At 40.2% G+C, this 237,166-nt stretch overlaps 1 protein-coding gene and 1 pseudogene across 7 annotated transcripts; one reads left to right on the top strand and one right to left on the bottom strand.

Moving 5' to 3' along the window:
• Positions 1–629: 629 nt before the first annotated feature.
• NFKB1 (nuclear factor kappa B subunit 1) lies at positions 630–133,162 on the bottom strand. Of its 6 annotated transcripts, none has more exons than XM_081242359.1 (25): positions 133,081–133,162; positions 128,675–128,803; positions 100,605–100,650; positions 96,449–96,524; positions 91,995–92,035; positions 87,887–87,985; positions 57,424–57,572; positions 47,030–47,193; positions 45,061–45,219; positions 43,619–43,723; positions 34,985–35,076; positions 32,501–32,639; positions 25,963–26,106; positions 24,608–24,697; positions 22,711–22,896; positions 21,398–21,539; positions 17,664–17,778; positions 11,359–11,560; positions 10,747–10,916; positions 10,305–10,407; positions 7,202–7,326; positions 5,763–5,829; positions 5,290–5,462; positions 4,353–4,533; positions 630–1,606 (listed from the first exon to the last, which is right to left on the bottom strand). In XM_081242359.1, exons 3-25 carry the CDS (start codon positions 100,641–100,643, stop codon positions 1,449–1,451), a joined length of 2,919 nt encoding a protein of 972 aa, XP_081098485.1. In that variant the 5' UTR covers positions 100,644–100,650; positions 128,675–128,803; positions 133,081–133,162; the 3' UTR covers positions 630–1,448. The 6 variants fall into 6 exon arrangements, with proteins under 6 accessions (XP_081098485.1, XP_081098486.1, XP_081098484.1 ...); XM_081242360.1 differs by lacking the exon at positions 133,081–133,162 and adding an exon at positions 130,846–130,860; XM_081242358.1 differs by lacking the exons at positions 128,675–128,803; positions 133,081–133,162 and adding an exon at positions 122,736–122,880.
• A 66,760-nt stretch (positions 133,163–199,922) lies between these two features.
• On the top strand, positions 199,923–200,450 carry LOC308616913 (60S ribosome subunit biogenesis protein NIP7 homolog; annotated as a pseudogene). Its single transcript has one exon. The product of its transcript is annotated as a 60S ribosome subunit biogenesis protein NIP7 homolog (transcript).
• Positions 200,451–237,166: the final 36,716 nt, after the last annotated feature.

Below are 237,166 nucleotides of genomic sequence, written 5' to 3'. Positions count from 1 at the left end.
TGAAGATATGACTGAATTGCTGCAATTGCATGATAAATCTTAAAGGGATGAAGAGTTACTTCCTATGGATGAGCAAAGAAAGTGGTTTCTTGAGATGGAATCTATACCTGGTGAGGACTGTTGAAATGACAATGAAGGATTGGTTTAGTGTGCCCCCAGCAGCTGGGCTGACAAGTCCTTTGTGGAAGAAGGATCTGGGTTGCACATCACAGTGTCCACCACGGCACCTCATTCAAACACTTTTCATTTCTCCTCTCCCTTATTTTCAACCCCTTGAGTGAAGAGGTCAGCAAAGCTTCGTGCTGGAAGGCTTTTCAACACTTTATGCATCGCAGAGGCACTGGGAACACACCGAGGGTTGAAGAGGAAACAGTTTTGCATGAGATGATGGAGGAAGATGAAGTGACACAGCCTAAATGAAATGAGCCTGGCAAGGACTTGACAAACCCAAAGCTTTCATCTCAGGTTGAATTTTTTTTTTTTGATAATTTTTTTTTTTGCTGATTTCTGGATCAAAAAATTGATTCTAGAGGGAACTGTGAATGTGAGAACCAGGCTATGGAATGATCCCATGATTAGAAGGAATAATCTTAGAAAAATATTTGTAGAGATCAAACAAGATGAGCTCATCAATTTACTTTTCCTTTTATTATAAAAGTAAAATAAAAAATAGCATTTATAAATCCAACGTTTTTTTCCTTTAAAGTATTTGATCTAAAAAAACATATTTACAATAGCAAAATGCAGCCAAAGGGGGGAAATACCATTTTCAGGACTGATTGTAACCATGTTTAAATACTGAAATGTACATATTCTTTTTTCAAATCACAGAGAGGACCACATTAGGAAAAGCAGTGATTTTTTTTTTTTTTTTTTTCCAGCCACTCAGCTTGCGGGATCTTACAGTTCCCCAACCAGGGATCGAACCCGGGCCTCCTGCACTGGAAGCACCAAGTCCTAACCACAGGACAGCCAGGAAAGTCCTAATGAGCCTTTTTTTTTTTTTTTTAAATCACACACCAAATAACTCTCACTTTAAAATATCCCTTTTCATAATCCTTCATCTGAATGCACAACTGTGCTATGGACAGCCAGAAGGAACACCCAGTAGGGACTATGACAACTTTTAATGACAGTGGGAAAGCAGCAGAGGGACAGCAGCAATGGTAACAGAAAGCAGCTGGTAAAGCTCAACAAGCTACCGCACTCCCAAAGGGGCGTCAGCCCAGCCACGGGCTGTGATCGTAGATACTATCGGTAAGTCAGCTGAACTAAAATTCATTTCAGAACCAAAGAAGAAATCCACGTTTAAGGCCTTGAATTACACCCCAGAGCGATCCAAGCGGGCCGGTATTCCTCGGAGCACCTTCAGATGCACTTCCTTCCTCTGGACCATGCGATGGAGTTTCAGAGCTTTGGTTTACTCGGTGTTGGAAGCTGCCAGCAGGCTAAATTTTGCCTTCTAGAGGTCCTTCCTGCCCGTAATCGTGGGGCACTTTGTTAAGAGTTAGCGACGAGCTGCCGCTGGTCAGAGACTCTGTGAAGCTGAGTTTGCGGAAGGACGTCTCTACGCCGCTGTCACAGACGCTGTCGTCCTGGAACTCGTCTGGGGGGAGAAAGCACGGACTCACAGGGGCGCACGGGAACGCGGCCAGGCCCTCACTCTTATGCACCTGCCATCCCCGCTGGGCTCCCGTGTGCATCTGGAAGGCTCGTGGGTCACCACGGGCCCACCCTACGCCGCCCCAGGTGTTGCTACTGTTCACGGGGGTGGGGTGGGGACAGAAAACACTGAGCTTTATGGAAAAGTGTGAAAACGTCAAAGTTAGCCGAGTGGTTTCACCTCTTTCGTATAATCTAGCCTCATGTTTATCAGAATCCTTTCTGAATTCTCTACACTCAAAGTGTACCTTTTTTTTTTTTTTTTTCTTAGAAATTAGGTGTATTTTTTCCACCCACGGTATCACCTGTTTTATAGCCGGGGAAATGGCTGAATGTAGGCAAAAGAAATTGGTGACAGAAGTAGGAAATACAACTGAGATCTCTCTCTGGGCCTCGCATGCTGTTAGACACTCTACACTGCCTCAAAAATATCTTGGTAGCCAAAAAAGTAAGGTGATTTTGATGAAAATAAGCCTCTACTGGGCAATTAGGTCAGATTCTCCTTGGAGAAGTGTCTTTAGGGATCTGAGCAACGTGAATTATCTCCTATAGGGAGAGAGTGACCAAGGAAACAGAAGTCTACCGTACACGGATCAAAAAGCTATCTTCTTGTATATTAAACTCCAACGTTAAAACGTGAAGACCTTAATGGCAGTGGCATGGCTATTGTTATTGATGTCTTCAACCCATCAACCTTTATGGGTTTCTGTTATGTGCTAGGAACTGTGAGGTATTTTAAAAATAACTACAAATTGAGGGCTTAAGGCTTTTTAAAATGTAAGTATTTACCTACTTCTTTGTTTGTGTAGACGGAGCATCAGGTCATATGACAGATGTGGGTGGTTTTCTGGTGGATACGCTAGTCCTTTCTAAACCGTGCACAACACCTGTCCTCACTCCCCTAGGAAGGGCCCTCCCACCCCAGCAAGGTGACACCGGTGCTGAAACTGAACGGCAAGAAGGAGCCCGCCAGGTAAGGGCCTTTGCAGGGAAGGGGACGAGAAAGCTCAAAGACCCTGAGCCTGGATCGGACTAGTGATCTGGGGGTGGGGTGGGGGTGGCGCAGAAGGAACACGCGGCAGGGCGGGGGGCAGGAGGAAGGGCCCGTGAAAGCGATGTTTGAAGGAGAGCAGATAAAGCAGGGAATCAGGTCTTTGCGGCCCACTGCCCCATCTGCAACGCCCGCAACACCGCTGGGTGGGCGCGCCAGATGTGCTCGGTAGAGACCTGTTGAATAGCTGAGTGAAGGCGAGGGAGGAACATCATTTTTAAGAAGAATCACATGACCTGTTGTGTAGAGAATGGACTGAAGGCGGGCGGAGAGGTTGGAAACAGGGAGACTGACCAGGAGCTGCCGCAGGCATCGGGGCAAGAGATGCAGGTGGGCTGGATGGGGGCGGTCAGGGCCAGCGAGCGTTCACACGCCGTCACAGCCTCTTGGAGGATGGCAGCACTTGTGACCGCCGTGGCCCGCGCCGAGCCCGGCTGTGAGTGGGTATCGAGAGTCCTGGGCACATGAGGACAAGTAAGGAGCGCCTAGGATGGGGCTCTGGAGGCTGCGACTTTAAAAGGTGAGTGTGGAGCTGAGCATGCCAGGGGAGAGCCCGGAGGGGAGGCTGAGAAGGACGGCGACCAGATGTGGGCAGACGCCGGTCCTCATGATGAGAGGGGGCCTGGTGCGGGGGTGGGGTAGAGGCCGAGCACGGGCGCAGGGCGTCGAGGAGAGAGGTGAGGAGGGGGAGAGAAGAACTCTACAGAATTCTCCTGGGAAGCCTGGCTGGGTAGGAGAACAGAGAAATCGGGCTGCGGCTAAAGGGGATGGGGGAGTCAAGGGGACGTTTGTTTGCTGCTTTCCGTTTGTCTTATTTTGGAAAGGTGAGAGAAACTACAGCACGCTTGCGAGGGGATCTAGTCGGGAGGGAGAAAATGCTAAGGCGTGAGAGCGAGGCGGTAATTAGAGGAGCAGGACCTGGCCGGGCACGAGGCGGGCCCAGGCGGGCTGCTGGTTTGATGGTGCAAAGATGAGAGAAGTCTAGTTGTTTCTATGCTCTCGGTGGAGCGAGGCGAGGACACGGGACGGCTGAGGAGCGGGAAGCGGTGCCGGCGGGTCAGGAGGAGAGAGCAGGAGGGAAATGGCTGTTAGAGCGGGAGAACGCATTTGAAGGGAAAGAGGGGACTGCGGCGCTGAGAGCCCGTCAGGGCCCGCGTTCTAGGTGGGGTGACGGGTCAGCGCTGTGGACGCGGGCAGGAGGCGGAAGGGAGGAGGAGAGACAGGACCACAGGAGGGGAGCCTGGGCAGCGGTGGGAGACGTCGCAGCGTCCGTCCACAGCCTGGGGCGCTCGTCCTGCCTCCACCGACCCGGGTCTGCACGTTTTTCTCTCTCATAAATTTAAGAAGCGAGACAAGTAATGCTGGCCGTCACCACCTGCAGCCTGCTGTTCTGGTATTTACCGTGAACCTGAGCGACTCGGGTGCCCATGTGGCTGTCGTGGGGACAGCCCCTCCCCTGAATGGTCGCGTCTGGAGGGGAAGACAGTACAACCTATGGTCCCCGAGAGGGACGGATGTAGCGGACGGCGTGTGGGGGAGATGGTGGTGGGGAGGACAGGCCACAGCCCCAGAGGCTGAAGGTGCCAGCCTGGCAGAGCGGGGAAATGTCTCGACCGCTTTTTCAATCCTTTTTCTTTACCTATTTGCTGCCCTGTGGAGGCAGGCGAGCAGGGCAGCGAGTGGGCCTGGGGGGCAGCCTCCACCAGGCTGGTGGCCGCGCTGCCCGACGCGCAGAAGGCCTCCTGGATCACTTCAATGGCTTCGGTGTAGCCCATCTGCCTCAGGGCCTCCACCAGCTCTTTTACTGTCCCCCCAGAGACCTGCGAGACAGAAACGAAGAAGGAGGATGTCTCTGCGTTCAAAGCTGTGCGGGGACAAGCAGGCAGGCTGTAAACGCGACAGCATGCCCCTTCCCCTGAGATAGCCGGCGGCCTGGGAGGTAGCGCTCAGGGCAGAGAGCAACTAAAAGATACGCGGTCTCTGAGTCAAGTTTCCTGTTTCAGCTCAAAGACCACTCAGGCAGTCACGGAGAAGCACTTTAGAGTAAGCAGGGAGAGAGAAAGTGCCGAGGCAGTGAAACTACCCAGAGGGAAGTCTACCCCATATCCCTGAAGCTCTGAAAACCACTGAGAAACGAGCTGCTGAGGACCTGTGCCACAGACAGTAATCTCACCCCATGTTTTTCTACCTTTTCGTTTCAGAAAGGAAAGCATCACCAGGTAATGGCTCCGCAAGGAGTCACGTCACTGGTTCCATGTGCTGACATGGGATCAAGGCATGTTCTTGGGGAGGGCAAGGCATGGAGGTTGATTACAGTCTTTCGTCTTTGCTCAGGGAGATCAAAGTTCTGTGACCATCCTGACACGCTAAGTAGCATTTCTGCAGCAAGTCTCAAGGTGTCTGAAAACAGCCAAGGTGGGTTTCCTGCTGTCCTGGGTCAACCCTCCCAGGACACGGGTAATGACTGATTTTCTTCCTCAGACTTAAGGGAGAAGGAAAGGGATTATACTCCGGCCAGTGATGTCCACAGAGCCAAGGCAAATAAACGTAGTCAAAGATGTAAGACGACGTGTTACCTCATAGTTGTCCATGAGAGTTCTAGAAGGAGCAGGACTCAGCCGGAAGGCATTATTTAGTATCCCCAAACCTAACTTCTGTGCCAGAGTAGCCCAGTTTTTGTCTGGATCAGGAATTTCTAGCAACTTGTAGAGCTGCAATTTCACATCTTCAGTCAGCTGTTTCATGTCTCCTGAAGAGAATAAAGAAGAAACACGACCGTCCTAACCGACCAGAGACACTCCGGAGGGACGGATCGCTGCCACACTGCTCACCCTCCCGCCCCGTGGAAGCAATCCCGCTCCTTCACTTGGAAGTCAGCAGCAGCCTACGCTGTCGTAATTTACAGCTGGACCTCCTCCGTGGCACCCCTCCAGGGTCTCCTGATTCTGAAAGAAGCCCCTGTGCCTTTCACAGCACGCCCTGACCCCCCCTTTCAGTGACAGGGTGGAGATGACACTGGCTCAAAGAACCCGCTTCTCCCACAACTCACCTTGTGCCAGTAAATCATCAGATGTAAACTCTGGCTCATAGGGTTTCCCATTTAATATGTCAAATACCTGTTGGGAAGAAAAGCACGGGGAAATGTTACACATTAAAGGGACCATGAGGGAAATCTGCTTCTTTGTAATATAAAGGACTCGGCATGTCCTCCTCAGGAGGGGCTGGGACCCCAAAGATGGAGGACTGGGAAGAGGGGTCAGTACCATCGCCCGGGAATGCGCGTGCCCTCTGAGGGGGCTCTGGGCCTGGGAGGCTGTGCTCCACGGGAGCTGCCTGAGGTGGGGAGGAAGACCCAACCCAGCCTCACAGAGAGCCAAGGCCACGGCCCTGCTGAGGGCCAGGGGCACAGGCAGTCTAGGCCACCCAGTCAGCCACGTGTCGGTCAGCGATGTTTCCTGAGAGCCAGGGAGAGGGCTGAGCTCACGCTGAGCCGTGAAGCTGGGTTCCGTGGTTGCCCCTCCCCCCTAGTGAACAGGCTTCCGAGAACGAGTTTTACGAACTTGCTCAAACTGAGGTGTACAAGTGCTCACAGGGCTTGGGGTCAGCCTCCTGGCACCATCCACATTTTAACTGCGGGGCCAGAAAAGTCTTAGGTTAAAAGGGAGAAAAAAACCCCAAAACTCCACAGCTCTGGGGGCGGCTCGGCGTTCTCTGCAGTCACTCGGTGGCTGGCTGACCTGGGCGAGGACCACATGGGGGTCAGTGAAGTGGGTTATCTTTGTGTTCTGTGGTGAGGCTTCTGGGAAAACCAGGCGCTCAACGTAAAGAGAGCCGTGTGGTCTCTCCGCCAGGGTCACTCCGCTCGACCCACACGGCCCGCGAGGAGGCAAGCGAGCAGTTTTGGACAGGGAGCAGCGCCTGGCCCTGCGAAGGGTTACTATTCAGCTGGGTCGGGCATGTGTGGGCCGCCCACCTCCTCCCTCTCTGGCTGTCCTCCCTGCGCCCAAAAGATGGAGTAACTGCTTTCGCCTTCAGATCTCAGGTCAGCAGGGTTCCGAGGAAAGCTGTAAGGCTGTTTACTTTGTTTATATTTGTGCAGATCCTCAGAAGAATCCCCATGTCTTTTTATGTTCAGAAATCACTTACCAAAGTTCAAGCTAACCATAACATTTATCCTGGCTTCAGAAACTGAGATGGGAACGACGGTGGTGTAAGTTCAGAGTGGGTAACCTGTAACGTGAATTCTGTGTTTCTCTCATCTAGCTCTGATCTGATTAGGCATATACTTTTACACTCACAACTCTGCTGACCTAGATCTTTCACAGATAGGCTTCTCAAGAGAGATACAGCTCTTGACAAGCAGACTTTCTTAAAAATTAACAGGCGTGTGCTTTGGGGAGTAAAGACCGAGGAAGGCCACCTGCTCTGACGTCCCTGGACCTGGAGCTCCCTCAGGAGCAGCCAGCGCACAGGCGGGGCCACGCTCACCTGCCAGCTGGTGGCCATATCCAGGGGAGTGGTTCCTGGCAGGACTCCTTCATCCTCTCCGTCCTCGTCCCAAGAGTCATCCAGGTCGTACAGAGGCTCAAAGTTCTCCACCAGGGGATCCGCTCCTGCGAAGTCAAGTTACATAGCGTTAGGTAAACCCACATCTCGTCAACTTCTAACTGCCTGCAGGGGTCAGAGTCTATAAATAGATAAAACATGTTTATTTATAAACATATAAAACACATTTTCTACTGAAATATCCAGAAACCTGCTTTTAAACTTAAAAATTTAAATTTAAATAAATTCTAATGCATCTTGACTGTAAAGGTGACTGCGGATACCCCATGTGGCCAAGGGCACTTTCCAAAACAAAAGACCTGGAACATGCCGGCTCTCACATTTAACGCTATAGGACAGTTTTGAAGTGAACGATGCATCTTTAACCTGAGGACTGAAGGCAGCAGTTTACAGGGACTAGGGCGCATGCTCAGGATCAAGGTCCTAAGTGTTCAAATTGATGCCCAGCACCGCACGTTTCTCAGCCTCTTCACCTGCTTGCTCAAAAGAGCAAAGCTGCTTGCTGTCTAGTGCCAACCTGTTCCACTTTATTCCTGGGTACGGCACTGATCCTTAAATGCAAAATGCCAAGAAAACCTTCTGGTAGGATGTGGAGTTGCTGAAAAAGTTAGGGCCAATCTTGGAAAATCTAGTCTGTTGCTTAGCCAGCAGCAAGAAACACCTGAAGTAACTCAAAAATTAAGGCTAGAGTTAACTTCTCAAAGGCTTACAGAGACTGTTTTTATTCAGAGAGTGTTTAGCTTGCTGCCTGATGAACAGTAGGATGTTTAGCATGCTCCCCTTTTGGAAAGAGGACCTTGTTTTAGTCTTGCTGGGAGGACGTTTGACCTTTGACAACTTCAACGATGGGAGTGCCTAACGAGAGGATCTGCATGCCACTTCCTACTCCATTCTCCCAGCTGCAGCCTGATCTCTGGGGCAGTGAGTGTCACCTGACCATGGAAACAGTAGAGAAACTAGGATGAACAATTTTCAGGACCAAAGATGGAGAAGCTGAACTAGGTCTGTTCCTTAAGTGATCTTCTTCATGACTCTGAGCTCAGGACTAGGGTTTTTGTTTTTGTTTTTAAATTTTGTTTATTTTATTTTTGTCTGCGTTGGGTCTTCGCTGCTGCGCGTGGGCTTTCTCTAGTTGCAGTGAGCGGGGGCTACTCTTCGTTGTGGTGCGCAGCCTTCTCATTGCGGTGGCTTCTCTTGTTGCAGAGCATGGGCTCTAGGCACGCAGGCTTCAGTAGTTGTGGCACACAGGCTCAGTAGTTGTGGCTCGCAGGCTCTAGAGCGCAGGCTCAGTAGTTGTGGCGCATGGGCTTAGTTGCTCCGCGGCACATGGGATCTTCCTGGACCAGGGCTCGAACCCGTGTCCCCTGCATTGGCAGGCGGATTCTCAACCACTGTGCCACCAGGGAAGCCCAGGACTAAGTTTTTCTTCTGAGTTTCTTCATTTATATACTGGAGAAACTGCTACTTGCTACTCCTTTCATGGGATACTGAGAATTAGAGAGAAAGCATTCTTGGAAGGGTCAGAGCTTCTCGTCTGAAGGCATTTCTTAATTATAACCCCACACTGTTCACACACACTGCAATCCATCGTATCTTGTTCATGGGAACGTCAACTTGACAAAGGAGGAAAGAAAAGGCTGCTGCTTATTCGGGATGTGATGTCAGAAAAATGTAGTGCTACCAAAGAAAAGGTTCTTATATTTTTCTGGCCTCCGTTTTTTTAGAAGGTATTTAATCTACTCTTTTCTTGAATTTGTGAAGCATTTATTTTCTAAAAAAATTTTAATAACCTGAGGTAAATCACATATGCCAGGACAGGCTTGAGATACCAATTCCATTAAACATTTTTTGAGGTTCTAAATACACAAGGCAGTAGAGATTCAAGGATGAGCAGGAATAATTCTTCTATATTTCACAGGAAGAGGACTGAATCGGAATAACATCTTCAAATCCTTGAGCAAAACGGGGGACAGAAACCCAGCAGAGAGAACAGAGTCTGGAAGTTCCGGGTGACAAGGTGTGACCCACAGCTCTGCCCCTTACTGGGGCCCTGGGACCGGGATGCAGAAGTCTCTCTAGTCTGTTTCCTTGGCTATAAAATGGGACTAATAGGGGCTTCCCTGGTGGCGCAGTGGTTGAGAATCCGCCTGCTAATGCAGGGGACACAGGTTCGAGCCCTGGTCCAGGAAGATCCCACATGCCACGGAGCAACTAGGCCCGTGCGCCACAAACAACTGAGCCTGCGCTCTAGAGCCCATGAGCCACAACTACTGAGCCTGCGCATCTGGAGCCTGTGCTCCGCAACAAGAGAGGCCACGACAGTAAGAGGCCCGCGCACCGCGATGAAGAGTGGTCCCCGCTCGCCGCAACTGGAGAAAGCCCTCGCACAGAAACGAAGACCCAACACAGCAAAAATAAATATAAAATAAATAAATTTTTAAAAAATGGGACTAATAATGGGATTTGTCTCAAAGGGTTATTGTGGATTAAGTAAGACTAAATGAGACCGTGCATGTGAAGTGCCTAGCCCAAGAGAAGCGAGCGATTTTTAGTGCCTGGCACGTGACAGTACTCAACACACGGCCCATTTGTTTTTTCCTATTACTTTGGCTTCTCAGGGACCTTTCTTGCAAAAGGAAGTCTTTAAATCATTTCTTATACCAATAAACTTTTCCTTCTGAGGACTTGTGACATGACCTGAGGTGGATACTGCTCCGAATTCTACAAGGAATTTGATTCAACGTTAAGAAGATCTCTTGTCGTGGGAGTCAATGAAGACAACCCACATCCAAAACAAACAGGTGAACCGGAGAGTAAAAACTAACCTGACTGTCAGCACGAAGCCCAGGATCACTAGTCCAAACAGTGCCTTTACAGAGTTGAACGTGATTTGCCAGAGAACTTTTATTTACTTGTGCCTTTCCGCAGCGGGTCTGTGGCTTAAGAAGGTGGCATGGCTGCTCTATTGAGGCTAGGTTTGCATTCCTGATGACATTTTCCATCACCGACCGCCAGGCTGCCTTACCTGCTGCCTTGAGAAGAGCTGCCAGCCTCGTGGACCCTCTCCCAGCTGCTATGTGCAGGGGTGTAGTTCCATCATAGGTGGTGCTGTCTACATGGGCATCACCCTAAAATCCCCCCCCCGACACAGAAAAGGGTTAGTCCGAGGCTCTCTCGCCCTTTTGTCCCTGCCTCCCCGTCTGCATGGCTCCCCGGGTCACATTACCAGCCCTGTTGCTATTTTGGGCAGGCTATGCCATTGAAGAAATCCCCACTTAGAAATAACCAGGCACGGGATGCCGGGAGAGCCTGAGCTGCTATTCTGAAGCGTCGAGTAGATAGAGTAGATGTTACAAAGGTGGAGCAGAATGTAGGGAGATAACCTGTTTGCGACATCATTCTTCGAAAAGATTTCCCCCAATCCCCTTTGGGAGTTGAATGCAAAGGCAGGTGAGCGCATCCTTCACCTCCAGGAGCAGGCAGCCAGCCAAGGAGATGTTGTCGCGCTCCACGGCCAGATGCAGCGCCGTGCGCCCCGACTTCCGCTCCTGAGCGTTGACGTCAGCCCCTGCGCCCACGAGCAGCAGCAGACACGGCAAGCTGTTGCTCATCATGGCCACGTGAATGGCGTTCAGACCTGCAGCCCAAGCACAGGCGTGGTCACGGGGAGGGAAGGCTGTCGGGGGTCAGCATGTCGAGTGCCGACAGAATCTCTCCTCCAGACAGTCTTTACAGGTGCTGTAAGTCAGTTGTTCTGCAGGTAAACCCAGACTCCTTTCACGTTCTCAGGAGACACTGACAGCATATAAACATTCTCCGAATAACGGATGCTTTCTACATACCAAGACTGGTGTTTGCTCAGGCCTTTGCTTTTTCCTCCTACTGACTGACTATTCCAAATCATCTTTAAAGGAATTAGCTACAGCCAGCAATGGAAATTTCCATAAGAGATGATGAATTCCAAGTGATTAAGGAAAGCACTTTGGGGTGCCAGTCAAATAACACACATTTACCAGAGAGCTACTTTTTGTGTAGAAAGCAGACAGAGGGTTATACCACGATGTGTGACTGTCTCTTACCTTCCCCGTTGGGGTGGTTGATAAGTTGTGCTGCCTTCTTGTGCTTGAGTAAAATACTGAGAATTTTATCATGTCCTTCTTTGGCAGCTAGGTGCAAAACTGAGTTACCCAAGCGGTCCAGAAGGCTCAGGTCGGCCCCGGCCCTCAGCAAGTCCTCCACCACAGCCTCCTGCTTGGTGATCACTGCCAAGTGCAAGGGTGTCTGGGGAGAACAGGCAGGAGATGACACTGGTCAGCGGCATACTTGTAACCCACAGGCTTAGTAGCTGTGACTACAATAGGTGGAGTCATACTGAGGGGCCATTTCTCATTCCCAGATTAACTTCTCACCTTTGCAAATGAGTTACACTCTCTGTTCCACATCACATGCTCATGAAGTATTGGGATGGCCAAAAAAGTGCCTTTGGTTTTTAAAGTAAAAATAAAAGACACATTTTTCATTTTGGCCAAGAACTTTATTGAACAACGCATTCACCCTTTTGTTCCACTACCTTCTGCCATTTTTCAGGCAACTTCATAATTCCATCTTCCCAAAACTTCTTTATCTTTTTGCACAAAGAACTGTTCCAGGTGCCTTTTACAGTCTTCCAGGGAACTGAAATTTTTTTCATTAAGAGAATTTTGTAAAGACCGAAATGAAATCTGAAGGCGCAAAGTCTGGTGAATATGACGGATGAATCAGAACTTCCCAGCCGAGCTGTAACAGTTTTTGCCTGGTCATCAAAGAAACATGCAGTCTTGTGTTATCCTGATGGAAGATTATGCGTTTTCTGTTGACTAATTCTGGACGCCTTTAGTCGAGTGCTGCTTTCAGTTGGTCTAATTGGGAGCAGTCCTTGTTGGAATTAATCGTTTGGTTTTCCAGAAGGAGCTCATAACAGAGGACTCCCTTCCAATCCCACCATACATACAACTTCACCTTCTCTGGATGAAGATTGGCCTTTGGTGTGGTTGGTGGTGTTCATTTCACTTGCCCCACGATCTCTTCCATTCCACATTATTGTACAGTATCCACTTTTCATCACCTGTCACAATTTGTTTTAAAAATGGAACATTTTTGTTACGTTTAAGTAGAGAATCGCATGCAGAAATATGGTCAAGAAGGTTTCTTCCCCGCTTAACTTACATGGAACTGAAACATCAAAGTGATTAACATAACCTAGCTGGTGCACATGATTTTCAAAGCTTGATTTGGATATTCTGAGTATGTCGGCTATCTCCCTAGTGGTATAACGGTGATTGTTCTCAATTAATCTCTCGATTTGATCGCTATCAACTTCAACTGGTCTACCGGACCACAGAGCATCGTCCAGCGAGAAATCTCCAGCACGAAACTTAGCAAACCGCTTTTGACATGTTCAGTCAGTCACAGCACCTTCTCCATACACTGCACAAATCTTTTCTTGTGTTTCAGTTGTATTTTTACCTTTCTTGAAATAATAAAGCATAACAGGCCGAAAATGTTGTTTTCTTCCCATCTTCAATATTAACATGGCTACACAAAAAAAATCACCAATTCTGATAAGTCTTTTCTTAAATGCAGGCTGACATGACAGCTGTCACATACAATCTAACAAAACTGTTTCGAATGAAGCTAAAGACAACCAAGTGCTACGAGAGCCGACTTATGGAAAAAACCGAACGAACCTTTTGGCCAATCCAATATATATACTGGACTAACATTCAGTCGTTCAATTATCAAGATTATTTGTTATATTTACAATTCTTAATAGCTTTCTTGTTTCTCACTACAGCCAAGTGATTGTTGATATGTTAACTCATTTATTAGTAAATATAGTTTTCTTGAATTTCTAGGAGTCTACCTTCAGCTGAAAAATCATATGTTAACAAATCAAATCAAGGCTATGGTTTTACTGAAGAAGTTTAAATAAGCTGCCCGATAGAAACCAATTAACAAAGGTGCTGTCATTCTATACTGACATGGAAAAAAAGGTGCTAAATTAAAAACTACTGTTCCATGGACTGGCTCCATGAGACCAATCGATAGAACTCTGCCAACCCCATTTCAGAGGATTCTCAAAGTCATACTAGGACCAGAGAACTACCTCTCACTAAGAGGGCTCGGATGGACAAACAAGCTGAGTTGCTGACACCTAGTAAGTGTGTAAACAGTCCATTTGATTACCCTGCCCACGAAGCAGTACCTCAGTGAATGCAAATGAGGTGTTTTGAAAACTGCGTGTTTTCAAAATCAGTTAAGACAGACACAATCATGGAAGTATAGAACTGAGGCCACTGACACAGAACAGCAATGTATTTTTTTTTTTTTTTTTTTTTTTTTTTTTATTTTTTTTTTTCTTTTTGCGGTATGCGGGCCTCTCACTGCTGTGGCCTCTCCCGTTGCGGAGCACAGGCTCCGGACGCGCAGGCCCAGCGGCCACGGCTCACGGGCCCAGCCGCTCCGCCGCATATGGGATCCTCCCAGACCGGGGCACGAACCCGCATCCCCTGCATCGGCAGGCGGACTCCCAACCACTGCGCCACCAGGGAGGCCCCAGCAATGTATTTTTATACAAATCAGTCTATCTCACAGAAGCCTGTGAAATCCAGCCTGTCTAGTGACAATCTGCCTAAACTTTCCTTCTCAGTAAGCGGTTAGTGGCTGTAGCAGTGACAACAGGTGGGCCACCAACACCCTGGCCGGGGCATGGCACACGTAAACAGGATGAAAGATGCTTGTGCTGCCTAAGTCTCATTACAGTGATTATTTTTTTTATAATTAATTAATTTTTGGCTGTGTTGGGCTTTGTTGCTGCACGCGGGCTTTCTTTAGTTGCGGTGAGTGGGGTCTACTCTTCGTTGCGGCGCGCGGGCTTCTCATTGCAGTGGCTTCTCTTGTTGCGGAGCATGGGCTCTAGGTGCGCGGGCTTCAGTAGTTGTGGCACACGGGCTTGGTAGCTGTGGCTCGCGGGCTCTAGAGCTTAGGCTTGTAGTTGTGGCGCACGGGCTTAGTTGCTCCGTGGCGTGTGGGATCTTCCCAGACCAGGGATCGAACCTGTGTCCCCTGCATTGGCAGGCGGATTCTTAACCACTGCACCACCAGGGAAGCTGCTACAGTGATTATTTAATGTAACAGAAACGGATTTTTTCCCTATATTTCCACTCTCACCCTTATTTTTTTCATCCCTTAGAACTATATCCTGGCTTGAAATGAATCATGTCCTCAGAACTTTAGACATTATAGCCAAGAGCCTTCCTCTCAAAAAATAAATAATACCATTCAGAGATTTAAAATTATCTGTAGTTTCAATATAAGTTTCATATCATACAAAATCTCTTACCATGAGTAAAAAAATTTTTTTAAAGTTTTTTTCCCTATGATCCCATGAAGGTTTTCTATGACATTTTAGGCTTTAGATCTTAAACCCCGGGATTATATCTTAAGCAATTACACAATGTAGGAATCCAGGAACTTTTCATGCCATGCCTGCTGGCATATGGACTCATGCAGACATTCTGCAGAGCCAAGTACACAAATGCCCCAGCAATCCCACTCCCGTCTGTGTATCTGAGTGACACAAATCCACAAGGGCACGTGGGTGAGACTCTTCACTGAAGGACTGTCTGTGGAGGTAGGAAGAGAGAAGCTGGTTCAGTGTCCACTGTTGGGGGACAGGTACATAACAGGTGGAAGAGGTAAACTATGGGATCCTCTTCAGGAGTAGAACAAGGAACTAGCTGTACACACAGGTGGATAAATCCCATAAGCAGTGAAGGCAGAAATATAGTGACATGTAGCACAAAGCCACTTATGCAATTAAAAAATATGTGCATGAAGAACTATATGGACACACACAAATGAGTGCATGTAAAACTGATGAAACCCAGATAAGATCTGTGGATTGTATCAATGTCAATTTCCTGGCTTTGATACTGGACTAGAGTTATGCAAGAAGTTACCACTGGGGAGACTGGGTGAAGGGTACATGGGACTCCTGGTACACTTTTTTTTTTGGTAACCACCTATGAATCTATAATTGTATTTAAAATTTAAGAAAAAGGTTTATGCAAATCAGGAGCAGTATGTATAATATAATGTGGACTGTGTGTAAGGATATACTAAAATATCTATTTAAAGTATATATTTTTATGTAACCAATACCTGGGAAAATACTTATAAACACAATAGTTAAATTTGGGAGTGGGGCTGGGAGATGTATATGCTGCCAGGGAGGGTAACCTTGATTCTCTAATGTATATCCTTATGTACTGTTTTAAAAACTATGAACACATATTATATTTATAATAATTAGAAACATTAAACAATACATGCGTAAAAACCCCACTAATGTTTTACAGGAACATATACAAATAAAACAGTTGATACCACACACACTGGAGTTGTTGTTTATGTTGTGGGGAGGAAATGGGAGAGGAAAAGAGGGTTTAAAGGGAACAGGTTTCAGAAATATTTTCAGAAAAATCTTAACCCTATGCACTTGGATTATTTTGAGTGTGTCTTTCTCTAGACGGTGGGTGACAGAGAGATTTGATCGTGACAGATGGCCACAGAAATGTACTAAGATTAGTGAAAGGTATTCTGGGAGAATGTTTAAGACAATTGCCAAATAATCCAAATTACTTAGGGAACTGTCTAATTTCCCATCAAGAATAGCTAAGAGAAAACCTTTACAACAGATAAATGAAAGTCTAAATCTTAGTGGGTTTCTAGTTCTCAAATAGAAGTTGCCATTGGGTGTGTGTGTAAGACCTAAAAGGCAAACCAGGGGGATCCCGAATCCTTGCCCATCAGTGAGAACAATGTAAGGTGGGGAAAACGGACCTGCATTCTCCTGAGACTCCCCAAATCAGAAGGCACACAAGTGTCAAAGGTGGTGGTTTGAGAGTTTTTGTCTCCAGCACACTGGAGAGTCTCAATATATGTACCCAAATGATACAGTAAGGAGTGTGGCACATAATAAATCACAACTACTACTATCCTGTTGTGCGGTGTCCTTTGCAGGTCCTATTTATAAACAGAAAAACAAGCAATTCCTTCAATCTGACCTCCAGGCAGTGAAGTTAAGCTGCCTTTGAAAGGAGGACTGAGACGTGACAACATCCCATTTGTAGTTTTATTTGCACACTTGGGATGGTGAAAAGCAACAATCAGTCCAAAAGCCTGTGAGAATCAAGCTCTAAGGGCCAAATGACTTTCCAAATACCAGCAACACCCAAAATGGTATGAAAATTTGAAGAAGCTATCCTTTAAATGTATATCTAAAATTAGACCTCATCCTAGTTATTTTATGAGTCAGCGAAGAATCCCCAACTTCATTTTCCCTTTGATCTTAAGCATGACAGCCAAAGAAGAAGCCTAACGCCTTACATCCATTACTTTCCCTTATCGGGAAACAGCTATCCACAGATAAAAATCTATTGAGAGATACATGTAAACATTTCAGGACTTCTGCTTTGAGGAAATAAAAATGATTCACATCACCTGCTTTAAAAATTGAGAACTGGAACAGGCACCTTTACTGTGTAAATAATTGTGCATGATGGTTGTCTGTACTTTTAGAGTAAGGGATATGCTTGAATCAGGCATCTGAGCATACCACAGAGGCCAAGGAAGACTGGGAGGTCACTTTGGTTCGTGTGAAGGGAAGGAGAAAACAGGAAAGCCGAGAAGGGGGCAAGACCAGGAGGCTGTAGAGAAGACTGATGGGGCCGGGGAAAGGCAGCAGGAAGAGAGAGCGCCCGGGAGGGAGGAGGGAGGAGGGAGGAGGGAGGAGGGAGGAGGGAGCAGCTCTGGAGAGCAGAACCCTGCTCACGTCCTGCTTGTGCGGTCCCTCAGCCGGAGAGGGTGGCCCAGGTCTGCCGGCTCCCTGCACCCAGCATCCAGGCTTTGGTTCTGGCCAACAGTTTTCGTGTCTCCTTTCCTCACCTGAAATCTGCATGTGCCCAACAGGCAGCCTCACTGAGTCTCCAGTCAACTCCCCTACCTGAAATATCTGAAGACCTCTGTAACAGAGGTCCTGAAGCTGTTTCTGAGCCCACCTCATTTCTGTGCAAACCTCATTTGGGCAGATCTCTTTGGTGTTCCCTGTCTTCTTCACCTTGACCTTTCTGTTTCTGAAAGACACGTTTTCCTTCTCAAGCAACCTTTTTACCTTTCTGTATTCCGATTCCGCACCCTTCATTGGATACGCATTTAATCTAGATGGTGTCAACATGTTCAGCAGACTTCAAACTTCCCGTACATGACGAGCTTTTCAAACTTCACTTGTTTTCCGCTGCATTTCTTCTTGACAGACGGGACATACTTATCCTACCCTGCTTACCTGGTAGAGATCATTTCTCACGTTGATAATTTCATCAGAAATCAAGCCACATGTCACTTCTAGCAGATCCCTCACAAGCTGAGCATGAAGGTGGATGACTGCCAAGTGTAAGACGCTGGAACAAACATGTAGAGGCAACAATCAACTAAACTGTTAATGGGAGGGAGGAAAAAAAAAAAAGATTCCCAAGGTAGGATTAGACTCCCAGATTGTATCTGGCTCTCATACCTAGTTTTCTCTGGCCCCCAAATGTCTCGAATCTATGAAACATCTTGTATCCAAGGTGGGGATGCTTTACTGCCTGCCTACTCATTTCCAGTACCTGCCTGCTCTCTGGGGGCATTCGGTTTGGACCCTTGAGGTGCACAGGAACCCGGGCTTCAAGACAGAGGAAGCTATGTTCAAATCCCAGCTCTGCCTGTGCCATGCGCTTTCTCCTCTCCCTTGTCTCTGACGTACCCCGACACACAGTGACGTGTGTAGCACGGCTGCACGCGGATCTGCTCAGCAGGGTGCAGTTATCTCACCCAGCTCCGCCACCTCCTCCCAAGTACAGCGTGGTGGCTTTTTAAGATCTTCCTAGATGCCAAGAGGGGAGAATGCAGTCAGGCTCTTAACTACTGGGAGAAGACTCTAGACGCAAACTTCTGAAGGAAGGATGTAACTGTATTTCTCCACCGAATTGGTCCCTCTGCCTAGAATGGTTCTGCTCCTTTCCTCTGCCTCCACGGCACCTCTTTATCCTTCCTACGCCAGTGCAAACCTTACATCCTTGGAGAAGACTTCCTCAACTTCCTAGGCAGAGCAGGCTGTCTCCCCTCAAGTGTACTGCTTGGTTGAGCGACTGCAGTTTTCTATGCATCTTCCTCCCTCTCTGGCCTGTGGTCCTCTCAGAGGCTGGTTCCCTCTGGGTCAGCCTTATAGCCCTGGCACACAGTTTGGGCACTAAAATAAGGATGACTGAACAAACTTAGGGCTAACGCTGATGAGGCTGAAAATGTTGGCAGGTGCCCATCGTCACTCCTAGGAACAAATTTTTTTAATTGTTAAGAAAGCCTATAATTAAAATTAGTTGGAAATGACTCAACAATAAAAAAGTGGCTACTATTTGTTTAGAGCTTCTAATACCAGACCACACCAGGCGCTTGACATACATTATCTGACTAATCACAACAACAGTCTTACGAGGTAGGTGACATTATCCGTATTTTTCAGGTGATGAAAGTGAGACTTACGGGTATAATAGGACTCAATCCAGGTCATATATTAAGTCCAGGACTGTCTTGCCCCAAAGCCATCTCTTAATCCCTTAAGCTCTCCTGCTTCAGGGGCACATGGGCACCGCTCTGTAGAGTTGCGGATGAACATCTAGGAGGATGAATCCTCCAAAGTATGGCCAGATTATGATGCGGAGCACCCTGAGAATCCCAGGGTGGCGGGACAGACGGGATTTGAGGCACAGGCTGGATTTTCTCTAAAGATATGAGGTGTCATTTTATTCAGGCCACCTTCTTGGAAATAGCAAGTGTATATTACTTGGGATTAACATTGACTCAGGAGAGGCTGAAAAACTAAACTGTGACTTCGTTATTTGAGAGATATTTTTAAATGAATGATTTCAGGGTTTCAGTACTGTCTTTTGAACCGTAGGGCTGGAAGAAGACTGCTGAAAAGGGCCCAAAGTCTGACGCAGACATGATGCACATATACCAAGAAAAAGGTCGTACTTCAAAAACTGCCTAAAAATTTCCATGTGCAGCTCAGCATTTTGTAGCAGAAGTACATTCCCCCTCCCCCATAGATTTTCACACCCTAGTGGGAATTTCCCCAGTACCAGAAGCTTTTATTATTTTTTTTCTTCATTGTATTTTCTGTGATGACTAACGGCCACAGGATTCAAATTATTAGCCGAATATGATAAACTCGGTGAAAACAAGGGACTGAGCTGTGAAGGCCAAAAGCTATCCCTTGTCTATATTCTTCTGAGGACTCCTCTTTGGTCTCCCCATGTCTCACCCCTCTGGCCTCCAGCTGCGACAAGCCCCGCGGGCCTGCTTGCGTGAGTATGTTTGGGGTCCGGGGCGGGGACTCTAAGGGTTCATCTCCTGCTTGGGCAGGGAAAGCCACCTCCCCAGCCTTTCCACATGCATCCAGGTCCTTACACACGTCTATACCTTCCCCTCAGTGCCCTCACCTGAATGCACGTGCCTGTGTCCCTTTCCACAATCCTCCCTTCGAACACCAGCAGTCCCTTTCCAACTTACCTATGCTCGTCTTTCTTAGGCTCATCAGCAGGTCCCTAAAAATATCACCTGAAATGCGACTGTCCTGTCTTGGTGAACTGCTTTCTCTTGTGGTTATATGCTATTGAATGCTAAATGGATTATTTAACCCTGTAAAAAACATTCTGCTGTTCATGACAGTACACAAAGAAGGCTGTACCGGTTCCTCTCATACTGTATTAACAAGGCCAGTGGTTACACCACATCCTTGGTTAAGCTGCAAGGAATGAGAACAAAGGTCTCTGTCTGAAACCCTGAGGTTGGCACTTTCCTAAAGCATTTGGTTCGGTGTTTAAACTGAGGTTTAAAACACAGCGCCTGAGAGCTCTTCCACAGAGAAGCATTTCTCATTGCTGACGCTATTTTGAGAAGGTTTTGGATAAAGCACTTGACTTGGATTTGAGGGCTGTGGTCACTCGTTATTTTTACAGGCTTTTGAGATCGTTTTAGAAGTCTCAATGAAAGGACTAGGAGAACCGTTTTAGAAAGAAGCCAGGTGTCTTTGCAAATACAAGCTCGGTACCAGCAGGAATGGGAAGCACAGTGCTTGGAATGTTAGACTCCCACACAGTGCGGGTCAGAGCCGTCACAAGGGTCTGATTCAGTCACAGACTGGTGACGGTTCACAGAGGCAGTGGAAGAGGAACCAGTAACTGGGAGAGCATGACAACGGCCTCCTAATTATTCTGTTGCTGCTGTTGTGCTGTCTCTATTGGGCTTTTCCTTGAGAATATTATTATTACAGATATGCAGTGGGGATCACAAGTGCTTTAAGGGATTTGGTAAGACCAAATTTTATATTATTCTAATAAATACAGCAAATATTACTATTCCAATAAACAAGTGTTTGTTTATTAAATGTGATTCTAAATCGTATTCCAACAAATCAAGCAGGGCTTTTCAAAAAGTACCATTCCCTATATACACTACCAAATGTAAAACAGATAGCTAGTGGGAAGCAGCCGCATAGCACAGGGAGATCAGCTCGGTGCTTTGTGACCACCTAGAGGGGTGGGATAGGGAGGGTGGGAGGGAGGCTCAAGAGGGAGGAGATATGGGGATATATGTATATGTACAGCTGATTCAATTTTTTATAAAGCAGAAACTAACACACCATTGTAAAGCAATTATACTCCAGTAAAGATGTTAAAAAAAAAAAAAAAAAGTACCATTCCCCGCACCCATCTTAGTTTTCTCGCCCAGAGTGCTGTACTCTTAGATGAGTATTCTGGCTATTTTAGAGCCCAAGAGGTGAGAGCCACAGGACAGGAGAAGGAGATTGTGCCACTGTGCCACTCAACCTTACTGACACATTATTTTCCTTGAGAGAGTGTTTCAGTTGCAGGACCCAATAACTTTGATCAATTCTTCTATTTCTAGCCAGCATGCATACAATACTTTTCTCTCTTCGCCCCTTTAAAACAACCCTTGTTTGCAAAAGTCCTGACTTACCTGTCCCCGTTCTCGTCCTGCACTGCAGTGAGATGGCGCTGGACAGCCAGCAGCATCTTCACATCTCCTGTCACTGCGTAGTCAAAAAGGGCATTGGCATGCTGCTTGGCAAGCTGCATAGCCTTCTCCAGAAAGAGGTTTTCTGCAAGGCAATGGATCACAATCACAGTTGAGTTTCCCACACTTGCTCTACAGGAATGCCATGCTTCAGGCCAAGACTGTCGGCATCAGTGTTCTGATACCCTGAGACACATCGACTTAGTGGAAAATGCTCCTTTTGGTGCTTCTGGGTTGTGTTCACTAGAAAAAGCACAGCTGGACATTGGCTCACTGACAAATATAGAGGCTGGTCTCAAAAAATCTGTCTACAGTTTGTTCGGGGAAAAGAAATTCAGAAGTTTCTGTTATCTTAAGGGGAACAATCAATCTCCAAAGAATGCTAACTGGGTTTTAACACAAGTGTAAACAATCTCTTGGTGAAATAATCCTTCATGGGAGTCTTGAACGACTCTCTCGTTAGGCAAAAAGTGTCAAAAATCAGTCTCTGCCACAGAGATACAGACTCTCCAAGAGCCATTGGTGTTTTTGTAAACTTTGCTTCCTGAAGGTCAACGGGAGGAAAACTGTGGCTTGAAGGTCAAATCCTGTGTGTGGCCTGTTTTTATACGGCCCCCTAGCTAACCATGGTTTGTACATCTTTGAAGGGGTGTTAAAAAAAAGAATATGCAATAGAAACCATATGTAGCCCACAACGCTACATATTTACTATCTTTCTCTTACAGAAAAAGTCTTCCAGGCATAATCTAGGATGACCTAGACCCATGACACATACCCTAATGGGTTCTGGTTCCAAATATGCACTGTCCCTCCTAATCCTAATTCTTCAAAGAAGGCATCAGGATAATGGGAAAAGTCCTTATTTTCAGGCGAAATTCCACTTTAGTATGACAGTCGAGAGAAGGGAGACTGTCAAAGGTATGCAAACTGCTCTCTTATCTGTGGTGGAAATGATTCAGATGATCTCTCGTGATACCCTAAAACTGCATGACGGACTGGAGAAGCATATGTAAATTTCTGTACTTTATATTCAAAGATAACACTGGGAAAATGGAAATCCCAGTGTGAATAAAATAACCCAGCGCATGCTTTTCAAAAGGCGCACAGGGCTCTGAAGAGCATGCTGAACCAGATGCTGATGTATCGTCTTTAGATCAACAGAAAATAGACCTGTCTTCTGGAAATAGGCTGCCCACCTAGAACGGACCCACGCCCTCACCAGGCAGTACCATGCAGTCCTCCGCGTGCTCACTCACCCTGGGAACTGCGATGCTCCTCCTTTACTCCTACTGAGTACGCCAGATGAGCCTCAGCGCCCCGCTCGCAGGACTCCTTGTCTTGCTCGGTGGTCGCTGCTGCCTGCCCAGAGAGATTCATGGCCTCTCTGTGATCACTCTTGTCATAACCTTCAGGGTCATTTTTAGATGGGGTGTCTATGGTTCCTAAGGCAAAAGCAAAAATTCAGCTTTTTTTCCTCAGTAAAATCTATTAATTAAGTTATAATTCACTGTTTCAGCAAAGGTCAGATAAAGGTAGGAGGCAGGTTTACTGCAAAGGGAAAAGAAAAACAACAATTTAAAATTCCTTTTAAAATGGTCATAAGTAACACCTTTTGGAGCTATTTTAAAGTCACTTTCAAAAAACTTTTTTTAAATTGAGGTATAACATTGTAATAATTTCAGGTGTACAGTGTAATGACTCAGTACTTGTACACACTGCAAAATGATTACCACAGTAAGTCTAGTTAACATCCATCAGCATATATAGTTACAAATTCTTTTTTCTTGTGATGAAAACTTATTTAAGACCTTAAAAAAATTTTTTTTTACATTTCTAAAAATGTATACCTCATTCTGTTTATCTGTAAAGGAGAAAAATGAAATAAAGCTCTTCTAGGAATTGCAAGGAAGTGGAATTTTTAAAGTTCTTGAAAACAGAGCAGCTATTTTTTCCCCTCATGCTCAAGCAGGTTGTGAAGATGTGATCTCAACTCGCATTCTTTGGTGTGGGAGCTGTCCAGTGCACTGTTTCTGATCACACTCTTTCAGGTCCTACTATGCTACCTGACAGCTACTATGGGAACACTGAGATTTTACAGGCAGACCTGGTTCAAATCCTGGTTCTGCCACTAACAGATAGGTACCTTCAGTGAGTGAATGATCATTTCTGAACCTTGGTGTGCTCTGTCTGTAAAGTGAAGATACTAATATTTTCCTTACAGAGGAATCATAAAGATTACAGTTAAAACATGTAAAAGCACCTGACGTAAAACAGGTGTTGAAATACGTGAGAAGACCCTGTTGTATTATTTCTTCAATGAGTACACTAAAATGGACATGTAATAGGAGTATGAACACATGATGTGACAACTGCTAATTAGGGGATACATTTTTTCTGTGAATTTATGTATTTATTTTTGGCTGCGTTGGGTCTTCGTTGCTGTGCGCGGGCTTTCTCTAGTTGTGGCGAGCAGGGGCTACTCACTGCGGCATATGGGCTTCCCACTGTGGTGGCTTCTCTTGTTGCGCAGCACGGGCTCTAGGCACGTGGGCTTCAGTAGTCGTGGCACGTGGGCTCAGTAGTTGTGGCTCACGGGCTCTAGAGCGCAGGCTCAGTAGTTGTGGTGCACGGGCTTAGCTGCTCTGCGGCCTGTGGGATCTTCCCGGGCCAGGGCTTGAACCCGTGTCCCCTGCATTGGCAGGCGATTCTTAACCGCTGCGCCACCAGGGAAGCCCCCAGGGGATATATTTGATGAGAAAAGACCATCCCTATAAAACTCTAAGTGTCTTCAAAAGTGTAGTATTTGAGAAAAAAGAGAGAGAACAGCTAAGTTTGGTGACTTTTTTATGTTTGAATAGTCAAGTCTCTCTCTATCCCTATTTAATGTTCTTTTCTTTCCCCTGTTCATGCCACGTACAAAGTAAGTGTATAAATTTAAATATAGTATCAGGAATAGAATCTATACTCTCCACAGGAAATAATAATTTTTTGGAAAAGAAGTATCTTCTTAATTTATTGGCATTTATCAATTTTTTTTCAAGATAATGTTGTGGTGAGTAATGATTTAAAAAAAACTTCTTGGCTTTAATTAATTTTTAAATAATTTTTTTCATTCTTTTCTCAGTACTAAAAAAAGAGAAAAGTGTTACTTACCATGCTTCATCCCAGCATTAGATTTAGTGGTTCCAGGGTGGAAGGTAATTCCACCATATGTAGGAAATCCATAGTGTGGGAAGCCATACCCTGAAATGGCAAGCAAAACAAATGAAACCTCATGATAATTTTTTAAATAAAAAGAAACTCAGCAGACGTTAGTGTCCCTCCCTCTGGTGAGAACAGGCTTTGGTGTGCCCGACACAGTCCTTCTGTTGAGACTTAGTAATAAGGCACATCACTGGGGGTACTGGGACGATCAGAATTTGACTCTGGCAAGGTTACATTTTTGGAAACCCAGGCAGAGCCCAGGCTCTGGGCAGCATGGAGGAGCTCATGCTAGAGAAAGTCTCCCACTCCTGCATGGAGGGGAGAGGCTAACGGTGAGTGGCTGCCACCCAGACTCAGACTTGCTGACACAGAAGACAGTAAAGTAACCCCTGGAGGGAAAAACTGAACCAAACAAAATACAGAAACATATACTGGCTCCTCAAGAGAAACATGCCCCCACTGGTCACTCTCATGCGTTTCTGCTGGAAGCACAAGCTGGTAAAACTCTGGGAAGCAGTGAGTGTTAGTTGTCATACTCTCTGACATTTCACTTCAAAGAATCTAATTTACAAAAATTATCTGGAATAAAAGAAAAGCAACGTGGATAGAGGAGTTCAGTGCAAACGTTTTACATAAGAAACAGGAAACAATCTTCAAGTAAGTTATACTATGGTTTGTTCACTTGAGGAATTATTACAAGTCATTAAAATGATGCTTATGTAAAATTTCTATTCCCATGGGGAAATGCTTATGTTAAACCGTTAGGAAAAAGCAGCATACATGACCCTATACACAATCATGATAATAAATAGGTCATACGAGTAAATGGAATAAAACACTATGCAAAATGAGGATCACAGCTGTGCTTGGAGAAATGTATAAATATGTATTATAATGTATGTACCTGCCAAAAAACAATAGTTAATCTTTGATGGCAGGATTTTATGTATCTACAACATAGCGCAAATATAATATGAAACCTTTCCAATGTTTCCAAAGAATACCGAGACAACTGTACCAAAAAAAAAAAAAAAAAAAAGGAGGGGGGAATATACCAAAATGTTAAGAGGTATCCTTTGGGTAACTGGCCTTCGTGGCTTTTTTCCTTCTTACAGTTTTTGGTATTCATCTATCTACATATTATAAGATGAACGTGCATTTCTTTGGAAAAAAGTTTGCTGGGAAATTTTAAGTAATGTCATATATCATGTTCAGTAATGTCACAACACTCAACCCATAGACAAGGAAATCTAGGAGAAGAAAATCTGCCCTTTGAGATGTGAAAGAACGGGCTTGGTTCGTACCTGGGCCGGTACCTCCAGCACCGCCGCCTCCGCCGCTGCTGCCGAACATGCCTCCACCTCCAGCTCCCGCCCCACTGCCGCCACCGAAACTATCCGAGAAATTGGGCATGAGCTTCTGCCGTTTCCTCTGCACTTCCTCTTTATCTGTATTTAAAGGAAGAGAAACCAGAGGAGAAAAGATTGATCCAGCTCCACTACTAGCCACAGAAAGAATACTGATTCTGATGGTATTTTTAAACATCTTAAAGGGAAATAGAAAGCACACAAGGAGGAAGAGATGCCAAATGTCAAGAAGCATTATATTTATTCCAATGGGCACGAAGACCAAGAACCAGCCTCAGAGGCACCACAGAATAGTACACACCCAAATTCTCTCTGCAATTGTTTCTTAAGTCCCCCATGTCATTCAAGGTAGTGAAAGACTAGACTGCCCATCAAAGATGAAGAGACTGAAAATACTGAATACTGAAAATACTGAACTGGGCAGCAAGGAGGAGTTACTAATCAGCTAACATTTATTATGCGTCTACAATGACCAAAGTGCTGAGGATAAAGAGAAGTATGACATCATGTCTTTGCTGTCAAGAACCCTCCAATGTAATTTCAAGGTTGTAGGGGAAAGACTTAGAGACAAAGCACTCTAATGCTATATATGTTAAATTCATGGTGCCAACTAGGGTTCCGGGAGTTCAAGGAAGGACTTCTAGGGAGTCTCTGTGGGCTGGAAAATTCAGGAAAAGGCTTCCCAGAATCCACTCTGTATCAGGAGAGGGCAAAGGGAGGATGTTCCGGGAAGGGGATGTAGGGGGAAAGTGATGAAGGAACCAATGTGCACTGCATGCTTATGAGAACAGAAGCGTATCAGCTTAGCTGAAGTGGAAGTTTAGGATGAGGAATTCTTGAGAAATGGGGCTGACTGGGACCACATTGCCAAGCACCTGGATTATGAACCTAAGGGATTTAATTTACAGGCAGGAGAGCCATGGAATGTTTTTGAACTGGGGAAAGCCATGTATATGGTGGTATTTTAGAAAGATTCAGCTGTCACTGGTGCATAGGATAAAATAGTCCAAGTGAGAGGCAGAGACAGTGCAGACATGAGGTGTTGGAGGCTGTTCCTTGGTGGTCACCACAATAATGAAAATGCGTGCCTCCCAGAAAGACAATAAAAGATGGATCTGTAGTCACTGGCAACTCATGAGATACGAGGCTGCAAGTCTAAGACCACTACTTGACTAAAATACAGTGATGCCCTCTGAGATTTTTGATTGGCCGAGTCTAGATACTATGGAGACTTTCCCTCCTCATTCCTCATGTGGTTGCTCTGTTTTTCTTTGGCTTCTCACCAGCTCCACTGCCCCTGTGAGTTCTGCTGGTGCCTTTGTGGTCTATTGTTCCTTTCTTGTTTCTTCTTTCTGTTTCCCTTTCTTTCTCCCTTCTCTGATTTTCCCACCCTATATATTTTTTTCTCCCTTCTCTCTTCTGAAATAAAGCACTGAAAGAAGTTTTTGGTTTTTGTTTAAATTAAATCAACAGTCAATATGGTATTCTTTTTTTTCAATCAGCAGCCCAATACTTGACAACTGTCCTATTTCTGATTCTTCACATCAGTTCTGGTCACTGTTTATGTTCAGAAAGATGTTCACTTATTTCTAATTCTGTCGTCGTTTCAGTCATCTCAGGGCTAGAAAGAATGCTGTTGTGTACTGATTACCTTATGATCATCTAAGTGCAGTTGAAAGATAACCAGGGGAAAGTAGGGTAGCAAAGTACCCTTAAAAAATAATCTTTTAAAAACGGATCCTGTCTAGGCTCGCTAGGAAGAAAAAAGCCAGCATGGGTCAACTCTGAAGAAAACGTGCTTCCACCAGAAAGGGGTGACCTCGAAGTGGAGAAACTTGAGCAATTTCCTTATCAAAGGTTTTGGACAGATTGATAAAGTTTCTCCATCAGTTGTATAATAACTAAGTCATAAGTATTACTCATCCTATAAACTGTTGATCTCACGTGGGATATTAGTTCATCAGAAATATGAAATACAAGAGCGAGGCAGACAACATATTCATCTTCAGAAATAAGTGTTATCTACTGACACGCTTTCTAGCAAAGAGATCATTTGGTATTTGCTATGTACTCCTTTTGACTTATAAAACAGGGACATTCACTGGTTATATTTCATTGTAAAATGGGAATTTTAAAGACTCAATTTAAAAAATATTAACTATCCTACAGCCATTAAGATGTTAATAACAAGAAACTGATATAGAAAATTCCATGAGACAAGCTTTTTTTTTTTTTTTTTTTTAAATAGAAGAACCTGCAGTCTGAATTTCCATGGAATTAAACATGGGGATTTTCACACTGGGTTTACTTACCCTTGTGGTCTGCTTTTGACAGTGGACCATGGGATGTATTATGAAACATCAACCTATTCTAAAAGGGACCTAAGTGGCCACTCACTACAAGTTCTCCTTTTACAGAAGAGGAAACCGAAGCTAGGATGTTGAGGGACTTGTATGAGGTCAGGGCTCAGTGAAGATCAGATACAAGGTCTAATGAGCATTGCATTATATTAGGTCACCATTTGGGGGGAAACACTCCAACATATCTTTGCTTCCTTTAATAATTGATGGTGTAAGATAACAGCTTAGTTCACAAATGTTGATAAAACTTTTAGCCTCTACCACCTTACGCTGTGCATGTGCCTTAAAAGTACCTCATTCTCGGGCTTCCCTGGTGGCGCAGTGGTTGAGAGTCCGCCTGCCGACGCAGGGGACACGGGTTCGTGCCCTGGTCTGGGAAGATCCCACATGCCGCGGAGCGGCTGGGCTCGTGAGCCATGGCCGCTGAGCCTGCGCATCCAGAGCCTGTGCTCCGCAACGGGAGAGGCCACAACAGTGAGAGGCCCGCGTACCAAAAAAAAAAAAAAAAGTACCTCATTCTCACTTTCTGGGTTGTAGTTTGCCAATAAAGACGCTGGCATTTATCCTGACCATACCTTTCATAATTTAAAGATTATGATTCTGTTTCTTCCTAATCTCCATCTTTTCAGACTGAAAAGTCATTATGGTCTTTCTTTGCTTTTGTATAACCGTTCCTCAACCCTCTTCTTCCCTTGCCAACCATCCCTCTCCTGATTATTTTGATTGTCTTCCTGGACCCAACCATCTCCATGACGTTTTTATGAGACACAACATCAGTGACCATAAAGGATGCAGAGTTCAGGGCTGCATGATTCTGTACAACAAGAGGAATATGATCTATTTCTTTGTCTCATGTCTTAATTGGTGGCACCCAACAAGTTCCTAGTCTTGCGGGTGAGGATGGCAACTTGGTTGGTCAAACAACAACTTAGCTCTCAGATATTTAACGAGCATCTACTATGTGACGTACATTGTTCGAGATGTAGCAATAAATATGAAAGGCCAAATCTGTGACCTAAAGAACACAGGTAGGAAGAAGACAACAGACACATAAATTAATAGGTAAGATAATTTTACATATTGATAAAAATAAGTGAAGAATATAAAATGAGGCAATGAGTTCAGGAGTGACTGCAGGGGCTGGGGGCAGTGGAAGGTATATTCAATGACTTCTGAGAAATGAGCACAATGATTCCTTGGGTTGTATAGTTTAGATTCATCTTCACATAGTTACTCTGATGCTAAATGGCCTGCTACTTTTCTGGCCAGTCACACAGGCCTGGTGTGATCATTTTTCCTTGTGATTATTTCAACTTGGGATTTTATAATCCAGAAGGTTCTCTAGACTAAGGTAATTTGTTATCTTCAATAAAATTGTTCTAATCTCACAACAACTCAACCACAATACATGTTGGCCATTCTTTCTGTGGAGCTCAACTACAAAGTCTTATTTTTCCAGATGGTTTTCTACATTGTTCTTATAGATGGAGCTTTTAGTCAACGATAAGCTGGAATGTAAGTGCCTGACGCATAAAGGTGAGATTTTGAACTTTCAGGAGACCCCATTCTCTAACTCCAGCCCCGGATAGCTCCTACCATAAGAGGGTAGCAAAGAAAGTAATAGTCTGAACGTGTCCCTGCTGTATCAGACTCTTTTCAGGCACAGATACCACTGGGAAAGGGACACAGGCAGCCTAGAAAGCAAGCTCAGCTTTGACTATTTCTAGGCTTACACATGTGTAGGTGATCTGGGTTTCCTTTTTTTATCTGATTCTCTGTGTTAGAAAAATTGACATTATTTTGAACACACATTTTAGGAGAATAAATCTTTTTTTTTTTTCCTCTCAGAAAGTCCAAAACAATTTTGCTCTGTTGCTCTTCTGGGTCTACTTTTAAAGAAGGGTGCTTAATGCAAAGCCCACGGCCCGTTCGGAAGCCCTCAGGCAGTTCCTGGGCAGGGAGGGAAGTGAGGAGAGGTAAGCCTCCTTCCTGGACGAGCCGAGCGGGCGGACTCGCCACCTCCACTTCAAGCCTCTCCGGTTTATACACTGGGATTTCGCACGAAATGTCACATGGAGAGAAAAAAAAGGCTCCTCTGCTGACAGTGTTTTCAAACCACCAGTAACGGAATGCACTATACATCTGACCCATCAGTGGAGGGGCCGCAAGCTCAGAGAAGAAACGAGAAATCACGGAACCGTTTTCTAAATGTGGCTGCCACAACATGAATTCTAGGAAAAGAAAGCCCTCCTCAAAGATCCCCCATCACATGCTGCTATCACAGGATTAGCAGCCGTGTGGATCGCTGCTGTGGCACCTTTGTGGGTTCCAGCCTCAGCCAGGACCTGGCTGCCCCGTCCCTCCTCAGTCTCACTTCCCTCTAGTCCAGGGGTTTCTAATTATGTTTGTGCCACGGCCTCTTTTGCAGTCTAGTGAAGTCTATGGATCTCTTCTTAGAATCACAGTTCTTAGTACGTAAAATTCAAAATAAGATTACAAAAAAACTTAATTGTTTTAAAGTACACTTCTAGCCATGGAGCCCCATAGGGGTGAGTGGACTCCAGGTTAACAAATAACCTTTGAGGCCTGTTACCCTCATTCTGAGAGGAGTCTCAGTGTGAATTTCCCACCCTGCCCTCCCTTGAGTTCCAGTCCTGCCTTTTGAATGGCCTGTTAGGAATCCGCCACAGGAACCTAAAATGCAACATGTTTTGTTTTTTTTTGCGGTACGCGGGCCTCTCACTGTTGTGGCCTCTCCCGTTGCGGAGCACAGGCTCCGGACGCGCAGGCTCAGCAGCCATGGCTCACGGGCCCAGCCGCTCTGCGGCACGTGGGATCTTCCCAGACCGGGGAACGAACCCCTGTCCCTTGCATCGGCAGGCGGACTCCCAACCACTGCGCCACCAGGGAAGGCTGAAATGCAACATGTTTTAAACTGAACTCTGTCTTTGCCCACCCAGATCTACTTTTGCTCCCTTGACTCTTCATCAGTTCAACCACATCACAGCCTTCCCGGGCTGGGATTCCTAGAACTGTCTATGACTCCTGATTTTCTCTTTTCACCCCCTACCCCAACCAGCACCTGGGTCCTCCTGACACCATCCCTGCACTGCCTCCTGAATCCACCTTCTCCTTTCACTCCACTGCATTAAGACCGTCACTAACTTCACCATTTCTCACTTGGATTCTTGCATTCTTCCTCTGACTCATTGTCTGCTGCCCAGATAGTCTCTTCAGTGTCTACAGAGAGAAGTCAGAGGCACCATTCCAAATCCAAACTGGCCTTTCCAGAATCAATGCAAAATTCTGTAGGTGCCAATCACAGCACCACAGAACCTGGCTGCGGCCTTCCTCACCTGCTGTGGCCTTCAGGAGTGCATCTCAGTGCTCATAATGCTCACTTTTCCCTGAATAAACACTAACTGTTTTACCTCCTCATGTTTCCCAAGTCTAGGAAACCCTTTCCTTCTCTGTTGCACACTCAACTACTGAAATACACCCCCCATTTTCAGGACCTTGAAGAAGCCTTCTTCTTGGTGGCTTCTTCAGAATCTAGGGTTCGTTCTCCTTGCGTTCTTCTATGTTTTTGTGGACGCCTCACTTTTGGAACTTACCAATAATAATAATAATAATTTGCACTATAACAATTGAAGGAGACTTATGATCTCCCTTTCTCGGTGTGTCTTTTGTGAGGAAGAGAATGCCGCCTTATTCATTTTTATAGCTCTGCAGTGCATGGTGGCTGAGTCTTCCGTTCAACTGCCTGAGGCCAGTTGACAGGGTGGCTGATTCTCCTACACAACAAGCCTTATCTTTTCATCTCAACTACCTGAACCCTGAGGTAGTCAATAAATGATAGATTCTCAAATTCAAAGAGAAATTTTCAAATGTCTAAATCTCATATAAAACTCAATGGAAATAACATTATTTTAAAGGGCTAGACTTAATTCTATGACCCCCAAATCATATATTACGTCTTTCTTCTCTAAAAAGAAGCACCATGGACCCAGAAACCAGTTACTAGGAAGCTGTTCAAAGGAGGAGACTACCTGATCTTTTCTAATCGGACCATCCTCTTGTTGGAACAAGCACAAGTGTTTAAACAACCAAGTTACCTTTAATTTCAGGATAGTAGAGAAAAGGTTTTGGTTCACTGGTTTCCAAATCAGATTTCCTCCGAAGCTGGACGAACACAGAGGCTGGTTTTGTAATGTTGACATCTTTATACTTCGGAGTTTTGAAGACGATGGCAAACTGCAGGATACAAAGATCCAAATGTTGGAGTAGGACTACATTTCTTTTCCAGCAACGCTACTCATTAAACACATTCTTTATGCCCAATGTTTAGACACAAGGTACTAAAAAGTATACAACACCTTAGAGAAACTTATCACCTTAGAATTCTATACCCATACATTTTTATTAAATTGCCAATGTGAAACTGAAATATAAGATTATGCCAATGTATTGCAAAGCTTCATTAGTTCACTTGTCTAAAATTTCAAATGTCTTTCAGTATAAATAATCACGTGAATAAAATACGTTGCATACATCTTCTCCTTTTCCAAATTAGCCTTAAAAGCCTCCAAGATTATTTACAGCAATATCAGAAAGGCTAGTCGTGGAAAGAGAGAGTGAGGAAGGTGGCACGACTACCAGCCTGCCGGCCAGCCAATGAAGACAAAAAACTAAACCCTGTAAGAGAGACATCATGACAGGGTCAGTGTATTGTGAGGTGAGGATGGCCAAGGCTCTGGGCATACACAGGGCATTCTGTAACACCCATAAGACAGCCTCCTCATCGATATCTGGCAGTGCCAGAATAGTCAGGCATTTGCACATTTTTTAGCTGGATTTTTTTTACTTGATCCACAAAATTAATAAGTTTAAGCTAACAGTTATATACAGAACCTTCCACCAAACAACAAAAAAAAGGATATAATTATTTTCAAGTACACATGGAACATTTGAAAAAACTGATCATAGAGTCACAGAGAAAGACAAAACAATTTCAAAGAACTTATATCTAAGACCACCTTCTATGACCATAATATAATGTTGAAATCATCAACCCAACATCTTTTAAATTCTTGGAAACTTAAAAATGGACTCCTAGACAAAAATTTTAGAAGAAAATCATGATAGAAATGATAAAGTAAGAACCGAGCAATAATAAAAGTATTATGCTATCAAAATGTGATCTCAGCTTATGGCTTTAATGCATTTGTAACAAAACTTATTTTTTTCATTAAACTATGCTTGAGGCAGAATCACCAGTGCTGAGGCGCCCACTGCTTTGAGCAGCCACGCACTGTCAGCATTTAACACCCTACCTCAAAGATGTTTTAGTTGGATTTTTTGACTATGTAATATATTCACATGGATCTCGTAAATATAAAAAGGTATACAATGGTGCACACTGAAATTTCTCCTTGCCATTCCTGTCCCTCATCCAGACAGTTCCTACTGTGTGCCTGCTCCCCTCCCCCAGAAGTAAACACAGAGAAGCTATTAGTTTCTGTTGTATTCTTCCAGAGTTTCTTTATGCGTATGTATACATAAACATAGAATCTTTTTTACGTACACTTTGCTTTATATCTATCTTTAAAAAAATTTTAATGTTGTATCTTTGAGACTTTTCCATATTAGTCCATAGAGTACTCATTCTTTTTAATAACTGCACAATATGCCATCACATAGATACACCATAATTTATTTTACTGGCCACTTACTGATAGACATTTGGATTGTTTCCAATTTTTTGTGAAAACTGTATTCCTCAATCGCTCAGTGTAATCATTAAGATGAGGATTCAGCGTTTTCATCATAGTCAATTGTCACCAGGAGATACTGATTTATCATGATGACATCAGCCTCAACTAGAAGACTCCTCCTTTCAACACTTTTCATTAGAATACCCTTTTAACAGGTCTCCGCATATTGCACTGGTAGAACATTGTTATCGACTAATTGTGTTCCCCCAAAATTCGTATGTTGAAGCCCTAACAGTGTGGCTGTATTCGGAGATACAGCTTTTACGGGAAGAATTAAGGTTAAATGAGGTCATAAGGGCAAGGCCCTGATTGGGTAGGATTACTGTTTTTAAAAGAAGAGACAGCAGAGAGCTTACTCTCTCTGCCCTGTTAGGACACAACAAGAAGGTGACTGTCTGCAAGCCAGGAAGAGAGCCCTCACAAGGAACTGACACTGTCAGACCTTGATCTGGGACTTCCAGTCTCCAGAACCATGAGCAACAATTTCTTTTGTTTCATCCACCCAGTCTATGATATTTTGTCATGGAAGTCTGAACAGATGAATACAACACTTAAAACATTTCTACTAAAGGACCTAAGGGCCACTGCCTTGTGGCTAGGTGATCAGACACCCAAATGAAATACCTTGCAAGGTCTAATACAGACTTGTCCATAAATCTATGGTAGGTAACTTTTCTGGAACACCTGCAAGACACAGTGCTCTTTTATGAAAGTTAAATAAATATTTATGATTTTTCCTTGTTTTATACATGGAAACTAGTGAATTTCAACAAGGCAGAAAATGTAGAATCATCTTCATCGCCACCGTCATCATCATCCACTTACTTGTCTATGAACATCTGTGGGGGAAAAATCTCCGAATCCTTCCCAGATTCCACCATTTTCCTCCTCCTCATAAAATCGAATCTGGATGTCATCTGCAAACAGTCATGTCCAGATGTATAATTTCACATAGTATAATAATATTCAAAAACATGAAAAATAAAGCTGGTTCAAGATTCTACCTATAAATACTAAGTACTTAACCTTTTTCAAAAGTAATTAATATAAAATACACTTTTGAATTATTTAAAATTTTTAGTGAAAATTTTCTATTAGTTACCATAGTAATGGGCCCCAAGATTCATTTACAATGACAGAATACTAGATTTACCTATTCAATCTGAGTTTTCTCTTAGTCTTTTCCACTTCTTCATCCCTAAACCAATTCACTCCTGAGAAACATGAAGGATAGTGAGGAATATCAGAATCCCAAAAGGTGGTTCACTTGATACAGATTTACATAATAATATTTAACTAATATAAAGTTTACTATATGGCAGACACTGTTCTGAGTGATTTTATATGTATATATTAGCTGATTTGATCCTCACAACAACTTTGTGATACAGGTCTACTATTAATAGCCTCGTTCTGCAGAAGAGAAACTGGAGGTCAGAGAGGTTAAGTAACTTATCTAAGGTTGAAAAGCTAGTAAATGGAGAGGCCAGGATTTGAACACAGTGAAGTTTCAGATTCCAAGCTCTTACACATTCTACTATGCTACCTCCCTATAATATTTTATTAGTCCATATTGAGAAACTGCTAAAAATACCATGTTGGTCTAGTCCCTTCGGGTTAAATTAGAACATCTAAATTTCACACTTCAGTCATGGGTTCTACTCCTGCAGAAATATGACAGTATAACTCAGGTTGGCATCTCCCTGGCTTCACTTCCTATTTCATAGGAAGGTGTACACTATTGACTTACAAAAACTAAATTTATATTTCTATTTACATAGAATTTTAGGAATATTAGGGTTGGATAAGACATATTATATACTGGTTAATAGCTCTGCTTTCAGGTAGGACTACCCTGAACCTAGTTATTCAGATTCTTTAAGCTAGGTTCAAGACTTCTCTTAATAAGCCATTCCAATGTAATGATAATGATTAAGAGTCACATTTACAAATAAAGGTACTCAGATTGTGTTTACTCATAGTATGCACAACCAGAAATCTGGAAATGCATATTTCTTGGATAGAATGGGTTGAAAGAATACTGATACCAAAACCTGCAGAGAAAATGTAAACATTTTTGAGATACAGATATATATTGATACTTTTACCTTAAAATCTAATCTCATTTTTTCTGACTTTTTATCTCAGAGCATTTAGCCTCAAAGGAGAATTTTCTTTGTTTTAAGCTATAGTTCTTTTAATAGGGGCTACATTTCTAGCTATGCAGTTGCTTACTTTGAAAACGCTTATCTTTGTAGTGAGTATATCTTTCTTTCTTTTCTTTTTAGTGAAGAAACTACAATTATTTTTATTGAAAAATGTGAAAGTGAAATATTATATTTTTTGCATTATTATTTTTTAACATCTTTATTGGAGTATAATTGCTTTACAATGGTGTGTTAGTTTCTGCTGTATAACAAAGTGAATCAGCTATACGTATACATATATCCCCAAATCCCCTCCCTCTTGCATCTCCCTCCCCCACCCCTCTAGGTGGTCACAAAGCACCAAGGTGATCTCCTTGTGCTATGCAGCTGCTTCCCACTAGCTATGTATTTTACATTTGGTAGTGTATATATGTCCATGCCACTCTCTCACTTCGTCCCAGCTTACCCTTCCCCCTCCCCGTGGCCTCAAGTCCATTGTCTACATCTGTGTCTTTATTCCTGTCCTGCCCCTAGGTTCATGAGAACCATTTTTCTTTTTTTTTAGATTCCATATATATGTGTTAGCATATGGTGTTTGTTTTTCTCTTTCTTACTTCACTCTGTATGACAGACTCTAGGTCCAACCACCTCACTACGAATAACTCAATTTCAGTTCCTTTTATGGCTGAGTAATATTGCATTGTATGTATGTGCCACATCTCCTTTATCCATTCATCTGTTGATGGACACTTACGTTGCTTCCATGTCCTGGCTACTGTAAATAGTACTGCAGTGAACATTGTGGTACATGACTCTTTTTGAATGATGGTTTCCTCAGGGTATATGCCCAGTAGTGGGATTGCTGGGTCATATGGTAGTTCTATTTTTAGTTTTTAAGGAACCTCCATATTGTTCTCCATAGTGGCTGTATCAATTTACATTCCCACCAACAGTGTAAGAGGGTTCCCTTTTCTCCACACTCTCTCCAGCATTTATTGTTTGTAGATTTTTTGATGATGGCCATTCAGACCGGTATGAGGTGATACCTCATTGTGGTTTTGATCTGCATTTCTCTGATGATAAGTGATGTTGAGCATCCTTTCATGTGTTTCTTGGCAATCTGTATAACTGCTTTGGAGAAATGTCTTTTTAGGTCTTCTGCCCATTTTTGGATTGGGTTGTTTATTTTTTTGATATTGAGCTGCATGAGCAGCTTGTAAATTGTGGAGATTAATCCTTTGTCAGTTGCTTCATTTGCAAATATTTTCTCCCATTCTGAGGGTTGTCTTTTCATCTTGTTTATGGTTTCCTTTGCTGTGCAAAAGCTTCTAAGTTTCATTACATCCCATTTGTTTTTGTTTTTATTTCCATTTCTCTAGGAGGTGGGTCAAAAAGGATCTTGTTGTGATTTATGTCAAAGAGTGTTCGACCTATGTTTCCCTCTTTATAATGTCTGGCCTTACATCTAGGTCTTTAATCCGTCTTGAGTTTGTTGTTGTATACAGTGTTAGGGAGTGTTCTAATTTCATTCTTTTACATGTAGCTGTCCAGTTTCCCCAGCACCACTTATTGAAGAGGCTGTCTTTTCTCCATGGTATATTCTTGCCTCCTTTATCAAAGATAAGGTGACCATATGTGTGTGGGTTTATCTCTGGGCTTGCTATCCTGTTCCACTGATGTATATTTCTATTTTTGTGCCACTACGATACTGTCTTGATTACTGTAGCTTTGTAGTATAGTCTGAAGTCAAGGAGCCTCATTCCTCCAGCTCCATTTTTCTTTCTCAAGATTGCTTTGGAAAAAAAAAAAAAAGATTGCTTTGTCTATTTGGGGTCTTCTGTGTTTCCATACAAATTGTGAATTTTTTTGTTCTAGTTCTGTGAAAAATGCCATTGGTAGTTTGACAGGGATTGCACTGAATCTGTAGATTGCTTTGGGTAGTATAGTTATTTTCACAATATTCATTCTTCCAATCCAAGAACACTGTATATCTCTCCATCTGTTTGTCATCTTTAATTTATTTCATTAGTGTCTTAGAGTTTTCCGCATACAGGTCTTTTGTTTTCTTAGGTAGGTTTATTCCTAGGTATTTTATTCTTTTTGTTGCAGTGGTAAATGGGAGTGTTTCCTTGATTTCTCTTTCAGATTTTTAATCATTAGTGTATAGGAATGCAAGAGATTTCTGTGCATTAATTTTGTACCCTACTACTTTACCAAATTCGTTGATTAGGTCTAGTAGTTTTCTGGTAGCATCTTCAGGATTCTCTATGTGTAGTATCATGTCATCTGCAAACAGTGACGGTTTTACTTCTTCTTTTCCAATTTGAATTCATTTTTCTTCTCTGACTGCTGTGGCTAACACTTCCAAAACTGTGTTGAATAACAGCAGTGAGAGTGGGCAACCTTGCCTTGTTCCTGACCTTAGTGGAAATGGTTTCAGTTTTTCACCATAGAGAATGATGTTGGCTGTGGATTTGTCATATACAGGCTTCATTTATGTTGAGGTAGGTTCCCTCTATGCCTACTTTCTGGAGAGTTTTTTTTATCAAAAATAGGTGTTGAATTTTGTCAAAAGCTTTCTCTGAATCTATTGAGATAATCATATGTTATTTTTTTTTTTTTTGCGGTACGTGGGCCTCTCACTGCTGTGGCCTCTCCCGTTGCAGAGCACAGGCTCCGGACACGCAGGCTCAGCGGCCATGGCTCACGGGCCCAGCCACTCCGCGGCACATGGGATCTTCCCGGACCAGGGCATGAACCCATGTTCCCTGCATCGGCAGGCAGACTCTCAACCACTGCGCCACCAGGGAAGCCCTAATCATATGGTTTTTATCCTTCAATTTGTTAATATGGTGTATCACATTGATTGATTTCTGTATATTGAAGAATCCTTGCATTCCTGGGATAAACCCCACTTGATCATGGTGTATGATCCTTTTAATGTGCTGTTGGATTCTGTTTGCTAGTATTTTGTTGAGGATTTTTGCATCTATGTTCATCAGTGATATTGGCCTGTAGTTTCCTTTTATTGCAACATCTTTGTCCGGTTTTGCTATCAGGGTGATGGTGGCCTCGTAAAATGAGTTGGGGAGTATTCCTCCCTCTGCTATATTTGGAAGAGTTTGAGAAGGATGGGTGTTAGCTCTTCTCTAAATATTTGATAGAATTTGCCTGTGAAGCCATCTGGTCCTGGGCTTTTGTTTGTTGGAAGATTTTTAATCACAGTTTCAATTTCAGTGCTTGTGACCAGTCTGTTTATATTTTCTATTTCTTCCTGGTTCAGTCTTGGAAGGTTGTGCTTTTCTAAGAATTTGTCCATTTCTTCCAGGTTGTCCATTTTATTGACATATAGTTGCTTGTAATAATCTCTCATGATCCTTTGTATTTCTGCAGTGTCCGTTGTTACTTCTCCTTTTTCATTTCTAATTCTATTGATTTGAGTCTTCTCCCTTTTTTTTTTGATGAGTCTGGCTAATGATTTATCAATTTTGTTTACTGTCCCAAAGAACCAGCTTTTAGTTTTATAGATCTTTGCTATTGTTTCCTTCATTTCTTTTTCATTTTTTTCTGATCTGATCTTTATGATTTCTTTCCCTCTGCTAACTTCGTGTTTTTTCTGTTCTTCTTTCTCTAATTGCTTTAGGTGTAAGGTTAGGTTATTTATTTGAGATGTTTCTTGTTTCCTGAGGTAGGATTGCATTGCTATAAACTTCCCTCTTAGAAGTGCTTTTGCTGCATGCCATAGGTTTTGGGCCGTTGTGTTTTCATTGTCATTTGTTTCTAGGTATTTTCTGATTTCCTCTTTGATTTCTTCAGTAATCTCCTGGTTATTTAGTATTGTTTAGCCTCCATGTGTTTTAGAGATTTTTTAGAGATTTTTTTCCTGTAATTGATATCTAGTCTCATAGCGTTGTGGTTGGAAATGATACTTGATACAATTTCAATTTTCTTAAATTTCCCAAGGCTTGATTTGTGGCCCAAGATATGATCTCTCCTGGAGAATGTTCCATGAGCACTTGAGGAGAAAGTGTATTCTGTTGTTTTTGGATGGAACGTCCTATAAATATCAATTAAGTCCATCTTGTTTAATGTGTCATTTAAAGCTTCTGTTTCCTTGTTTATTTTCATTTTGGATGATCTGTCCATTGCTGAAAGTGGGGTGTTAAAGTCCCCAACCAATTTTGTGTTACTGCCAATTTCCCCTTTCATGGGTGTTAGCATTTGCCTTATGTTACTGAGGTGCTCCTATGTTGGGTGCATAAATATTTACAACTGTTATATCGTCTTTTTGGATTGATCCCTTGATCATTATGTAGTTCCCTTCTTTGTCTCTTGTAATAGTCTTTGTTTTAAAGTCTATTTTGTCTGATATGAGAACTGCTACTCCAGCTTTGTTTTGATTTCCATTTGCATGGAATATCTTTTTCCATCCCCTCACTTTCAGTCTGTATGTGTCCCTAGGTCTGAAGTGGGTCTCTTGTAGACAGCATATATATGGGTCTTATTTTTGTATCCATTTAGCAAGCCTGTGTCTTTTTTTTTTTTCGTGGTACGCGGGCTTCTCATTGTTGTGGCCTCTCCCGTTGTGGAGCACAGGCTCCGGATGCGCAGGCTCAGCAGCCACGGCCCACGGGCCCAGCTGTTCCGCGGCATGTGGGATCTTCTCGGACCGGGGCACGAACCTGTGTCCCCTGCATCGGCAGGTGGACTCTCAACCACTGCGCCACCAGGGAAGCCCGAGCCTGTGTCTTTTGGTTGGAGCATTTAATCCATTCACATTTAAAGTAATTATCAATATGTATGTTCCTATTACCATTTTCTAAATTGTTTTGGGCTTGTTTTTGTAGCTGTTTTCCTTTTCTTGTGTTTCCTGCCTAGAGAAGTTCCTTTAGCATTTGTAGTAAAGCTGGTTTGGTGGTGCTGAATTCTCTTAACTTTTGCTTATCTGTAAAGGTTTTAATGTCTCCACTGAATCTGAATGAGATCCTTGCTGGGTAGAGTAATCTTGGTTGTAAGTTTTTCTCCTTCATCACTTTAAATATATCCTGCTACCACTTCTGGCTTGCAGAGTTTCTGCTGAAAGATCAGCTGTTAACCTTATGGGGATTCCCTTGTATGTTATTTGTTGTTTTTCCCTTGCTGCTTTTAATATTTTTTCTTTGTATTTAATTTTTGATAATTTGATTAATATGTGTCTTGGCGTGTTTCTCCTTGGATTTATCCTGTATGGGACTCTCTGTACTTCCTGGACTTGCGTGGCTATTTCCTTTCCCATGTTAGGGAAGTTTTCAACTATAATCTCTTCAAATATTTTCTCAGCCCCTTTCTTTTTCTCTTCTTCTTCTGGAACTCCTATAATTTGAATGTTGGTGTGTTTAATGTTGTCCCAGAGGTCTCTGAGGCTGTCCTCAATTCTTTTCACTCTTTTTTCTTTATTCTGCTCTGCAGTAGTTATTTCCACTATTTTATCTTCCAGGTCACTTATCCGTTCTTCTGCCTCAGTTATTCTGTTACTGATTCCTTCTAGAGAATTTTAAATTTCATTTATTGTGTTGTTCATCATTGTTTGTTTGCTCTTTAGTTCTTCTAGGTCCTTGTTGAACATTTCTTGTATTTTCTCTATTCTATTTCCAAGATTTTAGATTATTTTTACTATCCTTACTCTGAATTCTTTTTCAGGTAGACTGCCTATTTCCTCTTCATTTGTTTGGTCTGGTGGGTTTTTACCTTGCTCCTTGATCTGCTGCATATTTCTCTGTCTTCTCATTTTGTTTAACTTACTGTGCTTGGAGTCTCCTTTTCACAGGCTGCAGGTTCGTAGTTCACGTTGTTTTTGGTGTCTTCCCCCAGCGGGTGAGGTTGGTTCAGTGGCTTGCGTAGGCTTCCTGGTGGAGGGGACTGGTGCCTGTGTTCTGGTGGGTGGGGCTGGATCTTGTCTTTCTGGTGGGCAGGACCACGTCCAGTGGTGTGTTTTGGGGTGTCTGTGAACTTAGTATGATTTCAGGCAGCTTCTCTGCTAATGGATGGGGTTGTGTTCCTTTCTTGCTAGTTGATTGGCATTGGGCATCCAGCACTGGAGCTTGCTGGTCGTTTAGTGGAGCTGGGTCTTAGTGGTGAGACAGAGGTCTCTGGGAGAGCTCTCGCCGATTGATATTACATGGGGCCGGGAGGTCTCTGGTGGTCCAATGTGCTGGACTCAGCTCTCCCACCTCAGAGGCTCAGGCTTGACACCCGGCCGGAGCACCAAGACCCTGTCAGCCGCACAGAAGTCAATGTGGCGGTCTCTGTTATGAAGTCAGATTACGAGGGTCTTCAGTAGCTGCTCAGCTAGAACAGGCTGACTTGGGAGCACTTTGTCTACGAGGCTGTCTCCAGCAGCCCATTGCTGAAAGAGTAGGTCTTCGCATGCGCTGCTAGAACCTTGAACGTTTATATAGAGGTCTTCACTGGGTTCAGTCATGGATTTGGTACAGGTGGTGTCAAGAACACCTTACTCTCTCAAGGCTGTGCGCTTGAGACAGCTCCTACACCTGAGGGTCTACAAGCTGCAGAAAGACGAGACTGCTCGGGGCCGCGTGCAAGCCATGATTCTTGCCATGAGCCCTGCTGCTGCTGTCGTGGAAGTGAGTGTATCTTTATTATACTATACCTTCTATCATTTTATTTAAAAAATGAGTGAAGCTTGAGAAAATAACACAGTCTCCTTCAACTTTTGCTGACTTATCAATCTTGCACTATATTTAATGAGAGACAAATGCCAAGAACCTTTCTGAAAGTGAAAATTATGAGAGAAATATGCTCTGAGAATTTCCCTATAGTCCTTATTCTCTTTCTTTTTCTTAAATGACATCATAGTGTCATGTGAAGATATCCAGAGAAGCTCTCTGTGTTGCAATGAAGCATGGTTAAGATAAACAAAATAAACAATTTTACACTATGTAAAACATTTATTCTGTGTGTGTGTGTGTGTGTGTGTGTGTGTGTGTGTGTGTGTGTGTGTGTGAAGCATGGGCTATTACTCATTTATTTAAAGTTCAGATACCAAAATTTAAAGTATAAAAACCCTGAAACATCATTGATTCCAATGATCACTGTTTTCTTATTTATCTTTACTTCTGTTGAAAATTTTAAAATGAATTAGTTGGGTTAACAAAATAACATGGACAACTTAAATTTGGAAGAGAGGAAATGTATAAATTTTTAAAAGGAGTTCTTTGGCAAGGAGGGATATTACTGGGCCCACTGACAAAAAGTGACTCACAAACACACTCAGAATTATACTTCACATCTGGAGATCAGAGCATATATTTACCTTTCTGAACCTTGTCACAGAGAAGATAAATCTCTTCCCCTCCAGTTACGCATCCAGCTGTCCTGTCCATCCTTACTATTTTCAAGTTGGAGGCATTGGGGGCTTCTGTCCACAGGAGAAAAACAACAAACTTAATTATTTATCCTCAGCTTCACACGCTAACCTCCTATGAGGGGCCTTAACCAAAGCACACATTAACCAAAAGAAAGTTTAAATAGATGCTTTCACTCATACTGCTTTAACAAGGATATAAATAAAACAAAAATGCCTTCTGAAACCCTCAGAGCACTCCTTGGGCATGGCTCATTCATTATCACCAAAATAGATGAGACACAAAGGAGCAGTATTTGTTTCTCCCACTAACGCAGTAAGAGAGATTAATAGAGAAAGAGAAAGAAATTTTCTGATGTTTCAGGAAGTTCCAAGCTAATGGATTTGTGGAATTTCAATAAGGTCAAGACTTTAATCCCAAACTTATGTCCATGATACTGATATACCATTTACAAGAGTCCTAGAAATTTAGGGAAAGCACAGTTTTCTAAAACTATTTATTAATTTTTACTCTACAGAAAAGAAAAATGAAGATGTTATATTTCTTTTCCCCAAACGAAATTAGAATTCTGTGTGGTTAAGGGGTAAAAGTTTTGTGTGGTAATAGTATAAGGCTTCCTTTTTTTTTGGCTCCAACAGCTGCATTTTAAAGTGATCTTTGGTATACGAGTCTACATCAGTTTATAAAGCTTTCACTTCCCTTCAAACATGTTTAAATTAGAGAAATCAGTTAGTTGTTGTACTTGGGGCATGGCGTTTTCTACTTAGACCTTTCAAGGAGCCTAAATACTGCCCTTGTAGACTTTTTGGAAATATCTGTTTAATAAATCCCATGCATACCGAATAAGAAATTTGCATGGTAAATGCTGAAGACCACTGTAAAACTCTTTCAAAAACTCCAGGAACTATAGACTGAAATAGAATTTTGAAGCTATGAAGTATTTGTACTGCTCACTTAGTTAACCTGAAGTTCCTAACTTGATAAAGCTATAACATGCAAGAATGAAAATGGATAAGAATAAGAGTTGTCTTTTATTAACTTCTCTTCAGAGCCCCAATTGAGATACTTTTCTCATCTAAGAGCACCAACAATATATCCTCATAGTAAGGAATTCATAAATAATAAGAGATTTGGCATTGCACGTAGAAGACTACAACGATGATCTGAGGAAGATTTATTGAGCACCTCACAATATTTCACTTTTAATCTCAACATCAAATTTTAAGCTAAATTTCAGTATTCTCATTTTGTAAGATGATAAATGTGAGGCTCCAAGTGATTAAGTTACTTGCCCCAGGAATCAGAGCTAGTCAGTAACTGCCGGGGCCAGGCTGGAAGTCTGTTCTTGACTTTACAGCAAGCTGCCTCCTGTCAGAAGTCAGGTACTCACTGCTATCATAGATGGCGTCCGATACCACGGGTTCCAGGCGCCTCGTGAAACTGCCGGTGCTGTCTGGAAGGAATGCTGTAAACATAAGCCGCACCACGCTGAGGTCCATCTCCTTTGTCTGCTGAAGAGCTGCCTGGCGGATGATCTCCTTTTCCCGGTCTAGGACCAGACAACATAGGGTATTCATGCCCAGGGAGAGTAAAGCATGAACGTTTTAGATAGGGTGCTTTTATAAAGCCCAAATAAAGAACATCAACTTAAAATAAAAGTCTATTTCTTTTTCTTTTGAAATTCTTCATATTGCTAATACAATTTTAAGAATTATCTATTTATGTCATCCAAACGTAAAGGCATCAAAAAAAGGCCTGCATTTTCTCTGGATCACAGTAAAAACTGTCCTGCCTGTGTCAACCTGCCTCTCTCCTATCTTCCCCTGCCCTGTCCCAAGACACAAAGGATGTGATGGAATGGAGTGCAGTAGCCTGACTATGCCTCAGTTGTGTGGAGGAATGGGAAAATTAAGTATTCCAAAAGCTCTCTGAGCACAGGGACTGTATTCATCCCACAGGGCCCAGCACAGTACCTGGCACTAAGCAAGTGCAACTCAAAAAGTGTTTTTAAGGAGCCGAATGACTCCACTGCACTTGGCTCCTTCCCTCCTGATGGAGATTTCATACTGATGGACATAATCGTACTTAACTTATAATATCATAAGAGGTGATAATTCAAGTGATAGGTGCTATAAAAGAGCTACAGTTGAAGTGATACGAAACTTCAAAGGAGGGGAGAATCCAGAGGCTTTGGAGCAGAAGAGGCATTGCTCTAAGTCTTGAAAGGATGGCAGAACTTGAACTTAGGAGGAGAATGAAAAAAGGCATCCCAGGAAGAGGAAAGAGCAGGAATGGAAAGAATGTGCCAAAGAGAGAAAGTGAGAGATGGTGGTGCTTCTCTGGTGTAGTTCAGTTTGACAAGAAGGGGTGTAGTGGGAAACAAAGTTGGAAATGCAGATTGGGGCCAGCTCTTGGGAGGCCTAAAATGCCAGGGTATGGAATTTGGATTCTGGACGCAACACGGAGACTCTGAGTAGTGGTGACCTTTAGGCTTCAGTAAGATCCATCTGGCCATAGGGTGTACACTAGATTAGAAGTGGGGAGGAACAGAGACAGAGTATCAAAACATGGAGTGAGGAGGGGAAGCCCCGAGAGCACAGAATAGCTGGACCACGAACTGGAGATGCGGCAGAGGTGAGAAGGAGGACTCAAAGACGATGTGAAGGTTTTGAGATGAATATCAGAAGACAGAACACGTCTAATGGGAAAATGACTGTCTTTGGACTGCCTGAGTATGAGCTGGCGACAGGACGGCCAGACGAAAGGACAACACATAACAGCAGAAATGGCATATGTGGTGGAACAAGGATTAGGGTTGAAAGAAAAAAATATATAAGTGAAGGCAGGAAAACGTAAAATCATAGCATTTTTATGGTAAAGAGGATAGCTTACAATGAGCCTGAAGAGCCCAAAGAAAGATCCCTTATCATAAGGTGAGCTGGGGGAGGTACAACAGAGCAGATGTTCTTTGAACCATGTCTTGAATTCTGAATTGGTTCTGACAGGTTGAAAAGGGAAGGGTGGGGTGTTTTAGGTAGAGGAAGACACATATAAAGGTATGAGTATGCATCAGTGTTCAGGGGGTGGTGATGGGGAGAGGTGGGTACAGGTGGGACCTCAGATAAAGCTGGAAAGGCGGCTGAGGCCCGGCTTTGTATGCCAGGCTATGGAGGTACAGATTTTATTCTAGAAGTAGCAGGATGCCATCAAAGGTTTCTGAGCAGGGAAAGGGTGAGAGCAGCTTGGGGTACAGACCAGGAGAAGGAGAAACCTGGGGCATAAGATGAGCATATGGTCTACATACAGGACAAGGAGAGCCAGAGCTCTCAAAGGAGCAAGACTGGGAGAGTGATACTCACCTGTGAGCTGCCGGTCTCCTCCGCCTTCTGCTTGTAAATAGGCAAGATCAGGATGCACCAAAAGTCCGGGATTATAGCCCCTTATACATGCATCTGTCATTCGTGCTTCCAGTGTTTCAAATACTTTTTTCTTTGTCACATGAAGTATACCCAGGTTTGCAAAGCTGGAGGAAAAACAGTAACAGCAACAACAACCAGAATTAGGCAGTCAGTGACTAGAGAGTCCTGTTTTACCTTAGCTAAGTGGATTGAGAAAAAGTGCATAGGCCCTCAATCACTGGCCCTCAAACACACTACTATTTCTGCAGTGAAACATACAAAGCAGACTCATCAAATGGAATAATAAAGACTGTAACCAGCTGCACATCATGTCAGGCTGGGTTTTGCCGCCAACTCAGTCTGTGGTAAACTTAGAAAAATCTTTTCGTTTTCAAAGCTTACTAGACTTGCAAATTATGAATAAGGGAGTGGGGTATACATATCTTAATAAGAAAGTTTTACCTACACCCATTTTAAAGTATTTTTCTAGGAGAGTTGTATAAAAAGCAATTTTAATTCCAAATATGCTAACTTTTCTAACTTTTTAAAAACGAATACGCAAAATAGTATATTTAGAAGATTTCTTTTAAAGCCTTTTTTTAAAGAACTTTTTTTTTAAGTTCTTTGAAAGGCTTGTAAGCTTTTGTAAGTACTCTTCTTTTCCTCTGGCTTTTACTCAGGAAGAAAAAACATATTAGCAGAAATATTAGAGGAAAGATAGAAATATTATGATAACTGGATCAAATGAAATAAAGAAGAAGATAACGTTGGAAGACCAGATAAACTAGGGAAAGAAAACATAGGAGGTGAAGGCAGAAAGAGATGAGTACTCATACAGAGGCCCAGAGAGGAAATGATACAGGTGTGCAGACAGTGATGAAAAAAAGTAGGACAGCTGAGACAGACACCGAAAAGAAAATACAGACCATAAGCCCCTTGAGAGCAGAGATATCCAGTGACAAGAGACCTGGGCGCTTAATAAACGTCTACTGGATAAATAAATGCATGAATTAATCCAGCACAGAAAAACAAGCAATATGACACATTGGTATGCATGGAGGCACAGGGGGATTTTCAGAAACAACACCTCCATAGTTTGGCCTTTTAGGCTTTACTCCTATACAGACACCCATAACTACAGGAAAACGAGGCTGATCTTCTAGGTAACAGCAATGACAAACACATATGCAGCGCTTTACCACCTAGAAAGTGCTTTTCATGTATACTATCTAATTTAATCTCTGTGAAAAGTCATCATCTGTATTTTTCATTATGTGAATAATGGATTTACTCTGGAAATAAATGAAACAATACAGAAGTCAGTCTTCCACCTTAGGTAATGATAGAGCAACACAGACCGATTGAACCTCCCATTTTCAACAACAAAAAACATATGAAAAAATAGTTTTCAGACACCGGACAATAGGTGGCATAGGACAGTGAGCCTTAAGAAAAGGAAAACAAATAAGGTGAATCCTAAAATTATGCTGCCTTAATATCTAGAGAGAGCTTCCAGGCTGCAGCAAGGAAGGGGGAGCCCAAACAGGGCCTGCTGATCTCCCTGAGTTTAGGAGACAAAGGAGGTCAACAATGGTAGAATTCACAGGCCAATACCAGAGAAGAAAGAACCACATACCGAGAGACACTCAGAGCATATGTGTGAGGAAATGACCCAAGGCTGGGAAAAGAACAATCAGAAGCACAGGCTTCTGGAGCACAGAAACAGTCCCTGGAGCACACACAGGGCTAGAATAGTTCAAGAAATCTGTGATACACGAAGTATTAGGGTGTACAGTCAGAAAGGTATTGCCTTTGTAATGGCATCAAGTTAACCCTAGACTAAAGGCTGCTCTGGTCTCCCTAAAAAGGCTTAATAGTAAGTCTAGAAAGGATCAAGCTATTCTCAAACTTAACTTCATCCCAATGTTCAAAAATATTTAGAAGCATAGAAAATAAAAAATCCAACTACCCACAATCCAAAATTCAAAATGTCTACCATCCAATCAAAAATTACCAGGCATACAAAGAAACAGGAAAATATAACTCATAATGAGGATAAAAATCAATCAATAGAAACAGATCCAGAAATGAAATGAGACAGAAAACAGAATTTGTAGGTAAGTACACGGAAAAGCTATGAGAGATATACTCCATATGGTCGAGAAGAAAGCATTAGTATGTGAAGGAGAGGCATGGAAGATATAAAAAAGCCTCCCCCCCCAAAACCCATAGAGATGAAAGCTACAACGTCTGAGAAGAAAAACACACCAGATGGGATTAAGAACATATTAGACAGTACAGACAAAAAGATTAGTGAACTTGAGGACACAGTAATAAAACTATCTGAACTGAAACTGAAAAAGATGAAAAAAATTTTAAAAAGAAGAGATCATTAATGAACTGTGGCATAATTTCAAATGGCCAAATATACATGAGGTTGATGTTTCAGAAGAGAAAAGAGAGGAGTAGATGGAAAAAATATTTTAAAAAATAATGGCCGAAAAGTTTTAAAATTAATAAAAACTATAAACCCAGAGATCCAAGAATCTCAATGAACCACAAAGCACAAGAAACATGAAGAATACAACACTAAAGCTTATCATAATCAAACTGCTGAAAACTAGCGATGAAGAGAAAATCTGAAAAGCTGATAGAGAAAAAAACTGACACACTATGTACAGAGGAATAAAAATAAGAATGACAGGAGACTTCTTTTTGGAAACAAGGCAAGCCAGAAGACAGTGAAGCAGCATACTTTAAGGACATGAAAGAAAAACCGTGTCAACATGTATTTCTATACTCCTCAAAAATATCTTTGAAAAATAAAAACAAAATAAAGAGTTTAAGATGTACAACAACTGAAAGAATTTATCAGCAGCACACCAGTGGTGTAAGAAAAATTAAAGGAAGTCAACACATGGGTAAGTATAAAATACTTCTTTCCCCTTATTTAAAAGTTTCTTTAAAAGATAATTGACGATTTAGAGCAAAAATAAAAAACAATATATGGTGGGATTTACGACATATGCAGATGTAAAATATATGACATAACAGCACAAAGGTCAAGAGAGGGGAAATGAAAATATACTGTTAACATGCTATACATAAAGAGGTATAATGCTACTTGAAGGTAGACTATGATAAGTTAAAGATGTATAGTATAAACCTAAAACAATGGCTAAAAAATACAAAGAGGTATAAATCTAAAAGGAGATAAATGAAATGACAAATAATCAATTAATCTAAAAGAAGGCAGGGAAAGGGGGAACGAAGAATAGATATGACAAGCAGAAAACAAACAGCAAGATGGCAGATCTAAACACAGCCATATCAGTAATCATATTAAATAAAAATCACCTAAACACCCCACTAAAAGACAGAGTATGTGAGATGGAATACAAAGTAAGACCCAACTATATGCAGTGCATATTTACTTTGAATATAAACAAACAAAAAGGTTAAAACTAAGAGGATGGGGAAAAAAATGTTCCAAGCTAACATTATTCAAAAGAAAGCTGAAGTAACTATATTAGTTTCAGTCAAGGTAAATTCCAGAGCAAAGAATATTACCAGGAATAAAAATGAAGGTCATTTCATAATGATAAAGGGATCAATTAATTAAGAGGACATAAGAATCCTAAATTTTTATGCATCTAATAAAAGAGCTTCACAATACAAGAAGCAAAATCTTATAGAACTGAAAAGAGAAAAAGATGTATTTATGAATATTGTCAGATTTCAATACTCTTCTCGCAATAATTAATAGAACAAGTAGAGAGAAAATTAGTAAGGAGACAAAAGCTTTGAACAAACAACCTGACCCAACTGACATTTACAGAACATGCGTTCAACCTGATCAGACTAAACATTCTTTTTTAAGTGCACCAGGAACATTTACCAAGGCAGACTAGGGCTTCCCTGGTGGCACAGTGGTTGAGAATCTGCCTGCCAATGCAGGGGATACGGGTTCAAGCCCTGGTCTGGGAAGATCCCACATGCCGCGGAGCAACTAGGCCCGTGAGCCACAACTACTGAGCCTGTGCGTCTGGAGCCTGTGCTCTGCAACAAGAGAGGCCACAATAGCGAAAGGCCCGCACACCGCGATGAAGAGTGTCCCCCGCTTGCCGCAACTAGAGAAAGCGCTCGCACAGAAACGAAGACCCAACACAGTCAAAAATAATTAATTAATTAATTAATTTTAAAAAAGGATTGACTTAAAAAAAAGACAGACCATATTCCCTCCATAAAACAAGCCTCAATACATTTAAAAGGAATCAAATGATACCAAATATTCTCTTACCACAATGGAACTAAATCAGATATCAATAACAAAGTTACCTAGGTAGGAGTATATTTAAATCAAGACTGGCCACGTAATAATTAATTGTTGAAGGTGAGTGACGGGTACAATGAAGGCTCATTATGCTATTCTTTCTACTTTTGTATATGTTTGGAAATTTCTCTAATAAAATGCAAAAGAAAAATGAGAGCAGACATTATTAGGATAAAAAAACAGAAAAAAGGGCTTCCCTGGTGGCGCAGTGGTTGAGAGTCCGCCTGCCGATGCAGGGGACACGGGTTCGTGCCCCGGAGCGGGAAGATTCCACATGCCGTGGAGCGGCTGGGCCCGTGAGCCACGGCTGCTGAGCCTGCGCGTCTGGAGCCTGTGCTCCGCAACGGGAGAGGCCGCAACAGTGAGAGGCCCGCGTACCGCAAAAAAAAAAAACAAACAGAAAAAAAACGATCATAAATGTTAACATGTGAGAATGCAAAATGGGGCAGCTACTTTGGAAAACAACTTGGCAGTTTCTCTCTTTTTTTTTTTTTTGCCACACCACGCGGCATGTGGAACCTCCCTGACCAGGGATCGAACCCATGCCCCCTGCAGTGGAAGCCCAGAGTCTTAACCACTGGACCACCAGGGAAGCCCAACTATTTGGCAGTTTCTTATCAAGATAAAGGTACTCTTAGCACACATCCCTACAATTCCACTCCTCAGTATTTACCCAAGCCAAGAAAAATGAAAACTTATGTTCACACAAAAGGTGGCTTTGTTCTGAAAAACTGGAAACAAACCAAATGTCCTTCAACAGGTGGATAAACTGTGATATATCAACACAATGCAACAATGCAACACTACTTATTAACTAAAAGGAATAAACTACTGACAGACTCAGCAATCTGGAAGAATCTGAAATACATTATGCTAAGTGAAACAAGTCAGGCCCCAAAAGCCTACATATTGTATGATTGCATTTGCATATCATTCTGGAAAAGGCAAAACTATGGGGGTAGAACAGATCAGAGGTTGCCAGGGCCTAGAGTTGGGGGGGAACCTGACTCCAAAGGGTCACACAGGGATTTTCAGGATGGGGGATGGGGGGAGGGAATGAAACTATTCTACACCTTAATTGTGGTGATTATATGAGTATTTATCAAAACTCATAGAACTGTATACTTTAAAGGGTGACGGTTACAGTATTTAAATTAATTTCAAAAATTTTTACAAAGAAATGTTATGACAGTTAATAATGGGTTAGTAATGGGACTGGGACTACAATCCTGTTTCTTACTCAAAATGCCATATTCTTATACATCAGTGGTTTTCAAAGTATACTCTCCAGACCAGCAGCATCAGCATCACCCAAGAATTTATTAAAATGCAAGTTCTTGGGCCTTATCCCAAACCTACTGAATCAGAAACTCTGAGGGTGGGGCTCAGCCATCCGTGTTTTAACAAGCCCTCCAGGTGACTCTGATGGCCCCTAAAGTTTGTGAACCACTGCTCTCCACGATGAGACAGGGCAATGACATCAGAACCCCTGGAAGTAGGGCCTGGCATCAGTACTGTGACAAAGTGACCAAAGGTGACTTTAATTAGCAGCCAGGTTTGAAATTCTCTACACTGTGCCAGATGCTGCCATCATTATGATCGTCTGGGAACTGCCTCTGCCCTTTGGCTAGGTTCAGATCCCCAGGTCCTTGGGTTGGGATTCTAAAGTGCCTCCTCCATCTGGCCTTTCTTCATCTCCAGACTCAAATATTGACTTCACGGCTGGCCTGAGATTTAAAAGCAGCCCTTGACTCACAATACACACCCTAGGTTTGGAAGTTGGATACTTCCAATCTCAGTCCAGACCTTGTCCATTTTCTCCAAACAGCTCCTTTTCTGTGCATTAAGGTTGAACCATATGAAACTGCCAGTAGCTGTTTTTGGATCTACAAAAATAGCAGTTTAATATGATCTGCATTAGTTCATTGAGGGAAGACTTGTTTCTGTTTTGCATTTTTATATTTATATATCTACTTTGAGTGCTTACCATTGGTATAGGCTGGAAATATTAGTTTAAGAAAAAGAAAAACTTCACATCTCTCTAAATCAGGGCTGCCAGGAAGCAAGCAGAGGGTGTGGCGATTATTGGTGAGGAAGGTGGCTTAAAGCAAAGTCAAGTAACAGTTTCCATTGAATGCAAATTTCAGAGAACTAAAATGCTGTGGAAACAAACTGCTGATATTCAGGATAGAAAATAAAACACCAAACAAAGATTATTTTTATGAGGACAGGCAGTAAGGACTAACTAAATAAGTGAGTAGGAAATAAAGAGTCAAAATTAAAGCTAACTAATAGAAGTTAAAAGGACAACCCCCTCAAATTAAACCAATCAAACTTACAATCATGACTTAGTTATCTAAAACATGAATAGTTTAATATAGATAACAAAATACCTTCAAAAATATAAATTAAATTTTACTGAGAACTCATCCTGAGAGTAAAGTGAAGAGAAACGCTCCAAAGAAAGGTCATTCTTTTGGTTTTGATAATTTAGAAGTTATTTATCTTCTCAGTGTCATTTTCCATATACCTTTATTTTTTTTTCTTTTTGGCCACACCAAGTCCAGCATGCACCATCTTAGTTCCCCAACCAGGGATCGAACGCGTGGCCCATGCATTGGGAGCGCAGAGTCTTAACCACTGGACCACCAGGGAAGTCCCTTCATTTATCTTTTTTGATGTGTTGGATTGATGCCCCGCTTATGAATCTATACTCTTAACCTAAACTGTATTGAAAACTGCTTACCGTGGTTCTGTTTCTAGTATTGACAAGTCTAAGGAATAACTCTGGCTATCTTCCTAAATTTCTCTATATGCTATTCTTACCTACAAGTTAGAACTAAATAAGAATAATCGTTGACATCCTGTAAATACACATGAGGCAAGTTGGCTCACGTTATTTCATAGTATTAGCTAATGATAGTTCAGTGTAGAATTTGGATGTAAAGGGCCTAGAGGTAGATTCTGTAGCTTAACATTCAGATTTTATAAGGGAAGAAATTAAAGTCCCCAAGAAGTCATGCAAATTGCCCCCAGTCCTACTGTTGTGAGTGACAGAACTGGAAATAGAATTCTGGTTTCCAGACCACCAGCATGAGACTCTTTCTACTAAAATGCAACAGGTTTTGGTATTACAAACTTAAAAAAAAATAAGAGAGACAAATGAAATACTGCATTTTGGGAAACACTGTAGGCACAAGTTTCTCAGTTAAAAATCAAATTATAAAAGGAGTACCAAGGTTTCATAGAGCACTCTGAATGGGGGAGGCTACTGAGCCTACTGTAACTCTTAGGTGGCATCCTCTTGATTACATTTCTTGGTGAAACTGCATAATATTAGAAAATCCCACAGAGCTATGACCAGACATCTTGATGAACACATTTACAAGTTTAGGTGCTCAAACCGTTGAATGAATGAATTCTTCCAACTACCGAACCCCTCACGCCAGCACTAAAAGAGAGTAACAGATTCCTCGCTTTCCTTGGAGACAGGGAATTTACTTTTACTCCTGCTGTAGGTCCCAAATTAAATAACCATTAGTTCCTCCCCAAATCCTCAAAGACTACTAAGGCAAACCACAGAAACACCAAATTACAGATAACATACTGGAATGTTTATAATAACAAATATTGTGAGTAGGGAACTTCATGTATAATTTCCTCTGAAGGATATGATTATCACACACATTAAACAGGACCAAAGAGAATGTACACTTCGTACAGACAGTTGCCTACTGGAGTAAATCTGCAGAGACACTAAGTGATCAATTAGGCCGAAACTCTTTGACAATTACCCTGCATTTCAAAGCTCTCATAGGTCAGTCAGGAACTGCAAGGGTATTCCAAAACAAACCAACTGTGAACCAACTGTGACACACAAGAGGAAACAGGCCAGCCTTTCAAGAGGATGTTGAAACAAGTTCATTTAAAGCATAGTTGAATTTTTCAAATCAATTTAGGCTTCTTCCTCCAATCTAGAGGTTTTTTTTTTTCCTCTGACATCAAAAGAATCAGATTTTAGTGACTTAAAAGAAAGCTCTCTAGGTTTTTCACACTTGAAAATTTTAACAGTCAAACAAAGAAATACCAAGGAACATGAAAGTTCAATCTCCCCAATAACAACCAACTTGAAACCTGATCGGAATTCAAAGCCTGAAATGTTACCATCAGCTTAATTATGGTTGATTTAAACAATTCCTTTCTTTTGAGTGAACAGTCTAGATTAACTGGGATTTTACCGTAAACTATTTAAACCAGTATTAGAAAGCCCTGAAAGATATTCCTGAAAATTAGACAAATTTAATTAAAAATTTCTTTTGAATTGAACTTATTTCTATAATACTTCATTCATTAAAAATGGCTTGTTTTATCTCTCTGACCAACCCTTAAATGAATATGTCTCTTTGTATTTACATTTCAAGTCTAATGAATGCCAAAACAAATTTGTAAAACTTGGTTGTGCACACTTTAGAAAAAAATTGAAGTATGGTTGCTGTACAATGTTATATGTTACAGGTGTACAATATAGTAATTCAAAATTTTTAAAGGTTATACTCTTTAGTTATTATAAAATATTGGCTGTATTCCCCATGTTGTACAATATATCCTTGTAGCTTATTTTATACCTAGTAGTCTTAATCCCCTACTCCTATATTGCCCCTCCCCCTTCCCTCTCTCCCCGACTCATTTGTTCTCTATATCTGTGGGTCTGTTTCCTTTTTGTTATACTTAACAGTTTATTTTTTAGATTCCATACATGAGTGATATCATACAGTATTTGTCTTTGTCTGACTTACTTCACTTAGCATAATACCTTCCAGGTCCATCCATGTTGCTGCAAAATTTCATTCTTTTTTATGGCTGAGTAGTATTTTATTGTGTATATGTATATACACACATCTTCATCATATATATATATATATATATATATATATATATATACACACACATATACCACATCTTCTTTATCCATTCATCTGTTGACAGACACTTAGGTTGCTTCCATATTTTGGCAATTGTAAATAATGCTGCTATGAACACTCGGGTGCATGTATCTTTTTGAATTAGTGTTTTGGGTTTTTTGGATATATACCCAAGAGTGGAATTGCTGTGTCATATGGTAGTTCTAGTTTTAGTTTCTTTGAGAAACCTCCATACTGTTTTCCACAGTGGCTGCACCAATTTACATCCCCACAAACAGTGTCTGAGAGTTCCCTTTTCTCCACATCCTCACCAACATTTGTTCTTTGTGTTCTCTTTGATGACAGCCATTCTGACACGTGTGAGGTGGCATCTCACTGTGGTATGGATCTGCATCCCTGATACTTAGCGAGATCAAGAATCTTTTCATACGCCTGTTGGCCACCTGCAAGTCCTCTTTGGAGAAGTGTCTAATCAGGTCCTCTGCCCATTTTTTAATCTGGTTGTTTGTTATTTTGATGTTGAGCTGAATGAGCTGTTTGTATGTTTTGGAAATGAAGCCCTTATCGGCCTTATCATTTCTGTGCACACTTTCTAAGCGACACAGAACTGAAATAATAGTTACCTATCCACTTCATGCTCAACATGTTCACACTGTAAATCGAGAACCAATAGTTCATTAAGGGAATCACCAAAGGTATGAAATCATCCATAAAGTGTTGATTTTTGCTATAGCCCGTTTTCTTCTAATTTGTCCTAATCCTTATTTCCAGAAGGAAAATATTGCTAAAAGTGGCACAAATGTCTCATAGGCCAAGTGACTGTATAATTTATCATCCAAACGGGGCCACTTTTGAGAGTGAAAGAGGGTGCTATAAATAATTAGGCCAGGACAACAGGTACAAAGTGGGTTGTATCAGGGAAATCCAGACAAGTGGGCACCTTACTCTTCGGAGTCCTCGGAGTCCAAGTGAGAGCTCAAATTTTCATTTTCTGGGGCTCTCTGAGGGTCTTGGAAAGACCCTTAATAAAAAGGGCCTGTTCCCTGGCTGCCATGTTCGATCTGCACCTCCCTTCCACCACATCATACACCCTCACTTACCCGACCACCATGTCCTTGGGTCCAGCAGTTACAGTGCAGATGCCATCCTCACAGTGTTTTCCCACCAGGCTGTGTGCATGCAGGTGGATGTTTTTTCCATTTGTGACCAACTGAACAATAACCTTTGCAGGTCCCACATAGTTGCAGATCTATATAAGAAGCACATTTCAAAGTTAGCACATCTGACTATATTACAACATGGGAAAATGCTTAAGACAAGCCAGTTAAGTATAAAAAGTATGATATAAAATTAAGCGTATCTGTACATATACGACCACAGCTCGGTTTTGAAAAATATGTGATGAACACATGATGAGATGGAAATAAATTAAAATGCTAATGGCGGTTGTTTTGGGTGTGAAAGATACTCTGCAGGAAGCAGACCGTTTAAAATACAGCACGTCTTGTTAAAGTTGGAAGGAAGAGCACATGTTGGAGGATGCTGTATCCCCGTCCTACTAACCAAGAACACATTTTCAGCTGCACCGTCATGGCACGTTTGGTCATAAAAGCTGGGTAGAAGATCAGTGAGAAGGGTATTGGGGTTGATTGATTGATGGAAATCAAGAGAAGGAAAGAGGTGAGCAGAAAGAGTCTGTCCTAACTCTCTGCCATGAGATGAGGCAGGAGAGAGAGTCTTGCCCAGGGACCTGGCTAGGAAGGTTGGCCATGGACACCCAAGCCCATGGACTTGGCCTGCAGTGATCTGTTTCTTTAATTCAAATAAGTGTACTATCTAAGTGCAAACCCTTAGATCTGATACCTGTTTAGCTCTTGTTTTATAAGATTTTTCCATTTAAAGTAATTTATATTTTTTATTGTTATACCTTTAAAATGATGACAATAGCAATAAAAAGAAAACTGCAAGGAGATAATGACATTTTAAGTAAAGAGAGCTTGGACACCCTTTCTCCTCTAGTTGGTTCTCTAGCCCTCTATAGGAGACCACAGATACCTTCCTTGAGAAAGCCCCAACACTAAAATCATACTCACAGAAAAGACCAATGGCCTTGTTTTTAAACTTCCTGAATACTGTAAGTCAGAAAATTGTGATAAATTCAGCCAAACTGTTGGAAATGCCCTGTATCTCCTCAAAGGGTGGCCGGCTATCCTCGTTTGCCCGGGAATGACGGGGTTTCCTGGGATGCAGGACTTTCAGGGCTAACAACGAGAAGAGTTGGTCACCTTATCTCCTTAGCTCATATTGTCTCTTTTTGAGGAAGTATATGACCTAAATCCAGGACCTCCCAACTGTACAATCGTTAGAAATATTTTAATCTGCACAAGCAACCCTTAGCTCAGAAGAAAAAGAAAGTAGATAGAAATCTCATGTAGCAATGGATCCTTGATGGAAGTCTTTCTGATATATACTTGAGGAAGAACCTACGCTTGCCAGTAAAATTGCTTGGAAACAGACAGAATTCCTTTCCACCAATATACTTCTACTATAAATACCATCAAATGAATTTATATTCCATTGAGGCATGGTTTTGTTAGGATTTTTTCAGTATGGATTTTTTTCCCAATCCAATCTCCCACTGTAAGAGTTGAGGAGAAGTTGATCAGAACTGGGATTATTCCCCAGAGGCTTTTGGGGGAGAGAAGTTTCCTCTCCTGAACAAAGGACAGACTCCCCTCTGGCCACAGTGTGGCTGTATTGGAAACCTTAGGGCCTCTTTGCCTGAACCGCTGCAAAAGTTTGCTTCCCAGCCCACTAACACCCCTTCCCAAGGAGCAGGGCCACCTGCGGGAATGTCCTCCAGTCCTTGCAGAGCAAGCTAATCGCAAAGTATGCTTAGGATTAAATTAGGCTCTGACCACCTCAGAGCACAAATAAATAATTTCTTAAACAGGTTAAACACTTAAAAAGCCCCCTGGGCATAAAACCAATTATGAACTTAGTGCTTTCCCTTTTATAACAGGTAGAAAGCCTTTGCCCTTCAGGGTAGGGCAGGGAATGAAACGTTCTGGGTTTGCTCCAAAGTTGGCTGTTGTCCTTACATACTCCCTGGATTGCTGATGTCAGTTCTGTGTCTTGGTGTCAACATCTGAAATCAGCCTTTGTTATGATGACATATTTCACAGGGACTTCTTCAACAGTAAATAAACAGTGAAAGAGCATGAAATAGACCATGTAATTTCACTTTTAAGTGCACTGAGCATAGGAATGCAACAGTGTAAGGCATGACGAAATGCTCCACTTGGGTGAAATCAGGTAGGCTTTCCACTTAAGCAGGACACCGGAAGGAATCCATCCATTAAAGCCCAATCCCTTTGGATATCTGGACCCTTCAACGTTACCACTATGAAGGAATCAGTCACAGGCACTGAAGGAAAGAGGTGGGAGGTCTCCTCAAAAAGTACTCACATCTTTTTCTTGCTATTACTTCATGATCGAAGGGTGGCAAGAATGAGGAACTGGGTAGTGTCTGAGGTCAAGGGCCTGAAAAATGTGCCAATGACTAATGTGCTGTTTGATCCACTGGAAAGAGTTCAAGTCAGCATGGCATCATCTGGTTTTTCACATAGGCCACAGCGCAACGACAGGGAGGCCCCTGGGTTTTGTGGACTTTCCAAAATACTGACTGAAGGAAGAAAGCTGAGGCATGGGGACACACAAAAAAAATACTATTTTCTATTTTCAGGCTCTATGGCTAATGAAGACAGTGGAATTCTACCTTAGGGGAGGGAATACTTCATAAAATGCCGCAATGACTGAGAGCTAATTGCAACTGACTCAGAAATTCATTTGTTCTATGGAGAATCAGATTATTTTTATTCAGCCCCCCTTTTACTTCTTTGCATAGTGGTTCCCTTGAAAATTAAGTTTATAGAAAGCAACTGTGTCTGTCAGAAAGGGTGGGTTATTTTTTAAAGAGTCTGAGCATAACAAGCTTTTAATAAACACTAATGGCTTAAATACAAGTTAAGCTATCACTTAGAGCCAAGGAGACAAAGGTGACAATCAGCTACCAAGGGACACAGGAAGAGCATGTACTTGACAGACTAGCTAGGTTTGAAGACAGTTCCACTATCTACTAGTTCTGTGACCTTGGGCAGTGCTCAGCTCTTCTTCTGTAAGATGGGGATAATAACAGGACCTCACAGGTTTGTTATGAGGATTAAATACATTAATGCATGTAAAGTCTTGAAGACCACTGCCCAGTAAATAACAGCAATACACAGTATTAACCACTATCTTATTACTGTAATACATTCCTCTACCTAGAGGCCTTTAAATAATACAACTGGGGGCTTCCCTGGTGGCACAGTGGTTGAGAGTCCGCCTGCCGATGCAGGGGACGCGGGTTCGTGCCCCGGTCCAGGAAGATCCCACATGCCGCGGAGCAGCTGGGCCCGTGAGCCATGGCCGCTGAGCCTGCACGTCCAGAGCCTGTGCTCCGCAACGGGAGAGGGCCTAACAGTAAGAGGCCCGCGTACCACACACAAAAAAAAAATAATAATAATACAACTGCCCTGAGGTGAATGTTTATAAATCCCGTTTAAAGGCAGGTGGCTGGAATAAATGACCAATTCAGGCCACTTCTATTCCTAGGGTAAGACTTTTTTCCAGAGTGACATATTTTACTGGGCTCTGTTATTTATTTATTTTAGGAATAACTATGTTATTGTAGTAATACCTATCATTCTTGGAGGTGCTCAGGATTCCTTGGCTTCCTTGATGAAATCAAGCCTTTCTTCCAGGAGCTTTATGACTCAATACCTACTGATGACCACAGGCTAGATCTACTTTTTGCGTAAGAAACAGAAACCAAGTATCTCAGATAATACTAAACTTAGTCAAATCACCTCCTTTTATTTAAAGCAACTAACTCTGTCATGCTCTGGAAAAGTACATACGGGTTCTTTAAAGCTGATTAAGAGAAGTAATCTAGAATTTTCTAAGAATCAGACTTTGAAAGGTCCACTTTACTTGCTGAGTTAATTTGGACATATCACTTTGGCAGAATGTAGAGTCAACATGAATATGAGACGTGACACATGAAGTAGTTCTTTTCTGCTGCGTTTTTCCTCATGAAGTGATAATGATGATACTTGAAGAAGAGGAGGAGGAGGGAAAAATCCACACTTTTCAAACAGAAATCTACCCTAACTTTACTTGTGTATCTAACTTTGACCTCTACTGCTAAAGCAGCAGAGGAATGTGGTTAAATTCAAGAGCTCTGACGCCAGGCTGCTGTGCTCGAGTCCCTCTGTTGTCACTTAATAGCTGGGCCAGCAGAAGGATGGTTAACATCACTGGACATCAGCTTCTCCACCTTTAAAATGAAAGTAATAATACATTTGCTTTCATAGGATTGTTTTTAAGGATTAAATGAGTTAAGTGCTTGGCACCGAACAGGACTGGCAATCTCAAATATAAACCCTCTCTCCTATCCAGGCTATTACCTCACCGACATCCAAAATGTACCCATTTATTCAGTGAGTACTTATTAAGCTGCTTCTATGTCCCATGCACTGCAGTAGGTCAGGGAATGGAGGGATACACAGCTGAGTAGAAAACAGACATAACTCCTGTTCTTATGGGAATGAAAGAGTAGGACCAATACTACTCAAAAATATCACAACTAAATGTAAGTGCGTAACTATGAAGCACTTACACAGCACGTGCAGAATAGGGATATGACCTGCTCAGGAAGTCAGAGAAAGCTCCCTGAAGGAGTAATGAGGGCTGAGCTCTCAAAGAAGAGGAAGAATGTAACAAGGGACAACGGGGTGGCTAGGGGCTGAGAAGAGTATTGCTGGCAGCGAGACCAGCACAAACGAAAGCTCTGTGGCGAGTCCGACTCATCATCTCCTCGGTCGTACTCACTACCGCCTCTCAGGGTTTCCTTCCCGTGGTTCCTACCACCCGAGGGTGTCCCTGCCTTCTCCTCCCTGTGTAGAACCACCCATTCTTCAAGGGTACGACCTAAATCTGAATCTTCCATGACACTCCCTTCACCACTTTAGCCCACAAAACTCCACCACTGTCCCTTTTTTGGGGAATGTGATAGGAAGAGGGCAGGAAAGTTATACAGAGTTTATTGCAGCAAGAAGATGGTAAGACCAACTGGCCACTGAAGGGTTACTGTCCTACCTCTCTTGCTTGTTAAACTCCCAGAGCACACCTAGCTATACTTCCTCACTTTCTGTTTTTACGGAAGGGAAGGGGACTTGTTAACTCAGCCTGTCTTCACGTCAGCCCTGTGGGATCAGCAGTGCCACCCGATTCCACAGCCAGGGGAACTGAGGCACATTACGATGAGTTACACTGCCACCATTCCTGTGACTGGAGTGATCGGGCAGCCCTTTGAACTTGGGTCTGTCCACCTCCAAAGCCCGTTCACATTTTCCATTACACTGGCTACCACCTGGCTTAGTCACTTTTTCTTCTGTATACGTCCAGTGTGCACAGTGTTTTATAGCTCTCCTTTGCCTAGCACAGTGTTCGTGACAGTTATCCCTGAAAAACCTGTTTGTTTGGTTTTGTTGGTGTGTGTTGTGGGGGAGAAGGTCTCAGTGAGAGGTGTGAGATGGCAGAAGCGCGCTTGTCCCCCTGTAAGGCTTCTTTATAAACAAAATCACGCCACAGACATTATTAAACTGTGCATTGCTTCTCCTCTGTTACGGCGCAAGTCATATCACAAAATGAAGAAAAAGGAGGAGGAGGAGGACCAGGGGAGGGGGGAGGGAGAGGAGGAGCAGGAGGAGGAAAGAAAAGAACATGATTTTCATAATATACCTCCTCTCAGTGACGCAAAACAGACGTTACTGTTCTTCATTCTTTATTATTTGTTGAGAACACAGGAAGTACTGAACAACCTTCATCAAGCAAGAGAGTACAGAACCATATCTAGTAGTTTCTGGCATAGGGTAGGAAGATGCTTGGTAAAGTTAGTTCCTTCTTTTTAAGCCAACAGATTTCAAGCTGATCCAATCTGGGACCAAATCCCAGCTCTTTCTTCTTCCAGCTCTGTGGGCTTACACAAGATAAATAACCTCTCTGAGCTGCACGCTCTATACCTACAAAGTGGCACAATGATGGGACCTCAGAGGGCTGTTGTGAGGACCACACAGTGTCTGGCACATGGCATGTACTATGGAAGCACCAGTTTCTTTCCTTCGCTTTTATAAAAAGGGGCTGTTTCCCTCCTGGATTTCCCAACGACCCTGTGAAGCAGACAGACTTGGCACTATCGTCCCCATTTTGCAGATAAGAAAACAGTTTAGACAGATTAACAAATGACATAACCCAAGGTGAGACAGTCAAGATCCGGAGGATGCTGGAATTCATCCTGAGTCTTTGTAGGTGCGGTGTTCTTATAAGATGGGATGACATGAAAATATCCTCTTTGGCCCACTCACTGTTGATAACATGGTTGTTTTTCCAGTAGTGCTCCTGGATTTGCATTGATTCATTCACATTCTTTCATCTTTTTTATTGCCCTGCTTATTTGACCAAGAGCACATATGGCTCAGATGTTTGCCTGGGATTGGAAGGGCAAACTGGGCCATTAAACACAACAAAACAGACAAAGAGGGCTTCATCAACTATGTAGAGAAGTGGAATAAAATCATTATCTATGTAAAACTCCACTTTGCAAGTTTTCAGTTTTTTGTCATACTTTGACCCCTAGTTTTTGTTTTATTTGAATTTTCAGTTTCATTACATCAAATATAGCCACTTATAAATCATACTTCTTTCAGAAAATCAAGTAACACACTATTGCTAACTCTGGGGACTGCTGGGGACTTGCACCTCAATAGGTGTCATTATCTCATTAATAAATTAAACGTTTACCCTTTGCATGGCCCAATTGCTCATGGTTACAAAATAATATGTAACTTATGGATGAACTGTGTTGCAAATGTTCATTTATAGGCCAGTTTTTTTTTTGGAACCTGGCTTATAAACCTGGTTTATTCTTTTATTTATTTATTTATTTTAAAAATTAATTAATTTATTTATTTTAAAAAATAAATTTATTTATTTATTTTTGGCTACATTGGGTCTTCGTTGCTATGCACAGGCTTTCTCTAGTTGTGGTGAGCGGGGGCTACTCTTTGTTGTGGTGCACGGGCTCTTTTTTATTGCGGTGACTTCTCTTGTTGCGGAGCACAGGCTCTAGGCGCGTGGGCTTCAGCAATTGTGGCGCGAGGGCTCAGTAGTTGTGGCGCACGGGCTTAGGTGCTCCGCGGCACGTGGGCTCTTCCTGGACCAGGGCTCGAACCCGTGTCCCCTGCATTGGCAGGTGGATTCTTAACCACTGCGCCACCAGGGAAGCCCCTAAACCTGGTTTATTCTTAAATAGAAAATAAAACAGTAGTATTCTTTTCTACTGAATTTCTTTTCTACATCTCCTTACCCTCATTGCTGTGCTACGTGCATTCTCAAATTCTGTTTTTTGAACAAAGCATAAAATATATAGTATTTAGTCAGACCTTTAAAAGATATCCCCAAACTAACCACTTCTTACCATCTCTACTGCTACTCCCTGGTTTCAACCGCCATGATTAGTTTCCTATGCCTCCCCCACTTCCCCATGGCCTGTTCTCCTAGGTGATCCCGTTCAAGTCAGGTCATGCCAAGTGTGGACACTCCTCTGTTCAAAGTCCTCCAAAAGAGAAAGCTGTTGAAGATGAATGAGTCGTCAAGGGGACTCACTGTAGTGTTCTGGGTATATATGATTACAGTTTTCCATGGTAAGAAGCTAAAAAAAACCCCTCAGACCCTCTAATGGATTTCCATCTTAAAAGCCAAAGTCTTTACAACAGCACACAGGCCCTGGGCCCTCTGACCCCACTTCCTCTTTGATCTTGTTTCTTACTCCTTCTGGAGCCACATCAGCCTCCTTGCCAGCTCAGCTCCTACCTGAGAGCTCCTGCCTAGAACACTCTTTCCCTGGATACCTGCATGTTCTCTTACCTCCCTTCAGGATTTGCAGAAATGCCATTTTCTCAGGGGAGCTTTCATGGGTTACCCTACACCCTATCTAAATTTTTAACACTCCCATCCCTGAATTCCTTGCTGCCTTCCCCTGCTTTATTTTTCTCCCTGTGTTAGTTACCATTTAATATACTACATATCTTACTTATTTTGATTATTGCCTAACTTCCCCATTAGAACAGAGGCTCTGTAAGAGTGGGGACAATGGTTTCTTCCCTGTCATATCCCAAATGCCTGCAATAATGTTTGTTATACTGTGGGCATTCAATAATTAATCCTGTAGCAAATGCATGATCAAAGAAGATGACTAAAATGTCAGCTATGGGAAGGCAATTTATTAAAATATAAAGAGCTGTGTTAGGTAGGGGATGGAAATTATATTCTTTTGTTATTGTCTTTTCAAAAAAAAAAAAAAAAGGCTAGATCCTAGTGCAGCCTCTCAATAGGCTATTTAAATTAGAATGTGATTATTTACACCAGAGCAGAACATTAGCGTAAGTTGACTGAAGGGCACCTTAGTGTGGGCTCTGTCTGGACCTGCAGTATGGTTAGAGGAATCTAACTGCTGAGGGTCAGGAACCCGGGCAGCTGTGGGAAAGTGAAGCGAAGGTGACTCTTGAATCATCTTGTTGGAAAATCAAGGTAACGGCGCTCCCGAAAGTCCAAGACATCTTATACAGTGCTTGATTCATAGCAGGGGCACAACAGATGACAGTGATTCTGTTTTGTCTCTTCCTGTTTTAAGCAGATATCTGCAGTAGAGATTTCCTCTGACTGTAATGAGGTGAAAATGCATTGCATGCCAGGCTCTTCAACCTCTCTTCTCCTTACTGTCACCCAGGCTCAAAACATCCCCATTACTTTACATATCCGTTGCCAATTCAGAGAAATGTAGGTCTGTTCCCTTTTCTAGGTCCAACCACTCTGTTTTTGCACGTACTGCCAGACTTATTCCAGATCTCCTCAAATTACTCTCCTCCCTCCCTCTCCAAAGGACGCTTCCCCTTAATCCACAAATCATGTACAGTCTTCTGCCTTATTCGGAACAACTCTTTCTCTGATAATGATGATAATAACTGTACAGTTTAGCATTTATTGAAACCTATGAGCCGGGCACTACAGTAAGAAATACAGAACCATTCTTTCATTCGATTTTCTCTATAATTCAGTAAGAAACATTCTTAAAAGGCACTTACACCTGCTTGAGTGCCATTCTCTTTTTTCCTTATCAAGTATGCGAGAAAAGCTCTAATCACCAATGGTGAAACTCCAACTTAATCTGTAGAACCTTTGCAAATTAACTAATCCCTCTACGTCCCAAAGAAATAAGTGCTTCAAGGTCATGATTTACTCCATGTTTCCAAACTGACCAGCCATTTCTTATTCTTCATCCCACTTACCCTCTCTGTAGCCTAGGATGTGTTTACCTTCCCTCCTCAAAATGGTCCCCTCCCACTTCACTAGACAGTTCTACTAAAGCACTCTTCCTCCTCAAAACAAGTCCTGCCAGAGATCAGTCCTTGGTCTATCTCTAACCATTACCATAATCACTCTCTTGACACTTTTACGTAGTCTCCTGGATGTAATTATCTAGTCCATGCAAGACGACTCCTCAATTAAGTCTCATGTGCTTACCTTCCTTTTAAGAATCTGTAACATTTCCCGCTGCTTGCAGGGCATCTTCCTGTCCATAACTTATAACCCAATTTGCCCACGACTGAAGGCCCATGAATGGCCTTCCTCTGAACCCTACTCCACCTCCTAGTAAGTGAAACCACCACCTTGTAAGCAACTGCACCAAAATTCTCCTATCATCTGGGATTCCTCTGTTGTCCTCTACATGTCATCCATTGCTGAATTAACTGATTCAGCCAGGTGGCACTCCCCAAAATCTCTGGCACCTGTTCCTTCCCTCTATTCTCACTCCCCTAGTTTATCTATCTCAGCCTGAACCAGAGTTTAACTCATGAGGAATCACTGCAATTCTTCCCACTTGGTGTCCTTGTGCTTTTCCCTTCTAATCCCTCAGCAGATTGCGACCAGATTTATATTCCTAAAGCACAATGCTCATTATAGCATATCATTCCTATATTAAAACTTATATAATCTACCCACTTTCTACAAAATGTGGTCTAAATTCCTGAGGCTTGCACGATTTGGCCCTATCATACCTCTCTAGCCTCATTCCCACCTTTCTCTTTCATGTACTCTTCATTCCAGCAGAATTATTCACTTTTCCTATCCAACCTCAGAGATTTCTATTTTTGAGCCTTTGCTGCTGACTCTTCTGCTTGTGCTATTTTCTCTAGTTAGATTCATGCTTTCAAATTGCTACCTCTCAAGATCCAGCCCCAAATGCAATCTCTGCCTCGAAGTCTTCTCTGCCCACCCCAACTAGCTGGATCTTTTACCTTAGGGCCATTAGGTCATTCACTCTTTCATTTGAAAAATACTACTTTATTCTGCAATTCCTACCTGGCAGCTATAGGTGCTGGTTCTACACTGGTGAATACAACAAACAATATTATTATATTTCAGATATTTAAGGACATATCCTAGTTCCTCTATTAAACTGACTGGTCTTTGAGGACCAAGGCATTATTTAATTCTTTCTATTTCCCCAACCCCCAGGATGGAACCAGTAGTATTTAATTAGTAGCTGTTCAAAGAACTAATGACTGAATAAATCATTGGCTCCAGGCTACGCTGAGGAAGGAGGGAGCAGCCAAGTAGTTGACAGCTCCCAGGCAGTATCAGGAAAGAATGCTGACAGCAGGGCCCAGCAGGCCATCTTGGCTTAAGATCTGTTGAAGGGTTATAGTCACGTGACGTGGTTCATCTCTCTACTATAACTATAAATGAGGGATTACCCTGAGAAGTTTCTGAAAAGTCCTAGCAAAAGGTGAGTGCATGAAGCCAATTAACTTGTGAAATTCTACTGACTCCTTGGCTTGAAATCACATTTAGGAAGACCTAACCCTGGCACCATTTTTATTTCTAAGAGGATTTTTTGAAGTACTTGTACTCCCTTAGGCTTTTCCACTGAGAAAATAACTTCGATTTATAGATAGACTGGCTGTAGAGGTGCTAAAACATCTCTAATTTTTATAAATTCAATTCTCAGGGAGAATTCAACCCTGACGTACAATTTCCCCATGGTGCTGGAGTTTGGCCAAGGTGGAAGGATGGGCGGAAGACAATCATCAAGGGCTGGTTCCAGATAAAACAGAAGTGAGACTGGGAGGACGAGAAGCGCTGCCTTGGCCGCAAGCCCCGTGTAATCCGGAGAGGTGATCTCACATTCATCATCCCAGCTAGACTCTGCCAGGGCAGCTACACAAGGAGGGCTTTCCCCACAAGCATCCCAGAGATGCGCGGGCACCCTCCCACTTGAAAACAGGCCTAACTTCACAAAGTCAGTTTACACTTCTAAATTACTGAAAAATACCCCAGGAGTGCAAAATCAAGACACTTTAACCTACCCCAAGTTGTAATTTATTTTCAAGTGTGATTCCAAGTTTGGAGAAAACAACAGGGATGAGAGCACAGTTTATAGGATTTAAATAAATTGTGCTTAATATAAATGCCTCAACATTCTTAAATTTGTAGAGGAACATTCTCCTGAAGTCTGCACATTTTCAGATAATTTGGGTTAATTTTTAGAGCAGATTTTTAGTGCTCCAGTAAGCGGCCAGAGTTCCAGTTGCCAGTTACTGCTACGATCTTGTGTTAGGCCCCTAATCTCTTTGGGCTTCCGAATTCTTCATGTGTAGAATCACTAGATAACAACTATATGTCTTCCAGCTCTGAAATTCTATGATTCCTAGTCATATATATATATGACACACAGGACAACACCCCAAAGATCACATTTTCAAACTAAAAAAAAAAACAGTTTAAAATCACAGAATTTCTGAGTTGGAAGGATCCTAACAGTAAACTTATTTTTTAAATTGTGAACATTTTAAATACATTCAACACAATTACAAACTGAGAAAACATACAATCAACACTCAAATTACCTGTTGCAATGGGGCTTCTGATAGCATGGAAAATCAAAATTTAGAGACAAAGAAAAACCTTTATGTTAGGCAAAGATTTCAACTTTTCTCATTAAAACTGAAATTGAATAACCAAAGTATTTATTTTCAGTAAATCCAAGAAGGGTCCTGCCCTGGGTAAATTAAATCCTGATAATAAAGAACCAACTTTTCTGGGGATATGTCAAAAATGCTTCCATTATACAAGTAGGGGGGTGGGAGAGAAACATACAAGCAAACCAAAGACAGAATGAAAATCTACAAAGCTTTTTTTTTAAATCCTTACAAACTACATAAAAGCAACTAGGAGGATTAGATCACATTGAAGGTATGACTGAAGTATGTGCAAAATAAAAAGTTTAGGTTTTGGATTTATTTATTCTTTGAAAATAGAAATTATTAATATAAGTTTTAAACATCCTTTTAAAATAGTTTTAAAGTCTCTCAACACATTGTGTTTGATGAAAACCTAATTTGAGATAATTAAGAGTATCTTCTGACTCTGTGATATTCAAATTTACTTGGGATTAAATGTCATTGAGTCCTTTCTGTTTAAAGGCATACAGTCAACCTCATGATATATTTTTCTTGCTTAGAAAACCCATCCTATCATCTTCACTGAAATCCACTGGCTAGAGAAGTAATTAAATACTTTGGCTTTTAATGACTGAAAGTACTTAAAGATATCACTTAATGTAGAATTTAATTTGTACTACAGTAAACACAGCTGCCTGTACAAGAATTTGGACCACTCTGGGAAGAAGACAATTAACTGTTCCTTTCTTCAGAAGGAAAGTACATAAGATAAAGCATTTCAACTATTCTTCTGTGATTTCCTGTGGAAAACCCCTACAAAATTAGGAGAATTACAAGTGAGTAGAAATGGGAAATTTTCTTTGTCTGATTTCTTGTTGCCACTTTACTGGTTAATTTACATCCCAGACACTGATAGGGCAAAAGAGAAAACATGATCTAAGTGTCAGACTGAGGTTAACCAACATATTGTACCATCTACATACTATTATGTAAGCAAAAGGAGGAAGGGAGAAACACCAAAATTTCTAACATGGTCTAGGATAACATCAGCCAGTAATCTGGAAAAACAGTAGTACTTTAAAGCTGCAAAAAAACCCTACAATGTGATAACTTTGTATTGTTCAGGCTATACAGACTAAAACAAAGTATTAGAAATAAATCATACACTTTGATGCTTGGATAAAATGTTCTGCAAGCTATTAATTTCTATTAGTTTTAGGAATTTGCCAGGAAATTATAACTGCCCTATAACCAAATCTTGATTTTCCCTTATTATGAAGGTAACAACTTACTAAGTAAAAAATCTTTTTAATGGCATAAAAAAAAAAGAATTTACTTATCGCAAAGGATCTTAACACAAGTTACCTTCCCTGCCCTGCAGTCTTCCAGTTTATTTATTTATTTATTTATTTATTTATTTATTTTTGCGGTACGCGGTCCTCTCACTGTTGTGGCCTCTCCCGTTGCGGAGCACAGGCTCCGGACGCACAGGCTCAGCGGCCATGGCTCACGGGCCCAGCCGCTCCGCGGCATGTGGGATCTTCCCGGACCGGGGCACGAATCCGTGTCCCCTGCATCGGCAGGCGGACTCTCAACCACTGCGCCACCAGGGAAGCCCCCAGTTTATTTTTTGAACCAGTCCAGTGACAATGAACTTCATCCTGAGGCTATACATTCCATCCTTAGGCAGCTCTGACTCTCAGTGACAACTGAAACCGCTGCCTCCTGGGGCTTCCACTCAGTGCTTTTTGTTTCATCTTCTTTTGACGGCAGGACACACCTCACCCTTCTTTCCTATGACAGCCATCCAAATATTTGAAGACAACCAAATTCTCCAGGCTATAAATATTCTCATGCTCAATGACCCTTTGAGGAAGGTTCGAGTTCTGTCACTATTCTGGTTTGAACACACTCAAGTTTCTATTTCTCTACAAACAGGGTGCCCAGCACTGTACACAGTTTTCCTGGTGTGAGAGTGAGACCGCCATCTGCTCTTACATACTACTTCTATTAAGGGAGCCCAGTGTGGAATTACCCGATTGGTTATCACATCACATTGTTGGCTAAGGTTGAGTCCATTACTCACTAAAACTTCTAGAGCTCTTTGCATGCATATCCCTCCTACCCTGTACTTGTAGTATTTTGTTTTCTGGATGCATTCAACTCTTTTAAATATCATCGCTTAAGAATTTAGCCCTTGGTTCTGATGAAGATATGGATGAAGTATATTTCTGAATTTTAAAACCCAAAAGAAATAAACAAATTTTAGATTAAAAAAAGAATTTAGCCCTTTGCCCCAGCTTTTCAAAATTAACTTGAACTTAAATTATTTGTTATCTATCACTTTATGTCATTGCAAATGTGATACAGCCTCCATTGAAGACACTGATAAAATATATTGAAGTAGTTGGGGAAAGATCCCTGGGGCTGGAAATCTCTCTCCAGGTTGACATCACCAGCATGAGAAATACTGTTAACCCCTGAAGTATCAAACCAGAGATCTCCAACATCTCAGTATTCCACAATCCTAGAAACCCTGCCAAAGAAGACAGTGACGTGTGTTTGGTGTGATTTGTTCTTACTAAGGTGCCTGAAATGGATACCCAGCTCTCTAGTCTCTGGTTTGAAAATGTACCTTTCAAATGCCATGAGCATTCTGTCAAAAATAGAGGGGGCTGGGACTACCAAGCCAAGAGGTGATCTCAAAGTAAGGATGCATCCCCCAGCCCCCCGCCCAGTCCTACACACACTGCAGAGCATCCTTTGAAGAGGCGTTCCTCCAGGAAATCCTGGGTAATACCCATATTATCATCCTGTATGTACCTGTATATACTGTTTCCTGGCTGTTCCATATAACCCTGGGGGCAGAGATGATCACATTCACACGTGTGACCACAGAGCTCAGAACCGTGCCTGGCGTGTGGTGTGCGCTAGATAGACATGCGCTACATAAACGTGAGGAAAGGAGGAAGGCCAAGAAGGCTCTGAAATCTACAAATGGAATGTTCTAGGCTTAGATGGATTCAGGTTTCTGAACTAACAATCCAGAACACAACTGAAATCAAGGCTCTGACTGATTCCTTCCCTGAGAAAACCATAATTCAAAAAGAGTCATGTACCACAATGTTCATTGCAGTACTATTTACAATAGCCAGGACATGGAAGCAACCTAAGTGTCCATCATCGGATGAATGGATAAAGAAGATGTGGCACATATATACAATGGAATATTACTCAGCCATAGAAAGAAATGAAATTGAGTTATTTGTAGTGAGGTGGATGGACATAGAGTCTGTCCTACAGAGTGAAGTAAGTCAGAAAGAGAAAAACAAATACCGTATGCTAACACATATATATGGAATCTAAGGGAAAAAAAAAAAGGGTCATGAAGAACCTAGGGCTAAGACGGGAATAAAGACACAGACCTACTAGAGAATGGACTTGACGATACAGGGAGGGGGAAGGGTAAGCTGGGACAAAGTGAGAGAGTGGCATGGACATATATACACTACCAAACATAAAATAGCTAGCTAGTGGGAAGCAGCCGCATGGCACAGGGAGGTCAGCTCGGCGCTTTGTGACCACCCAGAGGGGTGGGATATGGAGGGTGGGAGGGAGACACAAGAGGGAGGGGATATGGGAACATATGTATATGTATGACTGATTCACTTTGTTATAAAGCAGAAACTAACACACCACTGTAAAGCAATTATACTCCAACAAAGATGTTAAAAAAAAGTAATAAAATAACTCGACTTTATAACAACTTCTAAAGGGTCTAGTTAATATCATATAAATGAAATATTATGAGACTGATAAATACTGATATTCAAAAACTAAAATTAAATCAATAAGGATGGGAAATCCCTGAAACTGAATACAAATAAAAAATTTGACTGTATTTCTAATGGAAGGAAAAAATTTATTCTAAGAATTTTTGAACACATTACTCTGACTGAATACCCTCTCTTGAATATATCTGAAGGTCAGAAGAACTGCAAAGAAATTTGGAACTATATTTGGTAAGTTCGTAGCTAGTATTGATATTGGTGAAACTATTCTGTATGTACCAAAGGACTGAGAAAAATGAGTAAGTATGCTGGTATCATTGGCAACTAGGGTTTTCATTACTGGAGAAAGGCAACACAAATACGGAACAAGGGAAGGAAGGAAGAAGCCTGTGACACTGGACTGGAATTAGAGGTATCAGTATGAATTCAAGATCAGAAAAAAAAAAAAATCAAGTTTATAGCTCTGCCTAGTGAAAGAGACCAGAAGCAATTTCTCCAATACAAGGAACCAGGGCTTCTTGGAGAGATGGATGATTACAGGACTGGGATAGGGAAACTATAGGGTGAACCTAAGTATCATATTATTTCAGAAATAAGAAAGTATTTAAAATCTAGTGGGGACATGTCAAAAAGACAGAGGAGCTAGCACGAAAGACTCCTACTGGCCAATACTTGGACAATTTTAGCATCAAAATAAATAATGACAGAAATGGCTTATAAGAAACTGAATAACAAAAAAATCCATGAGTACCTAGTGATATTAAAAAAAGTTTTTAAAGGAATGTGAAGAACAGAGAGTGGTGTTTTTTTTTTTTTAGACAGAGAATTTCAACTAACAAAAATAAAAGGAGTAACAGAAACAGAAAATCACAAATTTATAATCATCAACTACTGATAATAATTGATTCAGGACAGAATCATCCATGGAAGCTAAAACCATTGGAAAAAGATGTTAAGGATGGTGGCATGTACCAGGGTGGCAGCAGTGGTGACAAGTGACTAGATTCTGGATAAGTTTTGAAGGTACAGCCAATAGGATGACCCAATGGTTTAGATGTGGGGTATGAGAGAAAGAGAGGAGTTCAGGATAACTCCAAGGTTTCTGGCCTGAGCTGGAAGGATGAAGCTGTCATTTCCTGAGAAAGGGAAGATATTAGGAGGAGCAGATTGGTAGGGAAGATTCGGAATTCAGTTTGTTAAATCTACCAGACAACCAAATGACATCAATCAATCGGCTAAGCCTGGAGCCTAGATTTCAGAGTAGAAGTCTAGGCTAGAGAAAAGAATTTGGAGCCATCAGGATATCTATGTTACATAAAGCTCTAAGAGGGAGGAAATGGAGAAAGAGAAACTCTTCTGGGTCAAGTTTTAACTAAACCCTTTTTAACTAAACAAGCTAACCTTCTATTTAAGTTTCCATTTCTAGTTAAGCTTCTAATTGGTAAGCAACAATCGAGTGCCCAAAGAATGAAAAAGAATTCAGTTTAATTCAGCAAATATTTTTTGTACATCTCCCAGCAGAAGAACATCATGAAGAGCAAGACATGGTGCCTGTCCTCAAGAAACAAAGTCTAGAGATGGGGAGACAGGCACGTAAGTGAGTAACTGAAATAACACGAGGAACAGTAATAAACGCAGGCAAAGATAGCATGGGCCTATTAAGGAGGGACACTCAGAGGTCAACTTACTCGGCTGGAGAAATGAGGGCAAATCAGGGCAGACTTTCTGAAGGAGTTATTACCCTGATAAATATGTCAGAAAACTACACAGGAAATAAATTCTGTGACAAGGAGCTGAAATGACATTCCAAAGAGCTAAAAATAAATTCAGGATAAAACATCCCCACAATTCATAAAGAACATTTATAGAAAAAAAAAACTTCATGGCTATTAAAAGGCAACTTAATGACAAAATACATTTTGTCATTAAGGATCAAATAGGATTATCAGGGTAGGCTTTTTAAGCTTGTCTTTGACAAAACAAAGGAAAGTAGCTGGATTCACAGGCTACGAAAGATGGTATGTGTACAAAAGCAGCAGTGAGAAGCTGCATATGATCAATGAAATGTCTTACAAAGAATAAGGTAGATACCCAAAGCTGACATTCTCAGAGCACTTGCCATGTGCTGGGCACTGCTCTTGACATAGACTGACTCATTTGAATCTTCCCAACAACTCTGGGAGGTAGGGACTGTTTTCCTTCCCCTTTTACAGATGCAGAGAGGTTAACCAACTGGTTCAAGGTTAAACAACCAATAAGGAGCAGAGATGGATTTGAACCCAGGGTAATGTGCTCTACAGTCTGCTACTAATTATTTTGCTGTATCACTTCCCTAGAGGTCTAAAAGCTGCTGAGGAAAGTTCATTAAGTTCATTCAGTGAAAAAGGCAAGGGGCAGAGTGTTTTATAGATTAACAGAATATGTGTGTGTGTATAAATGAATATGCTCTATAGTTTATATGCATTTGGATACACATGTGCTTATACACATAAACATACACATTCATAACAGTGCTTCTCTCTGGGGAGGAGGGGGATCTTAGAAGGGAAATGTACTTTTCACTATATATGTCTTTGTATTATTTGCATTTCTATGAATTTCTCTGTCACACTTTTAAATAAATAAAAAACTAGTTCTTACTTAAAAAATAAAGCAATGGGAATGGCACACAGGCTAATTCTCTAACGAGGGGAGTACACAAGATCACACAATTTCAGTAATGAAGGGGGTTGAGAAGTCTTAATTTGCTCATGGGCAGAGAAATTCATGGATATTTGTTATTTTTGCTCCCTCTTTGAATTTTACCAGTACTCATATTTTTCGCTTGGCGATCCACCTCCCCCATTCCGTCTACATGTTTGAGGTGCAGCTAACCCCACTACCAGCTCCAGGAGTGGAGCCTGGGAATGGCTGTTAAACGTAATCACTTTGTCTTCCATTCCCTGTCCCCAGTGTTACACCTCCAGGAACGGGCTGTGAAACAACACAGACCACTGAGGGCCCAGAACCCTCAGTGTGCGACCCCTTTAACCGGTTTCAGCTTCCAGGAAAGCAGACTTGCTGCTGCAGGACTTGGTGCCCTAACAGAGTGAGCCTGAGGCTGCTGCAGGGGCCACCTTCCAGAGCTGAAGACGGGAGCCTACGTAAGAGAAGTCAGAGCTGGGAGGCAGAGAGAAGCCAAAGGATAGTGTCAGCTCTGAATCCAGTGGAGTTCGAAGCTAGCTAGCTTTTCCTTTGGACTTTTCAGCTTTTTAATCAAATAAGTTCCCATTTTTTGCTTAGTTTTAGTTGGTTTTTCTCTCACTTGACATGGAAAGATTCCAACAGAGAGAGAAACTGAGGCAGAAAAAGCCTCTTTCAACCTGGAAAAGTTTGGTGACATACCTAGGGTCTAAGTAATAGTGTCCCAACTCACTGACTAGGACTTGGGTCACCTGATTCGTAGTCAGGTGAGCAGGGGAGGAGAAGGAAAAGAAGGCTGGTGAGATGCGAGAACAAGACGGAGCAGCAGGGGGACGGGAGCTGGGACGGCGTGCTGGAGACTCTCTTTTTCCAGTAATAACCTATTACTATTATGTCATGTTATCGGTCTCTTCTTTAGCTACATCATGAGAGTACTGGTGCTCATTCAGGGAAGATAATTCTAGCATCTCCTGCACGTTGACCATTGTACAAATAATTACTGGTTACCCACTATACCATGAACTTTCTGGCCAACCCAATACTACATATTATTCCAGGTGCTGAACATCTACTACCAATAAACTGCTTCATGTAAGGGACTTAGCAGGGTCTGAGTAAACCGACTAATTTGCTCAAGTGGAGACATCTGTCCTATAGAAGTTAACTAGGGCTGTGGTTTAGTGAGCAAAATACCATACTTGAAAGTAAAAGCTAGATTTTACTTGAGATTGTGCAATTTACAGTGGCACACCACTGTATTTAAGGCCCACCATCTACTCAATGGAGAAATGTCACAGGAATTACTTTATGAAATAAATTATTCAAAATATTGGCAAACTTTCCAACCTGAAAGATCTTCTACTATTCCCTAAGCATATAATAATGATATATAAGAGATGCCATGGATATGTGTAAATATCTTTCCCAGTGCATAATGGGGCTAAAATGGTCATTGTCACAGACTTTCAGAACCACTGGTTTATAAGCTTAATACCATAATACAATTGTAATGGGTTGAATACTGTCCCCCCAAAATTCATGTCTACCCAGAACCTGAGAATGTGGTCTTACTTGGAAATGGGGTCTTTGCAGATGTAATTAATTAAGATGAAGTCAGACTGGATTATGATGGGCCCTAAACCCAATGACTGGTGTCTTTATAAGAGAAAGGGAGATTTAGACACAGAAAGGCAGAGGGAAGACAGTCTTTGGAAGACAGAGGCAGAAATTGGAGTGGCACGGCTACAAGCCAAAGAATGTCAAGGACTGCCAGCAACCACCAGAAGCTAGGAAGAGGCAAGGAAGGATTCTTCCCTAGAGCCTTCAGAGGGAGCATGGCCCTGCTGACAACTTGATTTTGGACTTCTAGCTTCCAGGACTGTGAGAGAATAAATTTCTGTTGCTTTAAACCACCTAATTTGTGGTAATTTGTTATGGCAGCCCTAGGAAAGTAATACAATACTTGTGCAAATTATCATATGCATAATGCCTAAGGGAACACAGTTAAGGAGTTTAAAAAGAATTTAATAGATTCCTTTCTGGCCTCTTGCTACCTATAAGATTTTATAAGAAAGCTTTTTTTTTTTTTTTTGCGGTACGCGGGCCTCTCACTGTTGTGGCTTCTCCCGCTGCGGAGCACAGGCTCCGGACGCGCAGGCTCAGCGGCCATGGCTCACAGGCCCAGCTGCTCCGCGGCATGTGGGATCCTCCCGGACCGGGGCACGAACCTGTGTCCCCTGCATCGGCAGGCGGACTCTCAATCACTGCGCCACCAGGGAAGCCCTAACAGTAAGTTTTTGACATGGCATGTTTTCCATCTCCTACCTTAATAACCCCAGATAGAAGGAAGGACATGGCGTAAATAGAGTGGAAGCAGTACTAATTAGTGAAGTTGTGCCGAAAATAAACTAGTAGACTGGTGAAGCTTTTGTGTAGCTCCATGATTCCATAAACCAATCAATAAAACTGCCATTCAATACTCAAATTAGTGTATTTTGGAATATAAAAATAGAAGCAACTACCATTTTTAAGTGCTTACTGTGTGCCATGCACTGAACAACTCAACTTATATCCTATGAAGCAGGTATTATTTATCTCAACTTTACAAATGAAGAAACTGAGCCTTGGCCAAGTTAAATAACACTGCCAGTAAGTGGCAAAGCTAGGAATCAACATCATTTCAGCCATGAACTAACTGCCTTCAGAGCCAATGTTTTAAAATCTAAAAGTGTGGTCCACAAGCCACCTGGACCTCACCCTAGACTCGAACCTCTATGAGTAGAACCAGAAATCTGTAGCTTTATTATCTCCTTCCAGGACTCCAATATCGAGCCCTGTTACTCTTTCTCTTGTAACCTGTATCTCACCCTTTCTTTCAAGTTTTCCTTCTCTCTGTGCTACATTCCAGGATATTACTTCAGATCTATTTTTTAATTTGGTAATTCTTCCGTCTCTAATCTTGATTTTAACTCATTCACTGAGTTAAATCACTTCAGTGATTAGATTTTAAATTTGAAATCCTGCTTTTTTCCTTAACATTAGGTCATAAGCATTTTCCATGCTGTACAGTCTTCAGAATTAAACAGTAGCATAATATTCTATTCCATGGTTACACCATGATATACCTACTCATTCTCCTGTTATATCTTGCCATTACATGACACGAGTCCTTAGAAATTATCAAAGAATTATCATACTAAAAGACCCACTGTGATTTAGCATGTGTGGAGTGGGCCCCTGGCACCTCTGCAGTTAAGATATTCTTGGGTGATTCTGATGCACATCTGTGGTTGAGAACCATCGATTTAAAGAACCCTCAAAGTAGAGACAGACCCTTAATGTTACAATAATTTAACAGTATCCCATGGTGGTTAAGAGTGTGCACTCTTAAATCACACGGCCTGAACTGAAACCGTGGGCTCCATCCCTGAAAGAGTGTGAGACCCAGGGTAAGCTTCTTAACTTCTCTGGACTTCGGTTTCCTCATTTATCAAATGAGGATCATAGAACCTATTTCAGTGGGCTGCGATGACTAAATGAGATGATGTAAATAAGCACAGCAAGCCATCCTTGTAACTGTCCTGCTGGGTGGATGGGGACCTAAAGGTGAGAGGCATTGTCTGGGAAAGTCTGCTTGCACCTTCCGTGGTCCACCTTCATGAGAGTTCAGAGAGGTGAATGGAGACTAGAGGATTCTGGTCTGGAATCTACCTGGAGGGTGGGGAGAGGAGACTGAGACTGCAGGGTGGTTTACAGCCTCAGCTCTAGATCTGCTGACAAGTGGAAAAACAGCTTGCCTGTGGAGGAGGTGTTACACCTTTGGAGGCCGTACTACTGAGGCAGAAAAAAAGTGGGCTTCAGGCCAGACACTTAAAACTAGCCTCCTGTTTGCCTTTCCTGAGACAAGAGGTAGGTGGGCTCCAGGTTAGGCATTTACAGTCAGCCTCCTGTTTGCTCTCCGAGATGGAAGCAATGACAGAGACAGGGTAAATAGGATAACAGTCTTGGCAGGAACAGAGAGGGGGAAAACCTTGTTTGAGTAAAGGATCAGGGGATCACTGCTTCCCCCCTCCCTGGGGCAAGGGAGACACTACACATATGCAGAAAGGCTCCTTGGGGGTCAAAAGTCAGGGGACAACTCCAGGCCATGGTGACTCTTGCTTCTCCCAGATACCTTCACGTCGCGATCCATCTTGGCTGAGAGGTGCGTGGGCACCTGAGGGGAGGGTCTCGAGACAAATCAGCCAGGGTGGACAAAACAAGATGACTGGCCAGAAGGAAGACAAAGACCCAGGAAACTGCCCCTTTATAAAGAATTTAAACTTCCCAAAGGCGTGACTCTCTCTCTCTGAGTTCGCCCGTGCGTCTTTCTGCATGTACTTTGTTCTCCCAACAAACTTTTTACTTTTCTCTTTACCTTCTGCCTCCTTGCCTGAATTCCTTCCTGACAAGGCAGGCAAGAAGTAGGGATCCAGGCCCTAGCCACTGGCCCCTGTGGTCTAGTGGTTAGGACTTCTGGTCCGGGAACTAAGATCTTGCTTCCAGCTACCGCTCGCTGCTGCATGCGTCTGAAATCAGTTCTCCTGTATATTATTACCTTAACAAGAAGAATAACCAGTATGTGACTTTATGAGACCCGAATTCCTGAATGGAATGAGGAAAGGCTATATAATCTTCAAACTGAGACCACTGGGGTTAGAAGAAGCCATCAGAGGTTTGCTTCTGATTAAATAATAGTCCCAGGAACAATCATGTATTTAAGGAAAAACAGATGGAAGAAAAATGGGAATAGCCAACAGAGGAAGGTCGCCAAGCCAGGATGGACAAAAATGAAGCTTAAAATTCAGACAATCTGTAAATTCAAGAAGGCTATAGTTCTCCTAATAATTTCTAAGGGTTACATTTCACAGCTATGATCCATACTAGAAGTCTCCTCTCATGAGTAGCTTTCTCTAGTTCATAATGCAGACTATGAATACATACAGTAAATTTAGAGGGCTGTTTTTAAAAACATTCTACAAGGTAATATTTTGTTCTAGGGGCCAAATGAAAAACTTCTGAACTACGTGAAAGAAAAATATCTAGAAGTCTAGATTGCGGTTACACAAGGAAAGGGGTTTTGTCTGCTTGCCAAGAGCAGGACCTGACACATAGTACCCAATGAACATATGTTAAATAAATTTTCTCTCTTTTGGCTTCAACTACTAATGGTTAACTTCATATTTAATCAGCATCCCTATGGAAGAGCAAGGAAGAAAATGCCGTGAAGCCTATTTGCCTTTTTGGGCTGTTGATACTAAGTCTCCTCACGTTTCCACCCTACACCCAAAGTGAAGGGAGGTTTTCCTGGGCCTTGTGTAGAGCAGCCTTAATTATTTCAACTCACTGAAAATGGATTTTTAAAAAGTGGAAAAATGGAAATATAAAAATTACAAAGATAAAAAAATTTAAGACATTTTATATATCTTTTTTTATTAGCTGCTTTTTATTAGCAGTTTTTAAATCAGCTGCTGTTAGAAAGCTAAAGTGACATGTACTCTGCAGCACTGGTGCTTAACCATGTTTGAGTCCTTCCCTTTGAAAATCCGATAAAAAGTTATACTTATCCCCCCAGAAATATGTATATACATACACATAAAATTCTGCATATAAATTTAGAAGTCCAAAATCCCTCTGAAACCGGTAAAAGGGATCCAGGTTACAAAGCCCTTCTCTTCATCATAGCGCAGAGCTCTGGATTTCGGGGATGTGGTTATTTTCCCTTTTTAACATACGCAAATTGTGAACAGCTTAGGGGTGTTGATAAAAAATTTTTTAAATGCTATGAAGTAGGTTTCATGTGCATGCCTAATTGATTATTGGTGATCTTCTTCGCTGTTTTTAGTTAATTGAGTCAGATTAAATTATTCAAAACTAGTATTATAACTAGATCCTTAAAATGGCAAACCTCCCAAACCAGACAAGTCCATACAAAGGAAAGGGAGATTACACAAGGATATGTGATATCCCTAAATGCCACAGCAGATCAGCCAGTCTTTATTTGACCTTGACAGAAACTTAACATTTAGGATTTTTAAGTGAGAAGGCACCAAGAGTGGAGATTTAAGAAAGAAAAAAAACAACCCAATTGTGGGGGGTAGGGACAATAAAAAAAGCTGTTGTTGACCCAAACATTTCAACACATACCTTCTGTTCAATATAAAACACTAAGGAAAGAAAACATATGTGAGAATCAGCTTTCAGAAAACATCTAATTAAAAATAGTTACACTACATCAGCTGTGTTTCAAGTTGTAGTCCATTGCATTTGGTATTTATAACTAAAGAGAAAATAAGAATACCAACTGGTCAGCTATTTGTATTTTAGAGTCAAGGTCACTGACAGCTTTCTGGTTGGCACGGAGTGGGCCACGCAGGAGGATGTCACAGCAGCTGAGGATGCGTGCTTTCTGGCCGCTCTGGAAGAGAATCGGTGAGGGTTTCTAAAGCCACATGGGGCTGTTCCTCTTGGGCACCTTTCCACCTCTGTGAAGAGGAAGGTAGTTTGACTAATATAAAAATCTCGTGATTAACTTTCGGGAAGGAGGGAAATGAGCCTTCCCTGGCACTCCTTACTGAGTCAAAAACAGGCAGGGACAAGCTTCGCCTCGAGGAAGGTACTTGTGCTTTTCTGCCAGCCTCTCCCATTAGGAGATCCACGATGAAATTAGAACTGCGGAAGCTTTAAAGGGAAACTTTGTAGGACAGTATAATAGATTATTAAATGCTGAACAACAGGAAAGCTTTTCTTTAAAAAGGGCAAGATGTAAGGGTTAGGCTACGTATTTACCTGCCCTAGATTTCTGAATATTATTATTTTTTCCTGTAGGACTCAGAATAAACTCCACATTAGGAATGAAGAAATTTTATCTAGACGATAAAGAGGAATCAATAGAATCAAAGTGAACGCTAATCTCCAAGTGTTTTAGCCCAATTTTAACTCTTATTTGCCCTGAAAAAAAGCCATCATGTATAATAGAAAATTTGAGTTGAAACCAGTAAAAATTAATTTTCTTGAAAATGCCAGTATTCATGGAATCATACTTGTATAGTAAAAATATTAAATATATCAGAGATTGAAAATTCAGAGCAGTGGTTTACCTATGAAGAAGAAGAAAAAAGTGAACAATGGGTGGGCTTTAGTTGTATCTTTTATTTTAGAAAGAGATCAGAAGCAAATATGGTAAAATGCTGATACAGTTGCCCCTCTGTATCCTCAGGTTCCACATCGGTGATTCAACCAACCACAGATGGAAAGTGTATTTTTTCAATTCCAGAAAGTTCCCAAAAGTAAAACTTAAATTTGCTGTGCACCAGCAACTATTTATATGGCATTTATATTGTACTAGGTGTTAAAAGTAATCTGGAGATGATTTAAAGTATACAGAAGGATTGTGCAAAGGTTATATGCAAAGACTGTCCCATTTTATACAAGGGACTTGAGCATCCATGAATTTTGGTATCTGTGGGGATCCCAGAAACAATCCCCCAGGATACTGAGGGATGACTGTACCTGTTAAATCAGGTGGTGGTATATGGTGTTCTTTACATCAATTTTTAAATGTCCCGTACACATGAAACATTTTATAATTAAAACAATTTTTTAAAAAGAATGTGAAGCTTCCATGCCAAGACCCGTTAAAGCTAATGGATTCTTTGACATGAAAGAAACATGCAGAACACCAGATGGTTCAGCAGTCCTAATTCTAGAAATAATCTCAACATTGTAAGAGTGTGTCTAAGCCTAGCCTACATCCAGCTTATCAGAAATAGGGTATTAAGCAGAGGACAAAATTCCAATAGCAAAAGGAGAACTGGGGTAGGCTCTTAGAGTTGGTTTTAAAATGATTTAACTTGGGCTTCCCTGGTGGCGCAGTGGTTGAGAGTCCGCCTGCCGATGCAGGGAACACGGGTTCATGCCCCGGTCCGGGAAGATCCCACATGCCGCGGAGCGGCTGGGCCCATGGGCCATGGCCGCTGGGCCTGCGTGTCCGGAGCCTGTGCTCCGCAACGGGAGAGGCCACGGCAGTGACAGGCCCGCGTACCGCAAAAAAAAAAAAAAAAAAAAAAAAAGATTTAACTTGAGGTATCACATTTGGACAATCAGCAAGAGAAACCCAAGCAGGATTGTATGTTTACAAGCTCTGTAAAGCCCAGCTAGAGGTCTGCAGCCCCCAAACCACAGCCAGCCCCTACAGCTTTGGGGCTGGCCCTCAACCCTTTGCTGCTGCCTGTGTGTGACCAAGCGCATGCTGAACCACTAGCCTTCCAGGGGCCGCTCCGGGGCGTGGTGCGCTCTCCCAGAGGCAGGAGAGAAAGAGTGAGGCTGGAGGAGGGAGAGGAGGGTAAGAGGCTGTAGGTGAGGAAAAGACAGAGCCTGGAACATTTTACTCTTAAGCCTGAACAAATGTACTTTAATAAATATGGAGCATATGTAAATTTCAGAAATATCATTTCCTTCCAGTAAATGTAAATGCTCTCCCTCGGAGGTTCCTGTGGAAATGGAATTCAGTGAGAGCGTGGGGCACTGGCTATTACACCTCCCTCTACTGTAAGGGAGAACGAGGACCACTCCACAGATGCCTCTGTTGCTCATACCCAGTGGCTATGCAGGTTTACAGCCTTGACTGAATCCATCTCCACTTTCACTTTCTCTTCTGTAACAGTTTATAACGGAGAACCAACGGAACTCCTATGTTAACTTCTAGGTATGCAGTTATTATAGAATATGGAATGTTTAGGATATGTTTTTTCTTCTCTTTTCTATCTTTCTCCTTAATATCCAGGTACACTAACTCAGAGATTCTATAAGAAATTATAGAGTCGCCATGATCATCAACTCGAAAATAAGTATCTAATAATCAGGAAAAGTACACACGTTTGCAAAATAATATACGCAGGCAATTCTATATAACCTATGCACTACAGCTTTATATAGCAGAAAAGTGTGCAAAGGAGAAAGGTTAAGGTTGATTAGACCCTGCACCTAGATCAGTGGTTCTCGAGCAGGGTGCTTTTGCCCCGCCAGGACATAGGGGAATGTCTGGAGACACATTCTGGTTGTCACAACTGTAAGGATGCTACTGCATCTAGTGGGTATAAGTTAGGGATGCTGCTAAGTATCCTACAATGAACTGGAAAACCCTCCAAAGTATAAAGTTTTCTCACCCAAATCCCTGGCTAGTTGTATCTGTCCCACCGCCTGTCTTGCAGCCTCACAAGTAGCGCGCGCTTACTGAACTACTGCCGGAGACGTGTACAGTTGTGAAGATCCTCCTGATAAAGATACACACTGAGAGCGATTCCTTCCTCTGCCTAAATTTTACAGGCAAGAGAGATTTAAAAATCCATTTGTAAACCAAAAGGTCACCCTCAACTATCCTCTGTGAAAAAGACTATATATTAAAAGTGATAATGGAAGAGCTCCGGGAAAACTGCCCCATGATGGACTCTTTCCCTCCTCCCCATCCTTCTGATGAAGAGCTTCAAAGATAAACAAAATTACTTCCTTTAACCATTACAAAGAGCAGAGTCATTTAAACCCTGAGTGAATGAGGACGGGCTAAGAGAACAATGACAGTCTGTAATACACTCTCTAAACTATTCTTCATTTTCTTACAACTGGATTAAATGCTTAATAAATACATGTTGAATTAGTGAATAAAAATATAATTGGGTGAAATAGTGAAGCTGTAGCTGAAGTTCAATAACAGCTAATCTTACACGTTTATATTTTGACTTCCTTTCTTATTAGTTGTTTACATACCTAGATTTCCCACTAAGTATTAAACGCCTTGATACAGAAACTATGACTTGAGAAGAACATCTAATGTCCTTTAGGTTGTTTTATTTCTATTTTGTAAATGTGCGGCAGCAACCACTACATGAGGAGGATGTATGAAGACTGAGCATAAATGGATATATAGTTTTTTTATTAGGTAACAAATTTATAACAAAGCTAATGCCACGTAGTGTTTAGTATCAAGAACTGTCACTTAGCCACAAAAGACTGGAGCAATAGGAGTAAGCAGTTCTTGAAAATACTGTAATTTATATTTTTTTGTGCAGAGACAGTCTAGAAAAACACTCCCAGTTTTTCTCTTAATGCTAATTCTTCAGTAATTATAATCAGTGTCAATGCAGATAACATGTATCTTTCAATTATCCTTATTATGAGTACACACGTATAGACACACACAATATTTATATATAGGACACACAGACACAGGTGTTAAAAAGATAAGTGCTGGATCTGACTCCCTAGTATCTGAGTACCCTTTACCCCTGAGCGCCTCTCCCACGTTGTCCAGAGTTGTAATTCTCTGCGCCTTATCTCACCATTGTCCTCCTGTGTCCTGCCCCCTGGGGGTCCCGGCCCCCAGCACCCCAAATGCACAACACGTTCCATAGGAGAGTTCAACAAGCAAGAGCCTGCTGTAGGATAATGAGCCACGGGTCCTTTGAGGACAGCAAGGCTCCTCTCTAAGAACCTCAGTCTCCTCACAGGCTTTACACTTTCTACCTAACAGGGTTGTTTGAGGATAGAAGAGATAATGTATGTAAAGCACTTCGCAAACCTTTGGTGCTTAATAAATGCTAATTCCCTTGTTTTATTGCTGCTCCTCTTTCCTCATGCAGATTCTAAAGGACTTAAGACCATACGACTGGGGCTAAACACATCATATTTACCCTGCCTAATGACCCTGAACAGGAAAAACATCTCTCATTCCACAGGAGAGCTCGGACAGGAGACTTAAAATGCTAATACAATTGGTAGGACCAATACTACATAATATTCTCAAGAGGTAAAGAAAGAATCACAGGATTTTGGTTTAGATCAGGGATAAGAAAATAGAAAGGGCTGGACCTAGAAGTGGGATATGAGGAGAGGGAGGGAATAAAGTGCAAGGTTGAAAACCAAAGACAAATTTCCTTGACATCACGATTTCACTGGAGGTCTGTCTTGCTGTCCTTCACCTACTCACAACAACAAATCAGTAAGAAGACTGAGGCCAAAAGAATGTTATATCCTAAGGGGCACTCACACCTTAGTGGGAACTGAGTTGATAACCTTTGCCAAAGCCTTGAATCACTGAACAAATGAAAATGTTTATAAATTATGAAATTGCAATTATGGCCTGGTTTATCGGCAAAACTGTTAGCAATCAGTCTATGAAACAAGACATCATATTATGAAAATAAAAAACTCAAATTACCTCAGCGGAAGATACTCCCAATTAAATAAAAAGAGAGAAAAAGAACCTGAAGGTATAGAAAAGGCTCGGCCAAGCCCACCACGGCATGTCATGAAGTACTACATTCAAGGACCACCACATGTGGACGCGCAGTTGCTCAAGCAGAGGCCCTATGGTACTGCCAGGCTCTCTGTGGACCACTTAGATACGTTTTCTTATTCAATCTCTAGAGACTTTATGAAGTAGAGACCATTAACATGTCTGCATTTTGCACATTCAGGTACTGAGGTTTAGTAGTGCTGGATAACCCAGGCAAAGGCACACAGCTAGTAACAGAGTCTGGATCTGAATTCACGAGCTGAAGTTTTGTTTTTCAGCTGAGTTTTGTTTTTCACTAAAACTCCAAAGAGCTGAAATCAAGCACTCTCTCAAAGACTTATTAAAGTTTTAGGAAGTATACAACTAAAAAACCCTTTAAGATTATCAAGAAATAATAAAAGTTCTGTTAGTTAATGGTGAGACAATTTGTACTAAATGGAAATATTAACAGAGGTTGAAAATCTGTCACCTCTATTGCTAAGAGACATTTCTATTTAAATATTATAATAATCACGTGAATACTTCAGCTTAGGCACAGAGGCAAATGGTAGTTACGTTAAAGGGTTCCTTTCTTTTGCTCCTAGGACATCAAACCTTCCAGAATTCACATGGAAAGATACCACGAACTTACTTTGACCTGAGGATAGGACTTCTTGTTCTTTTCACTAGATGCACCAGGGAGTCCGCCATGGGAGGGGCCTTCACACACATAACGGAAACGAAATCCTCTCTGCACAGGTAAACACAAGGCGAACAAGTTTGAGAAATACTCACTAAAAATTACAGGGACAAAATTATACAAATTTCAAATGCTTGGTGTATTAAAGGAAAAACATAAACTGTGAAAGACTGTATATGAGAACCACTTTTCCCATAACCTTATTACGAACACTGATGGTAACTGATATTTGTAAACTGAGCTGTGGCTTAAAAGCCAGGTCCCTGGCCCTGCGGCACCTCTCCTGCTGTGCTATGTGGACAGTAACCTGCTGCAGAGTTTAAGCCTTGGACTCGACGTGCTACAGCTTGTTTGCATCAGAGCTTCCTCATCTCGAATTGCTGTTGCCAAGCTCTGAAATTGGCCATATGACTCAAAGTTAAGCTTCTCTGACTCTTACTTGAAGGAATTCCTTTATCAACTCCGATGACAGCTGGTCCAGGAGGGCATACAGAAATGTCTTGTTAAATATATCGCATCAGCGTTGCAGAACACACCCTACGCTAGACCTCACATCTGGTCAGCAACTCTCAACAGCTCAGAAGAGAAGAGTTTTAAGATTATCGCTATTATCAGCTCCAGCTGGACATGGTAACTGACTTGAATAAATCCAAAACTAGATAGTCCCTTTATATATTAACTCAAGAATTTTATAGACATAGTAAATCAATTAAGAATTAGCTAGAAGCCTTTACTATGTGGGCTGATAAACACCTAAGTTCTATGTTTTTTTATCTATACAAATAAGGTTAGACTAGACCATACTCAAGATCTATTCCAGTTCTAACATTTTATGATTTACAAAGCTAACAATTGTAACTGTGCATATTTGTATACAAAGAATAAAACAAGAGCACTTATGAGAATGGCTCTCATCATCATATTAAGGGAGATTTCAACATTTTCCCTGAAAGACTCAACTTTATAATGATGTCAAACAATCTGTGGTAGTGTTAGTAGTTTTGATTATACAGTCACTTGACCGGATGGTTTTCCTATTTTCAAATTTACCCTTTAGTGAAAAGAATATGTTAATACACTTTAAGGAACATCCTCACCTTTCATTTATGTTATTGTGGGGCTGACTTCATATAAACACTACTAGATCCCTAGGCATCAGAAGCTCCGAACACCCACTCCTTGGTGGTGAGGGCTTTCTCCCTTGCACACTGGACAGTGGAGCCCAGCAAACACGAAGGTTTTGACAGCTTTGAGCTCACGGACCAATGTAAAATTTCTGCCCTCCTTAGACTGCACTGCATTTCACTATGCCTCACAGGGTCTTGAAAAGCAGTCTGAGAGGTCCAGGTACCCTGAACTAATGAAAGCACCTGAAATTGTTTCTAAATTCTGTGAGAATTTTCTAATTTCCAAAGAGGATCAGTCTAAAGCATATTTAATGGGACGAATAAGGCCTGAAGTAAATTCCTTAGTCGGGGAAACTGCTTCAAGTCACACATGGGTCTGGGGTGTATGATCAACTCATCAAAGTGGCACCTAAAACAACTCTTGCAAATGGCTCCTCAGGAGATCCCAAACCTAAACACCTGGGAAGCCTTCTGAGGTTAGTCATTTGGAGGCAGTTATCCTCTGTTTTGCTTCTCACAAAATTCAAACTAAAAAAAAAGTTACAAATTCAGACCTATACCTTTTATAGACAAAGGCTGTTGACTTATTTTTAATACTTAAGTGAAATTTCTAAAAGCATGAAAAAGCAACAGTGTGTGTAACAGCCTCCAGAATTGGCTAGCCATAAAATAAGGATTTACCTGACTGGTAATCAATTTAAATACAAGTTCAGTTTTTAAATAATATTAGCTAATTAGCACTTAATAATATGCAACAGAACTGGATACGCTAAAGATTAGTAGTCTACGCTGTGACTCATCTCTGTCAGAGCTGGGGAAAATTGTGGCAGAGACCCCAAAGACAAAAGAACATTTTTCTAGATTTTATTTTTAAAACTTAATAAATTAATTCATTATCTTTAATCACAAAATTCCTTCAGGACACTTTTATATCTTACTGGGAGTGGTTTCAAATAGAATATGAGTAAAGAGACATGTCTTAATAGCTTGCTTATCATTTAAAAAACAATAGACATTATTTATGGTTGGATAAAAGTATCTAAACTTCCATGCAAAGGAATTTCTAACCTGAGGATAGAAATTTATTACTGTTTTTTTTTTTTTTTTTTTTTTAAGGAAGCTAGGATGTCTTCAAATGCATAGTCTGGATGCATTTCAGATTCTAAATTTTTGAGATTAAAGGTTTGCCAATCCACAGCCATTCATCTCAGTAACTCCATTTGCTTAAAATGAGTCATCAACCTCAAAGGCAAGGCTATAACCATCTGGTCAGAAGGTCTGACTTAAATACAATCTTCTTACTTTCACTGGAGTCAGACATCAAAATATTATCAGTTTGGTAAGCAAACACACTGATTTACTCAGATAAGCTTTTACACATCCACAAACAGTGAATTAAAATTTGAATTTTGGACCTATGTAACCCACCCTTCAAATAAATCATAAGTATCAATTTTTCCTTATGACTACTGGACCCATAGTAAGAAACTGCATTTAAAAATTCTTATTGTAGTGCTATGCTTATGAAAATGGATATTTGAAAAACACATTTTACCTAGTACGCAAATAAAGTTTAGTTCATTTCTCAGTTTCACAGACTACTCAGAAAATTTTCCAGGAGGCCAGACCACTGCCTAGAATGTTAAGGGATAACCTTCCACTGGGAGGGTCTTTGAGAGAATCAGTGGCCTCCTGTGGGAACTCACCACTATGGAATTAGACACGGAGGTAAAAGTCATGTCAGCAGCCTGTGGGGTCAGGGTGTGCCACCTGCAAGCGACTAAAACACCGGCCTCAAGTCTCACATGGCATTCCTGTCCCCACACCAAAAATGTTAACCCAAGTTGAACCTCGTAAGGATAGTCTATTCGGTCATAGTTAAGATATTTACATCCTTTATATCTTGACCAAAATCCAAACACATATATAAGGCCACGATTAGAGTAACCACAACGGATGCTTTATTTAAGTTCTTGACCTAGTTAACATTTGTTAAGTGTTACACTTACTTGCCTGAGCTACTAAAAACATTTAGGAAAGGTACTGGATGATATAACTCAAGAGAGCAGGTACACTCATCCTCAGTCTCACAAAGATGTGATAATAAGCACATCCATTTGGAGATTTACCGACTTTGTCCTCATTTTGCAGAAGACTATACCATTATTTCCATCCCTCAATGACTGAAATCTCCTACAGGCAAATATTAGAGATTCTCTTCCCTCCTCTTTGATAGCACTGGTCCCATAAAACTTCTAATAAATATTTACCCATGGGGGCATGGTGAGGAGGCCGCTTCAATTCCCAGGTATCCTCTATAGAATCTAGTAGTAAGAGGAAGAGCCTGATAAAAGAAAATGCTCCTCTCCTGACTCCAAAGAGACTGAGTCCAAAGCTAACACCAGAGAGAAGAGAACTCAACTGTCCATTCTAATACTTTCTCTACACCCTACTGGTACCTTTAGTATCTTAGGTTACATGTTTCAAAGACAGAACAGAGAAGGCTGGAGCTCCAAAGGAAGGAGGAAGGCTAAGAAGTACTGCATGTGCAGGGACATGTTGATGGACGTAACTCAGCGTACATGAACTGCATGCATGTGTGTTCCCTTATAAATGAAAATGAGTGGAGGTAACCTATGCCTCTCCTAGGAGTGGCTGGTAAGCAAAGTTAGTAGAGATCATGGGATATCAAGGATCTCTAATTAAGTTTTATAGAACTACATACTGAGGCTCAGGACAGTGTGAAGAATGACTAAGAGAAATGTAAAGTGGATGAATAAAGTTGTCACATAATTTGTCAGGTTGCTGATCTTCTAGATAAGGTACTTCCTTTGTAAAATTCATTTATTATTTTATTTGGTGCTTGAGATATTAATATTAGACTTATGGATCTAACAATTGAAGAGAAAGTCCCACCCCTTTCATCTTCTTACCTGTTTAGGTTGCTCTAATATTTGAAGGTATGGGCCATCTGCTAAAAACAAAACAACAAACAGAAACCAAAAGAAACTGTGAGGCTTCTCAAATTTGGTAAAAAGAAAAATATATACATATAAAAGAAGTAAAAAAACTGAAATTATGTTTTTAAATATAGGCTTCAAATAAATGCTTTAGCTAAAATTCCACAAGGATATATCTTCCTTGTTCGAATATTAAATTTATCCTTATCTTAACAACAGTTTCACACCGTTAGAGAGAACCACACTATATAAACGTCTTGTTGAAACGGTGATGGCACACTGCACAACCCAACAAAAGGCATGATGTCTGGCAAGGATTAAGGCGTCAATAGCCTTCACAATCATGTCCACTAACAAAGCATTTTTTAAATGACACAAATACCAGTTAAAAGCAGCAACCACTTCCTGGGCACTATGAAATTTTCTTTTGCCGTCATATCATTAGACACTGATTTCCATTCTTCAAAGAGAATGGGCTTAATGTGAAATTACAAGAGACTGAGCTAGTGCCTACATGTGAAACACACAGATAATGATCTCAGGCTATCTGCTTTTCCTTACACTAAGTTTTTGGTTCCTTTCCTATACTCGGATCCATAAGTACTGCCCTCATTCCTTAACTGGCTAGCTTGTTCCTCCTCCCTCCCAAATTTAATTTGGTCTATCAGACATGGTAGATTCTTATTAACTCATAGCTTCTGATGTTTGTATACAACTTTTGAATACCGTGCTCTCATATAAACTCTGTTCTAAAACAAGCATTTTATAAAATTCTGAAAATAATTTAGATAGGTGCATACCAATTTATTGTTGTAAAGACAAAGAATACTAGAAGCTTAATCCATAGCCTGACTATACCTGACTTTGGAAACTCAAAGGAAAATCAGAACCTCTGACAGTATAAATTCAAATTTGTTCAGTATGAGAAAGTCCCTCAGCTTCCCAGCTGGTTTTCATAACAAGAGTAAAATAATCCGTAGCTCTGCAATACATAAAGGCTCATGGTGTTTCTCAATTGTTTGAACGTAAATTAAAATGGTACTAAAAAAATTCTAGAATGCTTTGGTGTCCATTTCAACCTTCACTGTCTCCAGGCCAGAAGTTCAAGACTTATTTTAGATAAGTATATTTATTAAGAAAGCTAAACTTTCAGGTTGAAATTAAAAATAAACTTTAACTTGAGAGAGGTTCTATTTTTACCTTTTCAGTATTATGATCAGTCAGGATAAGGCTAGAAAACTGTAGGAAACTAAGGTATAATTATTTCCTGTTATTATTCAAGAAATTTACAAGGAAGTCAGTTGAAAAATGACTGAATTTGAACTGAAACATACACAAGAAAAGAAAAAAGGGTAGGGGCTGACCAATGTAGTATAATTTAGGTGAATTATCTTCTCTTGTCTGTGTGAAATTAATTCCTGGATGTATTTAACTACTTTTAGAAAAGAAACTGCTAGAATTTTAAAATTCCAAAAAATGGCTAGAATTTAATTTCTGATAAGGAGATAAAACTGATTAGAAAAGGAAATATTTTCACACTGCTAATATAAAGCCTGTACAACAATATAATAAATCTATTCATTAACATTCCCTCTAGAAAGCTAAATGAACTTATGAAGAAGAGAAGTCTTTAAGAAAGCAACATTTGACAGCAAGGTCCTACTGTATATGTATAGCACAGAGAACCATATTCAATATCCTGTGATAAACCATAATGGAAAAGAATATTAAAAAATGTACACATATGTGTCACTGAATCACTGCTGTACAGCAGAAATTAACACAACACTGTAAATCGACAATACTTCAGTTAAAAAAAAGAAGGCAACATTTGGATGTCATGGAAAATATAGAGGAGTTGGAACACATTTACATCAAACTTCAAGCCTCTCACTTCTTATTAACTCTTCTAAAAATACTTGAAGTTTTGCTATTATTTTTGCTGTATGATTTAATTTTCTTTAAATATGTGAAATTTTAAGGTCTGGGAATTTTATTAGTGAAATGGGGCCATTTTTTCTCTTTCAGGGAACACACTCAAACATTAAATCAACTAGAAAATTAGATTTGACATGCATATATTTGTTTTAATGCCAATTTTCCTTGGCCGCATTTCTATGCCATGAACTGACATCCTACAGCATAATGTTATAGACCTAGCAGTCGTGCCATATCCCATAGAGTTTTCCACAAGTAGCAAAACTACTAATGGTTTTAGATTTCAAGAAATATAAAACAGTCTACATGAAAATTACAAATTAATACTGGTTTATATTACCTCTCTATCCCTTTAAAATGTGAATAAAACATCCATACGTCTTGGTTTATAAAAACTGAACTATGCCACTGCAATGCAGAGGGAAAGTATGTGACAATAAAAATGATGAGGTAATAACTGGAAAATATGATTCTGAGGTATAATTATAAAAGTTTTTCTAATGTTATGGGCTAAATAATTCCTACAACATGAAGCTCCGACTACAGAATATTTACTGAGATAGTTCTTTTGATAATCTTATTTCTATCTCCATAAACTTGATGAAATAAAAACATTAAGAAAGCATTTGCATCAGGATATTATTGTTTGTCATCTACAAGGCATTAAATGGAAATGTATATGCTTCCTGAGGGCAGAACCTTTCATGTTTTCAATAAAGTATCAGTACCAAGAAAAAGACTTTGATCCTCAGAATAAGAAGTTCACAGGAAACACAGAAGCTACCAAGACATGTACTTGTTCAGAGGAAGCTGACCTAGAGCTTATATTGGACAGCATTTGAGGAGATCTCAGGTACAGTAGCCTACAAAATATGTTTTGTGGGGTAAAGAGAGAAAGGGCTCAGCAGCACACTCGGTGAAGCTAATGAAGGTCAAGGTACAGCAGATTTACTTTTTTCCCTTCCCGTGAACTTCTAGAAGTAATAGATATAAAAATGCAGAGAAACATCTGATCTAAACATGAAAAGTGCCAGAGTAACAACACTAATTTTAAATGATGATGATACAAATTGGATAAAGTCTCCCACTGAGAACAAGCACATCCATGGTAAACAGAATAGCTGATGCCCACTTCAGTGACCACAAAACTCTCTGTGACATACAACTTCCAAAACTGACTCACATAGCTTGTGAACATCTGTCGAGCCCCCCTGGTGACATGAGGAGCACATAAAAAGAGCTATCACAAGAAGCTTACAGAAGAATCAATAAATAAAAACAGAGACTGAGTTGACTGTTTTTAATCGCCCATATGAGATTAAACAACTTGTTGATGGGGATAATTAATAGAGTCATGTTAGGAGGAAGGATGATTCTCATGAGTTTATCTAACTGGTCAGGACATAAAGCAAAAAGCTTTTTTTTTTTTTTTGCGGTACGCGGGCCTCTCACTGTTGTGGCCTCTCCCGTTGTGGAGCATAGGCTCCGGACACGCAGGCTCAGCGGCCATGGCTCACGGGCCCAGCCGCTCCGCGGCATGTGGGATCTTCCCAGACTGGGGCACGAACCTGCGTCCCCTGCATCGGCAGGCGGACTCCCAACCACTGAGCCACCAGGGAAGCCCCAAAAAGCTTTTTAAAACGATGATTTTTCTACTGAGATGACTTTTATGATTTTTGTACAATTTATGTTCCCAGTGTCTGGTATACTGGCTGGCACACAATAGGTACTCAAAAGTGTTTTTGGAATAGGTCTGAGGAGTTGAGACTGCCTCCTGTTTGCCTGGGACAAAGGAAACAGAAGTTATAAAGACACCAGAGATAACAAGATTGGATGAAAGGAAAAATCCTACATGGAGTAAAGAAATTCCTTTTGAGCTGTGCTAGCAGGTATCAGCAACAATCGTCAGTCAGACAATGGGTAACTGGGGTCAAACATGTTTGTAGAAACATAGTCCAAAAAAGTATACGGAAAGATTGGGGGTTTTTTAATAAATTTATTTTTTATTTATATTATTTTTATTTTTGGCTGCATTGGGTCTTTGTTGCTACACGCGGGCCTTCTCTAGTTGCAGCGAGTGAGGGCTGCTCTTTGTTGCGGTGCAAGGGCTTCTCATTTCGGTGGCTTCTCTTGTTGTGGAGCACGGGCTCTAGGCGCGTGGGCTTCAGTAGCTGTGGCACACGGGCTCAGTAGTTGTGGCTCACAGGCTCCAGAACGCAGGCTCAGTAATTGTGGCGCACGGGCTTAGGTGCTCCGCGGCATGTGGGATCTTCCTGGACCAGGGCTCGAACCTGTGTCCTCTGCACTGGCAGGCAGATTCTTAATCACTGCGCCACCAGGGAAGTCCCAAAAGATTGGTTTTTAAAACATTAATCACCATTTCCTTTCCAGGTACCTCACTGACTTTCTAAAAGAATGGACAGAAAATCCTGAATTTACAAAAAGCAAAAGCAAAATGACAGGGCAACAGAGATGAGGAATTTTCTTACCTGTTGGCAGTGGCATCACTGGTTGAAATAATTCTGGATTAAATATTGTATGATTCAAAGGATCCAAATGAAACATCTATAAAAAGGAAAATTTAAATATTTCAGTCATTATTTTTCCAACATGGTAAAATTTATTTAAAAATTTGAACTTGAAACACCTAAAACTTAACTATAAGAACAAAAACTAAAGCCAGAAACAAAAACCCGAAAACACTTCAAATCAGAATTTTAAAAAAACGCTCAGGAGACCTAGCTAAGTTCTCATATGTATGGAACTTTACAGGGGGCTATGTGACAAAGGGATTTCAGAAGAATGACCCAACTGTAAAGTCCACAGAGGTAAGGACATGGTGTAGCTTGCTTACTGGTATATCTGCAGGACTCCGTGTACATTTATCAGAGTGGATGCTTAAATATTTGTTGAATTTATGGTTTAAAGCTTATACTCTCTTAGAAATATAAGCATGAGAAGATAATCCTAGAAATCTCCATTTCTTTTATGATGATAAATAAACTCCTCCTCTAGCCATCCAATTTCAAGTCCTGAAAGAACTAGGCAGCAGCCCTAGAACAACTTACAGAAAAACTGAAAATACAACTTAGTCCAAAGAGCAAATAACTGAACACTGAGCTCCCTCGCTTTTTTTTCCCCGCCTTTATTTACCTAGCACGACACAAAATATCTGGAATTTAGTGGGTGTGGCAGGCTGAATAATGGCTCCTCCACAGACATCCACATCCCAATCCCCAGAACCTGTGAATGCTATCTCATGTAGCAAAAGGATTTCGTACATGTTATGAGGGTACGAATACAGAGATGGGGAGATTATCCTGAATTATCCAGGTGGGCCCTATAGGAGGGATGCAGGAGATCAAAGTGAACTGTAGGAGATGCAACAATAGAAGCAGGAAGCTGGAATGATGGAAGGGGTTGCAAGCCAAGAAATGCAAACAGCCTCTAGAAGTTCAAAAAGGTAAGGAAAGCTTTCGGAAGGAATGCAGCCCTACCAACACCTTGATTATAGACTTCTGACCTCCAGACTGTAAGAGAATAAATTTGTATTTTTAAAGCTACTAAACTTGTGGTAATTTGTTACAGTAGCACCAGAAAACTAATACAGTGGGCAAACAATATATTTTGATTGAATTATAATCTTACAATAAGTTACTAATAATTACTTATCCCAAGAGAAACATTTTCTTCCCACTTAGTTCACTCAGGATTTAAAATTCATATTTCTGAGTTTGGTATTTATTTCAACCTAAATAAGTCATCTGTGAAATGTCTGTGGACAGCACAGAAACCAAACATGTTTCCTTTTTTATGATATGCTAGTTAGTAAATATGCTGGAGCTGACATTTTTTTAAAAAACACAAATATTTTACTTCTTTTCTTTACTAGCATATTATTGGACATTCTTGGGTACCTAAGAATCTGTATGCCTAGTTAAATCAAGACTAAGAAATGCAGTGTTTACATAAAGAAGGCTTCAGATCCAGTTGTGAGGTACGCAAATTTTCAACTGAGGAACAATAAATGTACTCCACTTCAGTGCTTCAGAGTGAAATTCATCTACACTATTCACCATTTGCTAAAAATTAAATAAAGGAATGAAACAACATGTTATTATAAATATGGGCCCCGCTTTACAGAGAGAATTCATTAGTCTCAGAGCAGAAAAGATGACCTAGCAGAAAAAAATTTTTCCTATGGTCCTGCAGGTGGCTCAAACAAGTGGTTAGAGGGCCAAAACTCTGATCTTAGGAGAGACACATGCCCCACTTCAGACAAGAAGAGGGAAGCTGTGTTCTGTGCTGCAGCTTGCACTGTGCATTAGGTCAGCGGTGGGGAGTAAATTCCAGAATACATTAAAACACGGACGACACGCACCTTTCAGGGAATATACACCATTAATCTTGAGACAAGGAAACAAACAAATAAACTTCAAGGACCTCTCCCTTCAAAAATGGAAATATCAGAAGGTGCCCAACCGCTGTTGCTGATGATCACAAAAATGCCCACATAAGAAAAGCTTTTGAAATGAATGTTTTCTGCAGGTTTTACTCTTGTGTGTGGCATAAAGGACCATCTCTTGCTGATAGGATTTCCTGCGTATAGACAGCAAAGCATGGTTTACAACTAAGCGGACCAACCCTAACGCTGGTTAGACTGTGCCTTTAATCGTTAGAGGTGGCATATTAAAAGCGAAAGGTAAAACACAGGTTTTTTATAATATGAATAGCCAAATGTCTTTCATGCTATAATCAAAGAAAATGGTCTTAGATTTATCCTATATCATCATGTGTACAATAAAATTCAAAATAAGTATCTTAATGTGAAAAGCAATGCATACTCATTCTTTCTAAAGCAATCAGAACATTATCAAGAGTAATGAATGCTACATAGGTCTATTTTATTTAAAGAAGTAATACTAAATCCCTTTAAAAGTATTGGGGTTGGCCAAAAGGTTGGTTTGGGTTTTCCATAAGATGGTACGAAAAACCCGAACGAACTTTTTGGCCAACCCAATATTTCGCTTTTGGTTTCTGACTGATTCTTTGCATGCATAAATTTGGGAAATACATTTTTTAGGTGGCTAAAGTTTAAGTGTGAAATGATGACAAAATGTGGACCAGGGTGTCCTGGTACCTAGTGTTCCCTCTCTTTGTCTAACCTAGCAAATTACATCTTTCAAATCTCAGCTTACAGAGACTTCTTTTAGAAAGTCTGCCTAACCCTACTGTTCTTCCCAGGCAGCACGGAGTGATCCTCCTCAACATTTCTGTCCCATACTGTGCAGACTATACTACAGCATTTATCACCACATGGAAACTATTCATGTCTCTGTCCCTCCTATTAGAATGGCAGCTGCCTGAAATGTGTCACATTTTTGTACCCCTCCTTAGCCAATGTTCTGGTACATAGTAATGCCTCAATGAACAGCTCATGAATGAATAAATATCAGTATTTTAAATACCCTTAATATTTAATTACCCTAGAGTCTGAAAATTGCTTGCAAATGGTTCATTAAATATATATACATTATATAAATAAATCTCTTTCTCTCTCTATATATATAAATATACATATATATGTATAGGGCAAAATATTAACAACCAACAAAGATTTGTTGGACTATCCAATATTTCTACAGGCTTGAAATTGAAAATTTTCAAGTACAAAGTTAGGAGGAAAAAGAAAAGGACACTGGTATCCCTTTATAATTTCAAATATAATTATAATGAACAGTTTTATATTCCCAAAGCACATTCATTGCCCATTAAGACTTTTAAAGATTCCTGTGAGTGAAGAGGGGAGGGGGGTGCTAAGTAATTCCTCAAGTTTTAAGAGCAGCCAACACTTGGTTAAGATCTTTGAATTCTAAGCCCTTTTTACTACACCAATCTGCCTCATTAGGTGAGTTTTCAATAAATAATTTGTCTTCTCCCCCAAAATGATATGTTCAAGTCCTAACTCCTAATACCTCTGAATGTGACTTTACTTAAAAATAGGGTCTTTGCAGATGTAATCAAGTTAAGATGAGGTCATACTGAAGAATGGGCTCTCAATTCAATGCCTGGTACTTTTACAAGAGAAGAGAGGAGGTTTGGATACAGAAACCCAGAGGAGACAAAGGGAAGAAGGCCAGTGTGCTGGAGTGACACAGCTACAAGCCAAGCAGCTACAAGCCAAGGAATGCCAAGGAATGCCAAGGACTGTCAGTAACCCCCAGAAGCCAGGGGAGGACCACAGAAGAGGTTCTCCTTCAGATCTTCCAGAAGTAACTGACCCTATCATCATCTTCATTTTGGACTTCTAGGCTCCAGAACTGAGAGAGAATATATCTCTGTTGTTTTACGCTACCCAGTTTGTTGTAATTTGTTACAGCAGCCTTAAGAAACTAATACAAGTAGTTATCATTTGACCTGAAGCATATATAACTTTTATGCAACCGTATGTGATAGCAGAGTTTAAGTTACTCGTTTTACATGACATGTCCTCTCAGACCTTACACAGAGGGACAGGAAAAACAACTTAAAAGAAAGTTTTACCACTTTTAGAGTTTTCCTGATAGTTACTATTGTTGCCTCTGTTTATTTTAAAATATGAATACATTTACAAAAAATTATTAGTGAGATTATTAAAATACTTACTTGTTCATGCCCTCCCATATATGGGTCGTCTTCTGCCATTCTGGAGCTGCACATCAAAAGAATACAAAACTGAACTGTAAAACTGGAAGGAACCTTAAAAATTCCACAATGCAGGAGTAAACTGTATTATTCCAGTAAGACCAAATGTAACCCTTTTTTAAAGACCTTAGGAGGAGGATATGGTGTAGTTCCTCTTTGGAATCTAAATCTAACAGAAATATTGCATCATCAAGGAATTACCACTTACATATAACCCACAACAGTGATGTCAACCTCACAGTAGTGTCCTGGAGTTTGGTACAACTAGTCTTCATCCTCTGTATAAAAATCATGCCACTAGATTCCTTAGAGGCCATTTCTTTTTGTCACCATCTAGACTTCAAAGATTCACTTAGCTCTTCGTATAGGTTATTTTCCAACCCTTCATGAATTCTGTGATAGTCCTAGAACTATCTCCCCACTTTCTACATGCCACTTGAGTTGAGAAGCTCAGAGGGGGTCATTTTGCTGTGAGAGGGCCTGATCAGTGCTTTGCACAGCACATGGTGGGACGACTGCAGTGTGCCGGGCTGTCCCCTAGAGCACTCCGCTGTTGCAGGCCACTTCCTCTGTCAGAGTGGTCCAGAAACACTGTAACATTAAACATGCAAGCAAAAGGCACAAAAATTAGAGCCCTTATTATCAAGGCTACAGTCTCAGATTTACTCAACCCCAGCCAGATATTAAAACATCACAGGCCCTAGCAATCTTCTGTTACCCAGAGGCCTTGACAAAAATTAAGAGCCACATGACCAGATAAAAATAGTATCTAAAATCACATATCATTTTGGATTTACTTAAGAAATATCCTTATCATTATTTTAAATACGTATAGGACAATTTTAGTTAAATTTACTTAGATCAAAGTTTAGACACATTGCCTGAAAAATTAGAAGATTAAAAAAAAAACAGAGCTGAAAGATTTGAAGCCAATTTTTCTCTTTCTTTTTTTCTTATGAAGTCTATAAAGCATTCAACGGCACATGAGACTGGGCCTGTCCCAAAGGGTTAGCTGTCCACCAAAATCTGTTCTCTCCTTTTCCGCAGTAACAGAGCTGTAGCTGGAAACACACTCAGCCAGAGTATACCCCACCCACACTCCTGTGGAGTTAGGGATGGTCATCTGAAGAAACGCTTGCAGAGGAATGTCAAAACTATTTATTGTGTGCCATTTCCAGGTCTGGGCTTAAGGCTCTTGACATCCTTCCTCCGTGTTTTGGTTTCTTCTCTGTCCCACTGGATTAAAACCTAGGCATGGAGAAGACCTGGCATGATGATGAGTGGCAGCTAAGACTGATGGTGATGTGAGAAAGAAATCAAAGACTGTGTTCTTTAACCGGGTGTACTGTTGGGTCTCTTTGTTAGAACAGTTTCGCCCTCACTCTAATGAATATATCATTGAACATTCCGAAGTCCTCCAAAGGGGATTCCAGTTTCCAATGAAATCCTCTCCTGCTAGTGCCCTCTGTGACTGGGGAGGAGGGAAAGAGCATCGGGGGGTTCCTAGTGGAATGCAGAGCAGGGCTGAATTCCAACAAAAGGGAAAAGAGCGGCTCTGAGTTCTACAGAACAAGAATGCCATGCAGATTTGCAAGAAAATATTCATCTAAAACAAGAAACTATTGATTGAAGATTTACAAACAGCTGTAGTTAAGACAAACAGCTAAAAAAAAAGGAAAACAGACCTTTTAGTGAAGAAGAATTAAATCATTCGAAATTCAAGAGTTCTTCCACTGCTGGGTGTGTGACTTTGGATATATAACTAACCCACTGTGGCCTCTGTTTCCTCATCTGCAAATGAGAGACTTTGATAGGGGATGGACCTTTGAAAGGAAAGAATTTTGTTGTGCTTGGAATATGTTAGTTAGCTAATAAATACTTATTCAAAGGACAAATTACCTAAATCATAACTCTTTCTGTGAACTTGGATTTTTATACGGACTTAAGTATATATCCATATTAAAGAATCATTAGCATAATTTTCACTTATATGAAGGATACCAGTAAATAGTGTTACACTGAAATACAGTGTTAACACCACTTACAACATTCCATGTGAAAAATTCTTATTCTTAGAACACAGAAGCCAAAGTTTCCAAGAAAAATATTAAGACCATTTTTTTTTTTTGCCTTTAATGTGGGTTGATCATTTGAATCTTCTCAATCTTAGCCCACAGTCTTTAAAGGCAAAGGGGGACCACTGACTTGTTATACTGACAGAACCTGTTCAGAACCTCTATTACACTGACCTTTATTACACCTGACCTTTGATTTAATGTAAGGGGGCCCTGACCCTAATTTTAAAGACTCAACTAAATCTACTTTATTAGAACTGATGCAGGGTTATTATCATGATCACCACTGTACAGCAAATCTCAATGAAGATCTCTAAATCATAAGCACAGGACAAAACACCAAATTAAATACAGTCCTCCCTCCAATATCCTCCCCATGATTTATGCACGAATGAGTGCCAAAAGATCATAGTTTTAAAAGCCTAACAGCAGCCCAAGAGATACTGGGTGACGGTTAAAATCTGAACTTTTACAGCTTTTGTAAGACAGAGTTCACTGTGAAGCGCTGAGGTAACAGTAGGCTGAGAGTGATGTCAATGTTAATTCATGATTTAAAAATAAAATGTCAAACGAAACCAAGAATTATTTGGAAAGGATGAATCACAGTAATATTTGCATTAATTGTAAGAGCAGGTTTTATTTCGAAATTTTGAAATACCAACTAAGCCTCTGGAACTGAAGGATGAGGAAAGACCAGGGAAAGCCTCTGCTGCCCCCTTGCTCCCCCAACCCTTCCCCTCACTTTCCCTTTGCACTCAGTTCGGTGCTTTTGAGGAAGGACCTCGAAACAGAAAGGGAGACACTGGGTTGACTGGTGAGAAGATGGGCCTGAGCTCTGCATCTCTCTCCCGCAACAGTGAGGCTTCCAGAAAAATTTTCACACCACGGAGAGGGAAACAGAAAATACAGCTAGCTAGCAATAACTAAAATATCTCCCTGAGTGAATTGTTTGTATTTCTCACATGAAAGGCATAATGTTGTAACTGGCTAAGTTCTGAATATATGATGAGTTCTGCATGAAACGCCTGACGGATTATTTTCCACACGTCTGTGACAATTCCACCACTGACATCAAAGGCCGGCATAAGTAGTTCTTAGCGAGGGCAGCAAAACCAAGGCCACAGGGTTGGACGATTAAGGGTAGAATTGGCGGCACTCCCCTCCTTGTAACTGGGGAAATTTTCTAGGATCAGATATATGCACACTTTTTGACCAGGGCCCACTGTAAGGAAATATATTCTATTAGATTTCATTAAAAAAAAAACAACTACCGTTAAAATCCATTAAAATGATTTCATGAGCCACTAATGGGTCACGATCCGCAGTTTGAAAAACAGAATTTTAGGTGCCATCTAGAGGATAGAGTTGGGAATCAGAGAGATAAAGTGTCTCCATTTTCAAGTTTATTTTCAGCCATAACGGACATCACTTAGGTGTACTTTTAGTGCCTCATCTTGGATGAAATTACAAGAAAAACAGTGACTTATTACCATCTCTCTGTTGGATAATAAATTAATAAACAGAAAGAATATACTGGAGTTGCTTTCCACAGAGGAATTTTTTTGGAGGAAACATGCTGTAAGGTTTATGCACTACATATGTGAAACATTGTATGTGTACTACATATAATATGAAACATTCAAATAAAGAGTGTCTATTGACTCTGCAATTCCACTTCCAGGAATTTGTACTAAAGAATTACATGAGCAAGTGTACAAAAAAATAAGTACAAGAATATTCACTGCAGCAAAAAACTGGAAACAGTCTAAAAGTCCTTTGATAGGAGATTGTTTAATTATAATTATGCTACATTCATACAGTTATATGTTATGTAACTGCCAAAAATAATAATTCATATCCATATATAGTAACATGGGGACTTTTACTCCCTAAGTTACAAATTTCTGTTTTAATTTTCTAACTTAATTATGTAATTGGAAATATATTTTTAATAGAAAAAAAGAGAAAATCAAACCCTGTCCTGAATTTAAAGTTTAACTCTGACATCTTTAACAATTAATGATATACAGTGAAGAAAACATAAAGTATGAATGAATCAAAAACTTCTAAGCACTACTGGAATCCTCTTCGTAATAAATAGAAAAAAGGTTAACGTTAAAGTGGCTATTTATTTACATCTTTCTGATGACACATTGACTTAGTGATGATGAAAGAAAAGTTAATGGTGATTTAGTTACTTTTCTCAGAATAGCTGATTTTTTAAAGTTTTTGAAAAAGAATGAATATTTGTGTCCTACCATGTTTAGATTTGTATAAACTCATTTTCTATGTTTTTCCACTCCTCCATCCATTTTCAGCTCCCTATTTTTTGAGTTGGGTACAATATGGCCAATTAACACGTAGAATAGCTACCTAATAAGTACAAATGCATTGTGCTTGGAGCTGATATAACATAAGGTCCCTGTTTACAATGGAATACCAATCTAACAACATTCAACTATTAACGGCATGCAAAGCTTACTAGCACAGTTAGGGACACATAGCAAATGTTAGCCATTTTATTAGGTAGCACAGTAAACATTATGTTTATAATAAATTACGGGAATAATAGGCAGTAAAAGTTTAGGCACTCTGAGAAGAATCAAGTATTTCTATTTCTTTTCCATCCTACACATTTACTGATACACTGCCACCTTCCCTCCCTATCCTAATCCTTATCACTGCTGAATAAAATGTCTGCATTTTGCCTCCAGGGACATTTGGCAAATGTCTGAAGACATTTTCATCTGTCACAACTGGCAGGTGGTCCTACTGGCATCTAGTGGGTAGAGATCAGAAATGCTGCTAAACATCCTATAATGCACAAGATGGCCCCTCACAATAAAGAAATATCCGACCCCAAATGCCAATAGTGCCAAGGAGGAGAAACCTAGTTGCATGCCATCGTGTCATGATAGTATGCTGGTTCACATGGAGAAAGAATTAAACTTTACTGACTCCCTCCCATGAGTAAGGAATTAAGAGATAGTGCTTCATATATTTCAGTTAATTCTCACAATATTCCTGAGAACACTGAGGTTTAGAGAGAAGAAGCCATTCGCTCAGGTTGATAAGAGTAATGCTGGCTACTCTGACTCCATGGACTATGATTCGAATATCACTTGTCTAAGAGGCAGAATTGATTTTCCTTCTGGACTCACAACTTTATTTTAATACAGCATCTTTGCTCTAGGTCTCCTGAATGTTCAGGCTGGAGGCAGTCTACCCATAGCATAGCCTGAAAAGCAGAACAGCACTGTGACAATACACAAGACTTAAGGGAGTTCTTCCTGAGACAATCAAATGTGAAGTTAAAAATATGAAACAACGTTAATGCAAGTGGTAGTTGCTTTTTGTTTTGTTTTGTTTTAAATGTCTCCATTGATCAAGTTCAAAGGATAGAAAGAGAATAAAGAGATTCTCTCTGAAAGCTGCCCATAGAAAATACCACACTCACTAATGGTATGATAAAAGTACGTAGTACATATTTAAAATTAAGGTATATTGAAATGCTCCTTGAATGCTTTCATTAGTTTAGTCATTCATTAAAAAAAATATTGAAACTACTATGTGTCAGTTACCAAAGATACCAAAGTACACATGAGTGACGCAGTACCTGCACTCACAGAGCTAACAGTTGTGATAGACTGAAAGCAATGGCCAAAAATTCTTTGCAACTCCACCTGACAAGAGGAAAAATCTATTTCTCCATCCCTTGAATCTTGGCAGGGCTGTAACTTACTCTGACCAACAGAGTGAGATAGAAGGGTGAGTTTTAAATGCAGACTTCTGGAGGCCTTGCAATGACCAACAATTCTGTTCTCTTGGAACACAGGTGCCATGTGAATAAGCCTGGGCCAGCCCACTGGAGGAGGAGAGGCCACATGGAGCAGTGAGGGGAAGTCCTAGCTGAGGGTCCGCTGGACCACACAGCACCTGCTGAGCAGCCAAAAGACTTCAGAGATCCCCAGAGCCAGGCGAGACCAGATGACCTAGACAGCCTCCCGAACTGGGAGAAATAACAAATGTTTGTTTCTTAGTTAGCTTTGTGGTGATTTTTTATGTAGCAAAAGCCAACTAATGCAACAGTTTAGTAAGTAGGAAGACAGGCAAAAACAATGCAACACGGTAAGTGTCATGGGAAATGGCAGGCATGTGGGGCATGGGTTAGATATCTCGGTGATTCAATAGTTACACGTTCTTTGTTAGGGTCCTATTTAGAACACCCTTTGTACTCATTTTTACTTTATTGGCCTATTCAGTTTCCAGCTGAACAAAAGAAACAAGGACAAGAGGCAAAACCACCATGGTATAAACAGAAATAAAATTAGTACTGTTAAAACCTTCAAAATATAAATATTAATAAATTGCTGCTAGCTTTAAGCAGTGATACCATTATAAAACAATAATGTTTTTAATCCTTTCAACTCCCTACTATCTAACACCAAATTCATCATTCCTATGGCAACGGGCCCCATTGCTGACTTTCCAGGTTTTGCCAATATATCATTCTCTCATGTACTCAGAGCCAAAAATTCAGTCAACTTTTTCTCCTTTTCCCTCTGCTTATTTCACACCCATCCAGTCAATAATCAATTTCTGTTGATCTTTTCTTTGTATTACTTCTTGTATCTGCCCCTCCTTTGCACTTTCCTTTCACTGTTACACCCTAGTTAAACATTCATTGCCTTACCTCTGAATAACAATAATGGCCTCCATACTGTTCTCCTTTACTGTGGTATTTCTCCTTCCTTAAGCCTCTTTCACATTATTGCCACATTACTTACAAGACAAAGTCGAAAGCCCTCAACCATTCACCATATTATACTATAAGCATCACCTTAACAGGCTCTTAATGCTTAATAGGTGATGTTTTTCATATATGCTGAGTGGTTGAGGGCTTTCCACTATGTCCTAATACTACATCCTACCCAAAACCTTCTACAACAGGCAGACTGATCATTCAAAAAGGCCTTGCTCATTTGCATCTTGTATATTTATTCACAGTATGCCCTGCATCCTAAAATGCCATCTTTCCTACTTAAATATTACCCAGTCCTCAAGCCTCTACTGAAATCCAACATTTGCCAAGACACCCTGTATTTCCTCTGTAACCTACAGCTTTACAGTCCACACAAAGGCTATAATACTTCTGTGTATTGATGACTGCACACTCAACAACATACTGTTCTACTGCAATTTAACTTTATATATTTATCATCTTTTTAACTGGATATAGATGCCTAAAAATAGAGTTTTACTTCTTTGAATCGCCAAATTACTAAATAAGTACTTAAAAAAAATTACCTTTGCATTAATGGTAAGAAACAGTGCAATTCCAGATTTGTCCAAATGTGGACTTTTAGTTTCAGTCATGACAGTAACAATTATTGAACTTGCCCCACTGCCATACTCAAATGTAAAGCTATACAAAATACTTGAAGCAATAATTTAAGACACTGGACAAGAGACAGTATAAGGCTGTATACCACACGAGAATGGAAATACTTGAGGTGTGTTCCAAACTCACTTTTTGACTGAGGGCACGTTCCAAACCATGACACAAGGACGCAGAGCCCAAATAGAGAGCAGCAATCTCACAGGGGAGAGTATCAGAAAGGAGAGATACACAGAGAAGGAGGCTCATAAATCTCCATAGGGGTCACTTCTGGGCATTGGCCAAATATGAAACTGTGATAGTGCAGAACAAGATTCTGCAAAGCCTACTAGAAAATAGCTGCTGGGGATCCAAATCCAGGGACAGTGGGGAACAATGATAAGCTGAATTGAGATTCCAGAAGTTCCTGGAACTTCTGAGAGACACTGAAGTTCTAATCATCTAGGGTGAAGAGACATCACTTAACAATCTTAACATTCACTTGTGACCTCAGAAGACCATGCAATGGGAGTAAAGGATATACCCTAGAATAAGGGTTACTCTAAACTCATCTTAATAAAACCATGTGATCCACCAATAAATTTATTGCCCGTTACAACAAAATTCAACAGTCTTTAACAGAAAACAAAGATCCATACTCTCTACAATGGGGTATTCACAATGTACAACAAAAAATGACAAAACATGCAAAGAAGTAGGAAAATATGACTCAGAAGAAAAAATATGACACAAATGATGAAATTAGCAGCCAATGCCTTTAAAACTGCCCATAGTAATATGTTCAAGAATGTAAAAGGAAATATGGATATAATGGATAAACAGATAGGAGATCTCAGCAGAGAAAAGAAAACTATTAAAAAAGAAAAATAACCAATGGAAAATTCTAGACTGAAATGAAATTTCACTAGGTGTACTTATTAACATATTGAGCAATGTAGAAGGATCGATAAACTTGAATAATGGCCAATAAAAACTATTCAAGTGAAGCACAGAGAAAAAAGGCATAAAGAAATTAAGACACCTTCAGTGACTTATGAGACAACATGAAGTGGTCTTACATATGTATAATTTAGAATCCCAGAAAGAGAGAGAAGAGAGAAAAAATATTTGAAGAAATAATGGTGGAGAATTTTCCAAACTTGATTAAAAAAAAAAAATCAACCCATGACCCAAGAATCTCAAAGAAACCCATGTTGGATAAACACAAATAAAACCACAGTTAGTCATATTACAGCCATACTGTGAAAAACTAATGATAAGGAAAAAAAAATCCTAAAACCATCCAGGGACAAGGGGAAACAATGATAAGTATGATGGCTGACTTCTCATCAGAAACAATGATGAAAGTGCTGAAAGGAAAAAACTGAATCAGTGAACAATTCTGTATTCAGCAAAAATATCCTTTAAAAATAAAAAGTGAAATTGACATTTTTCAAAGAGACAAGAGCTGAGAGAATGTGTAGTCAGCAGGTCTGCTAAAAGATATGTTAAAGAAAGTTCTCCATGCTGAAGGGAAATGGTACTAGATAGAAACTTGGACCTACATGAAAGAATAAGAAACACTGTTATATATTCTTATATAACAGAATAAGAGGTGATGAATATGTGGTTAAGTATAAGACTTTTTTCTTGTTTGTTACTCAAGAGAAACACTACAATAAATTTTGCAGTTTATAACCTATGCAGAAGTAAACTGTATAACAATAACAACACAGAGGGAGGGAAGAGGACAAATGGAAGTAAAACACTATCAAATTCTTACACTATATATGACATGTTACGGTATTAATTCATGGTAGACTCAAGGATGCATATTATAATCCCTAAAGCAACCACTTAAAAAAATAGCCGATGAAGGACATAAAATGGAATTTAAAAAGTAAACTTGGTTTATTCAAAAGATGGCAGGAAAGGAGGAAAAAATGATTAAACAACAGAAGGTACAAATGGATAACAATTACCAAGATAGTAGGCTTAAACCCAACCATATCAATAATTACATTAAAAAGAAATAGACTGAAGTCACCCATAAAAAAGTAGTGATGGTCAGATTGGACACAAAAGCAAGACTCAGGTATATGCTTTTCATAAGAATTACACTTTAATATTAAAGACTGAGCTAGTCTCAAAGTATAAAGATGGAAAGTTATACCAGTTACACCATGGAAATACTAAATATAAGAAAGCAGGCTATACTAAAATATCATATACAGTACACTTCAAGAGAATGATTGCCAGGGACAAAGAGGAACATTTCATAAGAATGAAGGGTCAAATCATCATGGAGAAATAATGATCATAATGTGTATGTACATATTAACAGAGCTTCAAGATGCATGAAGTAAAAAGTGGAAGAACTAAAGGAAGTAGAAATATCCACAATTATAGTTAAGATTTTTAACACTCTTCTCTCCATAACTGATAAAAGCAAATCAAGAGAACATCAGTAATTTTCATAGAAAATTAAGGAACAACACCATCAACCAAATTAACCTAAGTGCATATACAGAACATTCCACCAATGACTGCAGACTACACATTCTTTTCAAGTGCACGTGGAACATTAACCAAGATAGACTATATGTTGGACCACAAGTCTCAATAACTTTCAAAGAAGTGAAAACATATAAAATATATTATCCAAACACAATGAAATTAAAAACCAAGACTAGAAAGATACCCAGAAAATCCTCAAACATATATGATTAAGTTAGGTATTAAACTGGGTGTGTGCCTCTTAGAATCAATAAACATAGTAAATATAACTTCATTACCCTGTATGAAAGAAGCATCTAAATTCTTGCTGTACCTTGTCCACTGTAACCATGGAGGACAAGGATTTTTTAAAATAAGTGATTAGAATGCATTCTAATGCTTTCTATAAGAATAAATCTTTGCCTATGGTGTTTTCTTAATCACAGATGACTGAAATTTATAGGATCAAAATATATTTTGGACATTTCCTAACCATATTATAATTGTCATGTATATCAAATGGCAGATTCCATTCTAAGTAAAATTTTTTTTGTTTACACTATAGTAGGATAAAATCTGGTGAATATAAATTTGTGTATCTAGAAAAGTTCTCTAAAGATTTATAGTAAATTAGCTAAACCTTTACATGTTAGAACTGATGTCACTCGTGGGAGATTGCTGCCTTCCACTTCCATATAAAAACCAATTCAATACACCTACTCAAAGTTTGAGGTCTTTCACTAAGGTGGCATTCAAAAGGGATTTGACTTACTGGACCTTGTTCTGAACTTTTTGCTTCCACATTTCTACTTCTACAGACTTCTTCCTCCCTAAAACTAGAGTACAATGGTGGGGGAGGATGTATGAATAGGCACAGCACAGAGGCTTTTCAGGGCAGTTAAATATACTCTTGTATGATAACCATAACGATAGATACATGTAATGATACATTTGTCTAAACCCACAGAATGCACACCACCAAGAATGAACTGCAGTGTAAACTCTGGATTTTGGGTGATTATGATGTGTCAATGTTGGTTCATCCATTGCAACAAACACACTGTTGTGGTCGGGGAACACTGATAACGGGGGAGACTATGCATGTGTGGGGGGAGGGAGTATACGGTAAATCTCTGTAATTTCCCCTCAATTTTGCTGTGAACCTTAAACTGCTCTAAAAAAAATAGTCGTAATAAAAAAATAGAGTATGACCAAATTTTAATTTCATGTCTGACCTTTGTCTTGAGGACCAATTTGGAGTATTTGTATTTTCAGATTGAGGAGGAGGAGACCTCGTGGATTATGAATTAGAGATTAATATACCTTTTTTTTTTTTTTGGCCGTGCTGCGTGGCACGCAGTATCTTAGTTCCCCCACCAGGGATCAAACTTGTGCCCCTTGCAATGGAAGCGTGGAGCCCTAACTACTGGACAGCCAGGGATTTCCCAAGAGATTAATATTCTTTTGATCAAACATAGAGAAACTGATCACATTCTCTTAAACCTGAATATGATGACTTTAGTATGGATTTTCATTTTTACTAATTCTACAATATCAATAAAAATATATCCTTTATGTTTTAAGAGAAAATGATTCATCATGTGGACCAGCAATACTTTGTTCTATGTATGTGGTGACAACTGGCCTGGAGGGAGAAAATGGTTTCCTTGAAGAAAGAATCACAACAAGCTTCCAATTACATACACACATAAATAATAATTTGCAAGCATCAAAATTAGGCCTTATACAGAGGACCGATCAGTGCTTAATCTAGATATGAAGGCCTTTTCACAATGACCACGCCTATAGGTAAACCCTTCAATATATGCAGATGTCAATGTACTGGGTTGGCCAAAAGGTGCCTTCGGTTTTTAAGTAAAAATAAAAGACACATTTTTCATTTGCACCAAGAACTTTACCGAGCAACATATTACCCTTTTGTTCCACTATCTTCTGCATTTTTCAGGCAGCTTCATAATTCCAATCTTCCCAAAACTTTTTCTCTTTTTGAGCGAAGAACTGATCCAGTGCCTTTTACAGTCTTCCAGGGAATTGAAATTTTTTCCATTAAGAGAATTTTGTAAAGACCGAAATAAACGGAAATCTGAAGGTGTAATGTCTGGTGAATACGACGGATGAATCAGAACTTCCCAGCCAAGCCGTAACAGTTTTTGCCTGGTCATCAAAGAAACACGCGGTCTTGCGTTATTCTGATGGAAGATTATGTGTTTTCTGTTGACTAATTCCAGATGCTTTTTGTCAACTGCTGCTTTCAGTTGGTCTAATTGGGAGCAGTCCTTGTTGGAATTAATCGTTTGGTTTTCCAGAAGGAGCTCATAATAGAGGACTCTCTTCCAATCCCACCATACATACAACTTCACCTTCTCTGGATGAAGACCTGCCTTTGGTGTGGTTGGTGGTGTTCATTTCACTTGCCCCACGATCTCTTCCATTCCACATTATTGTACAGTATAGACTTGTCGTTGCCCATCACAATTTGTTTTAAAAATGGAACGTTTTCATTACGTTTAAGAAGAGAATCGCATGTGGAAATATGGTCAAGAGGTTTTTTTCCGCTCAACTTACGTGGAACCCAAACATCAAAGCGATTAACAGAACCAAGCTGGTGCAAATCATTTTCAACACTTGATTTGGATATTTTGAGTAGGTCGGCTATCTTCCACGTGGTATAATGTTGATTGTTCTCAATTAATGTCTCGATTTGATCGCTATCAACTTCAACTGGTCTACCCGACCACAGAGCATTGTCCAGCAAGAAATCTCCAGCACGAAACTTCGCAAACCACTTTTGACATGTTCGATCAGTCACAGCACCTTCTCCATATACTGCACAAATCTTTTTTTGTTTCAATTGCGTTTTTACCTTTCTTGAAATAATAACGCATAATAGGCCGAAAATGTTGCTTTTTTCTTTCCATCTTCAATATTAAAATGGCTACACAAAAATTCACCAATTTTGGGCTTCCCTGGAGGCGCTGTGGTTAAGAATCCGCCTGCCAATGCAGGGGACACGGGTTCGATCCCTGGTCCAGGAAGATCCCACATGCCGCGGAGCAACTAAGCCCGTGCGCCACAACTACTGAAGCCTGTGTTTTAGAGCCTGTGCTCCACAACAAGAGAAGCCACCACAATGAGAAGCCTGCGTGCAGCAACGAAGACGCAATGCAGCCAAAAATAAATAAATTTATATTAAAAAAAAATTCACCCATTTTGATCTTTTTTCTTTACATGCACGCTGATATGACAGCTGTCACATACAATCTATTGCACAATCTATACATCAGTTCTGAGGCGAATACTTCTTTCTCCCATGTCTCTTCGTCACTGATCTTACCTGCTCGGCAATAAACAAAATATCTACTCAAACTCATAAATGATAAATTAATGTAAAAATTTGATTTTTAAATATTTTCACTTACATATTTTGTTCGGTGAGGAAAATCTGAAATAAGCTGCCCTTAGGGCTTTTAACAATAGGAGAGTTAGTTCCTACTTGTGTAAAGCTCATTATTAGCACCTTGAAGTAATGAATTCATTCAGTCAACTCTTGATTGTTATGCAGATGAATGTGAGTCACGGAATCAACATTTATGTAATCCAAAAGTCATTAGTGAAACCTTTTAAATGAGACTGAAGGGTAGGAATCTTGACTAAGAAGGAGCAGAAAGGGGGCTTTTGCTGTGCTGGTTACGTTCTATTTAATGTTAAGTGTGTTCACTTTGAGAAAATTCATTAAAGCCATAATCTTACGATTTGTGTCCTTTTTTGGTTACGTGATTCTTCAATTTTAAAAAGACTAATATAAAAAGAACATATTTTAAACTGAAAACATTAAATGATCTAATTAGCTCCATGAAATTATGGATTTGTCTGGTTCAGCACTGTATTCCCAGTGTCTAGAACCTGGCACATAGGAAGGACTCAACATGTATTCAAATAAATTAACGGTTAAAAAAAAAAATCCTACTATGCAAAAGTACAAGAGCTTATGTAAAGAGCAAAGTTTCCCCACACCACCTCCCAACTCCAATCCTGCTTTTCCAAGTGATCAACTTTTTAACACTCTTAACTTTCTCTTTTTGGTTTTCCTGGGGGTTCTTTTCATATCCCTAAATACTATGTTTATATCTTTTTTCTTAATTGATCAATTTTAGACATTGTGTTCTTGCTATGACAGATGAGGATTCAGCTCATACGACTACCACTTCCCTATCTTCTTCCTCCAAAAATAATTATAATTAGTGAGACCTTGAAGCAATTTACAATCAAAATGCTGAATTTTATATTCAATTTCTGTATCATGTGTGCCTTAAATTGCTTTGGAGATATGAACATGAGTTCATAGTAGAGAATGATTAATAACGAAAAGATGCAACCCCAGAAACACCTGGACGTCAGAAAGAAGCTAGACTGGGACCATAAATGATAACTTATAATCCAAAAATGGACAGTTCCTCATATTATCATATTGATAATCAAGAACTGTCTTTGTACTTTCTTACATGAATTTTCCTTAAGTTGACCTATCTCAATATGGCAAGAAAATCTGAAGTCTTCCAAATAACACTATTATATCAAAGCAACAAATAATTTTACAGGGAGATGCTCATTTAGTCTGTCTCATTTTTTTTTTAAGGGAGAAAATGAGACCCAGAGAAGTTAATTAACTTGCCCAGAGTCACATAGCTTAATCAACGGCAGTCCATCAATATTTTGTCTAGTTATTTACTTATTCATTTGGCAAACTTACTGGGTGCTGTGCTGATAAAAAGTAAGATAAAATCCCTTCCCTCAAGGTATTTTCTGTCTAGAAAGCATAAGAAGTCAAGAGCCCATGGACTGGGAGCACATAAATCTTTATGGGAAGGTCAGGGAGAATGGACAGAGAAATGGTGATGTGTACACCATGCCTGAAGGTTGAGTAGTCAGCACAATGGCTAGGAAGGAGAGCACACTCCTCACACAGGGAATGCACATGCAGAGGCCTTCAAAGTGAGAAAATATGGCAGATAGGAACTGAAAATTGATATGGATGACTTGAGAAACAGGGGGTGGGTGAGGAGCAAGGGTGGGAGGTGAGGTGTGCAGGAATCAGCTTGTAAAGACAATGGAGACATTTCAGAAATATAAAGATCGTGATGTGATCAGATCTGCACTTTAGAAAGCTGACTTTTATGCTGGAATGAAGGATGGAATAGAAGCAGGAGATTATGCATCAGGAGCGAATCAAAAACATGAAAGCTAGAAATTCAATGAGGAAGGGATGAATTCTGGAGATGAGAGGAGGCTGAATTGATAGAATTTGGTGATGGACTGGAGGAGATAAGTGAGTATGCATGAAGAATGGGTTTCTAGATTTCTGGCATGGGAAACCTACTGAATGGACCACAGTGGGCTAACAACTGTATCCCCTAAATGTGCTGGGAGGAGCAATTTGGTGGGTGGGAATGATGATAAATTTGATATTGGCATACTGACGGGGACATCCATGTAATGATACTTAAGTGCCTCAGCAATAAAATTATTGTTTTCTGTGGCTTGCAGAATGAATGGACTCCTTCAGTTTAACACATATTTACTACGTACAGCAAAACTGCCCCCCCCCCAGTCATCCATCTATTTCAACTTGGACTAATTCCTATTTGGCTATTATGTTAGACTTTTCAAGAGAAATAGGATACTTTCCCTGCCCATCATAAAAAAGCACTTCAAAGTAAATGACTGATAAGGCAATGTTTTAAAATAGGAAGTATTAAAATCTTCCAAGGTGTGCTTGTTAAATTTAGTTAAATGTCTGAAACGGGCAACTGGGTAAACACATGGATAAACTATAAAGACATTATATCAAATAAATGCTATGATATAGCAGGAGAGCAAGGAAGTGCATTTAACTGTTATCAGATACCACGCTTTTGATTTTATAATTTCCCATGTGTACCGAGGTCTGCTTAACACAACTGACTTAAGAATGTGGGGGGAATGACTATTGATTTCAATTAATCAAAAGTAGGATAAGCCACAGTGAAATGTCCACAAAACAGTTCTATTCAAGGACAACCTCTCACTCCTTTCATTATGACCCTCCTCTTCTCATCCATGATATACAGAATTTATCCTTTTCTCTGAATTCTGATTCACTTTCTAGATTATTTTTCTTTTCCACATTCAGGTCAAAAACAAAGTTCAAGACCTGATTTTATAGAGAACTCTCCCCTAAAACTTTATCTATGCTTTCATTATCCTTTGTTTTGGCCAAAGTTTTCAACATTAAATTTAACTTTTAGTCTTTACCTTCGTGTTTCTTCCTTTCTACCTTAAATGTCCTCTGTATGAACAGCCATTCATACTCCTTCCATCCTTCCACATTGTCTTTAACTTTATAAATCATACAGGTGGCTTATATTATTCAGAGAGCATTATACTAGATGCTGTAACTTTTTAGGGATTCTTTTCCTCTGACCTCACAACCACACCTAGCCCCCACTGAAAAGAAAAATACACTTTATAAATCAAGTCTTAATGATCAAACACCAATAAATGGTTATATCTTAGAAAATAAACCTATACCTAAGTTAAGAACTGGTAGATAAAGTTCTTCAAACATCAATAAAACATAAGTCAGGGATTCATGTTAAAACACTAAAAAAAAAAAAGTCATTCTCTCCATTCCTAAAATTCTTGTCTTGGAAGGCATATTTTCCAGGACAATTAAGCAATTTATTTTCACTATTTAAATCAACTGCAGGCTTGAACCCAGAACTGATGAATAGGTAGATTGATTAGGGAATTTGTCATCACTTCTAATTTATCTTTTTTCAAGCTTAATATTATTAGAATTGATTTCTGGAGATAAAAGTGAAGGATACGTATGCCCCGACAGTGAAATATACTGTGATATGTTTAGTAAAACCACACAATAAATAATAATAAAAATGATAATTTTGTAAAATAACTGCTATTTTGACAAACAAAATTCATTATAGCAATCAAGTTATTTATTTCATGTTAATTAAGCTCTCTCTATAGAGGTGTGCTTAACTTTATGTAGGTTTTGTATTTTTTTAATTCAAGTTAGCAAAAAAAAAGAAAATCTCATGTACAAATGCTAGTGAGCCTCATATATCAAAAGGCTTAAACCTAAGAAAAATCGAAAGCTTTATTTTCCAGTATGAAATGTTTGAATGGTCCATACATTTTTTGATTCACACAGTGAAGACTGGGACAACATTAGAGCTCTGTGTTTTCGTTTATGCCCAGAAGCTGTAGACTGAGCTGATTATGTAATGGAACACAGCAAAATTTATCGTTCTCTCCAAATCTTCTCACAGGGAAGCTATACGCAGAGTACTTGGATTATTTTATTATTCTAACTAACAAACACTGCTGCTATTCACTTTTCAGGGTACTTTTCAACAATGACAGCTTTACAATGTACTTGTTATATAAGTAAACATTTATTTTCTTCCTCAGTTTGTTGGCAGCAACAAAAATGATTATACATATATGTATTTGTAAACAACTTTTAAAATTAATTTTTAAAACTTGAATGTGTGTTTGTTAAGTGATTTGAAGAGAGGTCAGGGTCAGAACCAGAACTAATTAAGTCCAAAGCTGAGTGGACTGAAGTTAGGAGTTTTCAGTAAAATGATTCTGACTCTCCCTGAGGGTATGATACCAGGCCTGGGAGTGTTGGCATTGTACCCTTTTCCAGTGTAGATGGTATATTTCATTTCATAAATTGTGTCCACAGAGAATAAATGCTTGGAAAATTTTCTGAAAATGCTACAAATAAGAAATAACAAACAAAACCCTCCTGTGATGAGGCCCCAGGTTTTATAGTGTTGCAAAATCATTAAAGTATGAAGGTGGAAAGTATAGTAAAGGTTGCCTGCTGGTTCCTGAGGTTTTCCAGCTATAAACTTTTCCCCCCAATTTTTTATAGGTCTTAAGTATTTTATTCCGGATGTTATAAAATATTTTGTTTTTACTTTTTGATTGATTAATTTAGATAGGCTTTAACAATCTTTGGATTACAAAGCAGTGCTTGCAGCATCAGTCAGGTTCCATCAGTCAGAATTTTTTTCATAGCTTAAAGAAATCATCTATAGATTAAATTCATTAATATCTGTCAAAAGTATGGGTCAGAATAAAAGCTGGTTATAAGATTTTTGGCCTAATGGTGAAATGTAAGTGAACAGTAATAAGCCAATTTGTAGTAGGGAATTAAGCCATCCATTTCATTATTCTAATTTCAAAAACAGGCAACAAACCAAAGCAGATGAAACTTGTACTACTGATAATTAAATCTATTACTGCAAAAAATATAAAAGAATAACAATGAATTGATTTCTTAAAAAAATTTAAAATATGATGATAAAATTTTTAAATACAATGATATTTTTATGATTAATATTGTAAATTTAACAAATATTTTCATCCATAATCTACACTCTTGAAGAGTATACTCTTTAACAAATCACACTTTATATCACTTTTGTGTAAAACTGTTAGGGTTTAAATATTTTTATAGTGAAGCAGTGAGATTTCATTTCACAACTTATTTTCGGAACTATTAGCTGATATTCAAGGGTAGCCTCACCTGAAAATATGAAAGCATATTAATTTGCACCCAGGAACCCTCTCTAAAACAACAGAGACCAAAGGTATGAAACAAAGTCATCACTGAGAAAAGAATGCTACTTTTCTTCATCTAACAGTGAAGCACTGGATACTCATTAATGAAATATTGCAAAGATAAGTGTCTTGGTAATATTACCCTAACTATTAACTCTACCAGATTACCTGGTTGCAAATATTAATTTTTTTTATTAAAAAATGTTCAAGGAGCCAAACTGACTTGCTAAACTATGTCACAAGTCCCAACTTTCCTCTCTGAAGATGAATGAATGCCTCTATCTTTAAAACCCTTAAGGTCTCCTAAGCAGTGACAGGGTCAACGCAAAGGGGTATGTATGCTTCTGATGATTTACCTGCTCACCTCCAAGAACACTGTAGGGGAATTCAGTATTTATGGGAGATACGAGAGAGCAAATGAGAAGCCATTCTCAGAAAGCAGGGTCAATTGCTTCAGTGTGGTTTGCTGGTCACCAAGAAGGAGCTGTCAATTAACTCTGATCAGACATAAATGTAGATGTAGGAGCAACACATCTAAAAGTGTCCCCCAGCACGAAAATTCTGTTCCTTCTCCTCCTCCTTCTCTTCTTAAAACATAAAACGATCATGCCACCTTGTATGATTCATATTATAAACAGAAAACCAATCAGCCAAACGAAACAACCTTCCTACTAAAAGTAAGGGAAATTAATGAGAAATTTTGCATAGCCATTGATTCTTATATATCCACTCCTGTTAATGTGATTGCTGTTCAATCTGTAGACTAGAAGAGCATAACCTGAATATCTATTCTTATTGGTTAAACTAGTCGGCATTTCCAGATACATTTTCTGCTGCAGTCATTTCTATGCTCAGAACAGCAATTCTACTAATAGGTTCTAAAAAAGAAAAAGATATTTTGACTACTTTATCAAAAATTTATATAGAAACGCAGATATCATTTTTAAAATTTATTGTTTTAAAATGTCAACTACTGTTCTTACTTCTCCCAAGTTCAAACTAATTGAAGGTTATGAAGTAACCACTTCCCCCAGAAGCCAGAACTTTCACCTCTTCTGAACAGGGGAATACCTCTCATAAATTAGGTAAAAAATAAGGGCTTGCTGATTGAATGATAGTCCAAGATTCCTGTGGCTGCCAATTCCTTATAAAGACCTTCCATCTACCACAGTGAGCAATCCCTGAAAGTCCAGGTAGTAACTTACTTCATCAATTATCTGGAAGTCTGAAAGCAGTGGTAAAAACAGCCTGCATAAATATTAGTTTCTCAACTAGCACCAATTTGTTCCAAGGAACATGACGAGAAATGTGAGGACTGTGATCACTAAATCTAAAATTCTGTCTATTTCAGACTAATTGAGCTTTTACCAAGTGCAAGTCAGTCATTACAGATGATCTTGTTTAAAAAGTAGCAGTAAGAAGGAAGTGCAAAGATCAAAGGAGTGCTTACAAAGGGGAACAACTATTTTTGTACATATACTCCAGTATTTACTAGCGGGGTTTGAAAACCGGGCATTTATTCAGCCCATGTGAATGCCAACTGCAGAACACAAGATAAAATTGAAAGTTCAAAACAAACAGATTTTCAAATCACCACCAATCCCTAATTGGATTATATAGAACTTTCTTTAAAAAGTCTTTCAAACAAGGTTAGAAGTGGTTTTCTATTCACGGCAAGCAGTATTTCAGTCCAGTAGGCTGTGGCCCAGGAAGACATTTTATCTAAATAAGCTCCAGAGGGCTTTGAGGAGTTGCAGGTATCAATGTGGATGAGTAAGTTCAGGAGATCTCATGTTTCCATTTATCATATATGTTCTTCTCACTTTAGCAATTTAATTACATGATAAATTAATCTCTTTTTATTTCCTGTCTTCTCAAGTTCAGAAGCTCAAAAAGATACTCTGCTTTAAGTTATTTACATAACTTCTTTAGTGCATCAAACAGTAAAAGGATTCATCTCTAGAAAGCACAATGTTAAAATCAGGAAAACAGCATGCTTCAGCTGAGGGCTTTATTTTAATCAGATTCCCATTTAAAGTTTTAGCAACAGGAGTGCAATTTAAACTACTCAGGAATATTCAATTGAGGTATTTTGCTAGAAAAATAAGCACTGAACATCTTGATCCTAAGCTTTAGTGTTTACCAAAGATCACCAGTCTGTAGAAGAACATTTCTATGCCAGAGCCATTAAATGTTTTAGTAATACCACAGTCATTCTCTCAGATTATGGGCTTTATAACAAAATCTTTAAGTTAAATATAGTTATTTAGTTATCTGCAATACTGAAAAACCCTACTTAGCAAAGTCCATGAAAACCTCTTAAATCTTGATAATCAAAGCCAAGCAACCAACCAATCTTTGTACAAACAAATTTCCTAATTTACTATGGTAAATTAATGAGAAGTTTTATGTAGCCATTGATTCTTACACACCACTCCTGATAATGTGATTCCTGTTCAACCTACATACCAGAAGAGAATAATCTGAATATTTACTCTATTGGTTAAACTATCCTACATTTCCAGATACACTTTCTACTGGAGTCATCTCTCTGCTCAGAACAGCACGTCTACCAACAAGTTCTGAAGAAGCAAAAGATGGTATTTTGACTACTTTATCAAAAATGTATATGGAAGCTCAGATATTTTTTAAATTTATTATTTTAAAATGTCACGATAGGCTTTGTTTATATCATTTTTGTTTTCGAGGTCATGCACAACACATGGTACCGTTGTCCAATTGTTTTACATAATCAGGGTGTCTAAAAAGTGCTCTAAGTGGGTAATTTCGCTCTCAAACGCCAGGCAGGCCCTGTAGGATCAGTACCAGGCCCTCCTTATCTTTTGAAAACTAAGGTACAGGTCCTATAGTAGGTGAGCATATCCTGTCCTGGTTGGTTGGGGTGTGTGTGCGTGTGTGTGTGTGTGTGAAGTGGGGGGCTTCTTTTGGAGCTAGGAGACCAGGAATAAGGCTGTCCGGTTCAATCTTGGGGAGCTGGGGAGGGCTTCCCAGCCCAGAGGACTGACATGCACTTCTGCTTTCATTTCGTGGAACGCCCTTAGGTGAAATCTGCTTCTGCACTGCACCAACCACCTTCCCCTCACTCCTCCGCGCCCAAGCGCCCCTCAGCCCTCAAGGCCCGACCCCCCGGCAGGGGGAGGGGAGGTGGGGATTAAAAAAAGTTTGCGCGAGTTCCCCTCCGCGCCGCGTTCCCGCCCCGCGGAGGGACGGGGGAGAAAGAACGGCCCGGGCGGGCAGCCGCGGCCCTCCGGCCGACCGGCCCGTGCTTAGTCCGGGGGTGCCTTTCCCCCCTCGCGCAGAGCCCATGCGCCTCTCCGCTACTGTCAACCTCTTCCTCCGGTCTAGCCGAGCGGTTAGCGCAGGAATGAGGAAGTCCAAGCGGGGCCGGACGGGGTGCGGGGCGGGTGGGTGGCGGGAGTCGGGCCGCACTTCGCCGGCGCGGCCCCCGCTTGCCCGAGTCTGGCTTACCCTGCTGGCGGGTCCGCGCTCGGTCTCCCTGCGCCTGTGGCTCCCGCTCCGGGGCGGCGCGGGCCTGGGGGCCGGGGAAGGAAGAGGCGGCGGCCGACCGGAGCCGGAGCGGGTCGGCTCGGGTCCGGGCGGGCGCGCGGTCTCGCCGGGCCAGTCAGCGCCGCGCCATGGCCGCAGCGCGGGCGGAGGGAACGCCGGGCGCGCGGCTGCGGGACCACGGCGTCGCCGCCTTCCCGGCCGCGGCGGCTCCGGCCTGGGCTGCCCCGGGCTCTTGAGTGAGGCTGGCGGCGGGACGCTGGCCGAGGGTGGCGGCGAGAGGCCCGACCGACGGGAAGGGCAGGGGAAGCTGTCGTCGCGTCGCCGGGCCGCTCCGGTGGCGAAACCTCCTCTTCCTGCCCCGGCTCGCTGGTGCACTTCTCTCTCTTTCTCTCTCGCTCACTCTCTCACTTCCTGGCTGGAAATTCCCACTGACGTCGAGAGAGAAGACAGACAGACGGACACACGCGCGCACGCCGCGGGGGCGGGAGGTGGGGTCGTCGCCGGGGGTGGGGGAAGCCCGCACGCCTTGCGGGGGTGTGCCTTGCGCCCCCGGCCCGGCCTCGCCGGCCAGCTCCGCACCCACCCCTCGGAGCCGCTGCGGGGCGCCGGCGAGGGGCGCACGTTCGGCGCCCTGGATGCCGGCGTCCCCCGCGGGGCGCCCGCTCCCCCGCCGCCACTCTGGGAGCCCCGAGGGCAGCGGCGGACGGGGACGCCCCCTGGAAGCGCCAGCGGAGCCGACTCTTGCTGGGAAGCGGGCGGCGCGGAGGCGTCGGCCGTGCGGCTGTGAGAGTCAGCGGGTCCAGAGCCCCGAAGGACAGGCCCAAGCATCCAGAGGGGATGATGGGTCGGCATGGAGCCAGGCATGCTGTGTGTAAAAATAAGTCTCATCTGTATATTGCATTTAAGTGCTCTCAGTTACTCTCAAATCTCTTTACAGATTAAACTGGAAGGTCTGTAGCATAACTGACTTCTGTCCAGGGAAGTCTGAACGTCTGCCAGTTTGGGGTGAGGTCTCAAATCTCCTGGTTTTGACAGTTCTTCAGAACTTTCATTTACAGGGCATTGTCAGGCCTTTATGAGAATTACTGTCGGTGGAATTAGAGTGATGCTGGTGGCAATGGTTTTGGTTCACAGCTCGGAAAGAAATACTGACCCGGCAGGTGGGAATTTGTTTTCTTCTGGAGAGACCGCTTCTAGAACCTGCAGATCACCAATCACTAGCATTTGAGCTTCTTTACATGCCAGGCACTGTGCTAGGCGGGGCAGGGAATACCTTGGGGTAGATTAGTTCCCCAAACAAGAAACCAGAGCTGAAATAGATATTTTAGTGCTAATTATCTCACCACTGAATTCAGTGATAACTGTGTAAATTGAACTTTAAAACATCAGGAATCATCGATTCACCAGGCAGGGTTGCTATGGCATTAGATTGCCCATAGCAATATTCCCTGCGTGCCTACTCCTTGCCATGCCCCCTCCCTCCTCGGGTTATAAGAATCTTATCGGTGGAGTGTTCAGCAGAGGATTCGAGATCCATTTGTTTAGGTCTGGGGTGAATCTCTGCAGTGACCTTGGGACCAACCAACAATCTTCCTTCAAGCCATTTCGTTTAGCCCCCAGGGGCTGGTTGAACAGCTGGAGTTCAGGGGATTTACAAAGACTGAAGACAATGACTTTTTAGAAACCCTGTGTTATTATTTATGGGACATTATTAGAAATTGTGCCAATATTGTTTTTAGTAGATTAATATATAGTTTATAAGAAGTGATTTCTGCCTCTGTCATGAAACAACAAAGTGTTAGGAGAATAGTCTTCTTTTTCCTTATGGGGTAAGTGTGAATATTCACACAGTTCATTCTGCATGGGGTGGTAGCCCATCACTGAAAGAACCAATAGACAGTATTGTTAGAAGAGTCAGTGTGACATATTATGGGAACAAAAATTAAAGAGTGTTAATTACTTAAAAGGATTAAATTTCAAATTCAAAATTATCCTGTACATTGAACTTTAAAATTGAGGTGGGCAGAGGGGGTGGTCTATTAAGCAGCTGTTTTAGTTTTCTAGGGCTGCTGCTAGAAATTACCACAAACTGGGTGGCTTAAAACAACCAGAATTTATTCTCTTACAGTTCTGGAGGCCAGAAGTCAGAGATCAAGCTGTTGGCAGGGTCATGCTCCCTCTGAGGGTTCTAGGGAAGACTCCTTCCTTGCCTCTTCCTAGCTTCTGGTGACTCCTGGCAATCCTTGGTGTTCCTTGGCTTTAGCTGCATCACTCCAACTTCTGCCTGTGTCTTCACGCGGCCTTCCTTCCTGTGTCTCCTCTGTGTCTCTGTATCCAAATCCCCCTCTCCTTCTCCATTTTAAAGACAGGAGTCTTTAGATTTAGAGCCCACCATAATCCAGTATGATCTCATCTTAGCTTGACTACATCTGTAAAGAACCTATTTCCAAATAAGGTCATGTTCATAGGTATCTGGGGTAAGGACTTGAATATATCATTTTGGGGGACACAATTCAATGCACTACAGTAGACAAAACTATAAAAGCCCTCCATCTGCTCTTTTTGGCTCACCAGTTATCCTTCCTGTACTCCCGCTTTGTTTCCCAATACTTTTTCTACACCCTATACATACCTGCTTTCAGGAATGTTTCTTACAAATTCACCTACCCTCAGGTGTCAGAAGGCGTTTGCCACTATCAGAACACAACGGAAAAAATGCCTGTGGAATTTCAGTCATCAAGATTGTGGAAAGGGCAAGTTGTGTCATATTTGTCACTAAATCTTTGAAATCACATGAATTTCTCTTCTCATAAAGCTGCGTGTTGGAAATGTTGGCGTCCAGAGAATTCTGAGGTTCAGATCTATATACTGGACACATCAACAGTGAGAAGTTATATAGTGTGTAATGAGTATTTACAAATACAGACTCATACATCTGAGCCTTACAAACTCCAAGACCTATCTTGGGGATAGAACAGGAGTGAACTATATTTCTGTAAAGGGCACAACTTGCTTCAGCTCAACATGTTTAGAAACACCCAGGTCACAGCTCTTGGCTCTGGGAGCCAAGATGAAATGCAAAGACTTCACTAGACTTGAAATCATACTTGACTTAAGAGTCCTGGCTTTGCCTTGAATTATCTGTGTAACTTTTGCCAAGTTTATATGAACTTCAGTTTTGTCACCTATACAATAAGCATAACATTATAGTGTATATTATATAATAAGCTGTATACTAGCTTTATATAATGCTTTACATTATATATGTTGTGTTGCTACGGTCTGAATGTTTGCGTCCCCCTCAACGTCATATTTTTAAATCCTCATCCCCAAAGTGATGGTGTTACGAGGGTGGTCCTTTAGGAGCTGAATAGGTCATGAGGGCAGAGCCCTGATAACTTGGATAAGTGTCTTTATAAAAGAGGCTCCAGAGAGCCAGCTCCTTCCTTCTGCCATGTGAGGACACAGCAGAAAGTCTGCAGCTGGGAAGAGGGCCCTCACCAGACCATGCTGGCACTCTGATCTCAGACTTTCAGCCTCCAGAACTGTGAGAAATAAATTTCTGTTGTTTACCAGCCACCCAGTCTGTGGTATTTTGTTATAGCAGCCCAAATTAACAAACTAAGACATGGCTATATAATATACATGTAACAACATATGTGTTGTATTATGTATATATACAATAATAACATGTATTTTACATTATGACAACTCTACCTCACGAAGCTCTAGAGACAAAGGGGAGATAAAGAATGTAAAAGGCCTATGCAAATGTAAATAGTTATCCCAAGAAAAAGGACTTGAAATTAATTTCCTCATAGGCTTAAGTGACATAAATGCTCACACTGTTGACCACTGGGGCAGACACCCATCCTTGTGGCATCTCTCCCTATTGATAGCAAAGTGTTGCATTACACCTCTATTAAAGTACTTGTCATGTTCTATCTTGTGCTTGCACAGTTAGCAGGTCTTATTGGAAAAGCACTCCATTAGCCTATAAAAGTGGGTACAAAAGAAAAAGAAGATAAAGCTGGGAAGAATGACCTCTTATGTAATAGCCAGGACAAAAGTGATTTGTATAATGGATTATATCACCAAGAGTAAAACCAACAGGAGAGGGCAAAGAAATCATCTTCCTCTTAAGACTGTATAGAGAATCCAGAATTATATTCCCTTGACAATGGAGACACACTGAAATGGAGACAAGAAATTTCAAAGAAGAATGTCACTGGTCTTAGAGATACTAGCATCTTTTCTATCAGCTCAAATGATATTTATGTACTACCATCACTGCCGTCAAAGAGTTCGCAAAGCTCAAAAGAAGTGCTTGTAATTATACTGCTAGGCAGAGTACAGTAAATGCTTTCATGGAGGTAGAATCAAATACTTAGGCATAGGTAGGGAGAGATATAATGGTGCTTGCAGTATTGCCTGGTGGTTAAGCTCTCGAGCTATGGAATCAGGTGCTACCTTCAAATTTGAAGCCAGTATCTGATTGTGCCCTTTGCAGAAAATAATTCACTCTTGTTCTTCCCTGAGTAGCTGTGTGACCCTAGATATAATTGTTTCAAGCCTCCTTTTTCTCACCTGTAAGACAGGATGATAATTACACCCCACCTCATAGTGGTATTGTAACGGCCAAATGAGGTAAGGTGTGTGAAGCACTGACCAAGTTGCCAGATGTTCAGAAAACTCATATTTATGTCGGTTATTATTAGTAGTACTGCTGTTTCTCAGAGGAACAACTCGATGAAGATGGCCCTTAGTGGATGCCACGCATGGTGGATAAGATATGATGGTGAATTGACCAGGAGAAAGAAAACGAATGAGGGAAAGTGAGACTTAAAGACATGAGGTCTGGGTTTAAAACACAGTTTGTAACAAAAGGACTTCGGAAGTGGAATTGTATGTTGTAATAACTAACGTAAAAAAATTAGATTTTTTCCCAGACACCCACTTGTCAACATTTTTTTGGTCTAATCTCACCTCTCTAAAGCACATTCACTGCACTTAAAATATGTTCAATACATAATAATGTTTTAAAAGATTATTCTTTCACTTAAAATGTTATACACATTGTTTCACCAAAGAATTGGCCATAAAAATATATCCCACACGCGAAGAGACTCAGGAAGAAGAAGGTGTGGGAGAGCCAGGATTTGGACCCAAGTCAACTTTCAGGAGGCTAAGATGCAGGTGGTGGAAGGAAAGTTAAAGTTTGTGGAAGGTGAGGGTGTAGAAGTCCTGGCATCATTTATCCTTTTTTTTGAGGCAATAAAGAAAGGAATAGGGCTTCCCTGGTGGTGCAGTGGTTGAGAGTCTGCCTGCCAATGCAGGGGACTCGGGTTCGTGCCCCGGTCCAGGAGGATCCCACATGCCGCGGAGCGGCTGGGCCCGTGAGCCATGGCCGCTGGGCCTGTGCGTCCGGAGCCTGTGCTCCGCAACGGGAGAGGCCACAGCAGTGAGAGGCCCGCGTACCGCAAAACAACAACAACAACAAAAAGAAAGGAATAGAGTATCTGTTTTCCTCTTTATGGGAATCACAAAGTAGTAGTCTTTTGCTGCTTTTATACAATAATCATTTGATATTTACCAACAATATAACTGGGCAAAACAAAACTTTTATGGCACAATGTATCTTAAATAAATGAACTACTCAGGCTAGAAAGAGTTGACATTTTATGTTATCGTCTCATAATCTAAGTGAAGAATGATTTGAACTCAATATAGTAGCAGAAGAATCATAATCTCTGTCATTTATCAAATACTTATTATTTGTGGCACCGTTTCCAGTGTATTTACATGATGTTTGGGATAAATAAGACTAGCTGCTATTTTCTAAAAACTTAAATCTCAGTGATTCAACACAATAAAAGTTTAAAAGTTTACTTCTCTCTCACCCAAAATTCACTGCAGAAGCTCCTGGGTGGTGGCACACAGGGGCAGCTCTCCTCCAGGTAGTAACTCAGCCATTCAGAATCCCTCCAGAATATAACTTCACCATCATTATGTGTTGCTTCCAGTGTTGCCTGAGCAAAGGAAGAGAGAGAGCATAGGAGATGTACGTCTTCCTTTGACTGAAAGTGACACAACACTTCTGCTCACATTCCATGGCCCCGCTCAGATGCAAGAGACCCAGGAAATACAGCTTTGCTGGGTGTTTAGGAAGAAGAAATAGGTTGGGTGAGCACAAAATTAATAACTGTTACACATGTGTTAACTTATTCAACTCTCAGACAATCGTATCAAATAGGTTGTCATTATCCCCATTTTTACAGATGAAAAGTCAAATAATTTTCCTAAGGTTTCATAACTAGTAAGTAGCAGGGGAATCAGGATCTGAACCCAGTTGATTTGCCTCTGCTGTCCAGGCTCTTAATCACTACACTAAACGATTTATCCAGTGTAATGAAAAGGAGAAGGATGTAAGAGATTTTAGAAAATAGGGTCAATAGGACCTGCTTACCGATAATACACGCAGTTCGAGAGAGACGAAGAGAGAGAGGGCTCTGAGTTTTCTAGTCTGGGTACTTAGAATGGTAACATCATAACTGAGAAAGAATCTGTGGAAATATGATGAATTCAGTTTTCATCATGTTAATCATGATAGGCTCAAGGAGATCACGTGGAAGTGACTAATGTTCAGTTGGAAATTCAAGCCTGATGCTCTGAGAGACATAGGATTGGTGATCTAAATCAAGAGGTAACTGCAAAGATGCGGTGGTTGTCATGAGAGTGTTTCTAAAACATTAATGACCAAAGAGTTGGAAGAGAAGAGAACCAAGAACAGAAATTTGATGAGTAACTATTTCTGGAATTGGTGTGTGTGGGGGTAGCAGGGGAGGGGAGAGAAAGAGAGAGGTGCTTAAAGACTGCTCAGGTGTGACTGAAGGCAGGAAGAAACGTTGGAAAACCAGAGAAGAGAAAGTTTCAAGGGTCAGAGAGTGCTCAACAGTGTCAAATGCTGCAGACAGTTCCTAAAAGGTCAGAATGAGAAGAAACAGTTGAATTGGGGAATTATGAAATCCCAAGCATGGCTTCAGGGGATGGGTGTGCAGCTAAGGAAAGAAGCCACTTTGCACTCTGTTCACCCTGCTCACTCTGTTCAGAAGAAGAGGGGACTTTACTATAAATTCTCAAAATGCCACTGATACCAGTGGCTCTGGTCCTAGGTTACTTCATAGGGCAGTTTCAATATAATGATGGGAGTCAGGAACCACATGACAAGGGGCTGACAAGTGAGTGGGAAATGGAGACAGGAAGGCAATAAATGTAAAAGAGTTTGGAGTGAGAAGAAGGGAGGAGAGAGAAATTAGTGTCATTCTTCATTTATCTAACATTTATGGAGTTCCAGGGGTAAAGGAAGTTTGGAAGGGTTGGGAAATAGTTTAATGAGTTATAGACTTAATAAAAGAAAGAAAATTCATGAAGGAGCAAGGTGCCAGAAGAAAAGGGAAGTGGGATGTGTGGAGGTCACAGTCTAGGTGAAGGAATTGCAGGGGACAGGTCTTTCTACGTGAGCAGTGAGGAGGAAGCGGAAAGAGAAGCTCGCAGAAAGAGGAGATTAGGCTCATCAGCTGAAATGCACACAATCAAAAATAACTATTAGATAATGTTTTGTTGTTGTTGTTGTTGTTAGCACTGCCATACCAAAAATACCACAGGCTGGGTTCCTTAAACAATAGAAATGAATTTTTCTCATGATTCTGGAGGCTACAAATCCAAGAATAAGGTGTCACTGCATTGGTTATTTCTGAGGCCTCCCTCCTTGTTTTATAGGTAACTGTCTTTCCCCTGTGTCTTCACATGGGTCCCTCAGAATGTCTGTGTTCTAATCTCTCCTTTTTGTAAGGACACCAGTCATATTGGATCAGGGTCCACTCCAACGACCTCATTTTAACTTAGCTCTTGAAAGACTCTATCTCCAAACACAGTCACATTCTGAGCAACTGGAGGTTAAGACTGAAACATATAAACTGTGTGTGGGGCAGGTCAGGGGACACAATTCAGGCCACAACAGAAATATCTTCTACTGATCTGCACGAGACATGGAGCTAGAGGAACAACTCACCCCAGTTTTCCCAGTACCGTCTTGGTTTTAGCAGAAAGCTCTTCGTCCAGGAAACCCTCAGTCCCCAGTTAACCAGGATGATTGGTCAGGCCACTGGAAGCCAACAAAATTGGTCTGAGTGAAATCAGACTGGTTGATTTGAGACAGCTGCCAATTACTTGTTTTTATGGAGGGGGTTTCTGTCTTCTGAAAGGTTCTATATCTGGTTGTCAAAGCTATTCATAAGTGATCATCTGATACTTATATATTGATATATACATATATATCTTTATATATATAAAGATATATATATATATATCTTTAATAGGATAAATGTGCCTTTGCATACATATATCCTGACAAGCTTTTACAGAAACCTGAAAGACATCATCATAGTAACACCCATTATAATAGATCTCTATTCATCATATTGGCAGCAAGACTAAAAAAAAAAAGTGTCAGGACTTACTGAATTGCAAATTCAAACAATGCTACTTCTCTGTTGACGATTTCACTGTTTCAACAATTTTTTAAAACTTCAGATTCAGGATGCTTTAGAATTACACTCATTTCATGTAAAGAAATTGTTTCAACAGCACTTACAAAGTTTTAACAGACAACTTTTTCTGAGTGTGCGTGTGTACGTGCCCACACCCCACATGGCTGCAGGCAGATGTCATTAGATCTGCTGAAGTAGGGGACACCTGAAGAGAGTTTGCAGTGAGACTGTGTGAGCAACTAACCCTGGTGGTCCTGAGGCTGTAGTGCAGTGAGACCCACAGTTCTTGAGGAGAAAGGGGCTGCCCTACGGTGAGGCGCCAAGTCCTACTCACCTTCTCAGTGGAGTCTTTTCTGAACCCCAAAGTTGCCTGAGATCCTCCTCTTATTTGCTTCTCTAGTTCCTGGGCCACTGCAATTGATTTAGCTTATTGTATTGAATTGTATGATACGAGTAAATGGTTGTTGAGTCAGTGTTTGATTCATTTTAAATTAAAAAATATGTGAAATTTTCAAAAAAATAAAAAAGTGAAGTACATAAAAAGAAATGCAAAGTTGATAAATATAACTAGTTGAACTTACTCTGTGGAGCGAGCTGTGTGGACAGAAAACAGATGGCACCATCAACAAGTCATTAACAAGACTTGGATGAAGGAATTATTTTCAGGGGTGGGAGCAGAGTTAAGGGACACCCATGAGGGATGGCAAAGCATCCTAGAGATAACAAGAACGGGGAGCCTTTACCACTCCTAGGCCTGAAAGGGCAAGGAGGGAGAGTGGTGTCTGGAACCAAGGAAGGGCCTGTAGCTATGTGTGAAGTTTTAGAAAAGAGCGGGGCGCTTCACTAGAGAAACGAGCCATGGACAAGTCACCGCATGGCAAGAAGGGAGCCAATAGAATACGTTACCTAACCTCTGCCTCCACCATGCACGTCTCCAGCGTTCCCCATTAAGAGGACCCCATTGGAAGCCAGAGGCACAAAGCAGGATGGAGAGAGGTGGAGAGTGGATCTGCAGGAGCAAGTACAGAGTATCCAGAACAAAATGCAAATACGAAATAACCACTATGTTAAAAGAACTTAACTGGTCAATTTCTAGTGCTACATGCAGGCTCACTGCGTAGCTAATCCACCCTGACAGGGACTGAGGCTGTAAGGCCTAAGCATGGTATAATGCCTGGAAACATCTTCATAGAATGGAAGTGCTACAGAGAACACATTGCTATCCTTGTCACAGAGTGTGGCCTTAAACACTCAGCCATCCAGTTCCTTTTAAAAGCCTGTTAGAAGGAAGTCGTAAACAGGGAAGAGAGTCTACCGAATAGGACATGGGTGCTATTTACTCCATTTCAAATTCTATTCTTGGTGGAGCCGGGAGCGCTCAGGCCGCAGCCAGGAGGGCCGGCCGGCCGCGAGCACCGCGGACACCAGGCCGAGGGGGCGGGCCCGAAGCCTCGGCCTCGCCTCCGCCCGCGCCGCGCCCGCAGCTTCCCGGCCGCCCGCTCCCGGCGGCCTCGCGGGGCCCAGATCTCTGCCCGGGGAGCGCCGCCGGCATGCTGCAGAAGCGGGAGACGGTGCTGCTCCTGAGACCCTTCCAGGGCCGGACTCTGCGGACCGTGCGGGAGCATTACCTGCGGCCCCGCGTGCCCTGCAGCGGCCCGCTCCGCCCGCAGCCCGCCGTCTGCCTCAACGATGGGAAACGCTTGTCTCGCGACGTAACTCATTACATGATCCCAGACTGGAAAGTCATTCAGGATTACCTCGAGATCCTTGAGTTTCCTGAATTGAAGGGAATTATTTTCATGCAAACGGCTTGTCAAGCTGTGCAGCATCAAAGAGGCCGGAGACAGTATAACAAATTGCGAAATCTCCTGAAGGATGCGCGTCACGATTGCGTTCTCTTCGCTAATGAATTCCAGCAGTCCTGCTCTCGCCCTCAGGAAAGCAGGGAGTCCATGGAGAAGTGGCAGAACAGGAGCATCTACAGTGCAGCCGCTTGGTACTGTCACCACTGCCAGGACAGGATGCCAATCGTTATGGTGACAGAAGATGAAGAGGCAATTCAGCAGTATGGAAGTGAAACAGAAGGAGTGTTTGTGATTTCCTTCAAGTATTTCCAGCTGAATTACCTGGACAATTTTTGGCCTGATTTAAAGGCTGCCCACGAACTTGGTGAGTCTATCCTTCAGTCTCGACAAGAAAGAGAGAATGAGAGTCAGGAGAGCCACGGGAGAGAGTACCCAGAACATCTACCCCGGGAAGTGTTAGAAGCCGGCATTAAGTCCAGGCGCTACATCCAGGTGAGGGTGATAATGGAGAATCGGCACCAGGACCAGCCAGGGTGTTTTCTTCTCTTCTTTACTTGCCTCCTGTCACAGGCCTCTGATTTCAAAGGCTGGCAACAAGACGGGCCTGAGTAAGCCAGGGCTGTCGATGTTCAAGGTGATGTGGGAGTTCTGCTCTGTAGACATTGCCCTCCAGTTTGGAGGTACTCTCTAGTGTTCTTAATTAGGTTACATACCGAGCATTACACAAGTAGCCTTTAAATGACTCCTGTCCCTGGGAAAGAGAATATATTTTTGAATCAAGTTCTGGAGGTTTGGCAAAAGTTTAAAGTTCGGACTTCCCTGGTGGCACAATGGTTAAGAAAATGCCTGCCAGTGCAGGAGACACGGGTCAGATCCCTGGTCTGGGAAGATCCCACATGCGGCAGAGCAACTAAGCCCGTGGGCCACAAATACTGAGCCCACGTGCTGCAACTACTGGAGCCCACGGGCCTAGAGCCGGTGCTAGGCAACAAGAGCAGACACTGCAATGAGGACACCGAAATGAGAAGTTGGCACACCACCAGGAAGAGTAGTCCCCGCCCGCTGCAAGAGAAAGTTTGTGCACAGCAACGAAGACCCAACACAGCCAAAAATAAAAAAAATAAAAAAATAAAAAATGCTCATCCTAACAGAAAGACTCACAGACATAAAAAACAAACTTATAAAAAAATTTTTTTAAGTTGTTGAAATATGCCTTCTTCATGCCTTTGCCATTTTCCTGCCCTTTTCAAGGGCCCCTTTGTGCTCCCTCAGAACCCAGGACCCAGGTGCTGTCAGGGTCTTGAGAAGGAATCAAATAAACTATTCAGACTTCAAAAATAAATAAATAAATTCTATTCTTATATCAAACTGGATCAGCAGAAAGCCTTCTAAGTACCAGATTACATTTGTCCATGGAAGAACAATTTTTGTTGATTTGAACCTGAATTATTTCTAAAGCATTTTATTCACCTGCTTAGATCAAGTCACAACTCAGTTGAAAAGCTTCCACTGTCCTTTTGATCACTCAGCACAAATACCAAAGTCCTTACAGTGATCAAAAAAGGCCCTTTCAATATCAAACTCTTAGAGGAAAACATAGGCAGAACGCTCTATGACATAAATCACAGCAAGATCCTTTTTGACCCACCTCCTAGAGAAATGGAAATAAAAACAAAAATACACAAATGGGACCTAATGAAACTTAAAACCTTTTGAACAGCAAAGGAAACCATAAACAAGACCAAAAGACAACCCTCAGAATGGGAGAAAATATTTGCAAATGAAGCAACTGACAAAGGATTAATCTCCAAAATTTATAAGCAGCTCATGCAGCTCAATAACAAAAAAACAAACAACCCAATCCAAAAAATGGGCAGAAGACCTAAATAGACATTTCTCCAAAGAAGATATACAGACTGCCAACAAACACATGAAAGGATGCTCAACATCTTTACTCATTAGAGAAATGCAAATCAAAACTACAATGAGATATCATCTCACACCAGTCAGAATGGCCATCATCAAGAAATCTAGAAACAATAAATGCTGGAGAGGGTGTGGAGAAAAGGGAACCCTCTTGCACTGTTGGTGGGAATGTAAATTGATACAGCCACTATGGAGAACAGTATGGAGGTTCCTTAAAAAACTACAAATAGAACTACCATATGACCCAGCAATCCCACTACTGGGCATATACCCTGAGAAAACCATAATTCAAAAAGAGTCATGTACCAAAATGTTCATTGCAGCTCTATTTACAATAGCCAGGACATGGAAGCAACCTAAGTATCCATCAACAGATGAATGGATAAAAAAGATGTGGCACATATATACAGTGGAATATTACTCAGCCATAAAAAGAAATGAAATTGAGTTATTTGTAGTGAGGTGGATGGACCTAGAGTCTGTCCTACAGAGTGAAGTAAGTCAGAAAGAGAAAAACAAATACTGTATACTAACACATATATATGGAATCTAAGAAAAAAAAAAAGGTCATGAAGAACCTAGGGGTAGGCTTCCCTGGTGGCGCAGTGGTTGAGAGTCCGCCTGCCGATGCAGGGGACATGGGTTCATGCCCCGGTCTGGGAAGATCCCACATGCTGCGGAGCGGCTGGACCCGTGAGCCGTGGCCGCTGAGCCTGCGCGTCCGGAGCCTGTGCTCCGCAACGGGAGAGGCCACGACAGTGAGAGGCCCGCGTACCGCAAAAAAAAAAAAAAAAAAGAACCTAGGGGTAAGATGGGATAAAGACACAGACCTACTAGAGCATGGACTTGAGGATATGGGGAGGGGGAAGGGTAAGCTGTGATAAAGTGAGAGAGTGGCATGGACATATATACACTACGAAACATAAAATAGCTAGTGGGAAGCAGCCGCACAGCACAGGAAGATCAGCTAGGTGGTTTGTGACCACCTAGAGGGGTGGGATAGGGAGGGTGGGGAGGGAGGGAGACGCAAGAGGGAAGAGATGTGGGAACATATGTATATGTATAACTGATTCACTTTGTTACACAGCAGAAACTAACACACCATTGTGAAGCAATTATACTCCAATAAAGATGTTAAAAAAAAAAAAAGGCCCTTCCTAGTTTGGCTGTCTGTTGACTCCGATTTCATCTCCTATCACTCTGCTGGTTACTCTCGCTGTTCCAGGAAAGGTTGCCTTCCTGCTCCTTTTACACCTCAAGCACCTCACCCACTGCCCCGGAGGTTATGCACATGCCGTTTTCCATGCTTGGAACACCCTTGGAATATCCACATGGTTCACTCCCTCACTTCTTTCAAGTCTCTGCTAAAATGTCACCTTACAAAATAGCAGCACTAGTCCTCCAGTCTCTGGAATAGAGGTACAATTTTATCGAAGTTAGCACCACTGTCAATTCAAGTCACTCTTTTTCTCATTGTGCCACCTGGCTATATTCAAGTAGCAAATCTTATAGTTCAGAATTTCCTTTAGTATCATGTGATTGTAAGTATCTGTATTTTGTCAGTGTCTTAAGATGTTGTTTCATTGAATATGTAACTTAGATGAGGAGTTACCTTCTCTTTGCACACTGAAGATTTTATTCCACTGTCTTTAATATTCAGTGTTGCTTTTTAAGAAGTCAGCCTGGATCTTTTCTGATTTCTTTCTTTCTTTTTTTTCCAATTTCCTTGTGGTGAATGTAGATGTGGTCTACTTTTATATGCCCCACTTGGATTTTGTTGTTTCTTTTTGTTTTTTAAATAGGGCTTTCTGGACCTCAGGATTTAATATCTTTCAGTAATTCTGGAAAATTCTGAGTCCATTATTTTTTGCAACATTGTCTCTCCCCCATTTTCTCTAGTCTCTTCTTCTGGAATTTTAATTAGGCATGTGTTAGATCTTATTACTCTAACTTCTATAGCTCTTAATATCTCTTTATCTCTTCAGATTGAATTCTGGATAATTTCTTTAAATTTTTCTTTGAGTTCACAAATTCTCTCTTCAATTGCATCTCATATGCTGTTAAATACATCAACTGAGTTTTCAATAATAAATTGTATTTCTTGAAGCTTTATTTTTAGAAATTCTTTGAAGCTTGAGTTGAAGCTGAGTACTCCAAAGAATATTTGTTTCTTTTTGCCTGTACTCTGGGTGCATTATTAACTTGGTAACACTTTAAATTAAAATTCATACTCCAGTGTTTTTGACCACCCACCACAGTGTGAGTGGTTATGAATTCTCAGGAGACAATTTATTCTCTTTTTACACAGTGACAAGGACTAAACAGGCAGTTCCTCGGCTGTTCCCTCCTGCTTTCAGGTTTGGGAATTCCTGACTTTCATGCAACATCAGCAATGTGTTAATTCTGAAAATATGTTAGCAAGCATATCAATGTTATTTCCATCACTTATTTCACTTTAGTTACTTCAGTCAGGAACAGAACAATATGAGAAACACATGCAGTTACTACATATTTTTAAATGATTTTTTCCCTCTCGTTATGGCATCTGTCATATATTTAACTGTTAATCCTTTAACTTTCAAATATATCTTCTTGAATAATTTATTACTTAAAAATGTTTTCATCTGACTCTTCCAACAGTTCTATTTCAATGAAACACCTGTTTGAAGTGTTATCTTGGTTTTTCTTCTCTGGCTTGCTGGTATTACTAAGGCAAGATCTTATTTTCCATTTCCTGCTCAGACCTCAGGCTCTGCATGCACTAACCTATAATTACAGGTCAAGTGATTAGGTTCTCTTGTACAGTGGCAAATCTACAAGGCGGAAAGTTTCCACTTTTGTGGGCTGGTGCTGAACCAACTGGCAATCTGTCAACATCTAGCTGAAGCTTGGAAGTAAGTCTCTCTTCTCCCAGATCTCCCTGGGTAAAAGCCAGGACTCTTTCCTAGCCTCAGGGGCTAGGAGCAACTCATCTCATGGGTGAAAGTCTCCTCCACATTATTTGTCATTAGCTGGATTAATTCAACCCTCGCAAAAGCAAGCAAACAAACACACACATAAACAAGTATATGTAGCTCTTTCCTAAAGGGATTCATAGGTTTCCCAGTACAGTCTTTCACTGGGAACCCTGAAACTGGGAACTTTGCTTTATGCATGCTCAAAACTTTGCTTTATGCATTCTCCCCAGGAGAACGAGAGTGCCTTTCCTGTCAGAGACCCTGGAGCCTGCAATCTCAAGGACCCTATGCGGGTGCTTCCACTTACCTGCTCCAACTTTTTTCTTGTTTGGAGAAGTAGTTGAGAGAGGGGGTTGAGAGGGGAAGTTTGGGGACCTGGGCTCAATTGCCCATCTTTCTCACAATGCGTTTTGAATCACATGTCTACTGTTAGCGACAAGGAGGATCTGTCTCATCTGAAAGACTTGAACTAAGAGTGCCAGAGAGGTGGTTTGCTAAGGGAAAATTAGAGTGCTGTTATCAAAAGGAGGAAACACATATGATGGGAGGGTATAAACATCTGATATCTCCTATATTGTAGGACCTATAAGCCTTACACACAGTAGATATACATAGATTGAGGATTATTAAAAAATATGTAATTTAATTAAATACCAAGAATAGAATTACATCTGGTCACATATTGTAAATTGTTAATATGGTTCTCAGATAAGAATATGCTTGTCTTAGTTAGGATGTTTTTCACTGCAATTATAGAATCCTAATGAAAAATGATTTACCTACTATGGAATATTATTAGGTCATGTAGTTGAAAATCCTTAGATAAGGAGGACTTCAGATTTAACACAATCACGATTTTGGCTCTATTCCTCTCAGAGGCATTTGTGTCTGCTTTTCTGTCTCTGTGTTAGCAATTTCCTCATGCTGACTTTCTTCTTGGTCAAAAGATGGCTTCCAGCTATAACATGGACAACATACTTTCTTTTTCACATTGAGACATTGAGGTGGGGGTGGGGAGGGGGAGAGAGAAAGAGAAAGATCTTCTTATGGCTCTTTAAGATCAAAGAATTTTCTCAGAAGCTTTCAGCAACTTTTTCTTTAATTTTCATTGGCCAGAATTGGGTAATATAAACATTTCTTTTTTAATAGCTTTATTGATTTATAATTGATGTACGATAAACCACATATATTTAAAGTATACAACCTGATAAATTTTGACATATGTATACACTATGCAGTCATCACCACTACCAAGGTAGGGACCATATGCATCACTCCCAAACGTTTCCTCAATGACCTTCTGTAGTCCTTCATTCCCAACTCCTGCCATCTCTAAGCAATCACTACTTTCTACCACTAAAGATTTGTTTGCATTTCCTAGAGTTTTATATACATGGGATAATTCAGCATGTACACATTTTAAAATCTGGTTTCTTTCATTCAGCATGATTTTCTTGAGATTTATCCATGTTGTAGTGTGTATCAAAAGTTCATTTCTTTTCATAGTTGAGTAGGATATTGTTGTATGGATATACCATGACTTACTTATTCACTCCTCTGCTGATGGACATTTGGGTTGTTTCCAGTTTGGGGCTATACAAATAAAGTTGCTAAAACATTTGTGTATAACTGTGTGTATAGATATATATTTTCTTTACTCATGGGTAAGTACCAGGAGTGAAATGGCCGGAGCATATGTTTGGCATATGTATAACATTTTAAGAAACTGCCATCTGTTCTCCCAAACAGGTTACATTATTTTATCTTCCCATCAGCTTATGAGACTTCTAGTTCAATCATATTCTTTTTAAAAATTAATTAATTTAAAAATTTTTAGCTGTGTTGGGTCTTCGTTGCTGCGTGCGGATTTTCTCTTGTTGTGGCGATCAGGGGCTACTCTTCCTTGCGGTGTGCGGGCTTCTCATTGCAGTGGCTTCTCTTGTTGTGGAGCATGGGTTCTGAGTGTGTGGGCTTCAGTAGTTGTGGCATGTGGGCTTCAGTAGTTGTGGCTCGGGGGCTCTAGGGTGCAGGCTCAGTAGTTGTGGTGTACGGGCTTAGTTGCTCCATGGCATGTGGGATCTTCCTGGACCAGGGATTGAACCTGTGTCCCCTGCATTGGCAGGTGGATTGCTAACCACTGTGCCACCAGGGAGGTCCCTGGGAAGCTGATTCTTAACCACTGTGCCACCAGGGAAGTCCCTCAATCATATTCTTCCAACACTTGGTATAAACAGTCTTTTTAATTTTAATCATTCTAAATGATATGTGTGGTGGTATCTCATTGTGATTTACTTTGCATTATCCTAATGTCTAATGATAATGTTAATTTTATCATATGCTTATTTTCATTTGATATAATGTATGTTCAAATATTTTGTCCATTTTCAGTGTGTTGCTTTTTATTATTGAATTTTGAATTTGTTGTAATTTCCTTCTAGTTTGTGAAGCTTATCTTTCATCCTCTTTTGAAGAACAGAAGCTTATAATTTTGGTGAAGTCTTATTTATTTATTTATTTACAGTATTGCGGTTTCAGTGTTGTTTCCAAGAACTCTCTGCTTAATTTAAACTTACAGAGATTTTCTCCTATGTTTTCTTAAGGGCTTTCGTAGTTTGAGGCTTTAAATTTAGATCTAGGATACGTCTTGATTTGAAAAGATATGTATATCCAATTTTTCCAGGATTATTTATTTAGTTGTTTGTTTGTTTATTTATTTATTTATTTTTGCGGTACACGGGCCTCTCACTGTTGTGGCTTCCCCCGTTGCGGAGCACAGGCTCCGGACACGCAGGCTCCGGACGCGCAGGCTCAGTAGTTGTGGCTCACGGGCCCAGTTGCTCCGCGCCATGTGGGATTCTCCCAGACCAGGGCTCGAACCTATGTCCCCTGCATTAGCAGGCAGATTCTCAACCACTGCGCCACCAGGGAAGCCCAAAATACACTTTAAAATAAAGAATGTTACATGAGACAAGGAAGGACATTACATAATGATCAAGGATCGATCCAAGAAGAAGATATAACAATTATGAATATCTATGTGCCCAACACAGGAGCACCTCAATACATAAGGCAAATGTTAACAGCTATAAAAGAGGAAATTGACAGTAACACAATAATAGTGGGGGACTTTAGCACCTCACACCAATGGACAGATCATCCAGGCAGAAAATTAATAAGGAAACACAAGCTTTAAATGACACAATAGACCAGATAGATTTAATTGATATTTATAGGACATTCCATCTGAAAACAGCAGATTACACTTTCTTCTCAACTGCTTATGGAACATTTTCCAGGATAGATCACATCTTGGGTTACAAATCAAGCCTCAGTAAATTTAAGAAAATTGAAATCATATCAAGCATCTTTTCTGACCACAACACTATGAGATTAGAAATCAATTACAAGAAAAAAACCAAAAAAACCCACAAACACATGGAGGCTAAACAATACATTACTAAATAAGCAAGAGATCACTGAAGACATCAAAGAGGAAATCAAAAAGTACCTAGAGACAAATGACAATGACAACACAATGGTCTAAAACCTATGGGAGGCAGCAAAAGCAGTTCTAAGAGGGAAGTTTATAGCAATACAATCCTACCTCAAGAAACAAGAAAAATCTCAAATGAACAATTTAGCCTTACACCTAAAGGAACTAGAGAAAGAAGAACAAACAAAACCCAAAGTTACTAGAAGGAAAGAAATCATAAACATCAGAGCAGAAATAAATGAAATAGAAACAAAGAAAACAATAACAAAGATCGATACTACTAAAAACTAGTTCTTTGAGAAGGTAAAAAAATTGATAAACCTTTAGCCAGACTCATGGAGAAAAAGAGGGAGAGGACTTAAATCAATAAAATTAGAAACGAGAAAGGAGAAGCTACAACAGACACTGCAGAAATACAGAGCATCATAAGAGACTACTACAAGCAACTCTATGCCAATAAAATGGACAACCTGGAAGAAATGGACAAATTCTTAGAAAGGTATAACCTTTCAAGACTGAACCAGGAAGAAATAGAAAATATGAACAGACCAATCACAAGTAATGAAATTGAAACTGTGATTAAAAATCATCCAGCAAACAAAAGTCCAAGACCAGATGGCTTCGCAGGGGAATTCTATCAAACATTTAGAGAAGAGCTAACACCCATCTTTCTCAAACTCTTCCAAAAAATTGCAGAGGAAAGAACACTCCCAAACTCATTCTACGAGGCTACTATCACTCTGATACCAAAACCTGACAAAGATACTACAAAAAAAGAAAATGACAGACCAATATCACTGATGGATATAGATGCAAAAATCCTCAACAAAATACTAGCAGACAGAATCCAACAACACATTAAAAGGATCATACACCATGATCAAGTGGGATTTATCCCAGGGATGCAAGGATTCTTCAATATATGCAAATCAATCAATGTGATACACCATATTAACAAATTGAAGAATAAAAACCATATGATCATCTCAATAGATGCAGAAAAAGCTTTTGACAAGATTCAACACCCATTTATGATAAAAATTCTCCAGAAAGTGGGCATAGAGGGAAGCTACCTCAACATAATAAAGGCCATATATGACAAAGCCACAGCAAACATCCTTCTCAATGGTGAAAAACTGAAAGCATTTCCTCTAAGATCAGGAACAAAACAAGGATGTCCACTCTCACCAATATTATTCAACATAATTTTGGAAGTCCTACCACAGCAATCAGAGAAGAAAAAGAAATTAAAGGAATACAAATTGGAAAAGAAGAAGTAAAACTGTCACTGTTTGCAGATGACATGATACTATACATAGAGAATCCTAAAAATGCCACCAGAAAACTACTAGAGCTAATGAATGAATTTGGTAAAGTAGCAGGATACAAAATTAATGCACAGAAATCTCTTGCATTCCTATACACTAAATACCTAGGAATAAATCTCCCTAGGGAGACTAAAGACCTGTATGCAGAAAACTATAAGACACTGATGAGAGAAATTAAAGATGATACCAACAGATGGAGAGATATACCATGTTCTTCGATTGGAAGAATCAATATTGTGAAAATGACTATACTACCCAAAGAAATCTACAGATTCAATGCAATCCCTATCAAATTAACAATGGCATTTTTTACGGAACTAAAACAAAAAATCTTAAAATTTGTATGGAGACACAAAAGACCCCGAATAGCCAAAGCAGTCTTGAGGGAAAAAAACAGAGTTGGAGGAATCAGACTCCCTGACTTCAGACTATACTACAAAGCTACAGTAATCAAGACAATATGGTACTGGCACAAAAACAGAAACATAGATCAATGGAAAAAGAGAGAAAGCCCAGAGATAAACCCACGCACCTATGGTCAACTAATCTATGACAAAGGAGGCAAGGATATACAATGGAGAAAAGACAGCCTCTTCAATAAGTGAAGCTGGGAAAACTGGACAGCTACGTGTAAAAGAATGAAATTAGAACACTCCCTAACACGAAACACAAAAATAAACTCAAAATGGATCAAAGACCTAAATATAAGACCGGACACTCTGAGACTCTTAGAGGAAAACATAGGAAGAACACTCTGACATAAATCACAGCAACATCTTTTTTGATCCACCTCCAAGAGTAATGGAAATAAAAACAAAAATAAAGAAATGGGACCTAATGAAACGTAAAAGCTTTTGCACAGCAAAGGAAACTATAAACAAGATGAAAAGTCAACCCTCAGCATGGGAGAAAATTTTTGCAAACAAATCAATGGACAAAGCATTAATCTCCTAAATATATAAACAGCTCATGCAGCTCAATATTAAAAAAGCAAATAACCCAATCAAAAAATGGGCAGAAGACCTAAATAGACATTTCTCCAAAGAAGACATACAGATGGCCAAGAGGCACATAAAAAGCTGCTCAAGATCCCTAATTATTAGAGAAATACAAATCAAAACTATAATGAGGTATCACCTCACACTGGTTAGAATGGGCATCATCATCATCAGAAAAGTTATAAACAACAAATGCTGGAGAAGGTGTGGAGAAAAGGGAACCTTCTTGCACTGTTGGTGGGAATGTAAAATGATAGAGCCACTATGGAGAACAATATGGAGGTTCCTTAAAAAACTAAAAATAGAACTACCGTATGATCCAGAAATCCCCCTATGGGGCATATACCCAGAGAAAACCATAATTCAAAAAGACACATGCACCCTAATGTTCACTGCAGCACTATTTACAATAGCGAGGTCATGGAAGCAACCTAAATGCCCATCGACAGATGAATGGATAAAGAAGATGTGGTACATACATACAATGGAATATTACTCATCCATAAAAAGGAACGAAATTGGGTCATTTGTTGATATGTGGATGGATCTAGAGACTGTCATACAGAGTGAAGTAAGTGAGAAACAGAAAAACAAGTATCTTTTATTAACACACGTATGTGGAACCTAGAAAAATGTTACAGGTGAACTGGTTTGCAGGGCAGAAGTTGAGACACAGATGTAGAGAACAAGCGTATTGACACCAAGGGGGGAAAGCTGTGGGTGGGTGGGGATGGTGGTGTGATGAATTGGGCGATTGGGATTGACATGTATACACTGATGTGTATAAAATTGATGACCAATATGAACCTACTCTATAAAAAGTAAATAAAGTAAAATTAAAAAAAAATCTTCCAGCAAACAAAAGTCCAGGACCAGATGGCATCACAGGGGAATTCTATCAAACATTTAGAGGAGAGCTAACACTCATCCTTCTTGAACTCTTCCAAAAAGTTGCAGAGGAAGGAGCACTCCCAAACTCATTCTACGAGGCTACTATCACTCTGATACCAAAACCTGACAAAGATACTACAAAAAAAGAAAATGACAGACCAATATCACTGATGAATATAGATGCAAAAATCCTCAACAAAATACTAGCAGACAGAATCCAACAACACATTAAAAGGATCATACACCATGATCAAGGGCGATTTATCCCAGGCATGCCAGGAATCTTCAATATATGCAAATAAATCATTGTGATACACCATATTAACAAATTAAAGAATAAACACCATATGATCATCTAAATAGATGCAGCAAAAGCTTTTGACAAAATTCAATACACATTTATTATAAAAACTCACCAGGACATGGGGATAGAGGGAACCTACCTCAAAATAATAAAGGCCATATATGACAAACCTACAGCAAACGTCTTCTCAATGGTGAAAAACTGAAAGCATTTCCTCTAAGATCAGGAACAAGACAAGGATGTCTACCCTCGCTACTATTATTCACCATAGTTTTGAAAGTCCCAGCAATGGCAACCAGAGAAGAAAAAGAAATAAAAGGAATCCGAGTTGGAAAAGAAGAAGTAAAACTGTCACTGTTTGCAGATGACATGATACTATACATAGAGAATCCTAAAGATGCCACCAGAAAACTACTAGAGCTAATCAATGAATCTGGTAAAGTAGCAGGTTACAAAACTAATGCACAGAAATCTCTTGCATTCCTGTACACTAACAATGAAAGAGCTGAAAGAGAAATTAAGGAAACCATCCCATTCACCATTGCAAAAAAGGAATAAAATGCCTAGGAATAAACCTACCTAAGGAGGTAAAAGACCTGTACTCAGAAAACTATAAGACACTGATGAGAGAAATCAAAGATTGCACAAACAGATGGAGAGATATGCCATGTTCTTGGGTTGGAAGAATCAATATTGTGAAAATGACTATACTACCCAAAACAATCTACAGATTCAATGCAATCCCTATTAAATTATCAATGGCGTTTTTTTTACAGAACTAGAACAAAAAATCTTAAAATTTGTATGGAGACACAAAAGACCCCAAATAGCCAAAGCAAACTTGAGGGAAAATACAGAGCTGGAGGAATCAGGCTCTCTGACTTCAGACTATACTACAAAGCTACAGTAATCAAGACAATATGATACTGGCACTAAAACAGAAATACAGATAAATGGAACAGGATAGAAAGCCCAGAGATAAACCCATGCACCTATGGTCAACTAATCTATGACAAAGGAGGCAAGGATATACAATGGAGGAAAGACAGCCTCTTCAATAAGTGGTGCTGGGAAAACTGGACAGCTATATGTAAAAGAAAAGAACGTTCCCTAACACCATACACAAAAATAAACTCAAAATGGATCAAAGACCTAAATGTAAGACCAGACACTATAAAACTCTTAGAGGAAAACATAGGAAGAACACTCTTTGATATAAATCACAGCAAGATCTTTTTTGACTCACCTCCTAGAGTAATGGAAATAAAAACAAAAATAAAGAAATGGGACCTAATGAAACGTAAAAACTTTTGCACAGCAAAGGAAACTATAAACAAGATGAAAAGTCAACCCTCAGCATGGGAGAAAATTTTTGCAAACAAATCAATGGACAAAGCATTAATCTCCTAAATATATAAACAGCTCATGCAGCTCAATATTAAAAAAGCAAATAACCCAATCAAAAAATGGGCAGAAGACCTAAATAGACATTTCTCCAAAGAAAACATACAGATGGCCAAGAGGCACATGAAAAGCTGCTCAAGATCCCTAATTATTAGAGAAATACAAATCAAAACTATAATGAGGTATCACCTCACACTGGTTAGAATGGGCATCATCAGAAAATGTACAAACAACAAATGCTGGAGAGGGTGTGGAGAATAGGGAACCTTCTTGCACTGTTGGTGGGAATGTAAAATGATACAGCCACTATGGAGAACAGTATGGAGGGTCCTTAAAAATCTAAAAATAGAACTATCATATGACCCAGCAATCCCACACTGGGCATATACCCTGCGAAAACCATAATTCAAAAAGACACATGAACCCCAATGTTCATTCCAGCACTCTTTACAATAGCCAGGACATGGAAGCAACCTAAATGTCCATCAGCAGAGGAATGGATAAAGAAGATGTAGTCCATATATACAATGGAATATTACTCAGCCATAAAAAGGAATGAAATTGTGCCATTCACAGAGACTTGGATGGACCTAGAGATTGTCATACAGAGTGAAGTAAGTCAGGAATAGAAAAACAATTATCATATATTAATGCATACATGTGGAATTTAGAAAAAATGCTACAGATGAACCTATTTGCAAAGCAGAAGTAGAGACACAGACGTAGAGAACAAATGTATGGACACCAAGGGTGGAGGGGGGTGGGATGGATCGGGAGATTGGGATTGATGTATGTATGCTACTATGTATGAAGTAGATGGCTAGTGAGTGCCTTTTGTAGAGCACAGGGGGGAAAAAAAGAGGTACAATCTGTTTGCAGGACATATATTAAGTTAACCTTAAAAATGCATTCCAGTATACAGTAGGTGCAGACAAATACTGTTTGATTCCACTTATATGAGGTACCCAGAACAGTCAAATTCATAGAGTCAGAAAGTACATTGGTAGTTGCCAGGAGCCAGGGGGTGGGGAGGGGGGAAGGGGGGGAATGGGGAGTTAGTCTATAAAGGGGACAGAGTTTCAGTTTAGGAAGGTGAAAAATTCGAGAAATGGTTGATGGTGAGAGTTGCACAAAAATGTGAATGTACTTAGTGCCTCTGAACTGTACAGTTAAATATAGTTAAAATCATATGTTTTATATTATGTGACTTTTACCACAATAAAAAAATTTTTTAAAAAGTTGAATTACATGAGTGTAAAAAGAAAAAGTATTCCTTTCTCTTCTATTTTCTGGAAAAAAAATGTGTAGAATTGATATTAATTGTTCTTTCACCTTTGGTAGAATTCTCCAGAGAAATTCCCTGGGCTTGGTGATTTCTTTTTTGGAAGTTTTAAAATTATGAATTCAATGTCATTAATAATGATATGGTTATTCAAACGATTTCATAGTAGGTGAATTGTGGTAAATTGCATTTTTCGAGGAGTTAATCTATTCCATCTAAGTTGTCAAATTTATGTATGTAGAGTTGTTTCCTTATTACCTTTCTATGTCTTCAGGGTTTGTAATGATATCTCTATTTTATTCCTGATGTATCTATTTGACTCCTTTGGATTACAGTTTTGCCATGGGTAAAATGAGAGGCTTTAACAAGTTCAGATCCCTTTATCTCTAAAGACCTACCATATTGTAAACAACTGTGACTCAGAACAACATATGCTTATACTCATTCTAAGTGGAATATTTATTTCTAGCCTAACTCTTACAGAGCACAATGATGTATTTGAAGTTGGAATTCAAAGTTTTACAACAAAACTTTAGAGGTCCTTTAAAGTTTAGATTTTAATAACGAAGAAGTGCTAAAGAGTTTAAAGGCTTCTTCTTTTTTTTTATGGATAATGAAGTGGGATTTTAAAAAATTTATTTATTTTTAATTTATTTTATTTTTGGCTGCATTGGGTCTTCGTTGCTGCGTGTGGGCTTTCTCTAGCTGCGGCGAGTGGGGGCTGCTCTTCATCATGGTGTGTGGGCTTCTCATCGCGGTGGCTTCTCTTGTTGCCGAGCATGGGCTCTAGGTGCACAGGCTTCAGTAGTTGTAGCACATGGGCTCTAGAACACAGGCTCAGTAGTTGTGGCGCACGGGCTTAGTTACTCCACGGCATGTGGGATCTTCCTGGACCAGGGCTCGAACCAGTGTCCCCTGCATTGGCAGGCGGATTCTTAACCACTGCGCAACCAGGGAAAGGCTTCTTTTAAAAACAGTTATTTTACAGAATAATCTATTCTACAGTTTTATTGAGATGACTCAATAATTTATTTCCAGTAACTCTAAATCCAGGCTTTAACCGAAAGGACGTGAATAGTAAGCTGCACTCCCTCAAACAATTAGCATCTTTTTCTAAACAAGCTTAAATCCTGCTGAAGGAAGGAAGTTGAATACAGGAAATAACTCATTTAATGACGTGATGCATTGAAAAATACTATCTCTACCATCAGAACCAGCATCACAGACTTTGATCAAGCATTTCTCTATGCAGCCACTAATGCCAGATCAAAAACTTTCTGTTGATTTACCTGAATTGGTTTACTATCAATTGCTTTCTCTTTTTCTCCCATACATATTACTAGTGAAATTCGTTGGCAATTTGTGTGGGCCAACTGTAAAAATGCTTGTTATAGTAAAATTTACGTGCAGGAAAAGTCCAATTGTCGTGGTGGCCGTGTTCATGTAACCATAAGATCCTTTGCTAGATGAGGCATCATGATGAAAGAAAGAGGATCGAGCTCGTAGTCAAAGCCATCTGATTATGAAACTTTGTGCTACAAGTTGTTAACAGTATGATTTGGGCAAGTTACTTAAACTTAATGAATTTCAATTTCTTTACCAAAATTGAGATTAGTAGTAATTATCTTATGGTGTCATGAGACCTAGGAAGTGCTTATATAAAGTGCCCACCAGAGTGTCTGCCTGATAATAACATTCAGTAAGTGGTAGCTATTAAAATTGCTCCTCAACAAAAACAACAATAATAATGATAAGAAGAAAAAGAAATACAGTAAATTAATTTTTCAGAAGTGCTTTAATTTTTTTTTTTTTTTTGCGGTACACGGGCCTTTCACTGTTGTGGCCTCTCCCATTGCAGAGCACAGGCTCCAGATGCTCAGGCTCAGCGGCCATGGCTCACAGGCCCAGCCGCTCCGCGGCATGTGGGATCTTCCCGGACCGGGGCATGAATCCATGTCCCCTGCATCGGCAGGCGGGACTCTCAACCACTGTGCCACCAGGGAAGCCCAAGTGCTTTAAATTTTGAACTAGGTTTTAAATTTAAATGACATCTGGCTAGCAGGTACTGTTTCAGTAATTCTCTCAATTCCTGACAAAAATATTTAAGAAGACCCAGAAAAAGGATGAAAACTCATAACAATGAAAACTAAAACTGACAGCTTTTTTTAGGTTATTCAAAGAACAGTCACAACTTAGTCATGCTCAGAATTCATGGCCAAGTGGGTGGTTTTGTTTTGTTTGTTTTTTATTCTTTTTCCCTTGAAATGGAATAAACTTACTGTCTTGAAAGTAGTTGGAGAAACCTGCCATTTGCTCCACTCTCAAAAAAAATTATGTTATGTATCAATAGATAAAAGGTGGGGAGGAGTGTTTCTCCATGACCCAGGCATTGTCTTTGAGGCGTTCAGAGCCTTGTTCCTACCCTGATCCCAGCCTCCTTCCTGTTCCATTGGTACCTGTCTTTATATAACCAGTTTGAAACTGCAACCTTTACATATCCATTTAGAAACAACAAGACAGGATATATGGAGTTCTGGTGATTGTTATAGGCTGAGGAGTAGTGAGAAAAATAGTGACTCATTGTATACAGAGAAATGTAATCCTGAAAGGAAATGACTGTAGTTAGGGTAGATATTGGGAGAGCAGTGGGCTGTGGATTATGTATATTCCATGGGATTAGAGGGTCAATGAAATTGGTAGTCTGAAGGTAGTCCCACTCAAACTCATAAAATAAGAAAATAAAAATAGTACATTTGCATATCAAGTAGCTTCCCAGAAATAGCACAAGAGGGGAATTCTCTTAACCCCAAAGAAGAGACTGAGGTAGGACTATGAACAAGTAGGCCTCTGACTGTTGGCATTTATTATGACCAGGGAAGAAAATGTCCTTGTTCAATGGTATTAGAGAGGGAAAAGAAAAAAGAATTAATATGTGCTTTTAAGAAGAAAATAAAGACAATAAGAAGCCATTTTTTCCCCTGAAGATTCAGAAATATTGCATATTTTCAAAATGATTTACTACTAGAACCCAGAGAATGTTTTGGAAAATTTTCTGATAGAGTCATTAAAATGCCAGGAAAGATAGTTTTTATGAAACAGCAACATAAAACTGAAGAAGAGAATATAAATTAGTCTGAAGAGATAGCAGCGTGAAATGTGCTAGAGAAACATGTCAGCTGCCTATGATAGGAAATTGTCAAGAAAATGAAAAATCCAATGGAATTAAAAGCAACAGTGCAGTTAGAAAAGGCAGACTTGATTTAACAGAAAATTTAATCAGTGATTTGGCAGAATTGCTTGAAAAAAATTTTCCGGAATGTAAGAGAAGAATAGAAAATATAGAGGAGGGGCTTCCCTGGTGGCACAGTGGTTGGGAGTCCGCCTGCCGGTGCAAGGGACACGGGTTCATGCCCCGGTCTGGGAGGATCCTGCGTGCGGCGGAGCGGCTGGGCCGGTGGGCCATGGCTGCTGAGCCTGCACGTCCAGAGCCTGTGCCCTGCAGCGGGAGAGGCGGTGAGAGGCCGTGTACCGCAAAAAAAAAAAAAAAGAAAGAAAGAAAATATAGAGGAGAAGATGGTAGGTATAAAGGATAGAGAATAATGATCCACATTTTAAATGATAGGTTTTCAGAGTAAGAAATCAGAAGCAAAAATCAAAGGTTAAAAATGAGAAAAAACCAACCAACCAACACTTTTCTGAGTAGAAAAAAGAAACCCTAAAGCTGTGCTACGTTGGTTTAAAATACTTACCATGTTGCAAAGAACATTAGCAGAGAGAGGAGCATGGTAAAAATTTCAATGTTAAGGATAAGGAAAAATAATCTTTAAATCTTTACTATAATCATTTGGAAATAAAACATTTTACCAGTAAAACATAAGTTGGCAGACTTGAGAATTTTCTTTCGTAGTAGTAAATATCAGTTTACAATGTAATATTTTCTACAGAAATTTAAAGGGATAAAACTGTGCCCCAAGAATTCTCATCCACTTAAGTTTTTATCTGCAGAGCCAATATGAGGACACTTAAAAATATATAATGGCTAAGAAAAGACACCATCCACATGCTTTTTGTTTAAAAAAAATACTTGACATATTTCAGGTGACTATGAATTTAATCAAACTCTTAAAACGTGTTGTTATGCTATAAAAAGACTTACAGTGTGCATTGAAATAATTCAAACATAAAACTAGGTGTATTAGAATTCTCCAAAGGGGGAGAAAGCCAGTAGTATATATACATATATATACGTATATATGTATAATGAGGAATTGGCTCATGCAGTTTTGAAGGCTGAGAAGTCCCAAGACCTGCAGTCAGAGCTGGAGACGCTGGAAAGCCATAGTTCCAGTCTGAGGCTGAAGGCCTGAGAAACAGGAGGGCTGATGGTGTAAATCACAGTCCATGGCTGAGTCTTAAGGCAGGAGAAGACTGATCCCCATTTGAAGACAGTCAGGTTTGAAGACTGATCCCCGTTTGAAGACATTTTCCCTTAATCTTTTTGCTCTGTTCAGGCCTTCAGTGGATTGAATGAGGCTTATCTGCATTGATGAGGGTTCCCTGCTTTACTCAGCCTACTGATTCAAATGTTACTTTTATCCAGAAACACCCTCACAAATCCATCCAGAATAATGTTTAACTAAATATGTGGGCACCCTGTTATCCAGTCAAGTTGACACATATAATAAACCATCACACTAAGTTTAAATAATTGTTGTATGTTTGGTGATTAAAAAATGAATGCAAATGTCAGACATTGTTCTTAAAAGAGAATAATGTAAAACTTACATATAAAAATAAATCACAATAATGTGAGTCTAAATGTCCAGATAATATGAATAAACACTGTGTCAGTTAGAAGAATGCGAACTCAAAGAAAGTTAAAAAAATAGCTAATAAAAAAAAATTATGTGAAAGTGAGTAAAGAATGGAAAACAAGGACTTTTAGATAGTGAATAAATAGAACTTACAACAGGATTGAAATCTTCTAACTGTAGAAGATAAAATCAACCCAATCAGCAAATGGCAGAAAACAGAGGAAGTGGCATAAAAGCCTAAAAAGAAAAAGCACAACCCAAGATAGTGTGAAATGTTATATGAAATATATCAGTTCTGATAATAAACTTAAATGCTAAATAAGGAATATGAAAACAGTATCTCTATGCTATTCTCAAGGGGTATTTCTAAAACAAAGCCCAGATTTTAATAAGAGGATGGACAAAGATTTATAAGGCGAGTTGAAAAAAGAGATGGAATTAATAATTTTAGACAATGTAGCTATCAAGGGTCAAAATATTAAAAGGCTCAAAAGAAGGTCGTTTTTTATCATGTACACTATACTGCACAACCAATTTATAACAATCATAACCCTTTATGTGCTGACTAGAACAGCATCAACATACATAGTCAAAATTTATTAGGAGAAAAAGAAATGTACAGAAATACTATAGTTGCAGGAAAATTTAACATTATCTCAGGCTTTGTAAGGGAGACTGGTCACTTACTTTGTCTGCCCCATGTCATTTCCTTTGGGAACTGGCCTCCCCACACTGGTCAGACCCTTTTGGCGGGGTCAGTCAAGAGGCTGTTTCTTGGCTATCACAGGACTGGGAACATTTAGCAGATGCTTGATGCCCCACTCAGATTCCTTTGGCTCCCTTTTTACCAGTTCTGTGAGCCCTTCCTCAGCTTTTGTGACCTTAGTTGTTAAGGCTTTACACCTTAGCCCTTCAGAGCAGGGCCCGTGGGCACTGGTGCTGCCTTGTCCACATGGAGAGCTGAAAGTGTCTGGACATTTCATGGCCTCCAATCTCTCCAGACCCTGGCTCCTTTATTGGAGGAAGACAAGCTTGGAGGTGTAATTTATCTCAAGCTCCCTTACTAGGCTTTGGGAATTGGAGGCTTCTTCCCCTTTCCATACGGCTTTCCCCACTCTCTTACTATTTTCTCCTGAAGCATGTCCTTAATGAATCGCTCTCAAAGCAGCTCTTGACTCAGATCTGCCTCTGTGAAATCCCAGCTGAGATGGCATGTGACCTAAACTGACGGATCAGAGTGGCTTATTTGTGTGACCCAAGGATTGGGCCTAAGTGGGTAACTTACCTAAGCTGGATCAGAGTCCTTTATTTTGACTTGACATGATGCTGGGAGAAAGAGCAGTCTATTCCTGTGATTACAGCATGCAAAGACCAATAAGCCTGGATTCCCAGGCACTATCTTGTTGCCATGTGGATAGGGCCTGCCTGAGAAATGAAAACAGGCAAGCAAAGCTAAGGGATGAAGAAAGACAGTACCAATTCCATCATTTCAACCCCTAGAGCCAGCCTTTGCTGAAGAAGTTTATATTTTAGAAATCTCAGTTATATTAGCTCACAAGTTCTTTTAATGAATTATGCTAGTTTGACTTGGGTTTCTGTTATTTGCAATGAAAATGTTCTTAACAATATAGTTCAAGCAGGAAAAAATAATAAGGTTTCAGAGAATTTGAATAATATAATTAATAATGGAATTAATAGTGCATAATCTCTGGAAATGAGTTGGACTGTACATCTTTAAAAATAAAGAATTTACTAGTTAAAAAACAACCTCACTTTATTCCTCAGAACATAACTTCTAAAGAACACATTCTCTAAAAAGTAGCCATCCTAGAAATTAATTTTAAAAGATTAAGGAAATACAGTGGTCCATATGGAAATTAGAAATCTTTCTCCAATAACTATGGGATAAAAGAAGAATCTAAAGTTAACAAAAAATAAAAATGTTAGTACTAAGGGGATATGATTTTAGAGACAGTTCCTCCTTCTGACCCGTACTTCCTTTCATTCTCTTTCATTGGTTCAATATTCAAACATCTAGGCCACTCTGCATTCCTTGACTCAGGGTAGAAAGAAATAATTTTTTCTTATGGTTCTGTAATTTGTCTTTGAAAAACTTTAGAGAAATATTAAGGTATAGAGAAAATGTTTCAGCGCTGATGGTAAGATATCTTCTCCTACTACACTCAAAAGACAGAAAAATATTTCTAAAGTTGGAAAGAGAGTAAGCACAAGTGGAGAAATCATCATCATTGGAGCTCTGTACAGGGCCCTTGGATCTTGCCTCACAAGCAGAGCTCTGGGAAATGGCATCTGCCTAGAGAAGGAAAGACTGACTAATGAGACCAGAATGACAGGGATTATAGAAAGTGAGCACAGCACCCTCACCTTAGGGTGGTGTCAACATCTCAGTGTCATCTTGTTTGGACTGATGACAGTCAAGCCCTAAGGACCAGACTGGATGTTGGATGTCTCAGCTGGTACCCATGTGGATGGTTGACAATGAAGAGCAGATGCCCTGCCTCTCACCTTGGTGCTACAATAAACAACCTGGCTCCTGGTGGAACGGGATTTGATCTGTGGAAATATAAAGTAGGTTGGATTTCTGATACATTTGAGTTTGTGACTAAAATTTAAACTCACTACACTTCCTATTAACACTTGGGGGATGTGGTCAAAGGAGCTTGGGAAGCAGAACTTCACTTCTACAACTCCAGTCCCCCAACCACAAATTCAGTCTTTGTTCATGTAACTGGGGCTCATAGAGCTAGTTTAATATTTATTTTTATCTTTAGAAATATAACAGTTTTGATTTCCAGGGTTCTTTTTGATTTTTCATTCTTTTTTTTCCCCCCAGGGTTCTTTTTGCTTTTGCATTCAATTTAGTTACAACAATAATATATTACATATTACAAAAATATTACAATTTATTACAATAATATTTCTAATATAATCTTGCTCATTTTGCCTTTCTCTCTCCTCCTTTTTCCCCAGGCTCAGAACTTTTTCTTTTTTTGATGTAAAATCTTATGATCTAACTGACTTACAAAGCTATTTATTGTCTTACCACAAAATTCTATGTTGGTATGAAACTGTTGATATTACTCCAGTCTTCCTTTTTGCATTTTTTTTGAAACCCAGGAAAACAGTTCCTTAGGAAAGGCTAAGGTGAAAGGCTTTTCTGTATCTCAAAAGAGAAAGAGAAAAGAAAACTGATAATTTGAAAATGCTAATTGCCCTTTTACAGAAATTATATCTTGAAACGTAAAAATACATTTTGTCTTAAATATATGTATTTATTATTATTATTATTTTTTTGTGTGTGTGGTACGCGGACCTCTCACTGCTGTGGCCTCTCCCATTGTGGAGCACAGGCTCCAGACGCGCAGGCTCAGCAGCCATGGCTCACGGGCCCAGCCGCTCCGTGGCATGTAGGATCTTCCCGGACCGGGGCACGAACCTGTATCCCCTGCATCGGCAGGCGGACTCTCAACCACTGCGCCACCAGGGAAGCCCAATATATATATATATATATATATAATATATATATATATTATATATATATATATATATATTTATATATATTTATATAATATATATATATATTTATATCTCACTTTGGGGTCCACTCCCTCATTTGTGGTCTAGAGTGTGGTGGAAGGTGTCAGACAACTCTGTGTTTATGGATTTGGGGAATGTGCATGTGTTCTGCTACTACATTTTGAAAAGAGGTGAAGTCAGCTGAAGTATGAAACAGAAGGTGAGTTGAAGTACCCATCTTCATCTGCTTCAGGACTGTTTGGTTTTAGTTCAGAGGGTGGGAGATTTTGATACCTAGTGCAACCATCTCCCTTGACACTATCTTTAGTGAAAAAAATCTCACCCCCAATTTGGCATAAGATCTTCTGCATTTACAGAACTATTTTGAGTTTATAAATAAAATCAACTATATTCATGGGTATGTTAATGGAAAGTTGGGAAGAAGCATATTAGGCAAATTGAAACTCCTAAAGTCCTGAAAAATTCTGTCTTTAATTTCCTTCTGGTGACCCACAAAATACAGAAGTACTTTTCTCCCTCTCATTTCTTTTTTCCCCTCTAGTTTTATTGAGATATAATTGACATACAGCACTGGATAAGATTCAGGTGTACAGCATAATGATTTGACTTACATATATCATGAAATGATGACCATGATAAGTTTAGTAAACATCCACCCTCTCATATAGATACAAAATAAAAGAAAAAAATTTTTCTTGTGATGAGAACTCTTAGGACTTAACTCTCCTAACAACTTTCATATGTAACATACAGCAGTGTTCATTATATTTGTCATGTTGTCCCTTATATCCCTAGTGCTTATTTACCTTCTAACTGGGAGTTTGTATCAATACCTTTTGACTGCCTTCACCCCATTCCCCATCGCCCCACCCGCTCCTCTGGTCGTCACAAATCTGATCTCTTTTTCTATGAGTTGGCTGGTTGGTTGGTTTTTGAAGTATAATTGAATGACAACACTATGTTACCTCCTGGTACACAACACAGTGATTTGCTATTTCTGTATATCACAAAATGATCACCACTATAAGTCTAGTTATCATGGGTCACCATAAAAAGATATTACATTATTATTGACTATATTCCCCACATTGTACATTTTATACCCGTGACATTTATTTTGTAATTGAAAGTTTGCATCTCTTAATCTCCCTCACCTATATCACTCTTCTCCCCCCACGCCCGGAGACCACATGCTTGTTCTCTGTATCTATGACTGTTTTTTTTTTGTTCTTGTTATGTTTATTCATTTGTTTTGATTTTTAGATTCCACATGTAAGTGAAATCATATGGCATTTGTCTTTACTTGTCTGACTTATTTCACTTTGCATAATACCCTCTAGGTCCATCCATGTTGTCACAGTGGCAACATTTCATTCTCTTTTATGGCTGAGTAATATTTCACTGTATATAAATACAAACCATATCTCCGTTATCCATTCATCTATCGATGGGCACTTAGTTTGTTCCCATATATTGGCTATTGTAAATAATGCCGCAATAAACATAGGGGTGCATATATCTTTTCTAATTAGTGTTTTGGTTTTATTTGGATAAATACCCAGGATTGTAATTGCTGGATCGTATGGTAGTTCTATTTTTAATTTTTTAAGGACCCTCAATACTGTTTTCCATAGTGGCTGTATCAATTTACATTCCTACCAACACTGCACAAATGTTCCTTTTTTTCCACATCCTTGCCAACACTTGATGTTTCTTGTCTTTTTGATAATAACCTTTCTAACAGGTGTGAAATGATTTCTCATTGTAGTTTTTTTTCTTTTTAACATCTTTTTGGAGTATAATTGCTTTACAGTGGTGTGTTAGTTTCTGCTTTATAACAAAGTGAATCAGTCATACATATACATATGTTCCCACATCTCTTCCCTCTTACGTCTCCCTCCCTCCCTCCCACCCTCCCTATCCCACCCCTCTAGGTGGTCACAAACCACCTAGCTGATCTCCCTGTGCTATGTGGCTGCTTCCCACTAGCTATCTATTTTACATTTGGTAGTGTATATATTTCCATGTCACTCTCTCACTTTGTCACAGCTTATCCTTCCCCCTCCCCATATCCTCAAGTCCATTCTCTAGTAGGTCTGTGTCTTTATTCCTGTCTTGCCCCTAGGTTCTTCATGACCTTTTTTTCCCTTAGATTCCATATATATGTGTTAGCATACGGTATTTGTTTTTCTCTTTCTGACTTACTTCACTCTGTATGACAGACTCTAGGTCCATCCACCTCACTACAAATAACTCAATTTCGTTTCTTCTTATGGCTGAATATATTCCATTGTATATTTGTGCCACATCTTCTTTATCCATTCATCTGTTGATGGACACTTAGGTTGCTTCCATGTCCTGGCTATTGTAAATAGAGCTGCAATGACATTTTGGTACATGACTCTTTTTGAATTATGGTTTTCTCATGGTATATGCCCAGTAGTGGGATTGCTGGGTCGTATGGTAGTTCTATTTGTAGTTTTTTAAGGAACCTCCATACTGTTCTCCATAGTGGCTGTATCAATTTACATTCCCACCAACAGTGCAAGAGTGTTCCCTTTTCTCCACACCCTCTCCAGCATTTATTGTTTCTAGATTTTTTGATGATGGCCATTCTGACTGGTGTGAGATGATATCTCATTGTAGTTTTGATTTGCATTTCTCTAATGATTAATGATGTTGAGCATTCTTTCATGTGTTTGTTGGCAATCTGTATATCTTCTTTGGAGAAATGTCTATTTAGGTCTTCTGCCCATTTTTGGATTGGGTTGTTTGTTTTTTTGATATTGAGCTGCATGAGCTGCTTATAAATTTTGGAGATTAATCCTTTGTCAGTTGCTTCATTTGAAAATATTTTCTCCCATTCTGAGGGCTGTCTTTTCATCTTGTTTATGGTTTCCTTTGCTGTGCAAAAGCTTTTAAGTTTCATTAGGTCCCATTTGTGTATTTTTGTTTTTATTTCCATTTATCTAGGAGGTGGATCAAAAAGGATCTTGCTGTGATTTATGTCATAGAGTGTTCTGCCTATGTTTTCCTCTAAGAGTTTGATAGTGTCTGGCCTTACATTTAGGTCTTTAATCCATTTAGAGTTTATTTTTGTGTATGGTGTTAGGGAGTGTTCTAATTTCATACTTTTACATGTAGCTGTCCAGTTTTCCCAGCACCACATATTGAAGAGGCTGTCTTTTCTCCACCGTATATTCTTGCCTCCTTTATCAAAGATAAGGTGACCATATGTGCGTGGGTTTATCTCTGGGCTTTCTATCCTGTTTCATTGATCTATCTTTCTGTTTTTGTGCCAGTACCATACTGTCTTGATTACTGTAGCTGTGTAGTCTACTCTGAAGTCAGGGAGCCTGATTCCTCCAGCTCCGTTTTTCTTCCTCAAGATTGCTTTGGCTATTCAGGGTGTTCTGTGTTTCCATACAAATTGTGAAAATTTTTGTTCTAGTTCTGTGAAAAAGGCCAGTGGTAGTTTGATAGGGATTGCATTGAATCTGTAGACTGCTTTGGGTAGTAGAGTCATTTTCACAATGTTGATTCTTCCAATCCAAGAACATGGTATATCACTCCATCTATTTGTATCATCTTTAATTTTTTTCCTCAGTGTCTTATGATCTTCTGCATACAGGTCTTTTGTCTCCTTAGGTAGGTTTATTCCTAGATATTTTATTCTTTTTGTTGCAATGGTAAATGGGAGTGTTTCCTTAATTTCACTCTCAGATTTTTCATCAATAGTGTACAGGAATGCTAGAGATTTCTGTGCATTAATTTTGTACCCTAATACTTTACCAAATTCATTTATTAGTTCTAGTAGTTTTCTGGTAGCATCTTTACGATTCTCTGTGTATAGTGTCATGTCATCTGCAAACAGTGACAGCTTTACTTCTTCTTTTCCAATTTGGATTCCTTTTATTTCTTTTTCTTCTCTGATTGCTATGGCTAAAACTTCCAAAACTATGTTGAATAAGAGTGGTGAGAGTGGGCAACCTTGTCTTGTTCCTGATCTTAGTGGAAATGGTTCCAGTTTTTCACCATTGAGGACGATGTTGGCTGTGGGTTTGTCATATATGGCCTTTATTTTGTTGAGGAAAGTTCCCTCCATGCCCACTTTCTGGAGGGTTTTTATCATAAATGGGTGTTGAATTTTGTCAAAAGCTTTCTTTGCATGTGTTGAAATGATCATATGGTTTTTCTTCTTCAATTTGTTAATATGGTGTATCATATTGATTGATTTGCATATATTGAAGAATCCTTGCACTCCTGGGATAAACCCCACTTGATCATGGTGTATGATCCTTTTAATGTGCTGTTGGATTCTGTTTGCTAGTATTTTGTTGAGGATTTTTGCCTCTATGTTCATCAGTGATATTCACCTGTAGTTTTCTTTCTTTGTGACATCTTTGGTTTTGGTATCACGGTGATGGTGGCCTCGTAAAATGAGTTTGGGAGTGTTCCTCCCTCTGCTGTATTTTGGAAGAGTTTGAGAAGGATAGGTGTTAGCTCTTCTCTGAATGTTTGATAGAATTCGCCTGTGAATCCATCTGGTCCTGGGCTTTTGTTTGTTGGAAGATTTTTAATCACAGTTTCAATTTCAGTGCTTGTGATTGGACAGTTCATAGTTTCTATTTCTTCCCAGTTCAGTCTTAGAAGGTTGTGCTTTTCTAAGAATTTGTCCATTTCTTCCAGGTGGTCCATTTTATTGGCATAGCGTTGCTCGTAGTAACCTCTCATGATCCTTTGTATTTCTTCAGTGTCAGTTGTTACTTCTCCTTTTTCATTTCTAATTCTATTGATTTGAGTCTTCTCCCTTTTTTTCTTGATAAGTCTGGCTAATAGTTTATCAATTTTGTTTATCTTCTTGAAGAACCAGGTTTTAGTTTTATTGATCTTTGCTATTATTTCCTTCATTTCTTTTTCATTTATTTCTGATCTGGTCTTTATGATTTCTATCCTTCTGCTAACTTTGGGGATTTTTTCTTCTTCTTTCTCTAGTTGCTTTAGGTGTAAGGTTAGGTTGTTTATTTGAGATGTTTCTTGTTTCTTAAGGTAGGACTGTATTGCTACAACCTTCCCTCTTAGAACTGCTTTTGCTGCATCCCATGGGTTTTGGGTCATTCTGTTTTCATTGTCATTTGTTTCTAGGTATTTTTTGATTTCCCCTTTGATTTCTTCAGTGATCTCTTGTTTACTTAGTAGTGTATTGTTTAGCCTCCATGTGTTTGTATTTTTTACAGATTTTTTCCTGTAATTGATATTTAGTCTCATTGCCTTGTGGTTGGAAAAGATACTTGATATGATTTCAATTTTCTTAAATTTACCAAGGCTTGATTTGTGACCCAAGATATGATCTGTCCTAGAGAATGTTCCATGAGCACTTGAGAAGAATGTGTATTCTGTTGTTTTTGGATGGAATGTCCTATAAATATCAATTAAGTCCATCTTGTTTAATGTATCATTTAAAGGTTGTGTTTCCTTGCTTTTTTCATTTGGGGTGATCTGTCCATTGGTGAAAGTGCGGTGTTAAAGTCCCCTACTATGATTGTGTTACTGTCGATTTCCCCTTTTATGGCTGTTACCATTTGCCTTATGTATTGAGGTGCTCCTATGTTGGGTACATAAATATTTACAATTGTTATATCTTCTTCTTGTATCGATCCCTTGATCATTATGTAGTGTCCTTCCTTGTCTCTTGTAATAGTCTTTATTTTAAAGTCTATTTTGTCTGATATGAGAATTGCTACTCCAGCTTTCTTTTGCTTTCCATTTGCATGGAATAGCTTTTTCCATCCCCTCACTTTCAGTCTGTATGTGTCCCTAGGTCTGAAGTGGGTCTCATGTATACAGCATATATACGGGTCCTGTTTTTGTATCCATTCAGCTAGTCTGTGTGTTTTGGTTGGAGCATTTAATCCATTTACGTTTAAGGTAATTATCAATATGTATGTTCCTATTACCATTTTCTTAATTGTTTTGGGTTTGTTATTGTAGGCCTTTTCCTTCTCTTGTGTTTTCTGCCTAGAGAAGTTCCTTTAGCATTTGTTGTAAAGCTGGTTTTGTGGTGCTGAATTCTCTCAGTTTCTGCTTGTCTATAAAGGTTTTAATTTCTCCATCACATCTGAATGAGATCCTTGCTGGGTAATCTTGGTTGTAGGTTTTTCTCCTTCATCACTTTAAATATGTCCTGCCACTCCCTTCTGGCTTGCAGAGTTTCTGCTGAAAGATCAGCTGTTAACCTTATGGGGATTCCCCTGTATGTTATTTGTTGTTTTTCCCTTGCTGCTTTTAATATTTTTCATTTGTATTTAATTTTTGATAGTTTGATTAATATGTGTCTTGGCATGTTTCTCCTTGGATTTATCCTGTATGGGACTCTCTGTGCCTCCTGGACTTGACTAACTATTCCCTTTCCCATATTAGGGAAGTTTTCAACTATAATCTCTTCATATATTTTCTCAGTCCCTTTCTTTTTCTCTTCTTCTTCTAGGACCCCTATAATTCGACTGTTGGTGTGTTTAATGTTGTCCCAGAGGTCTCTGAGACTGTCCTCAATTCCTTTCATTCTTTTTTCTTTATTCTGCTCTGCAGTAGTTATTTCCACTATTTTATCTTCCACGTCACTTATCCGTTCTTCTGCCTCAGTTATTCTGCTATTGATCCCTTCTAGAGAATTTTTAATTTCATTTACTGTGTTGTTCATCATTGTTTGTTTGCTCTTTAGCTCTTCTAGGTTCTTGTTAAACGTTTCTTGTATTTTTTCCATTCTATTTCCAATATTTTGGATCATCTTTACTATCATTATTCTGAATTCTTTTTCAGGTAGACTGCCTATTTCCTCTTCATTTGTTAGGTCTGGTGGGTTTTTGCCTTGCTCCTTCATCTGCTGTGTGTTTTTCTGTCTTCTCATTTTGCTTAACTTTCTGTGTTTGGGGTCTCCTTTTTGCAGGCTGCATGTTTGTAGTTCCCGTTGTTTTTGGTGTCTGTCCCCAGTGGCTAAGGTTGGTTCAGTGGGTTGTGTAGGTTTCCTGGTGGAGGGCACTAGTGCCTGTGTTCTAGTGGGTGAGGCTGGATCTTGTCTTTCTGGTGGCAGGTCCACGTCTGGTGGTGTGTTTTGGGGTGTCTGTTGACTTTTTATGATTTTAGGCAGCCTCTGTCCTAATGGATGGGGTTGTGTTCCTGTCTTGCTAATTGTCTGGCATAGGATGTCCAGCACTGTATCTTGCTGGTCGTTGAGTGAAGCTGGGTCTTGGCGTTGAGATGGAGATCTCTGGGAGATTTTCACCATTTGATATTACGTGGAGCTGGGAGGTCTCTTGTGGACTAGTGTCCTGAACTTGGCTCTCCCCCCTCAGAGGCACAGCCTTGATGTCTGGCTGGAGCACCAAGAGCCTTTCATCCACATGGCCTGCCTGGAGTCCCCAGGACTGTCACAACTTCAGCTGGTTGGGCCCCTCCATAGCCAGCAGCCTCAGTGAGGCCATCCTCCCCTCGGCCTCTGGGGCAGTTCAGTGACAGTGGAGGAAAGAGACCCTGACCCAGGAGTTCCAGCTCTGCAGAAACGCAGGCTCCATTCTGGGCGCAGGGGGTGGGACAGCTCTCCCCGATGCCTTCCGGGAGGGAGCGGGGCGCCGGGGGAGGTACTCAGTGTAGTTTTGATTTGCATTTCTCTGATGATTAGTGATGTTGAGCATCTTTTCATGTGTCAGTTGGCCATCTGTATGTCTTCTTTGGAAAAAGTTCTGTTCAGGTCCTGTGCCCATTTTTTAATCAGACTGTTTGTTTTTTTCATGTTGATTTGTATGAGTTCTTCCTATATTTTGGATATTAACTTCTTATCAGATGTGTCATTTGCAAATATCTTCTCCCATTCAGCAGGCTGCCTTTTCATTTTAGTGATGGTTTCCTTCACTGTGAAAAAGCTCTTTAGTTTGATGTGGTCTCATTTGTTTATTTTTGTTTTTCTTTCCATTGCCTGGACATACAGATCCAAAAAAACATTGCTAAGACTGATGTCAAAGAGCATACTGCTTATGTTTTCTTATAGGAGTTTTATGGTTTCAAGCCTTACATTTAAGTTTTTAATCCATTTTGGTTTATTTTTGTATATAGTGTGAGAAAGTAGTCCAGTTTGATTTTCTTGTGTGTAGCTGCCCAGTTTTCCCAATACCATTTACTGAAGAGGCTGTCTTTCCCCCACTGTACATTCTTGCCTCCTTTGTCATATGTTAGTTGTCCATATAAATGTGGGTTCGTTTCTGGGCTCTCTATTCTGTTCCATTGATCCATGTGTCTGGTTTTGTGCCAGTACCACACTGATGTAGTATAGTTTGAAATCAGGGAGAATGATACCTCTAGCTTTGTTGTTCTTTCTCAAGATTGTTTTGGCTATTTGGGGTCTTTTGTGTTTCCATACAAATTTTAGAATTATTTGTTCTAGTTCTGTGAAAAATGCCATTGGCATTTCTAATATTGAATATTCTAATATCTAGAATTGGTATTCTAATTTCTAATAAGTGACAAAGGAGGGTTTTGTTTGTATTTCATGTTGCCACAAAAAATGTATTATTCTATCTTCATTTCTTTTCTCCTTGCTTTTCCAAATATTTGTGCCACTCTAAGCATTTTATCCTCTTTTCAAACTACACAGGTACATAGATGTTAGTATTATCTCTTTTTAAGCTTGTTATTGTTAAATGTATGCCAGGCTGAGCTAGATAGAATCTCATCAAACAGCCATTTCATGTAATGAAACATATGGCTGCTTGCAATTCATAGTTTACATGATTAGCAATAAAGGTTTTTTTTCTAAAAAGAAGGAAGGCTTCAAAACCGAATACTTTAATTTCATATATATACATAGTCATGACTATTTCAAAATAACATTCTTAAAATTTCAAAATATAAATATTCTTGATTACATTTTTTTAAATGTCTCATCTGCATGTAAAAATGTTGGATTACATTATCTCTACATATCCCCTCTAGTTCAAAAGTTCCCTTTTGAAACCTTAGTGTTAAGTAGAATTTGGTGGATTTTTATAAAACAGTTTGGGGGGACTTCCGGAGTGGCACAGTGGTTAAGAAACCGCCTGCCAATACAGGGGACACGGGTTCGATCCCTGGTCCAGGAAGATCCCACATGCCATGGAGCAACTGGGCCCATGTGCCACAAGTAATGAACCTGCGCTCTAGAGCCCGCGAGCCACAGCTACTGAAGCCCAAGCACCTAGAGCCCGTGCTTTGCAACAAGAGAAGCCACTGCAATGAGAAGCCCGTGCACTGCAATGAAGAGTAGCCCCCGCTCGCCGCAACTAGAGAAAGCCCGTGCACAGCAACGAAGACCCAAAGCAGCCAAAAACAAACAAACAAACAAATAAATAAATAAAAACAGCTTGGGTCACAAACTTGCACATTTTTGTTCTGGGAAATAATATATAAGAATTAACCTGTCTAACATTATATAATATATATATAATATATATATTATATATATTATATAATAATATATAAGAATTAACCTGTAAATACATGGCTTGCTGCCTGTTGTACCGTGGTAATGTGGTTCCCAAGGATGTCAATGCTGCCATTGCCACCATCAAGACCAAGCATACCATCCAGTTTGTGGACTGGTGTCCCACTGGCTTCAAAGTTGGCATTAATTACCAGCTTTCCACTGTGGTACCTGGTGGAGACCTGGCCAAAGTACATTGAGCTGTGTGCATGCTGAGCAACATCACAGCCATCGTTGAGGCCTGGGCTTGCCTGGACCACAAGTTTGATCTGATGTATGCCAAGCGTGCTTTTGTTCACTGGTACGTGGTGAGGGCATGGAGGAAGGAGAGTTTTCTGAGGCCCGTGAGGACATGCCCTTGAGAAGGATTATGAGGAAGTTGGTGTGGATTCTGTTGAAGGAGAGGGAGAGGAAGAAGGAGAGGAATACTATAGTTAAAATGTCACAAAGGTGCTGCTTTTACAGGGAAGCTTATTCTGTTTTAAACATTGAAAAGCTGTGGTCTGATCAGTTAATTTGTATGTAGCAGCGTATACTCTCATGTACAATTACTGGCCTATGCTTTAAAACACGACACTTTGTTATAGACCCAAGCTATCCATTTCTCTGATAGGTTTAAGTAAAGTATTCCCTGTCTTAAATGAAAAAAAAAAAAAAGAATTAACCTGTCTATTCTTTAGAATTTTGAGTCATTCCAAACCATGCATGATTCATTTGTTTGTTCATTTTTAGTTCACTCTAAATGAAGGATTCACAAGGTGCACAAAAAAGGGAGACATTACCCCAGAATAAATTTTAGTCTTTAAAGTTTTTTTTTTTTTTTTTTTTTTTTTTTTTTTTTTTTTCTTTTTGCGGTATGCGGGCCTCTCACTGTTGTGGCCTCTCCCGTTGCGGAGCACAGGCTCCGGATGCGCAGGCCCAGCGGCCATGGCTCACGGGCCCAGCCGCTCCGCGGCATATGGGATCCTCCCAGACCGGGGCACGAACCCGTATCCCCTGCATCGGCAGGCGGACTCTCAACCACTGCGCCACCAGGGAGGCCCAGTCTTTAAAGTTTTGATGTCTGTTTTATTAGAATAAAAATATTACACATTGATGATAAGGTAGAATTTTGTAGGGAAAGAAGAATAGTAAGGCCTTTAATCTAACATATTCTCAAGTCTTAAGAGTGTATCTCAACAAGATAAACACAGGTCACTTTTTTAAGCTAAGAAAGAATTTCTTTTTTCTAAGTTACTCTGTTTATAGATGAAAGCAGTGATACATACGGTGAATATCTTTCTGCGTAGAAGCATAGTTTAAGAGGCCAATTAATGATAAGAAGGGAAGCTTTTAAAACTGAGCATCGATCTGGGGCTGTGGCAGCTAGAATAATCACATTTATGATGGTTATAATTGTGATTATTCTGTAGAATTATTGTTGGCCTGAAATCTTGCTCAGAAAGAAGCACTTCATTTCTGACTATCTGTCTGCCAGATTTGTCTGCTGCTATTTGCCAGACATTCATGGCTATTATATTTGTAATGATTTTCCTATGGGAAAAGTATGAGAAACAAAAATAGAGCTCCTAAGGGTTGGTGAAGGAACAGTATCCTGGGACAAATCTCCTGCAGTAGTGAGAATGGATTAGGAAAAGGAAATGAATATTTGCTGAGTTTTTTTAGTCTGTACTTTGGCACCATGACAAATCCTCCACAGATATAATGTGTGAAGCAAATTGTTCATGGAGACAGTACTGGGACTACACTTTAGTCATATGTCTTTCAGTTGAAATCTATTCTCTCCCTGGGTCCCTCTTCCTGTCTTTTGAAAATTGCAATAACTTCTGTTTATTCCCACCAGCCAAGATTTTTGCTAAAGAACACCCTATGAAAGACAAATATCATATGACATCACTTATATGTGGAAACTAAAAAATGATACAAATGAACTTACTTACAAAACAGAAATAGACACACAGTCATAGAAAACAAACTTATGGTTACCAAAGGGAAAGTGTAGGGGGGGAGGGATAAATTAGAAATGTGGGATTAACAGATACACACTAGTATATATAAACTAGATAAACAACAAGGACCTACTGTATAGCACAGGGAACCCTATTCAATATTCGTAATAACCTATAATGGTAAAGAATCTGAAAAAGTATATATATATATGTATGTAGATGTATAACCGAATCATTTTGCTGTACACCTTCAACATTGTAAACCAACTATACTTCATTTAAAAAAAAAAACACCCCATGACGCCGGGTTTGTTTCACTTTCAAATACAAAATTACTTTTCACTTTCAAGTACAAAATTACGTTATCCTCCTGTCCCAATGCCTGTTCAATCTAAACAGACCGCTGCCACCTTATCCTTGTCACCACCCTGCCCCTTCCAATCTAATGCAGTGAATAGGTTCCCTCTGAGATATTATGCTTTAATTCATGCAATCCAACCAGCTGTAACCAATGCTGCCACCTCCTGGCAGCTTTTGAAGAGGTGAAACCTGGTAAGCAAAGACTTGCCCTTGGTTCCCATGCTATTTGCCACTCCCCTCCCCAGACATGGCTCTTTACACATTCATTCTCTTATTGCTTAAAGCCATCCAGTTTTGGCTGCTTGTGAGAGAACAGAAAGAGCTTGGGTAGGTCATCTCCTCTAATATGTTCAACCTCATGGAATTTGAAAACCTACTTGGTGATTCTATTTTGCCATTTAACATGCAGCTGGGACAATACTTGATGCTCATGAAAAAACAGTAAAATCTTTGATGAGTACAAGCCTTCTTACTGTGTATACTATACATAGAAGTTTGAGATAGAGGCCAGGACTTTACCCTGGAGCACTTCAGCATATTAACCCAAAATTAGGTGAAAACTTTCTTGCCACATAACTATACATATTTGCTTTAATTTTGATGGATATGATCCACTAATGCTTGTAATAATGTTGTTGCTAGTAAACTGTGCCATGCATACAAAAACCTTTAAATTTTTATTATTAGTTCATACGAAACAGAGCAATGCTAGTTCATGGGATTAAACTGCCTATTATTTTCAACATCTGACATCTAAACAACCTGACTGGCAGGATTCCTAAAAATATTATGTCAAGGAAAAGTTAACACAAGGACCATGATGGATTCGTTTTGATTTGAAAGGTCATTTTAATCCATGTTCCTATTGTTATTTGGGGGGAACAGTCAAAAGCAGATTTATCAAAGATGCTTACAATTTTAAAAATACATTTATTTATTAAAAAATGAACCCATTACACGATAACATAAATAACATATTTATGTAAAATAACTATATTTTCCAAACATTTTTTCCCAAATGAAACATTTAGTGAGAAAAGTGACATTATTTTACAGTTTTGCTGTTTCTTTAATGTCTTGCTTAATGCAGATGACTGGATGCTTATATCTGCTTTTGCAGCCAATCTGCTGAAAATATATTGTTTCAAAGGCACTTGATTCAGTTACTGTTGAATGCCTAGGACCTACCATAAGGCCTAGGACATAGAAAGCTCAATAATGCTGATTGAATAAATGATTAATGCCTAGCCTTTTTATTTGTACAAGTGCCTGAATTCTTCAGATTAATTTATGAGATTCTGTTTAAACTTAACAGCGGATATGGCCTTTACAATAAGCAGATTCATATTCTGTACATGTTGCTGGTCAAAGCGTGCTTCGGAGATTAGCATGGAGGGAATCACCAAGGAGCTTGTGAGAAATGCTGAATATCAGACTCCACGGACCCAGACCCGAGGAATCAGAATCTGCATTTAAACAAGATTCCCCAGGTGCTTGAGATGTACATTACAGTCTGAGAAGCACTGTTTCAAAGCATTTTAGTTGCCATTATTATTTCCATGTAGCGATAGAATCCATTTTCTTCCATAGATTTCTGTTTTGCTAAATAAAATTATTCTATGACTAGACTTTGCACTGCTTTCTAATTGAGTCTTATGCAAAATAGGATTTCACATCTCTGTTTCCCTCTTTCTTTTCTAAGCGTTGCTCAAGCTTAGAAACTGTGTGAAGTCCTCCTGAACTGTGAATCAGGGGGCTTTCTCTAAGGGAAACTCCCTTCTAGGGCCATCTGATTGAAAATTTTAACTTAATGAACTGATGGTTGGCTATTAAGATAGAGCTACTTACACAGTTTTCTTCTTTTAAAAGAATGTTGGTTCAGTGTGCTGCAGACCGGCACGGATTTAAGGGAAGACTTCCGGCCACAAAATATCTGTAACAGCTCCTGAAAGAAAAACTAATTATCACAAGTCAGGTCTTTATTTTAAAGTTGTTGTTTTTTTTCTAAGATTGCCCATGTATGAATTTATAGACGGGGTTGGATAACTTACTTGTTAATTTGTTGTTTGCTTTTCACTTAATTAACTCAACAGCTTAGTTTTTATTAGAAGACAACTTTGGCCGTTTTTAGCTTGCTTAAAGCTATTAAGATTTTCAGTATAGAGAAGTAGTTACAATAGTGGTTATTTTACTTTTCAATTTAATGAGATGCTTAAGTGTTTAGTTTCAGAGTCAGTTTCAGCATACAAAGCAGCCTGGGCCAGTGCCAGCTGCAGATATGCTTGGGGTGAGGCCATCCTTTGCTTGAGAAGAGGTCCATGTGCAGGTCTCATCGTGGTGGGAATCACTCTTTGTAGAAATGATCTGTTTGGGGAATTCCCTGGTGGTCCAGTGGTTAAGACTCTGTGCTTTCATTGTCGTGGGCCTGGGTTTGGTCCCCGGTCTGGGAACTAAGATACCACAAGCCGCGCTGGGTGCCACCCCCCCCACCAAAAAAAAAAAAAGATCTGTTTATTAGCAGTTTGTATAGTATCCTAGAAAGAGCCTGGGACTGGGACTTTGTGAAGTCAGACAGACTCAAGTCCTGTGACATCACGGGTCTCCTCAAACCTCTGGATCACTTTTTTTTTTAAAGTTAAGTGCTAGGTTTGAGCTCTAGTTTAATGGAAAGAATGTGCTCTTTGCTATCCTAGATTGAGAGCTCCTTGAGGGCAGCAAGTGCTTAGAAGAGGGCCAGCACACAGCAGGTGTCCAATAAATGTTTGTTTTCATTTTGTGGTGTATTTATTTACTGGTTTATTGTTTCATTTTCTCATGGAACATGATTAGTAAGGACAGTGACTTGATTTTTTTGCTAGTCTGTATGCCTCGGCCTCATATGATGCCTTGTACCTAGTAAGTGCTTAATACAAGTGAGGGCAGGAATGAAATAGTGTCTAGGTGCTTGCTAACAGTTCAGGCACTACCCATTCATATTTTCTCACTTAATCCTTATGATATCCTTGTGATGTAACTGTAACTAGCATATATTAGCCTAGACAATGTTCTAGGATCAAAGTTCCTTACATTTATTCTCTCATCTGATGTTTGTGACAACCATTTGATACTTGAAAGTAGGTATTACTGTTATACTTTTCATTTCCTTATGAGAAGACTCATACAACAGGAGGGTGAAGTAAGTTGCCCAAGGTCACGCTCATAGAGAACCAGTCTAGGTTTTGAACCAGGTGGTTTGGCTCCAATATCTGTGCTCTTAACTACCAAAATAAAGTTGCTCATCAATTGTCCCATTTGGTGAGTGAGGAAGTTGAGATTATAATACAGCTCACCCTTGAACAACATGGGTTTTAACAGCGTGGGTCCACTTATACACGGATTTTTTTCAACAATAAATACGCAGCACTACACAATCTGATGTTGATTGAATCTGCTGATGTGGAACCACGGAGATGGTTGAACAGAGGATAGGGAGGGCAGGGCAGGCTATAAATTATTCATCAATTTCTGACTGCGTGGAGGGTCAGCACCCCTAACTCCCTGCATTGAGGGTCAACTGTACCTAGTTACCCCCTAATTGCACTTCTATAAATTACCAAAGCAGGGAGTTGGATGTGAGTTGCCTACCTATAGGTTAGGGTTCTTTCCACTACACCACAATTCTAGATGTTTCATTATGACCCTGGAGACAGGGATTTCCAAGAAGACCTAGAATGTATTCCCATTGCCAAAAAGGTCAAAAAGGTTCATAAGAGGCACAGTAAAAACAAAACTGCCCTGCATTTCAACAAAGCCCTTTTAGGTATAAACCTGTAATATTCTTTGTGGCTCTAGTCAATATACTTTAAGAAAAATAGGTAAAGATGTTGGGGAAAGTCCAAGGATTACATAGAAAAGGGATGGCAGAACTGCTGTGTGAGTGCGTATTAGGAAACGAGGGTGCTTCAATCTAGGAAAACAAAACTGACAATGGATTTGCCTGACATCTAAGAATTATAAAACATATGACTGAATTTTTTTAAATTAATTAATTAATTTTTATTTATTTATTTATTTATTTATATTTTTGGCTGCGTTGGGTCTTCGTTGCTGCGTACGGGCTTTCTCTAGTTGTGGTGAGCAGGGGCTACTCTTCGTTGCAGTGCGAGGGCTTCTCATCGCAGTGGCTTCTCTTGTTGCGGAGCATGGGCTCTAGGTGCATGGGCTTCAGTAGTTGTGGCACGTGGGCTCTAGAGCGCAGGCTCAGTACTTGTGGCACACGGCTTTAGATGCTCCACGGCATGTGGGATCTTCTTGGACCAGGGCTCGAACCCGTGTCCCCTGCATTGGCAGGAGGATTCTGAACCACTGCACCACCAGGGAAGTCCCTGACTGAATTTTAAAACAAATCCTAAGATATCACTGAAGCTTAAGGAATTAAAATTTTTAGCGTTTAGTCTAAATAAAAAGTTTTAGACATTGGAATCTAAACTAAAGGAAGTACCTAAACCAATTTGGATGAATATATGAATGTGCTTTTAAGGGTTTAAATAAGTCAGTGGACATATATTCCTAACATGGCATTGAGGAAAATTTGGCTTTATTATCTATTATCCTTGAGTTAGACATCCAAGAGATTGGCGTCTGGAATCACACAGGCTGGGGCTTGAATCTCAATTCTGCCTCTTACTTGTTATGTGACCTTGGGCAATATTTTAAACCTCCTGGTTCCTCATTTTCCGTATTTGTTCAGTGGGACACTAATGATCCTCACTTCATGGATTTAGAGATTATTAATTGAATTTTGAATTGCAGTAAACTCATTGAATTTAAACACATGAAAAGGACTTAAAACAGAGACTGGGAGATCAGCTCAATGCTTTGTGACCACCTAGAGGGGTAGGATAGGGAGGGTGGGAGGGAGGCTAAAGAGGGAGGGGATATGGGGATATATGTATACATATAGCTGATTTACTTTGTCGTACAGCAGAAACTAACACAACATTGTAAAGCAATTATACTCCAATAAAGATGTAAAAAAAAAGTTAAAAAAAATAAAACAGAGACTGGCATAGTGACAAGGTTCAATAAACGTTAGCTAATGTCATTAGCTTTTATGATGAACTACCTGCTCTTTGTCCCAGTCAGTAGTTCTCAGTTGTAAGGAGATAATGCAGAGGTATTTCAGTAAAAGAACAGGATATATTATTCTCCCACACTGCAGAACTTCACTGTGGAACCCTCTAGTGGTATGCTGGATTCATCTGTGTAGGGTAGAGTGCATTGTCATTACTGTTCCCATCTGTTTGTATTTTCTAACAGAGAAGATTCGAAGACATTATGTCTCACAAAGATACTAAGAACTCTCTTATTAAACCTGAATGTTCTGTGCTGCTTCAAGTTGATTATATATAAGGCATGTGGGAAGGGAGCTCAAAGAAGAAAATGACCAGGTAAATACCTAGTGAATGGTTCAATAAGTGGGCAGAAAACTCCCATGAACAGTGGACTGTGGCTGAGAAGTTACCTTGTTCCTTGACTCAGAGAGAAAAAAAGTCATACAAATACTGATACTAGGAGGCTAATTCTTTTTCGTGTAGCAGTGGTCTAGCTTTTAATGGAACAAGTGATTAGAAAGTAGAAACCATCTCATCTGCAATAAATTCCAGTGTGTACTTCAGAAAGAAAGTACACACTTGAAAGTACAAGTATGACCTCTGTCGTAGAGATGGCAGCCACAATCCCAAAAAGGCAGGTTTAACAAGGAAAACATTCAATTTTGGTAATAAAACACAAAATTAGATGATTGTGCATAGGTATTTGTTTTTTGAAGGATTTGAAGGATTTTAGATAATTACACATCTACACATATTAAGAATTGGTCAAAAGAAAACGCTATAAAAAAATTTGAGAAACTTGAACACTCATGTAGTTGTGTTGTAAGTGGGTTCAATTTTTTCAAAGAGCCATTGATACTGTGTGACAAGAACCATAAAAAAATTCATGCATTTTGACTGAAGTTCATTATTGGGAATTTGTTTTAATCAAAAACTTCCCCTGCCAAATACTCTCTTTTTGATCAAACTTTAGTCAGGCTCCTCTGAGCCCTCTTTTCAACTAGGCTTTGACCTTGGCCTTCCATGGCTGTCCTGTCCTCGCTGGGCCTGCATAGCCTAGTTTAGCAAGAATCCCCTCACCCTTGATATCTAATCATTCTTGATATCTGATCAAGTTCTGTATTCCTCACCTTTGATGTGTAAGTCCTTGATCTGCCTTTAGGGAAAAATCTGTGAGATGAGTTTAGCAAGAATCCCCCTACCCTTGAAGTCTCCTCTTAGCAATTTTTCCATCCATCGACCCCTCACCCTGCTTCTTGGCCATAAATCCCCACTTGTCCTTATTGTATTCAGAGTTGAGCACAGTATGTCTTCCCTACTGCAACAGTCTTGGATAAATTTTTCCTTACTGCTTTAACAAGTGTCAGATAATTTTTCTTTAACTCTGTCTATACATCTTTGCTAGAGTAGAGAATTGAAAACAGCCTAAATATTTATTAGTAGGGGGTTGTTTTAAATAAATTTTAAAACATAATCTTTGAAATAGCATGCTGGCATTAATAAATAAATAGTGGCCAACATTAACAAGGTACTGCTATCTGCTTTGTATAGGTGCTTTATCCGCCAGACTTCCAAAAGGAACTGAGTCAGCAGGAGCCCAAGGGTGCAGCTTCTCCATTCTTTGCTCCATTCTTCTCTTCAGTGGCTTTCTCTGCTCCTTAGACCTCATGGCAGAAACCATGGCTTCTGCACCACTGCACACCTTCTTATTGTGGAGCAGACCCCTCTCCTTTTCTCCCTAGAAGGGAGTAATATAGGAGGAAACAGTTCTCTCCTTCGTTCTATTCCTGTGGCATGTTCCTCCTCACAGAAGGAGGACTGGCTTATCTTACTGGTAACACTGGGCAATGACACGTACACACTGTTAACCCGCGGTGAGGTCACGGCTTCAGAATGTGGGCAGCACAGTCGCCTGTCTCTGTTGTTGCTTATTAATTGGTGGGCCTGTGTTGCCACCTGTCCTTTGTCTCCTGGTAGCAACTGGGCCAGACTAAGGGTTGTCTCTGGCAGGCCCAGTTTACTTGTAAGCATGCTAATGGGTGAGAATATCAAGTGGAGGTGCTCTGTGGGACCAGGGGTCTTCATTCCAGGAGAGCCCTCAGCTGAAAATTGTGTTTCCCAACACAAGTTATCAAAATTCTTTGGTTTGGGATTATTTGCTTTTGCCTGGCCTCTAATGCTTGGTCTGTACTTTTTTTCTCTGATTGGATCCTTATGAATATTTCTTAGGTTTTAGAAAACAGAGGGAAGGAAGTGGTGGTGTGCTGGTAAACTGGCTCTCTGGGAGGAAGAAGGCCAGATTGTAGGAATTGTTGACTTTTATAATGCAATGCGCTCACCATGGCATATTTCCAGCTCCCAATGGGCTGTTGGGCAAAATTCCTGAGTGTTTAACTATCAGCTCTTACAAGTGTGCTCCAGCGCACCCCAGGAAGGAAGGAAGCCATCAAGCTTCACCAGATAGGATTTGCCACATCGAGGGAACAACTTTCTCTCAGTCCATTTCCAAACTCCTGGGGAAATTCTTAGTGGCCCAGCTTGTCTGTCAGGTTTCTGTCCCTAGTTTTATCAACTGTGACCAATGGACCATGGCTACGTAGTATTGATAGAAGGAAGCATAGTGATTGGAATTCTGCTGGAATGAGTCAGAGGCAATTAGTGTCTACGTGTGCTGGGCTGATAGCCTGGGTCTCTCCAAAGCAGAGCCTAAGACAAAGATTTATGTACGTGAAGTTTACTCAGAAATATGACCCCAGAAAGCAGGAATATAGGCCCAATAGGGAAGGAGAAAAAGACAAAATATGGGTGTATTATTAAATCCACAAATCTTCCTCTTTCGTTAATACTGGGTAATAAAAGAGCAATTTATCTAAATAATGCATAGTAAGAAATGAGCTGGGAGTTGCCAGGAGCCATCACTGGAGCTTGAGAACAAATCCAAGGCAGAGGAGGGTAGAGCTAAGAGAGGAACACACACCACTTGTGGTGACATCACTCCATCCCTGATTGGAATGTGCTATGTGTCAGCTCTACGGACCACTTTATCTCCTTCAATTTTGGTTATGTGAACCAATTAACTTATGGCTTAAGCCAGTTTGAGTCATGTTTTCTGTCACTTGCAGTTAAACAGTGCCAACTGCTGTAATTCACAGTAACAGAGATCACATTGTATTTTGGTTGCTTGTTTGTGTCTTCTCCCATAGGTTGTCACCTTCTGAGGTCAGGGCCCATGCATCTTGTTCCACTTGTATCTCCAGCACCTAAGAGAGCACCTGGCATATAGTAGAAGTTCAGGACATGCTGGATTGAAGTAATATATCTGTAATATTAATTTTGCATCTGTAATATTGATCCTTTCTAGTTTAATCAATGCTTTTAAAAAATATTAAACCATTTTTATTATTTAAACTTATCTACTAATGTGCATATAAGCATTCTGCATAGTTATAATCAATCTATTGCTTTGTCTTAAAAATACAATTTTATATTCTATTTTTTCTCTTTAATATTATTTCATACAAGCAATAATTTTATTTTATATCCATCGAGATTAGCCATAGAGCTGTGGTTTCAAATAAGTTTTTAGTATTAAAATTTTTTTCTTTTTTTCTTTTTGACCTCCTTCACCCATTTCTCCTACCCCTCATTAATGCTTTCTTAAAGAATATAAGTGCAGAGAAGAAAAACAGATGAAAATTTACAAGCAAATATGATGAAACAGATTCACCCAGAAAGAAAAGGATGGTTAGATGGAAGAATTCACATTATTTAAAACTATTCCATCAAAAGTACATCTTCACAGACCATGTTTTTCTTTTTAACTATAATAGAGCTAAAAGATTAATAAAGGTCTAGTTACAATTGATTGATTTAAACTGTAACGTAATGGAAAGATTATTTTCTGCTTGTTTTTTGGTAAGGGCAAAATTTCTATGTAAAATGAAAATATGGCAAAGAGAAAATGCCATGATGTTGATAATATTTTATTTTGCTTAGTCCTAAAAGAGAGTTCCCATGAGCAATTATGATCCCGTTGAGTAGAAACTCACAAAAGAAAAGCTTATTTTGTAACCTACTAAGTTACCTTATAGGCACAGTATTAACTCTTTCCTGTCAATTTAAAAGCTTTCTGAAAGAGAATCTATAAAGTGGGAAATTCAGGAAGCCCACGATTTTATCTAGCTATTCATCATTCTCTCTGAATTTCTTGCACATGGCCTGTTGAATGAGATTTTTTTTTTTTTTTGCGGTACGTGGGCCTCTCCCGCTGTGGAGCACAGGCTCCGGACGCTCAGGCTCAGCGGCCATGGCTCACTGGCCCAGCCGCTCCGCGGCATGTGGGATCCTCCCGGACCGGGGCACGAACCTGCGTCCCCCGCATCGGCAGGCGGACTCCCAACCACTGCGCCACCAGGGAAGCCCTTGAATGAGAATTTAAAGCAATCTTTACATGAAATCTTAAAACTATATATGATCTTCCAAATCAAACTGTGAAGCCATTATATGGGATTTTCACTATATAACTGTACTGTTGGCAAGAAACTCATGGAAGTATCAAGTGCTATTCAAACATAGTTCCCTACAAGCCAACATTCAGAAAAACAGTGCAGATAAACAAAAAGGATATATGTTAATAATGATATTATGAGGGACCACAGTAAATTTTGAAGCAAGCTACAAATTCTTTCCCTTTAGAACCCTGAGTCCCAATATTTTCATTAAGCCAAACCATTAGCCACTAATAAATTTTAATCCCAAAATAAACCTTCCCTCCTAGACTAATGGCAAGAATTTTAAAAAATTTCTTTTTCAGTCAAAATTCTAGACTGAATCAAAAGGGAAGGAAAAAAAAAATCCTCCTCCTTGCCTTTTAGTAAGATTCAGAAATCAGGAGTAAATTAAGTCTGATAGAAAGAGAACTTTATAATTCCTTCTTTCCAGATAAGGGATCAACATGTCAGCACTGGCTTCCTCCAAACTTGACAATGCCCAGTTCTTTCTGAGTGTGTGAGTGGCCGTGTTGGTGTATGTGGTCAGTCTGAAGGCTAAGCAAATGATTCACAGATGTATTCTAGCCATCTGCAAAATTGGAATGAGTAAATCATGACTCTTCATATCCATAATGTTTGTCTTTATTTGCAAATGTTCACTCTATGTTTTCCCTTCCATGAACCTTTTGAATATAGCTTCATCTTGATTAATTTTCCTTAAAGTCACCTTTGTTAACCGTAGAAATTATTAAAATCTGAAAAAAATACAATGCTATGATTCTTCAATGTGAATTTGAGCTTAGAATATTTTAAATTAATGTATCTCTCTGGTAAAAATGAAATATTTCACCTCCCAGACCATTTGTTCTATAGGTAATTATTTTCATGATTTCATGTTATTCTTCCTGAGATTGTTAAAGATTTAAAAATATTTGTTTAAATATAAATAGCAAAACATTGTATTTTAAGTTTAAAATAAATGACATATTAGAAAGCAAATGAATTAACATAACAAAACAGAAACAAGTTCATAGATATAGAGAACAAACTAGTGGTTAACAATGGGGAGAGAGATGGGGGAGGGGCAAGGTATGGGATTAAGAGGTAAAAACTACTATGTATAAAATAAATGAGATACAAGAATGTAATGTATAGCACAGGGAATATTGTCAATATTTTATAATACCTTTAAATGGAGTATAATCTGTAAAAATATTGAATCATTATGTTGTACACCTGAAACTAATATAATATTGTAAATCAACTATACTTCAATAAAAAATAAATAAAGTAAAAAATAAATGATATATTGATAACTCTTTGAACTACTTTACAGATTTTTCAAGCTGTTAATAAAGTTTATTTGTGCTAAAATAAAATGCCCTTTCTGTAATAAGGTTTTATTATAGAATTATGTAGGTATCTAGTCAGAATGTGAAAAGGCAACTTTAAAATCTAAAATCCTCTCTTGATTATTAAGAAATCTTCCTCCTTCATCTCTTCCTTCCTTCCATCCTTCTTTCCTCCCCACTTCCTCTGTCTGTCCGTCTGTCGGTCTGTCTCTTTCTTTTTCTTTTTTCTAAAGATGATCTCAGTCTGGAATAAACATTCTTGCGAAATTCGCCGGGACTTTTGCCAAGCATAGTGTGTACACATCAGCTGTTTTCTGGAAAATAATTGCACCGTGTAACAATGTGTATTATTTTAATTAGTACTGAGGAATGTCTCCAAGATATTTCATCAGGTCAGTCTTTCTGACACAGGCAATGGCTTTTTACTTCCTGAAATGCTGATTAAGCAGATAGATGACATTTGACATTTTATATAGGTGAACAAAATAATTGTTATAATTAAGCCAGAACTCACAGAAGTAATAAATCATTCCCTAGGTATACAAAAGGCTTTAGGACCTGCCTCTTATGAGAACAGGGCATCTTTTGTAGTGCAGTGTTCAAATTACCCAAAGGAAATAGTAACCAAACTCAATTTGTGGGAAGGCCACTCTCTGGGAAGGCCCTGGCACGCATGGGGAGATCAAAGTGCTTTGTCATAAGCTTCCAAGGCTTAGTCAGTCATCTGGGGCTGTTGTATTTCCAGGATACTTGCCTGTGTTTCTGTGTTAAATTCAAGAAGTATTGATTCCAAGATCTGAAAAAAGAGCCCTTTGTGAAACTGTGTTGAGAACACACCTCCAGAAATTGACAAACCCGTAAACACAGTTTTTAATAGTGCTGGAGAGGGGGACAGAAACTTTATTTCCTCTTTCCACTGCTGTTCCTCAACATCACTGTCAGATGAACTAAAGATTAGGAATAGAAGTGTTCATCTGAAAAGAAAGGCATTTTGTCATCACCATGTTGTGTTACACGTACCAATGTGATTTTCTAATGTAGCAAAGCACACATTTGCATATTGGTTTTGTATGTCTTCTGTGTGAATAAAGGTGAACAAAGGTAGTTAGTCTGTTTTATTGTGAGGTTTTGTGGAGGCTGGCAGGCCACACGCTGTGGGTGGACTTGATCTCCCGTCAAAGAGGTGGTAATCACTGAGGTCAGTCCCTCTGGGTAGAGGAGGTTTTCAGACTGGAACTGGACTGATATTGGTTGGAGGAAAGGATTCTCCTCCTCTTCTAGGTCTTCATCTCTTAGTCTAAATAAATTAGGAGACACTGGACTGTGCTTGTAGGTGGCGGGTTCTGAGACAGTGCACAGGCACTCAGACCCTGGAATCTAGGTCAAGCCAGGCTTCAGAAGTGCACATCATAATTTGCAAGCTTTATAATCTATGTAGAGGACTGACTTTGCTCTGCTTCCACTTGGTTATTTATTTATTTATTGCCCTGTGGCATGTGGGATCTTAGTTCCCTGACCAGGGATCGAATCCACGCCCGCTGCATTGGACATGGACGTATTCTTAGCCACTGGACCGCCAGGGAAGTCCCCCACTTGGTATTTAAAAATGCTGTATTTTCCCACTTTCTATCTGGTTCATCCCTCCATTCCTGAGTGTGGACAAGAAAATCGATATTAATAACTTGTCAGGACATGCTTTGCATTGCATAGGAATCCTGGGCTTTATTCAGTCCGGAAATTCAGGGAAGCCTGCAGTTTCAATCTGCATTGTTGTCGCAATCCCTTTTCATTGCCTGGTCCTACGGTGCATTCAAAGTGGGGATACTTAGGTTGTTTCCAGCTCCGGGCTATTATGAATAGAGCTGCAATGAACATTTTGGTACATGTCTCTTTTTGAATTATGGTTTTCTCAGGGTATATGGCTAGTAGTGTCCATCATCGGATGAATGGATAAAGAAGATGTGGCACATATATACAATGGAATATTACTCAGCCATAAAAAGAAACGAAACTGAGCTATTTGTAATGAGGTGGATAGACCTAGAGTCTGTCATACAGAGTGAAGTAAGTCAGAAAGAGAAAGACAAATACCGTATGCTAACACATATATACGGAATTTAAAAAAAAATGTCATGAAGAACCTAGGGGTAAAACGGGAATAAAGACACAGACCTACTTGAGAATGGACTTGAGGATATGGGGAGGGGGAAGGGTAAGCTGTGACAAAGCGAAAGAGAGGCATGGACATATATACACTACCAAATGTAAGGTAGATAGATAGTGGGAAGCAGCCGCAGAGCACAGGGAGATCAGCTCGGTGCTTTGTGACCGCCTGGAGGGGTGGGATGGGGAGGGTGGGAGGGAGGGAGATGCATGAGGGAAGGGATGTGGGAACAGATGTATATGTATGACTGATTCACTTTGTTATAAAGCAGAAACTAATAAAAAAAAAGAATAAAAAAAACAACAACAACAAAGTGGGGAGGCTCTACCTGTGATTTCCCCTCTTGTGCTTAACTCAGTGACAGGTACCCTGCTGAGACCTCCAAGGCCCAATAACAGGGCCCAGGCTCCCGCAGCACGTGCTGTATATGAGGCTCTGCCACATCTGGGGGGCTGCGTCTGGGTGGGGTCTTGGTCTCCAACAGTGGGGGGTTCTGTGGGAACATGCAGCCTGACCCTCCCTCTTGCTCTCGGGGGACTCACCTACCAGGGCTCAGCCAATTTTTCTTTCTACCCAGAGTGGCAGCATTCTTTTTGAGCAATTTAGCCTAATTACCTGATACACCTTCCAAATAAAGGCCTGACTTTTTTTGGGGGGGTGGGGTGGGTTAGGGGAGGGTTATTAGTGAGGATCAGTTCTCTTTCTTTTTAGTTCCAAAACACAAAAAGGTCAGTTCCTTGCTACACTCCACCCCCCAATGCTATCTCCAAGGGAATCCATTAGGATTTCTTCAGGTCCCAAGACTACCAAGGTCTAGTCTTTTCTACTGGAGAATTAAAATAAGGGAAGGGATAATGATGGTTTGGTTTAATTTTCTCCTGTTGACTATTCAAAAACCAAGGGATTAGTTAAATACTTTCACCTATTTACCCTGATGGAGCTAGTATAATTTTGTTTCCATCAAGCTCCCTTTAGTTATTTCTTTTTATTTAGTCAAGTCTTGTTTAATATGTTAGCCCTTTTGTAGTTTTACTTGTTGGCATTAAAGAAAGGCTCTGTGTCCAAAAATAGGCCAGGAGATTACACATGAAAGGTCACTCCATTTTTCCTCATCTTAAACCAACCTAGTAGTTGTCAGAAGTAAGATACCTAAGGAGAAATTAATCTGTCAACTAGAGATGGGGCTTCATGTCCCTGCTATCCTTTTTTTGTGTGACAATCCTTTGACAGTTTAGGAAGATCTGGATTTCATGTATATTAATGAGAAGAAAAATTTCTATACAAAAAGCTACAGCTGTGTTGGATTCCTATGTATTATGTGGCACTTACTGTTTTCAACTAGGGAAACCTCCTAAACCATGCATCTTGGGGCTGTGTTCCAAGGTGGCATAGTGTTTCTTTCTGATTGGCAGGAGAAATTAGGAAGAATTCTTAGCCTCAGAAGCAGGATGGAAGGGAAATGGAGTGATAATCACAGGGTTCCATGCCCCTTTCCAGCCCCCATTTCTTTTTTTACTTGTCAAGACAGTATATAAATGAACGTAAATGAGCTGCACAAATTTCTCATTGGTTTTCTGCCTCTAAATCTTGACTTAGTAAAGTTTTGTTAATTAGTGACTATATATAAAGATTTTTGTGTGTGTGCCAATCATAAGTAGCAGAGAGAAAATTAGTGAGATTCTGTTGACTAGGCTGGGCATATTAATATAGGAAACAAACAGTTATTTTAATATTTTGCCTCTTTTTGAGAATGAAATGATTATAATACAAGAAAGTATATAGAAATTAACTAAATACTTTAAAGTAGATATTATAAATATGTCTAAAGAACTAAGAAAACTACATCTAAAAGAATAAATGGAAAGTATGAGAACGTCTCACAAATAAAGAATATCAGTAAAGAGATAAAAATTATTTTAAAAAAACAAGCAGGGCCTTCCCTGGTGGTGCAGTGGTTAAGAATACGCCTGCCAATGCAGGGGACATGGGTTCGAGCCCTGGTCTGGGAAGATCCCACATGCCGCGGAGCAGCTAGCCCCGTGAGCCACAATTACTGAGCCTGCGCGCCTGGAGCCTGTGCTTCGCAACAAGAGAGGCCGCGATAATGAGAGGCCCGCGCACCGCGATGAGGAGTGGCCCCCACTTGCTGCAACTAGAGAAAGCCCTCGCACAGAAACGAAGACCCAACACAGCCATAAATAAATAAATAAAATTAAAAAAAAAAGCGAAAGAAATCTGAATGAAGTATGGTCTTAAAAAAAAAAAGAATAAATAGCCTTTAAAAAAAAAAAAAAAAAGAATACGCCTGCCAATGCAGGGAACACGGGTTTGAGCCCTGGTCCGGGAAGATCCCACATGTCGCGGAGCAACTAAGCCTGCGTGCCACAACTACTGAGCCTGCGCTCTAGAGCCCACGAGCCACAACTACTGAAGTCCGCGCTCCTAGAGCCCGTGCTCCGCAACAAGAGAAGCCACTACAATGAGAAGCCCGTGCACCGCAACAAAGAGTAGCCCCCACTCGCCACAACTAGAGAAAGCCTGTGCACAGCAATGAAGACCCAATGCAGACAAAAATAAATAAATAAATTTATTTTTTTAAAAAAAAGCAAAAAAAATTCTGGAGTTGAAAACTACCATAACTGAAATGATTTGAGCTGTCCAAAATAAAGAATTGGCAAACTTGGAGATAGGTCACTGTGATACCCAATCTGAGGAACAGAAGGAGAAAAGGATGAAGAAGCATTATGGAGGAAGCAGAGAAATTAGAACCTTCAAAATTGTTAATTAGATGTAAAATGATGCAGCCACCTTGGGAAAGTTTGGCAGTTCCTCAAAATGTTAAGCATAGCTTTACTACATGACCCAGCAATTCTACTCCTAGGTATAAACCCAAGAGAAATTAGAGCATACACTTGCACAACAACTTTTACAAGGATATTCACGGCAGCACTATTCATAATGGTACAAAAGAAGATACTGTACAACTCAAATGTCCCTCAGCTGAAGAATGGATAAATGAAGTGGCATAGCCGTACAATGGAATATTATTTGACAATAAAAATGAAGTACTAATAAATGCTACACCACGGATGAACTTTGAAAACATTATGTTAAGTTAAAGAAGCCAATTACCAAAGAACACGATTGTACAATTCCATTTATTTGAAATTTCTAGAATAGGGAAATACATATGGAAAGTAGATTCATGGTTGCCAGGAATTAGGGAGAGGAGGGAATAAGAATTGACTGCAAATGGATATGAGGTTTCTTTGTGTAGTGGTCCATAGACGCTGGAATTAGGTCACGTGATGGTGGCCCATCTATATGAATATACTAAAAACACTGAATTATACACTTTAAAGGAAGACTTTTATGCTCTGTGAATTTATCTCAATAACATTATAATTTTAAAAAAGAAATGGGTCATTTTTTAATGTGATCAACCTAGGTTGCACAGAATATTGTAAAAAAAAACCCAACCCTGCAGTATATTTTCCTTTCTTTTGGAGTAGGTTATAGCTATTCTAATTTATTTTTTTAATGGATGAATAATTGCCCTCGAATGAGAGTAAACCATTTCTAACTCTTTATTCATCAAAGTTCTCAAAGCCTCTTTAAAGGGAAATCTACTGCCACCTAGTGTCTAACTCCTAGAATAACTGAAATACTCTGCTTAGCAGTATTTTTTTAAATTGACAGAACCGCTTGGTGGCACTATGGACAAGTACATTAAAGGTACAACTTCTAATTTATGGACTAATTGTTCTATCTCTGTCCATAAGAGTTGGTTAAAAGCGACAAATACATTGCCTTCTTTTTCAGATTATCAGTGTTATATTTTCTAAGAAAATCTGGCATATCTTTGGAACTAAACCCTTATAAGTGATGAGAAACCTGAACATCTTCAGATTTAATTTTTTTTAAGATTTTTTTGATGTGGACCATTTTTTAAGTCTTCATTGAATTTTTGTTACAACATTGCTTCTGTTTTATGTTTTTTGGTTTTTTGGCCATGAGGCATGTGGGATCTTAGCTCCCCAACCAGGGGTCGAACTTGCACCCTCTGCATTGGAAGGTGAAGTCTTAACCACTGGACCGCCAGGGAAGTCTCCAGATTTAATTTTTGATTTTCGAAGATTTAAGGCTTTATATAGTTCAGACTAGATTTCCTTTTCCTCTCTGTTCTCCCCTTTTAGCCGTACAAATGTAGTACAAACCAATTTCAACACAGGAAGAGAGGTTTAAAACATCTGTGCAAATATTAAATGAAAATATGAAAGAAATTTCCTAGATAATCCAAAAGAAGAAAGAAAAACAACTCAAATGAAACTATTTGATAACAAGGGCTCTTTGTATTTAGAAAGTGTCTTGGTGGGTGTGGGTATAACTTCTGTTTTAAGCATTAAATCTAGTGGGAAAAATTTACCTGTTAACAAGAACATCTGCCTGAGATGATGATTCATTATAAAGTGACACACAGCTTGGATGCAGAAAAATCAAGAATTCTACCATGAAAATTTTTGTAATTTATTATGTGAGCGTACTTCCCATCTTATTTTTTTTATGCCATCAAATTTGGTAGTAGTAGCAATGGGAAACGAAATTAATTCCATTTCCTATAATAGGCAGATTCTTGAAGAAATTAGTCTAATAAGATTTCTTCATGGTTACACAAGGAAGAGAAGGATAAAACAAATCAATGTTTGAAAACATAACATCTGGTTAAAATTACCATTGTATCTCAAGCACATGAAAACATCAAATAAAATTTTGGTACTTAGTATCACATAATGTATATGTATTCATGTATCTATCCATCATATAGATATAATATACATCCATAAGGTCTACTATTGCTTTTGCAATTCTGTAAGTCTAATATATTACAGGTAAAGATATAACTACAATGATCTCATCTAAATACTGTTGCTAGTGAAACAGAACGACTAACTGCCAACATACTTTTTCGGTATGTTCTGGTAATAATGATTATTAAGATTTTAAAGGCTTATGAGAAATGAGTTCTCATAGCTTATCACAGAGCAAGAGCTTTTTACTTGTTTGATTAGATTTCTTTTTCATCCCTTTTGGTCTCTATTCTAAATCAACATCATTCTCCTCAACATTTAATTCACAGTGCTCTCCAAGCCTTGTCTGTTACTTAACTGAGAAAGTTGTGATCATCTGTCAATTGTCAGCCCTACCCCACACTTACTAATATGTAAAGCATTTCCCTTCTTCCTTTCTTCATACACTGAGGACAACGTACTTTTCCTGCCCAATACCAAACCCTCTCCTGGAGCCCTCAGTCTCTTTTTCCTTTTCCATCTCCATTGGGTGAACACTGCTTCTTTAATCATTCCCACACTGTTCCCCATCTTCCACCTTAATCTTTCTATTGGCTCTAATCCTGGGCCCATCACACCAAAAGTCTGTCTCTTCCTTCAGAAAGAAAGACAAAAAATATACCACCAAAATAATAATAAAAAATTCTCAGAAACAAAAAACAAAACAGACACTACAAACAACAACAATAAAAAACGACCTTTTTGTGACCTGAAATTCCCCTTTACCTTGCATTCCGTCTTTTCCCTCCCTTTCTTTTTTCTCTCTGTGTGTGTTAGTTCTGCTTTATGTCAAAGTGAATTAGCTATACATACACATATATCCCCATATCTCCTCCTTCTTCCGTCTCCCTCCGACCCTCCCTATCCCACCCCTCTAGGTGGTCACAAAGCACTGAGCTGATCTCCCTGTGCTATGTGGCTGCTTCTCACTGGCTATCTATTTTATATTTGGTAGTGTATATATGTCCATGCCACTCTTTCACTTCGCCCCAGCTTATCCTTCCTACTCCCCGTGTCCTCAAGTACATTCTCTACGTCTGTGTCTTTATACCTGTCCTGCTCCTAGGTTCTTCATAACTATACTTTTTAGATTCCATATATATGTGTTAGCATATGGTATTTGCTTTTCTCTTTCTGACTTACTTCACTCTGTATGACAGACTCTAGGTCCATCCACCTCACTAAAACTAACTCAATTTTGTTTCTTTTTATGGTGGAGTAATATTTCATTGTATACATGTGCCACATCTTCTTTATCCATTCATCTGTCGATGGACACTTATGTTGCTTCCATGTCCTGCCTCTTGTAAATAGAGCTGCAATGAACATTGTGGTACATGACTCTTATTGAATTATGGTTTTCTCAGGGTATATGCCCAGTAGTGGGATTGCTGGGTCGTATGGTAGTTTTATTTTTAGTTTTTTAAGGAACCTCCATACTGTTCGCCATAGTGGCTGTAAGAATTTACATTCCCACCAACAGTGCAAGAGGGTTCCCTTTTCTCCACACCCTCTCCAGCATTAATTGTTTGTAGATTTTTGATGATGGCCATTCTGACTGGTGTGAGGTGATACCTCATTGTAGTTCTGAGTTGCATTTCTCTAATGATTAATGACGTTGAGCATCCTTCCATGTGTTTGTGGGCAATCACTATACCTTCTTTGGAGAAATGTCTATTTAGGTCTTCTGCCCATTTTTGGATTGGGTTGTAATAGTCTTTGTTTTAAAGTCTATTTTGTCTGATATGAGAATTGCTACTCCAGCTTTCTTTTGATTTCCATTTGCATGGAATAGCTTTTTCCATCCCCTCACTTTCAGTCTGTATGTGTCCCTAGGTCTGAAGTGGGTCTCTTGTAGACAGCATATATATGGGTCTTGTTTCTGTATCCATTCAGTCACTCGATATGTCTTTTGGGTGGAGCATTTAATCCATTTACATTTAAGGTAATTATCAATATGTATGTTCCTATTACCATTTTCTTAATTGTTTTGGGTTCGTTATTGTACGTCTTTTCCTTCTGTTGTGTTTCTTGCCTAGAGAAGTTCCTTTAGCATTTGTTGTAAAGCTGGTTTGGTGGTGCTGAACTCTCTCAGCTTTTGCTTGTCTGTAAACGTTTTAATTTCTCCATCAAATCTGAATGAGATCCTTGCTGGGTAGAGTAATCTTGGTTGCAGGTTTTTCTCCTTCATCACTTTAAGTATGTCCTGCCACTCCCTTCTGGCTTGCAGAGTTTCTGTTGAAAGGTCAGCTGTTAACCTTATGGGGATTCCCTTATGTGTTATTTGTTGTTTTTCCCTTGCTGCTTTTAATATTTGTTCTATGTATTTTATTTTTGATAATTTGATTAATATGTGTCTTGGCGTGTTTCTCCTTGGATTTATCCTGTATGGGACTCTCTGTGCTTCCTGGACTTGATTAACTATTTCCTTCCCCATATTAAGGAATTTTTCAACTATAATCTCTTCAACTATTTTCTCAGTCCCTTTCTTTTTCTCCTCTTCTTCTGGGACCCCTATAATTCGAATGTTGGTGTGTTTAATGTTGTCCCAGAGGTCTCTGAGACTGTCCTCAATTCTTTTCATTCTTTTTTCTTTATTCTGCTCTGCAGTAGTTATTTCCACTATTTTATCTTCCACGTCACTTATCCGTTCTTCTGCCTCAGTTATTCTGCTATTGATCCCTTCTAGAGAATTTTTAATTTCATGTATTGTGTTGTTCATCACTGTTTGCCCTTTAGTTCTTCTAGGTCCTTGTTAAATGTTTCTTGTATTTTTTCCATTCTATTTCCAAGATTTTGGATCACCTTTACTATCATTATTCTGAATTCTTTTTCAGGTAGACTGCCTATTTTCTCTTCATTTGTTAGGTCTGGTGGGTTTTTGCCTTGCTCCTTCATCTGCTGTGTGTTTCTCTGTCTTCTCATTTTGCTTAACTTACTGTGTTTGGGGTCTCCTTTTCGCAGGCTGTAGGTTCGTAGTTTCCGTTGTTTTCGTGTCTGTCCCCAGTGGCTAAGGTTGGTTCAGTGGGTTGTGTTAGGCTTCCTGGTGGAGGGGACTGGTACCTGTGTTCTAGTGGGTGAGGCTGGATCTTGTCTTTCTGGTGAGCAGGTCCACATCTGGTGGTGTGTTTTGGGGTGTCTGTGGCCTTATTATGATTTTAGGCAGCCTCTGTGCTAATGGATGGGGTTGTGTTCCTGTCTTGCTAGTTGTTTGGCATAGGGTGTCCAGCACTGTAGCTTGCTGATCGTTGAGTGGACTGGGTCTTGGCGTTGAGATGGAGATCTCTGGGAGATTTCTACCATTTGATATTACGTGGAGCTGGGAGGTCTCTTGTGGACCAGTGTCCTGAACTTGGCTCTCCCACCTCAGTGGCACAGCTCTGATGCCTGGATGGAGCACCGAAAGCCTGTCCTCCACACGGCTCAGGATAAAAGGGAGGAAAAAAAGAAAGAAAGCAGAAGATAAATAAAATAAAATAAAATAGTTATTAAAATAAAAAATATGAAGAAAAAAAATTTTTTAAGTAATAAAAAAAAAACCCCAAAACGGACAGACATATCCCTAGGACAAATAGGAAAAAGAAAGCTACACAGACAAAATCACACACAGAAGCATATACATACACACTCACAAAAAGAGAAAAAGGGGAAAAAATATATATATATAGTTGTTCCTAAAGTCCACCTCCTCAGTTTGGGATGATTCGTTGTCTATTCAGGTATTCCACAGATGCAGGATACATGAAGTTGATTGTGGAGATTTAATCCGCTGCTCCTTAGGCTGCTGGGAGAAATTTCCCTTTCTCTTCTTTGTTCACACAGCTCCTGGGGTTCAGCTTTGGATTGGCCCCGCCTCTGCATGTAGGTCGCCTGAGGGCGTCTGTTCTTCACTCAGACAGGATGGGGTTAAAGGAGCAGCTGCTTCAGGAGCTCTGGCTCACTCAGGCCGGTGGGAGGGAGGGGTACGAATGCGGGGCGAGCCTGCGGCGGCAGAGGCCACCATGACGCTTCACCAGCTTGGGGCCCGCCGTGCGGGCTGCACAGGTTCCCGGGAGGGGAGGTGTGGAGAGTGACCTGTGCTTGCACACAGGCTTCTTGGTGGCGGCAGCAGCAGCCCCAGCATCCCACGCCCATCTCTGGGGTCCGCGCTTTCAGCCGCGGCTCGCACCCGTCTCTGGAGCTCCTTTAAGCAGCGCTCTTAATCCCCTCTCCTCGCGCACCAGGAAACAGAGGCAAGAAAATGTCTCTTGCCTCTTCGGCAGCTCCAGACTTTTTCCCGGACTCCCTCCCGGCCAGCCGTGGTGCACTAACCCCTGCAGGCTGTGTTCACGCCGCCAACCCCAGTCCTCTCCCTGCGCTCCGACCGAAGCCCGAGCCTCAGCTCCCAGCCCCGCCCGCCCCAGCAGCCGAGCAGACAAGCTTCTCGGGCTGGTGAGTGCTGCTCGGCACCAACCCTCCATGCGGGAATCTCTCCGCTTTGCCCTCTGCACCCCTGTGGCTGCGCTCTCCTCCATGGCTCCGAAGCTTTCCCCCTTCGCCCCCCGCAGTTCCCGCCCGCGAAGGGGCTTCCTAGTGTGTGGAAACCTTTCCTCCTTCACGGCTCCCTCCCACTGGTGCAGGTCCCGTCCCTACTCTTTTGTCTCTGTTTCTTTTTTTTCTTTTGCCCTACCCAGGTACGTGGGGAGTTTCTTGCCTTTTGGGAGGTCTGAGGTCTTCTGCCAGCATTCAGTAGGTGTTCTGTAGGAGTTGTTCCACATGTAGATGTATTTCTGATGTATTTGGGGACGAAGGTGATCTCCACGTCTTACTCCTCCACCATCTTGAAGGTCTCCTGTCCCTCCCTTCTTTGTCCAGAAGTTTTCTCCACTTTTTGCCCTCATTTCACTCAACTTACTAAATTCTTGTTTCTTCTTCCACAACTAGCCTTGTGATTTGTGAAAGTTGCCAGTGATCATTTTAACTCTAATTGGACCTATTTGCCAAATTTGAGAGAATTTATCACAGCCTTCTTCTTGAAACTATCCTATGTTCTCTTTGTAGCTTTTTTGTAATCGCTTCTTGGTCTTCTCTTACCCTGATCATTCCTGAAATGTTGATTTTCCTTTGTTTGATTCTCAAATTTTCCCTCTTCTAACTCTGCATCAAGAATTTTTAAGCCTAGGGTTCTTTAGGGGTCCACAGACCTCCTGAAATGGTGTGCAGAATTTGGAGTGTTTGATTATGTGTAACTTACTAGTGAGAAAGCTTTCTCAAAGGCATTCATGTCTCTCCAAATGGTTAGTAACCACCATTCTACATGGTTTTCCAAGGTAATCTTAGCAATTTAGTTTTTAAACAACTAATATACACGAAGTCCTAACTAAATGCAAGTAGAATAATTCTCTTGTTACTTTCAGAACAGTTGTGTAAAGTAGGTGTGATAATCCCCATTTTACAGACTAAGGAGACACAGTTAGTAGGTAGTTGTCATGGTTTTAACTCCCATTTTTTTGCTGATGATTTTCAAGCTCACATTTCCAGCCTACATCTCCCAAGCTTCAGATAACTCATTAAGTCATTTCTGTGGATGCTCCATGGGCTGTCAAGTTCAACATTTCTGACAATGAATTATTATCTTCTTTCCCTGATCCATTTCTCCTGTATTCTACATTCAGGGGTCATGTTAGGGAGTCATCTTCATTGTTTCCTTTGCTCTTCTACATTGGACCAATCTTCAATCCTACCAAATTTAAATGGAAATTATTGCTGCTTCAGTTTAGGTCCCGATCATCTGGCCTTATGTATCAGTGTCCTACCTGCCTAAAATGCTTTTATGACACAGCATTGTGTGGTGACAGGATAAATGGGATATAAGGCCTCCCATGATCCAAACCCTACCTACCTCTCTACAACCATCTCCAGCCTCTCCCTTCCCATAAGTTACCCTTCAGTTACACTGAAGTACTTGGTGTTCCTCCTAGATGTCCTGTTATTTCTCACTTGTATGCCTGTGCTCATGTTGTCTCCTCTGTCTGGAATGCACTTCACTTCCTTTTTCATCCAGCTAAGTCCTATTCATCCTCAGGTGTCACCTCATGAAGACTTGAAGGCCTCCTTCCCTGGGCTAACATGATTTGCTGACAGAATGGATGAGAAGGAAAAGAAATGAAGATGACTTCAAGGTTTTGGCCACAGCAACTAGAAAAATGGGATTGTCATTCTTTGAGACAGGAAAGACTGAGGCTTTATGGGCTAAAATCATGATCTGGTTTTGGACATTTGGAGTTTGAATGACAGATTTCTGAGTGAAGTTATTGATTAGACATTCAGCTAGATGAGACTGGAATTCAGGGCCAGACTGAGATGTACATCAGCACAGAGATGGTACTTAAAGTCATGAGACTGAGTGAGAGTACCAAGGGAATGAACAAAGAGGAGAATAGACGCAAAGACTGAGTCCCAAGGCATCTGTGTAGTAATAATCTGTTTATGGTATGTGTCCCCACCAAATGAGATTGTGGTACTTCTGGGCTGTTTTAGTTACCTTTTCCTTTCAAGTACCTTGTATAAAATTGCATGTATAAGCTTTGCTTAGTAAATGCTTTTTGAATAAAACGAATGAATGAATTGATGGATGAGCTAAAATGGGTGATATTAAACAGAGGTCACCAAGTCAAATGTCTACAGGACTGAAGCAACAATGCAGGTAAAAGAAGCATCTTCAGTATAAGTAATAGGGAGTGGTACAGGTCATGGGAAATTGAAAAGTACATGCTTTGGCGAAAGGGGGAAACCTGGACTTAACTCCACGTGATTGCTGCTACCATGCATAACGTGGGTCAAAGGCAGCCAAGTTTTCTGATTTCAAGAGAAGCTGGAAATCTTTGGCTTTTTTAATATAAGATTTTCTGTGAGCCAAGATTCTGCAGGTCAGATGAAATTTGTCCTGAATCTGTTCATTATCCTGACAGGTCATAACCTCTGATCAAGTAGTTCAACATTATTTTATAGGTGAAGAAAAGCAGGTTTTTCAACATTATTTTATAGGTGAAGAAAAGCAGGCTTTTCTATTATCTCTTACTAGATAGGGAGGTAAACTTTACAGGCAGCAAATTACTTTTTCACCTTTTGGCTAAGATTTTAGGCTGCCTTTTAGCTCCAACAGAAAAGCAGAAGAACTGTAACCATGAAGGCTACTCAATAAATACTGTTATATGGATTCTTCTGCTTTAACTTGATTGCTTAAATCACTCCTTTAATTTGGATTCCAGAGATTTAATTACCACATATATCAGTTTTCCTATCTGAAAAATGGGGATACTAATCTTTACCTTAATTATCTAACAGGGTTATTATGAGAATCAGATAAGATAATGTGTCTGAGTGATTGAAAGGCTTAAATAGAATGCAGCTGTGATGTGCTGCTATCACACCACTCCAGAGGTTAATCCAGGATAAGGCATAAATAGCTGCCTAAGCTTAATGATCTTGGCCAGTTTGATATCATATAATGGGTTCCTTCCCAGGCACTTAATTGTTTTTTTTCCCTCTAATTTTAAATTCTTATTAAACTTTGGGATCAGAAGATTATAGAATATTGCAATATGGAGTGTCTTGTTAATGGAAATTTAAAAATATTTCTTTCACTGAATAAGATATGAGCACCAACTGATACTCAAAGCATTAAAAATCCATTACATCTAGTTTAAGGAGATGTGACATGATACATTTCTTAAAGCTTTACTAGTTTTTCTAAGTGTTATTTATTTTCTGAGGAGGATTTCACCCTTAAAATTGTTTTCAGCAACCTAGTCATAAGTACTTCCACTTCTACATGATTATGTTTTTCTGAAGTTCCAGTTCATATCATTCTATGTCATTTTGTTATTAACAAAAAGTTAAATGACTTTTAAAATCAACGTGGTTAAAAATTACACATATTTGCCATCTCAGTATTAATTTAGTATTGCTAAAAGTTGGTAGTGTTGTATTATTCTTAAAATATAAGAAGCATTTGTTGTCTCTTATTTTCCTTTCCATTGTTTTCTTCTAAAATTTCAGAAAAGATTGCTTGAGCATCACTTTTAGACAATTGAAATCATGTACAGATATGAAAAGTTTGGTGGTTTTATTTTCATGATAGGGTCTCCAAGGTAGAAAAAACCTTTTTCCCCCCTATTTCCTGGATTTTATTAAAATTTTAAATTGAAGCTTAATTGACTTATTATATTAGTTTCAGGTGTACGATGTAGTGATTCAACATTTTTATACACTACAAATGATCATCATAAGTCTAGTTACCATCTGGCACCATACAAAGTTACTACATTTATTATTGACTACATTACCCTTGCTGTACGTTTCACCCTTGTGACTCATTTATTTTGTAACTGGAAGTTTGTATATCTTAATTTCCCTCACTTATTTCACTCATCCCACCACCCCCCTCCCCTCTGGCAGCCACCTGTTTGTTCTCTGTACTATGAGTCTCTTTTGTTCTGTTTGTTGATTTGTTTCATTTTTTAGATTCCACATATAAGTGAAATCATACAGTATTTATCTTCCTTTGTCTGACTTACTAAGCATAATATCCTCCTGGTCCATCCATGTTGTTGCAAATGGCAAAATTTCATTCTTTTCATGACTGAGCAACATTCACATCTTTTTAAGCCATTCATCTATAGATGGGCACTTTGGTTGCCTCCATACCTTGGCTATTGTAAATAATGCTGCAATGAACATAAGGGTGCATATATCTTTCTGAGCTACTGTTTTTGTTTTCTTTGGGAAAATGCCCAGGAGTGGAATTGCTGGATCATATGGTAGTTCTATTTTCAAATTTTTGATGAACCTCCATAATGTTTTCCACAGTGGCTGTAGCAATTTACATTCCCACCAGTAATGCACAAGGGTTTCCTTTTCTCCACATCCTCACCAACACTTGTTATTTCTTGTCTCTTTGATTCTGACAGGCATGAAGTCACATCTCACAGTAGTTTTGATTTGCATTTCTCTGATGATTAGTGATGAGCATCTTTTTGTGTGTCTGTTGGCTATCTGTATGTCTTCTTTGGAAAAATGCCTGTTCAGGTCCTCTGTGCATTTTAAAATCTGGTTTATTTTTTGTTGTTGTTGTGTGAGTTCTTTGTATATTTTGGATACTAACCCCTTATCAAAAATATGATTTGCAAATATCTTCTCTCATTCAGTTGGTTGCCTTTTCATTTTGTTTATGGTCTCCTTTGCTGTGCAAAAGCTTTTAAGTTTGATGAGGTAGCATTTGTTTATTTTTGCTTTTGTTTCCTTTTAAGTTTGATGAGGTAGCATTTGTTTATTTTTGCTTTTGTTTCTCTTGCCTGAGGAGACATTAAAAAAAAATATTGGTACAATTTATGTCAAAGAGTGTTCTGCCTCTGTTTTCTTCTAGGAGTTTCATGATTCCAGGTCTTACATTTAGGTCTTTTTTTGTTTTTTTTTTTAAGAATCAATTGGGCTTCAGTAGTTGTGGCATGCCAGTTCAGTAGTTGTGGCTCATGGGCTCTAGAGCCCAGGCTCAGTAGTTGTGGCACATGGGCTTCGTTACTCTGTGGCATGTGGGATCTTCCTGGACCAGGGATCGAACCCGTGTCCCCTGCATTGGCAGGCAGATTCTTAACCACTGTGCCACCAGGGAAGTCCCTATATTTAGGTCTTTAAAACATTTTGAATTAATTTTTATATATGGTATGAGAAAGTAGCCCAGTTTGATTTTTTTGCATGTAGTTGTCCAGTTTTCCCAACATGATTTACTGAAGAGGCAGTCTTTTCCCCATTGTATAGTCTTGCCTCCTTTGTTGTAGACTAATTGACCATGTTAAGTGTGGGTTCATTTCTGGACGCTCTATTCCATTTCATTGATCTATGTCTGTTTTTGTGCCAGTATCATGCTGTTTTTGATAACTGTAACTCTGCAGTATAGTTTAGAATCAAGGAGCATGATACCTTCAGCTTTGTTCTTCTTTCTCAAGATTGTTTTTAATCTTTGGGGTCTTCTGTGTTATCATACAATTTTTAGGATTATATGTCCTAGTTCTGTAAAAAATGCCATTAGTGTTTTGATAGGGATTGCACTGAATCTGTACACTGCCTTGGGTAGTATGGTCATTTTAACAATATTCATTTTTCCAATTTACGAGCACAGAATATCTTTCCATCTGTTTGTATCATCTTCAGTGGCACTGGGAAACACGACCATTTTAAATTGAGGCAAAATAACTGAGATACACTATAGTGTGAATGAAATTTGCAATTTGACTATACATCTCCATTTCTACTTTTTATAGCTTAGAAACTCATTTAGGATTAATGTTTGTCACATTTCTGCTAATGAAGCTTAACAATTCTGAGCAAGAAATCCTAGAGTTTTCAGGATTTTTTTAAGATTATTATTCAGAATAAATGTTTAATAGAAACATTTTTTTAAAACTGTAAGTTGGCTTCCTTTTAAGATATTATATTATTGTTTTTATATAAATCAGATTATGGCTTTTAGTAATTTTTCATTTATTTAAAAATATGTGATACCTTCAGGGATTTCTATTATGAAGAACCCAGCAGTTCTTTACCAACTGTCTCTATTCTGCTTCTTACCAAATCCTACCTACCACACATATACTTAGAAAGATTTCTTATCACAGGATTATGATTATTAAATTATAACCTACTTCCTTTCAAGAAAGATTTGAGATATCTTACTGGATTGCACACATATAACATGAAAATTAAAGACACTTATTAACAGGGAAAAGAAATTCAGAATGTTGAGATACAACTAAAGAAAAAAGTTAATACACATAAATATATGCCACAAGGTCCCACACAACTCTTCAAAGACAACTACATATTTATACTTAGTTCTAAACTTCTGATAAGCCAAAGCTAAAAGGACAATATTATCACATAAAGAGAAATACTGTCTTAACAATAACAGTAATAATAATAGTAGCACAGTAATAGTAACAAAAATATTAATAAATGTAGATAAAACCAAATAAGCTAATACTTTTCTGGTTATGAAATTTGAGAAAATTTTCTCCTCAAATTTAGTATTTTGGATGCTTAAGAGTACGACATGGCATCCTTAAGAATAGAACATAGAGTCATGGAATGGAAATATTATCAACAATATTCTTAAGATCAAAACAACTAGTTTTGTATAGCTGTTGCCTATAGTATCCTTCAATGTAAATTGAGAAACTAAGGCCAAAGCACAATGCAGTAAATGCAATTCTCTGTAAGTAGGTAGTACAAAAAACCAAAACTATGAAATAAGCTTTCTTAATGTCTAGATTGGTCCAGGGATAAATATCAAAACTATTTATTAGGCTGGGTGAACTTTATGCCCTTTAATTAGTCCTTCATGAATATTATTTCTTGCACTTTGACTTTTTCAAAAATTGAAGTATAGTTGATTTACAATGTGTTAATTTCTGGTGTACAGCAAAGAGATTCAGTTATTCATATATGTGTGTGTGTGTGTGTGTGTGTGTGTATTTTTAAATTCTTTTCCATTATGATTTATCCCATGTTGTTGAATACAGTTTCCTGTGCTATACAGTAGGACCCTCTTGTCCATCCATTCTATATATAATAATTTGCATCTACTAACCCCAAACCCCGAGTCCATCCCTCCCCACTGGCCTCCCCCTTGGCAACCAGAAGTCTGTTCTCTTTGTCTGAGTCTGTTTCTGCTTTGTAAATAGGTTCATTTGTGTCATATTTTAGATTCCACATATAAGTGATATCACATGGTATTTGTCTTTCTCTTTCTGACTTACTTCACTTATCTTGCACTTTGACTTTTGATAAAAGTTGGCCAGTGATGGACAACTGATTATTTGACAAATGTTTTGGAATAATTATTTGGTTTTACTAATTGAAATACATGTATTTTTAAAACTCATATACTTCAAAAAGTATATATTTTAAAAATCAACTGAGCAAAGACATACAAGTGAATGTCACCTGATGAAAATTAAGATGCCTAACTTAGACTTTGTCTTGAGTTGGAATTGGTATACCTCTGCATAGAGGAGGTCTGGGATGACTGTAGACAGTATGAAGATTTTTCTCAGAAAACAATTCTGAGTCTGCTCCAGGATAAGGGCAAATCAATAAACAAAGTTCCAAAGTTCTACGCTCTAGACCATGGCTTGGACAATTTTAGCCTGGAAAATTTTCAAAGCAGAATTACCCATAGAAAAATTTCAGAAATGCATTTGTGAAATGTCTAAGTTTGACAGCTTTCTAGTGATCCTTCTGGGGAAAATGACTTGTGAAATGTACCCCATACTAATAAAAATGATTGACATGCTGTTTAGAATTGTTGGACATAAACCAGTTAAACCTTGGAGGACATCTGCCAGAAATATGAATTTGAGTTTACAGATAATTGACCTTAAATGAACTCATTCTATTACATGGTAGGAATATTGTGTATTGAGCCCAATACTACCCAATACTACCACTCTTTTTAGTCCCCCCCACCCCCAAGGGGAATTATACTCGGGTTATAATATTGAGCTTGGTTTCTTTCAATTTCTAACAGTCTTAATAAGACTGCTATTAACTTGGTATTTGTCTACGAGTTAACAAACTGTAAATGTCACAATTTTCCACAGAACTGCCAAGAAAAGTGGATAATTAAAATAAGTACTCAGAGACCTTCTGAATTGCCACTTACTACCATGCACCAAAACTTTACGTTTTAGAGGTGCTCTCAGTGACTGAACTTGTGTATATATCATACTCGGTCACCCAAAATGGCTCCTTTTCTCTACAATGACCTCACACCTCCTTTATTAACATTTCTAATTTAACTCATGTGCTATATAGCATATAGAATTCTAGGAGTAGATCAACAGACATCACCATGGGAGGCTGAGGGTATGGAGGAAGGAAAAAGAAAGTTGGCATGTTCTAAGGCTTTAAAAAAATACCATTTTCCCTTTAACTTCTCTTCAAAAATTGAAAAAATAATATGAGTTTAGCGAGAGTGAAATAGAATAAAGATAAACAAAGAAAAGTATGAGCAATTAATATTTTTTCTCACCTCCTCTCCCTGCCACCAACCTGGCGTATATCCTTTCACACATTTCTACGTGCTCGTTCATTCACAAACTGACTGGTACATATTAAATTCCATGGGTCTTGAATTCAGCTGCTCCATTCTGTGTTTCCTTCTGGACACCAAGCGGTTGCTGTAACATCCTGGGTTATGAAATGAGGTGTGTTAAGAAACGTCAAAGAGTGCAACACAGATGGCTCTGGGAGCTCAGCTAGTATGACTCAGATGGCTGAGGATGACTTTACTGATTGGGGCTGGAGATGTAATTCTAGGACAGCTTCTGCACACATCTCTCCTAGGTGGAGATGGCTGAAGAACCGGCTCAGTTGAGATTGTTGGTGGAGTGTCTGTGTGTGCCGCTGCGGCACGGCAGTCTCAGGGTGGTCAGACTTCTGTGGTGGCTCAGGTGGTTTCAAGGATGAGCAGAGCAGAAGCTCCACGGCTCTTTATGACCTCAACTTAGAAATCACATGGCAAGCTGCGCTCGCTCCTTGGCCAGGTGCTTCGGCTCGCGTTGCAGCCCCAAGCAGCTCAACTCCCTGAGGTAGCGGCCCACGACGGGCTGCTCCCGCCACTGGGCCTCTGGGAAGCGGTCTCGGAACAGCGACGCCAGGAACCCTTCATCCTCCACCTCCCCAAGAGCAGCGGTGGTGGCTGTCACTGTGGCTGAGGCCGTAGCTGAAACGCGATTGTGGCCCTCGCTGCCATCTTCTCAGCAACAGCATCTCTTCCCCTCCTGCTCACCCAGGGCGGCACCAGCTACGAATCTCGGATGGGAAGCATCCGGGGTGCACTTCCGGTCTCTATGGTTCTCACTAGGCCGTCTATCTTTCCCCGATGGTCCTCCAGGCTACAGAGTGTTAGCGTGGGGAACGACTGGACAGCGGCTAGAGAGGCAGGGTTTGAAGTTGCCGAGGAGCGGCTGGCGGCTGACCTTCTGTTTCCAGTGACTGAGGAACGAGGACCCCGTGTTCCAACCGAGCGGGGAAATGCGGCTTCTGACTGAAGAGGAGACCCGTGTAATGTTTGAGATGATAGCAAAATCTTCGGCTGCTGGTCGACAAGCCCGATGACACCTGCTGTTTCAGGCTGCACAACGACCGGCTGTATTACGTGAGTGAGAAGATCTTGAAGTTGACCGCCAATATCATCGGTGACAAGCTGCTGTCTTTGGGAACGTGCTTCGGAAAATTCACTCAGACCCACACGTTTTGGTTGTACATCACCACTCTGGATTACCTAGCACCCTATGCCAAGTATAAAGTGTGGATAAAGCCAGGAGCAGAGCAGCCCTTCTTGATGCTAACCATGTGTTGAAATCTGGACTTGGTCGAATCATTGAAAATACTTCTCAGTACCAGGGAGTCATGCTGTACTCCATGACAGAGATCCCTTTGGGCTTTGGGGTGGCAGCAAAGTCTACACAAGGCTTCAAGAAAGTAGACCCCATGGCAATTGCGGTATTTCATCAAGCAAGCACTGGGGAATATGTGCGGCACGAAGAGACATTGATTTAAAACAAAGTCATCGCGAGGACTTAGGGCTGTGTGGAAGGGCCTAGCTTTGTTTCCTTTGTCTGTGTAGGCTCCACCGTCATGTTGAATTTTGTCAACACTGTGACCTCTTCAGGGACTTCTTAGTTTAATATTCTCTCTATTACGGACAAATGTAGGCTAGATTCTTATAATGCAGAAATGGCTCAAGAATGGAGTTTCAGGTCATTGTGATTGTGGCTAAATAGAATAATGTGTTTTATATTTGAATCAGAGGGCTTCTTGTTTTGAGTAACAGTCTAAATTGTTGGAACGGAGAAAAAGAATATCTTATTATTGTTATCTGTGATCACACTGTTTTCCAAACACATGATAAGAACATAATAGATTTTCTTAATTATTTATTAATACTATGAAAGATAGATATTGCCATATCAGAGTAGTAGGCCATGTCTGGGATTTTACAAATGAAATTTGGATAAAATAGTAAGATAAGTTTATTCTGCTGATTTTCTATATGGTAGGTGCTGTGGGTGTGGAAGAAAAACTTGGATTCAAACACCAGTTCTCACATCTACCAGCTGTATGGCCTTAGATGAGTCATTAAACTTTAATAATTTTCATTTCCTTCTTCTGTTTAAAAAAACAGCTTAACCGTCTTCTTAAGAATAGTTTTTAGAATTAGAAATCATGACTTTAAAGCACCTAGCACTGTGACTGGCAAATAATAAGTGTTGAATAAGTGGTAAGAATTATTTTTATAATGCTTATACTAAATATTTCTGCTACTAAGAGTAGGATCGTATGAATAGAATTTGATTAGATCATCTTGACTTTTACAAGTGGTTTTCTCAATCTTTCTTTTTCTTGACTGGTATAATCCCGGGCTGAATATTATTTTTATCACCTTGATTTCCTAAAACATAATTTATCTTATAAATCTTTTGTTGTTTTAATTAAAAAAATTTAAATTGAAGTGCAGTTGATTTAAATACTGTGTTAGTTTCAGGTGTACAGCAAATTGATTCAGTTTTATATATTATATATATATATATATATATATATATTTTTTTTATATTCTTATAAATCTTTACTTATCTGACTGCGCTGGACAAAAAGCACTAATCAGAGATCCTGAAATAATTCAGCTCCTCCATCTTTTCCCCATGCCTTCCAAAATTATTTTTTAGAATTATTAAAATATTTTTAGGGATTCCCTGGTGGCGCAGTGGTTGAGGGTCCGCTTGCCGATGCAGAGGACACGGGTTCGTGCCCTGGTCCGGGAGGGTCCCACATGCCGCGGAGCGGCTGGGCCTGTGAGCCATGGCTGCTGGACCTGTGCGTCTGGAGCCTGTGCTCCGCGGCAGGAGAGGCCGCACCAGTGAGAGGCCCGCGTACCGCAAAAAAAAAAAAAATATATATATATATATATATATTTTAATAAAAAACATATCACAGACAAAAAATTTTTAAACTACCTGTATTGTAAAACAATTTCTTTAGTAAGTGTACTGCTTATTTTAAATTCCAAAGATGACATCTCTAAAAATAAAGCATTTTTTCAATTACCAAAAAAAAAAAAAAAAAAAAAAAAAGAGAAAAAAATCATATGGTATTGCCTCTTCTGTACCCTATTGGTGGATGGAGTCACAAGCCCAATGAGATCCAGGGGATGGGCACATGTGCTTACCTCTTGATGGGATGATGGGTACAGAATTTGTGGCCACTCCCAAAGAGTTATCCTGTGAAATATTTATCTAAAAAGCTCATATATGCATTATATCAAAGTAGAATATGGAAAAGCTAATAGTCTGATACTTTGTTTTGCTCCTTTAAAAGTTGCTGTTTTAAAAATAGGCCTGACTGTATTCTGAGTCTAACCAGGCAAGACCAATAGACTGCAATAGAGATTATAAGTGTCAAAGTCAGCCTGTTGGAGAAGACCTTGACTAAATCATGGCAAGAATTCTTTATTAGATACTTTATTTAGCTTAAGCTGTTAATCAGCTCTTCTAAAGGTGCAAACTTTCCTGAGAGTGAGGTAGAAATAGGCCTGGGTCACAAAGTTTAGGGTCATTGCCCTAAAAATAGAGCTGAGAAAAGCAAGCTTCTCAGGTGTCATGTGTGACTTCATGATCTCACCCAACACAATAATACTATTGGATTCTCCACCTCCAAGTCTGCCTTCATTAGTGGTTCCAACAGCGAAACTCAGGCCCTGCACAGTCATTTATTATACCTAAGGTTTTATAGTGCAGCAAAAATTTATAGTAAAACCATGACTAAGTGGTGGCCATGGTACTAGGTGCCCAGATATAACAATGAATAAGGTAGGGTGGCTGCCTTCAAAGAACACAGTCTGGTGGGTGTTTCAGGCATGTGAACAGATAAATTGCAACATAAGACATTACTTGTAAATGAACCATGTGATCTCAGAGGGAGAAGATCTACCTGCCTGGGTGTTCACACTGGATTAGCACCTATAACCACTCCATCTCTGTCCACACCTGAGCCTTTGAACCTTCTCTCTTATCTGGCCTACTAGGATGTCACTTTGATAGACTTCAAACCTGGTTTTTCCCTCTGCCTAGATTTTTTTCTTTCATGACTGACTTGGATATTTGTCTTTTGTCCTAATATTCCTCCTCCCTGCAATACTTTGTCTCAGCCCTGTTTTTTTGGTCTCTGTGCTCTAAAGGCTGAAGGTAAGAGATTCATTCATTAAAATATATAAGTTGAACAGTATTCTATGCTGGGCAAAATGTTAGATGCTGGGGATACAGTGGCCAGCCAGTTAGAGTTCCTGTCTGTTGCAAGGAGCTTACTTCTAGTAGGATGCCTCCTAGACTCTTGGAATTAGGAGTCTGGGCTAGTCAAGTGTGGGGTGGGTTAGACCCGGAGAAACTCAGGGAAACCTTTCTAGCCAGGTGACATTTGATCTATTATTATTATTATTTTCTAATGAAAAAAATAGAAGTTTTCCAGGTTGGGTTACAGGTAGAGTAGGAAGGCCAGACATTTCATGCAGAGGGCATAACACATAAAAAACAGGAAGGGCATGGTCAATTTGGGAGATAAAGAGGAATTCATTTGAGGGTGTAGTGTGGCATATCAGAGATTGAAGCTGGAGATGTAGGTTGGGGTCATATTGGGAAAGGTCTTGAATGGCCCTTCTGGTTAAATTTGGATTTAATCCTGTAGGAAAGGGAGAGTCAGCAAACATTTAGAAGCAGGATCATGACAAGATTATCTTTGTTGTTCTTTAAGACGATAAACCCAGCAGGATGGTTGCAAGAGTGGAAAAAAGACAAGTAGCAGGAAGACCAGTTAGGAGATTATTGTATTAGCCTAGATGAGAACAGTGTGAGCGCCTGAGTGAAGAGATCAAAAGAGGGGATAGAGGTTAATTCTGCAATCGGGTTTTAAGGTGGAATCAAGACCCCTTGGCAACTCATTAGAACACTTGATGGATGGTAAGGTCATGAGTCTAAGGTGGAAAAAGAGGGAAGAGGAGCAGATTTGGTATGTAAGGTAACACCAAGTTTTGTTTTGGATACTTGGCTATTCAAGTGAAGATGTTCAGGAGGCAGCTGGAGACTTTGATCTGAATCTGAAGAGGGAGAGAAGATGGGCTGGAGACCCAAGTTTTTGGAGGCTGTAAGAGAGGCAAATGAACAGAAAGTTAAACAAATATTTGAGAAAGGAGGAAAAAAGTCAACAGAGATTGTGGAATCAGTGAATAAGGAGGAGAAGCAGCAAAGATTAGCCTCTCGGAAGGGAGGAAATGTCAGATAGATGATTGGTATTGCTTGATCAAATTTCTTTGGGTGCCTGGGTCAAGTTTTGGCACAGGTGATGATGAAGGTGGAATAAGGAACAGTTGTTGGCTCTGCTGCTTAGGACGTTGCCACTGATGGTTGCACCAAAGGTGATATCCTATATGGTTTTGGGCCCTCCCTCTTGGTTCTTGCCAGTCAGGAGTCAGAATAGTGTTAGAACACTTCCCAGGCTGTCTCACTCCCGAGAAGAAGAGGATCCTAGAAACTTGGTACACTACTTTCCAAAAGTTGAAAAACATGGGAGATATATCTGCCTCTTGGGAGATAATAGCAGTTTAGCTTTAACTCTAAACCAACTTCTCCATTTCTGTGCCTGAATTTCATCTGCCCGATGCATTTGGTCGAATATCACCTTTGTTTTTTATTGTACTAGAGATTTTTTTTTAATTTTTATTTTTTTGGCTGCGTTGGATCTTTGTTGCTATGCGCTGGCTTTCTCTAGTTGCGGCGAATGGGGGCTACTCTTCGTTATGGTGTGTGGGCTTCTCATTGCAGTGGCTTCTCTTTGTTGCAGCGCACGGGCTCTAGGTGCATAGGCTCAGTAGTTGTGACTCAGGGGCTCTAGAGTGTAGGCTCGGTAGTTGCGGCACACGGGCTTAGTTGCTCCATAGCATGTGGGATCTTCCTGGACCAGGGCTTGAACCCGTGTCCCCTGCATTGGCAAGCAGATTCTTAACCACTGCGCTGCCAGGGAAGTCCCAGGGAATTTTATGCTGGAAAATATTGCAAATTTTTCTAAAAACATCCTCCCCAAGGAAGTGTTAAGGGTTTTCTCTTTCCCCATCAAACATAAATATACAAGCTGACTGCAAGAGAAGACTTTTGCCCAAATGTTATTTGTTTCCATAGTTTATGGAAACATTTACTTTCCATTGGGAAGTTTCTCTGGTTTCTCCTTGGATCATGTATCTGTAATTGATCTGATGCTCCATATCCTAGGCTAGCTTTGGTTACTGTTAGACAGGGTTTTAGTCTTCTAGGGCTGCCACAACAAAATACCATAGACTGGGTGGCTTAAACAACAGAAATTTATTTGCTCACATTTATAGAGGCTGGGAGTCCAAGATCAAGATGCTGTCAGGGTTGGTTTCTGGTGAGACCTCTCTTCCTGGCTTGTAGATGGCTGCATTCTTGCTGAGTCTTTATATGGCCTTTTCTCTGTGCTTTGCAACCCTGGTGTCGCTCTCTCTTCTTATAAGGACACGAGTCCTACCAAGTTAAGACGTCCACCCATAGGACCTCATTGTCGAAATAAATTTTTAGGCTCAAGATGGAACTGCTCCAGCACATTGAAACTTAGAAAACTTTCATGTCCCTGTAAACCCTCTGTTTGACTGGAAACACGGTATATCCAGCCAGCCAATCCCCAAACGCCAAGCCAACTCTGGGCTCTACTCTTATTTCCTCATTTCTTATTCATTTTCTATTTTTCTCTGCCTTGTTCCTTCTTCTTTATCCTATAAAACTTTCTTGCCTTCTGCTCCATTTTGCAGTTCTCTGTACCCTTGGGAATGGAGACTGCCTGCTTCATGAAATGTTAAATAAAGTTTGTTTGTATCACCTAAATTCTCTTCAATCATTTTTAACACTACAAAAAAGAGTTTTTTCTCTCCAATATCTTCCAGGTACACTACTGCCTGAGTGTGTTGTGAGAATGTGAAATGTGACAGCTCAGCCTACCTGATCCTCAGTTTCCTAATCTTTAAAATGGAGATAAGAATAACAGTCCCACCTATCTCACAATGGGATTTTTTTTCTTTTCCTCTTCTCGGTATTAAATGCAATAATATTCAGAAAGTGCTTTCCCAACTGAAGGTGTTATGTCTGAAATGTCCTTTCCCCAACTGCCTAGTAAATGTTGACTCATTCTTAAGACCCAGTCTAAATGATCACCTCCAGTGTGAGCCATTATTTTTCTTTATCATAATTGTTGACTGGTGGATGGGTGAAGTTTTTGACACCCCAGGGTCCAAATCTAATACAGGTAGAATATAAAAAGAGCATAGGTAATTTGCTGGAGTCATGTAAGTAACCAGCACTTGCTTCTCTAACTTGGAACGAAACGGTCCTAAGTGTGTCCAGACACAGAGCAGACTTCCTGTCCCGTCCTTCCTTCTCGGCCCACTTCTTATCAATGTGGTATGGAAAGAGCATAAGATTTGAAGGTAGACTGATCAGGTTTAAATCTTGATTCTGCAACTACCTACATATTTGACCTTGAGCATTTTACATCCTTGAGCCTCAGTGCTCTACAAGTCAATCTGATACTTCAGATTTGGTTGCTTCCTCTGCATGGGCATGAAGTGCAGGGGCTGTGGGTACAAAGGAGGGAAGAGAGGAGTGGTGGAGAGGGAGAGGGAGGAGTATTGTGAGGACAAGTGGCATTTGTGCCAATCTTTGTGTTTTAATTGCCACAGCTGTTCCCAAATTTGGATCTAGCTCTAAAATTGATAAATCTTTTACGTTAATTTCCCACTAAGTAAAGTCAGGTTCTATTATCTTTTACAAGTGGTGCTTTTTGTATTTTGAGGAGACAGTTGTCACAGTTGATGCACAGATTTCTGGGAACTAGAGGAGGAAGCGGAAGGCCCATCTGGTAAAGCAGGTGGGCAGGCCACGGATGACCGTCAAGCATGTGTGTGTTGATTATTGTGTTGACCTGGTCTAGATTACAGGAAAACTTGAATGTTCCAAGAAGGAAAAAAAAATTGGGGGGGGGCACTTGGGACTGAACAAAATAAATTAACCATCTCTGATTGATTTCAGCTTTGCAGATCTCTGAGGAATTTGAAAAGGGTGTGGCAATTAAGCAATAGTGGAAGCTCCACATACCCAATAAACTAAATATTTTGAGACTTGCACAAGTTCTGAAAATGGTCCAGGCATTTTTACTAAACATCTTTTACATTTCTCAAAACTGAAATGGTTGAAGAAAAAAAAAGGAAACACCTAATGAGAAGAACGAACTAATTTATGAAAGGACAGAAAAGTTTATTTATCCTAACACTTTCCGCAAATGTTCTTTTATTCAAGGATGATCTGTAATGCCCAGTAGTGACTTAGAGGTTTTCTCTCCCTGCCCTACCCAACTGTGGAATACAGATTCATTCTTTCTATTAGAGTGATATTTTGTTCAGTGGACAATGTTTATCCGTATCCATATCCAGTGATATATTTAAAATATAGGTAATGTAGAAGTGGTTTGAGAGACTCCAGGGAAATGAATTGACAGGTAGCTAAGGGCAAAGTACTGTAGTCATGACTGGGTTACAAACTGCTGGAAAGGGTGTAAAGATTCAAAGCAGACTTATAGGACTTGACAGCCTGTTCTTGTTCCACTGTCCTGGCCTTGATAATGCTGCGCTGTCTCCTAGTGCTGGAATGAGGATTCAAGTGTATCATGCCATTTGTAAAGTTGGCACACTGTAGGTATTTTTCAAATGTTAGTTCCCTTTCCCTTAACTTCAAGTGCCAAAACCCTTCCCTTATCAAAATTATTTCCATCTTCAAGATGTGTGCGTGTGCGTGTGTGTGTGTGTATATATAGGCATATATGAGATGGGGGTGTTCTTAATAAAATGCACATGTTGGTGCAGTACCCCCAATGATTAATCAATCTTGAAAAAGATGCTCAGCTCTGGATCATTTTGTTTTCATTTATTTAAGGGACAATAAGTTTCTATTTTTTATTGTACTTTGGGCATAGATATAACGGGAGGCCTAAAAATTGGGGGGTTAGGGGAAGAAACATATGTAAAATGGAAACTGTGGCACCATGTCCAATATATAAAGGGGCAGGCCAAGGGCTTCTTTTGTGGGGTTCAAAGAGAGGCAGAAAGTGGCTGATGTGAAAAGCCTCTTCATTGGGGAGTTCAAAATAAGCTGAGTGTTGCAGGACAAGGCCTCAACAGGCTGCTGTGAGATGAAAGTTTCATCATAAGGGCCATAGTCCTTGGACTTGGAGGCCATAGTCTTATTGATGTGGCAAGATTTTTTATTTGAAGAAAGGGCATACTTTGTAGGGAAATGGTAATAAGGCAAGATTCCTCAGGGTCAGTGGGGTGACTTAGCAACCCAATAATGTTGATAGGCATCTAATCTCTGAAAGATCTTTGACCATACCTACCTAATAGTCTAGCTCTGATAATTCTGAGGTGGTGTGCTGACTGATATTCTCTTTGAAGAGAACTTTGAACTGTAGTTTCAAACTAGAAAGAAAAAATAATCGGTAGTTAAAGAAAAGCAAGACAGGTAATGAACCCTAGTTTAGGTGTTGAGTAGTTAAATGTACTGCAAATGTATGCCAGAAATTTACACTGCAGAGTGAATTGGAAGCTGAACCTTCTGGGAGAAGATTTCAATAAAGACTCTTGCTTCTTTCTTTGGTTCTTGCAGGAGACTATTTCAATTCCTCTCTTTACAGCGTGGAAAAAATAGTGCGTGAGCAGACAAAGATAGTCAGAGTGACACTTGAGTTATGTAAAGCACAGAGTATCACACACATTTCCCTGCTGTGGGCCAGCACACTAGTGTGGACCCCAGCTCAGAGTTTTGTCAGAGGTCTGTCAGTCCTGCTTAATCAGGGAAAGAAGTTTGGCTTAACATGTTTCTCTTTTTCCCACATCACACACTACAAAAACAAAAACCAAACCAAATAAAACACAACAAACAAAAGCAAAATCCCATACCAGACAATACATGATTTACCTCCATGGGGATTAAACATTACAGAAGCTGAACTCATGAAATAGTGAGTGTCTGATTAGCTGTCACTGTGAGGTTGTTACCATTTTTTAGTCTGGCCCAGACATGCTGTTCAACTGAAGAAGGTACTAAATCCAGGGATTTGGTGTTGGGATCTAATTATGGATCATAATTACTTGTGGGCTTTCAACGTGCCTGAAGATATAGTGACTGATGCAGGTCCAGGGCTCTGGACCTTTGCTCCTGGACTCACTATGGCCTCTTGCCTGAGAAGCTCTCCCCAAAGGAAGCTTCCTCACACATTTCTCTCAACTTCTACTCTTTCTGATCTAGGAAGGAGGCCAAGTGTTGTATATGTAATTCTTGAATATTTCCTTTGAAATTTGCATCTTGGTGGTCTGTCTCATAACTCAATTTTATATCTGATATATTTGATACCTTGGGTCTTCTAGTTGCAACTTCCAATTTAAGGTTCTGGGGTATGGGAATGGGGGTAGAGACAGATTTGGTAATTCTTATTTTCTCCTTTATGCTTATCTGTATTTTCTTAATTTTCTGTAATAACCACATATTAATTTTAAAATAAGAAAAATTCATATGAAAGTGTCACTCATTAATTTATCTTTTACCTCTAAAATGCTCAATGATACTTGGACAAATTTGTAATTGATACTACTCATGTATAGAAACATAAACAAGGCAAAACAGTAATTCTTTTTTTTTTAAAGATTTATTTATTATTTATTTTATTTATTTTTGTCTGTGTCGGGTCTTAGTTGCAGCACACGGGATCTTCGTTTCAGCGTGTAGGCTTCTCTCTAGCTGTGGTGTGTGGGTTTTCTCTTCTCTAGTTGTGGCACGCAGGCTCCAGAGCGCTTGGGCTCTGTAGTTTGTGGCTCACAGGCTTTCTAGTTGAGGTGCACAAGCTCAGTAGTTGTGGCATGCGGGCTTAGTTGCCCTACGGCATGTGGGATCTTAGTTCCCTGACCAGGGATCAAACCCATGTCCCCTGCATTGTAAGGCAGATTCTTTACCACTGGACCACTAGGCAAGTCCCCAAAACAGTAATTCTATTGCAAGTAATTCTCATTGTATCCTATCAGGTGACACACCATAGCTAATTGTCCCTTTACTGGTGGAGCTAACATTGGTCACTTTATCAAGATGTGTCTGCCTGGGTTTTCTATTGTAATGTTGCTTTTTCATTTTAATTAATAAATATTTGTGGGGAGACACCTTGAGATCAGGTAAAACCTTGTTCCTTATCCCACCTTCACCCACCAATTTTATCATCTGTTGATAATACTTGTGTAAATTTATTATTACCACGATGATTGACAACTTGTGATTTTTCTAATTTCATCATTCATTCTACACTTATTAGTTGGCATTCTGTGCTAAGGAAGAACCTTCTTTTCTCCCATTTATTTATTCATATATTTATTTATAGTCATGGTCCCTTGGGTCCTTATTTTATCAAATGGGTTATAATTTTTTACTATTATTACTTATTTTGATACTCAAATTGCTCCAGATTCAGCCAGTAAGAGCTCTTTCAAACTGGTTACTGAGTTTGTTTGACATGTCACTATCATTTTTTGGACATGTTCTAGGTTCATCTTGTTCTCTCCCTATTCAAATCCTGGAATTAGGCACTATTTCCAAGTGCCTTGGTTCCATTTAATGTAGAGTGATGTTTAGAAGCCAAAGACCTGGGTGATAAGTGTGCTTATTGCTACTGAGATAGTGATGTCCCACACCCTTTCAGTGAACAGAATTATAAAAAAATATATGTATACACTCATTAATATCTGTATTTATGTCTATGTCTATCTACATATATTGAAATATGTGAGTTCACACTTATGCATCCCATTCCAGTTCAGCACCACAAGATACATTCTAGCTTCTCTCCTTGCTATGTTTGTACCTCTTTTCTCTGGCACTGAGAACTATTGCTGTCATTATCCTCATCATATTTACTTATTTTCTTAAATCTCTGAATATCATTAATCTCTTGACCTCTCTAGGTTTCTACCCCATTTGTACACCCTCCTTGCATGCATCCTGACTCACTCAGCCACGCTTCTTATTTGGATTCTAACTTATGCTGTGATGCTTTCTTCTCTGGGAACCTCATGCGGGCCATGGCCACAACTGGGCTGCTGTCAAGGAAGGAAGGAAAGAAAGAAGAAAGAAAGGAATCAATCTGAAGAAATACTTACATAGTAATGGTCTTTTTGAAAACTTAAGCTATAGATCACATGGCTTTATAGCCATTATTATAGAATCATTGCATTGAAGCCTGAAGGAAAAGTTAAAGGGTTTCTAATCACATTCTCTCCTTTCACATATATGCAATAGATATCCAGAGAGGATAAGTTGCTTGGAAAGGTCACATAATTAATCAGAAGCCACAGTCTGAACAAGAAGTCAAGATATCTGAGTCCCTGGAGGGTTCTGTCTTCACTGGGTCTTTCTGGTGCATTAGAAAATGGTTTATTTTTTAAAGTATCAAATTGAATTTCCATATTACAGTGGAGATTTGTTACTTTTGCCTCCTCAGTATACCATTTCTTCCTTTTGGGAGACGTCCCATTGTCACTCTTAGTTCACCCTCAGCCATCACCAAGTGTGGGACCAGCTCTACTCTCTGGCTCCAGGGTTGGTCATGGACTCACGACTGGCTAATAAGAGTCCCTGGGGCATCTGTGGAGCCATCAAGAGGTAAGCCTGACACTGCTGTGGGCAAATAAAGCCCAAAGATGGGCTTGATTACAGTTTAGGAAAAGTCTGACTATTAATGTAGCCCAGACATGAAGAGTTTCCTGAGGACACCCTTAAGCCCTGGATCAATTTGTGCGTGAAACCATGTTGCACCCTTGAACTTCACTGTTTTGTGGTCTAGTAGATTCTTTTGTTTGTCTAAGGCAATTTGAATTGGGCTTCTGTTACTTGAAACCAAAAGAGTAATATGTTCCCCTTAAAATCTTAATTTCTAAATCTGTGAAGCAGTAAAAGCATAGCTAAATTTATTTTCTGTTAAACTGATGCCAGGAAGTTTATTCCTTAATACTTTGATACAAGAGAAAGGAATGAGAAGTATTTGTTGAGTACCTGGTCTATCAGGAAGAAAACCAGTCTCTTTACTTAGTTAAATAACCCCAATTTCACCTATTTGAAGTTCCTAAGTGGTGAAGAATATTACTTAACCAAATAGATCACCAGTGTAAACCACGTCATTTTTCAACAGAATTTATCTTTGCTTTTTTAATTTTTTTCCCGTTGTGGAGCACAGGCTCTGGACGCACAGGCTCAGCGGCCATGGCTCACGGGCCCAGCTGCTCCGCGGCACGTGGGATCTTCCCAGACCGGGGCACGAACCCGTGTCCCCTGCATCAGCAAGTGGACTCTCAACAATTGCACCACCAGGGAAGCCCCTATCTTTGCTTTTAATAGTTAGCCTCTCTAGACATATGATTGCTATTGTGAAATAATGGTGGTTCATTTACCTCAGTTTAAAATAGAAATCTTCTTAACAGGAATGGTTGATGGACTGTTCAATTTTCAGGGTGTTCATCCTCCTTAAAGTTGTTCCAAACTAGGTAGCAGCTTCAGGGAAACGTGGGTAGGATGTTAATGGTGGAGTGACACATATAAAACCAATTATACTCCAAGTTTGCTTATTAATAGAAGTCTGGGACCTGAAAGAAACCAGGCAGCCAACTTATGAGATAGTTTTATATATTATAACATTTCTTCTAGTAAAATAGTTTAAAGAATGCATGTTCATTTATTAATGTGATTTGATTATAAAACATACACTTACAACTATTGTTTATATATTTATTTTTTTTAATTTTAATTTTTTTTATTGGAGTATAGTTACTTTACACTGCTGTGTCAGTTTCTGCTGTACAGCAAGCCATATGTATACATATATCCCCTCTTTTTCCAGTTTACTTCCCATTTAGACAACTATTGTTTAATATCTCAATTATAAAATATAGATTAAAAAGGTTAATACATTTTAAGTAAATTAATGATGATAATATTTATTCAGCACCTATGATATGTTAGACATTATTAATTAACTCATTTAATGCTCACAATAATCTCACTAAGCTGAGCAAATTTTATTCCTATTTTTGGAGGTTAAGAAATCAGTAACCTGGTGTCCAAGATCACACAATTATAGGAGGTGGATTTCTACTGAAGTTTACCTGACTCTCAAGGTAAGTTCCTTTGATCCTCCAAACAGTACTAAATTTCACTAAATTTCATGTGATAGTGATGATGGTTAATTTTATGTGTCAACTTGGCTAAGGCACTCTACCCAGATATTTGGACAAACATTTTTCTAGAAGTTTCTGTGAAGGTGTTTTGTAGATGAGATTAACATGTAAATCAGTAGACTTTGAGTAAAGAGTTTCAATTATTTGATAATAAAAGACACTTGTATTAAAGGAGGTTAATACTTTTGTTACTCAAGTAGAGTCACAGTTCAACATTCCGCCAAGGGGATCAATTAGTCTTAATAACACTCGCCGAAGGAGCTTGAGATAAGCATGTAGGGAGTCCTTACTTGCTCTCCAAGTTTCCATTAAGGGAGTCCCCAAAGTACAGTTATGTGCATAGAGAAGCAAAAGTCCTCATGACATGAAAACGTTTACTAATGAACTTCTACTTACAAAATTATTCTCCACTTACGCATCCCTTCCCTTTAACACTATGAAGCCTACAGAGTGCCTTCTCTATCAGCCCCTGACTGATTTTTGGATGCCAGGAAAAAAGGCAAGTCAATTGCAAAGTGAAATTCCAAATCTTGCAAAAAGGTAGGATTACATGCAGTATTGAACACAATGTTGAAGAACTTCTCAGCCTTTTACTGCAAAAGAACATTAGGCACAATTAAATCAGTTAGCAATAGAAGACAAAGGAAATCTACCCAGATGACAGAGTTTTTAGTTCTTTTTATTTTAATGAAAATTCTACATAAAACGAAATGCATAAATTGCTGACTTCGACAAATACTTCCGCCTGTGCAACTCAAATCCCTATTGAAATACAGACCTTTACCATCACACCAGAAACCTTGTGCTCTTTTCCAATTAATATTCATACCCACTGTCCCAGAGAAAACTACTATATGCATTTTTCCCACCATAGATTAAAGTAGCCTGTTGTAGAAGTTCCCATAAATATATTCGTGCAGTATGTGCTCTTTTGTGTAAAGTGTCTTTTCATTCAAGATACTCTATGAAATTCATCCATGTGATTACATGTATCAGTAACTTATTCCTTTTTATTTTGGAGTCATATTCTATTATATAAACATACCACAGTTTATGATGGACATTTGGGCTGTCTGCAGTGTTTAACAATTATGAATAAAGTTGTGAAGAGAATTCATGTACAAATGTTTTTATAGTCATATACAACTGTCCCTTCATATCCCAGGAGATTGGATCTAGGACCCCTGTGGATTCCAAAATCCTCAGATTCTCAAGATCCTTATGTACAATGGTGTAGAACAGTCAGTCCTCTGCACCTGCAGGTCCCACAGCCATGGGTACGGAGGGCTGACTGTACTTTCATTTCTCTTGTGCAAATCCCTGGAAATGGAATTGATGGGTCTCAGACCAGGTGTGTTTTGCTTTACAAGACACTAGCAGACCTCTTCCTTAAGTGCTCATACCATTCTCATTTAGTTTTAAAAAATGACCATATTGGTTGTAATGTGGAGAGGATTGTAAGAATACAGGAATAGAAGCTGGGAAGCCAGAATATTGTCACAGCTGATAGCCAGAACCTAGGTGTAGGTTTTACACAGAATTTCTGTAAAATATTTGTATGATTTTTAATTGTTAGTAAAGCTGGTATCAGACTCAGAATGTGACAACTAACCACAGGGCCAGTCTCAGGTGTGTACTTTGTTGTTTTTGGATGGAATGTCCTATAAATATCAATTAAGTTCATCTTGCTTAATGTATCATTTAAAGCTTGTGTTTCCTTATTTATTTTTATTTTGGATGATCTGTCCATTGGTGAAAGTGGGGTGTTAAAGTCCCCTACTATGAATGTGTTACTGTTGATTTCCCCTTTTATGGGTGTTAGTATTTGCCTTATGTATTGAGGTGCTCCTATGTTGGGTGCATAAATATTTACAATTGTTATATCTTCTTCTTGGATCGATCCCTTGATCATTATGTAGTGTCCTTCTTTGTCTCTTCTAGTAGTCTTTATTTTAAAGTCTATTTTGTCTGATATGAGAATTGCTACTCCAGCTTTCTTTTGGTTTCCATTTGCATGCAATATCTTTTTCCATCCCCTTACTTTCAGTCTGTATGTGTCTCTAGGTCTGAAGTGGGTTTCTTGTAGACAGCGTATATATGGGTCTTGTTTTTGTATCCATTCAGCCACTCTGTGTCTTTTGGTGGGAGCATTTAGTCCATTTACATTTAACGTAATTATCAATATGTATGTTCCTATTCCCATTTTCTTAATTGTTTTGGGTTCGTTATTGTAGGTCTTTTCCTTCTGTTGTGTTTCTTGCTAGAGAAGTTCCTTTAGCATTTGTTGTAAAGCTGGTTTGGTGGTGCTGAACTCTCTCAGCTTTTGCTTGTCTGTAAAGGTTTTAATTTCTCCATCAAATCTGAATGAGATCCTTGCTGGGTAGAGTAATCTTGGTTGCAGGTTTTTCTCCTTCATCACTTTAAATATGTCCTGCCACTCCCTTCTGGCTTGCAGAGTTTCTGTTGAAAGATCAGCTGTTAACCTTATGGGGATTCCCCTGTATGTTATTTGTTGTTTTTCCCTTGCTGCTTTTAATATGTTTTCTTTGTATTTAATTTTTGACAGTTTGTGTCTTGGCATATTAATATGTGTCTTGGCATATTTCTCCTTGGATTTATCCTGTACGGGACTCTCTGTGCCTCCTGGACTTGATTAACTATTTCCTTTCCCATATTAGGGAAGTTTTCAACTATAATCTCTTCAAATATTTTCTCAGTCCCTTTCTATTTCTCTTCTTCTTCTGGAGCCCCTATAATTCGAATGTTGGTGCATTTAATGTTGTCCCAGAGGTCTCTGAGACTGTCCTCTGTTCTTTTCATTCTTTTTTCTTTCTTCTGCTCTGCAGTAGTTATTTCCACTATTTTATCTTCCACATCATTTATCCATTCTTCTGCCTCATTTATTCTGCTATTGATCCAATCTATAGTATTTTTAATTTCATTTATTGTGTTTCTAATCGTTGCTTGATTCATCTTTAGTTCTTCTAGGTCCTTGTTAACTGTTTCTTGCATTTTGTCTATTCTATTTCCAAGATTTTGGATCTTTACTATCATTATTCTGAATTCTTTTTCAGGTAGACTGCCTATTTACTCTTCATCTGTTAGGTCTGGTGGGTTTTTATCTTGCTCCTTCTCCTGCTGTGTGTTTTTCTGTCTTCTCATTTTGCTTATCTTACTGTGTTTGGGGTCTCCTTTTTGCAGGCTGCAGGTTCGTAGTTCCCGTTGTTTTTGGTGTCTGTCCCCAGTGGCTAAGGTTGGTTCAGTGGGTTGTGTTGGCTTCCTGGTGGAGGGGAGTCGTGCCTGTGTTCTGGTGGATGAGGCTGGATCTTGTGTTTCTGGTGGGCAGGTCCACGTCTGGTGGTGTGTTTTGGGGTGTCTGTGGACTTTTTATGATTTTAGGCAGCCTCTCTGCTAATGGGTGGCGTTGTGTTCCTGTCTTGCTAGTTGTTTGGCATAGGGTGTCCAGCACTGTAGCTTGCTGGTCGTTGAGTGAAGCTGGGTGCTGGTGTTGAGATGGAGATCTCTGGAAGATTTTCACCGTTTTATATTATGTGGAGCTGGGAGGTCTCTTGTGGACCAGTGTCCTGAAGTTGGCTCTTCCACCTCAGAGGCACAGCACTGATTCCTGGCTGTAGCACCAAGAACCTTTCATCCACACGGCTCCTCAATTTGGGATGATTCGTTGTCTATTCATGTATTCCACAGATGCAGGGTACATCAAGTTGATTGTGGAGCTTTAATCCGCTGCTTCTGAGGCTGCTGGGAGAGATTTCCCTTTCTCTTCTTTGTTCTCACAGCTCGCGGGTCTCAGCTTTGGATTTGGCCCCGCCTCTGCGTGTAGGTCGCTGGAGGGCGTCTGTTCTTCGTTCAGACAGGACAGGGTTAAAGGAGCAGCCGCTTCCGGGACTCTGGCTCACTCAGGCTGGGGGGGAGGGAGGGGCATGGATGCAGGGCGAGCCTGCGGCGGCAGCGGAGGCTGGCGTGATGTTGCACCAGCCGGAGGCGCGCCGTGCGCTCTCCCCGGGAAGCCATCCCTGGATCCCTGGACCCCGGCAGTGACGGGCTACACAGGCTCCCCGGAAGGGGGGCGTGGACAGTGACCTGCGCTCACACACAGGCCTCTTGGCGGCGGCAGCAGCAGCCCCAGCATCCCACGCCCATCTCTGGGATCCGCGCTTTCAGCCGCGACTCGCGCCGGTCTCTGGAGCTCCTTTAAGCAGCGCTCTTAATCCCCTCTCCTCGCGCACCAGGAAACAGAGGCAAGAAAAAGTCTCTTGCCTCTTCGGCAGCTCCAGACTTTTCCCCGGACTCCCTCCCGGCCAGCCGTGGTGCACTAACCCCTTCAGGCTGTGTTCACGCCGCCAACCCCAGTCCTCTCCCTGCGCTCTGACCGAAGCCCGAGCCTCAGCTCCCAGCCCTGCCTGCCCTGGCGGCCGAGCAGACAAGCCTCTCGGGCTGGTGAGTGCCGGTCGGCACAGACCCTCTGTGCGGGATTCTCTCCGCTTTGCCCTCCGCACCGCTGTTGCTGCGCTCTCCTCCGTGGCTCCGAAGCTCCCCGCCTCCGCCACCGCTGTCTCCGCCCGCGAAGGGGCTTCTAGTGTGTGGACACCTTTCCTCCTTCACGGCTCCCTCCCACTGGTGCAGGTACCGTCCCTATTCTTTTTTCTCTGTTTATTCTTTTGTCTTTTGCCCTACCCAGGTACGTGGGGTGTTTCTTGCCTTTTGGGAGGTCTGAGGTCTTCTGCCAGCGTTCAGTAGGTGTTCTGTCGGAGTTGTTCCACGTGTAGCTGTATTTCTGGTGTATCTGTGGGGAGGAAGGTGATCTCCGCGTCTTACTCTTCCGCCATCTTCCCCGGAAGTCTCAGCTGTGTACTTTGGAAATATGTAAGGAATTTAAAACTCAAGTCCTACTTACGGCAAAGAGTCCTTCATTTTAGAGATGGTAATCCTCGTAAATCATGCAGGGAAGATATTCCTGTGAGCCTCTGTGCCATTTTCCAGGTGAGTGATGAGGTGTCAAATAAAGCTGTATTAGTTTTTTTTTCTTCCCATCAGAAGGCTTATATTCTTTTTCCTTTTTTATTACAAAATAAAAGCAGATTCAGAAAAACCACACAAATGAACTATTTAGCTCTGAATTTTTATAAGCTAAACACTTAACTACCACTCAGGCTAAAATATAAAGTTTTGCCAGTCATTCCAGAAGCCCCTCCAGGTGACCTGTCCCACAGACCTGCCCCTCTTTCCAAAGGTAATCACTTTCTTCTTTGTGATTTTATCACTTAAGTATGCATCATTTGATACTACAGTTGATTTTGCCTATTAAAAACTCGATATCTTGTATGTCTCTTTTGATCTATGGGCTTATCCTCCATTCTAGTCTCTGCCTTACAGTTTGTTGAAGAACCTCGGCCATTTCACTAAAGTGTTTCGCAGCCTGGACTTTGTCGATCACATCCTCATGGTGAAGTTCAACACCCTGTTTTATACTCCATATTTCCTGAACGTTAGCAGCTGGATCCAGGAACTTGGTCAGACTCAGACTAATTCCGTGGACCCCTATGTCTGAGTGTTTTTCTGATGTTAGCAGACATTGACACTCATTGCCTCAAATCATTCATTGGGGGTCACAGAAAGGGTGATGCTCTAATTCTATCATTGGTTTTCAATTATTAGCTGAAATACTTTTATTAGACATGACTCTTTCACCTACTGTTGGGTTACCTAGTAGTACGATTTATATAGGAAAGGCAGGATAAATTTTTGATTAGGGCTCTTTACTCACCTGTTTTTAAGTAAAAAATTGGAATTGGTTCTATAACATCCTCTGAACATGAGTGATTAGTTTTATAGATGTATAGGGTGAGGGAGTTTGAAAAAGATTTTGAAAAATTCTCTTACCTGGAATGCTAGCAATTGTGCTAGCATTCAAAAGGAATGACTGTTTTGTCAAGTTTTATATTGTGTGAATGTAATTGTGTGTGTGTGTGTGTGTGTGTGACGGGAGAAACAACTGGCACAATAAAAATGTGATGAATAATTGTATTTTGGCTAATACAACTAGCACTCCTCATTTGCTACACAGAAAGTTTTCTGTAAAGCAAGACAAATTACCACTGTTTGTACTATGACATAACACACTGCATTAAATCACCATCTATATGGAAGTTTCTGTTCTTATAGTTATATAAAAAATTTTAAGTAGCCATTTTACTTACTTCACACATTCTTTCTCACAAAAGTATTATATTGCAGGATGAAGGAAAGTTAGAAATCACAGAGTTACCTGATTAAGAGTTAATATGGGAAGATCTAAAGTTGATCTGACTTATATAATCTCACTTTATTTCTTTCATGCAGGAAGTAGAATAACTTCACCTCCAAAAAATAAAAGAGAAGGGCCACACTTCCATGAACAGGCTGTCCTTTGGTGGTCAGACATTTTGGGACATGGGATCATAGCCCTAATCTGGGCACAGTGTCTGTGGCTCCTGTTCAGGTTGGGTGACTCCTTTGCACTCAGCACGTCACTGCTCCATGTCTTTAAAGAGGGACAACCATAAGGTATCTTTGTTTACTCTCCAGAGGTGAAAAGGCAATTAAGTAAATGCTGCATATTTTTTTTCAAGCCTCAGATGGAATTGGGAACACACCTAAGTCTGGAAAATCCTGTCCCCGGGGCTTTTTCAGCCGATGTCCTCTCTTTAGGCTAGCTGATGGGTCTGTTGAGATTTAAAATCATTATTCTATATGTCCTGTGCAATAATTAAAAGGTATTATGAAATCTCCAGTGGCGCCCTAGCCCAGTTTTTGACTTCATTTCTCAGATATCTCTCATTCTCTTCCTTATAAAGACTTCTGGTAGCAACTTGCATAATTGCTTGCATTTCAGGGAAGGGAACTTTAAAAAATATTTTTCAAATTCCCCTCCCCCTTAAAAATAGGACTATGCTTAAGCAACACTAGGAAGTACTTTCTGTAAATAATCTATGAATTGCGTATCAAAGTTTAACACTGAAGTTCTTGCTCATTTCAGAGCTAAAATGGTTCTGTCTCTAACTCTGGCTTTGTTTTGATTATGTTATTTATTTTGTAAGTGACGTCATTCTATTAATGGGGTTAAGGTGTAAACTGGTGAAATGGAAAACAGCATAGTTACTATTTAATGTAGAGGAATAATTAAGAGTGCCATTATGAACCAAGGCCCCCCGTAGACTACTGATTAGGATAAGCTGATTTTAGTCAGTTTCTATTGCCTGAGTTCTGAATCCACTAGTCTTTTCACTGGTTGTTTGAATTACATATTGCTGAAGCTGCCATCTGTAAGTAGGTTGATTGACCCAACTTAATCAGCAATCAATCTGTGCTAGCTGTGGCCACTCTGTGCTACCCGAGGAGGTATAAAGGTGAACAAAACATGTCCCCATCCTTGAGGAACATATATCCTAAAGCAGTGTTGCCCAAAGTGTGGGCCATAGACCAGCCCCAGCCCGCAAACTGTTTCTTACCTAGTCTATTATGAAATAAGTACAGCAATTGACAGAAAACGTTCAAGAAAGATGACAGAAATTTAACAGATTAATTTTATGTGTGTTGATATCATTCTGCTAGTTATTTATTTTTATTGTATTTTTAAAAAGTATTGGTCTGAGACAGACTGGAAATTTAAAAATATTGGTTCTATGCCACTGATAGTTTCAGAAGCACCAGTTAAAGGTGTAAGTCAGACATGTTAGTTCAAACTTTTTGATAATGAACATCATAAAAAATGCCTTTATATGTTTCATATGTAAGTACACATACATATGTTATACGTACATATGTAAAACAGAAATGAAACTCCTAAGAACTATTTACCTTTAGTCTAAATGATTCTTGCCTTGATATTTCTATTTACTTCTCTTTTCTTGTAAAAAAAAATAAGTTGTTATTAACCCACAAAGTGGGCTGTTATGACCAATTTGAACACTATGTCCTAAGGGGTATGATTTAAAGATATCTTTTCCTAAACCCTCTTATGGATGTTGCATTTCTAGAATTGGAAATTGAGATTTTGGTTCTCTGTTAAAGCAAACATCTTTGGAAAGGGGCTAAATATTGCCAACCTTATATCTTAGAGTGAATGATTTATTAATTTTTCTGGAAAGTCAGTTATATTAGAGGAAAGAGTAGAGGAAACATAGAAGCCTGAAATGTGTGCCTGAAAGGGACCGAAGGTGAGAGAGATTTCTGAGAAAGAAATCTTACCTTTATCATTTTACCTAGAGGGTACCACAATAAGTACAAAATAAAATTAATATTTATTGCTAAGATAAGACCTTAGTAGTTCATTCTCTGAATGAAGAAGAATCTGGAAAGGAGTTTAAGCCAGGACTGGCAAAAAGGACAGTAATGCCTCATTTCTTAACTCTGTAGATAAGATATTAACCAGTATATCTGGAAGGTGGAAGACTGGAAAGGGAGTGGTTTGGAATTACCAGAAGAGGAAAGGCGGAGAGTGTGGGGTTTACCTTTCTTTAAGCAAGGTGTGACAATGGCCCATAATAAAAGTGACTCAGGTCCTCAGGTTTAGGCAAGATGCCTAGTCTGGGTCTTTTATCTTTTGTTGCCAAAACTCAGTCCCACTAGAATTATCTGCCCAAACAAATCAACGCAGAGGGAATTAAGAAAACTGGCTCGGGCTTCCCTGGTGGCACGGTGGTTGGGAGTCCGCCTGCCGATGCAGGGGACATGGGCTCGTGCCCCGGTCTGGGAGGATCACACGTGCCGCGGAGCGGCTGGGCCCGTGCACGTCCGGAGCCTGTGCTCTGCAAAGGGAGAGGCCGCACACCCGTGTACCCCGCAAAAAAAAAAAAAAAAAAGAAAGCTGGCTCAAAGGTCATCAGTGGTATTGTTAGGAGGACCGAAGAGTTCAGGCAGCTGGTGTTTTCCTGGTGATTCTAAAGATTGAAAAAAAAAGATCATAGCAGAAAAGTGGCTTAGGGCACATGCCTAAATTAGTGGGTGTGGAGAAGGACTCTTTCTAGTTTGTTGTGAGAGTCCCATGTTGACAGCTGGAATTTCAATGTGTTGGTATGTTCTGCACCTCCATGATTTTGTCTGGGCTGAGGGGTTATTTATTAACACTTCAGGGTTATTTTGTACCAGGTCACTTTGTCAGTATGTAGAATATGGCAATTTCATGCTCAATCCTGAGATGTTAATTAAGCGCAAACAGTAGTCAGTGAGTGAAGTCAAATAATCTAAATAGGGCACAATGGCTGCATTAAATTGTATCGTAGCCCATCTGATCTCTTTTACCAGTTCCATGAGACTACTTTTCTCGGAACGGACCAATACCCTTAAAAGAAAGATCAATTTTCTCTTATTTAATAGAGGCATGAAGTATTATTTGCAACTCAATCCTCAAAATCTGTAACTGAAACGTTCTCCTTAATTCGGAGTCAAGTCTGTGGAACTGGAATAACCAGATGAGTTCATCCATTTTCTCCTTGTCAGCTTTTAGAGAAGGAGTCAGATGAACAGGTATGGCCACACTGCTTTCTTCCCACAATAACAATCACTCAAGTGCTGAGGAGAAGCCCAGAGCAATCTCTGTTGCATGAGAGGAAGCAAGTGGATCTGTCCTCACCTTCTTGAGACTGAAGAGGAAGGGAAGGTTGTGTGTGACTTTTATATTAAAGCCTTGCATTATTCCAGGAGTCCCCACTTGCCCTACACTAGAAGCAAGAGAATTTGGCTGGATGGTGGGATCAGGAATCTCCCTGGATGTCATGCCCTGAGGAAAACTTTGCCATTTCCGGTAATAGTGTAAAATAACTCAGAACTAACACATGGATGTGACCCCTACCCCTCAGCGCAGATGCTCCTCACTCTCTACTCCCTCTCAGAGATAGAGGGAAATTCTAGCTAAGCCACGCCTTGTGATGCTACTGGCCTGGGGCAGAGATGAGAGCTTGCAGAGGAAGCAGTGGACCATGGGATGGATCAAGAAGCTCTGAGCCTCTTCTTGTCGAGGAGCAGTGAGTGAGTACCTACTTGAGATCACTGGGGAGTCACGACCCCTGCCTCCTCTGGCACTATGCTATCATCACTTCATTGATTCTGCAGTGAACTGTATTCTAAAGGTTTTATCGGGAGATCTGTTCTGTGAACGTACACTCTTAGTTCTGTTTCACAGGAAGAGATGTGAGAACTTTAAGGGCATGAACAAGTCAAATGACCACCTTGGAAGACTAATTCACTGTCTTCAAGACATTAGCATTTGAACATTTCACATGATTTCACAATCATGATAAATGGCAAAGAGCAGCGTGGAACGTGCGACCAGCCAACGGCTCGAGAATGGCTGACTTCAGGAGATGGACGCTCCATCCTCAGGAAGTCCAGGCAAAAGAGTCTTGATTTTTATAGCACATCCCTCCCCATTCCTGGATTGCAGTTGGGTAAAACATTGGGCCATAGACCAGGGATTCCCAACCCATGTGGGTCAGGTGTTCACAAGGGCATGGTGAAATGAGAAGTAGCAAAATGGAGTGGGTTTTTCATAAGACCAAGTTTATTGCATTTAATGGAATTTTTCTTACTTTAAGATTATGCTTTTACATTCTGGGTGATAAAATGTCCTTCCTTTTCAAGGGCTGTTATGGAAAGAGTGAGTCTGTGTGTATGTGCACACACACATATAGATTTAATATGCTTACTTGGCAAAGGAAAGTGGAAAACTCTTTGTTTCTTCCTGACTCTCGGGGAAATTGTACTGGTCTCTGAAGTTCCAAGGTCTGGGAGCCACAATTTTGTACAGTGTTTTGTACAATGGAAGGTCAAAGATGGAGTTCATTATAGCCTATTGCTTAAAAAAATTAATAGATTTATTTGAAAATAGTTTTAGTTTTACAGAAGAATGAATGGAAAATACAGAGAGTTTCTATAAGTCCCCTCTCATTCCCCCAGTTTCCTCTATCATTAACATCTTACATTAGTGGGGTGCATTTCTTATAATAGATGAGTCAATATTGATACATTATTATTAGATAAAGTCCATAGTTTACATTAGGGTTCACTACTTGTGTTGCAAATTCTATGGGTTTTGACAATATATAATGACATGTATCCACCATTATAGTATCATACAGTACGGTTTCACTGCCCTAAAGATCCTCTGTTCTCTGCCTGTTCATCCTTCCCCCTACCTGAGCCACTGGCAACCACGGATCTTTTCACTGTCTCCAGACTATTTTACACTTTCCAGAATATTGTGTAGTTGGAATCATATAATATGTAGCCTTTTCAGATTGGGGCCTCTTTCACTTATCAGTATGCTTTAATATTTTTCCATGACTTTTATGGCTTGATAGCTCATTTCTTTTTATTATTGGATAATATTCCATTGTCTGGATGGACCACAGTTTGTTTATCCATTCACATAATGAAGGACATCTTGGCTGCCTCCAACTTTTGACAATTATGAATAAAGTTTCATCTTAGCCTATTTTTTGCATTTAAAAATACATAATGTTATATTTATTTGCTACTATTAAAAGAGTATTCAATATGAGATTTTAGAAAGTACAAGAAATATAAAAACGAAAAATATTATTGGTAATCTCATGCCAAAGATAGCACTAGTAACTGTTAGTGTATATCCATACTCTTTTTTTTAACCTAAATCTATGTCTAGCTATATCTAGAACCTATATCTATATCTATGTGTACATATGCCTCTATTAATTCTTTAAACACTTTGGTATCATACATATACATTATATATATGCATGTTACTATATATAGCATATATGGTTTTGTATCTTAGTTTTTTCCCACTTAACATTATGTGTACATATTTTCAAATCTTTAAATTTTATCTTTGGGGAAGATGATATTTAATAACTACACAGTGACTCATTATATGATAAGTGTTTTTAAAGATGAACTATATGTGTTATTTCATTCTTCTCCTAGTAAAATATGAACTCTAAGAGGGTAAGGATTTTAGTCTGTTTTGTTTATAGGCAATCCTTCAGTACATAGAAGAGTGTCTGGCAGGCACATAGAAGACACTCTAAAAAAAACTTTCGTTGAATAAATGAAAGAATTGTGATTTTGAAATTTGTATGATTTCATTAACTACTCCTTAGAATCAACCCAGCACTTGGTTTTGGTGAAAGTTATTGCCTCCTAAATTGAGGATCAAAATACTTGTGCAGTCTCAAATATAGTGTTTTTAAGGAACGGTTTACTATAGTGGCTTTTTCATATAGTTAGTGCTGACAGTATATCTACAGCTGAGGGTTTTTCAGAGATGCCCTATCCTTTCTCCTGAGAACAGTTAAACATTATTGTTAAGAGACTGGTAAGGGGGCTTCCCCGGTGGCGCAGTGGTTGAGAGTCCGCCTGCCAATGCAGGGGACGCGGGTTCGTGCCCCGCGGAGCCTGTGCCCCGCAACGGGAGAGGCCACAAGAGTGAGAGACCCGCGTACCACAAAAAAAAAAAAAAAAAAAAAAAAAAAAAAAGACTGGTAAGGAATAAAGCTTTGTCTTGAGCAGAGCAACTCTACCTGGATTATGCTGGAAGCAACTCTTACGTGGTTGCAGTGATGCCCTGATGATAGGGTCTCAGCTAGGAAGTGCTTCTTGATACTTCCTGGATGGGAACCACTTACCCAGAGTGATTGGTGAGGTTACATATATTCCTGTAGATTGCCCAGGAAACCAACCTCTCCATTTTAGCTGATCGGAGATTCTTACTGATGTTCTCAAGTGTTGGCATTTACTTGTCCAACAAGGCCAAGAGGCGGGGAGTGGCAGTGATTACAAGTTGTTTAGATAGTTGATAGCTGGAAAGGGCAGTTCACCAGGATATTCTGGCAATACTCTTAGATTTACCAAGGGGCAGGGCAGTGAACAGACATAGAAGGCTTCTGATTTCAGAGCAAAGACTTGAGGTGGAAGCAGCAAGAGGAGAAATCATGGAGTCAAAGGCCTGGAACAGATTTTACTTTTCATCCTTATTGAGAGGCTAATTCTGTTTGTCACCTCATTGTTTCATTGGGTGAGGTCATACATTAAAGCCGTGTCATTAAAAGTCATTTAAAAATTCACTAATTTATGGGATTGACTTGATCTTCCATTTGAAAATGCCTGCTTTGTATTACAAACATTTAAAATTGCTTTCTAAGTAATAGATTAAAAGAGTCTGAGTAGGCATGTATCCATGATTACAGCAGTAATGGTATCAAAGATTTCTGAAGATGGCATTTTTGTCTTAGATTTTTATAGAGTCTATTTATCAATCTTCCTTCTGGTTTGCTTCAGCACTTTCTATATGATTTGAAAACTTGTTTGCCAGTTTTCTTGTTATTAAAAATCTTTAGTAACACTATTTAACAATTTTACTTGTATTCATTAATTCATTTATTTTACCAATATTTATTGAATACCTAAAATATGTGGAGTTCTTTAGACACAGTGGGGAATAAAAACCCTCAAAAAGTATATTGATTGTATGACCTGAACAAATAAACAGGCAATTAAAATATAGCATAATATGTTTTAAGAACACATAGGAGAGGCACCTAATCAAAAAATTAACATCAGAGGTTTTCAAGGGTAAGTGCCAGCTAAACTAGGAAGGGTAAAGATGAGTGGTAGTGGTGATGAGGAGTGGAGAAGGACATTTCAAGAGGCAGGAGCCGCGTGTGCAAAGGCCCTGAGGTGAGAGGTCGCATGGCTGGTCAGAGACCTAAAAATAGCTTAATCGGACTGGTCTAAGTGAAAAGTGAGAGATGAGACTGGGGAGGAAAACTAGGTCTAAAAGACCTTGCAAATCATGTTAAGGACATGATACTAGAGACAATGGGAACTATTTGAAGGTTTTTATGAGTAAGTAGGATCAAGTAGTCCACTTAGAAAGCACCCACTGACTTCCCTGTGGAGAACAATTTGGTGAGGGGCAATTCACAAGGCAAAGAGATTAGTTAGAGATTGTAGTATTATCCAGGTCATAGGTGATGGTGGCTTGAACCCAGGATAAAGGCAGTGGGCTTGGAGAGAGCAGATTAATTTGAAAGCCATGGTAGAATCACCAGAACTTAATAACTGATGGCCAGATAAAATGGATAAAGGAGAAAGCTAAGGGAATGACATTGACAGTCTTAGTGTGGGTGGGATCCCCTTACATGCAAGTCTGAGACAAGGACTGGGGTTCAGGAAGTTTATTTTAGAGGCAATCCCAGGAAGTAAGACTGAGGAAATAGAGAGAGTGAGTCAGGAAAGGAGAAAAGCCAGTTCTGCGAAGGAGGAAAGCCAATCAAGTGTGCCCTACTGAGTTCTTTATTGCTGCAGAAACTGGAGCACAGTCTTAGGGGATCTTCTGAGGAACCATACTGAAATCTCTCAGAAGGGTCTCTCTGGAAGACTGCATCCCGGGTCTTTATTCCCCAACTCTCCTGTCTCTTTGGTTTGTTGCCTCCAGGTTCGTTAACTCCTAGCTGCAAGTTCTTAGAACTCTGGAGAAAACCCCGAGGCAGAAGATCTGAGAGAAATACTTGAGGTGAAACTGGAGTTAGAGATGGGCTGAGGGGATTTGACATGGGGCTCAAGTAGGGTCTACTACAGTGACCATGTTTTTGGTTCAGGCAACTAGATGCACTGGCATATGTAGAATTCTTTTTTTTTTTTTTGGCGGTACGCAGGCGTCTCACTGTTGTGGCCTGTCCCATTGCAGAGCACAGGCTCCGGACGCGCAGGCTCAGCGGCCATGGCTCACAGGCCCAGCCACTCCGCGGCATGTGGGATCTTCCCAGACTGGGCATGAACCCGCATCCCCTGCATCGGCAGGTGGACTCTTAACCACTGCGACACCAGGGAAGCCCTAATTCTTGAAATGTTTTTGAAACATCCATGTGGTGAGACCCAGTAGGCAGTGGGATGTGATTTGGTGATTAGACCTGACACCACAGTGATGAGTGACGGAGCCATAGCCTAATCACAGGTTGTGTATCAGTTTGCTAGGGCTGCCAAAGCAAAGTTCCCCAGACTGAGGGGCTGAAACAACAGGAATTATTTTCTCAGAGTTCTGGAAGCTAGAAGTACAAGACCACAATGTTGAGAGGGGTGATTTCTTGTGAGGCTTCTCTCTTTGGCCGTCTTCTCCCTGTGTCATCACCTGGTCCTTCCTCTGTGTCTATCTGGGCCCGAATCTCCTCTTCTTATAACAACAGCAGTTATATTGGATTAGGCCCACCTCTATGATTTCATCTTAATTTAATTACCTCTTTAAAGGCCCTAGCTCCAAATGAAGTCTCATTCTGAGGTACTGGGGGTTAGGGCTTCAACATATGGATTTTGATGGGACACAGTTCAGCCCATAACAGTTAGTAATCGACACGAGGGGAACAGATAAGCTTCTTCAAGAAATATGAATGAGAAAAAAAGAGCCTTGAACACGGTTTGGAGGGAAACTATCATTTAACAGGATTAACACAAACACTAAGAGGACTCACCTTTAACACTAACAAAACAGACTGAAAAGGAGTTTGGAAAAGTAGGAGGAAACCAGGAGAGTGTGGCTTCATGAAAGACAGAGCTGGATTGTTTCAGGAAGAAGAGAATAGGCAACCAATGCCAAAGGCTGCTGAGAGACATAGCAGAGGAGGGAAGCCAGGAGGTCACTGAGACCGTGGGTTGATCATTGAAAAGAAGTTGCAAAACTTTGGCTGAGAGAAGAAGAGTGAAACAGTGCGGTGGCTCCAGTGGAGCGTGGAGTAGGTAGCTGGGTTTGAGTGCTACTACTGGGAAGAACCACCAGGGAGGAAAGGGCTGTGGGTGGAAGAGAGAGAGGTGAGTCATGCCTGTGGTGGAGGAAGAGAGAAGGATTCATAGCTCAGTTACAGGACTGGCCTTAGGTAAGTGTAGGGACACCTCTTCTCTTTGTCCAGGGTGGAAGGAGTAAGTGATGGGAAAAATGACTGGAAAGTAAGGAGTGGCTATGAAGGCAGAGTTTGGGGGGAGAGAAGATAGTTTGAGTTAAACAAAGAGTTGAAGTAAGATTTCATAAAATAGCATGCAAATGTATTTTTATAAATATTTTTATGGTGTTCAATCTAGTATCACTTTCGGTCTTGAAATTTCTGGAATCCATTTTCTTCATGAAATCAGAAAGTAGATGTATTTTGTCAAAGATGACATTAACACAAATATGATACACAGTATCATAGAATTTTTGTCATTGTGTGTATACATGGACGATTAACTGGTATTGTTCTATTACTCTATTCCAAACAATAGCTTGAATAAAATACATAGTGCTTTTCTTCTAGGGAGGCCTTGATAGGAAGTGAAACAATGTAGCCCTGATGTCTGCAGTTAGCAAAGTTTCAGCATGTTTAATGTGCTGCCTTATCTTGCTGTTGAGCTACTGTTGACTACTGATAAGGAGGGGAGTGGAGAAATGGAAAGACAAGTTTATGTGGACATAGATGGTTGATTACTGTGAACTGCCACAGCATGGGCTAATGTGATGACAGTCTTGTTTACAGTTTAGAAAATGCATTTTATGGATATGTTTAACAGTGCTCCTTAATTTCCTGTTTTAACTCAGTTCATTGTGCAAAACTGCTGCTTCTCTTCAGAGCGTTGAACTGAGCAAGGAATCTGTATTAACCACAATTATTTGCATAATCTCTGACTTCGTATTCCTCATCTATAAATTGCCTTAATATCCAGGAAGAAATTATGTTTTGTGATTTAATATAATTAAGATGATAATTTTATATAATTATAATATATTTAGGAGAATAATCTTAAATGACAATGAAATTATAAGGTGGGGTTAGTAGTGAGGGATTTTAGTGGAAATTAAACTGATTTGATAGTGAAAAGCTTCTATCCAAGTTTGCATTTTACCATTTGCCCACTTAGATGTCACAGGACGGCCTTTTGATTCTTAAGCCATTTAGTTTCCAAATATGTAAGATAAAAGTTAAAAAAACTCCTTTCCTTAATACGTAGGATGAATATGGAGATTAATATCTGCTAATAGCTTTGGAAGTTATAAAATAAAGACATAACAGTTTACCTTAGGGTAAAAGATTAGTGGTAACATATGCTTACAAAACATAAAAACCCTTTTTGTTAGTAACCTTCAAATTCTTGAAAAGTTATTACAAAATACTTGCAAAATTTATTACATCCATAAATAAAGAGTGCTTTAAATCCAAGAGGAAATTTTATGTATCACATGTAATTAATAATCTAAAAGCAAATGCATTGCACTGTTCTACAAAATTTCACTAAGAACCTACTGAGTGCCAGGGCCTGGAGCATAGTAGTGAAAAAATACATCAATTCCCTGTCTTTTTGGAACTTAGAGTCCAGTGAGGCAGATAGACAATAGCGAAATTAAGAAATAAACATACAATATTATTTGTTTTGAAGAAAAACAAAGTACAATAAGTTACTTTGACAAAAGTGGTTTTGAGGAGTGGTGGAAGAGGTGGGGATCCTGACCAGAATAAGTGCGTTAGAAAATGTGGGGGAGTAAGTGAGGACAGCAATTAAAAGTAACTCTTCAGGGGGCTTCCCTGGTGGCGCAGTGGTTGAGAGTCCGCCTGCCGATGCAGGGGACACAGGTTCGTGCCCCCGTCCGGGAAGATCCCACATGCCGCGGAGCGGCTGGGCCCGTGAGCCATGGCCGCTGAGCCTGTGCGTCCGGAGCCTGTGCTCCGCAACGGGAGAGGCCACAGCAGTGAGAGGCCCGCGTACCGCAAAAAAAAAACAAAACCCTGTGAGGTATACAAAGAGCTAAGGGACTCAAACTACACAGACTACAAAACTGTTCACACCGTTTCCGTTAAAATGAGAACTCACGTCTTCTGATTCTTATTCCACTGTTCTTTCCCCAGTACTGCGCTGCCAGACCTTGGGTTGGTTAGTCTATGGTGCCACGCTTAGAGGTCACACACATCTTTCAAACAGGAGTCATAGATGAATGCTTCATATAGTGAGAGTTCTTCCGCAGCAAGAATGTGGTATGAATGAGCCTCAGGGAAAAGACTAGAAGTGAAGCCGGGCAAGAGGATTCTTGGGTAGATTTAAGCTCCTCTTACGGCACACATGCACTGTAGAGAGAACACTCACTCTGTTTGCTTTTTTACTTCCAATAGTCTCATTTAAACTCTTAAGTTAAAAATGCTTTGTGAACTATCACTGCTTTATGCCAGTGATAACATTGGCATAAAAATATTGCAAATAGTGCCTGGGTCAGTTCTCACTTTTTAATTCTTAATCTTTTGTATTTTAATGTGAATGGAGATATTTAATGTGAGTGGAAAATAAAAGATTTGCAGGAAGGGAAGGCAAGGGAAGAGGACGTGGGTCCAGGTGTTAAGAGGCTGAGAAGTCAGAGGAGAAAAGAGTTCCTTATCACAGTTTCATTTCATAAATTTGCCGGAGGCTAGGCTTTGTACTAAGATCTTATCTTGAAAACAAAATTCTTAACTGTTCTCACATGATGCAATTTCCTAGCAGCTCCATTTCACTCCAGCTTTGGGCCTCTGACCCTCAAGTGTTGGGAGAGTTGAGATAGGGGAAGCCCTCATTCCAAGGAGAATTATTCATGCCTATGGTTCAGCTGACCCCATCCCCCATCAAAGACTTGGGGCTGTTCCGGATTCACAGAGTGAAAGGAGTTGGATGCCTTTCAGGGCTATTTTTATAAACCCAGGCTATTTTTGTTAGTTTTCTGTGAGGAAGAAGCACGTCAACCCCACAGCAGGGCATCTCCGTGCCGCTCAGGACTCTCTTCCTTGGGCTCATGGAAGCTCCTTGATTCTAACGCCTCGAGTGTCCACTTTAGAGGCCGCCTAGAGTTCTACCACCATCTACATTTCGACATTTTTTTTTTTTGCGGTACGCGGGCCTCTCACTGTTGTGGCCTCTCCTGTTGCGGAGCACAGTCTCCGGACGCGTAGGCTCAGCAGCCATGGCTCACGGGCCCAGCCGCTCCGCGGCATGTGGGATCCTCCCGGACTGGGGCACGAACCCGCGTCCCCTGCATCGGCAGGCGGACTCTCAACCACTGCGCCACCAGGGAAGCCCTCGGCATTTTTTTATTCTTTTAAAGTAAGCCACACCTTTTGAGAAATTCAAGCTCCATAGACGTGTATAAAGATACATTTTCCTCATTTTTCCCTCCACAGAAAGGTACTATTTTTCCCTCGGAATCCCTGCTCCCCAAACCTACCCTTTAGGAGGAAGACGTTGTAAACAGCTCGGTGCATAAACCCCCAGACATTTGATATTCTGAGTACAAACACACACACACACACACACACACACACGTTGTTTATATTGTTTTACAACATATTCTGCTTCTACTTTTTTCATTAATTTATTCAACATCTTTCTGTGAGCGTGCATATACGTTTTCCAAAAATTCTAAGAATATCTTTAAAACATTGTATGGTATTATAGGTATTATAAAGCACAGAAAACATGGTGAGGTCCTGGTGAGTGAGCTGAGCTGAATGGGAACCAAAGACCAATAGCAGGGATATTGGTCCATTAGGAGGAAGAAGAGCCAGGAAGAACATAGGCTGATATAAGTTTCAGTTTCATTTACTCAATGAAATTAAAGTCACATGTGTAATGCTCTCCAAACACTGACAGGTGTTTACTTTTGGTGGTAAAATGGAAACAGGCAGATTTAGGCCCAGCGTTACTGAACCACGTCACTCAACGCTCCTGAGTTTTCCTTTCCTCACTCAAAAACGACCAGATTAGCGTCAATGATATCTATGGTTCTTTCCATTTCTGATTAGCACTTTAATTTCCTGGAAAAAAACCTCAAGAATTTAGTTAGATATAAAGTAGTCTTTGTTCCAAGGGTCTGTGTTGTTTTTGTCCATTTTCCAAAAGCAGTTCACTAGGCTGATTACACAGGTCACATTACCTTACCATTTTAAAAAGCTTATAATAATACCGACATTCTGTTTTACAGTTTATAAAGAGTTTTCACACACCTTACCATATCTGATTTTCACAGTTATTCAGTGACATAGATTGAACAGATATGACTCTAATCCACAGTTTATAGACTAAGAGTTAAATTCAGAGAGGACTTGCAGAAATCTGATTCCTACCTACGTTGTTTGTAGCATTGGTGGCTGAAGAGTCATACAATCTGGATGGAGTCATTATCTTGCTCCCATTTGAGAATTTTATGTGTGGCATGTTTGTAATAATAATGAATGAATATTATTTGATACTTGTAATACGGGGAAAAAGGAAATTTAAATTCGCTGCGGAGAATTTTACCACAGATAATCAGAAGGAATGTTTTGGAGCATCACTAGAGGAAGATCTCTTTGACCCATTGGAAATTTGTGTTCCTGCTCCAGACTCTGCAGTTCCAAAGACCCTTTGTAGCTCTCCTTGCTCTTTCAGGTCTCCCAGGGCTTTTTACTTTGCACTCCTTTGTCCTGGAATGTGCTTTCTCCTGTCTTTCTGTCAAACTTCTACTTGTCTTTCAAGCTCAAGGGTTATTGCTCTGTGAATTATTTGCTCAGCATCTTCTGCAGACATAAATTCTCCAATCTCTCTCCACTGCAACCTTTAAAATCTCCGTAATAGCAACCATCTCCCTTGTGTCTAACTTTAACTACAGGCTTCTTAAAGGTAAAACAAAATGCATGTTTTCATTTTTGTTTTCCCGGACATTATGGACTATGATGCGGGTGCCAAAAATATGTCTTGAATGAGTCAATTAATGTTACGGAATATTATCAAGTTGGGATTTTAGCAAAATTTTAGTATTAATTTCTGTGTAATTTGTTGCAGGCACATTCTCCTTTCCTTATTCATACTCAATATTTTATTTTTAAAGATTTGATGCAATTACAAGCTTACAGAAAAATTGCAAGCACAATACAAAGACCTTTCCCCTGCAAACCATTTGAGTGTAAGTTGCTGCTCTGATGCTCCATTATCTTGGAATACTTTACATGTATTTCCTACATTTTTTGACCACTTCCTTGTCTTGGCCTTCTCAGTCCTGGAATCAACCCTTTTTCTAAGGAGCTCTGATTCCCTACTAGTGGAGAATAGTTCTTAGAAGCCAAGCTCAGGGCCCTGGATATGCTTATTGCTCTTAGGGCATCACCATTTCCAGCCCTTCCTGGTGGACAGAGCTAGGGGTTATTTACAGCAATATCAATTTTCATTTGTTTATATACTGAAAACCATGAACTAACACTGGTATCTCCAACACCTAATCATGGGCTCATTCTAGTTTTCTCCCTCTTGATGTTTGCAACTTCCTTCTCTGACAGTGAAAAAACTGGCTACTATTATCTTTAATATATTTACTTATTTAATGGATCCCTTTATACATGACTAATCTTCTATTTCTGATGCCATCTCCTTCCCTCCTGACTCCCTCCTTCTCCTCCTTGGGTCCTCCTTCTATAATTCTGAAATTCCAAATTTCAGTTTGGGGGATGGGTTTCCACACACACTCAAGCCATTCTCAGACACCAGCTGGGTGTCCTACAGTTCAACCCAGTGCTAACACTATCTACCTGGAGATAGAGTCAGAGCTCACAGTTTAAGGGCTCATTCCTACAAGACGGTCCCCCCACCCATGTCAGTCACAAAGTCCAGGTTGCCACTCGTGCTTCTCATAAACTGGCTACAGATCTGAGATTCCAATGACTCACAGAACTCAAGAGAAAAGTTTTACTTACTCCATCCCCAGTTTATTATAAAAAATAACTCAGGAATAGTCAGATGGAAGAGATGCAAGGGGTAAGGTTTGGGGAAAGGGGGTGGAGCTTCTTTCCTCTCTGAACACACGACTCTCCATGAATCTCCACGTGTTCACCAACCTGTACTCTCTCCCAACCCAGTCCTTTTGGGTTTTTATGAAGGCTTCATCACATAGGCATGATTGATTAAACCATTGACTATTAGTGATTGATTCAACCTCCAGCTGCTCTCCTCTCCCCAGAGGTCAAGAGGGTGGGATTGAAAGTTTGAAACTTCTTATCACATGGTTGGTTTCCTTGGCAACCAGCCCCATCCTTAGGTGGGGGCCCCAAAGTCACCTTTAACACTTAGGTAATTCCAAGGGTTTTAGGAGCTCTGTGCCAGAAACAGAGATGAAGACCAAATGTCTTTTTCTTATTATAAATCACATTAGCACACACCCCATGTCAGGCTGCCCTCCTCACTGCACAGACCCTGGTACCTCGTGTTGCTGCTTGGCAGGGTCTGCCCCCTCACCCTGTCCATCTCGGACATTCTGTGCAGGGCCACAGTCAAGCACCGAGGCCCTCCTCACCCATCCAGCCTCTGACTTCACAATCGGCTGCTTCTCTTGCTCTCCTCTGAGCCAAGGATGCCCTCCAATCCTTGCTCTGACTCCTGACACCCCACATCAGGGCACTGCTTTGTGTAGCCCAGCTTGGGCTCTGACAAACTGTACCGGGAAGGAAGCTTCACTCCTCATACTTGGGTGCTGACATTCTGTGCTAGGGTGCACGAATACACTCTGACCTCATGAGGGATGCATCCTCTGATTTCCAAAGTTTCCTCCCCCAATCTTGACACCTTCATCACCCTGCTTGGGCTCTAACAGCTCACGCTAAGTTTCCCTCCCACTTGGATACCCTTCTTCCCTTGTTCAGGTTCCAACACCCTTCTTTGGGCCACTGTGACTGCCCACCACACAGATACTATTTATTATGCTATGCTTCCCCCTGATGGCTTTAGGACTGGGAGAGAGAGAAAGAGAAAGGAAGGGGAAGAAAGGAAAAGACATACCATTTCCTAGGTTTACTTTTTAGTCCTTCCAGAGGAAAATGGATGCATGGAAAAGTTTAAAAGTGGCCAATTTGTTCCTTATTTGCAATAGACAATAGTACAATTTGCTTAGAAAAATTTGAAAGAGATTAGAAAAATAAGATTTGATGTTAAATGCCCTTTCAAGTGGAGAATTGAACTTTTATTTATCTTCTAGGTGTTTCATGTTTTGTTCTGATAGATGACTTCTAAATTAGACAGTTAGAAATGAAAAGGCTGGAATGAATATTTGTGCTTCTATCCCAATTTTTTTGTTTCATAGATGAGGGAATTGAGTCTTGTTTAGGTCAAATGGCTTTCCCAGGTTTCCCAGGTGACATAGTCAGAAAGGAAAAGGACATGTTTCTACATCCTGGCCAGTGTTCTTGGCACTCTCCCTTCATTATGATCATTTAAAATTAGTTGACCTTTAAGGCAAATTTCTGAGAAAAATTAGTTTTTACATTACACCTTATGTTTTTAATTGGAAGTCCTTTTCTTCAGTAATGATATTGCTGGTAGAATGCTATATTTTTTGGGCCCTAAAACATTATCTAAGTAGTAGTTTGGTGATTATATCTCACTAGAGTAGGAGAAATTAGCCTCACCAATTTGGTAGTTAGTAACTTGTAATTTTCTGAATACTCTCTTTTAATTGCATGCTTACATTATGTTAACTGTTTTTGGTAAAGATGCCAAGCAAGAAGATTATTATTTATTTTACCATTTATCATCTTGTGGGGTTGATGGACTGGCAAAATGTATATATATAGACACAAATGGCTGATAAATAAAATTTTATTTTGAAAATCCACAATATAAAACTTGTATTATTTGAAACCCATTTACATTTGTGGAAAGTCCAACATCTTATCAATCTTGCGGTTCAACCTGGGAAAGAAGAGCTTGTTGGGTGTAGGTGAACCATCTAGAGTGTTCATTGATTTCCAAGATCACCTTGAGTTGCTGGCGTCAAAGGAAAAATAGGCAACAAACTATATTTAAGGATCCAAGAAAAATCTTGAAGTGTCCCCATCAGTTGTGTAACTTAAGAGCTTAAGTG

Source organism: Mesoplodon bidens, assembly GCF_964165515.1.
Source record: "Mesoplodon bidens genome assembly, chromosome: 1".
NCBI lineage: Eukaryota > Metazoa > Chordata > Mammalia > Artiodactyla > Ziphiidae > Mesoplodon > Mesoplodon bidens.
This window is presented reverse-complemented; position numbering and strand designations above follow the sequence as displayed.

Bases quoted from the DNA above. Each gene is read 5' to 3' on its own strand.
- NFKB1 (XM_081242359.1), bottom strand. From the start codon at position 100,643: ATGGCAGAAGACGACCCATATATGGGAGGGCATGAACAA. The intron at 22,897-24,607 runs GTAAGTAACACT...CTTTTGCCTTAG, and splicing joins TAATGCTGGGATGAAGCATG to GAACCATAGACACCCCATCT. The intron at 5,830-7,201 runs GTGAGCGTGGCC...TCTTCCCAACAG, and splicing joins ATATGGCCACCAGCTGGCAG to GTATTTGACATATTAAATGG.